At 52.9% G+C, this 243,793-nt stretch overlaps 9 protein-coding genes across 16 annotated transcripts; 4 read left to right on the forward strand and 5 right to left on the reverse strand.

The window, feature by feature from the left end:
• Nucleotides 1-1,444: 1,444 nt before the first annotated feature.
• Nucleotides 1,445-17,643, reverse strand: TACR1 (tachykinin receptor 1). 2 transcript variants are annotated; one of them, XM_064731237.1, is made up of 5 exons: nucleotides 17,085-17,643; nucleotides 10,368-10,562; nucleotides 5,534-5,684; nucleotides 3,752-3,948; nucleotides 1,445-2,779 (listed from the first exon to the last, which is right to left on the reverse strand). In XM_064731237.1, exons 1-5 carry the CDS (start codon nucleotides 17,480-17,482, stop codon nucleotides 2,485-2,487), a joined length of 1,236 nt encoding a protein of 411 aa, XP_064587307.1. In that variant the 5' UTR covers nucleotides 17,483-17,643; the 3' UTR covers nucleotides 1,445-2,484. The 2 variants fall into 2 exon arrangements, with proteins under 2 accessions (XP_064587307.1, XP_064587309.1); XM_064731239.1 differs by lacking the exon at nucleotides 10,368-10,562.
• A 2,065-nt stretch (nucleotides 17,644-19,708) lies between these two features.
• Nucleotides 19,709-47,250, forward strand: LOC135456836 (tetraspanin-15-like). Its single transcript, XM_064730954.1, has 11 exons — nucleotides 19,709-19,722; nucleotides 19,928-20,132; nucleotides 22,002-22,041; nucleotides 25,703-25,888; nucleotides 32,146-32,220; nucleotides 33,935-34,030; nucleotides 37,040-37,153; nucleotides 39,604-39,657; nucleotides 40,672-40,788; nucleotides 46,418-46,666; nucleotides 47,032-47,250. The coding sequence occupies exons 2-11, from the start codon at nucleotides 19,996-19,998 to the stop codon at nucleotides 47,248-47,250; spliced, it is 1,287 nt and encodes a 428-aa protein (XP_064587024.1). The 5' UTR covers nucleotides 19,709-19,722; nucleotides 19,928-19,995.
• Nucleotides 47,251-49,178: 1,928 nt separating this feature from the next.
• On the forward strand, nucleotides 49,179-94,964 carry SLC4A5 (solute carrier family 4 member 5). 4 transcript variants are annotated; one of them, XM_064731156.1, is made up of 26 exons: nucleotides 49,179-49,343; nucleotides 53,089-53,168; nucleotides 54,268-54,456; nucleotides 64,941-65,070; nucleotides 67,468-67,628; nucleotides 68,605-68,760; nucleotides 70,564-70,659; nucleotides 71,997-72,052; nucleotides 74,226-74,383; nucleotides 74,463-74,550; nucleotides 74,688-74,842; nucleotides 75,908-76,051; nucleotides 76,413-76,587; nucleotides 77,109-77,242; nucleotides 77,349-77,620; nucleotides 82,938-82,999; nucleotides 83,721-83,921; nucleotides 84,989-85,102; nucleotides 86,682-86,843; nucleotides 88,045-88,223; nucleotides 88,641-88,713; nucleotides 88,866-88,934; nucleotides 89,589-89,762; nucleotides 93,475-93,636; nucleotides 93,756-93,823; nucleotides 94,460-94,964. In XM_064731156.1, exons 2-26 carry the CDS (start codon nucleotides 53,096-53,098, stop codon nucleotides 94,623-94,625), a joined length of 3,417 nt encoding a protein of 1,138 aa, XP_064587226.1. In that variant the 5' UTR covers nucleotides 49,179-49,343; nucleotides 53,089-53,095; the 3' UTR covers nucleotides 94,626-94,964. The 4 variants fall into 4 exon arrangements, with proteins under 4 accessions (XP_064587226.1, XP_064587227.1, XP_064587225.1 ...); XM_064731157.1 differs by lacking the exons at nucleotides 49,179-49,343; nucleotides 84,989-85,102 and adding an exon at nucleotides 84,645-84,758 and having other exon boundaries at nucleotides 52,991-53,168; XM_064731155.1 differs by lacking the exon at nucleotides 49,179-49,343 and having other exon boundaries at nucleotides 52,991-53,168.
• A 6,600-nt stretch (nucleotides 94,965-101,564) lies between these two features.
• On the reverse strand, nucleotides 101,565-113,705 carry MTHFD2 (methylenetetrahydrofolate dehydrogenase (NADP+ dependent) 2, methenyltetrahydrofolate cyclohydrolase). The gene is made up of 8 exons (XM_064731248.1): nucleotides 113,578-113,705; nucleotides 111,482-111,666; nucleotides 110,707-110,829; nucleotides 108,790-108,939; nucleotides 106,371-106,481; nucleotides 105,626-105,718; nucleotides 104,497-104,622; nucleotides 101,565-102,888 (listed from the first exon to the last, which is right to left on the reverse strand). The coding sequence occupies exons 1-8, from the start codon at nucleotides 113,661-113,663 to the stop codon at nucleotides 102,749-102,751; spliced, it is 1,014 nt and encodes a 337-aa protein (XP_064587318.1). The 5' UTR covers nucleotides 113,664-113,705; the 3' UTR covers nucleotides 101,565-102,748.
• Nucleotides 113,706-116,229: 2,524 nt separating this feature from the next.
• LMAN2L (lectin, mannose binding 2 like) lies at nucleotides 116,230-127,835 on the reverse strand. 3 transcript variants are annotated; one of them, XM_064731305.1, is made up of 9 exons: nucleotides 127,690-127,835; nucleotides 127,254-127,372; nucleotides 126,023-126,140; nucleotides 124,029-124,111; nucleotides 122,720-122,752; nucleotides 120,410-120,571; nucleotides 118,840-118,954; nucleotides 118,642-118,761; nucleotides 116,230-117,686 (listed from the first exon to the last, which is right to left on the reverse strand). In XM_064731305.1, the coding sequence occupies exons 2-9, from the start codon at nucleotides 127,323-127,325 to the stop codon at nucleotides 117,544-117,546; spliced, it is 846 nt and encodes a 281-aa protein (XP_064587375.1). In that variant the 5' UTR covers nucleotides 127,326-127,372; nucleotides 127,690-127,835; the 3' UTR covers nucleotides 116,230-117,543. The 3 variants fall into 3 exon arrangements, with proteins under 3 accessions (XP_064587375.1, XP_064587373.1, XP_064587374.1); XM_064731303.1 differs by lacking the exon at nucleotides 127,690-127,835 and adding an exon at nucleotides 127,459-127,601; XM_064731304.1 differs by lacking the exons at nucleotides 122,720-122,752; nucleotides 127,690-127,835 and adding an exon at nucleotides 127,459-127,601.
• Nucleotides 127,836-128,380: 545 nt separating this feature from the next.
• CNNM4 (cyclin and CBS domain divalent metal cation transport mediator 4) lies at nucleotides 128,381-142,201 on the forward strand. The gene is made up of 7 exons (XM_064731307.1): nucleotides 128,381-129,808; nucleotides 135,698-135,773; nucleotides 135,838-136,046; nucleotides 136,719-136,888; nucleotides 138,822-138,921; nucleotides 140,150-140,319; nucleotides 141,905-142,201. Exons 1-7 carry the CDS (start codon nucleotides 128,395-128,397, stop codon nucleotides 142,145-142,147), a joined length of 2,382 nt encoding a protein of 793 aa, XP_064587377.1. The 5' UTR covers nucleotides 128,381-128,394; the 3' UTR covers nucleotides 142,148-142,201.
• A 1,957-nt stretch (nucleotides 142,202-144,158) lies between these two features.
• Nucleotides 144,159-146,430, reverse strand: ANKRD39 (ankyrin repeat domain 39). Its single transcript, XM_064731306.1, has 4 exons — nucleotides 146,214-146,430; nucleotides 145,843-145,946; nucleotides 145,309-145,512; nucleotides 144,159-144,884 (listed from the first exon to the last, which is right to left on the reverse strand). Exons 1-4 carry the CDS (start codon nucleotides 146,344-146,346, stop codon nucleotides 144,747-144,749), a joined length of 579 nt encoding a protein of 192 aa, XP_064587376.1. The 5' UTR covers nucleotides 146,347-146,430; the 3' UTR covers nucleotides 144,159-144,746.
• Nucleotides 146,431-150,087: 3,657 nt separating this feature from the next.
• On the reverse strand, nucleotides 150,088-164,355 carry SEMA4C (semaphorin 4C). Its single transcript, XM_064731264.1, has 14 exons — nucleotides 163,956-164,355; nucleotides 161,133-161,281; nucleotides 160,994-161,049; nucleotides 159,282-159,387; nucleotides 158,070-158,166; nucleotides 157,874-157,990; nucleotides 156,951-157,102; nucleotides 155,985-156,160; nucleotides 155,016-155,160; nucleotides 154,071-154,293; nucleotides 153,379-153,494; nucleotides 153,129-153,286; nucleotides 152,249-152,319; nucleotides 150,088-151,257 (listed from the first exon to the last, which is right to left on the reverse strand). The coding sequence occupies exons 1-14, from the start codon at nucleotides 164,230-164,232 to the stop codon at nucleotides 150,416-150,418; spliced, it is 2,685 nt and encodes an 894-aa protein (XP_064587334.1). The 5' UTR covers nucleotides 164,233-164,355; the 3' UTR covers nucleotides 150,088-150,415.
• Nucleotides 164,356-168,365: 4,010 nt separating this feature from the next.
• On the forward strand, nucleotides 168,366-243,554 carry SNRNP200 (small nuclear ribonucleoprotein U5 subunit 200). 2 transcript variants are annotated; one of them, XM_064731028.1, is made up of 46 exons: nucleotides 168,368-168,581; nucleotides 170,193-170,356; nucleotides 172,209-172,380; nucleotides 175,934-176,126; nucleotides 177,390-177,445; nucleotides 179,375-179,473; nucleotides 181,641-181,793; nucleotides 183,343-183,442; nucleotides 184,266-184,402; nucleotides 186,571-186,654; nucleotides 188,430-188,603; nucleotides 190,570-190,707; nucleotides 191,657-191,812; nucleotides 192,865-193,035; nucleotides 194,137-194,330; nucleotides 196,542-196,665; nucleotides 199,491-199,640; nucleotides 202,576-202,686; nucleotides 204,168-204,299; nucleotides 205,284-205,472; nucleotides 206,716-206,913; nucleotides 207,916-208,068; nucleotides 208,750-208,830; nucleotides 209,231-209,314; nucleotides 211,078-211,184; nucleotides 211,271-211,389; nucleotides 215,086-215,240; nucleotides 217,356-217,545; nucleotides 219,020-219,193; nucleotides 221,443-221,603; nucleotides 222,966-223,193; nucleotides 225,248-225,439; nucleotides 226,553-226,731; nucleotides 228,508-228,659; nucleotides 230,131-230,239; nucleotides 232,308-232,416; nucleotides 232,649-232,838; nucleotides 235,014-235,178; nucleotides 235,684-235,805; nucleotides 236,611-236,754; nucleotides 238,276-238,452; nucleotides 239,188-239,348; nucleotides 240,853-240,934; nucleotides 241,708-241,800; nucleotides 242,396-242,585; nucleotides 242,981-243,554. In XM_064731028.1, the coding sequence occupies exons 1-45, from the start codon at nucleotides 168,537-168,539 to the stop codon at nucleotides 242,537-242,539; spliced, it is 6,411 nt and encodes a 2,136-aa protein (XP_064587098.1). In that variant the 5' UTR covers nucleotides 168,368-168,536; the 3' UTR covers nucleotides 242,540-242,585; nucleotides 242,981-243,554. The 2 variants fall into 2 exon arrangements, with proteins under 2 accessions (XP_064587099.1, XP_064587098.1); XM_064731029.1 differs by lacking the exons at nucleotides 238,276-238,452; nucleotides 239,188-239,348; nucleotides 240,853-240,934; ... (1 more) ...; nucleotides 242,396-242,585; nucleotides 242,981-243,554 and adding an exon at nucleotides 237,423-237,490 and having other exon boundaries at nucleotides 168,366-168,581.
• Nucleotides 243,555-243,793: the final 239 nt, after the last annotated feature.

The raw sequence follows: 243,793 nt of genomic DNA on the forward strand, positions 1-243,793 counted from the left end.
CCGATGGATCTGTTGGGATCTGAATCCCACCAGGAAGGGATAATCCCAGTAAAGGAAATGACTACACTGGGATCTGAATCCCACCAGGAAGGGGGATCCAGCCCGGCGTTCACAGGAAGCTCAGCCAGGAACGTGTGGATATTTATCCCTTCTCTCCTTTTTCCCACATAAAATCACCGATGGAAAACCAACAGCCGGAATTTACCGGGCCCGTGGGGTTGAGCTGAGCCCGGGAACGCTGCTTTAATTAAAATCCAGAATTCCAGTCGGCTGGAACTGCCAGCACGGGCGGGATGCTCCTGCAATTCCCACCTGGAATATCCTGCTTGGAAAAGCACGGATTGCGTGTTCCCGGCGGAGCAGCGGGATTTGGGAAGCCCAGCCCGGGAAGGGGAGCTGGGATCCATCAGGGACACCGGAAACACCAGGAATCACCCAGAGAATGGAGCCTGTGCTCCAGGAGGGATTCATGAATTTCCATGATTTGGGAATCAGTGCTGCGCTCCCAGCCCTGAATTTGAGGAGGAATTTTGGGAATTGTCCCTTTTCCTGTTTCGGTGACGTTTCAGGGCAAACCCCTCCCAAACCCATCTTTTTTGTGGAATTTTAGCTTTCCCACCTTGTCCCGTTCCCACCTCTCCTCCCCTCATTAAGGGATAACGAACCATTCTCCACATCAAAGGAATATTTATCCATGAAAATCCACACTGGGACAATCCCGAGACGCTTTGGGAAGGACGGTTGGGTTCTCTCTCTCTTGGGATGCTCCGTGGGAAGAACGTTCCAGAAAGTTCCTTCCAGCTGCTGCCATCCTGAATTCCCCAGGGATATCAGAGTCCAGGTGGGTTGGGTGGATATTCACAGGAGATTTGGGTGGATTTCCAGGGGTGGATATTCCACAGGGGTGGGTTTGGGGTGGATATTCCACAGGGTGGATATCAAGGGTTTGGGGTGGATATCCAGGGGTTGGGGGATATCCACAGGGATGGGATTTGGGGTGGATATTCCACAGGGACGGGATTTGGGGTGGATATTCCACAGGGGTCAGATTTGGGGTGGATATTCCACAGGGGGGGGGTTTGGGGTGGATATTCCACAGGGGGGGGTTTGGGGTGGATATTCCACAGGGGTGGGATTTGGGGTGGATATTCCACAGGGGTGGATATTCCACAGGAATGGGATTTGGGGTGGATATTCCACATGTGGTGGAATCACAGGATTTGGGTGGATCAGGGGGGTTTGGGTGGATATTCCACAGGAATGGGATTTGGGGTGGATATTCCACAGGGGTCAGATTTGGGGTGGATATTCCAGCAGGAATGGGATTTGGGGTGGATATCAAATTTTCCACAGGTGGGATGGGATTGGGTGGGGATATTCCACAGGCGGGATTGGGTGGATATTGGCGGGTGGATATTCCACAATTGGGGTTCAAGGTGATATTCCACAGGGGTGGGGTTTGGGGTGGATATTCCACAGGGACGGGATTGGGGGTGGATATTCCAAGGAAAAGGGGGATTCCCATGCTGAACATTGCATTATAATGGTTGTGTCCATCTTTCAGCTGGACACAGGATTTTGTGGCAGGGTTTGGGAAAGGAATAAATCCCAAAATCCCAGAATCCCAGAATGGGGAAGGCTGGAAGGGCCCATGGTGGGTCGTGAAGGCTGAAAATCGGAATTTTTTCAGATTATGGCGATTTTAATGGAAAATAAACCCCGGGAGCTCCCAGGCTGGGCTCTGTGACCTCACACCAGGGCTCCAGCAAGGACACGGAAATCCCAAAAACCCAAATCCCGTCATTCCCTGTGGGAACGCTCCGTAAACAGCAGATCCTGCGCTTCCCTCCTGCAACGCTCGGCCATGAGGAGCCCTCGAGGGACAGAAAATAAAAACAACAATAAAGGCAAGGATGGGCGGGGCAGGCCTTGTATCCACGGCAATCCCAGAAAAACGCTCCGAACAATGGGAATGGCTCCCGGATGGATCCTTGGCTGCGGCTTCCAAAGGCGCCGCTGGATCCTTGGCTGCAGCTTCCAAAGGAGCCGCGCTTCTTGTGCCAAACAGACCCAAAGCAGGGCCAGGCCTGTCTGAATCCCAGAATCTGCGCTGTGGCTGATGATTCCCCATGCTGCTGGAAAAAGCCTTTTTGGGATTTTGGGATTCAAGATCCCCCTGCATATCCAGCAGGGAGAATTAAATTAAGGCTGGGAGGAGGGAGGTGCAGGATGGGGTTGTTTTCCATGGCGTGGGATGCACCGAGAGGTCCCTCCTGCCTTGCAGAGGGCACGGAAGCGCCGGCCAGCGTTGGAATTCTGAGGAAAACCCGGCTCTGTCCCGTTCCTGCATCCCCTCCATCTCCAGGCAGGCAGTGAAAACATTCCTGATGTCCAGCCCCACAACAGAACTCATCCCAAAGAAAAAGAGACGGGAAAACAGCACAAGCAGGGCGGTGACACCGAGGTGGCGCTGAGGGGACGTCCCTAGGTCAGGGTGTTGGAGTAGAAGCTGAAGCTCTCGGAGACCGTCTTGGAGTCGCTGCGGGAGGAGCCGTTGGAGGCCATGTCCAGGGAGAGCCGCTCGGCCCGGCCGGGCTCGTCCAGCTCCTCGTCGGCCGCGCCGAGCGCCGAGGCCACGGTGGTGGTGTCCATGCGGCTGAGCTTGGACACGGAGCTGTGCGTGTGCAGGAAGCGCGCCGAGCGCAGCTCCAGCCCCTCGTACTCGCCCGCGCTCACACACGGGCACCAGCGGAAGGCGTGCTTGAATCCCACCCGGAACCTGGCCACGGGACGGGATGGACACGGGCATGGACGGGGAAAGATGGGGGATGGACAGAGGAATGGGATGGACATGGACAAACGGACGGGATGGAGATGGACAAAGGAATGGGACGGACATGAACAGAGGAATGGGATGGAGATGGACAAATGGATGGTATGGAGATGGACAAACAGACGGGATGGAGATGGACAAAGGAACAGGGTGGAGATGGCCAGAGGAATGGGATGGAGATGGACAAACGGACGGGATGGAGATGGACAAAGGAATGGGATGGACATGAACAGAGGAATGAGATGGACATGGACAAAGGAATGGGATGGAGATGGACAAAGGAATTGGGATGGAGATGGACAAATGGACGGGATGGAGATGGACAAAGGAATGAGGTGGAGATGGACAGAGGAATGGGATGGAGATGGACAAACGGACGGGATGGAGATGGCCAAAGGAATGGACGGACAGAACAGAGGAATGGGATGGAGATGGACAAAGGAATGGGATGGAGATGGACAAATGGACGGGATGGAGATGGACAAAGGAATGGGATGGAGATGGACAAAGGAATGGGATGGAGATGGACAAAGGAATGAGGAAAGACATGGAGATGGACAAAGGAAGAAGGAGAGAAAGCTGAGCTTTTCTAAACATTGCCATCTTTCACTGAGGAGAGGAAAAACCCACTGAGAAATGGAAAACCCACTGAGAAATGGAAAACCCGCTGAGAAATGGAAACCCACTGAGAAATGGAAACCCACTGAGAAATGGAAACCCCCACAAACCCCAATTAGGAGTTGGGATCATTTCAGTTGCTGTTTGCCCTCAAACCCCACAGGGATTAGGAAAGACTGCAGGTGAGAATTGTGCCACCCCCACCCCTGCTGGAAGCGGCAGCTGGTTTTTTGTGCCATCCCAGAAAAGCCCATCCCTGCTCTCCGCTGGGACCCCGCTGCGCGTTGCCGAGCCGCCCACCTGTCGTTGAGGCAGCAGTAGATGATGGGGTTGTACATGGTGGAGCTCATGGCCAGCCACATGACGGCCAGGTAGACCTGCTGGATGAAGCTCTGCATGTACCACTCGGGCCGCAGGTACTGCAGCGTGAAGTAGACGTGGTAGGGCAGCCAGCAGAGCGCGAAGGTGCACACCACCATGATCATCATCTTCACCACCTGCCGCGGGAGAGAGCCCAGCCTCGGGAACGGCCTTTGGGATTGGCCAGGAATTCTGGATCCAACCCCTCCTGGAGCTCCTCACCTTGTGGGGATTGGTCAGGAATTCTGGATCCAACCCCTCCTGGAGCTCCTCACCTTGTGGAGATTGGCCAGGAATTCTGGATCCACCCCCTCTGGGAATTCCTCACCTTGTGGAGATTGGCCAGGAATTCTGGATCCACCCTCTCTGGGAATTCCTCACCTTGTGGAGATTGGTCAGGATCCATCCCCTCCCAGAGTTCCTCACCTTCCTCTTGGCCAACACATGCTCATGGTTGGGATTGGACAGGAATTCTGGATCCATCCCTTCCCAGAATTCTCACCTTGTGGAGATTGGTCAGGAATTCTGGATCCACCCTCTCTGGGAATTCCTCACCTTGTGGAGATTGGTCAGGACTTCTGGATCCAACCCCTCCTGGAGCTCCTCACCTTGTGGAGATTGGCCAGGAATTCTGGATCCAGCCCCTCCCAGAGTTCCTCACCTTGTGGAGATTGGTCAGGAATTCTGGATCCATCCCCTCCTGGAATTCCTCACCTTGTGGAGATTGGCCAGGAATTCTGGATGCATCCCTTCCCAGAATTCTCACCTTGTGGAGATTGGCCAGGAATTCTGGATCCAGCCCCTCCCGGAATTCCTCACCTTGTGGAGATTGGCCAGGAATTCTGGATCCAGCCCCTCCCAGAATTCTCACCTTGTGGAGATTGGCCAGGAATTCTGGATCCACCCCCTCTGGGAGTTCCTCACCTTGTGGAGATTGGCCAGGAATTCTGGATCCAGCCCCTCCCGGAGTTCCTCACCTTGTGGAGATTGGACAGGAATTCTGGATCCATCCCTTCCCAGAATTCTCACCTTGTGGGGATTGGTCAGGAATTCTGGATCCAACCCCTCCTGGAGCTCCTCACCTTGTGGAGATTGGTCAGGAATTCTGGATCCACCCCCTCTGGGAATTCCTCACCTTGTGGGGATTGGTCAGGAATTCTGGATCCACCCCCTCTGGGAATTCCTCACCTTCCTCTTGGCCAACACATGCTCATGGTTGGGATTGGCCAGGAATTCTGGATCCATCCCTTCCCAGAATTCTCACCTTGTGGAGATTGGCCAGGAATTCTGGATCCAGCCCCTCCCAGAGTTCCTCACCTTCCTCTTGGCCAACACATGCTCATGGTTTGGGATTGGCCAGGAATTCTGGATCCACCCCCTCCTGGAGTTCCTCACCTTGTGGAGATTGGCCAGGAATTCTGGATCCACCCCCTCTGGGAGCTCCTCACCTTGTGGGGATTGGCCAGGAATTCTGGATCCATCCCCTTCCCAGAATTCTCACCTTGTGGAGATTGGTCAGCAATTCTGGATCCAACCCCTCTGGGAATTCCTCTGCTGCTCGGCACCACAATCTGATTTTCCCAGCCCTAATTCCATTTGGGATGGCCTTGGCGGGGCTGGATTTCGTTTGCCTCATTCCAGAGGCATCTTGGCAGCTCCAGAGGAGGATTTTGTGGAGATTGGCCAGGAATTGTGGATCCATCCCCTCTGGGAATTGCTCACCTTCCTCTTGGCCGACACCTGCTCGTGGTAGCGGTCGGAGGAGTCGCCGGGGATGGCGCTGGCCCAGAGCGTGCGGCCGACGGCGGCGTAGGCGCAGCCGATCACCAGCAGCGGCAGCAGGTACAGCAGCACCGTCATGGAAAAGTGGTACCTGGAAAAAACCGGGATAATCCCTGAGGATGCAGCAGGATGGACATGGAAAAGTGGTGGGACCTGGAGAAAAACCAGGATAATCCCTGAGGATCCAGCAGGACCATCATGGAAAAGTGGTGGGATCTGGAAAAATGGGATAATCCCTGAGGATCCAGCAGGACCATCATGGAAAAGTTCCTGGAACTTGAAAAAGTTCCTGGAAGAAACCGGGATAATCCCTGAGGATCCAGCAGGATGGACATGGAGAAATGGTGGGATCTGGAAAAATGGGATAATCCCTGAGGATCCAGCAGGACCATCATGGAAAAGTGGTACCTGGAAAAATGGGATAATCCCTGAGGATGCAGCAGGATGGACATGGAAAAGTGGGATCTGGAAAAAACCGGGATAATCCCTGAGGATCCAGCAAGATGGACATGGAGAAATGGTGGGATCTGGAAAAATGGGATAATCCCTGAGGATCCAGCAGGACCATCATGGAAGAGTTCCTGGAACTTGAAAAAGTTCCTGGAAAAAACCAGGATAATCCCTGAGGAGCCAGCAAGATGGACATGGAGAAATGGTGGGACCTGGAGAAAAACCAGGATAATCCCTGAGGATCCAGCAGGACCATCATGGAAAAGTGGGACCTGGAAAAAACCAGGATAATCCCTGAGGATCCAGCAGGATGGACATGGAGAAATGGTGGGATCTGGAAAAAACCGGGATAATCCCTGAGGATCCAGCAGGATGGACATGGAAAAGTGGTGGGATCTGGAGAAAAACCGGGATAATCCCTGAGGATCCAGCAGGACCATCATGGAAAAGTGGGACCTGGAAAAAACCGGGATAATCCCTGAGGATCCAGCAGGATGGACATGGAGAAATGGTGGGATCTGGGAAAATGGGATAATCCCTGAGGACCCAGCAGGATGGACATGGAGAAATGGTGGGATCTGGAGAAAAACCAGGATAATCCCTGAGGATGCAGCAGGATGGACATGGAGAAATGGTGGGATCTGGAAAAATGGGATAATCCCTGAGGATCCAGCAGGATGGACATGGAGAAATGGTGGGATCTGGAGAAAAACCAGGATAATCCCTGAGGATGCAGCAGGACCATCATGGAAAAGTTCCTGGAACTTGAAAAAGTTCCTGGAAAAAACCGGGATAATCCCTGAGGATCCAGCAGGATGGACATGGAGAAATGGTGGGATCTGGAAAAAACCAGGATAATCCCTGAGGATGCAGCAGGATGGACATGGAAAGTGGTGGGACCTGGAAAAAACCAGGATAATCCCTGAGGATCCAGCAGGACCATCATGGAAAAGTTCCTGGAACTTGAAAAAGTTCCTGGAAAAAACCGGGATAATCCCTGAGGATGCAGCAGGATGGACATGGAGAAATGGTGGGATCTGGAAAAATGGGATAATCCCTGAGGATCCAGCACTGGGAATGCCATGGAAGGGTTGGGAATGCTGTGGAAGAACTGGGAATGCCATGGAAACGCTGGGAATGCCATGGGAACACTGGGAATGCCGTTGGATATCTGGGAATGCCGTGGATCAGTGAGGAATTCTGTTAGAGAGGAATGGTTTAAATGGAAATCCAATCATTCCGGGTTTAAGCACAGGAGGGGATGGAGGCTCCAACCCTATGGAAAATCCTCTCTTCCCTAAAACCTGAGTCCACAAACGTGCCTGGTGCCCGCTTGGAAAACTTCCCAAATCCTGCCTGGTGAGCGGGAATTTCCTTCCCAAGGCTTTGGGGCCTCTGGGTGGGGTTTTGGGCTCCAATCCCAGCTCCTGCATCTTCCCAAGGGTTTGGGCTCCAATCCCAGCTCCTGCATCTTCCCAAGGGTTTGGGCTCCAATCCCAGCTCCTGCCTCTTCCCAAGGGTTTTGGGCTCCAATCCCAGCTCCTGCATCTTCCCAAGGGTTTGGGCTCCAATCCCAGCTCCTGCATCTTCCCAAGGGTTTGGGCTCCAATCCCAGCTCCTGCATCTTCCCAAGGGTTTGGGCTCCAATCCCAGCTCCTGCATCTTCCCAAGGGTTTGGGTTCCAATCCCGCCCTGCTCCCGCTGCTCCTCCCAGGAGCTGGGCTTCAATCCCGGCTCCAGAGGGTGAGGGCGGCTCTGGGAATTCTCCCGCAGGGATCGGGGCTGCTGCTCGGCACCACAATCTGATTTTGCCGGCCCTAATTCCATTTGGGATTGGCCTTGGCGGGGCTGGATTTCGTTTGCCTCATTCCAGAGGCGTCTGGGCGGCTCCGCGGGAGGATTTTGCTGCGGTTCCCATGGAATTGCGGATCCTCAGGAATGTCTGGAGGAGCTGCGGGATAACGTCAGCAGCGCAGAGCCCCGTTCCCAGAGGGGTCTGGGCTCCCAGAGCCGTTCCAGACAGCTCCAGGAATCCTTTGGGATCCAGGCATGGAAAAGCACCGGGAATTGCTGTGCCCGCAGCATTCCCGGGCTCGCAGTGCTCCGGGAGATTCGGGGTTTGCAGCTGGAAGGGTTTGGGATGGAGGATCCCGTGGTGCCGGAGGATGGAGCTGCCTCCTCCTTTTCCCTGGGAATGTTGGCGTGGAAGGGACATCCCTCAATTCCCAAAGGATCCAGGGATGGCTTCTCCCTTCCCTCAAAGCCCAAACGGAATTCCTGATCCCTTTGGGAAGCAGGGATGGATGTCCAGATCGAATCCTGGTTGAAACCAGGGATGTTTTCCAGGGAAAAACAGCTCTGGTACCCTCTGCACACCAGCTCTGTGCTCCCCAGAGATTTTCCAAAGGAATTCCCTCCAGAAGTGTTGGAATTCTCCTGTTTTCCCTGGGTTTTCCCCCTGTTTTCCCTGGGAGCTGGATAAAGGATGGAATTTTTTCCTCCTGGCGCCACAAACGGAGCAGCTGCCACCGGAGCATTCCCGGAATATCCACCCCGAGTCTATGGAGCGGGGAAGGGCCGGAATGGCACCTCTGGAATGACCCAAGCACCTGTCCCGAGTTATTTAGGGCAGGAAAATCCCATCCTGGAATCTGCTCGTGGCATTCCCGAGGACTGGAGACGCCACTGAGTTCCTCCCAGTCCCCAGATTCCTTGGGAATTTCCCAGTTTTCCCACTTTTCCCAGTTTCCCAGAGCACGGGATGCGAATCCATTGTGGATTTAACGGTGCCTTTGGAAAATCCACCAGAATAATCCATCCTGGGAATATTCTGGGATGAACTGTGGGAATGAGGTGACAAAGGACACGGGGAGGGTTTGGCGCCGGCCTGGATCTGATCTCTGGAATTCCAGAGCGGAATTCCACAGCCCCGATTCCTCCCTCCTCACTCAGGGCTGGAGATCACAAACTCCTTTTTTATTCCCTGGTTTATTCCCTCTTCATTCCCTGTTTTATTCCCTCTTTATTCCCTGGTTTATTCCCTATTCTATTCCCTTCTTTATTTCCTTTTTAAAAATCCCTTTTTCATTCCCTTTTTTATTCTTCCCCCCTTTTTTTTCCCTCAACACCTGACATTTAACTCCCCTTGGCAAACCATTCCCGGACCCTTTGGAAATTCAGGACTTCCCTTCCCTTCCTTTCATTTTACTTTTCCCTTTCCCTTTCCATTTCCCTCATTTTTCCCCTCTCCCATTTTTCATCCCATTTTCCCCATTCCCACCCCATTTTTCCCCATTCCCACCCTGTTTTCCCCATTCCCACCCCATTTTCCCCCATTCCCATCCCGTTTTCCCCATTCCCCCGCTTTTCCCCGTTCCCACCCTGTTTTCCCCCATTCCCACTCCATTTTCCCCATTCCCATCCCATTTTCCCCATTCCCACCCTGTTTTCCCCATTCCCATCCCGTTTTCCCCATTCCCACTCATGTTTTCCCCATTCCCCCATTTTTCCCCATTCCCACCCCATTTTTCCCCATTCCCACTCACATTTTCCCCCATTCCCACCCCATTTTTCCCCGTTCCCACCCCGTTTTTCCCCATTCCCACCCCATTTTTCCCCATTCCCACCCCATTTTTTCCCATTCCCACTCATGTTTTCCCGTTCCCACCCCGTTTCCCTGTTCCCACCCCGTTTTCACCATTCCCACCCCATTTTTTCCCGTTCCCACCCATTTTTCCCCATTCCTCTGTTTTTCCCCATTCCCGTTTTTCCCCATTCCCACTCATGTTTTCCCCATTCCCACCCTATTTTTCCCCATTCCCCTGTTTTTCCCCGTTCCCACCCCATTTTCCCCATTCCCACCCTATTTTTCCCCATTCCCACCCCGTTTTTCCCCATTTTCCCCATTCCCACCCCGTTTTCCCCATTCCCACCCCATTTTTCCCCGTTCCCACTCATGTTTTCCCCCATTCCCACTCATGTTTTTCCCCATTCCCACCCCGTTTTCCCCCTTCCCACCCATTTTTCCTCCATTCCCACCCCATTTTTCCCCTTCCCACCTGTTTTCCCCATTCCCACTCCATTTTTCCCCACTCCCACCTCTTTTTCCCCCTTCACTTCCCACCCCATTTTCCCTCCATTTTTCCCCATTCTCTTTCCACCCATTTCCCCATTCCCCCGTTTCCCCCATTTTCCCCATTTTCCCATTCCCACCCCATTTTCCCCATCCCTGTTCCACCCCATTTTCCCCCATTCCCACCCCATTTTTCCCCATTCCCACCCCATTTTTCCCCATTCCCACCCCGTTTTCCCCGTTCCCACTCACGCTTTCCCGGACTCGGCCCCGCCGGGCTCCGGCCACTCCACGAGGCAGACGAGGCGCCCCGGGAGCTCGGCGGTGACGGAGAAATATCCCTGGGGGAAGGCGAGGAGCAGCGCCAGCAGCCAGATCAGCCCCATCACCGCCTTGCTGGCCGCGGCCGAGAGGCGCGGCCGCAGCGGGTGGATGATGGCCATGTACCTGGGGGGGAAAATGGGAATATCCAGGGGAAAATCCCGGGGTTCTGGGACTGGGAACATGGCCAGATGGATGATGGCCATGTACCTGGGAGGGGAAAATGGGAATATCCAGGGAAAATCCCGGGATTCTGGGTCTGGGAACAGCGGGAATTGGGGATGGAAAATCCTGGGGTCTGTGTCTGGGAACAGCGGGAAACAGGGATGGAAAATCCCAATGTTTCATCTTTGGGAACAGTGGGAATTAGGGATGGAAAATCCCTGGGTTCTGGGTCTGGGAACAGCGGGAACATGGCCAGAGGGGTGATGGCCATGTACCTGGGAGGGGAAAATGGGAATATCCAGGGGTAAAATCCTGGGGTTCTGGGTCTGGGAACAACAGGAATGTGGCCAGAAAATCCTGAGGTTCTGGGTCTGGGAGAAGAGAAAATTTGGGGTGGAAAATCCTGGGGTTCTGGGTCTGGGAACAGCGGGAATTAGGGATGGAAAATCCCAGGGTTCTGGGTCTGGGAACAGCGGGAAACAGGGATGGAAAATCCCAATGTTTCAGCTTTGGGAACAGCAGGAATCAGGGATGGAAAATCCCGGATTCTGGTCTGGGAACAGCGGGAAATGGCAGATACCTGGGGGGGAAAAATGGGATAATCCAGGGGAAAACCTGGAACAGCGGGAACATGGCCAGATGGATGATGGCCATGTACCTGGGAGGGGAAAATGGGAATATCCTGGGGTGAAATCACGGGATTCTGGGTCTGGGAACATGGCCAGATGGATGATGGCCATGTACCTGGGAAGGGAAAATGGGAATATCCAGGGAAAATCCTGGATTCTGGGTCTGGGAACAGCGGGAACATGGCCAGATGGATGATGGCCATGTACCTGGGAGGGGAAAATGGGAATATCCGGGGTAAAATCCTGGATTCTGGGTCTGGGAACAGCGGGAATATGGCCAGATGGATGATGGCCATGTACCTGGGGGGGAAAAATGGGATAATCCAGGGAAAATCCCGGGGTTCTGGGTCTGGGAACAGCAGGAATTGGGGCTGGAAAATCCCGAGGTTCTGGGTCTGGGAGAAGGGAAAATTGTGGCTGGAAAATCCTGGGGTTCTGGGTCTGGGAACATGGCCAGATGGATGATGGCCATGTACCTGGGAGGGGAAAAATGGGAATATCCAGGGGAAAATCACGGGGTTATGGGACTGGGAACATGGCCAGATGGATGATGGCCATGTACCTGGGAGGGAAAATGGGAATATCCTGGGGTGAAATCACGGGATTCTGGGTCTGGGAACAGCGGGAACATGGCCAATGTACCTGGGAGGAAAATGGATAATCCGGGTAAATCCGGGTTCTGGGTCTGGGAACAGGGAACATGGCCAGATGTACGTGGGAAGGGAAAATGGGATAATCCAGGAAAAATCCCGGGATTCTGGGTCTGGGAAATGGCCAGAGGGGTGATGGCCATGTACCTGGGAGGGGAAAATGGGAATATCCAGGGAAAAATCCTGGGAAAAATCCTGGGAACAGCGGGAATATGGCCAGATGGATGATGGCCATGTACCTGGGAGGGGAAAATGGGAATATCCGGGGTAAAATCACGGGGTTCTGGGTCTGGGAACAGCAGGAATTAGGATGGAAATCCTGGGTTCTGGGTCTGGAACCACAGGAATGTGCCAGAAAATCCTGAGGTTCTGGGTTTGGGAGAAGGGAAATTGTGGTTGGAAAATCCTGGGGTTCTGGGTCTGGGAACAGTGGGAAACAGGGATGGAAAATCCCAATGTTTCATCTTTGGGAACAGTGGGAATTAGGGATGGAAAATCCTGGGATTCTGGTCTGGGAACAACAGGAATTGGGGCTGGAAAATCCCTGGGTTCTGGGACTGGGAACAACAGGAATATGGCTGGGAAATCCTGGGGTTCCAGGTCTGGGACCAGCAGGAATCAGGGATGGAAAATCTCAGGGTTCTGTGTCTGGGAATAGCAGGAATCAGGGATGGAAAAACCCAGAGTTCCCTTTGGGAAAAGAGGGAATAAAGGCTGGAAAATGCCAGAGTTCTCTTTGGGAAAAGGAAGAATCTGAGCTAGAAAATCCCAATGTTCCAGCCTTGGGAACAGTGGGAATTAGGGCCAGAAAATCCCGGGGTTCCCTTTGGGAAAAGTGGGAATAAGAGGCAGAAAATCCTGGAATTCCAGCTTTGGGAGCAGCGGGAATGGGAGCTGGGAAATCCTGGGGTTCCCTTTGGGAAAAGCAGGAATACAGCTGGAAAATCCTAAAATTCCAGCTTTGGGAAAAGCAGGAATACAGCTGGAAAATCCTGGAATTCCAGCTTTGGGAGCAGCGGGAATGGGAGCTGGGAAATCCTGGGAAAAGCAGGAATACAGCTGGAAAATCCTGGAATTCCAGCTTTGGGAACAGCAGGAATACAGCTGGAAAATCCTGGAATTCCAGTTTTGGGAAAAGCAGGAATACAGCTGGAAAATCCTGGAATTCCAGCTTTGGGAGCAGCAGGAATGGGAGCTGGGAAATCCCGGGGTTCCCTTTGGGAAAAGCAGGAATACAGCTGGAAAATCCTGGAATTCCAGTTTTGGGAAAAGCAGGAATGGGAGCTGGAAAATCCTGGAATTCCAGCTTTGGGAACAGCGAGAATGGGAGCTGGGAAATCCCAATGTTCCCTTTGGGAAAAGCAGGAATACAGCTGGAAAATCCTGGAATTCCAGCTTTGGGAAAAGCAGGAATACAGCTGGAAAATCCTGGAATTCCAGCTTTGGGAACAGCAGGAATGGGAGCTGGGAAATCCTGGGGTTCCCTTTGGGAAAAGCAGGAATACAGCTGGAAAATCCTGGAATTCCAGCTTTGGGAAAAGCAGGAATACAGCTGGAAAATCCTGGAATTCCAGCTTTGGGAGCAGCAGGAATGGGAGCTGGGAAATCCTGGGGTTCCCTTTGGGAACAGCAGGAATACAGCTGGAAAATCCTGGAATTCCAGTTTTGGGAACAGCAGGAATACAGCTGGAAAATCCTGGAATTCCAGCTTTGGGAATGGTGGGAATGGGAGCTGGGAAATCCCAGTATTCCCTTTGGGCAAACAAAGGATGGGGTGGGAATTTGGGAGCCGAGGGAGCTGCCAGGCCCCGAATCCTTTGGGATTTTCCGGAGGCACTTCCCGCAGTGCCAGCCCCATCCCGAATTTCCTGCCATTGTCCCGAGTGTTCGGAACAACTTCCGTCTTTTTTTCTTTCGTGCCCGGGGCTGGAGCAGCTCCAGGGGAAGGAGGGGATGGAGACACTTCCAGCAAAAATCCCACAGAAAATCCCATTGGGAGCCTCTGGATGCTGGGAAGCGCCCGGGGCTGGGCTGGAGGGGTTTGGGGCAGCTGGGTGGGATTTGGGGTCCTGCCCAATCCCAGGGCTTGGGGAATGCAAGGCTTTTTCCAGCTGCTGCCCTGATTTTGGGTGGGAATTGGGAATTCTGTCCTGGCTGTGACTGGAACCCCAACCCAGCTCTGCCCATTCCCATTCCCAGCTCTCCCCATTCCCAGTTCCATTCCCAGCTCTCCCCATTCCCATTCCCAGCTCTCCCCATTCCCAGCTCTCCCCATTCCCATTCCCATCTCTCCCCATTCCCAGTCCCAGTTCCAGCTCTCTCCATTCCCATTCCCAGCTCTCCCCATTCCCATTCCCAGTTCCAGCTCTCCCCATTCCCATTCCCAGCTCTGCCCATTCCCATTCCCAGCTCTCCCCATTCCCAGTTCCAGCTCTCCCCATTCCCAGTTCCCAGTTCCATCTCGTCCCATTCCCAGCTCTCCCCATTCCCAGTTCCATTCCCAGCTCTCCCCATTCCCATTCCCATCCCCATTCCCATTCTCATTCCCAGCTCTCCCCATTCCCATTCCCATTCCCATTCCCATTCCCATTCCCATTCCCAGCTCTCCCCATTCCCAGCTCTCCCCATTCCCAGTCCCAGCTCTCCCCATTCCCATTCCCAGCTCTCCCCATTCCCATTCCCATCCCTCCCCATTCCCATTCCCATTCCCAGCTCTCCCCATTCCCACTTTCAGCTCTGGCAATCCTCCCTCCCATGCTCCTGGAACACATTCCTGCTTTTCCTGCCTTTCAGCTCCATTGGCAGCTCCCAGCCACAGGAAAAAGAGGAATTTTCCCGATGTTTGGATGGGATTTGGGGTTTGTTCCCTTCCCTGTTCCTGGCTGGAATTTGGGATGCAGTCGGAGCTGCAGCTTCCGGATGGGAGCCTGGATGTTTTGGGAAAACCAAGCATCTCCTCAGGGTTTGCAGGTGCAGGAAGATTTTTTGGGAATGCTAATCCTGAAAAAATTCCAGCCCCAGCCTCCCAGACCTCCCTGCTTTACTGCAGCTTCCCTGGATTTCTCAGGGTGGATCAAAGGCTGTAAATTAAATTATTCAGCCCAAAAAACAATCCCTGGAATTCATCCCAGCCCCAGAGAGGCTTTTCCAGCCGATCCCAAGGATCCTCCTGGAACTGCACCATGGGAGAGGCACTGGAAATATCCTGGTTTTTATTGATGATTGCCTCAATTCCCGTGGATTTCAGGGAGAGGATTTGGTGACAAACCCAAACCTTGGGTGGATTTTAATGCCTGGGGAGCCTCACCCACCCCAGCCCTGCTTCCCACAGGGAATCCCGGAGCCAGAGGCGCTGGGAAAGGGCAGGAAAAGCGTCCGGATCCCTGCCAGAATTCCCTTTATTCCCTGGGAACAGGAGAGGGCAGAGCCCGGCTGGCTCCGGGAACGGGGCCTTGGAAAAATCCGAAATGCTCGGAGGGAGCCACAGGGTGAATGTGGAGCTGGGGCTCGGGGGGAAACGGCCCCGAGCCAAATTCCTGGAGAGGGAAGGGACGTCCGGGGGGTTCTGGGCATTTGGGGTCTCCCAGGGCCACTGGGGTCCGGCTGGGCTTGGGAGCGTGGAGCCAGTGGGATCTGGGATTGTGGATCCAGTGGGATCTGGGATCCAGTGAGATCTGGGATTGTGGATCCAGTGGGATCTGGGATCGTGGATCCAGTGTGGTCTGGGATTGTGGATCCAGTGGGATCTGGGAGCGTGGATCCAGTGAGATCTGGGATTGGGGATTCAGTAGGATCTTGGATAACGGCTCTAGTGGGATCTGGGATCCAGCTGAGCTTGGGATCATGGAGCCAGTGGGGTCTGGGATTGGGGATCCAGTGGGATCTGGGATTGGGGATCCAGTGAGATCTGGGATCCAGCTGAGCTTGGGATCACGGCCCCAGTGGGGTCTGGGATCACAACTCCAATGGGATCCAGGATCCAGCTGAGCTTGGGATCACAGTGGGATCTGGGATTGTGGATCCAGTGGGATCTGGGATAACGGCTCTAGTGGGATCTGGGATCTGGCTGAGCTTGGGATCATGGAGCCAGTGGGGTCTGGGATCACAACTCCAATGGGATCCAGGATCTGGGATCCAGCTGAGCTTGGGGTCACAGTGGGATCTGGGATACGGCTGAGCTTGGGATCACATCTCCAGTGGAATTTAAGATCACAGCTCCAATGGGATCTGGGATCCAGCTGAGCTTGGGATCATGGCCCCAGTGCAGGAACTGGGCAGGGAAAACCCAGCCCTGGTCACTGACCTGTCCCCAACCCCATCACTGACCTGTCCCCAACTCTGACCAGGACTGACCTGTCCCCAGCTCCAGCGTCCCATCACTGACCTGTCCCCAGCTCCAGCCATGGATGGATGGACCCATCACTGACCTGTCCCCAACCCCATCACTGACCTGTCCCCAGCTCCAGCCATGGATGGATGGACCCATCACTGACCTGTCCCCAGCTCCAGTGTCCCACCACTGACCTGTCCCCAACCCCACCACTGACCTGTCCCCAGCTCCAACCAGGACTGACCCATCACTGACCTGTCCCCAACCCCAGCACTGACCTGTCCCCAGCTCTGGCCAGGCATGGATGACCCCACCACTGACCTGTCCCCAGCTCCAGTGTCCCATCACTGACCTGTCCCCAGCTCCAACCAGGACTGACCCATCACTGACCTGTCCCCAGCTCCAGTGTCCCATCACTGACCTGTCCCCAGCTCTGGCCAGGCATGGATGACCCCAGCACTGACCTGTCCCCAGCTCCAGTGTCCCATCACTGACCTGTCCCCAACTCCAACCAGGACTGACCCACCACTGACCTGTCCCCACTCCAGTGTCCCACCACTGACCTGTCCCCAGCTCCAACCAGGACTGACCCACCACTGACCTGTCCCCAGTTCCAGCCATGGATGGATGACCCCAGCACTGACCTGTCCTCAGCTCCAGTGTCCCATCACTGACCTGTCCCCAGCTCTGACCAGGACTGACCCCAGCACTGACCTGTCCCCAGCTCCGGCCATAGATGGATGACCCCATCACTGACCTGTCCCCAGCTCCAACCAGGACTGACCCCATCACTGACCTGTCCCCAGCTCCAACCAGGACTGACCCCAGCACTGACCTGTCCCCAGCTCCAACCAGGACTGACCCCATCACTGACCTGTCGAGCGCGATGGCCGTCATGGAGTAGATGCTGGCGAAGACGGCGGCGATGGGGAAGAAGTTGTGGAAGCGGCAGTAGGCGGCCCCAAAGTACCACTCGTTGTGCACGGCGTAGCTGAAGTTGACCACGGTGTTGAGCGCGGCCATGGCGGCCTCGGCGAAGGCCAGGTTCACCAGGAAGTAGTTGGTGACCGTGCGCATCCGCTTGTGCGCCAGGATGATCCACATGACCACGGCGTTGCCCACCACGGCCACCAGCACCACCAGCGCGTAGGCCGCGGCCCACAGGGCCACCTGCCAGGGCGGCTGCACGAACGGGTTGGGCCACGACGCGTTCAGGGACGCGTTGGGGGGCTGAGGCTCCGGCCGGGCCGCCAGCGGAGGGGACTCGGCCATGGCCGCGGAGACGGGGCGGGGGACCGGCACAATGGGGGCGAGGGACCGGCACAATGGGGTGCAGGGACCTCTGGACCGGCAAAATGGGGTGCAGGGACCGGCACAATGGGAGTGCAGGACTTGCTCTGCGAAATTGGGGTGCAGAACCTTCTGCTCGGCAAAATGGGGTGCAGGGACCGGCACAATGGGGGCGAGGGACCGGCAAAATGGGGGTGAGGGACCGGCAAAATGGGGGTGAGGGACCGGCAAAATGGGGTGCAGGGACCGGCAAAATGGGGTGCAGGGACCTCTGAATCAGCAAAATTGGGGTGAGGGACTGGCAAAATTGGGATGCAGGAACCTCTGGATCAGCAAAATTGGGGTGCAGGAACCTCTGGATCAGCCAATTTGGGGTGCAGGAACCTCTGGATCAGCAAAATGGGGTGCAGGGACAGGCAAAATGGGGGTGCAGAACCTCGGGACCAGCAAAATTGGGTGCAGGACCTGCTCTGTGAAATTGGGGTGCAGGGACCTCTGGATCAGCAAAATTGGGGTGAGGGACCGGCAAAATGGGGTGCAGGACCTGCTCTGCGAAATTGGGGTGCAGGGACCTCTGGATCAGCAAAATTGGGGTGAGGGACCAGCAAAATGGGGTGCAGGACCTTCTGCTCTGCGAAATTGGGGTGCAGGGACCTCTGGATCAGCCAATTTGGGGTGCAGGCACCTTCTGGTTTAAGGTGCAGGGCACAGCCAATTTGGGGTGCAGATCCTTCCTGGCTCAGCCAATTTGGGGTGCAGGAACCTCCTGGATCAGCCAGTTCAGGGTGCAGGAACTGGGATCGGCCAGTTTGGGGTGCAGATCCCTGCTGGTTTAGGGCGCAGCAGGATCAGTGCACAGCCAGTTTGGGGTGCAGGGCCCGGCTGGCTCAGGGTGCCGCGGGTTTGGGGTTCCGGTCCCTCCGGTGTGCGGGGGCAGCTGGAGCCGGGAGCGCGGCCATGGCACGGCTGGCTCGGGGTGCGGGTCCGGCCCGGTTCGGGGTGCGGGTCCGGCCCGGTTCGGGGTGCGGGTCCCTCTCGGTTCGGGGTGCGGGTCCGGCCCGGTTCGGGATTCAGTCGGGTCGGGAAGCAGCCGGTTCAGGAGGGCTCTCGGGTACCGGCGCCGGTTCGGGATGCGGTCCCCGGTTCGGGTGCGTTTCCCGCTCGGTTCGGGTGCAGCCGGTCCGGATGCGATTCCCCGGTTGACGCTGCGGATCCCCGCTCGGTTCGGGGTGCGATTCCCCGGTTCGGGGTGCGATTCCCCGTTCGGGATGCGATTCCCCGGTTCAGGTGCAGATCCGTGGGTTTCAGCATGCGGGATTCCCCGGATCGGCTGCATCCCGGTACAGGCTGCGAGTTCCGTGGGATGCGATTCCCGTTCAGGCTGCGATTCCCCGGTTCGGGATGCGATTCCCCGTTCGGGATGCGATTCCCCGGTTCAGGCTGCGATTCCCGGTTCAGGCGGCGATTCCCCGGTTCGGGCTGCGATTCCCCGGTTCGGGCTGCGATTCCCCGGTTCAGGCTGCGATTCCCCGGTTCAGGCTGCAGATCCCCGCTCGGTTCGGGCTGCGATTCCCCGGTTCGGGCTGCGATTCCCTGTTCGGGGTGCGATTCCCGGTTGGGGATGCGATCCCCGGTTCAGGCTGCGATTCCCGGTTCGGCTGCGATTTCCCGGTTCAGGCTGCGATTCCCCGTTCAGGCTGCGATTCCCCGTTCGGCTGCGATTCCCCGGTTGACGCTGCGATCCCGCTCGGTTCGGGTGCGATTCCCCGGTTCAGGCTGCGATTCCCCGGTTCAGGCTGCGATTCCCCGGTCAGGCTGCGATTCCCCGGTTCAGGCTGCGATTCCCCGGTTGCCGCTGCGATCCCCGCTCGGTGCCGGCCGCCGGCGGTTCCGCCCGGCCCAGGCGCGGGCTCGGGGCGCAGCCGGTGCCGCGGACCCGAGTGCGGCGGGCGAGGCACGAGCGGCGCTTTATGGGCGGCGCGGGCGGTGCCGGAGCGGGGCGGGCAGAGCCGGCGGGGACAGCCCGGCCCCGCTCCCCCCGGTGCCCTCCCCGCTCCCGGGGCTCCGCAGCCGCCGCCGCCGCTCCCAGCGATGCAGATTCCCCCTCCCCATCCCAAATTTCCCTCCCCCATCCCCTCTCCCACCTTTTCCCCCCCCCCCCAAATCTCCCCGGGCATTTTTGGGCCCCGACTCTAAAATCATTGCGAATTGGAAGATCCCCGGTAACAGCAAAGCTGCGGGGTTTTATCGATGATTTTATCGATTATTGATTGGTTTTATCTTTATTTATCGCGAACCTTCTCAGCTCCCCCCCAAAACGGGCTGGAAAATCCCTGTCCCTGCAATTCCCTCTCCCTGCAATTTCCTCTCCCTGAAATTTCTTCATATCCCTAATTAATTGAATTAATCCGAGATCCCTTCCCGCAGCCCGGGTTGGTATCCAGGGTTGGTGTGCCAGATCCATCCCGGCGCTGCTGCTGCTGCTCCAGCCGGGAATGGTGCCAGGAATTCTGCGGGAATGGTGCCAGGAGCGCCCCCCGGTGCCCCCGGGAATTCCGCTCCTCCCTCGGGATCCGCTGTGCCCGGGGATGATCCCGAACCCCGCGAGTTCGGGCACAGGAGCCGCTCCCAGGTAAATCCCGCAGGGATTGGGGCCGGGAGGAGCCGCTGGGATTCCTCGCTGCCGCAGCGATCCCGGGGTTTATTCCAGGCGGGAATTAATGAATGAATTAATTAATGAATTAATTAATGAATTGTCGGGGTTCCCATTGAAAGGGGCAGGGCCGGGCGCTGCTCCCGCTCCATCCCGGGGGGAACCGGGAATGATGCTGATGGCAGAATTCCCTAAAAACCTGGGAATGGGAGCAGAGATTGAGGGAATGGGAATGCGGGAATGGGAGCAGGGAATGTGGGAATGGGAATGCGGGAATGGGAGCTGGAAATGGGAACTGGGAATGCGGGAATGGGATCCAGGAATGGGAACTGGGAATGTGGGAATGGGAAATGGGAATGGGAAATGGGAAATGGGAACTGGGAATGGGATCCAGGAATGGGAACCGGGAATGGGAAATGGGAACTGGGAACTGGGAATGGGATCCAGGAATGGGAACTGGGAACTGGGAATGGGAATGGGAATGGGAACTGGGAATGGGATCCAGGAATGGGAACTGGGAATGTGGGAATGGGAAATTTGAGGTGGATCCAAAAAAGAAAAAAAAAAAAAAAACAACCAAAATTTGTGCGGGATCTAAAAATCCAAAATTCAAGGAAAATTAAAAAAAAAATCAAAATCCAAGGAGCTGAAAAGGATGAAAAACTGCCAAGGTCAAGGCAAATTAAAATAAAAAAAATCAAACAAAGGGGTGGAAGGATCAAAAATGAGGTAAAAAAAAAAAAAAAAAAAAGAAAAAAAAGAGAAAGAAAATCAAAATCCCAGGGAATAAAAAGCTGAAAATCCTCGAGAACCCAAAGCAATTCCAGGTCCCTGCGCGGCTGCAGCCGCCTCGGCAGCGCGGGCGGTTCCTCCCCGGTTTCTCCGGGATTATTTATTTATTTTATATATTATTATTACCCCTGCTGGAAAATCCCTTCCCGCGGCCTCCAAAGGGTTAACGCGGCCTCCAAAGGGTTAACGCGGCCGCGCTCGGCGCTGCGGGCGGAAACGGCCCCGGGTTCGAATCGCCCGCAGGAACCGCGGCCGGGGCGAGCCGGGAGCAGCCGCAGCTTCCGGTTCTCCGGAGTTCCGTTCCCCGGAGCTTCCCGTCCCGGAGCTTCCCCGATCACGAGTTCCCGATCCCTCGGAGCTTCCCGATTCTCCGAGGTTCCGATTTTCCGGCTTCGATCCCGCCGGGGGTTCTCGATCCCCTCCGACAGCCGGAGGTTCCCGATCCCGGAGGTTCCCGATCCGGGTTCCCGATCCGGAGGTTCCGATCCCGGGTTCCCGTCCCGGGTTCCGACCGGAGGTTCCCGATCCCGGAGGTTCCCGATCCGGGTTCCCGACCGCCGGGGTTCCCGATCCTGCCGGAGGTTCCCGATCCCCCCGGAGGTTCCCGATCCCGACTTCCCGATCCGCGGGGTTCCCGATCTCCCGGAGCCTCCCGATCCCCCCGGAGGTTCCCGATCCCGGAGGTTCCCGATCCCCCCAGGGGTTCCCGATCCCGGGGGTTCCCGATCCCCACCCGGGGTTCCCGATCCCCTCCGGAGCTTCCCGATCCCCTTCGGAGGTTCCCGATTCTCCCGGAGGTTCCCGATCCCCTCCGGAGGTTCCCGATCCCCCCGGAGGTTCCCGATCCCGGAGGTTCCCGATCCCGAGGTTCCCGATCCGGAGGTTCCCGATCCCCCAGAGTTCCCGATCCCCCCGGAGGTTCCCGATCCCGGAGGTTCCCGATCCCGGAGGTTCCCGATCCCCTCCGGAGGTTCCCGATCCCGGGGGTTCCCGATCCCGCCGGGACGAGCCGGGCATGGGCCGGTCCTGCCGCGAGTCCAATCTCTATTACTACAGCATCAAATTCGCGCTCTCCGCCTACGCCACGCTCTTCTCGGTACGTCCTTTCCCTTTTTTCCCCATTTTCCCCATTATTTCCCCATTTCCCCCCATTATTTCCCCATTATTTCCCCATTTTTCCCCTTTATTTCCCCATTATTTCCCCCTTTTTTTCCCATTTTCCCCATTATTTCCCCATTTTTCCCCCATTATTTCCCCATTTTTCCCCCATTATTTCCCATTATTTCCCCATTATTTCCATTATTTCCCCATTTTTCCCCCATTATTTCCCCATTTTTTCCCATTTTTCCCCATTTTCCCCCCTATTTTCCCCATTATTTCCCCTTTTTTTCCCATTTTCCCCCGTTTTTCCCCATTATTTTCCCCATTTTTCCCCATTTTCCCCCCATTTTTCCCCCCTTTTTCCCCCCAATTTTTCTGCATTTTCCCCCCATTTTCCCCCCTTTTTCCCCTTTTTCCCCATTTCCCCCATTTTTCCCCATTTTCCCCCATTTTTCCCCCATTATTTCCCCATTTTTCCTCCCATTTTTCCCCCATTTCCCCATATTTCCCAGCGTTTTTCCCCATTTTTCCCAACACACAAAATTACCTTTCCCATCCCCTTTCACTTTTCCGTGTCCCAATTTCCCCTTCCCAGACCCCAAATCCTTCAGGAGAACCCGCGGTGCCTCCGAACCCCCTGGACCACCCCAAACTGGGCAATTTAGGGCGATTTTGGGGTGAACCCGCCGGTTTTGGGGTTTTCTCCCCCCTCATCCTCCCCCGTGATTCCTTTGTGGCCACCAGTCCCATGGACAGAAAAAACCTAAAAAAAATTTCAAAATTTACCGTGGGAAAATCCCCAAATAAATGCAAATAAATTGAATTTCAGGCGGTTTTGAAACGCTGGACTCTGCTCGGGGCGGGATTTCCCTGGGATCCACAAACACCTGCGGGAGGAAGGGAGGGGAAAACGCGGAATTCCGCCCTTTTGGGGGTTTATTTTGGGTCATTCCGACTTTATTTCCAAATATTTCCTCCCCAGGGTTAAATAACCTCAGGGTGGGGCCGATTTTTCAGGTGTGAGCACAAAAAATTCCTCGGCAGGTGCCCGGAAATGGTTTTAATTCCGGTTTTTATTGATTTTTGACCCGTGAATGAGCTCGGCCACGGTTAAAAAAATCACCAAAATTTGGAATTTTTTTGGGATTATCTCCCAGATTTTCCAGGCTCTGAGGGGCCAGAGCTCTGTGGCATTCCCAGAAATCCCAAAAATTCCGGATTTTTTCCCACATTTCTGGCTCAGGGTGGAGTTTTGGGTGGGATTTGTGCAATATTCCAAACAAATCCATGGAAAAACCCCAATATTTGGGTACCTAAGGAGCCAATCCCACCCAGTTTGGGGTTTCCCGGAGGTTTTTGGGATTTTCCTCCCAGTTCCACTCTGGGAATTTTGGATGAACCCTGGGACAATTCCCGGATTTTTGGGGGAATTTTGGGAGAGCTCCATGGGGAATCCAACAGGGAGGAGCTTTCCCGAAAAAACGGGAAAACAACCCAAAAAACGGGAAAACAACCCCAAAAAAATGGGAAAACAACCCCAAAAAAACCGGGAAAACAACCCCAAAAAATGGGAAAACAACCCCAAAAAAACGGGAAAACAACCCCAAAAAAAACGGGAAAACAACCCCAAAAAACAGGAAAACAACCCCAAAAAATGGGAAAACAACCCAAAAAACGGGAAAACAACCCCAAAAAATGGGAAAACAACCCCAAAAACCCCATTTTGGATGGTTTAACCCCTCCCACCTCCATGATCCCAGACAGGAATTCTGGAGTCTTTCAGCCTGACCTAATTCCGGCCTCATTTGCATAATTACTGCCCAATTAATTGCTGGACAGGTTCTTTTCCCACAAAATGGAGAGCGGGTGTTTGAACTGACCCCGATAATCCTGAAAACCCCAAAAATCCTGAATTCCATGGATTTGGAGTCACCTCCATGGTTTGGGAATCCTGGGGAGGGAATTCCATGGATCTGAAAAACCCTAAAAACCTCCAAAACCCCTGGAAATCCCAAAAACCTCCAAAAACCCCCCAAAACCCCCAAAACCCTGGAAATCTCAAAACCTCCTAAAAACCTTGAAAACCCCCAAAAACCCTGGAAATCTCAAAACCCCCCCCAAAACCCTGAAAAATCCTGAAAACCCCCAAAACCCTGGAAATCTCAAAACCCCCCAAAACCCTGAAAAACCCTGAAAACCCCCAAAACCCTGAAAAACCCTGAAAACCCCAAAAATCTTGAAAATCCCAAAAACCCCCAAAAAACCTGGAAATCTCAAAACCCCCCCAAAACCCTGAAAAACCCTGAAAACCCCCAAACCTCTGGGAATCCCAAAAACCCCTAAAAACCTTGAAAACCCTAAAAACCCTGGAAACCCCAAAAACCTCCAAAACCCTGGAAATCCCGAAAACCCTGGAAAAACCCTAAAAACCCTAAAAACCTCCAAAACCCCTAAAAACCCTGAAAAACCCTGAAAACCCCAAAAACCCCTGAAAACCCCAAAACCCCATAAACCCCATAAATCCCATAAATCCCAGACTAATTCCCAATTTCCCCACAGCTGCTGGGGCTGCTGCTGCTGGCGCTGGGTGCGTACACGGAGGTGCCTACGCACGCTCAAGGGGATCTTCCTAAAAACCCCAAAAACCCCATAAATCCCATAAATCCCATAAATCCCAGACTAATTCCCAATTTCCCCCACAGCTGCTGGCGCTGGGCGCGTACGCGGAGGCGGCACCACATGCTCAAGGGGATCTTCCCAAAAACCCCAAAAACCCCCATAAATCCCATAAATCCCATAAATCCCAGACTAATTCCCAATTTCCCCCACAGCTGCTGGCGCTGGGCGCGTACGCGGAGGCGGCTCCGCACGCTCGAGGGGATTTTCCTAAAAACCCCAAAAACCCCAAAACCCCCTTGAAAAGTCTGAAAACCCCAAACCCCTAAAAACCCCAAAAACCCTGAAAACCCCAAACCCCTAAAACCCAAAAAACCCCCATAAATCCCATAAATCCCAGACTAATTCCCAATTTCCCCCACAGCTGCTGGCGCTGGGCGCGTACGCGGAGGCGGCACCGCACGCTCGATGGCATTAAAATCCCAAAAACGCTGAAAACCCCGAAAACCCCAAAAACCCTGAAAACCCCAAAACCCCCATAAATCCCATAAATCCCAGACTAATTCCAATTTCCCCGCAGCTGCTGGGGCTGCTGCTGCTGGCGCTGGGCGCGTACGCGGAGGCGGCACCACATGCTCAAGGGGATCTTCCCAAAAACCCCAAAAACCCCCATAAATCCCATAAATCCCATAAATCCCATAAATCCCAGACTAATTCCCAATTTCCCCCACAGCTGCTGGTGCTGGGCGCGTACGCGGAGGCGGCACCGCACGCTCAAGGGCATTTTCCCAAAAACCCCAAAAACCCTGAAAACCCCAAACCCCAAAAACCCCAAAAACCCCGTAAATCCCATAAATCCCAGAGTAATTCCCAGTTTCCCCCGCAGCTGCTGGTGCTGGGCACGTACGCGGAGGCCGAGCGGCAGCAGCACCACACACCTGATGGCATTTTCCCAAAAACCCCAAAAACCCCAAAAACCCCAAAAACCCAAAAACCCCATAAATCCCATAAATCCCAGCCTAATTCCAGTTCCCCCACAGCTGCTGGGGCTGCTGCTGCTGGCGCTGGGCGCGTACGCGGAGGCCGAGCGGCAGCGGCTCCGCACGCTCGATGGCATTTTCCTGGCTCCGGCCGTGCTGCTGCTGGCGCTGGGCTCCCTCGTGTCCCTCGTGTCCCTGCTGGGCCTGGTGGGCGCCCTGCGCGACAACCGCGCCCTGCTCCGCACGGTGGGTGAGCAACGGCCGCGGGATTGCCGGGGTACGGGGGGATCCGGGGGGAACGTCCGTGGAATTCCATGGATTCGGGGTCATCTCTATGGATTTGGGGTCATCTCCATGGAATTCCATGGGTCCGGGGTCATCTCTATGGATTTGGGGTCATCTCCATGGAATTCCATGGATTGTGGGGTCAACACCATGGATCCAGGGGCACATCCGTGGAATTCCATGGATTGCAGGGTCATCTCCATGGACTTGGGGTCATCTCCATGGAATTCCACGGATTGCGGGGTCATCTCCTTGGGTCTGGGGTAGTCTCTATGGAATTCCATGGGTCTGGGGTCATCTCCATGGAATTCCATGGATTGCGGGGTCATCTCCATGGACTTGGGGTCATCTCCATGGAATTCCATGGATCTGGGGTCATCTCCATGGATTTGGGGTCATCTCCATGGAATTCCATGGATTGCGGGGTCATCTCCATGAATTTGGGGTCACCTCCATGGATCCGGGGGCACGTCCGTGGAATTCCATGGATTTGGGGTCATCTCTATGGAATTCCATGGGTCTGGGGTTGTCTCTATTGAATTCCATGGGTCTGGGGTCATCTCCATGGATTCAGGGTCATCTCCATGGATCTGGGATCATCTCCATGGATCTGGGGGCACGTCCATGGAATTCCATGGATTCAGGGAATTCCATGGGTCTGGGGTCATTTCCATGGATTCAGGGTCACCTCCATGGATTTGGGGTCATCTCCATGGAATCCCATGGATTTGGGGTCATCGCCATGGATCCAGGGGCACATCCGTGGAATTCCATGGATTGCAGGGTCATCTCCATGGAATTCCATGGATTTGGGGTTGTCTCTATTGAATTCCATGGATTGCGAGGTCATCTCCATGGAATTCCATGGATTCAGGGTCATCTCCATGGGTTCGGGGTCACCTCCATGGATTGGGGGTCATCTCTATGGAATTACGTGGATTGCGGGGTGATCTCCATGGATTTGGGGTCATCTCCATGGATCCGGGGGTACGTCCGTGGAATTCCATGGATTTGGGGTCATCTCTATGGAATCCCATGGGTCCGGCATCATATCCATGGATTCTGGGGTCACATCCATGGAATTCCATGGATTTGGGGTCATCTTCATGGATTTGGGGTTATCTCTATGGAATCCCATGGATTGCGGGGTCACCTCCATGGGTTTGGGGTCATTGCCATGGATTCAGGGTCATCTCCATGGATCCAGGGGCACGTCCGTGGAATTCCATGGATTTGGGGTCACATCCGTGGAATCCCATGGGTCCGGGGTCATCTCTATGGAATTCCATGGGTCTGGGGTCATCTCCATGGACTTCGGGGTCATCTCCATGGATCCGGGGGCACATCCGTGGAATTCCATGGATTCGGGGTCATCTCCATGGACTTGGGGTCATCTCCATGGAATTCCACGGATTGCGGGGTCATCTCCTTGGGTCTGGGGTAGTCTCTATGGAATCCCATGGATTGTGGGGTCATCTCCATGGACTTCGGGGTCATCTCCATGGAATCCCATGGGTCTGGGGTCATCTCCATGGATTTGGGGTCATCTCCATGGAATTCCATGGATTTGGGGTCATCTCCATGGAATCCCATGAATTGCGGGGTGATCTGCATGGAATTCCATGGATTTGGGGTCATCTCCATGGATTTGGGGATCCATGGAGGGAATTCCACAGTGTTTTCCCTCCCGAGGTCCATCCCGGGGTGCCAATTCCCAAGAAAATAGAATTCCCAGGAAAATCCAATTCCCAGAAAATCCAATTCCCAGAAAATAGAATTCCCAGAAAATCCAATTCCTAAGAAAATAGAATTCCCAGGAAAATCCAATTCCCAGAAAATCCAATTCCCAGAAAATAGAATTCCCAGAAAATAGAATTCCCAGGAAAATCCAATTCCCAGGAAAATAGAATTCCCACAAAATCCAATTCCCAAGAAAATAGAATTCCCAGGAAAATCCAATTCCCAGGAAAACCCAATTCCCAGGAAATCCAATTCCCAGAAAATAGAATTCCCAGGAAAATCCAATTCCCAGAAAAATGCAATTCCCAGAAAATCCAGTTCCCAGAAAATCCAATTCCCAGAAAATAGAATTCCCAGAAAATAGAATTCCCAGGAAAATCCAATTCCCAGGAAAATCCAATTCCCAGAAAATCCAGTTCCCAGCAGCAGCGCCTCCCCCTCCGTGCCCAACCCTCCCAAAAGGCCGGGAATTGCCGGGAATTGCCGGGAATTGCCGGGAATTGTCGGGAATTGCTGGGAATTGTCGGGAATTGTCGGGAATTGTCGGGAATTGCCGGGAATTGTCGGGAATTGCCGGGAATTGCCGGGAATTGTCGGGAATTGCCGGGAATTGCCGGGAGTTGTCGGGAATTGCCGGGAATTGCCGGGAATTGTCGGGAATTGTCGGGAATTGCCGGGAATTGCCGGGAATTGCCGGGAATTGCCGGGAATTGTCGGGAATTGCTGGGAATTGCCGGGAATTGCTGGGAATTGTCGGGAGTTGTCGGGAATTGTCGGGAATTGCCGGGAATTGTCGGGAATTGCCGGAAATTGTCGGGAGTTGTCAGAAATTGTCGGGAATTGCTGGGAATTGTCGGGAATTGTCGGGAATTGTCGGGAGTTGTCGGGAATTGCCGGGAATTGCCGGGAATTGCCGGGAATTGCCGGGAATTGCCGGGAATTGTCGGGAATTGTCGGGAATTGCCGGGAATTGCCGGGAATTGTCGGGAATTGTCGGGAATTGCCGAGGGCAGGAAGGAGCAATCAGAGGATGGGAATTGGCCCTTCCAGGAGAATTCCCAGAACAAAAGGAAATCAGGGAGAGAGGCCCTGGAGGAGCTCTTGGGGCCCAGCTGGGCCCGGCAGCTGCAGCTTTGGGGATTTTTATGGAAAATCGGGGAAATTGGGTTTGAAAGGATCCAGATTTGGGTTTTAAAGGGTCCGGGATGGTTTTTAAAAGGACCCAGAATTTGTCCTTAAAAGGATCTGGGATTGGATTTAAAAGGATCTGGGATTTGGATTTAAAAGGAATTGGGATTTGTGATTTAAAGGGTCTGGGATTTGAATTTTAAAGGATCTGGGATTTGGATTTTAAAGGATTTGGGATCATCTTTAAAAGGATCTGGGATTGGATTTAAAAGGATCTGGGATTGGATTTAAAAGGATCTGGGATTGGATTTAAAAGGATCCAGGTCCGTGTTTAAAAGGATCAGAATTTGCATCTAAAAAGATCTGGGATGGTGTTTAAAGCTGGATTTGTGTTTAAAAGGATTGGGAATCTTGTTTGAAAGGATCCAGGGTTGTGCTTAAACCTGGATTTGGGTTTAAACCTGGATTTGGGTTTAAACCGGAATTTTGTTTATACCTGGATTTGGGTTTTAAACGATCTGGGATTGGTGTTTAAACCCAGATTTGGGGTTTAAAGGATTTGGGATTTTTTTAAAGCCTGGATTTGGGTTTTAAACGATCTGGGGTTGCTGTTCCAAAGGAGCCGGGCTGGTTTCTCCCCTGGTTTCTCCCTGGATTTGTGCAATTCCCAATGGAATTCCGCTGATTTCTGCCTGCTCTGTGCAATTCCCACCGGAATTCCGCTGATTTGTGCCCGCTCTGTGCAATTCCCAATGGAATTCCGCTGATTTATGCCTGCTCTGTGCAATTCCCAATGGAATTCCGCTGATTTGTGCCTGCTCTGTGCAATTCCCGCTGGAATTCCGCTGATTTGTGCCCGTTTTGTGCAATTCCCACTGGAATTTTGGCTGATTTGTGCCTGCTCTGTGCAATTCCCACTGGAATTTTGGCTGATTTGTGCCTGCTCTGTGCAATTCCCAATGGAATTTTGGCTGATTTGTGCCCGCTCTGTGCAATTCCCAATGGAATTTTGGCTGATTTGTGCCCGCTCTGTGCAATTCCCAATGGAATTTTGGCTGATTTGTGCCTGCTCTGTGCAATTCCCACCGGAATTCCGCTGATTTGTGCCTGTTCTGTGCAATTCCCACCGAATTCCACTGATTTGTGCCGCTCTGTGCAATTCCCATGGAATTTTGGCTGATTTGTGCCTGCTCTGTGCAATTCCCGCTGGAATTCCGCTGATTTGTGCCCGTTTTGTGCAATTCCCACTGGAATTCCGCTGATTTGTGCCCGCTCGGTGCCGCTGGCAGCTCCGTCCATCTCCACAGCATCCACTGGGAACATCCCGGTCCCAACGGCCCCAAACCCCCGGGATCGATGGCCTGGAAATCCCAACCCAAACCCACGGGATTGGGGCTCCGGAGGGACAGGAATTCACCCCAAACACAGGAATTCACCCCAAATTTGCCCCAGAGGGACAGGAATTCACCCCAAACACAGAAATTCACCCCAAACATGGGAATTCACCCCAAATTTGCCCCAGAGGGACAGGAATTCACCCCAAATTTGCCCCAGAGGGACAGGAATTCACCCCAGATTTGCCCCAGAGGGACAGGAATTCACCCCAAACACAGGAATTCACCCCAAACACAGAATTCACCCCAAATTTGCCCCGGAGGGACAGGAATTCACCCCAAACACAGAAATTCACCCCAAATTTGCCCTGGAGGGACAGGAATTCACCCCAAACACAGAATTCACCCCAGATTTACCCCAGAGGGACAGGAATTCACCCCAAACACAGGAATTCACCCCAATCACAGAATTCACCCCAAACACAGGAATTCACCCCAATCACAGGAATTCACCCCAAACACAGAATTCACCCCAAACACAGGAATTCACCCCAATCACAGAATTCACCCCAGGTTGCCCCGCAGCACCAGCATTCCCAGCATTCCCAGCATTCCCAGATCCGCTGTCCCGGCCGGCCCGTGCGGGTTCGGGGGTGGCTGGGCAGGAACCGGAGCCCGGAGCTCATTAAGGAGCCGCTCCCAGAGGGCTCCCTCCCTTCCGAGGCTGCCGCGGCCATGGGGATGGATGAGCTCGTTAGCGGCCGCGTTAATTGGATCGGGATCGAGCGGCTCCGCCTGAGTCAGCGCGCGGGGCCGGGGGAGATTCCCTGGGGAGGCTCCTCCGAGAAATCCGGGATTTGTTCGGAGCCTCGGGCTCCGTCCCGGTCCCTTCCCGACCCTTCCTGATCCTTCCCAAACCCTTCCTGATCCTTCCTAATATTTCCCATTCCCATCCCAATCCTTCCTGATCCTTCCCAATTTTTCCATTCCCTTCCCAATTTTTCCTGATTCCTTCCCAATCCCTTCCCAATCCTTCCTGATCCTTCTTAATATTTCCTGATTCCTTCCAATTTTTCCTGATCCTTCCCAATTTTTCCTGATCCTTCCTGATTCCTTCCCAATCCTTTCCTGGTCCTTCCCAATCCCTTCCCAAATCCCTTCCCAATCTCCCTTCCTGATCCTTCCTAATATTTCCCATTCCCTTCCCAATCCCTTCTGATCCTTCCCAACCCTTCCTGATCCTTCCTAATATTTCCCATTCCCTTTTTTCCTGATCCTTCCCAATCCCTTCCCAATCTCCCTTCCCAATCCCTTCCTGATCCTTCCTAATATTTCCTGTTCCCTTCCCAATCTCCTTCCTGATTCTTTCCCAATTTTTCCTGATCCTTCCCAATCCCTTCCCGATCCTTCCTAATATTTCCTGATCCGTTCCCAATCCCTTCCTGATCCTTCCTAATCCCTTCCCGATCCTTCCTAATATTTCCTGATCCTTCCTAATGTTTTCTGATTCCTTCCCAATAATTCCTGATCCTTCCCAATCTTCCTTCCCAATCCCTTCCTGATCCTTCCTGGTCCTTCCTAATATTTCCTGTTCCCTTCCTTTTCCCTTCCCAATTATTCCTGATCCTTCCCAATCTCCCTTCCCGATCCTTCCTAATATTTCCCATTCCCTTCCCAATCCTTCCTGATTCCTTCCCAGTCCCTTCTTGGTCCTTCCCGATTCCTTCCCAATCCCTTCCTGATCCTTCTTAATATTTCCTGTTCCCTTCCCAATCCCCTTCCTGATTCCTTCCCAATTTTTCCTGGTCCTTCCCAATCCTTCCTGATTCTTTCCCAGTCCCTTCCTGATTCCTTCCCATTTTTTCCTGATCCTTCCCAATCTCCCTTCCCCATCCCCTCTCTGGGCTGGACGGTGACACCCGGGGGACACCGAGGTGGAATTTCCGCCAGAATTCCAGGAAAATCGGGAATTCCGGTGGCGAATTCCTCATTTCCCGGTGTCCTCTCCTCCCGCAGTTCTTCTGGGTGCTGCTGCTGATCTTCCTGACGGAGCTGCTGCTCATCCTGGTGCAGATCGTCTTCGAGAGCAAGGTGGGACACGGACACGGCCGGGAATCCCGGGAATTCCATCGGCGTTCCCGAAAATGGGATGGTCATTACCAGAAATGGAATGTATTATTCCCAAAAATGGGATGGTTATTCCCAAAAATGGGATGGTCATTACCAAAATGGAATGTTTATTCCCAAAAAATGGGATGGTCATTCCCAAAAATGGGATGGTTATTCCTGAAATGGGATGGTCATTCCCAAAAATGGAATGTTTATTCCCAAAAAATGGGATGGTCATCCCCAAAAATGGGATGGTCATTCCCAGAAATGGGATGGTCATTCTCAAAAATTCCATTGTCATTCCCAGAAATGGGATGGTTAATCCCAAAAAATGGGATGGTTATTCCTAAAAATTCCACTGTCAGTCCCAAAAAACAGAATGGTCATTCCCAGAAATGGGATGGTCATTCCCAAAAATGGGATGGTCATTCCCAAAAATGGGATGGTCATTCTCAAAAATTGAATGGTCATTACCAGAAATTCCATTGTCATACCCAAAAATGGATCCCTCTGGATTTTCAGGCTTTCCCCGATTTTCAGATTCTTCCCTGGATTCCAGAAATGGGATGGTTATTCCCAAAAAATGGATGGTCATTCTCAAAATTCCATTCCATCCAGAAATGGGATGGTTATTCCCAAAAATTCCACTGTCAGTCCCCAAAACCAGAATTGTCATTCCTGAAAACAGAATGGTTATTCCCAAAAATGGGATGGTCATTTCCAAAAATTCCATTGTTATTCCCAAAAATGGGATGGTTATTCCCAAAACCAGGATGGTCATTCCCCAAAAAATGGAATTTTTTTAAATTCTTGACCATGGAATTGTCATTCCTGAAAACAGGATCGTCATTCCCAAAAATGGGATGGTCAGTCCCAAAAATTGAATCATTATTCCCAAAAATTCCATTGTCATTCCCAAAAAACAGAATGGTTATTCCCAAAAATGGAATGGTTATTCCCAAAAATTCCATTGTTCTTCCCAAAACTTGAATGGTTATTCCCAAAAACTTCATTGTCATTCCCAAAAAAACCAGAATGCTTATTCCCAAAAATGGAATGGTTACCCCCAAAAATTGAATGGTTATTCCCAAAAATTCCCAAAAATTTGGTTTGTTATTCCCAAAAAACCAGAATGGCTATTCCCAAAAATTCCATTGCTATTCCCCAAAATGGAATTGTCACTCCTGAAAACTGAATTTTTTATTCCTGACCATGGAATTGTCGCTCCCAAAACTGGAATTGCAATTCCTCGGGATGGAACTCTGGGATGCAGCAGGAGTTTTAAAGTGAAATTAATTTAAAATCAATTTTAATTAATCGGGATGATATCAAAAGTGAATTAAAGGCCAGATAAAGGGGGAATTGTGGGAAGCACAAATCCCCCTCTGGAACAACGGATCTTCATCAAACCCCCAATCCCAGAATTAATTGGATTTCAGGTGAAATCAACCACGACCAGGAATTAATTTCGATATGCAAATCAGCTTTGTTGATATGCAAATGAGGAACAGCAAAAATCCGGCAGATAAAAATTCCTTGGGTTGGATGAGGCAGGAACGGATCCAAACCGCTCCAAAATTGTGGATTTTATCCCAAAAAATCCCCTTGGGATGGGGCAAATCCCTGCTCTGGTGTGGAAAAGGTGGAATTTTGTGTTTTCCGTGGATTTTCCCGATTTTTGTGTTTCTCCACCCAGATGAACGAGGTTTTCCACTCCAACATCCAGGAGGGAATCCGGCACTACTACGACGACCTGGACTTCAAAAATATCCTGGATTTTGTGCAGGAAAAGGTTTGGGTGGGAAAAGGGGAAATTTCCCAAGGAATTCGCGATCCCGTGCCCCATTTCCCCTGGATTTGCAGGATTTTCCCCCGAAATTCCCTGAATTTTCAGAGTTTTCCCCCTGGATTTTCAGGATTTTCCCCCTAGATTTTCACGATTTTCCCCTGAATTTTCAGGATTTTTCCCCTGAATTTCCCCCTGGAGTTTCAGGATTTTCCCCTGGATTTTCCCCCTGGATTTTCAGGATTTTCCCCCTGGATTTTCAGGATTTTTCCCCCTGGATTTTCAGGATTTTCCCCTGGATTTTCCAGAGTTTTCCCCTGGATTTTCCCCTGGATTTTCAGGATTTTCCCCCTGGAGTTTCAGGATTTTTCCTCCTGGATTTTCAGGATTTTTCCCCTGGATTTTCAGGATTTTTCCCCCTGGAGTTTCAGGATTTTTCCCCCTGGATTTTCAGGATTTTTCCCCTTGGATTTTCCGGAGTTTTCCCCTGGATTTTCAGGATTTTCTCCTGGATTTTCAGGATTTTTCCTCTGAATTTTCCCCTGGATTTTCTCCTGGATTTTCAGGATTTTCCCCCTGGATTTTCCAGAGTTTTCCCCTGGATTTTCCCCCTGGAGTTTCAGGATTTTCCCTCTGGATTTTCAGGATTTTTCCCCCTGGATTTTCAGGATTTTCCTCTGTATTTTCAGGTTTTCCCCTGATTTTCAGGATTTTTCCTCCTGGATTTTCAGGATTTTTTCCCCTGGATTTTCCCCCTGGATTTTCAGGGTTTTCCCCTGGATTTTCAGGATTTTCTCCTGGATTTTCAGGATTTTTCCTCTGAATTTTCCCCTGAATTTTCTCCTGGATTTTTAGGCTTTTTCCCCCTGGATTTTCCCCCTGGATTTTCAGGATTTGCCCCTGGATTTCCCTGAAATTCCCTGGATTTTCAGGATTTTTTTCCTCATGGATTTCAGGATTTTTCCCCCTGGATTTTCCCCTGCATTTTCAGGGCTTTCCCCTGGATTTTCAGGATTTTCCTTGGAAAATGGGAGCAGAGGGAAAAACCTCTCCCAAAATCTTCTCCTGGATGATTTTAGCACTTAAAAAATGGCCAAACCCAGCCCAGGCTCATTTTTATTCCGTGGAGGATTCGGGGTGACTTTGATTGGAATTTTTTTAATCTTTGCTGCAGGAAACAAAGAGATTTTTTTAATTTGAATTTTTTCCCCTTTGGAGCTGCAGGATTTGATCCCAATTTATCCTGACAGGAAGAGAAATCCCGGAGGGATTTGTGGGGTGGCCGAGAGCCCCCAAATCCATCCCTGCCTGGGGAAAAATGGGATTTGTCACCTGGAATTAAAGCGTGGAAATGGGGATGGAGCTGAGCCCCTCAGAAATGGGGGATAAATGGGAAAAATTCCCTTTTTTGTACTCTGAAACTTCCCTGGGAGCAGGGAAAATTGGGAAGGGGAATGGGATCGGAATCCTAAAATTCCCTCATCCCAGGTTTTTCCAGCCTGGCCTTGGACGCTTCCAAAGGATCCAAAAATTCCCTGGGAATTCCATCATCCCAATTAATCATGATCCCAATTAATGATAATTCCCTGTTCTCCCAATCGTTTTTCCAGGATTTTTAAGGAATTTCCAGGGCTGGAAAAATTCCCTGGGAATTCCATCCGGGCCCTTGCCAGGGAGGGATTGGCCCCCAAAATCCCAACCCCAAATCCCTTTGGAGTGGGAATCGCTCCCCTTTTCCCTGGAATTTTGGGGTTCCCAGCTCTGTGTTTTCCCTGTTTTTTTCCTGGAATTTTGGAGTTTTTCAGCTCTTTGTTTTCCCTGTGTTTTTCCCTGTGTTTTTCCTGGAATTTGGGGTTCCAGCTCTTTGTTTTTCCTTGTTTTTCCTGCAGTTTTCCCTTTTCCCCTGGAATTTTGGGGTTCCCAGCTCTGTGTTTTCCTGGTGTTTTCCCTGTGTTTTCCCTGTTTTTTTCCTGGAATTTTGGAGTTTTTCAGCTCTTTGTTTTCCCTGTGGTTTTCCTGCAATTTCCCTGGAATTTTGGGGTTCCCAGCTCTGTGATTTTCCTGTGATTTCCCTGTGATTTTCCTGGAATTTTCCTGGAATTTTGGGTTTCCAGCTCTGTGTTTTCCCTATGATTTTCCTGTGTTTTTCCTGAGTTTTCCTGTGTTTTCCCTGGAATTTTGGATTCCCAGCTCTTTGTTTTTCCTGTGTTTTTCCTGGAATTTTGGGGTTTCCAGCTCTGCATTTTCCCTGTTTTTTCCCTGTGTTTTCCCTGTGTTTTCCCTGTGTTTTCCCTGCAGTTTTCCTGCTGTGGAGGGGATGAATTCCGGGACTGGGAAGTGAACCAGTACCTGGAATTTTGGGGTTCCCAGCTCTTTGTTTTCCCTGTGTTTTTCCTGCAGTTTTCCCTTTTCCCCTGGAATTTTGGGATTCCCAGCTCTGTGTTTTCCCTGTGTTTTTCCTGCAGTTTTCCCTGGAATTTTGGGGTTCCCAGCTCTTTGATCTCCCTGTGTTTTTCCTGTGTTTTTCCTGGAATTTTGGGGTTCCCAGCTCTGTGTTTTCCTGCAGTTTTCCCTGTGTTTTCCCTGTTTTTTTCCTGGAATTTTGGGGTTTCCAGCTCTGCCTTTTTCCCGTGTTTTCCCTGCAGTTTTCCCTGGAATTTTGGGATTCCCAGCTCTTTGTTTTCCCTGTGTTTTTCCTGTGTTTTTCCTGCAGTTTTCCCTGGAATTTTGGGTTCCCAGCTCTTGTTTTCCTGGTTTTTCCTGCAATTTCCCGGAATTTGGGTTTTTCAGCTCTGTGTTTTCCCTTTTCCCCTGGAATTTTGGGTTCCCAGCTCTGTTTTCCCTGTGTTTTCCCTGTGATTTCCCTGCAGTTTTCCCAGTGTTTTTCCTGCAGTTTTCCTGCAGTTTTCCCTGGAATTTTGGGGTTTCCAGCTCTGCATTTTCCCTGTGATTTTCCTGTGGTTTTCCTGTGTTTTCCCTGAGTTTTCCCTGAGTTTTCCCTGTGTTTCCCTGCAGTTTTCCTGCTGTGGAGGGGATGAATTCCGGGATTGGGAAGTGAACCAGTACCACCGGTGCAACGGCAGCGGGGCCCTGGCCTGCGGGGTGCCCCACTCGTGCTGCGTCCGAGGGGTGAGTGGGGAACGGCCCAAAATCCTGGGAAAAATCCCAAAATTCCTGGGGAAATATCCCAGAAATCCAGGGGAAAAAATCCCAAAATTTCAGGGGAAAAATCCCAGAATTTCAGGGAAAATATCCCAAAATTCCTGGGGAAATATCCCAGAAATCCAGGGGAAAAAAATCCCAAAATTCCAGGGGAAAAAATCCCAAAATTTCAGGGAAAAAATCCCAAAATTCCAGGGAAAAAATCCCAAAATTTCAGGGAAAAAAATCCCAAAATTCCTGGGGGAAATCTCAAAATTCAAGGGAAAAAATATCCCAGAATGCCAGGGAAAAAAAAAATCCCAAAATTCCTGGGAGAAATCCAAATATTTCAGGGACAATATCACAGAGTTCCATGGAGAAAATATCCCAGAATTCCAGAGAAAAAATCCCAAAATTCCAGGGAAAAAATCCCAGAATTTCAGGGAAAAAAATCCCAAAATTTCAGGGGAAAAAAAATCCCAAAATTCCTGGGGGAAATCTCAAAATTCAAGGGAAAAAATATCCCAGAATGACAGGGGAAAAAATATCCCAAAATTCCAGAGAGAAATCCAAATATTTCAGGGACAATATCCCAGAGTTCCATGGAGAAAAGATCCCAGAATTCCAGGGAAAAAATCCCAACATTTCAGAGAGAATATCCCAAAATTCAAGGGAAAATATCCCAGAATTGCAGGGAGAAAAATCCCAGAATTCCAGGGAAAAAAATCCCAAAATTCCAGAGAAAAATCCCAAAATTCCAGGGACAATATTCCAGAATTGCAGGGAGAAAAATCCTAGAACTGCAGGGAAAAATCCCAAAATTCCCAGGGAAATCCCCTCTAAAATTTTGCAGAACAAAATTTTGCTAAAAATTGGTTTCCTCCAACCCCAAAATTTTGCTAAAAATGAATTTCATCCAGCCCAGCCCTGCTCCAGGATTCCATCCCAGGACGAAACCTCAGGATCCTGAAAATCCCCAAAAACCCCAAAGCAGGGCCAGGAAAGTTTGGGATAAATCCCAAAAAGGCAGCGAGGAAAATTCCTCATCAATCCCTCATTGTTCTTAATGGAGAAACAGGGAAATGTGAAGGGCTTTAATTAGGCTGATATGCAAATGAGATGCAGATTTGAGCTGCTCTCTAATCAAGGCCTTGATTGAGGCTCCTGGGGATGGAATTCCTGCAGGGAGCTTTTTTTGGGGGTTTTTTTGGGATAATTTGGTAAAAATAAAACCTGAGCAGGGGGAAGGGAGAGGGGAAAATTCCCTTAATCCAGAGGGGGAGAAATTGGGGAGGTTTTTTTGGGAATGCTGGAGGTGGGCTTGGAGCAGCCTTGGGATTTTGGGATTTTGGGATTTTGGGATTTTGGGATTTTGGGATTTTGGGATTTTGGGATTTAGGGCCCCTTCCCACCCAAAGCACTCCAGGATTGCCTGAGCTGGGTCTGCAGGGTGAATCCACGGAATCTCCAGGAATCCTGGACTGGTTTGGGTTGGGATTTGCCCTCAGCCCCAGGGACACCCCAAATTCCCTCCAGAATTCCCAATTTCCTTTGGATTTCTGGTGATTTCCCACGTTAACCCCTCCCCTTTATCCCAGGTTAACCCCGCCCCTATCCCGGGTTAGCCCCGCCCCTCTACTGGGTTAGCCCCGCCCCTATCCTGGGTTAGCCCCGCCCCTATCCTTGGTTAACCCCGCCCCTCTACTGGGTTAGCCCCGCCCCTATCCTGGGTTAACACTGCCCCATCCTGGGTTAGCCCCGCCCCTCTACTAGGTTAGCCCCGCCCCTATCCCGGGTCAACCCCGCCCCATCCCTGATTAGCCCCGCCCCTATCCCGGGTTAGCCCCACCCCTGTCCCGGGTCAACCCCGCGCCTATTCCTGATTAGCCCCGCCCCTATCCTTGGTTAACCCCGCCCCTATCCCGGGTTAACCCCGCCCCTATCCTTGGTTAACCCCGCCCCTATCCTGGGTTAGCCCCGCCCCTATCCCGGGTCAGCCCCGCCCCTGTTGTGGGTCAACCCCGCCCCTATCCCTGATTAGCCCCGCCCCTATCCCGGGTTAGCCACGCCCCTATCCTGGGTTAACCCCGCCCTTGTCCCGAGTTAACCCCGCCCCTATCCTTGGTTAACCCCGCCCCTATCCCGGGTTAACCCCGCCCCTATCCCGGGTCAGCCCCGCCCCTATCCTGGGTTAACCCCGCCCCTGTCCCGTATTAGCCCTGCCCCTATCCTGGGTTAACCCCGCCCCCTTCCCGGGTCAGCCCCGCCCCTGTCGTGGGTCAACCCCGCCCCTATCCTGGGTTAGCCCCGCCCCTGTCTCGGGTTAACCCCGCCCCTATCCTGGGTTAACCCCGCCCCTATCCTGGGTTAGCCCCGCCCCTATCCCGGCTTGGCCCCGCCCCCATCCCGGGTTAACCCTTCCCGTGCCGCCCCCGCAGGCGCCCGGGGCCGTGGTGAACACGCTGTGCGGGTACCGCGCCCTGGACAAGGAGGTGAATTTTGGGAATTTTTGGGAATTTTCTGATCTTTCTTCCCCCAAATCCCAAAAATCAAATTCCCCTTCCCCAAAAATCAAATTCCCCTTCCCCAGCAGCTTCCAGCTCCGTTTTGGGGCTTTTCCCGGGAATTTTGGGGCACTTTTGGTGCTCTGGGATTCTCACCTGGGAGCGGCCTCAGCCCTTCCCAGCGGGAGAGGGATCCAGGGATCCCCCAAGGGCAGAAATGTGGGAATTCCTGGTGGCGGAATTCCTGCCAGAAATGTGGGAATTCCTGGTGGCAGAATTCCCTGCAGAAATGTGGGAATTCCTGCCAGAATTCCCAGCAGAATTCCCTGCAGAAATGTGGGAATTCCCAGTAGAAATGTGGGAATTCCTGGTGACAGAATTCCTGCCAGAAATGTGGGAATTCCTGCCAGAATTCCCTGCAAAATTCCCTGCAGAAATCTGGAAATTCCCTGCAGAAATGTGGGAATTCCTGCCAGAATTCCCAGCAGAATTCCCTGCAGAAATGTGGGAATTCCCAGTAGAAATGTGGAAATTCCTGGTGACAGAATTCCTGCCAGAAATCTGGAAATTCCCAGTAGAAATGTGAGAATTCCTGGTGGCATAATTCCTTACAGAAATGTGGGAATTCCCTGCAGAAATGTGGGAATTCCTGGCAGAATTCTCTGCAGAAATGTGAGAATTCCTGGTGGCAGAATTCCTGCAGAAATGTGGGAATTCCCAGCAGAATTCCCAGCAGAAATGTGGGAATCCCTTCCAGGAATTCCTGGCAGGAATTCCCAGCCCGGGCAGGCCCCAGCTGAGGGAATTGGACGCTCCAGGATCTCCCAGAGCCCCAAATTTGGGATCTGTTCCCAGCTCAGCTCCTTTGGCAGCCCCAGCACCCAAACCCCTCCCTTGGGGCGGCCATTTGGGTCCCAATCCCCCAACCGGAGCCCAAATTCCCGGGAAAGCTGCGGATAAATCCCAGAATTCCCGAATTGTGACCCCTTCTCCTGCCGGCAGCGCCTGGAGCTGCTGGGCACCATCCACGTGCGCGGCTGCATCCACGCCCTGGGGCTCTGGCTCAAGGACAACGGCCCGGCCACGCTGGCCATCGGCTGCTCCCTGCTGCTGCCCCAGGTACCGCCAATCCCACATTCCCACATTCCCACATTCCCAAAATCCCACATTCCCACATTCCCAAATTCCCACATTCCCACATTCCCACATTCCCAAATCCCACATTCCCAAATTCCCACATTCCCAAATTCCCAAATCCCGGCTGCAGTTCCCAAATCCCGGCTCCAATTCCCAAATCCCAGCTGCAATTCCCAAATTCCCACTGCAATTCCCAAATCCCAGCTCCAATTCCCAAATTCCTGCTCCAATTCCCAAATTCCAGCTTCAATTCCCAATTTCCAGCTGCAATTCCCAAATTCTCAAGTTCCCAAATTCCCAAATCCCGGCTCCAATTCCCGAATCCCATCTGCATTCCCCAGTCCTAGCTGCAAATCCTAAATTCCCGCTCCACTTCTCAAATTCCCAGCTGCAATTCCCAAATCCCAGTTGGAGTTTCCAGACTCCCAAATTCCCAAATTCTCGGCTGCAATTCCCAAATCCCGGCTGCAATTCCCAAATTCCTGATGCAATTCCCAAATTCCCACTGCAATTCCCAAATCCCATCTCCAATTCCCAAATCCCAGCTGCAATTCCCAAATCCCAGCTGCAATTCCCAAATCCCAGCTGCAATTCCCAAATTCCCACTGCCATTCCCAATCCTGGCCCCAATTCCCAAATTCCCACTTCAATTCTCAATTCCCAGCTCCCATTCCCATATTCCGGCTGCCATTCCCAATCCCGGCTGCAGTTCCCGGGATCAGGGCTGACCCCGCAGTTTTGGGGCTCTCGGCTCCTTTCCCTGCTGGATGTGGGAAAATCCTTTGGGATCCCAAAAAAATCCTTTGGTGGGGCAGGGAAAGTCATCCCTCATCCATTAACAGCGGGCTGCTAATTGGGAATGCTAATGAGGAATGCTAATGAGGAATGCTAATGAGGAATGCTAATGGGGAGAAATCCACGGGAATGGAGCCCTGATGGGTCTGGAGTGGTTAATGGGGAATGCTGGGGGAAAAATTGGGAATGCTGATGGAGCTGGAGAGGTGTCGGAAATGGGGAATGGTGGGGGCAAAAATCCCTGGAATTCTGCGGGAAAAATCTCTGGAATTCTGGGGAAAAATCCCTGGAATGCTGCGGGAAAAATCCCTGGAATTCTGGGGACAAATCCCTGGAATGCTGCTGGGTCTGGCCATCCATCCATCCATCCATCCATCCATCCATCCATCCATCCATCCATCCATCCATTCATCCCTCCCTGTGCGTTATTGTCCGTCTGTCCCATCCATTCATCCTGTGAGTTATTGTCCGTCTGTCCCATCCATTCCTGTGAGTTATTGTCCGTCTGTCCATCCCTCCCTGTGAGTTATTGTCCGTCTGTCCATCCATCCCTGTGAGTTATTGTCCGTCTGTCCCATCCATCCATCCCTGTGAGTTATTGTCCGTCTGTCCATCCATCCCTCCCTGTGAGTTATTGTCCATCTGTCCATCCCTCCCTGTGAGTTATTGTCTGTCTGTCCCATCCATCATCCATCCATCCATCCATCCATCCATCCATCCATCCATCCATCCATCCATCCATCCATCCCTCCCTGTGAGTTATTGTCCATCTGTCCATCCATCCCTGTGAGTTATTGTCCGTCTGTCCATCCATCCCTGTGAGTTATTGTCTGTCTGTCCCATCCATCCCTGTGAGTTATTGTCTGTCTGTCCCATCCATCCCTCCCTGTGAGTTATTGTCCGTCTGTCCCATCTGTCCCTCCCTGTGAGTTATTGTCCGTCTGTCCCATCCATCCCTGTGAGTTATTGTCCAACTGTCCCATCCATCCCTGTGAGTTATTGTCCGTCTGTCCATCCCTGTGAGTTATTGTCTGTCTGTCCATCCATCCCTGTGAGTTATTGTCCGTCTATCCATCCCTGTGAGTTATTGTCTGTCTGTCCATCCATCCATCCATCCATCCCTGTGAGTTATTGTCCGTCTGTCCCATCCCTCCCTGTGAGTTATTGTCCGTCTGTCCATCCATCCCTGTGAGTTATTGTCCGTCTGTCCCATCCCTCCCTCCCTGTGAGTTATTGTCTGTCTGTCCCATCCATCCATCCATCCCTCCCTGTGAGTTATTGTCCGTCTGTCCCATCCATCCCTCCCTGTGCGTTATTGTCTGTCTGTCCCATCCCTCCCTGTGAGTTATTGTCCATCTGTCCATCCCTCCCTGTGAGTTATTGTCCCTCTGTCCATCCCTCCATCCATCCATCCATCCATCCATCCATCCATCCCTGTGAGTTATTGTCCCTCTGTCCATCCCTCCCTGTGAGTTATTGTCCGTCTGTCCATCCCTGTGAGTTATTGTCCGTCTGTCCATCCCTCCCCCCCGCGGTGCCGGAGATGGACGAGCCCATTCCGTGGAAATCGCGGAATTTTCCCCGCCGGGCGTTTTCCATCTCGGGCTGACGGGGGTGGAGAACGTTCAGCGTTTCCTGGGAAGATGAATTTGGGATTTGTTCCTTCTCCAGGCTCGGGGGGAGGGAAAAGGGGAATAATGGAGGATTTGGGATTTTTCCATCCCAAAAATCCCAATTTCCATCTGCAAAAATCCCAATTTAGGGAATGGAAAGCCAAAAAATGAGGGGAAAAAACCCCAATTTGGGATTTGTAAACTCTGGGAAAATTCAGCTTTCCAGGATCCAGCCAGAACTGGGGAATCTTCCCAAATTCCCACGGAAAAGGGATTTTTTTGTTTTATTAATGGAATCCCATAAACTCCTGGGATTTATGGATTTTTTTATGGATTCCCAAAGCTTTTGGGATTTATGGATTTTTTATGGATTCCCAAAGCTTCTGGGATTTATCAATTTTTTTTTAGGGATTGCCATAAACTCCTGGGATTTATGGATTTTGTATGGATTCCCAAAGCTCCTGGGATTTATGGATTCCCAAAGCTTTTGGGATTTATGGATTTTTTTAGGGATTCCCATAAACTCCTGGGATTTATGGATTCCCAAAGCTTCTGGGATTTATGGATTTTTTATGGATTCCCATAAATCCCATAACTCTTGGGATTTCTGGATTTTTTTATGGATTCCCAAAGCTTTTGGGATTTATGGATTTTTTTATGGATTCCCAAAGCTTTTGGGATTTATGCATTTTTTATAAATTCCCATAAATCCCATAGCTCTTGGGATTTCTGGATTTTTTATGGATTCCCAAAGCTCCTGGGATTTATGGATTTTTTTAGGGATTCCCATAAACTCCTGGGATTTATGGATTTTTTATGGATTCCCAAAGCTCCTGGGATTTATGGATTTTTTATGGATTCCCATAAATCCCATAACTCTTGGGATTTCTGGATTTTTTTATGGATTCCCAAAGCCCCTGGGATTTATGGATTTTTTATGGATTCCCATAAATCCCATAGCTCTTGGGATTTCTGGATTTTTTATGGATTCCCAAAGCTCCTGGGATCTCTTTACCCCCTGGATAAACCCAAAATCCTTTCCCATGGATTTTCCCCCTTTGGGCTCTCAAATCCCACTTTGGGAAAAGCTGAAATTCCATCCGGGAAGAGCAGGAGCATCCCTGAATCCCAAATCCGCAATTGCAGGATCCCAATCCCAGCTCACATTCCAGGTTTGGTTTTTCCAGCCCGTTCCGGTTTCCCCGCGGTGCCGTGAGCGCGGAGCCGATATTGGATCCATCCATAACCCTGACAGGAGCGGGATTTGGGATTTGGGATTTGGGATCGGGAACGGGGCCGTGACGCAGAGCAGGGGTTGGATTGGTTTTATTCCCTTTTATTGCCCGTTTTTATTGGGATTTGGGATTTTAGATGGCTTTATTTCCTTTTATTCCCCATTTTCTGTGGGATTTGGGATCCTGACTGAAGCCTTTGGATGGTTTTATTCCCTTCCAGAATTCCCCATTTTCTCTGGGATTTGGGATCTGGTTTGGATGGTTTTATTCCCTTCCAAAATTCCCCATTTTCTCTGGGATTTGGGATCCTGACTGAAGCCTTTGGATGGTTTTATTCCCTTTTATTCCCCATTTTCTCTGGGATTCAGGATCCTGACTGAAGCCTTTGGATGGTTTTATTCCCTTTTATTCCCCATTTTCTCTGGGATTTGGGATCTTGGATGGTTTTATTCCCCATTTTCTCTGGAATTCAGGATCCTGGCTAAAACCTTTGGATGGTTTTATTCCCTTCCAGAATTCCCCATTTTCTCTGGGATTTGGGATTTTAGATGGTTTTATTCCCCATTTTCTCTGGGATTTGGGATCCCCATGGAGGCCCTTGGTTGGTTTTATTCCCATTTTTTCTGGGATTTGGGATCTTGGTTGGTTTTATTCCCATTTTTTCTGGGATTCCTCAGCACAGGAGCAGCAGCCGTCCCAGCCCAGCCCCGGCTCTGTTTCCATGGAATTCACACACAAATCCTCCTGCGAGGCAAAAATGCCAAATCTGCCCCAAATCCCGCAATTCAAAGGGTTTTCCTGGCTCCGGGGGATCGGGATTGGGATTTTGGTGGGGGCTGTGACAGTTCCATAATGGGGACGAGCTGGCACCCGTGGAAATGGGATTGCAAATTGCGAAGGGCTCGCTCGGGGTGGGGATCAGCACAATCCCATTATGATCCCATTGTTAATGATCCCATTATGATCCCATTGTTAATTATCCCATTATTATCCCCTTATTATTATTATCCCGTTATTATCCCCTTTCCCAGTGCTGTCCCTGACCCTTTTAGGATATCCCTGACCCCTTTAGGATATTCCTGACCCCATTAGGACATCCCTGTCCTCTTTTAGGATATCCCTGACCCTTTTGGGGTCTCCCTGATCCTTTTGGGGTCTCCCTGACCCTTTTGGGGTGTCCTTGACCCCTTTTAGGATATCCTTGACACCTTTGGGATACCCCTGTCCCCTTTAGGGTCTCCCTGTCCCCTTTTAGGATGTCCCTGACCCTTTTGGGGTGTCCCTGTCCCTTTTAGGATATCCCTGACCCTTTTGGGGTGTCCCTGACCCCTTTTAGGATATTTCTGACCCCTTTGGGATGTTCCTGATCCCATTAGGGATCTCTCTGATGCCTTTGGGGTGTCCCTGACCCCTTTTAGGATATCCTTGATACCTTTGGGATACCCCTGTCCCCTTTGGGGTGTCCCTGACCCTTTTAGGATGTCCCTGACCCTTTTGGGGCGTTCCTGACCCCTTTTAGGATATTTCTGACCCCTTTAGGGCCTCCCTGTCCCTTTTGAGATGTCCCTGTCCCCTTTAGGATCTGTCTGTCCCTTTTAGAATATCCCTGACCCCTTTGGGGTGTCCCTGTCCCCTTTTAGGATATCCCTGACCCTTTTGGGGCGTTCCTGACCCTTTTAGGATATTTCTGACCCTTTTGAGGTGTCCCTGAGGATATCCCTGACCCTTTTGGGGCATCTCTGACCCCTTTAGGACCTCCCTGCCCCTTTTGGGGTGTCCCTGACCCCTTTTAGGACCTGCCTGCCCCCTTTGGATGCCCCTGACCCTTTTGGGGCGTTCCTGACCCTTTTAGGATATTTCTGACCCTTTTGAGATGTCCCTGTCCCCTTTAGGACCTCCCTGTCCCCTTTTGGGGTGTCCCTGACCCCTTTTAGGACCCCCCCTGACCCTGTGGTGTCTCTGTGGCAGCTGCTGGGCCTGGCCCTGGCCCGGCTGCACTGGCAGCAGCTGAACGAGCTCCGCTCCCGCTGCCATTTCGTGGATTCGGGACCGGGCCCGGGCGCGGCCCCGCTGGATCTGACGGGAGCGGGCTGGTGCTGGTGCCTGCCCCGGGACGGCGGCTACGGCGGCTACGGAGCTACCGGAGCACCGGGGAGCGACCGGGAATACGGGAACACGGGAGCACCGGGAATGACGGGAACAACGGAGACACCGGGAGTGCCAGGAGCATTGGGAATAACGGGAATGACGGGAGCACTGGGAATAACGGGAATGGCTGGGACACCGGGAGTGCCGGGAGCGGCGGGGACAACTGGAATAGCGGGGACACCGGGAATAACGGGAACAGCTGGAATGGCGGGAACAACGGGAACAACGGGAGCAGCTGGAATGGCGGGAACAGCTGGAATGGCGGGAACAGCTGGAATGGCGGGGACACCGGGAATAACGGGAACAGCTGGAATGGCGGGACACGGGAATACGGGGACACAAAACAGGAATAACGGGAACAGCTGGAATGGGCGGGACAGCTGGAATGACAGGGACACCGGGAATAACGGGAACAACGGGAATAACGGGAACAGCGGGAATACGGGGGACACGGGAATAACGGGAGCAGCTGGAATGGCGGGAAACATGGAATGGCGGGACATACCGGGAATAACGGGAATAACGGGAATAACGGGAACAGCTGGAATGGCGGGGACACCGGGAGCATCGGGGACACCGGGAATGGCGGCTGGGAGGAGGAGGAGGAGGAGGAGGAGTTGGATGAAGGCGCCGCCTTCCTCCGCAGAGTGTGAGGAGCGCTCGGACTCGTAGCAGAACATGGAAAAAAAATGGGATTTTTCCTCTCAGGTCCCGAATTTTCTTGGTGAAAAAAACAGGAATTTTTCATATTTTGGAAATGGGAAATTTTTGTGGATTTCCTTTGGGAAAATTAGGAAAAAAATTGGGGTTTTTAATTCTCAGCTCCCATTGAGAAAATGGGTAAAAATGGGATTTTTCCTCTCAGGTTGTGGATTTTCTTTGGGAAAATTGGGGGAAAATTTGGGGTTTTTTATTCTTAGCTCATGTTGGGGAAAGTGTGAAAAAATGGGGTTTTTCCTCTCAGCTCCCCATTGAGAAAATGGGAAAAAATGGGATTTTTTTTTCTCTCAGGTTGTGGATTTCCTTTGGGAAAACTGTAAAAAAAAAAAAAGGGATTTTTGTTCTCAGCTCCCATTGGGAAAACGGTAAAAAAAAAAAGGATTTTTTCCTCTCAGGTTCTGTATTCCCTTGGGGCAAACTGGGATGAAATGGGATAATGGGATGGGATTTATTGATGTTCCCGTCAAAGGCTGCAGGGAGCGGGGCCGAGCGTGAAATCGTGGGGTGGGAGGGAAAACGTGGAATTGGGAACGATTCCAGGGAAATCCTGACCCCAAACCTGCCAGGGGGAAATCCTGACCCCAAACCCTCCCAATGGAAATCCTGACCCCAAACCTGCCAATGGAAATCCTGACCCCAAACCCTCCCAATGGAAATCCTGACCCCAAACCTGCCATGGGGAAATCCTGACCCCAAACCTGCCAGGGGGAAATCCTGACCCCAAACCCTCCCAATGGAAATCCTGACCCCAAACCCTCCCAATGGAAATCCTGACCCCAAACCCTCCCAATGGAAATCCTGACCCCAAACCTGCCATGGGGAAATCCTGACCCCAAACCTGGGGGGATCCCTTGGGGGCTGAGCTCGGCTCTTCAGGGGATTTGGGATCATCCCATGGAAAGGGGTTTGGGATCATCCCACTGAGGGGATTTGGGATCTCCCAGTGCTGAATTTGGGATCATCCCATGGATGGGGATTTGGGATCATCCCATGGATGGGGATTTGGGATCATCCCATGGAAAGGGGTTTGGGATCACCCCACTGAGGGGATTTGGGATCATCCCACTGAGGGGATTTGGGATCATCCCATGGATGGATTTGGGATCATCCCATGGATGGGGATTTGGGATTATCCCCTGCTGGATTTGGGATCATCCCATGGATGAAGGTTTGGGATCATCCCATGGATGGGGTTTGGGATGGTCCCAGTGCTGAATTTGGGATCATCCCATGGATGGAGGTTTGGGATCATCCCATGGATGGGGATTTGGGATCATCCCCTGAAGGGATTTGGGATCATCCCATGGAAAGGGGTTTGGGATCGTCCCAGTGCTGGATTTGGGATCATCCCATGGATGGAGGCTTGGGATCATCCATGAGGGGTTTGGGATCTCCCATGGAGGGTTTGGGATGTCCCGTGCTGATTTGGGATATCCCATGGAAAGGGGTTTGGGATATCCCATGGATGGGTTTGGGATCGTCCCATGGCTGATTTGGGATCATCCCATGGATGAAGGTTTGGGATCATCCCACTGAGGGGGTTTGGGATCATCCCATGGATGGGATTTGGGATCACCCCACAGCTGGATCTCTCTGCCATTCCCTGAGCTCCAGGCACAGCACCCAGAGCAGTTCCCTCCCGAATCCCCCAAACCCCCCAGACCCAAACCCCGCAGCCTGGGCTGGATCCCCCCATGCCAGCGATCCCACCCGGAATCCCCATCCCGGTGTGGGGCCGATCCCGTGGGTTCCCCCCTTCCCTTCCCTTCCCTTCCCTTCCCTTCCCTTCCCTTCCCTTCCCTTCCCTTCCCTTCCCTTCCCTTCCCTTCCCTTCCCTTCCCTTCCCTTCCCTTTCCCCTTCCCTTCCCTTCCCTTCCCTTCCCTTCCCTTCCCTCCCCCGGTGCTCCCGTGATGCTCCGGCCGCCATCGATCCGTTGGCATCGCTGGGATGCTGCGAGGGCGGCTCTGACTCCCGACAGTCCCGACCCCACAGCCCCATCCCAGAGCTGTCCCTGGGCAGCCTCGGGTGAGTTTGGGAAATTGGGAATTTGGGATTTTGTGGGATCAGGGTTGGCGCTTTGGGGTCGCTGGAAGAGCAGCTCTGACTCCTGACAGTCCCACTTTCCCCTGACCCCACAACCCAATCCCAAATCTCTTTTTGGGGAGCTCCTGGTGGGTTTGGGAAATTGGGAAATTGTTTTTTGGGATTTCATGGGATTGGGGTCGGCGCTTTGGGGTCGCTGACAGAGCAGCTCTGACTCGCAGCAATCCCACTTTCCCTGACCCCACAACTCAATCCCAAATCTCTCTTTGTGGAGCTCCTGGTGTAGCTTGGAAGGGGAAATCTGGTTTTGGGGGAAATCTCCTTTTTGGGGAAATCTTTTTGGGTTTCATAGGATCAGGGTTGGCGCTTTGGGGTCGCTGACAGAGCAGCTCTGACTCCTGACAGTCCCACTTTTCCCTGACCCCAAAACCTGATCCCAAATCTCTCTTTGGGGAGCTCCAGGTGAGTTTAGGAGGGGAAATCTGGTTTTTGGGGAAATCTCCCTTTAGGGGAAACCTCCCTTTTTGGAAAATCTTTTTTGGGAAATCTCCTTTTTGGGGAAATCTCCTTTTTGGGGAAATCTCATTTTTGGGGTTTCACAGGATCGGGGGCAGCGCTGGGTTTGCTTTCCCTGCCCGGATTTCCCTGGAATTCCAGTTGGGTTTTCCAGCTCCAATTCCTGCTCCAGGCTGGGTTTTGGGGATTTGGGGGGGAAAATCTCTCTGTGGGAAAAATCCCAGCTCATCCGAGCCCGGGATCGATCGGGAGCCTCCATTTACCCGTCCCTGACAAATCCCGGCTTCGCTCGGGGGCTCCCAGATCCCCAAAAATCCCATTTTATCCCAGAATGATCCCAGTTTAAAGGGTTTGTACCCCAATCCATCCTCTGGGAATCCCAACCCGCTGGGATTTCCTGGGGATTGGGATTTTTTTTATTTTTTAAATGATCATTTTTAGAGTAAAGCCATTCCTGGGGGCGTTTTCCTGCTTTTTTGTGCTTTTCCAGCTTCCTGAAATCCTCAGGTTCACCCCAAAATGGTTTTGGGAAGCCAAAGCTCGATGTTGTCCCTAAAACTGCCCAGTTTGGGGTTTCCCTCCTGAGGAAAAACCCTGAATTTGTTTCTCCTTAAATGAAACCAATCCTGCCAAAAGCGTCAGATTGGGGGAAAATATCCCAAATCTTGGAAATTCAATTTAAATCTCAACCGGGATGGGACTGGAGCTGGACTGGGATAAACTGGATTTGAGCTGGATTGGAATAAACTGGATTTGAGTTGGATTGGGGTAAACCGGGTTTAATTTGGACTGGGATAAACTGGATTTAATTTGGACCGGGATAAACTGGATTTAATTTGGACCGGGATAAACTGGATTTAAATTAGATTTGGGTAAACCAGACTTGAGTTGGACTGGGATAAACTGGATTTGAGCTGGTTTGGAACAAACTGGATTTAATTTGGACTGGGATAAATTGGATTTGAACTGGACTGGGATAAACTGGATTTGAGTTGGATTGGGACAAACTGGATTTAATTTGGATTGGGATAAATTGGATTTTCCCAGGTAAAAAGGAATATCCCCACTGGGACAAACTGGATTTAATTTGGACTGGGATAAATTTGGTTTAATTTGGACTGGGATAAACTGGATTTAATTTGGACCGGGATAAATTTGATTTAATTTGGTCTGGGATAAATTTGATTTAATTTGGACTGGGATAAACTGGATTTAATTTGGACTGGGATAAATTTGATTTAATTTGGACTGGGATAAATTTGGTTTAATTTGGACTGGGATAAATTGGATTTTCCCAGGTAAAAAGGAATATCCCCACTGGGGTAAACTGGATTTAATTTGGACTGGGATAAACTGGATTTAATTTGGACTGGGATAAATTTGATTTAATTTGGACTGGGATAAACTGGATTTAATTTGGACTGGGATAAATTTGGTTTAATTTGGACTGGGATAAATTTGATTTAATTTGGACTGGGATAAACTGGATTTAATTTGGACTGGGATAAATTTGATTTAATTTGGACTGGGATAAATTTGATTTAATTTGGACTGGGATAAACTGGATTTAATTTGGACTGGGATAAATTTGGTTTAATTTGGACTGGGATAACCTGGATTTTCCCAGGTTAAAGGGTCAGGAATTCCCTCCCTGCCAGCCCCAGCGGCTCCGGCCGTTCCCATTTTTGAGATTTTTGCCGGATTTGGGGTTTTTGTCCCCGAAAGAGCTGGAACGGGCGGGAATCGCCCTCCGAGTGACTTTGGGAGCATCGACCGGGCGGGAATGGAAACAGCGCGGGCAGCCGAGTGTGAAAGGCAATCGCTGGGGCTCGGCTAATTAGGGAGCCGTTAATTAACTCGGCAGCGGCTGCGAGTGGAAAGGAAATGTGGGATCGGGGGTGGGAAAAGAAAATTTGGGGTGGGAAATCCTTTTGGGATGTGTGGGGTCACCCCAGAATAATGGAAATTATTATGGGGAAATTCCAGGGAAATGTGGGATCAGAAATTGGGAAAATCCCTTTGATATGTATGGGGTCACCCCAAAATAACAGGGGACTCCAGAATTCTCGGAAATTCCAGGGAAATGTGGGATCAGGGATGGGGAAAAGAAATTTGGGGTGGGAAAGCCCTTTGGGATGTGTGATGTCACCCCGGAATAATGGAAATTATTATGGGGAAATTCCAGGGAAATGTGGGATCAGGGATGGGGAAATCCCTCTGAGATGTGTGGAGTCACTCTGGAATTCTCAGAAATTCCAGGGAAATGTGGGATCAGGAATGGGGAAAGGGAAATTTGGGGTGGGAAATGCTTTTGGGATGTGTGGGGTCACCCCGGAATAATGGAAATTATTATGGGGAGATTCCAGGGAAATGTGGGATCAGGGATGGGGAAAATCCCTTTGATATGTGTGGGGTCACCCCAAAATAACAGGGGACTCCAGAATTCTCGGAAATTCCTGATCCCAGGGGACCCCAGAATTCAAATCCCAGATCCCATAAAATCCCAGATCCCATAAAATCTCAGATCCCATTAAAATCCCAGATCCCAATAAAATCCCAGATCCCATAAAAATCCCAGATCCCACAAAATCCCAGATCCCAATAAAATCCCAGATCCCAATAAAATCCCAGATCTCACAATCTCAGATCCCAATAAAATCCCAGATCCAAATAAAATCCCAGATCCCATGAAATCCCAGATCCCATGAAATCCCAGATCCCATAAAATCCCAGATCCCATAAAAATCCCAGATCCCAATAAAATCCCAGATCCCATAAAAATCCCAGATCCCATAATCCCAGATCCCAATAAAATCCCAGATCCCAATAAAATCCCAGATCTCACAATCTCAGATCCCAATAAAATCCCAGATCCCATAAAATCCCAGATCCCAATAAAATCCCAGATCCCATAAAATCCCAGATCCCAATAAAATCCCAGATCCCAATAAAATCCCAGATCCCATAAAATCCCAGATCCCAATAAAATCCCAGATCCCATAAAATCCCAGATCCCAATAAAATCCCAGATCCAAATAAAATCCCAGATCCCATAATCCCAGATCCCATTAAAATCCCAGATCCCAATAAAATCCCAGATCCCAATGAAATCCCAGATCCCATAAAATCCCAGATCCCACAAAATCCCAGATCCCACAAAATCCCTGATCCCATAAAATCTCAGATCCCGCTCCTGACCCTCCCCGAGCAGCCGGACCATGCTGGAGGATGAGGATGGGATGAGCGAGCGCGGCCTGGGCGGCGCCCGGAGGAGATTCGAGGATGAGGAAGGTGAGAGAAATCCCAGAAATATCCCAAAGTGGAGATCTGAGGATGAGGAAGGTGAGAGAAATCCCAGGAATGTCCTGGAGGAAATTTTTTAGAGAATTTTTTATTCCAATTATCGCTCCATCCCCATCATTTTCACCAGGAATTTTTCTCCCACAAAAATCAATTTTTCTATTCCAATTTTCTTTCCACCCACATCATTTTCACTGGGAATTTTTCTCCCTATAAAGTGAATTTTTTTATTATAATTATCACTCCATCTAGATAATTTTCACCAGGAATTTTTCTCCCAGAAAAATCAATTTTTTGTTTCCTAGGGAAATGAATTTTTTATTCAAATTATCACTTCATCCACCTCATTTTCACCAGGAATTTTTCTCCCTATAAAGTGAATTTTTTTATTATAATTATCACTCCATCTAGATAATTTTCACCAGGAATCTTTCTCCCAGAAAAATCAATTTTTTGCCGAAATTACCACTCCACGTAAATCATTTTCACCAGGAATTTTTCTCCCTGGAAAATCAATTTTTTATTCCAATTTTCTTTTCACCCACGCCATTTTCACCAGGAATTTTTCTCCCACAAAAATCAATTTTTTTTCCGAAATTACCACTCCACGTAAATCATTTTCACCAGGAATTTTTCTCCCTATAAAGTGAATTTTTTTATTATAATTATCCCTCCATCTAGATAATTTTCACCAGGAATTTTTCTCCCACAAAAATGAATTTTTTTTTTCCTAGGGAAATGAATTTTTTATTCAAATTATCACTTCATCCACCTCATTTTCACTGGGAATTTTTCTCCCTATAAAGTGAATTTTTTTATTATAATTATCACTCCATCTAGATAATTTTCACCAGGAATTTTTCTCCCACAAAAATCAATTTTTTGCCGAAATTACCACTCCACCTAAATCATTTTCACCAGGAATTTTTCTCCCACAAAAATGAATTTTTTGCCGAAATTACCACTCTGTATAAATCATTTTCACCAGGAATCTTTCTCCCACAAAAACGAATTTTTCCCTGCATTTCTCCCCCACCACCCCCACCATTTCCAACCGGAATTTTTTAACCCCTGCCTGTCCGGTTCCCAGACTACCACTCCATCTACATCGGGGTGCCGGTGCCGCGGGGGCTCCGCCGGAAGCGGCGCCGCCGGCGCTCGCCGGGCTCCAGCCGCGACCGCAGCGGCAGCGAGCGCCAGCTGGGGCCCCGCGAGCCCTCGGACACGGACGAGGGGCAGGGCTGGCCCGAGAGCGCCCCCGACAACGCCAGCAGGACCAGTGAGTGCCCGGCCGGAGCCCACCGGGGATTGGTGTTGGGTGGGATTGGATCGAGGGTGTGGTGACGCTGATCCGCCCGTCCTGGGCTTGGTGGGGCCGTTGGGTTGGGGTTGGAGGGGGTTCCTGATGGAATTGGGGTTCTCCACAACCTTCACACCGTGTTCCTGATGGGATTTTCCCATTGAAATGGGATTTGGGTTGGGGTTGGAGGGGGTTCCTGATGGGATTGGGGTTGGGTTGGATCGGATCGGATCGGGGGTGTGGTGACGCCGATCCGCCCGTCCTGGGCTTGGTGGGGCCGTTGGGTTGGGGTTGGAGAGGGTTCCTGATGGGGTTGGGGACCCAGAAAACTTATAGACATCACACCTCACACCTTGTTCCCGATGGCTTTTTTCCCATTAAAATGGGGGTGGAGAGGGTTCCTGATGGAATTGGGGTTCTCCACAACCTTCACACCGTGTTCTCGATGGGTGAGAATTTTCCCATTCTCTCGATTTTCCCATGTTCTCGATTTTTCCCATTGAAATGGAATTCGGGTTGGGGTTGACGGGGGTTCCTGATGGGACTGAGGATCCAGAAAACTTTTGGACATCTCACCGTGTTCCCGGATGGGTTTTTCCCATTGAGATGGGATTTGGATGGAGTTTTCCTGCTAGGATTGGGGTTCCAAACAACCTTTGGGAATCACACCTTGTTCCTGATGGGTTTTTCCCATTGAGATGGGATTTGGGTTGGGGTTGGGGATCCAGAAAACTTCCAGACATCTCACCGTGTTCCTGATGGGTTTTTCCCATTGAAATAGCATTGGAGGGAGTTCCTGATGGAATTGGGGTTCCCCACAACCTTCACACCTTGTTCCCGATGGGTTTTTCCCATTGAAATGGGGTTGGAGAGGGTTCCTATGGGGATTGGGGTTCTCCACAACCTTCACACCTTGTTCCTGATGGGTTTTTCCCATTGAAATGGGATTTGGGTTGGGGTTGGAGGGGGTTCCTGATGGGATTGGGGTTCTCCACACCCTTCACACCTTGTTCCTGATGGGTTTTTCCCATTGAAATGGGATTTGGGTTGGGGTTGGAGGGAGTTTCCTGCTGGAATTGGGGATCCAGAAAACTTTTGGACATCTCACCGTGTTCCCGATGGGTTTTTCCCATTAAAATGGGGTTGGAGAGGGTTCCTGATGGGATTTGGGTTCCCCACAACCTTCACACCTTGTTCCTGATGGGTTTTTCCCATTGAAATGGGGTTGGAGGGGGTTCCTGATGGAATTGGGGTTCCCCACAACCTTCACACCTTGTTCCCGATGGGATTTTCCCATTGAAATGGGATTTGGATGGAGTTTTCCTGCGGGGATTGGGGTTCCAGACAACCTTTGGGAATCACACCGTGTTCCTGATGGGATTTTCCCATTGAGATGGGATTTGGGTTGGGGTTGGAGGATCCAGAAAACTTTTGAACATCACACCTTGTTCCCGATGGGTTTTTCCCATTGAAATGGGGTTGGAGGGGGTTCCTGATGGAATTGGGGTTCTCCACAACCTTCACACCTTGTTCCCAATGGGTTTTTCCCATTGAAATGGGATTTGGATGGAGTTTTCCTGCTGGGATTGGGGTTCCAAACAACCTTTGGGAATCACACCTTGTTCCTGATGGGTCTTTCCCATTAAAATGGGGTTGGAGAGGGTTCCTACGGGGATTGGTGTTCCCCACAACCTTCACACTGTGTTCCTGATGGGTTTTTCCCATTGAAATAGAGTTGGAGGGGGTTCCTGATGGGATTGGGGTTCCTCACACCTTTCTCACCTTGTTCCTGATGGGATTTTCCCATTGAAATGGAATTTGGGTTGGGGTTGGAGGGGGTTCCTGATGGGACTGAGGATCCAGAAAACTTCCAGACATCTCACCATGTTCCTGATGGGTTTTTCCCATTAAAATGGGATTGGAGAGGGTTCCTGATGGAATTGAGGTTCTCCACAACCTTCACACCTTGTTCCTGATGGGTTTTTCCCATTGGAATGGGTTTGGATTGAGTTTTCCTGCTGGGATTGGGGTTCCAGGAACCCCACCTTATTCCCGATGGGTTTTTCCCATTGGAATGGGATTCGATGGAGTTTCCCCGTCGGGACGGGGGTTCCGGACAGCCCTGGGCGATCTCAGCGCGTTCCCGCCGGGCTCTGCCGCCCCTCGGGGGCTGAAATCTCCTTAGGGCAGATTAACATTCCCAGCGAGCGAGCGCAGGCGGCGGCCGAGCCCTGCCAGGGGAAAATCCCGGCATTTTCCAACCCCTGCTGGAAATTCGCATTCGGGTTCAGGCCCAGCCGAAGTTTTCCCATTTTTTTTTGCATGGGATGAGGTTTTTGATTTGCTGGCAGCTCCTTTGTGCCCTCAGTGGAGGCGGGAGCAGGGCCGTGTCCCTTCCTTCCTTTCCTTCCTTTCCCCTCCTTTTCCCTCCTTTTCCCCAATTTTCCTTCCTTTTTCCCTATTCTTCTCTCTTTCCCCCTTTCCCCTCTTTTTCCCCCCTTTTTCCCCTCCTTTTCCCCAATTCTCCTTCCTTTTCCCCTGTTCTCCTCTCTTCTCCCTTTCCCCTCTCTTTTTCCCCTCTTTTTTCCCCTCCTTTTCCCCAATTCTCCTTCTTTTCCCCTGTTCTCCTCTCTTTCTCCCTTTCCCCCTCTTTTTCCCCTCCTTTTTCCCCTACTTTTCCCCTTTTCCTCTCCTTTTCCCTTATTCTCCCCTCCTTTTCCCCTTTCCCCTCCTTTTCCCCAACTTTCCTTCCTTTTCCCCAATTTTCCTTCCTTTTCCCCAATTTCTTCCTTTTTCCCCAATTTTCCTTCCTTTTCCCCTCCTTTTCCCCTCCTTTCCCCCCTTCTTTCCCCCTCCTTTCCCTCCTTTTCCCCTCCTTTTCCCCAATTCTCCTTCCCTTTTCCCTGTTCTCCTCTCTTTCTCCCTTCCCCCTCCTTTTCCCCTCTTTTTCCCCTCCTTTTTCCCCTCTTTTTCCCCTTTTCCCTCTTTTTCCCCAATTTTCCCTCTTCCTCCTCTTTTCCCCTCCTTTTCCCCTCTTTCCTCTCCTTTTCCCTTTTCTCCCCTCTTTTCCCCTTTCCCCTCCTTTTCCCCAATTTTCCTTCCTTTTCTCCTCCTTTTCCCCCTCTCTTCCCCCCTCCTTTTCCCCTCCTTTCTCCTCTTTTCCCCCAATTTTCCTTCCTTTTCCCCTGTTCTCCTCTCTTTCCCCCTTTCCCCCTCCTTTTTCCCTCCTTTCCCTCCTTTTCCCCCATTTCCCCTCCTTTTCCCCAATTTTCTTCCCTTTTCCCCTGTTCTCTTTCCCCTTTTCCCCCTCCTTTCCCCTCTTTTCCACTCCCTTTTCCCTCTTCTTTTCCCCCCTTTTTCCCCTCATTTTTTCCTCTTTTCCCCCCTTTTCCTCCTCCCCACAGCCACCAAACCCCACTCACCAACAACTCCACCCCACTTTAGTGACTTAGGACCAAAATCCTTCTTTTCCAGACTGAAAAAAAACCCCAAACCCAAACCCTCAACCCCACAACCACCAAATCTCCCTCATCCCTGTACTTTTGGTTTTTTCCCTGAAAACCGCTGCAGATTTGGGGATTTTTGGGTTCTTCCCTCAGATTTGGGGATTTTGGGCTCTTCCCTCTGTGGATTTGGGGTTTTTGGGCTCTTCCCACCCCAGATTTTGGGGATTTTGGGCTCTTCCCACCCCAGATTTTGGGGATTTTGGGCTCTTCCCTCTGTGGATTTGGGGTTTTTGGGCTCTTCCCACCCCAGATTTTGGGGTTTTTGGGCCATTCCCGCTGTGAATTTGGGGATTTTGGGCTCTTCCCTCAGATTTTGGGGATTTTGGGCTCTTCCCTCTGTGGATTTCGGGTTTTTGGGCTCTTCCCACCCCAGATTTGGGGATTTTGGGCTCTTCCCGCCACAGATTTTGGGGATTTCGGGCTCTTCCCTCAGATTTGGGGTTTTTGGGCTCTTCCCTCTGTGGATTTGGGGATTTTGGGCTCTTCCCACCCCAGATTTTGGGGTTTTGGGCTCTTCCCGCCCCAGATTTGGGGATTTTGGGCTCTTCCCTCAGATTTTGGGGATTTTGGGCTCTTCCCTCAGATTTTGGGGGTTTTGGGCTCTTCCCACCTCAGATTTGGGAATTTGGGGCTCTTCCCTCTGTGGATTTGGGGTTTTTGGGCTCTTCCCGCTGTGAATTTGGGGATTTTGGGCTCTTCCCTCTGCGAATTTGGGGTTTTTGGGCTCTTCCCACCCCAGATTTGGGGTTTTTGGGCCATTCCCGCTGTGAATTTGGGGATTTTGGGCCTTTCCCGAGCGCATCCCGGCGCTTTGGTCACTTCCCGTCATGGGAGCGGAGCAGGGCAGGATTTTGTGCCGTAATCGGCTCCCTAAGCCGGGAGTGCAGCGGAGCTGCGGCGCAGAGAGGAGAGAGGGGAAAAAGGAGAGAGGGGAAAAAGGAGAGAGGAGAAAAAGGAGAGAGGGGAAAAAGGAGAGAGGGGAAAAAGGAGAGAGGGAAACTCCGGCGGCGGCGGCGCTTCGGGATCCTGCGGGGAAATTTGGGGTGAAAACGGGGAGAAATGGGGGAAGAAATGGAAACAGCTCCAGGTAGGGTTTGGGGCTTTTATTTTTTATTTTTTGTTTGGGATCCTGTGGTGAAACTTTAGGGTTAAAGCAGGGAGAAATGGAAACAACTCCAGGTAGGGTTTGAGGCTTTTATTTTTTATTTTTTATTTTTTATTTTTTTATTTTTTATTTGGGGTCCTGCGGTGAAACTTTGGGGTCAAAACAGGGAGAAATGGGGGAAGAAATGGAAACAGCTCCAGGTAGGGTTTGAGGCTTTTATTTTTTATTTTTTGTTTGGGATCCTGTGGTGAAAATTTAGGGTTAAAGCAGGAGAAATGGAAACAACTCCAGGTAGGTTTGGGTTTTTTATTTTTTATTTTTTATTTGTGATCCTGTGGTGAAACTTTGGGGTTAAAGCAGGGAGAAATGGGGAAGAAATGGAAACAGCTCCAGGTAGGGTTTGGGGTTTTTATGCTTTTATTTATTTATATTTTTTTTTAATTCTTTATTTGGGATCCTGCAGGGAAACTTTGGGGTCAAAATGGGGAGAAATGGGGGAAGAAATGGAAACAGCTCCAGGTAGGGTTTGAGGCTTTTATTTTTTATTTTTTGTTTGGGATCCTGTGGTGAAACTTTAGGGTTAAAGCAGGGAGAAATGGAAACAGCTCCAGGTACGGTTTGGGGTTTTTATTTTTTATTTTTTATTTTTTATTTTTCATTTTGGATCCTGTGGTGAAACTTTGGGGTCAAAACGGGGAGAAATGGGGGAAGAAATGGAAACAACTCCAGGCAGGGTTTGAGGTTTTTATTCCCCAGCATTGTGGTGGGAAGGGGAAAAGATTCTTGGGGGTTTTTTGTGATTTTTCCCTCAGAAAAGCAACTTTGGGGCTTGTAAAAGTGCAGAGGACTAAACCTCATTCCAAAAATCAACGGGGCAGCTGCTGCAGCTCCTCGGGGGAAAAGTAAATTTTTGGAAGGGTCAGAAAAATCCCAGACCTGGGGATTTTGAGAAAATTTATCCCATGGGTTGTACATCCTGCTCTCCTGGGGTTTGGGGCAGTGGGGGCTTGTCTGAGGCAGGAAAATGCAGGGAAAGCTTTGGAAAATCCACAGGAAAATGCAGGGAAAAGCTGTGGAGAATCCACAGGAAAATGCAGGAAAAGCTGTGGAGAACTCAGAGGAAAATGCAGGAAATCTTTGGCAAATCGACAGGAAAATGCAGGGAAAAACTTTGGAAAATCCACAGGAAAATGCAGGGAAAAGCTTTGGAAAATCCACAGGAAAATTCAGGAAAAGCTTTGGAAAATCCACAGGAAAATGCAGGGAAAAACTTTGGAAAATCCACAGGAAAATGCAGGGAAAAGCTTTGGAAAATCCACAGGAAAATTCAGGAAAAGCTTTGGAAAATCCACAGGAAAATGCAGGGAAAAACTTTGGATCCGGAGCTGATTTTGGGGTGTTTTTTGGGATTTTTGCCACTTTCCCCCTCTCCAACCAACACCTGCAGCTCCCTGGGGTTTCCTGAGCTGGGTGCAATTCCCAGGAACACAAAAACCCCGAACAGGAGGAGCTGGGAGCTTGGAATAATTCCCTAAAATCTGACAGGAGAAGGAAAAGAAGCTAAAAAGCTCCTAAAAAAGGAGAATCCTTTCAGTTTTTGGGGTTTCAAGGGTGGGACAGCCCCGAAATGAGGCCCTGGGGAGGATGAGGAGGGACAGATCCAATTTCACAGAGGGAATTTGGGCACAGCCAAAATCCACGACAGGAATCCCAAATCCCATTTTTTCCACCAGAGACCTCGATTTCCAGCAAAATCCCGATTTTTTTTGTGTGAAATTTGGGGGTTTTTTTTGGGTAATTTTATGGTCGGCCGAAGGATTGACCGGAATTTCACCCGTTTCATCCCTTTTCCGAGAACAAGCCCGGGCTTAGGGAGCCTGAAACCCTCCAGGCACGGAGCCCAGCCCCAGAATTCCCGGGAATATTCGGAATTACAGGAAGGGATTGGTGGGAATGGCAGCAGGGCTGGACCTTGGGCAGGAAAAGGGGCAAAATTCCCATTTTCCCCCCATTTTTTCATTTCATTCCCTGATTTTTTAAATGCTGCACTGCCCAACTTTGTTATTCCCAGATTTTGCCCCAAAATTCCCATTTATCCACAGCAATTTAATTCCCTGATTTTTTAAATGCTGCACTACCCAATTTTGTTATTCCCAGATTTTGCCCCAAAATTCCCATTTTCCCCCCATTTATCCATTTCATTCCCTGATTTTTTTAAATGCCGCACTACCCAACTTTGTTATTCCCAGATTTTGCCCCAAAATTCCCATTTTCCCCCCATTTATCCATTTCCTTCCCTGATTTTTTTAAATGCTGCACTACCCAACTTTGTTATTCCCAGATTTTGCCCCAAAATTCCCATTTATCCACAGCAATTTAATTCCCTGATTTTTTTAAATGCTGCACTACCCAACTTTGTTATTCCCAGATTTTGCCCCAAAATTCCCATTTATCCACAGCAATTTAATTCCCTGATTTTTTTAAGTGCTGCACTACCCAACTTTGTTATTCCCAGATTTTTGCCCCAAAATTCCCATTTTCCCTTTTTTTGCCCTCCCAAGTCCCCCCTCAGGGCCTTTCCCTGCAGGATGAAGTGGGATTTTCCATGGAATTCCAGCTCTTTTTCCACAGGGAATTCAGGATGGAGTTCCCACATTCTCTTGAACATTCCCTCCATTTTTATCCTTTTTTCCCTGATCCCAAACCCCCTTTGGGGCCATTCCCTGTAGGATCATCCCATTTCCCTTGGAATTCCAGCTCTTTTTTCCACAGGGAATTCAGGATGGAGTTTCCTCAACATTTCCCTCCATTTTTATCCTTTTTTCCCTGATCCCAAACTCCCTTTTGGGCCATTCCCTGCAGGATGGAGCAGGATTTAGTATGGGATTCCAGCACAGGGAATTCAAGATGGGATCTCTTGGAGTTCCCCCATTCCCTCAAAATTTTCCCTCCATTTTTATCCCTTTTTTTTGTGATCATCCTGTTTCCAATGGAATTCCAGCTTTATCCCACAGGGAATTTGGGATGGAGTTCCCCCATTCCCTCAAACATTTCCCTCCATTTTTATCCCTCTTTTTGCCCCTTTGGGGCCGTTCCCAGTGGGCCCATCTGGAATTCCAGCACAGGGAATTCAGGATGGGATGATTCAGAATTCCCCCATTCCCTCAAACATTTCCCTCCATTTTCATCCCTGTTTTTGCCCCCTTGGGGCCATTCCCATTGGGCCCATCCTGTTTTTCCCCCGGAATTCCAGCACAAGAAATTCAGGATGGAGCTTCCCATTCCCTCAAGCATTTCCGTCTGTTTTCATCCCTTTTTTGCCCCTTTTTGAGGCCGTTCCCACCGGGCCCATCCCGTTTTCCCCTGGAATTCTAGCACAGGGAATTCAGGATGGAGTTCCCCCATTCCCTCAAGCATTTCCCTCCATTTCCATCCCTCTTTTTGCCCCTTTTGGGGCTGTTCCCAGTGGGCCCATCTCATTTTTCCCCCGGAATTCCAGCACAGGGAATTCAAGATGGGATCTCTTGGAGTTCCCCCATTCCCTCAAAATTTTCCCTCCATTTTTATCCTTTTTTTTTGTGATCATCCCATTTCCCATGGAATTCCAGCACAAGAAATTCAGGATGGAGCTCCCCCATTCCCTCAAACATTTCCCTCCATTTCCATCCCTGTTTTTGCCCCTTTGGGGCCGTTCCCAGCGGGCCCATCTGGAATTCCAGCACAGGGAATTCAGGATGGGATGATTCAGAATTCCCCCATTCCCTCGGACATTTCCCTCCATTTTGATCCCTTTCTTTTTGAGATCATCCCGTTTTCCCCTGGAATTCCAGCACAGGGAATTCAGGATGGAGTTCCCCCATTCCCTCAAACATTTCCCTCCACTTCCATTGCTCTTTTTGCCCCTTTGGGGCCGTTCCCGCCAGGCCCATCTCATTTTTCCCCTGGAATTCCAGCACAGGGAATTCAGGATGGGATGATTCAGAATTTCCCTATTCCTTGGACATTTCCCCATTTTTATCCCTTTTTTTGCTCCTTTGGCGCCGTTCCCCTCGGGCCCATCTCGTTTTTCCCCTGGAATTCCAGCACAAGAAATTCAGGATGGAGTTTCCCCATTCCCTCAAGCATTTCCCTCCATTTCCATCCCTTTTTTTGCCCCCTTGGGGCTGTTCCCAGAGGGCCCATCCCCGGAATTCCAGCACAGGGAATTCAGGACGGGATCACTTGGAGTTGCCCCATTCCCTCAAACATTTTCCTCCATTTTCATCCCTTTTTCCCTGATCCCAACCCCCTTTTGGGGCCGTTCCCAGCGGGCCCATCTGGAATTCCAGCACAGGGAATTCAGGATGGAGCTCCCCCATTCCCTTGGACATTTCCCTCCATTTTCATCCCTGTTTTTGCTCCTTTGGGGCCGTTCCCAGTGGGCCCATCCTGTTTTTGCCGCAGAATTCCAGCACAGGGAATTCAGGTTGGGATGATTCAGAATTCCCCCATTCCCTCGAACATTTCCCTCCATTTCCATCCCTGTTTTTTCCCCCTTTGGGGCCGTTCCCAGCGGGCCCATCTGGAATTCCAGCACAGGGAATTCAGGATGGGATGATTCAGAATTCCCCCATTCCCTCAAGCATTTCCCTCCATTTCCATCCCTGTTTTTGCCCCCTTTGAGCCCGTTCCCCTGGGCCCATCTGGAATTCCGGCACAGGGAATTCAGGATGGAGTTCCCCCATTCCCTCGAACATTTCCCTCCATTTCCATCCCTGTTTTTGCCCCTTGGGGCCGTTCCCGCCGGGCCCATCCCGTTTCCCCCAGAATCCCAGCACAAGAAATTCAGGATGGAGCTTCCCCATTCCCTCGAACATTTCCCTCCATTTTTATCCCTTTTTTTGCTCCTTTGGGTCCATTCCCAGCGGGCCCATCTGGAATTCCAGCACAGGGAATTCAGGATTTGATGATTCAGAATTCCCCCATTCCCTCATGCATTTCCCTCCATTTCCATCCCTGTTTTTTCCCCTTTGAATTTTCCCGTTTTCCCCTGGAATTCCAGCACAAGAAATTCAGGATGGAGCTTCCCCCATTCCCTCAAGCATTTCCCTCCATTTTTATCCCTGTTTTTGCCCCCTTGGGGCCGTTCCCAGCGGGCCCATCTGGAATTCCAGCACAGGGAATTCAGGATGGGATGATTCAGAATTCCCCCATTCCCTCAAGCATTTCCCTCCATTTCCATCCCTGTTTTTGCCCCCTTGGGGCCGTTCCCCTCGGGCCCATCTCGTTTTTCCCCCGGAATTCCGGCACAGGGAATTCAGGATGGAGCTTCCCCATTCCCTCGAACATTTCCCTCCATTTCCATCCCTTTTTCTGCCCCCTTTGGGGCCATTCCCAGTGGGCCCATCTGGAATTCCAGCACAGGGAATTCAGGATGGAGCTTCCCCATTCCCTTGGACATTTCCATCCCTTTTTTTGCCCCCTTGGGGCTGTTCCCCCTGGGCCCATCCCGTTCTTGCCCCAGAATTCCAGCACAGGAAATTCAGGTTGGGATGATTCAGAGTTCCCCATTCCCTCAAGCATTTCCCTCCATTTTTATCCCTGTTTTTGCCCATCCCGTTTCCCCCCGGAATTCCAGCACAGGGAATTCAGGATGGAGCTTCCCCATTCCCTCAAGCATTTCCCTCCATTTCCATCCCTGTTTTTGCCCATCCCGTTTTCCCCTGGAATTCCAGCACAGGGAATTCAGGATGGGATGATTCAGAATTCCCCCATTCCCTCGGACATTTCCCTCCATTTCCATCCCTGTTTTTGCCCCCTTGGGGCCATTCCCGCCCGTTTCCCCCCGGAATTCCATCGGTTTTTCCCGGCAGTGTCCCCGGCCGCCGAGCGGCTCCGGTACATCCTGGGGGACGAGGACGAGGCGCCCAACCCGACGCTGTTCACCGAGATGGACACGCTGCAGCGCGACGGCGACGACATGGAGTGGAAGGAGTCGGCCAGGTCAGGGACACGGGAAAACGGGGAAAAATCCCAAAAATCCCATCCCAAAATGTCCCCGCGGGATAACGGGGTCAGGGAAGGGGGGTGGGATTTGGGGGGGTTAGAAAAGGGCATTTCCGAATGGGGGAAATGGGGGAAAATGGGATTTTGGAAATGGAATATCAGGGAATGAGAGCTGGATTTAAGGGGGTTAGAAAAGGGCATTTCTGAATTGAGCAAATGCAGGAAAAATGGGATTTTGTAAATGGAAAATCAGGGTGTAGACATTGTTTATAAGGTGTTAGAAAAGGGCATTTCCGAATGGGGGAAATGGGGGAAAATGGGATTTTGTAAATGGAATATCAGGGAATGACAGTTGGATTTAAGGGGGTTAGAAAATGGCATTTCTGAATGGGGGAAATGGGGTTTTGTAAATGGAATATCAGGGAATGAGCACTGGGAAAAAAGGACATTCCTGAATTGGGGAAATGCTGGGAAAATGGGATTTTGTAAATGGAATATCAGGGAATGAGTGCTGGATTTAGGGGTGTTAGAAAAGGGCATTTCTGAATGGGGGAAATGCAGGAAAAATGAGATTTTGGGAGGGTTTGAAAATGGAATCCTCGGCAAAGGAATCCCAGGGTGCTGTGCCCCAATCCCACCGGGATTCCTGCCCCAATCCCACCGGGATTCCTGTCCCCAATCCCACAGGGATTCCTGCCCCAATCCCACAGGAATTCCTGCCCCAATCCCACCCAATCCCACAGGAATTCCTGTCCCAATCCCACCGGGATTCCTGCCCCAATCCCACCGGGATTCCTGCCCCAATCCCACCCAATCCCACCGGGATTCCTGCCCCAATCCCACTCTCCAGAATGACCCAAATTCCTTGGAAAACGGGGCAGGAGGCAGAGGAGCAGCGCCCTAATCGGCTTTGGGGGAGCGGCAGTGGCGGCGCTGGGCGGGGAGTTTGAATTCCACCCCGGGAAAGAGGAAGGGCTGGAGATCGGGATTCTCCGGAGAAATCAGGGATGGGTGCTGTGGTTTGGGGCTCTGTCAGGGCTTTTCCTCCACCCCAATGCTCCCAAACCTCACAGGAGCAATTTAAGGAGGGCAAAATCCATGAATTTGAATTTCCTGGTCGGACTGGGAGCTTTCCATTCCCCCACAGCTCCCAAGTCCCACAGATACAATTTGAGGATGGATGAATCCATGGATTTGGGTTTCCTGCTGGGATTGGGAACTTTTCCTTTCCCCCACAGCTCCCAAACCTCACAGGAGCAATTAAGGAGGGCAAAATCCATGGATTTGGATTTCCTGGTGGGATTGGGAGCTTTTCCTTCCTCCCACAGCTCCCAAGTCCCACAGATACAATTTGAAGATGGATAAATCCATGGATTTGGGTTTCCTGGTGGGATTGGGAGCTTTTCCTCCATCCCACAGCTCCCAGATCCCACAGATACAATTTGAGGATGGATAAATCCATGGATTTGGGTTTCCTGCTGGGATTGGGAGCTTTTCCTTCCTCCCACAGCTCCCAGATCCCACAGATACAATTTGAAGATGGATAAATCCATGGATTTGGGTTTCCTGGTGGGATTTGGAGCATTCCCTCCATCCCACAGCTCCCAAATCCCACAGGAGCGATTTGAGGAGGGATAAATCCATGGATTTGGGTTTCCTGGTGGGATTGGGAGCATTCCCTCCATCCCACAGCTCCCAGATCCCACAGATACAATTTGAGGAGGGATAAATCCATGGATTTGGGTTTCCTGGTGGGATTTGGAGCATTCCCTCCATCCCACAGCTCCCAAATCCCACAGATACGATTTGAGGAGGGATAAATCCATGGATTTGGGTTTCCTGCTGGGATTGGGAACTTTTCCTCCACCCCACTGCTCCCAAACCTCACAGGAGCAATTTAAGGAGGGCAAAATCCATGGATTTGGGTTTCCTGGTGGGACTGGGAGCATTCCCTCCATCCCACAGCTCCCAGATCCCACAGATACGATTTGAAGATGGATAAATCCATGGATTTGGGTTTCCTGGTGGGATTGGGAGCTTTTCCTCCACCCCAATGCTCCCAAACCTCACAGGAGCAATTTAAGGAGGGCAAAATCCATGAATTTGAATTTCCTGGTCGGACTGGGAGCTTTTCCGTCCTCCCACAGCTCCCAGATCCCACAGATACAATTTGAAGATGGATAAATCCATGGATTTGGGTTTCCTGGTGGGATTTGGAGCATTCTCTCCCCTCCACAACCCCACAGGCAGCACTTTTGGGAACGCTCCCCCACATCCTCCCTTCCCACCCTGGATACCGAGCCAGAACTCTGTGGGATGAATCAACCCAAGCAGGGAAACTCCCCGGGAAGGAGAATCCGTTCCCAGCTCCTCCCCATCCCGCTCCTGTTCCAGGTGGATCAAGTTCGAGGAGAAGGTGGAGGAGGGCGGTGAGAGGTGGAGCAAACCCCACGTGTCCACGCTGTCCCTGCACAGCCTCTTCGAGCTGCGCACGTGTCTCCAGACAGGAACGGTGCTCCTGGACCTCGACGGATACTCCTTGCCCCAAATTATCGGTAGGAGCCCCTGGAGGGTTTTTTTTTTTCCCCCATGTCCTAAAATGGTGGGAATGGATTTAAATTCTTTTTTTTTTTTTTTTTTTTCCTGAATTTGTGCAGGAATGAGCAAAGGGAGGAGTTGGGAGCCATCAGCTGCTCCCAGAAATGTTGTGTTGAGGTTTTGGGGGGTCTGGGGGGTCTCTGCTGAAGCAGCAGATTCTGGGGGGGTTTGGGGTCACCCTTGGGTCACCATGGATGGGTGTGGGTGGGTGATGTCATCGAGGAGCAGATTGAGGTCATTTTGGGGAGGTTTTGGGGGTCTTGGGTGTTGCAGATGAGGTCATCAAGAAGCAGATCAAGGATGGGACATTTTGGGGACATTTTGGGGATGTTCTTGGGGTCACCATGGCCGCGTTTTGCAGACCATGTCATCGAGAAGCAGATCGAGGACGGGACATTTTGGGGATGTTCTTGGGGTCACCATGGCCGTGTTTTGCAGACAATGTCATTGAGAAGCAGATCAAGAATGAGACATTTTGGAGACATTTTGGGGACATTTTGGGGAGATTCTGGGGAGGTTTTGGGGGTCACCATGGCCGTGTTTTGCTGACGATGTCATCGAGAAGCAGATCGAGGATGGGATACTTTGGAGAGGTTTTGGGGAGGTTTTGGAGAGGTTTTGGGGGTCACCATGGCTGTGTGTGCTGTAGACAATGTCACTGAGAAGCAGATCGAGGACAGGACATTTTGGGGACATTTTGGGGATGTTTGGGGATGTTTTTGGGGTCACCATGGCCGTGTTTTGCAGACGATGTCATCGAGAAGCAGATCGAGGATGGGATATTTTGGGGACATTTTGGGGATGTTTTTGGGGTCACCATGGCCGTGTTTTGCAGACGATGTCATCGAGAAGCAGATCGAGGATGGGATATTTTGGGGACATTTTGGGGATGTTTGGGGATGTTTTTGGGGTCACCACGGCCGCGTTTTGCAGACGATGTCATCGAGAAGCAGATCGAGGACGGGCTGCTGAAGCCGGAGCTGCGGGAGAAGCTCAGCTTCGTCCTCCTGCGCAAGCACCGGCACCAGACCAAGAAGCCGATCCACCGCTCGCTGGCCGACATCGGCAAATCCGTGTCCTCCAACACCGGTGAGCGCCGGGCAGGGCCGGGAACCGGGGCTGGGACACCGGGAGGGCGGGAAGGGGCCAAAATCCTGCCCTGGTGGGGTTGGGGGTCAGTGGGAGCTGGGGACAAGGAGGTGTTGGGGACAGGGACAGCGCTGTGGCAGGGACAATGCCACCGTTTGGTGACGTCATTGAGTGATGGCATCGTTGTGTGATGACATCATTGTGTGAGGGAGAATGTCATTGTGTGATGGCATCATCGTGTGATGACATCACCATGTGAGGACAATGGCACTGAGTGAGGACATCATTATGTGATGACATCATTGTGTGATGACATCACTGTGTGGTGACAATGCCACTGTATTATGACATCACCATGTGAGGACAATGGCACTGTGATGACATCAATGTGATGACAATGGCAATCTGTGATGATGTCACTGTGGGGACAGTGCCACCATGTGATGACGTCACTGTGGAAACAATGGCATTGTGTGATGATGCCACCATGGGGACAATGACTGTGCGATGATGTCACTGTGGGGACATTGTCATGGTGTGATTACATCATAGCGGGGGCGATACCTCTGTGTGATGACATCACAGTGGGGGCAATAGGCGGTGATGACATCACCATGTGCCGATGACATCACCGTGTGTTGATGACGTCACCGCGCGCTGGCGCCACACGGGGACAGCGGCAGCGCTGGCGCCGGCTCGGTGCCGCCGGGCTTTGCTGGCGCGGCGGCCGCAGACAAATCCGGTCTGGCCGCGGCTGATCCCGCTGTCCCTGCCCTTACAAAAGGGGATTTGGGCCCGTTCCCGATTGTTCCCGGGGTTTAGCGGGAGGTCACTCGCTGCTGCTGCAGCCCGGGGCTGATGGCCAGCAGCCCCTGGAGCATCCTGGTGCTCCCAGGGGGATCCTGCCGTGGCATTTCCGATGATCCCGACCCCAAAATTCCCAATGGGATCCTGCCGTGGCATTTCCCATGATCCCGACCCCAAAATTCCCAATGGGATCCTGCCGTGGCATTTCCCATGGATCCCGACCCCAAAATTCCCCATGGGATCCTGCCATGGCATTTCCCATGGATCCCGACCCCAAAATTCCCAATGGGATCCTGCCGTGGCATTTCCCATGGATCCCGACCCCAAAATTCCCAATGGGATCCTGCCGTGGCATTTCCCATGGATCCCGACCCCAAAATTCCCAATGGGATCCTGCCGTGGCATTTCCCATGGATCCTGTCCCCACATTCCCCATGGGATCCTGCCATGGCATTCCCAACGGGATCCTGTCCCCCACATTCCCCATGGGATTCTGCCGTGGCATTTCCGATGGATCCTGCCGTGGCATTCCCAACAGGATCCTGTCCCCACATTCCCAACAGGATCCTGCTCCTGATGTTCCCCATGGGATCTTTCTTCTGATGTTCCCCACAGGACCCTGTCCCCACATTTCCAATGGGATCCTGCCCCACATTCTAACGGGATCCTGCCCTGACATTCCCCACAGGATCCCGTTCCCCCATTCCCAATGGGATCCTGCCACGGCATTCCCAACGGGATCCTGCTGTGACATTCCCCACAGGACCCCATCCCCACATTCCCCACAGGATCCCACCCCACATTCCCACAGGACCCCATCCCCACATTCCCAGTGGGATCCAGCCCCAACACTCAACAGGACCCCATCCCCACATTCCCCACAGGACCCCGTCCCCACATTCCCACAGGATCCCCCCCCCACATTCCCCACAGGATCCCCCCCCCACATTCCCACGGGACCCCCTCCCCATCTCACCCTCTCCCCTCTCTCCCCAGCCCGCAGCCCCGTGCGGGGCCCGGCCGCCGGCGCCGCCTTCCATCGCTCCACCGAGGACCTGCGGCTGCGGCAGAGCGCCAGCTACGGCCGCCTGCGTGAGTGGGGCAGGGCACGGGCACTGACCGGGCACCACAGCATCCCCTGGGGCACCACAGCATCCCCTGGGGCACCACAGCATCCCCTGGGCACCACAGCATCCCCTGGGCACCACAGCATCCCCTGGGGCACCACAGCCTGCCCTGGGCACCACAGCATCCCCTGGGCACCACAGCCTGCCCTGGGCACCACAGCCTGCCCTGGGCACCACAGCCTGCCCTGGGCACCACAGCCTGCCCTGGGCACCACAGCATCCCCCGGGGCACCACAGCCTGCCCTGGGGCACCACAGCCTGCCCTGGGCACCAAATAATTCACTGGGCACCACAGCATTTCCTGGGCACCACAGCCTCCCCCGGGGCACCACAGCATCCCCCTGGGGCATCGGCACTGACCGGGCACCACAGCATCCCCTGGGCACCACAGCCTGCCCTGGGACACCAAATAATTTATTGGGGCACCACAGCATAACCTGGGACACCAAATGATTCCCTGGGACACGAAATAATTAAATGGGACACCAAATAATTCTCTGAAAACCAAATAGTTCCCTAGAACACCAAATAATTCACTGGGATACCACAGCCTTCCTTGGGACACCAAATTATTCCCCAGGACACCACATTATTCCCTGTGGCACCATATCATTCCCTGGAAATCCAAATAGTTCCCTGGGACACCAAATGATTCCCTGGGACACCAAATGATTCCATGGAACACCAAATAATTCCTTGAAAACCCAATAGTTCCCTAGAGCACCAAAAGATTCCCTGGAACACCAAAAGATTCCCTGGGACACCAAAAGATTCCCTGGGACACCGAATTCCCAGCCCCAGGGGCAGAGTGGGAGGTTGCAATGAGGTCCCACCATCCCAGAAGTGCAGCAGGGATTTGGGATGAGCTGGTGTGGGGGGCAGGAAAAGATTCCTTGGAGTCTTTAGGGAGGGAGGGGATCCTCAAAGATTGCTGGGCTGGGAGAGGGCAGCTGGGACATCCCAAAGGATCCCTGGTTTGTGTGGCCGAGACTGGAAATGGTCCCACCTGAGGAGCTTTGGGGTGGAAAAGCCCTCTGAGATCAGGGAGCACCGCGGTGTCCCCAAGTGCCACATCCAGAGGGCTTCTGGACCCTTCCAGGGATGGGGATCCCTCACTGCCCCTTCCCACCCTTTCACAGGAGGAGTTTCCCCTAATTCCCGGGTTTTCAGCACTGCTGCTGCTTTGCAAGCCCAGACACTTCACCAGTATTTTATTTCTTGTCACAAATTCTCCTCTCTGGGTTTTCTCCCGGCTCCTGGGGGGGCTTTTCCCTTTTCCTCATTTCCCTCCCTTCCCTCCAGGTCACGCCCAGAGCCGGAGCATGAACGACATCTCGGACACCCCGAGCACTGACCAGGTACCCAAAACCCCAAATTCCCAAAACCCCAAATTCCCAAATTCCCAAACCGCGGCACGATCCCGGCCGGGTGTCGGGGCCATGTGAGCCGCGGCTGGGTCGATGCCCACGCAAATTCCTAATTAGGGCAGTTAATTGCTGTATGGATCCCCGTGGGGAGGCTGCCCCAGAGGCGACCCCCGAGCTCTCAGCACAGAGCAAGGGGCGAGCCAGGAGCCCAAATCCACCAGGGTGGGGCAAAATTCCCTCCAGACCTGCAGGGAGCTGCTTGGAAGTGTGGGAATCCCAAAGGGAGAGGGCGGCAAATCCCATCCGAGCTCTTGGGATGCAGCTCTGGGGGCGAGGGGCTGGGATTTGGGGTGGGATTTGCTGTTTCGGAGGTTTCCCAATGCAAAGCTCAGCCCAGAGGCCTTGGGGGGCTTTTCCTTCTGGGGCTGCTTTTAGGGGGAGCTGGGGATGGGATGGATCAGTGGGATTTTTATCCCCTTCCCATCCCAGATTTTTCTGGGAATGGCTGCTTCCCTTTATGAGCTTTGCTTTGTTTCTGTTCCCGATTTCACCATAAACCAAAGGCAGAATCACCGACCCCGTGGGATTTTAAGGAATGGGATGGGATTACAACTTGCTTTGGTTTTTTAGGGAATGGGATGGGAGAACAGCTTTTTTTGGGTTTTTAGGGAATGGGATGGGATAACAGCTTTTTTGGGTTTTTAGGGAATGGGATGGGAGAACAGCTTGCTTTGGGTTTTTAGGGAATGGGATGGGATAACAGCTTTTTTGGGTTTTTAGGGAATGGGATGGGAGAACAGCTTGCTTTGGGTTTTTAGGGAATGGGATGGGAGAACAACTTGATTTGGGCTTTTAGGGAATGGGATGGGATAACAGCTTTTTTTGGGTTTTTAGGGAATGGGATGGGATGGGATGGGATGGGATAACCACTTGCTTTGGGCTTTTAGGGAATGCGATGGGATAACCACTTCCTTTGGTTTTTTAGAGAATGGGAGAACAGCTTGCTTTGGGTTTTTAGGGAATGGGATGGGAGAACAACTTCCTTTGGGTTTTTAGGGAATGGGATGGGATAACCACTTCCTTTGGGTTTTTAGGGAATGGGATGGGAGAACAGCTTCCTTTGGGATTTTAGGGAATGGGATGGGATAACCACTTGCTTTCCCCCGGGATGTCCTCACTGGTCTCACCTGGGGTGATGCACTTTGGGGCAAGCCCAAACACCATAAATAATGTTTGATTCCCTCGGGTTTCCTGGATGGAAATCCGCGTTGTGCAGGGATCCACGGGACAGGGACAGCACCTGAAACGACTCCATCCCATGGCCCAGTCAGGAACCCCAAATATCCCCTCCAGCAATGGGGTTCGGAGGGTTAATCCCAAAATATGCAAAGCATTTAGGTTTAATCACCCTATTAGGCCCACTACAAAGGGACTTTTTAAGTGTTACACGAAGCTTAGTGGCCACTGGTAACTCCTGCTCTGATTCCGAGCAGAACTGGAGGAGTTGCTTTATTATTATTATGATTTATTTTTTTTTTTCCATTTGGATTTAGAAGATTAGGCCGGGGCGAGGCGGCTGCCCGGCTCACATGCCTGCCCTCATGCTGCCATATAGATTATCATAACTCCCTGCCTGGCTGCCTATTGAACCCTTTTAGGCTGCAGTGAAAAGCGCTGCAGGGGAGAAGAGACCTGGGGAATAAATCCATGGACGAGGTTTTCCTCTCCCATTATTGTTCCAGCTCGCAGAATGGGGCTGGGCAGGCACAAAAACCTCCCCCATGCTGGGCTGGGGGGGTTCTGTGCCATGAGGAGCTGGAAATAAACTCTAAAAATGTTCCTGGCTCGCTGCAGCACCGCTGGGGTTGGCTCAGGTTTTCCTTTTCAGGGAGTTTTCCTTGCGGAAAATCCAGGAGAGCAAAATCAAACGTTGCAGGTTGGGTGGTGGAGCCCTGGGGGTGCAGTTTGGTCTCAGTTTTAGCCACGTTTCTGAAGAAATTTGGCTTTTTTTTCCTGGCTCCTCAATCCCCACCTCTGGGAGTCCTGGGACACCCAGAGGTGAAATCTTGGAGCCTGAAGCTCCAACTTTGGTGGGGGAAAAAAAAGGGGGAAAAAGCCAAATTTTGGCAACCGCTCCCTTCCTGGATCTCGTCTTTGCCGACAGCTGAAGAACAAGTTCATCAAGAAGATCCCCAAGGACGCCGAGGCCTCCAACGTGCTGGTGGGGGAGGTGGAGTTCCTGGAGAAGCCCTTTGTGGCCTTCGTGCGGCTGCTCCAGGCCACCATGCTGGGCGGGGTCACCGAGGTGCCCGTCCCCACCAGGTGAGCGAGCGCTGCCCCTTGAGGGCTCTGGTGGCACCAGGGATCCCAGGGGGCCAACACGGCTCCTCTTCCTCCCCAGGTTCCTCTTCATCCTCCTCGGCCCGGCGGGAAAGGCCAAATCCTACAACGAGATCGGCAGGGCCATCGCCACGCTCATGGTGGACGATGTGAGTGGAGGCCACGCCAGCCCTCGTGTGGGGCCCAGAACCCAGCAAAGAAAGCAATTTCCACCTTATCACCCCAAAAATTGAGACTGAAACCCCCGGGAGGGGCTGGAGGTGACCCTGTCCCTGTCCACCCCCAGCTCTTCAGCGACGTCGCCTACAAGGCCCGGGACAGGGAGGACCTGATCGCCGGCATCGACGAGTTCCTGGACGAGGTGATCGTCCTCCCGCCCGGCGAGTGGGACCCCAACATCCGCATCGAGCCCCCCAAGAAAGTGCCCTCGGCTGAGAAGAGGTGGGTGGGGCTGCCCCGGCCCGCGGCCGTGCCCGTGTGCGGTTCTGGGGGGCAGAGCCAGCTTGGCTGCATCCCTGCAGTGACGCCTCCAGGTGTTCCACACACGCTGGGTTTGCGGCAGGGTTTGATCCCAGCTCGGCTCGGAGCCGGTTCCGCCCTCCTGGGGCAGGGGCAGGGGGAGGTGACCCTGCCCTGGGCAGGAGTTGAAGTGGATCAGCCCTGAGTCCCTCCCAACCCAACCCAACCCAACCCAACCCAACCCAACCCAACCCAACCCAACCCAACCCAACCCAACCCAGCCCAACCCAACCCAACCCAACCCAACCCAACCCAACCCAACCCAACCCAACCCAACCCAACCCAAGGCTCCACAAACTGACCAAACCCAGCTCTGGATCCGGCCAAATTCACCCCAAAACCCACGCTCAGTGCAGGCTCAGAGCTGCACCACGGCCTTGGCCACAGTCCTCACACCAGGGCCGTGTGCCCATCCAGCGGTGCCAATCTGGCAGCAGTGCCAATATGGCAGTGTTGATCCAATGGTGTCAATCCAGCAGTGCTGATCCGGTGGCACCAGTGTGGCAGTGCTGATGTGGCAGTGCCAATCTGGGGGTGCTGATCCAGTGGTGCCAATCCGGTGGTGCCCATCCAGCAGTGCCAGTGCTGATCCAGTGGTGCCAATCCAGTGGTGCCCATCCAGCGGTGCCAGTGTGGCAGTGCTGATCCAGTGGTGCCAATCCAGTGGTGCCCATCCAGCAGTGCCAGCGTGGCAGTGCTGATCCAGTGGTGCCAATCCGGCAGTGCCAATCCGGCAGTGCCCATCTGGCCGTGCCCACCCAGTGGTGCCCATCCAGCGGTGCCAGTGTGGCAGTGCTGATCCAGTGGTGCCAATCCAGCGGTGCCAGCGTGGCAGTGCTGATCCAGTGGTGCCAACCAGTGGTGCCCATCCAGTGGTGCCAGTGTGGCAGTGCTGATCCAGTGGTGCCAATCCGGCGGTGCCCATCTGGCCGTGCCCACCCGGCGGTGCCAGAGCGGGTGCCAACGTGCCGGTGCCGTGCCCCGCAGGAAGTCGGTGTTCTCGCTGAACGAGGTGGGGCAGATGAACGGCGCGGCCGGCGGGGCGGGCGCCGGGGGCGGCGGCGGCGGCAGCGACGATGGGGAGATGCCCGAAGTCCACGAGATCGGGGAGGAGCTGGCCTGGACCGGCAGGTGAGCCAGGAACCACCTCCAGAACGTGCCAGGATCCATTGGCGTCTCCTGTGGGCTCGTCCTGGGCTGAAATCCTGGTGGGAAGGGGTTTTGGTCAGCACCAGCCCATTTATGTGTCCATATATAAATTATATTTATGTAGCAATATTTATAAATCTCCCAGCTGGCCAGAGGAGCTGTGGATCCCTGGCAGTGCCCAAGGCCAGGCTGGACGGGGACAGTGGGAGGTGTCCCTGCCATGGCTGGGGTGGGATGGGATGGGATTTAAGGTCCCTCCCAACCCAAACCTCTCCAGGACTCCAGGATTCTGTTTTGGTGGAAGTCACCACGTGTTGGTGTCACCTCGGTGGTGTCTCTGCAGGTTTTGTGGTGGCCTCTACCTGGATATCAAGAGGAAGCTGCCCTGGTTCCCCAGCGACTTCTACGAAGGTTTCCATATCCAGTCCATCTCCGCCATCCTCTTCATCTACCTGGGCTGCATCACCAACGCCATCACCTTCGGGGGGCTGCTGGGGGACGCCACCGACAACTACCAGGTGTGGCCCAGGTGTCACCGGCCTGGGGACAGGCAGGGACGGGATCCGTGGGATGGGATGGGATCAGTGGGATTGGGATGGGATCCATGGGATGGGATGGGATCAGTGGGATTGGGATGGGATGGAATGGGATGGGATGGGATGGGATCAGTGGGATGGGATGGGATCAGTGGGATGGGATGTGATGGGATCCATGGGATGGGATGGGATGGGATGGGATGGGATCAGTGGGATGGGATCAGTGGGATTGGGATGGGATGGCACCCATGGAATGGGATGGCACCCATGGGATGGGATGGCACATCCATGGGATGGATGTTACCCCACTTGTGCCACACCAAGCTTCTGGGGATGGACATTCTCTGCCAGGTGGGATGGGCAGCCCTGGAATCCCTCCATGGCAGTGCCAGGAGCAATGGGACACGGTGCCAACCATCCCTCAGCCCCGTCTCCATCAGGGGGTCCATGGGGACGTGGCATGGCCTGGCACCCCCGTGATGCCACCTCTGCTCCGTCCCCAGGGGGTCATGGAGAGCTTCCTGGGCACGGCCATGGCCGGCTCCATGTTCTGCCTCTTCGCCGGGCAGCCCCTCATCATCCTCAGCAGCACCGGCCCCATCCTCATCTTTGAGAAGCTGCTCTTCGACTTCAGCAAGTGAGTGCCGGCCCCCGCCAGGGGACACCAGGGCCTGTCCCCACGGGGCTGGGCCGCGTCCCCAGCGCCCAGCTGCTCTCACAGGGCCGCCCGTCCCCTCTTCCAGAGGCAACGGCATCGACTACATGGAATTCCGCCTGTGGATCGGGCTGCACTCGGCCCTGCAGTGCCTTATCCTGGTGGCCACCGACGCCAGCTTCATCATCAAGTACATCACGCGCTTCACCGAGGAGGGCTTCTCCACCCTCATCAGCTTCATCTTCATCTACGACGCCATCAAGAAGATGATCGGGGCCTTCAAGTACTACCCCATCAACTCGGACTTCAAGCCCGACTACGTGACCATGTACAAGTGCGAGTGCGTGGCCCCCGACCCAGGTGAGTTCACCCCGGGGCCGCCCGGGCAGCAGCCGGGGGTGGGGGGGTCCTGGCGTGGATCAGTCCCGGCCCAGCACTGGGAGGAGGAGGAGGAGGAGGAGGAGGAGGAGGCAGCTGGGCTGGAGACACCCGGAACTCATCGTCCTCCCCCGAGGGGGCTGCGGAGATGGAGGAAGAGCCTTGGATGAACTTCTGGGACACAGCAGATGGAGAGCTGGGATCTCAGCCTGGAGCAGCCAGACCTGGATGGACAAAGAGGAATTATGGAAGAAAGAAAAGGACATTTGGGGTGATTCCTGCCTGCTGCTGATGGAAACTGAGTCTCCAGGGAACACCTGGAGAGGTTCTGTGCTCTGCGGTGTCTGGGACAGCCCGGATGTCCCAGCTGGGTGTGGAAACCTCCATGGACCGTTTCCAAAAGGAGAGGCCATCAGGCTCCGAGCTGAAGGTCCTCCCATGGTTTTGCTCTTGGGGAGACGTCCTGGATGATCCCAGATCTGACCTTGGAGCTCCTGGAAGGGAGCAGAGACGGCCTCGGGCTCAGGCAGCGAGCGGCTGCTCCCCCAGGAGCTGGATTATGTCAAAAATCCAAATTTGGGGGAGCACCAGCTGCGGCCGGAGGAGACTGACAGTGGGTGGAGGTGAAGGTGGATGAAGATCATGGATGATGATGATGACAGTGAAGGAAGATGACGATGGATGAAGGTCATGGTGGATGAAGATGGTGGATGAAAATGATGATGCATGAAGATGATGGTGGATGAAAATGATGATGCATGAAGATGATGGTGGATGAAGGTCACAGTGGATGAAGATGATGGTGGATGAAAATGATGGTGGATGAAGATGGTGGATGAAAATGATGATGCATGAAGATGATGGTGGATGAAGGTCACGGTGGATGAAGATGATGGTGGATGAAAATGATGATGCATGAAGATGATGGTGGATGAAGGTCACGGTGGATGAAGATGATGGTGGATGAAAATGATGGTGGATGAAAATGATGGTGGATGAAAATGATGATGCATGAAGATGATGGTGGATGAAGGTCACGGTGGATGAAGATGATGGTGAAGTTCTGCCCATCTCCTTCCTCCAAGAGCAGCACCCAAGCCCCTCCACCCAAGGCATTCCCAACACATCTGGCACTCCAAGGAGAGCTCTCACCCCGTGGCACTCGCAGCCTTTGGGTTGAATTTTCCATTTTTCCTCAACTCCTGCTCATCCACCCCTCGTGAGCGCCGCGACCCCACTGGGAGCCGGGACCCCAGAGCAGCACCAGAACCAATTCCTGCCCCCATCCCGAGCGCAGAGAGCGGAGCCGGAGCCTGAGAGCCGGAATTCCGGGACGGAGCCGTGAGCACCCCCGGGAGGAGCCTTCGGCCTCAAGGGAGGAGCCCTCGGCCTCCAGGGAGGTCTCCCCAAGCCCCCACCCCAAAGCAGCCCAGAGGCATCTGCACCCCAATCCCCCATCCCGCTCCCCCCGAGGCTGCCATGTCCAGGCTGGATTTAAGATCCCTCTAGAAATTATCTTTATTCCCCTCTCCATCCTTAGTTTTTTTTTTAATTCCCTTTTTTTTTTTTCCATCCCTGCTGATTTTTGATTATTTTAACTGATTTGTCCCGTATTTGTCTCTGCTGCACACATCAATTGGGGCTGATTTCAATCTCAAGTGAGTATCGCCTTCTAAATATTAAAACTATTTTAATATTTGATACTCTCCCCCCTCGGGGGGGTTCCATTGTTTATTTTTTTTTTCCCATGTATTTGACTTTTCTCTCTCTCTAAAAAGGTTTGTGTGGAGCCCTCAGGGCTCCTCTCTTTAACCCCACCGGTGCCGTGCCGCCCTTTAGAGGCGTAGAAACCCCAAAATAGGGTTTGTGGAAAAAGAAAAGGTTGTGGAGGAGAGAAATGAGAACCAAGCCGATGTTTTTAGGGCTGAGTTTGATCCCAGAGCTCGGTGCTGGGCTCTCCCTCATTAACCCCGAGGCCGAAGAGGACGGAAGAGGGGGCGGCCAAGCCATCCCAGAATTCCTCAATTCCCGAATTCCCTCTTTTAGGGGCACCCCGAGATTTGCCGGGGGTGCTCCCGGAGCCGCGGAGCCGCCACGCCTGAAGAGCCGAGGAGGAGAAGGTGCCGGGGGCTGGCAAAGACGGAATTCTGCACCAAAGACACCAAACCACCCCCTAACTATTTAAAAAAAAAATTAATAATAATTTTTAAAAGGCAAATCAAGTGTGATTTGGGGTGATTTGGGTGCCATCTCTCAAAAAAAAAAAACCAAAAAATAAAACCACATGAGGGCGCTTTCCCAGCTTTCCACCATGGTGGTTTTAAGCCCACCTCATTCCTGGCGGCTTCCTTGGGAAGCTCTTGGGAAATTTTAAGAACTGGGAAACTCCTGGAAATTTTAGGAATTGCGAAGCTCCTGGAAATTTTAGGAACTGGGGAACTCCTGGAAATTGTAGGAACTGGGAAGCTCCTGGAAATTTTAGGAACTGGGGAACTCCTGGAAATTTTAGGAACTGGGAAACTCCTGGAAATTTTAGGAACTGGGAAGCTCCTGGAAATTTTAGGAACTGGGAAACTCCTGGAAATTGTAGGAACTGGGGAACTCCTGGAAATTGTAGGAGTTAGGAAACTCCTGGAAATTTTAGGAACTGGGAAACTCCTGGAAATTTTAGGAACTGGGAAGCTCCTGGAAATTTTAGGAACTGGGAAACTCCTGGAAATTTTAGGAACTGGGGAACTCCTGGAGGGAAACTCCTGGAAATTGTAGGAACTGGGAAACTCCTGGAAATTTTAGAACTGGGAAGCTCTTGGGAAATTTTAGGAACTGGAGAACTCCTGGAAATTTTAGGAACTGGGGAACTCCTGGAAATTTTAGGAACTGGGAAACTCCTGGAAATTTTAGGAACTGGGAAACTCCTGGAAATTGTAGGAACTGGGAAACTCCTGGAAATTTTAGGAACTGGGAAACTCCTGGAAATTTTAGGAACTGGGAAGCTCCTGGAAATTGTAGGAACTGGGGAACTCCTGGAAATTTTAGGAACTGGGAATCTCCTGGAAATTGTAGGAACTGGGAAGCTCCTGGAAATTTTAGGAACTGGGAAGCTCCTGGAAATTTTAGGAACTGGGGAACTCCTGGAAATTTTAGGAACTGGGGAACTCCTGGAAATTTTAGGAACTGGGAAACTCCTGGAAATTGTAGGAATTAGGAAACTCCTGGAAATTGTAGGAACTGGGAAACTCCTGGAAATTTTAGGAACTGGGAAGCTCCTGGAAATTGTAGGAACTGGGAAGCTCCTGGAAATTTTAGGAATTAGGAAACTCCTGGAAATTGTAGGAACTGGGAAACTCCTGGAAATTTTAGGAACTGGGAAACTTCTGGAAATTTTAGGAACTGGGAACTCCTGGAAATTTTAGGACCTGGAAATTGTAGGAACTGGGGAACTCCTGGAAATTGTAGGAACTGGGAAACTCCTGGAAATTGTAGGAACTGGGAAACTCCTGGAAATTTTAGGAACTGGGAACTCCTGGAAATTTTAGGAACTGGGAAGCTCCTGGAAATTTTAGGAACTGGGGAACTCCTGGAAATTGTAGGAACTGGGAAACTCCTGGAAATTTTAGGAACTGGGAAACTCCTGGAAATTGTAGGAACTGGGGAACTCCTGGAGGGAAGCTCCTGGAAATTTTAGGAACTGGGAACTCCTGGAAATTTTAGGAACTGGGGAACTCCTGGAAATTTTAGGAACTGGGAACTCCTGGAAATTTTAGGAATTAGGAAACTCCTGGAAATTGTAGGAACTGGGAAACTCCTGGAAATTTTAGGAACTGGGGAACTCCTGGAAATTGTAGGAACTGGGAAACTCCTGGAAATTTTAGGAACTGGGAAACTCCTGGAAATTTTAGGAACTGGAAATTGTAGGAACTGGGAACTCCTGGAAATTGTAGGAACTGGGAAACTCCTGGAAATTGTAGGAACTGGGAAACTCCTGGAAATTTTAGGAACTGGGAAGCTCCTGGAAATTGTAGGAACTGGGAAGCTCCTGGAAATTTTAGGAACTGGGAAACTCCTGGAAATTTTAGGAACTGGGGAACTCCTGGAAATTGTAGGAACTGGGGAACTCCTGGAAATTGTAGGAGTTAGGAAACTCCTGGAAATTGTAGGAACTGGGAAACTCCTGGAAATTTTAGGAACTGGGAAGCTCCTGGAAATTGTAGGAACTGGGAAACTCCTGGAAATTTTAGGAACTGGGGAACTCCTGGAGGGAAACTCCTGGAAATTGTAGGAACTGGGAAACTCCTGGAAATTTTAGGAACTGGGAAACTCCTGGAAATTTTAGGAACTGGGGAACTCCTGGAAATTTTAGGAACTGGGGAACTCCTGGAAATTTTAGGAACTGGGAAACTCCTGGAAATTTTAGGAACTGGGAAACTCCTGGAAATTGTAGGAACTGGGAAACTCCTGGAAATTTTAGGAACTGGGAAGCTCCTGGAAATTTTAGGAACTGGGGAACTCCTGGAAATTTTAGGAACTGGGAAGCTCCTGGAAATTTTAGGAACTGGGAAACTCCTGGAAATTGTAGGAACTGGGAAGCTCCTGGAAATTTTAGGAAATGAGATACTCCTGGAAATTTTAGGAAATGGAGAACTCCTGGAAATTGTAGGAACTGGGAAGCTCCTGGAAATTTTAGGAACTGGGAAACTCCTGGAAATTTTAGGAACTGGGGAACTCCTGGAAATTGTAGGAATTAGAAAACTCCTGGAAATTGTAGGAACTGGGGAACTCCTGGAAATTTTAGGAACTGGGGAACTCCTGGAAATTGTAGGAACTGGGAAACTCCTGGAAATTTTAGGAACTGGGAAACTCCTGGAAATTGTAGGAGCTGGGGAACTCCTGGAAATTTTAGGACCTGGGAAGATCCTGGAAATTTTGGGAACTGGGAAACTCCTGGAAATTGTAGGAACTGGGAACTCCTGGAGGGAAGCTCCTGGAAATTTTAGGAACTGGGAACTCCTGGAAATTTTAGGAACTGGGAAACTCCTGGAAATTGTAGGAACTGGGAAACTCCTGGAAATTTTAGGAACTGGGAACTCCCAAAATTCCCCTCTGGCCCAGCCCCGCAGGAGCCGCCGCGTCCTCCCTGGCGCATGGAATTAATCAGGGAGAATTCAGAAAAAGGGGGATTTGCCCCCAAAACGCGGGGATGCCGATCCCCGGCGGGCTCAGCAGGCCAAGCCCAGCCGGGGTTTCACCCCAAAGCTCGGTTTTCACCCCAAAACCTCAATAACCGACTCCTTTCCCGCAGCCAACGCCACCCTGTTCGATGCTTCAGCGCCAGTGGCTCCCAACAGCACTAACGTGTCTCTGGTAAGCGCCGGGAGCTGCTCAGCCCTGGGGAAATGTGGGGTCAGGGAGGGAAAATCGGAGATTCCAGCACCCAGGAATGGGAAATGCCAGCTCGGAGAGAGGGAAACACAAATTGGGGTTTTTTCCCCCCAAATCTGTATCAGCTCGGAGGTTTTTTGGGTATCCCCAAAACTCTGGAAATTCGCTTTTCCTTGTGTGCAGAAATGGCTCAAACTGCTCTCGTTGGGGTTTGAGCAGGAAATTTCCCTTTTTTTGCAAAAACGCTGGTTTTGCTCAGTTCAGTTGTGAAATCCCATTTTTCTTGCACAGCGTGATCCTTAAAGTACAAATTTGGGGTTTGGACAGGAAATTTCCTTTTTCCTGCACATTGCAATCCCTTAAAGTACAAATTTGGGGTTTGGACAGGAAATTTCCCTTTTCCTGCACATTGCAATCCCTTAAAGTACAAATTTGGGGTTTGGACAGGAAATTTCCTTTTTCCTGCACATTGCAATCCCTTAAAGTACAAATTTGGGGTTTGGACAGGAAATTTCCTTTTTCCTGCACATTGCAATCCCTTAAAGTACAAATTTGGGGTTTGGACAGGAAATTTCCCTTTCTTTTCACACTGTACCTTAAAAATGCCACCTGTGCTGGATTTGGGCTGAACTTCCCCTTTTCCCTGCACACCACAATAATTCCTAATTTCACTAATTTTGCTTTTTTTCGGGTTTCTTGCCAGTCCAATGCTCTCAACCTCACAGCTCTGGACTGGACCCAGCTGAGTAAGAAGGAATGTCTCAAATACGGCGGCAGCTTAGTGGGAAAATCCTGCAAATTCGTGCCCGACCTGGCCCTCATGTCCTTCATCCTCTTCTTTGGCACCTACTCCATGACCCTGACCCTGAAAAAATTCAAATTCAGCCGCTACTTCCCCACCAAGGTAAGGAGAGAACCAAATCCTGCAGATCCTGTCCCAAAAACGAGGGGAAACGGGAGCTGCCGGGAGGTTTGGGAAGGTTGGAAGCAGAGAACTCCAGGAAAATAAATCCCTGTTTTTAGGAGGATCTGGCCATGATTGGGGTCATCCCCAAGGTTTTAGACCCTGATTTTTGGAATCCTGTGAGGTTTTTGTGGCATCCTCCTCTCCGAAATGGAGTTGGGTTAATGGGTGGACAATTAATGGGTGGACAATTAATGAACAAGAATTTGTGGGATGGTGGATGAGGAATTTGTGGGATCGTGGATGAGGGATTTGTGGAATGATCCACAATCATTTGTGGAATTTTTGTGGAATAACCACTTGGTCACCAACCCAGAGTCTGATGGACATCAGTGACCAGTAGTGACCAGGGCTCCCATCAGGGCCAGCATTAATTAATGTTCTCATTAACGATGGAGGGTTTGCAGGTGACACCAAGGGACAATTCCGGAGGATGGGGACATCCACAGAGACCTGGACAAGCTCCCTTCCCATCCCATAAATTCCCTTCCCACCCCATAAATCCCCTTTCCCACCCCATAAATTCCCTTCCCACCCCATAAATCCCCTTTCCCACCCCATAAATTCCCTTTCCCACCCCATAAATCCCTTTCCCACCCCATAAATTCCCTTTCCCACCCCATAAATCCCCTTTCCAACCCCGTTTCCCTGTCTTGCCTCCAGGTCAGGGCTTTCATTGCCGATTTTTCCAATGTCTTCTCCATCCTGCTCTTCTGTGGAGTGGACGCCTGCTTTGGACTGGACACCCCCAAACTCCACATCCCCAGTATCATCAAGGTTGGGCCTCCTCTCCTCTCCTCTCCCACGCTCTTTTTTCCAGGTTCTTTTGGGAATCTCGCAGCTCCAGGCACTGTCTTAAAAGCTACTTCGACCTTTCTAACAATATTCTAATTTTCTGACTTTCTTTCCTCTCTTTTTTTTGTTGTTTTTCCTCCCTTTTTGTTGTTTTTCCTCCTTTTTTTGCCGTTTTCCCTCCCTTTTCTTTCTCCCTCCCCCCTGGCTGGCAGCTCCGTAAGCTCATTAGCGATTTCTCCATCTTTATGTCCATACTCATGTTTGTGGGGCTGGATGTGCTTTTTGGACTCAACACCCCAAAGCTCCAAGTGCCTACAGACTTCAAGGTAAAAAACCCCAAATTCCACAAAACCCCGTTCCAGAAGGATTTCTCCTCTCCCAGCCAGGGGGCGACCTGGGGATCCCAGTGAAGATCCCAATGGGGATTCCAATGGGGACCCCAATGGAAAACCCAGTGAGGATCCCAATATGGATCCCAGTGGGGACCCCAATGGGGATCCCAATGTGGAACCCAAATGGAAATCCCAGTGGGGATCCCAGTGGGGATCCCAGTGTAAACCCCAGTGAGGATCCCAATACAGATCCCAGTGAGAATTCCAATGGAAATCCCAATGGGGATCCCAGTGGGGAACCCAAATGGAAATCCCAGTGGGGATCCCAGTGGGGATCCCAATGGAAACCCCAATGAGGATCCCAGTACGGATCCCAGTGAGGATCCCAATATGGATCCCAGTGGGGACCCCAATGGGGATCCCAATGTGGAACCCAAATGGAAATCCCAATGAGGACCCCAGTGTAAACCCCAGTGAGGATCCCAATACAGATCCCAGTGAGAATTCCAATGGAGATCCCAATGGGGATCCCAGTGGGGAACCCAAATGGAAATCCCAATGAGGATCCCAGTGAGGATTCCGATGGGGACCCCCATGGGGATCCCAATGTGGAAGCCAAATGGAAATCCCAATAAAGATCCCAGTGAGGACCCCAATGAGGATCCCAATGGAGATCCCAATAGAAACCCCAAGGAGGATCCCAACAGTGATCTCAGTGAGGATCCCAATGATAATCCTCATGAAGATCCCAATGGAGATCCCAACAAGGATCCCAGTGAAGATCCCAATAGAAATCCCAATGGGGATCCCAATCAAAACCCCAGTGAGGATCCCAATGACAATCCCCATGAAGATCCCAATGGGGATCCCAGCAAGAATCCCAGTGAAGATCCCAATGGAAATCCCAACAAGGATCCCAGTGAAGATCCCAATGGAAATCCCAATGGGGATCCCAATAAGGACCTCAATGGGGATCCCAATGGGGATCCCAGTAAGGACCCCAATGGGGATCCCAATCAAAACCCCAAGGAGGATCCCAATGATGGATCCCCATGAAGATCCCATTGGGGATCCCAAAGGAAATCCCAGCAAGAATCCCAGTGAAGATCCCAATAGAAATCCCAATGGGGATCCCAGTGGAAATCCCAACAAGGATCTGAGTGAAGATCCCAACAGAAATCCCAATGGGGATCCCAGTAAGGACCCCAATGGGGATCCCAATCAAAACCCCAAGGAGGATCCCAATGACAATCCCCATGAAGATCCCAATGGGGATCCCAATGGAAATCCCAACAAGGATCCCAGTGAAGATCCCAATAGAAATCCCAATGGGGATCCCAATCAAAACCCCAAGGAGGATCCCAGTGATGGATCCCCATGAAGATCCCAATGGGGATCCCCAAGGAAATCCCAGCAAGGATCCCTCCCAATGGAAACCCCGCTGAGGATTTGGGGGCAGTTTGGGGCACAGGGTTCAGGATGGATCCGGGATGGGGCCGTCCCCAAACGCCACCCCTCGGGTTCTCCCAACCCGTGCCCGTTCCCGAGGTTCCGACCCCGCTGTCGTCCCCAGCCCACGCGCGTCGACCGCGGCTGGTTCGTGTTCCCCTTCGGCAAGAACCCGTGGTGGGTGTACCTGGCCAGCGCCCTGCCCGCCCTGCTGGTCACCATCCTCATCTTCATGGACCAGCAGATCACGGCCGTCATCGTCAACAGGAAGGAGCACAAGCTGAGGGTGAGACCCCCGGGGTCCCCCACAGCACCCAGGGCACCCCATGGATCACCCACAGAACCCAGGGCACCCCCACAGCACCCAGGGCACCCCATGGATCCCCCACAGCACCCAGGGATCCACCACAGCACCCAGGGCACCCCATGATCACCCACAGCACCCAGGGCACCCCAGGATCACCCACAGCACCCAGGACACCCCATGGATCCCCCACAGCACCCAGGGCACCCCATGGGTCCCCCACAGCACCCAGGGCACCCCATGGATCCTCCACAGCACCCCATGGATCCCCCACAGCACCCAGGGCACCCCATGGATCCCCCACAGCACCCAGGGCACCCCATGGATCCCCCACAGCACCCCGGGATCCCCCACAGCACCCAGGGCACCCCATGGATCCCCCACAGCACCCAGGGCACCCCATGGATCCTCCACAGCACCCCAGGGATCCCCCACAGCACCCCAGGATCCCCCACAGCACCCAGGGCACCCCATGATCCCCCACAGCACCCAGGGCACCCCATGGATCACCCACAGCACCCAGGTTTGGGGTGGTTTTTGGCCAGCCGCAGGTTTGGGGTGATGGAGAGCCTGGGGGTGAAGTTCTGTGGGTAATGGGGTGCAGGGGGGTGATGATATGGGGTGACACAGGGGGATGTGGGGTGACATGGGGTGACACAGGGTGCCCCATATCAGTGTGGGGCACACCACAGTGACACTGGGTGCCCCATGTCTATATGGGGTACATCAAGGTTACACCAGGTGGTTTGGGGTGACACAGGGTGCCCCATATCAGTGTGGGGCACACCATGGTGACACCGGGTCCATGTGGGGTATATCAGGGTGACACCAGGTGCCCCATATCAGTGTGGGGCACACTGTGGTGACACCGGGTCCATGTGGGGTATATCAGGGTGACACCAGGTGGTTTGGGGTGACACAGGGTGCCCCATATCAGTGTGGGGCACACCATGGTGACACCGGGTGCCCCATGTCCATGTGGGGTATATCAGGGTGACACCAGGTGGTTTGGGGTGACACCAGGTGCCCCATATCAGTGTGGGGCACACCATGGTGACACCAGGTGCCCCATGTCCATGTGGGGTATATCAGGGTGACACCAGGTGGTTTGGGGTGACAGCGGGTGCCCCAAGGCCCTGCCTGTGGGACACCCCCGTGCAGAGCCCCCCGTGCTGTGTTGCAGAAGGCAGCCGGGTACCACCTGGACCTCTTCTGGGTGGGCATCCTGATGGCCGTGTGCTCCTTCATGGGGCTGCCCTGGTACGTGGCCGCCACCGTCATCTCCATCGCCCACATCGACAGCCTCAAGATGGAGACCGAGACCAGCGCGCCGGGGGAGCAGCCCCAGTTCCTGGGGGTCAGGTGGGCCTGAGAGGGGTCCTGGAGCCGGGGGGACCTCCCTGTCCTGGGAGGGGACACCAGGGATTGTCCTTCACGGGGACACCAAGGACAGCGAGGGATTGTCCTGTGCTGGGCACATCAGGGCCAGGCAGGAGTTGTCAATTGTCCCATTCCCACTGATGGTTCTCGGTTCCTCGGCGGTTCCTCGGGCTCACCCTGCTCGTGTCAATTGTCCCATTCCCACTGGTGGTTCTCGGTTCCTCGGCGGTTCCTCGGGCTCACCCTGCTCGTGTCAATTGTCCCATTCCCACTGGTGGTTCTCGGTTCCTCGGCGGTTCCTCGGGCTCACCCTGCTCGTGTCAATTGTCCCATTCCCACTGGTGGTTCTCGGTTCCTCGGGGGTTCCTCGGGCTCACCCTGCTCGTGTCCCCCCTCCAGGGAGCAGAGGGTCACCGGCATCATCGTCTTCGTGCTCACGGGCATTTCGGTTTTCCTGGCTCCTATCCTGAAGGTAAAAACCCCATTCCCCCTCCCTGCAGAGGTTTGGGGACATGGGGACCAAAGCTGGGTCCTGCCCCGTCCTGGTGGCCTCCAGCGCTGTCCCTGTCCCTGGGGAGGAGCCGCTGCCTTCCCCGGGTCAGGCCGTGCTGTTCCTGTCCCCAGTACATCCCCATGCCGGTGCTCTACGGGGTCTTCCTCTACATGGGCGTGGCGTCGCTCAACGGCATCCAGGTGAGTGCCCTTCCTCCTCAGCATCCTCCTCATCCTCATCCTCTTCACCATTGTCCTCATTCTCCTCATCCTCTGTCTTCATCCTTATCCTCCTTATCCCCGTCCTCCTACTCCTCATCCTTGCCATTCTCCTCCTTCTCATCATCCTCATCCTCCTCCTCATCCTTGTCATTCTCCTCCTGGTCATCATCCTCATCCTCCTTCTCCTCCTCATCCTTGTCATTCTCCTCCTGGTCATCATCCTCATCCTCCTTCTCCTCCTCATCCTTGTTGTTCTCCTCCTCCTTCTCTTCATCCTCATCCTCCTTATCCCCGTCCTCCTACTCCTCATCCTTGTCATTCTCCTCCTTCTCATCATCCTCATCCTCATCCTTGTCATTCTCCTCCTTCTCATCATCCTCCTCCTCCTCCTCATCCTTGTTGTTCTCCTCCTCTTCCTCTTCATCCTCCTCCTCCTCCTCACTGACCACACACTGTCTCCAAAAGGAGAATTTTTACTCCAAAATTTCCACGTATGGGACAGCAGATACCCAAAACCCTCGGAGAAACACCAAAACCCCACAGATTCCCCATTTGGGGGGACCAAAAGAGGCTTTTCCTGGGCAGCCTGTGGGGTGAGGCTGAGGAGTAACCCCTGGCCTTCCTCCCGGGCAGTTCTGGGATCGCTGCAAGCTCTTCCTGATGCCGGCCAAGCACCAGCCCGACTACGTGTTCCTGCGGCACGTCCCGCTGCGCCGCATCCACCTCTTCACGCTGGTGCAGATCGTCTGCCTGGCCGTGCTCTGGATCCTCAAATCCACCGTGGCCGCCATCATCTTCCCCGTCATGGTAACCCCGTCCTTGATCCAAATGGGGTTTGCTGGGATTTAATGGGATTTTTGGTGTGGTCCCACCATGGCTGCCATCATCTTCCCCGTCATGGTAATCCCATCCTTGATCCAAATGGGGTTTGCTGGGATTTAATGGGATTTTTGGTGTGGTCCCACCATCATCATCTTCCCCGTCATGGTAACCCCGTCCTTGATCCAAATGGGGTTTGCTGGGATTTAATGGGATTTTTGGTGTGGTCCCACCACCATCATCTTCCCCGTCATGGTAATCCCATCCTCCATCCAAAGGGGGTTTGTTGGGATTTAATGGAATTTTTTGCATGGTTCCGCCATGGCTGCTATCATCCTCCTCATCATGGTAATCCCATCCTTGATCCAAAGGGGTTTTTTTGGGATTTAATGGAATTTTTGGCATGGTTCCGCCATGGCTGCCATCATCTTCCCCGTCATGGTAATCCCATCCTACCTTGGAAGGGTTTTTCTGGGATTTTTGGTGTGGTCCCACCATCATCATCTTCCCCGTCATGGTAACCCCATCCTGGATCCAAGTGGGGTTTGTTGGGATTTAATGGGATTTTTGGCATGGTTCCATCATGGCTGCCATCATCTTCCCCGTCATGGTAACCCCATCCTTGATCCAAGTGGGGTTTGCTGGGATTTAATGGGATTTTTGGTGTGGTCCCACCGTGGCCACCATCATCTTCCCCGTCATGGTGATCCGATCCTACATTGGAAGGGTTTTTTTGGGATTTTTGGTGTGGTCCCCACCATCATCATCTTCCCTGTCATGGTAACCCCATCCTACATTGGAAGGGTTTAATGGAATTTTTGGTGTGGTCCCACCATCATCATCTTCCCCATCATGGTAATCCCATCCTTGATCCAAATGGGGTTTGCTGGGATTTAAAGGGATTTTTGGTGTGGTCCCACCATCATCATCTTCCCCATCATGGTAACCCCATCCTCCATCCAAAGGGGGTTTGGTTGGGATTTAATGGCATTTTTTGCATGGTTCCATCATGGCTGCCATCATCCTCCTCGTCATGGTAATCCCATCCTTGATCCAAAGGGGTTTTTTTGGGGTTTAATGGAATTTTTTGCATGGTTCCACCATGGCTGCCATCATCTTCCCCATCATGGTGATCCCATCCTACCTTGGAAGGGTTTTATTGGGATTTTTGGTGTGGTCCCACCATCATCATCTTCCCCGTCATGGTAATCCCATCCTCCATCCAAAGGGGGTTTGTTGGGATTTAATGGAATTTTTGGCATGGTTCCATCATGGCTGCCATCATCTTCCCCATCCTGGTAATCCCATCCTTGATCCAAATGGGGTTTTCTGGGATTTAATGGAATTTTTGGTGTGGTCCCACGGTGGCCACCGTCATGGTAATCCCATCCTACCTTGGAAGGGTTTTATGGAATTTTTGGTGTGGTCCCACCATCATCATCTTCCCCGTCATGGTAATCCCATCCTTGATCCAAATGGGGTTTGTTGGGATTTAATGGAATTTTTGGTGTGGTCCCACCATGGCTGCCATCATCTTCCCCGTCATGGTAACCCCATCCTTGATCCAAATGGGGTTTGTTGGGATTTAATGGAATTTTTGGCATGGTTCCATCATGGCTGCCATCATCTTCCCCGTCATGGTAATCCCATCCTTGATCCAAAGGGTTTTTTTTGGGGTTTAATGGAATTTTTTGCATGGTTCCACCATGGCTGCCATCATCTTCCCTGTCATGGTGATCCCATCCTACCTTGGAAGGGTTTTTTGGAATTTTTGGCGTGGTCCCACCATCATCATCTTCCCTGTCATGGTGATCCCATCCTTGATCCAAAGGGGGTTTTTTGGATTTAATGGAATTTTTTGCATGGTTCCACCATGGCTGCCATCATCTTCCCCGTCATGGTGATCCCATCCTTGATCCAAATGGGGTTTTTTGGGATTTAAAGGGATTTTTGGTGTGGTCCCACCATCATCATCTTCCCCGTCATGGTAACCCCATCCTATCTTGGAAGGGTTTTATTGGGATTTTTGGTGTGGTCCCACCATCATCATCTTCCCCGTCATGGTGATCCCATCCTCCATCCAAAGGGGGTTTGTTGGGATTTAATGGAATTTTTGGCATGGTTCCATCATGGCTGCCATCATCCTCCTCGTCATGGTGATCCCATCCTTGATCCAAAGGGGGTTTGTTGGGATTTAATGGAATTTTTTGCATGGTTCCATCATGGCTGCCATCATCTTCCCCATCATGGTGATCCCATTCTACATTGGAAGGGTTTTATGGAATTTCTGGCGTGGTCCCACCATCATCATCTTCCTCATCATGGTGATCCCATCATTGATCCAAAGGGTTTGCTGGGATTTAATGGGATTTTTGGTGTGGTCCCACCATCATCATCTTCCCCGTCATGGTAACCCCATCCTTGATCCAAATGGGGTGTTTTTGGGATTTAATGGAATTTTTGGTGTGGTCCCACCATCATCATCTTCCCCGTCATGGTGACCCCATCCCACCTTGGAAGGGTTTTTTTGGGATTTTTGGTGTGGTCCCCATCATCATCATCTTCCCCGTCATGGTAATCCCATCCTTGATCCAAAGGGGTTTGTTGCGATTTAATGGAATTTTTGGCATGGTTCCATCATGGCCACCATCATCTTCCCCGTCATGGTAACCCCATCCTTGATCCAAAGGGGTTTTCTGGGATTTAATGGGATTTTTGGTGTGGTCCCACGGTGGCCACCATCATCATCTTCCCCATCATGGTAATCCCATCCTACATTGGAAGGGTTTTATGGAATTTTTGGTGTGGTCCCACCATCATCATCTTCCCTGTCATGGTAATCCCATCCTTGATCCAAAGGGTTTTTTTCTGGGATTTAATGGGATTTTTGGTGTGGTCCCACCGTGGCCACCATCATCTTCCCCGTCATGGTGATCCCATCCTACATTGGAAGGGTTTTATGGAATTTCTGGCGTGGTCCCACCATCATCATCTTCCCCATCATGGTAACCCCATCCTCCATCCAAAGGGGGTTTGGTTGGGATTTAATGGGATTTTTGGTGTGGTCCCACCATCATCATCTTCCCAGTCATGGTAATCCCATCCTACCTTAGAAGGGTTTTTTTGGGATTTCTGGCGTGGTCCCACCATCATCATCTTCCTCATCATGGTAATCCCATCCTTGATCCAAAGGGGGTTTTTGGGATTTAATGGCATTTTTCGCATGGTTCCACCATGGCTGCCATCATCCTCCTCGTCATGGTAATCCCATCCTTGATCCAAAGGGGTTTGTTGGGATTTAATGGAATTTTTGGTGTGGTCCCACCATCATCCTCTTCCCCATCTTGGTAATCCCATCCTCCATCCAAAGGGGGTTTGTTGGGATTTAATGGAATTTTTGGCATGGTTCCATCATGGCTGCCATCATCTTCCTCATCATGGTGATCCCATCCTTGATCCAAAGGGGGTTTTTGGGATTTTTGGCGTGGTCCCATCATCTTCCCTGTCATGGTGACCCCATCCTACCTTGGAAGGGTTTTTTGGGATTTTTGGCATGGTCCCACCATGGCCGTCACCATCTACCCAGTCATGGTAATCCCATCCTCGCTCCAAAGGGGTTTTTGGGATTTAAGGGTGTTTTTGGCTTGGTGGTCACCACCAGACCTTGGCTTGAGCTGCTCCTGGACCTCTCCCCTGTCAGATCTTGGCCCTGATCCTGGTGAGGAGGCTCCTGGATTTCGTCTTCTCCCAGCACGACCTGGCCTGGATCGACAACATCATCCCCGAGAAGGAGAAGAAGAAGGAGGACGACAAGAAGAAGAAGAAGAAAGGCAACAAAGGCGACAGCAGCAGCGACGAGGAGGTGGGCGCGGGGCCACCGGGGGCTCCCGGGGACAGGGGGACACCCCAGAGCCGGGCAGGGACAATCGGGATGAAGGTCTGGGGTCACCCGGGCAGTGTCTCAGCTCTGTGTCCCCCCAGGAAAGAGGGCCTCCCCCCGGAGCTCTGCGCTCTGACTCGTCCCCGAACGGCTCCGACATGGACCGCAGGTAACCGGGACCCCGATGCCATCCTTGGGGGGAAATTCGGGATCCCCTCAGCTCAAAACCTCCGGGGCAGCACCCCTGGGGTGGGTTTGGGGCGGGGGCAGCACCCCGGGGTGGGTCTGGGGCGGGTTTGGGGCAGGGGCAGCACCCCGGGGTGGGTCTGGGGCGGGTTTGGGGCAGGGGCAGCACCCCGGGGTGGGTTTGGGGCAGGGGCAGCACCCCGGGGTGGGTCTGGGGCGGGTTTGGGGCAGGGGCAGCACCCAGGGGTGGGTTTGGGGCGGGTTTGGGGCAGGGGCAGCACCCAGGGGTGGGTTTGGGGCGGGTTTGGGGCAGGGGCAGCACCCCGGGGTGGGTCTGGGGCAGGTTTGGGGCGGGGGCAGCACCCCCGGGTGGGTCTGGGGCGGGTTTGGGGCGGGGGAAGCACCCCCGGGTGGGTCTGGGGCGGGTTTGGGGCAGGGGCAGCACCCAGGGGTGGGTCTGGGGCGGGTTTGAGGCGGGGGCAGCACCCCAGGGTGGGTTTGGGGCGGGTTTGGGGCAGGGGCAGCACCCTGGGGTGGGTCTGGGGTGGGTTTGGGGCGGGGGCAGCACCCCGGGGTGGGTTTGGGGCAGCCCCCCTGCTCACCCCCCTCTCCCCCCCAGTATCACCCTGCACCTGAAGATCTCGTGCCCGTCGTCTCCCGCCTTTAACTACTCCCGCAACCCCATCTGTGCCGTGCCCCAGGTGAAGATCGAGATGGAGTCGGACTACGAGGACAGCGACACCGAGAAGGCCCCGCGGGACATGGGCAGCGAGACCACGCTATAGCCCCGCCCGCCCGCCGGGGGCCCCAAATTTAATTTAATTTATATCTAGGCTAGGTAGAGATAGCGCCGCGGTCACGGACGGGTAAAGGAAACGGGGGGCGTTCCTCTCTGCCGGACAGGCGGCCCTGGCGGCCCCGAGCCCCGGTGGGTTTTAGGGTCCCAAGCCCCGATGGGTTTTAGGGTCCCACACCCCAGTGGATTTAGGGTCACATGCATGCCCTGGTGGATTTTAGGGTCGTGTGCTCCATAATTCCCTTTCTTGCCACTGGGTGAAGGCAACGCCGCTGGCGGCGAAACGGGGCTGGAAAGGTGGGATTGGTGATTCTGGCACAGGAAAGGTGGGATTGGTGGTCTGGCACAGGAAGGGTGGGATTGGTGGTTCTGGCACAGGAAGGGGGATTGGTGGTTTGCAAAAGAAGTGGATTGTTTTGGCCAGAAAGGTGTGGATTGGTGGTTTTGGCCCCAGAAAAGTGGATTGGTTTTGGCCCCAGAAAAGTGGGATTGGTTTTGGCCCAGAAAAGTGGGATTGGTGTTTTGGCCCAGAAAGGTGGGATTGGTGGTTTTGGCCCCAGAAGGGTGGGATTGGTGGTTTTGGCCCCAGAAGGGTGGGATTGGTGGTTTTGGCAAAAGAAAGGTGGGATTGGTGGTTTTGGCCCCAGAAAGGTGGGATTGGTGGTTTTGGCCCCAGAAGGGTGGGATTGGTGGTTTTGGCCCTAGAAAGGTGGGATTGGTGGTTTTGGCCCCAGAAAGGTGGGATTGGTGGTTTTGGCACAGGAAGGGTGGGATTGGTTTTGGCCCCAGAAGGGTGGGATTGGTGGTTTTGGCCCCAGAAGGGTGGGATTGGTGGTTTTGGCCCCAGAAGGGTGGGATTGGTTTTGGCCCCAGAAAGGTGGGATTGGTGGTTTTGGCCCCAGAAGGGTGGGATTGGTGGTTTTGGCCCAAGAAGGGTGGGATTGGTGGTTTTGGCCCCAGAAGGGTGGGATTGGTGGTTTTGGCCCCAGAAAGGTGGGATTGGTGGTTTTGGCACAGGAAGGGTGGGATTGGTGATTTTGGCACAGGAAGGAGGAAGCGCCTGGGATGGGGCTGAGGAAGAGAAGGCAGCTGGGATGGGGATGAGGAGGAGGAGGAGGAGGAGGAGGAGGAAACACAAGATGGGGATGAGGAGGAGGAGGAGGAGGAAACACAAGATGGGGATGAAGAGGAGGAAGAGGCTCCTGGGATGAAGAGGGAGTCAGGGATGGCTCCTGATGCTGCTTTCCACAGGGAAATGGCAACGGCGGCCGTAGCGAGGCCCTTGGGTCGCCCACCCCTCATCCTCACCTGTACCCTCTGCCAGGAACAGCCCCAGGGAAATCCAAGGGTTCCCTCTGGAGGAATTCCCTGCCCGGGGGAACCTGAGTTCCTCTCCAGAGGAATCCAAGGGTTCTCCCTGGAGGATTCTCCCTGGAGGAATCCAGGATTCCCTCTGGCTCTGCCACCCAGCAGCAGGAGCAGCCCCTGCCCCCAGTGCTCCCAGTTCCACCCAGCAGCTCCTCCCAGTGCCCAGCAGCATTCTGGGGTCCCCAGGGGCTCTTGCCAGCCATGGTGAGGGTTTAAAGGAATTCTCTTTTTCTCCCAGCCCTGGTTTAGGAACGCTGCTCCCAACACCCCTGGAATTGATTTTTTTCTCGTTTTTCCTGGATGAATCCTTCAGGTTTCTCGCTCCCAGAGCCCCCAGGCCCTTCCCTGAGCAGAACTGACCTGACACTGCCACCAGCAGCACTGGGGCTCTGCTGGGACACCAGTGACACCAGCACTGTAAATGGGACACCAGTGACACCAGTGACACTGGAAACCAGTTAACACTGGGACACCAGTGACACTGGGACACCAGTGACACCAACACTGTAAATGGGACACCAGTGACACCAGTGACACTGGAAACCAGTTAACACTGGGACACCAGTGACACCAGCACTGTAAATGGGACACCAGTGACACCAGCACTGTAAATGGGACACCAGTGACACACTGAAACTGGAAACCAGTTAACACTGGGACACCAGTGACACACTGGGACACCAGTGACACCAACACTGTAAATGGGACACCAGTTAAACATTGCAACTGGGACACCAGTGACACTGGGACACCAGTTAAACCCTGTAACTGGAAACCAGTTAACACTGGAACACCAGTGACACCAACACTGTAAATGGGACACCAGTGACACACTGAAACTGGAAACCAGTTAACACTGGGACACCAGTGACACACTGTAAATGGGACACCAGTGACACCAGTGACACTGGAAACCAGTTAAACCCTGTAACTGGAAACCAGTTAACACTGGGACACCAGTGACACTGGGACACCAGTGACACCAACACTGTAAATGGGACACCAGTTAAACATTGCAACTGGAACACCAGTGACACTGGGACACCAGTGACACAAACACTGTAAATGGGACACCAGTTAAACCCTGTAACTGGAAACCAGTTAACCCTGGGACACCAGTGACACTGGGACACCAGTGACACCAGCACTGTAAATGGGACACCAGTTAAACCCTGTAACTGGAAACCAGTTAACACTGGGACACCAGTGACACAAACACTGTAAATGGGACACCAGTGACACTGGGACACCAGTGACACCAACACTGTACATGGGACACCAGTTAAACATTGCAACTGGGACACCAGTGACACACTGAAACTGGAAACCAGTTAACACTGGGACACCAGTGACACACTGGGACACCAGTGACACCAGTGACACCGGGACACCAGTTAAACCCTGTAACTGGAAACCAGTTAACCCTGGGACACCAGTTCAACACTGTAAATGGGACACCAGTTAAACCCTGTAACTGGAAACCAGTTAACCCTGGGACACCAGTTCAACACTGTAAATGGGACACCAGTGACACATTACTGCAACTGGACACCAGTTCAACATTACTGGAACTGGGACCCCAGTTCAACACTGTACATAGGACACCAGTTCAACCCTGTAACTGGGCACCAGTTAAACAATGCAGCTGGGCACCAGTGACACATCTAAACTGGGACACCAGTTCAACACTGTACATAGGACACCGGTCAAACCCTGCAAACAGGACACCAGTTCAACCCTGTAACTGGGCACCAGTGACACCAGTTTAACACTGGAACTGGGCACCAGTGACACCAGTTTAACACTGGAACTGGGCACCAGTGACACCAGTTCAACCCTGTAACTGGTCTGTTCCTGACCCCTGTAAATACCCCAGTCCTCTGAGACTCCAAGGCTGCTCCCTGTTTATGGCATTTCTTATTCTCATTCTGGTTCTGGCACAGCCCGGGCACTCGAGGCAGAGCCCAACCCCTGCCCTGGCACTGCCCAACCCCTGCCCTGGCACTGCCCAAACTCCTCCCGTAGCTCCTATGCCCACCCTGTGCCAGCTGCTGAGTGCTCTGGGCAGGTCTAAGGTTTTAGTCCCAGTTTAATTCTGTCCCTGCTACCCAGGGCTCTGGGGCAGAGCTCAGTTTTGGGCTCAGTTTGTCCCCTTTGGGCTCAGTTTGTCCCCTTTGGGCTCAGTTTGTCCCCTTTGGGCTCAGTTTGTCCCCTTTGGGCTCAGTTTGTCCCCTTTGGGCTCAGTTTGTCCCCTTTGGGCTCAGTTTGTCCCTTTTGGGCTCAGTTTGTCCCCTCTGGGCTCAGTTTGTCCCTTTGGGGTTTTGTCCCCTTTGGGCTCAGTTTGTCCCTTTGGGCTCAGTTTGTCCCCTTTGGGCTCAGTTTGTCCCCTTTGGGCTCAGTTTGTCCCTTCTGGGCTCAGTTTGTCCCCTTTGGGCTCAGTTTGTCCCTTTGGGGTTTTGTTTTTTGTTTTGGCTCAGCCTCCAGCACGGCCCCACTGAACCAGGTTGGATTTCTCTCAACACAACCCAATAAAAACTTCCCACAGCCTGAGCTCTGCTGCGTTTCATTGGGAACCCCAAAAATGAGAAATAATTCTATTTTTAAAATATATAATTATATATATATATAAAATATTATATATATAAAATATATAATTAGATATATAATTATATATAAAAACTATAAATAGATATTATACAAATATCTAATTATATCTAAAAATGTAAAATGGAATTCTATAAAATATATAATATATATATTTCTATGTTAAACATATATCATTATATATATAAGATATGTAATTATATATAAAACTATCAAATAGATATCATTTTATAAATATAAAAGTGTATAATATGTAACTATAGATATAAATATTAAATATATAATTCTATATTAAATATATAATTCTATATTAAATATAGAATTATATATAGAAACATAAAATAGAATTCTATATAAATATAAAATATATAATTATATACATAAATATACATAATTATAATTATATATATCTATAATTTATATATAGAAATATGGAAAATATATGATCTATTTAGTATAATTATTATAATATATATTTATAATTAATATTATATAAATATAGATATATATAATTATATCTAGATATTAAAATATATCATTATATAGACATAAAAAAACCAAGCTTTAAACCCAAGCCCTGCTCCCTTCCAGAAGTGCAAGCATCCAATTATTTAAATATTATAAATTATTAGAAAACCCCAATTGTTATAAAAACATTCATCATTCCAGGGCACAAAAAGGAAATTTTTGGTTTTTTCACACTTTATTGAGGCAGCCTGAGCTACTCACACTTTACACACGGTGCAGGAGCTCCCCCACGCCCAGCTGGTCTTTGGTTACAAAAAAGCTTTAAAAATTCACCTTTAATCCAGAGAAAAACCCAACCTAGAAGAGGCTTAAAAATTCATCTTTAATCCAAAGAAAAGCCCAGCCTAGAAGATGCTTTAAAAATTCACCTTTAATCCAAAGAGCAAGAAAAGCCCAGCCTAGAAGATGCTTTAAAAATTCACCTTTAATCCAAAGAGCAAGAAAAGCCCAGCCTAGAACAGGCTTTAAAAATTCACATTTAATTCAAGGAGCAGGAAAAGCCCAGCCTAGAACAGGCTTTAAAAATTCACCTTTAATCCAAAGAGCAGGAAAAGCCCAGCCTAGAACAGGCTTTGAAAATTCACCTTTAATCCAAAGAAAAGCCCAGCCTAGAACAGGCTTCAAAAATTCACCATTTATCCAAGGAGCAGGAAATCCCAGCCTAGAACAGGCTTTGAAAATTCACCTTTAATCCACGGAGCAGGAAATCCCAGCCTAGAACAGGCTTAAAAATTCACCTTTAATCCAAAGAAAAGCCCAGCCTAGAACAGGCTTTGAAAATTCATCATTAATCCAAAGAAAAGCCCAGCATAGAACAGGCTTCAAAAATTCACATTTAATTCAAGGAGCAGGAAAAACCCAGCCTAGAAGATGCTTTAAAAATTCACCTTTAATCCAAGGAGCAGGAAATCCCAGCCTAGAACAGGCTTAAAAATTCACCATTAATCCAAAGAAAAACCCAACCTAGAACAGGCTTTAAAAATTCACATTTAATTCAAGGAGCAAGAAAAACCCAGCCTAGAACAGGCTTTAAAAATTCACCTTTAATCCAAAGAAAAACCCAACCTAGAACAGGCTTAAAAATTCACCATTAATCCAAAGAAAAACCCAGCCTAGAACAGGTTTTAAAAATTCACCTTTAATCCAAAGAGCAGGAAAAGCCCAGCCTAGAACAAGCTTTAAAAATTCACCTTTAATTCAGAGAGCAGGAAAAGCCCAACCTAGAACAGGTTTTAAAAATTCACTATTAATCCAAAGAGCAAGAAAAGCCCAGCCTAAAACAGGCTTTGAAAATTCACCTTTAATCCAAAGAAAAGCCCAGCCTAGAACAGGCTTAAAAATTCACCATTAATCCAAAGAAAAGCCCAGCCTAGAAGATGCTTTAAAAATTCACCTTTAATCCAAAGAAAAGCCCAGCCTAGAAGATGCTTTAAAAATTCACCTTTAATCCAGAGAGCAGGAAAAGCCCAGCCTAGAACAGGCTTTAAAAATTCACATTTAATTCAAGGAGCAGGAAATCCCAGCCTAGAACAGGCTTAAAAATTCACCATTAATCCAAAGAAAAACCCAGCCTAGAACAGGTTTTAAAAATTCACCTTTAATCCAAAAAGCAGGAAATTCCAGCCTAGAACAGGCTTAAAAATTCACCTTTAATCCAAAGAAAAGCCCAGCCTAGAACAGGCTTTAAAAATTCACCTTTAATTCAAGGAGCAGGAAATCCCAGCCTAGAACAGGCTTAAAAATTCACCTTTAATCCAAAGAAAAGCCCAGCCTAGAAGATGCTTTAAAAATTCACCTTTAATCCAGAGAGCAAGAAAAGCTCAGCCCAGCTGCACTCCAGAACAGGCTCCACCAGCCCAGGCCTGCACAGAGCCAGGACTAAAGTATGGCTTTAATTTTAATTTATTTTTTCAAGTAATTCCTCTAGAGAAGAGCTTAAACTACAGATCCAGCCCTGAGGGGGAACTGGGAGTGCTGGGATCCAAACAGGGGCAGAGCAGGTAAATCCCAGCTCAAACACAAAATTGGAGTGTGGATACAAAGCTGGAGTTTGGATAATCCCAGCCCAAAACCAAGCAGGAGTTTGGATAATCCCAGCCCAAAACCAAGCAGGAATTTGGATAATCCCAGCCCAAAACCAAGCAGGAGTTTGGATAATCCCAGCTCTAAAACCAAGCAGGAATTTGGATAATCCCATCCCAAAACCAAGCAGGAGTTTGGATAATCCCAGCCCAAAACCAAGCAGGAGTTTGGATAATCCCAGCCCAAAACCAAAGCAGGAGTTTGGATAATCCCAGCTCAAACACAAAATTGGAGTGTGGATACAAAGCAGGAGTTTGGATAATCCCAGCTCTAAACCAAGCAGGAGTTTGGATAATCCCAGCCCAAAACCAAGCAGGAGGAGTGTGGATAATCCCAGCTCTAACACAAAATTGGAGTGTGGATACAAAGCAGGAATTTGGATAATCCCATCCCAAAACCAAGCAGGAGTTTGGATAATCCCAGCCCAAAACCAAGCAGGAGTTTGGATAATCCCAGCTCAGCCAATCCCTGTGAGCTCAGGCTGGGGAAAGGACAATAAATAACAAATATTGAAATATTGCATTTGCTGTCGGCCTGGCAGGCTGGAATGGCGAGGTCAGGCCTGGCTCTGAGGGGCCCTCATTAAGCCCAGTTCAGAGGGACCCTCATTAAACCCAGCTCTGAGGGGCCCTCATTAAACCCAGCTCTGAGGGACCCTCATTAAATCTGGTTTGGAGGACCCCTCATTAATCCCAGCCCTGTTTAGGCAGGCACAGTCTGGAGCTCCCAGGTTTTCAGCAGTTTCTTGGCAGCCATGATGGTGTTCTGAGGGACCCCTCATTAAACCAGGCTCTGAGGGACCCTCATTAAGCCCAGTTCAGAGGGATCCCTGGTTAAGCCAGGCTCTGAGGGATCCCTGGATAAGCCCAGCCCAGTTTAGGCTCAAAAAAAGCCTGGAGCTCACAGGTTTTCAGCAGTTTCTTGGCAGCCATGATGGTGTTCAGAGGGACCCCTCGTTAAGCCAGGCTCACAGGGACCCCCCTCATTAAGCCCAGTTCAGTGAGGCCCCTCATTAAACCTGGCTCTGAAGGACCCCTCATTAATCCCAGCCCAGTTTAGGCAAGCAGAGCCTGGAGCTCCCAGGTTTTCAGCAGTTTCTTGGCAGCCATGATGGTGTTCAGAGGGACCCCTCACTAAACCTGGCTCTGAAGGACCCCCCCCATTAAACCTGGCCCTGAGAGGCCGCTTGTTAGGCCTGGCTGTGAGGGGCCCCTGGATAAGCCCAGCCTTGTTTAGGCAGGCACAACCTGGAGCTCACAGGTTTTCAGCTGTTTCTTGGCAGCCATGATGGTGTTCTGAGGGACCCCTCATTAAGCCAGGCTCGCAGGGACCCCCCTCATTAAACCCAGTTCAGTGAGGCCCCTCATTAAACCTGGTTTGGAGGGACCCCTCATTAAGCCCAGCCCTGTTTAAGAAGGCAGAGCCTGGAGCTCCCAGGTTTTCAGCAGTTTCTTGGCAGCCATGATGGTGTTCTGAGGGATCCCTGGTTAAACCCAGCTCTGAGGGATCCCTGGTTAAGCCCAGCCCAGTTTAGGCAGGCACAGCCTGCAGCTCACAGGTTTTCAGCAGTTTCTTGGCAGCGATGATGGTGTTCTTCATCAGCATGGCCACCGTCATGGGCCCCACGCCGCCGGGCACGGGTGTGATGTAGCTCGCCTTCTTCCTCACCCCTGAGGGAAAAGCTGGGCTGAAGGGCCAGGCCAGGCTGCCCAGCCTAAAGCCAGGCAGGTTCTGTGGGGGGCTGGGTGGGTTTATCCTGCTGGAAAGTGGGGCAAGGCCCGGCCTGGGGGTGAAGGACAAGGGGGGGAAAAGCGCCAAGCCAGGCCTGGAAGCACAAAGGTCCAAACCAGCAAAAAGCCAGGCCCAAAAGTGCCAAAAAGCCAGGCCTGAAAGTGCCAAAAAGCCAGGCCTGAAAGCGCCAAAAAGCCAGGCCCGAAAGTGCCAAAAAGCCAGGCCCGAAAGTGCCAAAAAGCCAGGCCTGAAAGTGCCAAAAAGCCAGGCCCAAAAGCGCCAAAAAGCCAGGCCCCAAAGCGCCAAAAAGCCAGGCCCAAAAGTGCCAAAAAGTGCCAGGTCGCTGAAGGTGCCAAACAAGGCCAGCCCTTAAAGTGACAAAAAGCCAGCGCCTGAAAAGTGCCACAAAAAGCCAGGCCCAAAGTGCCAAAAAGCCAGGCCTAAAGTGCTCAAAAAGCCAGGCCTGAAAGTGCAAAAAGCCAGGCCAAAGTGCCAGAAAGCCAGGCCTTATACTAAGTGCCAAAAAGGCGCCAGGCCTGAAAGCGCCAAAAAAGCCAGCCCGAAAGCGCCAAAAAGCAGGCCCAAAGGCCAGAAAGCCAGGCTGAAAGTGCCAAAAAGCCAGGCCCCAAAGTGCCAAAAAGCCAGGCCTGAAAGTGCCAAAAAGCCAGGCCCGAAAGCGCCAAAAAGCCAGGCCTGAAAGCGCCAAAAAGCCAGGCCTGAAAGTGCTAAAAAACCAGGCCTGAAAGTGCCAAAAAGCCAGGCCCAAAAGGTGATTTTTAGCACAGAAATGGCAAATCCAAGCCTGGGGTTGGAGCAGAGGCAGAGACCCAACTGCTGATGCTCAGGAGGGACACAAACCAGGATTGTCCCCTCCCCAGTGCCCCAAACAGCCGATCCTGAGCCCAAGAGCTGACTTGGAGAGGAGTACATGGATCCAAACCGAGCCCAAGGAGCGGATCCAGAACCAGGAGCTGACCTGAGCCCAAGGAGCTGATTTGGGAGAGGGATAATCCATAGATCCCAAAACTGTGGGAGAGGGGATAATCAATCCAAACTGATCCCATAACCACCTTGATGACGAGCCCAATCGGAGCTGACCCTGAGCCCACCCTGAGCCCAAGGAGCTGATTTGGGAAAGGGGATAATCCATAGATCCCAAAACTGTGGGAGAGGGGATAAACCATGGATCCCAAAACCCTGAGCCCAAGAAGCTGACCCTGATCCCAAGGAGCTGACCCTGAGCCCAAGGAGCCCACCCTGAGCCCACCCTGTGACCAAGGAGCTGACCCTGAACCCATCCTGAGCTGACCCTGAGCCCAAGGAGCTGATCCTGTGCCCAAGGAGCTGATCCTGTGCCCAAGGAGCTGATTTGGGAGAGGGAATAATCCATAGATCCCAAAACTGTGGGAGAGGGGATAATCCATGGATCCCAAAACTGTGGGAGAGGGGATAAACCATGGATCCCAAAACCCTGAGCCCACCCTGAGCCCAAGGAGCCCACCCTGAGCCCAAGGAGCCCACCCTGAGCCCACCGTGAGCCCCCTCACCCTCGAAGTCCACGTCGCCCACGAGGCGGGGCCGGGCCGTCAGCGGGTCCTGCACGCGGGTGATGCCGACGTCGATGACGGCCGCGCCCTCCTTGATCATGTCAGCCGTGATCAGGTTGGGGATGCCTGGAAAACAAACACAGCCTGAGCCTCGGGAAAACACAGATCCATGAAAACACAGCCCATGAAAACACAGATCCATGAAAACACAGATCCATGAAAACACAGCCTGAGCCTCGGGAAAACACAGCCACAACCTCAGGAAAACACAGCCCCAGGAAAACACAGCCTGAGCCCCAGGAAAACACAGCCCCTGGAAAACACAGCCACAACCTCAGGGGGCTCCACATCCCCTGATCCCAAAGTTCATTCCCAGGATGTTCCAATCCAGCTGGGATTTCCTGCCCCCCACAGAATTATTGGATTCAGGAGTTCTAAGGGTTTTTCCCAATCTAAACCATCCTAAGAAATGCAAATCTACCCCCTGGTCCCCCTCATCCCAACGTTCCCAGGGTGGATTTTGGGGTCCCTGTGCAGCTCCCAGGGTGGATTTTGGGGTGGTCCCAGGGTGGATTTTGGGGTGGTCCCAGGGTGGATTTTGGGGTCTCTGTTCATGGCCCCATGGTGGATTTTGGGGTGACTCTGCAGGGCTCTCAGGGTGGATTTTGGGGTGTCTGTTCATGGTCTCAGGGTGGATTTTGGGGTCGTCAGGTGTTTTGGGGTGTCGTTCATGGTCCAGGGTGGATTTTGGGTGCTGTGCAGGGTTCTCAGGGTGGATTTTGGGGTCTGTGTCAGGTTCTCAGGGTGAATTTTGGGGTGTGCATGATTGGGGTGTCTGTCAGGGTTCTCAGGTGAATTTTGGGGTGCTGTTCAGGCTTCAGGGTGGATTTGGGTGTCCAGGGTGGATTTTGGGTCTCTGTTCAGGCCCTATGTGGATTTTGGGGTGACTCTGCAGGGATGCCCAGGGTGGATTTTGGGGTGTCTGTTCATGGTCTCAGGGTGGATTTTGGGGTGGTCCCAGGGTGGATTTTGGGGTGCTGCACCCCAGAAGCTGCCCCCAATCCAGCTCCCACCCCACCCTCCCCTCCAAAGGCAGAACCCAACACCGATTCCCTTTGTGCCCAGCTGACTGCAGCGGCCACCACGATGTCGGCGCGGATGGTGTGCTGCTTCAGCTGCTCCTTGGGCGTGTAGCGGTGCGAGATCGTCACCGTGGCGTCACCTGCGGGCACAGGGGACACCGGGGTGGCCTGGGGGGCTCTGAGAGACCCCAGCACCCCCCATGGCAGCTCCTCAGGTGGCTCTGAAGATTTTCTGAACCTTCTGATGTCAACATTTCTCACTCACTTTCTGTAAATAACTCATTGGTTTTGCATTCTTTTATAAAAGAAATTTAACAGACTAACAGTCTGTCCAGTGGCATTGCAGAGGTGGCACTGTCACCCCCCATGGCAGCTCCTCAGGTGGTTCTGAAGATTTTCTAAACCTTCTGATGTTCACATTCTTGTAATGAACTTTCTGAGAATATAACTCATGAGAATATAACTCTGAGAAAACATAACACTAACACTCTGAGAAAGTTAAGTCACGTCACTCTGAGAAATAACTCACTCCTCTGAGAAATAACTCACTCCTCTGAGAAATAACTCACTCCTCTGAGAAATAACTCACTCCTCTGAGAAATAACTCACTCCTCTGAGAAATAACTCAACCCCTTGAGAAATAACTCTAGATACCTCTGAAAATAATAACTCACTCCTCTGAAAAAGTAACTCTAAAGTACTCCTCTGAGAATAATCATAACTCTGAGAAGTAACTCAGAATTTCAGCAGGTTGGGGAGGTGTTTGTGTGTGTGTTTGGTTCCCAGCCGTACCTCCGGGCCGCTCGTGGCTGCCGTCGGTGTGCAGCAGCATGGCGATGGGCATGCCCACGTTCTTGGACCTGCCCGCCACCACCACGTTCCTGCCCAGCGTGGGGATCCCTGCGGGCACAGAGCGACAGAGCACAGCCTGGCACGCTGCCCTGGGCCGGCTGAGCCTGCTGGGGCCCTGAACAGCACCCGGATTCCACCCTGATAACCTGCACAGCACCCTGAAACAGCCTGAGAGCCTGAACAGCACCCTGAAATCAACCTGAAGTAGCCCAGAAAGCACCCAAAATCAACCATTCGCTGAGAGCTCTGAACAGTCCCCAATTCCAGCCCTGAGAGCCAGAACAGCACCCTGGATGTCCAGCCCTGTACACCTGCCACGCACCCCAAATTCCAGCCCTGGTATCCCTCCCACAGCACCCCAAATCCAACCTGAGAGCCCAGAACAGACCCCAAAATCCAACCCTGATAACCCAGAACAGCACCCCCAAATTCCAACCCTGATAACCCTGCACAGCACCCTGAAATCCAACCCTGATAAGCCCGAACGGGCACCCCAAATTCCAACCCTGATAACCCTGCACAGCACCCCGAAATCCAGCCCTGAGAGCCCAGAACAGCACCCCAAATTCCAACCCTGAGAGCTCTGAACAGCACCCCAAAATCCTACCCTGAGAGCCGAACAGCACCCAAAATCCAACCCTGAGAGCCTGAACAGCACCCCAAAATCCACCTGATAACCCTGCACAGCACCCGAATCCAGCCCTGAAACCCTGAACAGCACCCAAAATCCAGCCCTGAGAGCCCTGCACAGCACCCAACTCCCACTGAGAGCCAGACAGATCCAATCCATCCTGAGAGCCCTGACCAGCACCCCGAAATCCAGCCCTGATACCCTGAACAGCACCCCAATTCCAACCCTGAGAGCCTGACAGGCACCCCGAATTCCAGCCCTGAGAGCCCTGAACAGCACCCCAAAATCCAACCCTGAGAGCCCTGAACAGCACCCCAAAATCCAACCCTGATAACCCTGCACAGCACCCCAAAATCCAGCCCTGAGAGCCCTGAACAGCACCCCAAAATCCAACCCTGAGAGCCCTGAACAGCACCCCAACATCACCCCGGGGCATCCCTGGGAGCCCTGCACAGACACCCCAAAACTGGCTGAGTTTTGAGCTCAGGCCCCCTTAGGGCAGAGCAGAGCAGGACAATCCCTCCCTGTCCCTGATGTTCCCAGGACAGGACAATCTCTCCCTGTCCTTGATGTCCTTCAGGACAGGACAATCCCTCCCTGGCCCTGCTGTCCTGAGCTGGAATTCCCAGCAATCTCCAAACACTGCAGCAGCAGCAGCTCCCACCCAAGCTGTAACTCCCAGAATCCCCAAATCACCATCTCCCACCCCAGCAGGAATTCCCAATCCCCATTCACCCAGTCCAACCATCCCCATCTAATTCCAATCTCCCAATCCCCATGTCCCACCCAGCAGAATTCCAAATCCCCATGTCCCCCCCAGCAGGACCCCCATGTCCCCATGTCCCACCAGCATAGAATTCCCAATCCCCACGTCCCACCCAGCAGGAATTCCCAAATCCCAGATCCCCATCTCCCATCCCAGCTGGAATTCCCAATCCCCATGTCCCACCCAGCCTGAATTCCCAATCCCCATGTCCCACCCAGCCTGAATTCCCAAATCCCAGATCCCCATGTCCCACCCAGCAGGAATTCCCAATCCCCATGTCCCATCCCAGCAGGAATTCCCAATCCCCCCATGTCTCACCCAGCTGAATCCCATCGTCCCCATTCCCATTCCAGCTGGAATTCCCAATCCCATGTCCCACCCAGCAGGAATTCCCAATCCCACGTCCCCATGTCTCCCCCAGCAGGAACCCCCATGTCCCCACGTCCCACCCAGCCTGAATTCCCAATCCCCATGTCCCCATGTCCCACCCAGCAAGAATTCCCAGTCCCTATGTCCCACCCAGCAGGAATTCCCAATCCCCATGTCCCACCCAGCAAGAATTCCCAAATCCCAGATCCCCATGTCCCATCCCAGCTGGAACCCCCATGTCTCACCCCAGCCTGAATTCCCAATCCCCATCTCCCACCCAGCAGGAACCCACATGTCCCCATGTCCCATTCCAGCTGGAATTCCCAACTCCACCCAGATTCCCACTATGTCCCCCCAGCAGGCACCCCACCCATGTCCCCATGTCCTCCCCCCAGCAGGAACTCCCCCGTCCCCCCCACCAGCGGAACCCCAGTCCCCCAGCAGCACCCCCATGTCCCACCACCAGCAGGACCATCCTCCCACATCCCATCCCCACCCCCAGCTCCAGTGAACCCAACCAATCCCACCACGATCCATTCCCCCCAGGGCACCCCCATGCTGCCACCAGAGCCCCTGTGGACCCCAATCCCTGTTCCTCTGGATGATCTCCCAGACGCCCCGGGGCGTGGCGGGCAGCATGGAGTCCTGGTCCAGGCACATCCTGCCCACGTTGAGCACGTGGAACCCGTCCACGTCCTTGTGCGGGCTCACGGCGTTGCACACGCGGCGCTCGTCGATGTGCTCTGCACAGGGCAGGGGCACAGCTGGCCTGGGCTGCCAGATGTGCTGCCAGATGGGAGCCCGAGCCCTGGCATGGAGCTCTGACCCTGAGCCTTCAGCTGGAATTGTCACCCCAAACTGGAACAGTGACCCTGAGCTGGAATTGTGACTCTGAGCCTTGAGCAGGAATTGTGCCCCCAAAGTGAAATTGTGACCCTGAGCTGGAGCTCTGACCATGACCCTTGAGCTGGAATTGTGACCCCCAAACTGGAATTGTGACTCTGAGCCTTGAGCTGGAATTGTGATCCCAAACTGAAATTTAGACCCTGAGCCTTCAGCTGAAATTGTGACTCCAAACTGGACCTGACCCCAACCTTGAGCTGAATTGACCCCAAACTGGAATGTGACCCTAAACTGGAATTGTGACTTGACCCTGAGCTGAATTTCAACCCCCCCAAGCTGGAACTTGCAAGCCCCAGACTGGAGCTTGACCTGACCCTGAGCTGGAATTTCAACCCCAGCCCCAAACTGGAACTACAACCCCAAACTGGAGCTGTGACCTTGAGCCCTGAGCTGGAATTGCAACCCTGAGCCCCAAACTGGAACTGCAACCCCAAACTGGAGCTGTGACCTTAAACCTTGAGCTGGCACTGCAGCCCCAAACTGGAGCTGTGACCCTGCCCCCGAGCTCAGCCCCCAGCAGCGTGTGGACACCTGGCCATCCCGCATGGAGCTGCAGACAGCCTCTACTCTGCATGCCAGCCTGCACTGAGGATCTTCTGCAGCCCAAGGACGCCACCCCAGCTGGAAGCGAACCGCCACAAGCCTGCGAGCTGCTGAGCAGATGGGCATGCTGAGGCAGATGGGGGCATTCCTGCAGAGCTGCTGAGGCAGATAGATGGGGCAGTTCCTGCAGAGCTGCTGAGGGCAATAGATGGGCAGTTCCTGCAGAGCTGCTGAGGGCAATAGATGGGGCATTCTGCAGAGCTGCTGAGGGCAGATGGGCAGTTCCTGCAGCTGCTGAGGGACATGGGCAGTTCCTGCAGACTGCTGAGGCAGATGGGGCAGTTCCTGCAGAGCTGCTGAGGCAATAGATGGGGCAGTTCCTCAGAGCTGCTGAGGCAGATAGATGGGGCAGTTCCTGCAGGCTGCTGAGGGCAATGGGCAGTTCCTGCAGAGCTGCTGAGGGCAGATGGGGCAGTTCCTGCAGGCTCGGCAGATGGGGGCAGTTCGGGGCAGTTCCTGCAGAGCTGCTGAGGGCAGATGGGGGCAGTTCCTGCAGGGCTGCTGAGGGCAGATAGATGGGGGCAGTTCCTGCAGAGCTGCTGAGGGCAGATAGATGGGGGCAGTTCCTGCAGAGCTGCTGAGGGCAGATGGGGGCAGTTCCTGCAGAGCTGCTGAGGGCAGATAGATGGGGGCAGTTCCTGCAGAGCTGCTGAGGGCAGATAGATGGGGGCAGTTCCTGCAGGGCTGCTGAGGGCAGATGGGGGCAGTGCTGAGGGCAGATGGGGGCAGTTCCTGCAGAGCTGCTGAGGGCAGATGGGGGCAGTTCCTGCAGAGCTGCTGAGGGCAGATAGATGGGGGCAGTTCCTGCAGAGCTGCAGAGGGCAGATAGATGGGGGCAGTTCTGCAGGCTGCGAGGGCAGAGGGCAGTGCTGAGGGCAGATGGGGCAGTCCTGCAGAGCTCTGAGCGATGGGGGCAGTTCCTGCAGAGCTGCTGAGGGCAGATGGGGGCAGCTCCTTGGCAGCTTCCTGGGAATGCAGGAGGGGAGCTGAGCTGAGCTGCTCACCAGGCAGGGGCAGCTGCACCAGGAGCCCGTCCACGGCCGCGTCACCGTTGAGTTTGGCAATCAGCTCCAGCAGCTCCTCCTCGCTGATGGAGGCCGGCCTCAGGATGGTCTCGCTGCTGATCCCTGCAATCACCAAATGCACAAGGTCACAAAACAGTGAATTCCCCATGTTTTGTGCGTTTTCCACCCGGTTTTGTTGCCTGGTTAAATGTGGGAGGTGCACGCAGAGCATGGAAGGGTTTGTGCAGCTCCCAGGCTGGACAGACCTTCACAAACCTTATTTGGGATGATTTTATGGGGCTGGTGGTCTGGGAAAGGGGGTTTGGGACCCTGCCAGAGCAGGGACAAACCCAAGCCAAGGCTGCTGCCATGAAAACAAAACCACATGGGCACAGTAAAAAAGGGATGCTTGCTCAAAATCCCAGCTCCAAAAGCAGCTTCAGCTGCTCAGACCCAGGTTAAATGACTCCATTTATTGCCCTGACCCCAAGCAGGACCTTGGACTGCAGGATGGAGCCAGAGAGCTGCTGAACAGGGACTGTGTCCCAGGCAGATGGGAAAAGGAGGCTAAAAATCCCCTCTTGTGCTTCTTATGGCTCTGGGAAAGCTGAAAAACCCCAATCCTGCCCTGAAGGATCCAACTGATCACATTCAGAACATAAATCCTGGGTGAAGCCAAAAAACCAACGGGTGGGAACAACTCAAAAAAAAAACCTCCCAGCATCGAGGATTCCCAACCAAAGCGCGTTTTTAGGGCAGGAAAGCTCGCACTCACCCACATCAGCCGCCGCTTTGGTTTTGTTGAGCACGTAGGAGTGGCTGGCCGGGTTCTCGCCCACCAGCACCACGCTCAGGTGCGGCCTCCTGTTGCCGGCAGCCACCCATTGCTGCACCTCGTGCCGCGCCTCCTGCCGGATCTGCCGCGCCAGCTTCCTGCCCGAGATCACCACGGCGTCCCCGCTGCACGGGAGAGGGTCAGCACAGCCCCGGGAACCGGGCAGGAAACCACGGGGGAAAGGGTCAGCACAGCTCCAGGAACCGGGCAGGATGGAGCGGGGGAAAGGGTCAGAACAGCCCCGGGAACCGGGCAGGATGGAGCGGGGAACAGGGTCAGCACAGCCCCGGGAACCGGGCAGGATGGAGCGGGGGAAAGGATCAGAACAGCCCCGGGAACCGGGCAGGATGGAGCGGGGAACAGGGTCAGCACAGCCCCGGGAACCGGGCAGGATGGAGCGGGGGAAAGGATCAGAACAGCCCCGGGAACCGGGCAGGATGGAGCGGGGGAAAGGGTCAGCACAGCCCCGGGAACCGGGCAGGAAACCACGGGAAACAGAGTCAGCACAGCCCCGGGAACCGGGCAGGATGGAGCGGGGAAAAGGATCAGCACAGCCCCGGGCACCGGGCAGGATGGAGCGGGGAACAGGGTCAGCACAGCTCCAGGAACCGGGCAGGATGGAGCGGGGGAAAGGGTCAGCACAGCCCCGGGAACCGGGCAGGATGGAGCGGGGGAAAGGGTCAGCACAGCCCCGGGAACCGGGCAGGATGGAGCGGGGAACAGGGTCAGAACAGCCCCGAGCCCGGGCAGGATGGAGCGGGGAACAGAGTCAGCACAGCCCCGGGAACCGGGCAGGATGGAGCGGGGAACAGGGTCAGCACAGCTCCAGGAACCGGGCAGGATGGAGCGGGGGAAAGGGTCAGCACAGCCCCGGGAACCGGGCAGGATGGAGCGGGGGAAAGGATCAGCACAGCCCCGGGAACCGGGCAGGATGGAGCGGGGAACAGGGTCAGCACAGCCCCGGGAACCGGGCAGGATGGAGCGGGGGAAAGGGTCAGAACAGCCCCGAGCCCGGGTAGGATGGAGCAGGAAACCAAGGCGAAAATGGGAAAGGGTCAGCACAGCCCTGCTGCCAGCCTCGGGCAGGATGGAGCGGGAAACCCAGGGAAAAAAAAAAAGCTCCATCCCTTGTGCTTTATCAGGGCCTTTAGCACCTTTGTGCCCGGTCACGTTTTAGGCTCGGTTCCAGCATCAAGGCTGGGGCCAAATGGGGCAGAACTGGAATATCCTGAGCTGGACCCACCAGGATCATTGATTACACCCCAAAATTCCGCTCCATGCAAGCCTGAGGATGTTGTGCAAACATTGTTTGGAGCAGGGTGGGATGCTCGGGGGTCTCTCTCGCTGTCACAGCAGTGAGTGCTCAGGTGGTCTCTGTCCCTGTCACCTCACGGAATGTTCTGGGCTCTCTGTCCCCCTCATGCCAAGAAATAATTCAAAAGAGAGGGCGGTGATCTCCTTCTTTATCACTCAGGAGGTCTCTGTGTCTCTCATTCTGGGGGATGATCGGGGGCTCTCTGTCCCCATGGCCCCGGAGGAGCCCCGGTGTGAGGCGATCTCTGCCCCCCTCAGCCCGGGGTGTCCCCGTTCCCCTCACGCCGGGACAGCCCCGCTGTGAAGCGGTCCCGGTTCCTCTTATTCTGGGGGATGATAGAGGTGTTTCCATCCATCCCCCTCACCCCAGGGATTGCCCGGGAGTATTTCCATCCCCCTCACCCGAGGCCAGTCCCGCTGCGAGGCGGTCTCACCCCCCGTGCCGGGGCAGCCCCGCACTCCCACGCAAGGCGGCCGCGGGATTTCATCAGCCTGCAGCTCCCACCGCGGCCGCTGGGGGCCCGCCCGCCGCCCCCGGAACCGCCGGGGCCACACGAGCCGCGACCCCAACCCGGGGACAGCCCGAACCGAACCGGGCTGGGCTGGGCTGGGCTTCCCCCTCTCACAGCCCTCAGCGTGCCTGGCCCCGGCAGAGCGCGGCGGGCGCTGCTCCCACCTCCCTCCCAAGCATCCCCGCACATCCCCCGCTGTCCCGGCCGTACCGAGCGGCGCTGAGGTGCAGGCGGCGGGCGCGGGGCTCCATCGCGGCGCGGCTGAGGGCGCGGAGGGGCTGGAGCGCGGCGGCCATGGCGGGGCTCGGACTGACAGGCGGCAGGAACAGCTCTGAGGAGAGCGTGCTTCCTGTGCCTTTTATACCCGGTAAGCCCCGCCCCACCCGGCAGTAACCAATGGGATTCAGCCCCAAAAATGATTGATGGAGGTTTTCACGTTGAGTGGTGGGAGAGCCGCTGAGGCGGGGCTGCGATGCCGGACCGGGAACGACCGCGGCAGCTCCAAACGGGGTGAAAATCAACATAAAACCCGTGAGATTGGTTATTTGGGTATTTAGTGGCACCTCCGCAGTCCGGCAGTGGGCACGGTGTGGGTGGTGAGAGGCTGGGGTGACCCCAAAGGTGCCTTGGTTAGTGCGGTTCCAATCATGGGAGCGGCGGCCGCCTCAGAGTCCCCCTCAGCCCGGTACCGGAGTCCCGGGATCGCCTCAGAGTCCCCTCAGCCCGGTACCGGAGCCTCGGGATCGCCTCAGAGTCCCCCCAGCCCGGTACCGGAGTCCCGGGATCGCCTCAGAGTCCCCTCAGCCCGGTACCGGAGTCCCGGGATCGCCTCAGAGTCCCCCCCAGCCCGGTACCGGAGCCTCGGGACCGCCCTTGCCCCGCGACTGGCCCGGAGGAAGGGAGGGACAGACGGACACCGGCGGGGGAATCCACGGTGTTTGCCCAAGGTAAGGGACAAAATAAAATAAAATTGACAAAAATGCCAAAAATGGTGTGGTTGGTCTCTGCTGACCCCACGAGTCGCTCATCACCCACACAAATCCTCCCCAAAAGTGTGGCTGGGACCCCCAGAAATGGGGCAGGGACCCCCAGAGACCCCTCCCCATAAACCCAAAACCCCAAGGAATGGGAGTGAGAGCCCCAGAGACCCCTCCCCATAAACCCAAAACCCCAAGGAATGGGAGTGAGAGCCCCAGAGACCCCTCCCCATAAACCCAAAACCCCAAGGAATGGGACTGAGAGCCCCAGAGACCCCTCCCCATCAACCCAGAACCCCAAGGAATGGGACTGAGAGCCCCAGAGACCCCTCCCCATAAACCCAAAACCCCAAGGAATGGGACTGAGAGCCCCAGAGACCCCTCCCCATAAACCTGAGCAGCCCAGAAATGGGGCAGGGACCCCCAGAGACCCCTCCCCATAAACCTAAAACCACAAGGAATGGGACTGAGAGCCCCAGAGACCCCTCCCCATAAACCCAAAACCCCAAGGAATGGGAGTGAGAGCCCCAGAGACCCCTCCCCATAAACCTGAGCAGCCCAGAAATGGGGCTGGGACCCCCAGAGACCCCTCCTCATGGGCCCAGGAATGACAAAAAGACACAAAATTCCAGGAAAACTCTCCTTGGAAATAGCTCCCAGCTCTCCAGTGCCAGCACAGACAATCCCCCCGGTCCTCTCCTCGCCCAGGGGCCACCAAAACCCACCCAAAACCCACCTGGGGCAAAACTAAAATCCACCCAAAATCCACCTGGGACCACCAAAACCCTCCTGGGGACCTGTCCTGGGTTCCTGGGCACAGCTCCAGGAGAGGCACATGCCACCAAATTAACCCAAAAAAAAGAAATAAAATTCTGGGAAAACTCTCCTTGGAAACAGCTCCCAGTGTGGACAATCCCTCCTAGCCTGGGGCCACCAAAACCCATCCAGGGACCACCAAAACCCATCCAGGGGCCACCAAAACCCCCCTGAGGACCACCCTGTCCTGGGTGGGCACATCCTGGAGAGGTTCAGGGTTGGCATCCTGGTGGATCCTGGCCAGGAGGGCGATGCCAACCCCCGTGGGTGGCAGTGCCTGAGGTAGGAGTGGCCCCAGGACACGACATGCAGGGAAACGGGGTGGGGACCCCCCCAAAATTGAGGAGGGGGCGCTTCCAGTTCATCCAGCTGGGAAAAGCAGCAGCAGCAGCAGCACCCGGAGGGGCTCGTCCCGGTCCTGGGGGGCTCGTTCTGGTGGCCACAGCTGGATGGTGGCACTGGGAGGTCTCTGGTGGCCACAGCTGGATGGTGGCACTGGGAAGTCTCTGCACCCCTCAGCTGGCTTGGCACCGTGCCCATGCCAGGGATTTGGGGGTCCCTGGCACAGCTGGCAATGAGGATGTGGCACCACTAGCCTGGGTGTGGCTCTGGTGGCCACAGCTGGATGGTGACAACTGGGAGGTCTCTGTGGTGGCCACAGCAATGGAGAAGCTCTGGGAAGTCTCTGCACCCCTCAGCCGGGTTGGCACCGTCCCCATGCCAAGGATTTGGGGGGCCCTTGATGCCCTGGCACTGGTGGCAAGGTGGGTTTGACCAGTTCTTGCCAGGGTGGGGCTCCTCTGGAGGGGCTCTGGTGGCCACAGCAACAGAAGAGCAGGGAAGTCTCTGGTGGCCACAACAATGGAGAAGCTCTGGGAAGTCTCTGCACCCCTCAGCTGGGTTGGCACCGTGCCCATGCCAGGGATCTGGGGTTCCCTGGTACCCTGGCACTGGTGGCAATGAAGATGTGGCCACCACTAGCCCAGGAGGGAGCTCATCTGGTGGATTCCTGGTGGCCACAGCAACAGGAACAGGGAACATTCCAGAACTCCTCAGCCAGGCTGGCACCATCCTTTAGGGTTCCCTGGCACAGCTGGCAATGGGGATGTGGCACCACCAGCCCAGGAGGGAGCTCTGGTGGCCACAGCTGGATGGTGACAACTGGGAAGTCTCTGGTGGCCACAGCAATGGAGAAGCGCTGGAAGTCTCTGCCAGGGAACATTCCAGAACTCCTCAGCCAGGCTGGCACCGTCCTTTAGGGGTTCCCTGGCACCCTGGCACTGGTGGCAATGAGGATGTGGCACCACTAGCCTGGGTGTGGCTCTGGTGGCCACAGCTGGATGGTGACAACTGGGAGGTCTCTGTGGTGGCCACAACAATGGAGAAGCTCTGGGAAGTCTCTGCACCCCTCAGCTGGGTTGGCACCGTCCCCATGCCAGGGATCTGGGGTTCCCTGGCACCCTGGCACGGGTGGCAATCAGGATGTGGGCACCACTAGCCCAGGAGGGAGCTCTGGTGGCCACAGCTGGATGGTGACAACTGGGAAGTCTCTGGTGGCCACAACAATGGAGAAGCTCTGGGAAGTCTCTGCACCCCTCAGCTGGGTTGGCACCGTCCCCATGCCAAGGATTTGGAGGGTCCTTGATGCCCTGGCACAGGTGGCAAGGTGGGTTTGACCAGTTCTTGCCAGGGTGGGGCTCTGGTGGCCACAGCAACAGAAGAGCAGGGAAGTCTCTGGTGGCCACAACAATGGAGAAGCTCTGGGAAGTCTCTGCACCCTCAGCCAGGTTGGCACCGTCCTTTAGGGGTTCCCTGGCACGGGTGGCAATCAGGATGTGGCACCACAAGCCCAGGAGGGAGCTCTGGTGGCCACAGCCAGATGGTGACAACTGGGAAGTCTCTGGTGGCCACAGCAATGGAGAAGCGCTGGAAGTCTCTGCCAGGGAACATTCCAGAACTTCTCAGCCAGGCTGGCACCGTCCTTTAGGGGTTCCCTGGCACCCTGGCACGGGTGGCAATGAGGATGTGGCCACCACTAGCCCAGGAGGGAGCTCATCTGGTGGATTCCTGGTGGCCACAACAATGGAGAAGCTCTGGGAAGTCTCTGCACCCCTCAGCTGGGTTGGCACCATCCTTTAGGGGTTCCCTGGCACGGGTGGCAATGAGGATGTGGCACCACTAGCCAGGAGGGAGCTCTGGTGGCCACAGCCAGATGGTGACAACTGGGAGGTCTCTGTGGTGGCCACAACAATGGAGAAGCTCTGGGAAGTCTCTGCCAGGGAACATTCCAGAACTCCTCAGCCAGGCTGGCACCGTCCTTTAGGGGTTCCCTGGCACCCTGGCACGGGTGGCAATGAGGATGTGGCCCCCCAGGGGTCAGGGGTCAGTAGAAGTGCTTGCGGCTCTGCTCCTGCCACTTGTTGTAGAGGATGATGCCGATGACGATGGCGAAGACGAGGGCCACCAGCGAGAAGAAGACGATGAGGAACAGGGCCAGGCCGCTCATGGGCTCCAGGGGCGCCTCCACTGCGGGACACGGGTTTGGGGTTTGGGATTTGGGGTGGGATTTGGGGTTTGGGATGGGATTTGGGGTTTGGGGTGGGATTTGGGGTTTGGGGTTTGGGATGGGATTTGGGGTTTGGGATGGGATTTAGGATGGGATTTGGGATCTGAGGATGAGGAACAGGGTTGGGCTGGGAGTTTGGGATTTTGGGATGGGATTTTGAGATGGGAGTCTGGGATTTTGGGATGGGATTTTGAGATGGGAGTCTGGGAGTTTGGGATGGGATTTTGGATTTTGAGATGGGATTTTGGGATGGAAGTTTGGGGTTTTGGGCTGGGAGTCTGGGATGGGATTTTGGGCTGGGAGTTTGGATTTTGGGATGGGATTTTCAGATGGGATTTTGGATTCTGGGATGGGATTCTGGATTTTGGGATGGGATTTTGGGATGGGAGTTTGGATTTTGGGATGGGATTTTGAGATGGGAGTCTGGGATGGGATTTTCAGATGGGATTTTGGATTCTGGGATGGGATTCTGGATTTTGGGATGGGAGTTTGGGATTTTGGGATGGGATTCTGGATTTTGAGATGGGAGTTTGGGATTTTGGGATGGGATTTTGAGATGGGAGTCTGGGATGGGATTTTGGGCTGGGAGTTTGGATTCTGGGATGGGATTTTGAGATGGGAGTCTGGGAGTTTGGGATGGGATTCTGAGGTGAGAGTTTGGGATGGGATTTTGAGATGGGAGTTTGGATTCTGGGATGGAAGTTTGGGATTTTGGGATGGGATTTTGGATTTTGGGATGGGATTTTGAGATGGGAGTCTGGGAGTCTGGGATGGGATTTTGGGATGGGATTTTGGGATGGGATTTTGAGATGGGAGTCTGGGATGGGATTTTCAGATGGGATTTTGGATTTTGGGATGGGATTCTGGATTCTGGGATGGGATTCTGAGACGGGACACTCCCCAAACCCCACTCACTTCCCGGCAGCCTCAGGTTGTCCACCACGGGCAGGAAAACCTCCCGGTCCCGTTTCTCCTCCTCGGGCGTCCTCTCCACCGTCAGCTGGTACAGCTTCAGCGAGATGATGTCGTGGTTGTCTGCAAAAACAAAACCCCAAATCCATTTCAGAACCCCCCCGGACCCCCCAGACCCCCCGGGAGCCCCCCAGGCCGTACCTGAGAGGTCCCCGGTGACCGAGGATGTCCCAAAGTAGTAACCGCGGGGCAGGCGCACGCCGGGCACGTCGATGCAGTCGCGCCACTCGTGCTTGCCGTCGATGTCGATCAGCACCTGCAGGGACCACCCGGGCCTGTCCCAGATCCACCCGGGAACCCCTCCTGGAGACCCCAAATCCACCCGGGAACCCCTCCTGGAACCCTCAAATCTCACCTGGAGACCCCAGACCCACCCGGGAATCCCTCCTGGAACCCCCAAATCCACCCTGGAACCCCAAACCCACCCGGGAACCCCTCCTGGAACCCCCAAATCCACCCGGGAACCCCTCCTGGAACCCTCAAATTCCACCTGGAGACCCCAGATCCACTCGGGAATCCCTCCTGGAACCCCCAAATCCACCCGGGAACCCCTCCTGGAACCCCCAAATCCACCCAGGAACCCCTCCTGGAACCCTCAAATCCCACCTGGAGACCCCAAATCCACTTGGGAATCCCTCCTGGAGCCCCAAATCCTCTCGGGAATCCCAAATCCACTTGGGAATCCCACCTGGAACCTCAAATCCACTTGGGAATCCCTCCTGGAGCCTCCAAATCCACTTGGGAATCCCACCTGGAAGCTCCAAACCTACTCAGATCCCACCTGGAGACCCCAAATCCACTCAGGAGTCCCAAATCCACTTGGGAATCCCACCTAGAATCCTCAAATCCACTGGAGAATCCTAAACGCACTCAGGAATCCATCTGGAGCCTCCAAATCCACTCCGGAATCCCACCTGGAACCCCCAAACCCACCCAGATCCCACCTGGAACCCCCAAACCCACCCAGATCCACCAGGAACCTCCAGATCCCACCTGGAACCTCCAAACCCACCTGGAACCTCCAAACCCACCCAGATCCCACCAGGAACCTCCAAACCCACCCAGAACCCACCTGGAGCCCCCAAACCCCCCCAGATCCCACCAGGAACCTGCAGATCCCACCTGGAACCTCCAGATCCCACCTGGAACCTCCAAACCCACCTGGAACCTGCAAACCCACCCAGATCCCACTTGGAGCCCCCAAACCCACCCAGATCCCACCAGGAACCTCCAGATCCCACCTGGAACCTCCAAACCCACCTGGAACCTCCAAACCCACCTGGAGCCTCCAAACCCACCCAGATCCCACCAGGAACCTCCAGATCCCACCTGGAACCTCCAAACCCACCCAGAACCTCCAAACCCACCTGGAACCTCCAAACCCACCCAGATCCCACCAGGAACCTCCAAACCCACCTGGAACCTCCAAACCTACCTGGAACCTCCAAACCCACCCAGATCCCATCAGGAACCTCCAAACCCACCTGGAACCTCCAAACCTACCTGGAACCTCCAGACCCACCCAGATCCCACCTGGAACCTCCAGACCCACCCAGATCCCACCTGGAACCTCCAGATCCCACCTGGAACCTCCAAACCCACCCAGAACCTCCAAACCCACCCAGATCCCACCTGGAGCCTCCAGACCCACCCAGATCCCACCAGGAACCTCCAAACCCACCCAGATCCCACCTGGAGCCCCCAGACTGACCGTGAGTCTCCTCTTGACGTAGCGGATGACCAGGAAGGTGTCGTGGTGCAGGTTGCGCACCATGGCGGTGCAGCCGCCCAGCTCGGTGGGGCGCCCGTCGCGGTCGTGGTCGTAGGTCAGCGAGCCGTTGTTCACCATGGCCGAGATGTAGGGGAACACGCGCTGCCCGAGGGGGGAAAACGGGGATTGGGATCCTGCAGGAGGTTTGGGATCAAGGGGAGGGGATGTGGGGCGGGGATGGAGCTGCTCGGTGCAAGAGCACAGTGATCCCAAAGGTCTACAACCGTGGTCCCAAAGGTCTACAACCACGATCCCAAAGGTCTACAACCACAGAGATCTGCTCAACACAACCCTGGAATGACCCCAAAGTTCTCCAACCTACACTGGAACGATCCCAAAGTCCTTCACCCCACAGGAATCAGCTCAGTGGAAGAGCAGAGTGATCCCAAAGTTCTACAACCGTGATCCCAAAAGTCCTACAACCAACATGGGAATGATCCCAAAGTCCTTCAACCAACACTGCAATGATCCCAGAGTTCTCCAACTAACATGGAAATGATCCCAAAGTTCTTCACCCCACAGGAATCAGCTCAGTGCAAGACCAGAGTGATCCCAAAGTTCTCCAACCATGAACCCAAAGTCCTTCAAGAAATGTGGGAATGATCCCAAAGTCCATCAAGAAATGTGAGAATGATCCCAAAGTTCTCCAACCTACACTGGAATGATCCCAAAATCCTTCATCCCATAGGAGTCAGCTCAGTGGAAGAGCAGAGTGATCCCAAAGTTCTACAACCATGATCCCAAAGGTCTACAACCATGATCCCAAAGGTCTACAACCAAAATGGGAATGATCCCAAAGTCCTTCACCCACTGAGATCTGCTCAACACAACCCTGGAATGATCCCAAAGTTCTCCAACCTACACTGGAATGATCCCAAAGTTCTTCACCCCACAGGAGTCAGCTCAGTGGAAGAGCAGAGTGATCCCAAAGTTCTACAACCATGATCCCAAAGTTCTACAACCACGATCCCAAAGTTCTACAACCACAGAGATCTGCTCAACACAACCCTGGAATGATCCCAAAGTTCTCCAACCACGATCCCAAAGTCCTTCAAGAAATGTGGGAATGATCCCAAAGTCCTTCACCCCACAGAGATCTGCTCAACACAACATGAGAATGATCCCAAAGTTCTTCACCCCACAGGAGTCAGCTCAGTGGAAGAGCAGAGTGATCCCAAAGTTCTCCAACAGCGACCCCAAAGTCCTTCCATGATGCCAAACTCTTTCAACCAACCCTGGAATGATCCCAAAGTTCTCCAACCTACACTGGAACGATCCCAAAGTTCTTCACCCCACAGGAATCAGCTCAGTGAAAGAGCAGAGTGATCCCAAAGTTCTCCAACCGTGATCCCAAAGTCCTACAGCCAATGTGGGAATGATCCCAAAGTCCTTCACCCACTGAGATCTGCTCAACACAACATGGGAATGACCCCAAAGTTCTCCAACCTACACTGGAATGATCCCAAAGTCCTTCACCCCAAATGATCTCCTCAAACACCACCGGGATGACCCCAAGGTCCATCCCTGTGGATCCCAAACCTCAAGGATCTCAGAAACCACTGAGATGACCCCAAACTCCACTCCTGGGGATCCCAAACCCCAAAAATCTCCTCAGAATCCACCAGGATAACCCCAAGGTCCATCCCTGTGGATCCCAAACCCCAGAAATCTCCTCAGAAACCACTGAGATGACCCCAAGGTCCATCCCTGTGGATCCCAAACCCCAAAAATCTCAAAAACCACCGAGATGACCCCAAGGTCCATCCCTGTGGATCCCAAACCCCCAAAATCTCCTCAAACACCACCGGGATGACACCAAACTCCACTTCTATGGATCCCAAACCCCAGAAATCTCAAACACCACCGAGATGACACCAAGGTCCATCCCTGTGGATCCCAAACCCCAAAAATCTCCTGAAACACCACCGGGATGACCCCAAACTCCACTCCTGTGGATCCCAAACCCCAAAAATCTCAAAAACCACTGAGATGACACCAAGGTCCATCCCTGTGGATCCCAAACCTCAAGGATCTCAAAAACCACCGAGATGACCCCAAACTCCACTCCTGGAGATCCCAAACCCCCAAAATCTCCTCAAACACCACCGGGATGACCCCAAGGTCCATCCCTCAGGATCGTCTCCCACCAGTCCAGCACCGAGCCCCCATTCCGTGTCCATGCAGCCTCTGCCGGGGTTCCTGGAGGTGGGAACGGGGAGCTCCAGGTGGTGGGACAGCAGGAGGCAGTACCTGGTTTCCAGGGCTGTACCTCCTCTTCTGAGCCTGCCCTCCACGATTAGCACAAAGCAAGAGAGAGCAACACAGTCACAGAGTCCAGCAGGGCCCAAAACCACGGAAAATGCGCTTCTCCTCCTTTCTGGAGACCTTTGGGACCTTCTAGAGGTCTTTTTGGAGCTCTTTGTGACCTTCTAGAGGTCTTTTTGTCCTTTTGAAGGCTCCTTTTGGAGCTCTTTTGGTGTTTCTGGAGCTCTTTTTGATATTTTGACCTTTCTGGAGCTCCTTTTGTCTTTTCTGGAGAGCTTTGTGACCTTCTAGAGGTCTTTTTGGAGCTCTTTATGACCTTCTAGAGGTTTTTTTGTCCTTTTGAAGGCTCTTTTTGGAGCTCTTTTGGTGTTTCTGGAGCTCCTTTGGATCTTATGGAACTCTTTGATTTTTTGGAGCTCTTTGTGACCTTCTAGAGGTCTTTTGGTCTTTTTGGAGCTCTTTATGACCTTCTAGAGGTCTTTTTGTCCTTTTGGAGCTACTTTTGGAACTCTTTTGGTGTTTCTGGAGCTCCTTTGGATCTTATGGAACTCTGATTTTTTGGAGCTCTTTGTGACCTTCTAGAGGTCTTTTTGTCCTTTTGAAGGCTCCTTTTGGAGCTCTTTTTGGAGCTCTTTTGGTGTTTCTGGAGCTCCTTTGGATCTTATGGAACTCTTTGATATTTTTGGAGCTCTTTGTGACCTTCTAGAGGTCTTTTTGATCTTCTGGAGCTCTTTCTGATCTTTTGGAGTTCTTTTTGACCTTTCTGGAGCTCTTTCTGATCTTTTGGAGGTATTTTTGACCTTTTTGGAGCTCTTTTTGATCTTTTTAGAGATCTTTTTTGATCTTTTAGAGCTCTTTTTTCATCTTTTGGAGCTCTTTTGACCTTTTGGAGGTCTTTTTGGTTTTTTGGAGCTTTTTTTTTTTGTCCTTCTGGAGCTCTTTTTGATCTTTTTGGAGATCTTTATGACCTTTTAGATCTTTTAGATCTCTTCTTAATTTTTTTGGAGCTCTTCTTAATTTTTTTGGAGCTCTTTTTGATTTTTTTAGAGCTCTTTTTGTCCTTTTGGATCTATTTTTGACCTTTCTGGAGATCTTTTTTTGGATTTTTTTTTTGGAGCTCAGCTCGAAAATCCTCTCCCAATTTCCCTGACCAAAAAAAAGAAGAAATGTGGAAAAGGAATGGGAAGAGGAGGAGGAGGAGGAGGAGGAGGAGGAGGAGGAGGAGGAGGAGGAGGAGGAGGAGGAGGAGGAGGAGGAGGAGGAGGAAGGAGCTCAGAGGATGAGGAGCTCTCACCTCCTGCTGCTTCTCCTCGTTGGGATAGGTGTCCACGAACACCCCCAGCCCCAGGAAGTTGTCCTTGCTCCCAAAAACGGGTCCTGGAAGGGGAAAAGAAACGTCGGGAAGAAGTTTTGTCACTGGTCTGGGAAAGTCCTCAAGGACCATCCAGTCCCATCCCACGGATGTTCTCCATGAGTCCAGGTTGCTCCAAACCCTTTTCCAAGGTGTCCCCAAAACCTTCTCCAAGGTGTCCCAGGTGTCCCCAAACCCTTTTCCAAGGTGTCCCCAAGCCCTATCATGGTGTCCCCCAAGTCCAGGTTGCTCCAAACCCTTCTCCAAGGTCTCCAAGGTGTCCCCAAAACCTTCTCCAAGGTGTCCCCCCAAATCCAGGTTGCTCTAAGTCCTGTCCAAGGTGTCCCCAAAGCCTCTGAAAGGTGTCCCAGATGTCCCCAGACCTTCTCCAAGGTGTCCCAGGTGTCCCCAAGCCCTGTCCATGGTGTCCCCAAGCCCTATCATGGTGTCCCCCAAATCCAGGTTGCTCTAAGTCCTGTCCAAGGTGTCCAAGGTGTCCCCAACCCTTCTCCAAGGTGTCCCAGGTGTCCCCAAACGCTTTTCCAAGGCATCCAAGGTGTCCCCAAGCCCTGTCCAAGATGTCCCCCAAGTCCAGGTTGCCCCAAGCCCTGTCCAAGGTGTCCCAGGTGTCCCCAACCCTTCTCCAAGGTGTCCCCAAAACCTTCTCCAAGGTGTCCAAGGTGTCCCCAAAACCTTCTCCAAGGTGTCCCAGGTGTCCCCAAAACCTTCTCCAAGGTGTCCATGGTGTCCCCAAGCCCTATCAAGGTGTCCCCCAAGTCCAGGTTGCTCCAAACCCTCTCCAAGGTGTCCCAGGTGTCCCCAAGCCCTGTCCAAGACGTCCCCCAAGTCCAGGTTGCTCTAAGCCCTGTCCAAGGTGTCCCCAAAGCCTCTGAAAGGTGTCCCCAGACCTTCTCCAAGGTGTCCATGGTGTCCCCCAACCCTCTCTAAGGTCTCCAAGGTGTCCCCAAACCCTGTCCAAGGTCTCCAAGGTGTCCCCAGACCTTCTCCAAGGTGTCCATGGTGTCCCCAAGCCCTGTCCAAGATGTCCCCCAAATCCAGGATGCTCCAAGCCCTCTCCAAGGTCTCCAAGGTGTTCCCAAAGCCCTGTCCAAGATGTCCAAGGTGTCCCCAACCCTTCTCCAAGGTGTCCCAGGTGTCCCCAAGCCCTGTCCAGGGTGTCCCCAAGCCCTATCATGGTGTCCCCCAAGTCCAGGCTGCTCTAAGTCCTGTCCAAGGTGTCCTCAAAGCCTCTGAAAGCTGTCCCCAGACCCTCTCCAAGGTCTCCAAGGTGCTCCCAAAGCCCTCTCCAAGATGTCCAAGGTGTCCCCAAGCCCTATCCAAGGTGTCCCAGGTGTCCCCAAGCCCTTCTCCAAGGTCTCCAAGGTGTCCCCCAACCCTCTCCAAGGTGTCCCAGGTGTCCCCAAGCCCTGTCCAAGGTGTCCCAGGTGTCCTCCAAACCCTCTCCAAGATGTCCAAGGTGTCCCCAACCCTTCTCCAAGGTGTGCCAGGTGTCCCCAAAACCTTCTCCAAGGTCTCCAAGGTGTCCCCAAAACCTTCTCCAAGGTGTCCCAGGTGTCCTCCAAACCCTCTCCAAGATGTCCCAGGTGTCCCCAAAACCTCTCCAAGGTCTCCAAGGTGTCCCCAAACCCTCTCCAAGGTGTCCCAGGTGTCCCCAAGCCCTGTCCAAGGTCCCCAAGGTGTCCCCAACCCTTCTCCAAGGTCTCCCAGGTGTCCCCCAACCCTCTCCAAGATGTCCAAGGTGTCCCCAAAACCTTCTCCAAGGTGTCCAAGGTGTTCCCAGACCCTCTCCAAGGTGTCCCAGGTGTCCCCAAACTCTCTCCAAGGTCTCCAAGGTGTCCCCAAGCCCTATCCAAGGTGTCCCCAAGCCCTCTCCAAGGTGTCCCAGGTGTCCCCAGGCCCTGTCCCCAGGTGCTGACCCGGCTGCATCCTGTCCTTGGTGTACCAGATGGCGAATCCGTCTCCGTTGAGGTTCTTCTTGCCCTGCCCGTGGATCTTGAAGTGCACCTGCATCTCCCAGTCCCGCAGGTAGCAGGGCTGGCAGGGAGGGGAAAAAGGGGGAAAAATGGGGAAATTTGGGAATTCCTCAGTCCCTAAATCCACACCCACCATGCCCTGGGCACCCTTCACCGGATCCTGGGTGATTAATCCCAAAAAAACCATCGTTAATTCCCAAAAAAACATCATTAATCCCAGGAAATTGGTTGTCACCCAAGGGTTGAACACTGAGGGAGTGACTCCAACAAAACCCAATAAGCAGCAGGAAAACCTCAGGAGCAGCTGCTAATTGCAATTATTAATAATTATTAATTAGCTGCCAATTCATTCCGTGCTCTGAGGGAGTCCTGGCGGGTTTTTTGGGAGACGGAATTCCAAGGAAAAATCCGATTCCTGCTTTGGGAATCCAATTCCCAGTTTGGGAATCCCTCTCCTGACCCTGCCCCAATCCCAATCCCGATGCTGATTTTCTTCTAACCCTGCCCAAGTCCCAGTCTTGATCCTAATCTTGATGCCAACTCTCTCTTGACCCAATCCCAATCCCAATCCTGACTCTTTCCCCATTCCATGAATCCCATCTCATCCCATTGATCCCATCCCATCCCATTGATCTTATCCCATCAATCCCATGGATCCCATCCCATGGATCCCATCCCATCCCATTGATCCCATCCCATCCCATTGATCTTATCCCATCAATCCCATCCCATCCCATGGATCCCATCCCATGGATCCCATCCCATCCCATGGATCCCTTCCCATCCCATGGATCTCATCCCATCGATCCCATCCCATGGATTCCATTCCATCCAATTGATCCCATCCCACCCCACTGATCTCATCCCATTCCATCCCACCCTATGGATCCCCTATCCCATTGATCCTATCCCATGGATCCCATCCCATCCCATGGATCCCATCCCATGGATCCCATTCCATTGATCCCATTGATCCCATCCCATGGATCCCATCCAACTGATCCCATCCCCTCCTATCCCACAGATCCCATCCCATTGATCCCATTCCATTGATCCCGTCCCATCCCATCCCATCCCATTGATCCCATTCCATTGATCCCATTCCATTGATCCCATCCCATCCCATGGATCCCATCCCAGTCCCCTCCTCTCCCCTCCCGGTGTCCCCACTCACCACCCGGTTCCACACGGCTCCCTGCTTGCTCTGCACGTCGGGGGTGAGGCGGATGAACTGGGTCATGACCATGGCGTTGCCCAGCAGGTCCCAGAGCCCCGAGCTGGCCGAGCCCACACCTGCGGCCCACACGAACCGTCGGTACCGGCCACCGGCACCGGGTACCCGCCGCATTCCGCCGGCCCCGCCCGCCCTCCCCGCTCACCCTGGTACGGCTTGGACAGCGAGTGCTCGCGTTTGAGGTGCTCCTCGGTCTGCTCGGCCGCCGTCCCGCCGAGCCCCAGCAGCACGGCCAGCAGGGCCAGCCCGGCCCGCCACCGGCCCGCCGCCGCCATCTTCCCCCGCCGCGCCGCGGCCCGCCCCGCGCGCCCATTGGCTGGCACGCACCGCTGTCCCCGCCCACTAGAGGAAGTGCCAATGATGATTTGTAAATAACCTGTCAGTCAGCTGGAGGTGCGAGGGGGATGATGGGTAATGTAGTTCCGATTCCTGGTGATGGCAGCCGCCATGGAGCTAGGTGACCTCCCTTCTCCCGGGTCGTAGTGCCACCCCCGAGGTCCCGGTGCCACCCCGGGCGGAGTGACGTCACACGGGGCGTGTCCCTGTGCCCCCAGCAGTGTGACTCCCTCAGCGTGGGCGTAGCCCTCCAGGTGACGTCACCGCGCGGGTGCCCCCAGAGTCGCTTCTCCCTGTTGCGGGTGTGACGTCACATCAAAGGTGTCACCGAGGGGGCGAGGCCAGAGAAGTGACCGGGGGCGTGGTCCTGTGCGTGACGTCACAGCAGGGGCATGTCTCTTTAAGAGTTTCGCTACAACCCGTGAGGAGGGGCCGTGTCTCTGCGTGACGTAACCGCTCGGGGCGTGGCCAGAGCGTCCTTCTCCTCCTCTGGGTGGGGTTCCACGTATGACGTCACCCGGGAGTGACCTCATTGAACCATCCAGGGCGCGCCGGGAGTGACGTCACCCTCGAGGGGGCGTGGCCAACCGGCCGCCGTTCCCCGAGGGGGCGTGTCCCGAGTGAAGTCACCCTCGGGGGGGCGTGTCCAACCGGCCGCCGTTCCCCGAGCGGGGCGTGCCCTCCGCGCGTGACGTCACCGCGCGGCCGCGTCCGCCCGTGCGTGACGCTCCCGCCAGTGCCCAACATGGCGGCGGGCGGCGGCGGCGGCGGCTGTGGGGGGACCCCGCTCTCGCCGGGCCCGTTCCTGCCGCCGCTGCTGCTGCTGCTGGCGCTGCCCGGCGGCGCCGTGCCCGCGGCCGACACCGTGGTGCTGGGGCTGCGCCTGGAGGAGAGCACCAAACCGGCGGCGGCGGCCGCGGTGGCACCGGCGGGGGCGGCCGAGCGCGGGCCCATCCGCCTCACGGAAGGCAGCGAGGCCTTGCTGCGCCTCTACGGGCTGGGGCTGGGCCCCGGCGCCGCCGAGCGCGTGGCCTTCGCCGAGCTGCGGCCGGGCGGCAACGCCTCGAGCGGCAACGCCACGTGCCAGGAGCGCTCGCAGGACCTGGTGGTGCGGCCGGGCCCCGCCGAGCCCCGCGACACCTCGGCCCTGCTGCGGGTGCGGGTGCAGCCGCTGCGCAAGGACGAGCGCGCCAAGACGTACGTGCTGTGCTCGCAGCGGCGGCCCGGGCAGCCCTGGCTGCCGCACCAGGGCCCCGACGGGCACGTGCTGGTGCTGGAGGAGAAGAAGTCGCTGCTGCCGCTGTGGCTGCAGGTGATCCTGATCGCGGGCTTGTTGGTGCTCTCGGGGATGTTCAGCGGGCTCAATCTGGGCTTGATGGCGCTCGACCCCATGGAGCTGAGGATCGTGCAGAACTGCGGCACCGACAAGGAGAAGCGCTACGCCCGCAAGATCGAGCCCATCCGCAGGAAAGGGAATTACCTGCTCTGCTCGCTGCTGCTGGGCAACGTGCTGGTGAACACCACGCTGACCATCCTGCTGGACGACCTGATCGGCTCCGGCATCGGCGCCGTGGTGGCCTCCACCATCGGCATCGTCATCTTCGGCGAGATCGTGCCGCAGGCGCTGTGCTCGCGCCACGGGCTGGCCGTGGGCGCCAACACCATCGTGGTCACCAAGTTCTTCATGCTGGTCACCTTCCCGCTGTCCTACCCCATCAGCAAGCTGCTGGACTGCATCCTGGGCCAGGAGATCGGCACCGTGTACAACCGCGAGAAGCTGGTGGAGATGCTGAAGGTGACGGAGCCCTACAACGACCTGGTGAGGGAGGAGCTCAACATGATCCAGGGAGCGCTGGAGCTGCGCACCAAGACGGTGGAGGACGTGATGACGCCGCTGCAGAACTGCTTCATGATCAACAGCGACGCCATCCTGGACTTCAACACCATGTCGGAGATCATGGAGAGCGGCTACACGCGCATCCCGGTCTACGAGGACGAGAGGTCCAACATCATGGACATCCTCTACGTCAAGGACCTGGCCTTCGTGGACCCCGACGACTGCACGCCCCTCAAGACCATCACCAAGTTCTACAACCACCCCGTGCACGTGGTGTTCCACGACACCAAGCTGGACGCCATGCTGGAGGAGTTCAAAAAGGGTGAGGAGGGGCTGGGAAGGAAATTCCTGGGGGTTTTGGTCTTTGGAGGAGCTCAAAAACTCAACAATTTTGGAGGGGATCCTGGAGGTGTGGGAGGGAAATTCTGGAGGTTTTGGTCTTTGGAGGAGCTCAAAAACTTTGGAGGGGATCCTGGAGGTGTGGGAGGGAAATGCCAGGGGGGTTTTGGTCTTTGGAGGAGCTCAGAAAGGTGAGGAGGGGCTGGGAAGGAAATTCCTGGGGTTTTGGTCTTTGGAGGAGCTCAAAAACTCAACAACTTTGGAGGGGATCCTGGAGGTGTGGGAGGGAAATGCCAGGGGGGTTTTGGTCTTTGGAGGAGCTCAAAAACTCAAAATCCTGGAGGTCCTGGAGGTGTGGGAGGAAAATCCTGGGGTTTTGGTCTCCAGGGTGGAGCTGGCCAGGCCAGAGTGGCCACAGACACAAGGGGACGAGTGACAGCTCAGGGACAGACAGGAGGTCACCAAATTTAAGGTTCCCTCCAACCCAAACCATTCCATGATTCCATGTCCTGGTTGAGATGGGATTTTGGGAAGGAATTCTTTCGTTTTGGGCTGGTGAGGGGCATTTAGGGACTCCTAAATCCCTCCAGGGACATTGAGGGATTCCCAAATCCCTCCAGGGACATTTAGGGATTCCTAAACCCCTCCAGGGATGAATGAGGGATTCCCAAATCCCTCCAGGGACATTTAGGTGTTCCCAAAACCCTCCAGATGTGATTTAGGGACTCCTAAACCCCACTAGGGGTGACTTAGACCCCTCCAGGGATATTGAGGGACTCCCAAACCCCTCCAGGGGTGATTTAGGGATTCCTAAACTCCTCCAGAGGTGATTTAGGGATTCCTAAATCCCTCCAGGGACATTTAGGGATTCCTAAATCCCTCCAGGGACATTTAGGGATTCCTAAACTCCTCCAGGGATGATTTAGGGGTTCCCAAACCCCTCAAGATGTGATTTAGGGATTCCTAAATCCCTCCAGGGATGATTTAGGGATTCCTAAACTCTTCCAGGGGTGATTTAGGGGTTCCCAAACCCCTCCAGGCACATTTGGGGGTTCCCAAACCCCTCCAGATGTGATTGAGGGATTCCTAAATCCCTCCAGGGACATTTAGGGATTCCTAAATCCCTCCAGGGATGATTTAGGGATTCCTAAACTCTTCCAGGGGTGATTTTGATCCCTCCAGGGACATTTTAGGTGTTCCCAAACCCCTCCAGATGTGATTTAGGGGTTCCCAAAGCCCTCCAGGGATGAATGAGGGATTCCTAAACCCCTCCAGGGACATTTAGGGGTTCCCAAACCCCTCCAGAGGTGATTTAGGGACTCCTAAACCCCACTAGGGGTGACTTAGACCCCTCCAGGGACATTTAGGGGTTCCCAAACCCTCCAGGGACATTTAGGGATTCCTAAACTCCTCCAGGGATAATTTAGGGGTTCCCAAACCCCTCAAGATGTGATTTAGGGATTCCTAAATCCCTCCAGGGGTGATTTAGGGATTCCTAAACTCTTCCAGGGGTGACTTAGACCCCTCCAGGGACATTTGGGGGTTCCCAAACCCCTCCAGGTGTGGGGGAACATTGATTCCCAAACCCAGTGAGTGCCGAGGGCTGAGGGCTCGGGGTTGTGGTGGCTGCTGGCAGAGCTTTCCCTGCCCCGATCCTGATTAAGGGATTTAGGATCCCTCTTTGCTCCCTTCCTTCCTTCCGGGCACAAATCCCAGCCCTGCTGGTTCTCCAGCACGGCTCAGGAGCTGGGAGTTTGTGGGGCTGAGGATTTGTGGGGTTGGGGATTTGTGGGGTTGGGAATTGTTGGGGTTGGGGATTGGTGGGGTTGGAATTGGTGGGGTTGGGAATTTGTGGGGCTGGGAATTGTTGGGGTTGGGAATTGTTGGGAATTTGTGGGGTTGGGAGTTTGTGGGGTTGGGAATCTGTGGGGCTGGGAATTGTTGGGGTTTTGTGGGGCTGGGAGTTTGTGGGGTTGGGAATTGGTGGGGTTGTGAATTTGTGGGGCTGGGAATCGGTGGGGTTGGGAAATTGTGGGGTTGGAATTGATGGGGTTGGAATTGTTTGGGTTGGTGGTTTGTGGGGCTGGGAATTTGTGGGGCTGGGAATTTGTGGGGCTGGGAATCGGTGGGGTTGGGAAATTGTGGGGTTTGGGTTTTGTGGGGTTTTGGAGGTGACCCCATAATTCCTGGTGGGTTCAGGAGCTGGATCAGAGGCAGGAGAGGGAGCGATTAACGCGGTTGTGTTAATTGTGGGGTTGGAGCTGTGCCCCAGGGGAGGGCACTGGTGCTGCTGCCCTTGGGGGGACAATTCCTTCCCATCTCTGGGGGTTGAGTGGGGAATTTCCCTCTGGAGATGGGATGGGAGAGCTGGGAATGTTCTGGAGATGGGAATGTTCTCCTGGAGATGGGAATGGTCACCTGGAGATGGGAATGTTCTTCTGGAGATGGGAATGTTCTCCTGGAGCTGGGAATGGTCACCTGGGGATGGGAATGGTCACCTGGATCCAGGAGAGCTGGGAATGTTCTTCTGGAGCTGGGAATGTTCACCTGGAGATGGGAATGTTCTTCTGGAGATGGGAATGTTCTCCTGGAGCTGGGAATGTTCTCCTGGAGATGGGAATGTTCTCCTGGAGATGGGAATGGTCACCTGGAGCTGGGAATGTTCTCCTGGAGATGGGAATGTTCTCCTGGAGATGGGAATGTTCTCCTGGAGATGGGAATGGTCACCTGGAGATGGGAATGGTCACCTGGAGATGGGAATGGTCACCTGGAGATGGGAATGTTCTTCTGGAGATGGGAATGGTCTCCTGGAGATGGGAATGTTCTCCTGGAGATGGGAATGTTCTCCTGGAGATGGGAATGTTCTTCTGGAGCTGGGAATGTTCTCCTGGAGATGGGAATGTTCTCCTGGAGCTGGGAATGTTCTCCTGGAGATGGGAATGTTCTTGTGGAGATGGGAATGGTCACCTGGAGATGGGAATGGTCACCTGGAGAAGGGAGAGATGGAAATGGTCACCTGGAGCAGGGAATGATCTTCTGGGGTTGGAAATGTTCTCCTGGAGAAGGGAGAGCTGGGAATGTTCACCTGGAGCTGGGAATGTTCTCCTGGAGCTGGGAATGTTCTTCTGGAGATGGGAATGATCACCTGGATCCAGGAGAGCTGGGAATGTTCTCTTGGAGCTGGGAATGTTCTCCTGGAGAAGGGAAGGATCCAAGGAGAGCTCAGAACCCTCCAGAAGAGCTGGAGAGGGCCTGAGGACAAGGCATGGAGGGACAGGGCCCGGGGAATGGCTCCCAAATGGAAGAATGGGGATTTTAATGGGATTTTGGGAAGGAATTCCTGGTTGGGATGGAATTCCCAGAGGAACTGGGGATCCCTGGAAGTGTCCCCAAGGCCAGGTTGGAGCCACCTGGGACAGAGGGACTGGATGAGCCCTGAGGTTCCTCCCAACCACTCCAGCATTCCATGAACCCCTCCAGGGACATTTAGGGATTCCTGAACCCCTCCAGGACTTTTAGGGATCCCCAAACCCCTCCAGGACTTTTAGGGATTCCTGAACCCCTCCAGGACTTTTAGGGGTTCCCAAACCCCTCCAGGGACCTCCCTGTTCCTCCCCCTGCCCATTTGGGGTTCCTGGGGTTTGTCCCCCCCTTGGTGACCCCAGCCTGCCCTCCCCGGTGCCCTTTGGCCGTGTTTGCTGTGCCAGGGCCGCTCCCAGGCTGCTCATCCTGACTCACCTGTCCCACCCCACCATCAGAAATGGTGAAATCCTTTCTCCAGCCCTCCAGGCACCAACTTTTCCTGGCCCTGCAGGCGAGGGAGGAGCGAAAATGGGACCTGGGATCCCCTAAAATCCCAGATTTTCCTAATCAGCTAAAATTCCCCTAAAATCAGCTTTTCCTCAGTGCCCGGGAGCTGGTGGGGAATGGAATTAAAGGGTGGAGAAGGTCAGGGAGGGAAGGTTTGGGGTGGGGATGGAGCAGGATGAAATGGGGACACTCAGGTGGGGACAGAGAGGGATTTATTTGGGATCAGGGCAGGTTTGGGGTGGAGATGGAGCAGGACATGGTGAGGACATTCAGGTGGGGAGGAAGAGGAGATTTATTTTGGGATGAGCAGATTTGGGGTGGAGATGGAGCAGGACATGGTGGGGACACTGAGGTGGGGACAGTTTGGGATTTGTTTTGGGATCAGGGATTTATTGTGAGATGGAGAGGATGAGATGGACAGTTTGGATTTGTTTTGTGGATCCGGTGCATGGTTTGGGATAGGAGATTTGGGATGGCAGGACAAGGTGAGGACACTCGGTGAGGACAGTTTGGGATTTTATTTGGGATCAGGGCAGGTTTGGGTGGAGATGGAGAAAGGACACTCAGGTGAGGACAGTTTGGGATTTATTTGGGATCAGGGATTTTGGGATCAGGGCAGGTTTGGGGTGGAGATGGAGCAGGACAAGGTGAGGACACTCCATGGAAAGCCTTGAGGACAGTTTGGGATTTGTTTTGGGATCAAGGAAGGTTTGGGATGGAGATGGAGCAGGACAAGGTGAGGACTCTGAGGTGAGGACAGTTTGGGATTTGTTTTGGGATCCGGGCAGGTTTGGGGTGGAGATGGAGCAGGACAAGGTGGGGACACTCAGGTGGCAGAAAGGGAATCCTGGTGGTGACGGTGACATCCCAGGAACACCAGGCTGATCCCACACCCCACGGTGCCTTCAGCCTCGCGGGCACCTCTTCCCCAGCTTTAACGGGGTTAATTAGTGTCATTACATTGGAGGTTTAATTAGTGTCGTTACTGTGGGAGGGAGCCCAGCCCAAGGGCTCGTTTAGGTTTTAATGAGTTTATTGCTCCAGGGAGGGACGGGATGGGCTGGGACGGGGTGGGGACATGGAAGGGTGGGGACATCCCAGGGCTGGGACACCATGGGGACATCCCATGGGCTGGGACATCTTGGGGACATGGAAGGGTGGGGACATCCCAGGGCTGGGGACATCTTGGGGACACCATGGGGACGTCTCAGGGCTGAGAGATCCTGAGGACATCCCATGGTTAGGACATCCTGGGGACATCTGGGGGGCTGGAGACATCTTGGGGACATCCCAGGGCTGGGGACATCCCATGGCTGAGACATCTTGGGGACGTCCCAGGGCTGGGACATCTTGGGGACATCCTGGGGGACATCCCAGGGTTGGGACATCCTGGGGACATCCCATGGCTGGGACATCTTGGGGACATCCCATGGTTGGGACATTCTGGGGGCATCTCAGGGACATTCTGGGGACATCACAGTATGGGGACATCCCACGGGCTGGGACATCTTGGGGTCCTCCCATGGTTAGGACATCCTGGGGGGCATCTCAGGGCTGGGACATTTTGGGACATCACAGTGTGGGGACATCCCATGGTTGGGACATCCTGGGGACATCCCATGGCTGAGACATCCTATGGGCATCCCATGGTTGGGACACCCTGGGGACATCTCAGGGCTGGGACACCCTGGGGACATCCCATGGCTGAGACATCCGGGGGACATCCCATGGCTGAGACATCCTATGGGCATCCCATGGCTGGGACATCCTGGGGACATCCCAGGGCTGGGACATCCTGGGGACATCTCAGGGCTGGGACATCCTGGGGACACCCTGGGGACATCCCATGGTTGGGACATCCTGGGGACATCCCATGGCTGGGACATCATGGGGACATCCCATGGTTGAGACATCTTGGGGACATCCCAGGGCTGGGGACATCCCATGGTTGGGACATCCTGGGGACATCCCAGGGCTGGGGACATCCCATGGTTGGGACATCCTGGGGACACCCTGGGGACATCCCAAGGCTGTCCCATTCCAACCCTCCCCGTGTCCACAGGGAAGTCCCACCTGGCCATCGTGCAGAAGGTGAACAACGAGGGTGAGGGTGACCCCTTCTACGAGGTGCTGGGGCTGTGCGCTGGGACGTCTCGAGGCATCAGTCGGAGATCCGACGGTCCGACACCTCATAGGTTGGAGATCCCTCCCCACAAGTTCCCATTTTGGGGTTCCTGGTGGTCTCCTGGAGGTGACCCCGCTGCTCCCCACAGTTGACAACCGCAGCAGGAAGAAGGTGTGCAACCACAAGAACCGGCGGGACTTCTCGGCCTTCAAGGACCCCGACAACGAGCTGAAGGTCAAGGTGTCACCTCAGCTCCTGCTGGCTGCCCACCGCTTCCTGTCCACCGGTCAGTGCGGCCGTCCCAGGGCTGGACATCTGGGGACATCCCAGGGTTGGGACATCCCAGGGTTGGGACATCTTGGGGACATCTCATGGATGGGACATCTCAGGGTTTGGGATGTCCTGGAGTCATCTCAGGGCTGGAACATCCTTGGACATCCCATGGTTGGGACATCTTGGGGACATCCCATGGCTGGGACATCATGGGGACATCCCATGGCTTGGACATCCCAGGGTTTGGGACATCCTGGGGACATCCCAGGGTTGGGACATCTTGGGGACTGGAGGATCTTGGAGCTGGAGGAGCTCACAGAGTCTCTGTGTCCTCTCTGGTCACTCCAAGCAGAAATTTTGGCTCTTGTCCCATTTTTTGTTGCGTCCATCCCACCCAAAATGGGAGGGGACAAGGTTGGACATGGGTGTCCTGGTGCTTTGGGTCTTGATGGCTTCTTTGGGACATCTGGGATGGACATCTTGGCCCTTTGGAGTCCTCCAGGGTGGACATTCCATCCCCAAGGGTCTCCTAGACCATCCCAGGATGGACATTCTGGCCCTTTGGGTCTCCTAGACCATCCCAGGATGGACATTCCAGCCCCAAGGGTCTCCCAGCCATCCCAGGATGGAGATTCACTTCCACCTGGTGGGATTAAAGCCATCCCTGACCTTCTGCCCCTCTCAGAGGTGACCCTCTTCACCCCCAACTTCATCTCGGAGAAGATCCTGCTGCGGCTCCTCAAGTACTCGGACGTCATCCAGGAGCTGAAGTTCGACGAGGAGAACAAGAAATCCCCGCGGCACTTCCTGTACTGCAAGAACAAACCGGCCGACTACTTCATCCTCATCCTGCAGGTGGGCACCTCCGAGGGACCCTGGGCTTTGGGGTTGGGACAGTTCCTGTGGGACCTCGGCCCTGGGGTTGGGACAATTCCTGAGGGGTTTGGGGAGATCCTGAGGGACCTCAGCCCTGGGGTTGGGACAATTCCTGAGGGGTTTGGGGAGATCCTGAGAGGTTTGGGGAGATCCTGAGGGATTTGGGGAGATCCTGAGGGGTTTGGGGAAATCCTGAGGGGTTTGGGGAGATCCTGAGGGACCTCAGACCTTGGAGTTTGGGGAGTTCCTGAGGGGTTTGGGGAGATCCTGAGGGGTTTGAGGAGTTCCTGTGGAACCTCAGCCCTGGGGTTTGGGGGGTTCCTGAGGGGTTTGGGGAGATCCTGAGGGACCTCAGACCTTGGGGTTGGGACAGTTCCTGTGGGACCTCAGCCCTGGGGTTTGGGGGGTTCCTGAGGGGTTTGGGGAGATCCTGAGGGATCTCAGACCTTGGAGTTTGGGGAGTTCCTGAGGGATTTGAGGAGATCCTGAGGGGTTTGGGGAGATCCTGAGGGGTTTGGGGAGATCCTGAGGGGTTTGGGGAGTTCCTGTGGAACCTCAGCCCTGGGGGTTGGGGGTTCCTGAGGGGTTTGGGGAGTTCCTGAGGGATCTCAGACCTTGGAGTTTGGGGAGTTCCTGAGGGGTTTGGGGAGATCCTGAGGGGTTTGGGGAGATCCTGAGGGGTTTGAGGAGTTCCTGTGGAACCTCAGCCCTGGGGTTTGGGGGGTTCCTGAGGGATTTGGGGAGATCCTGAGGGGTTTGAGGAGATCCTGAGGGGTTTGAGGAGATCCTGAGGGGTTTGGGGAGATCCTGAGGGGTTTGGGGAGTTCCTGAGGGGTTTGGGGAGATCCTGAGGGGTTTGAGGAGTTCCTGAGGCACCTCAGCCCTTGGAATCTGGGGAGCTCTTCAGGGACCTCAGCCCCTGGGGTTTGAGGAGTTCCTGAGGGATTTGGGCACTTCTGAGGTTCCTCAGGCTCTGGGGTTTGGACAATTCCTGTGGGACCTCATCCCTTGGGGTTTGGAAGGTTCCTGTGGGATCTCCTCCCTTGGGATTTTGATAATTCCCTTGGGATTTGGACAGTTCTTGTGGGCTCTTATCCCTTGGGCAATTCCCGTGGGATTTGAACAATTCCCATGGGATCTCATCCCTTGGGGGTTTGGACAATTCCTGTGGGATTTTGACAATTCCCGTGCGATTTCATCCCTTGGGGTTTGGACAATTCCCATGGGATCTCTTCCCTTGGGGTTTGGACAGTTCTCATGGGATCTCATCCCTTGGGGTTTGGACAATTCCCATGGGGATCCCATCCCTTGGGATCTGGACAATTCCAATGGGGTTTGGACAATTCCCATGGGATCTCATCCCTTGGGGGTTGGACAATTCCCATGGGATCTCTTCCCTTGGGGTTTGGACAGTTCTCATGGGATCTCATCCCATGGGATTTGGACAATTCCTGTGGGATTTTTGACAATTCCCATGCGATTTCATCCCTTGGGGTTTGGACAATTCCCATGGGATCTCATCCCTTGGCTGTTGAACAATTCCCATGGGATCTCATCCCTTGGGGTTTGGACAGTTCTCATGGGATCTCATCCCATAGGATTTGGACAATTCCTGTGGGATTTTTGACAGTTCCCATGGGATCTCATCCCTTGGGGGTTGGACAATTCCCATGGGATCTCATCCCATAGGATTTGGACAATTCCTGTGGGATTTTTGACAATTCCCATGGGATTTCATCCCTTGGGGTTTGGACAATTCCCATAGGATTTGGACAATTCCTGTGGGATTTTTAACAATTCCCATGGGATCTCCTCCCTTGGGGTTTGGACAGTTCCCATGGGATTTGGACAATTCCCATGGGATCCCATCCCTCGGGATCTGGACATGGATCACTGTTGTTTCTCCCTGCAGGGCAAGGTGGAGGTGGAGGCCGGCAAGGAGTGCATGAAGTTCGAGGCTGGAGCCTTCTCCTACTACGGGGTGATGGCCCTGAGTCCTCCTCCAGGATCTGGTGAGCATCTCCAGAACCTCCCCGGGGTCCTGGGTGGGAGCTGGAGCTGGGAACGGGAGATTCCAGAGGTTCCAAAGCCCATCCGGGTCCTGGGGACAACAGAGGTTCAGCTTTAGGTTTAGGTTTAGGTTTAGGTTTAGGTTTAGGTTTAGGTTTAGGTTTAGGGTGGGATTGCAGAAGTTGAACTCCTTTCCCCTGTGGAGAATGGGATTCTTGTTCAATCTCCATTGTTAGGAAGAGTTCTGGAATCCCACCTTAAACCCAAACCCAAATCTGAACCTCCATGAGGGAATTCCAGAAACCCATTCTGGATTTAGAATGGGGCAGAAAATGGGATTCTTGTTAAACCTGCCCCTGTTAGGAAGAGTTTAATTTGCACAATCCCACCTTAAACCTAAACTTCCAAAAGACAATTCCAGGAACCCTTTCTGCCTTTAGAATGGGGCTGAAAATGGGATTCTTGTTAAACCTCTGCTGCTGGGAAGAGTTTAACTTCCACAATCCCATCCTAAACCTAAACTTAACCAGAAACCCATTCTGGATTTAAAACGGGATTCTTGTTAAATTCTTTAAAATGGGATTCTTGTTAAACCTGCCCTGTTAGGAAGAGTTTAACTTTCACAATTCCATCCTAAACCTAAATCTGAACCTTCATGAGGGAATTCCAGAAACCCATTCTGGATTTAAAACGGGATTCTTGTTAAATTCTTTAAAATGGGATTCTTGTTAAACCTGCCCTGTTAGGAAGAGTTTAACTTCCACAATCCCATCCTAAACCTAAACTTAAACCTAAACCTCCATGAGGGAATTCCAGAAACCCATTCTGGATTCAAAACAGGGTGGAAAATGGGATTCTTGTTAAACCTCTGCTGCTAGGAAGAGTTTAACTTTCACAATTCCATCCTAAACCTAAATCCAAACCTTCATGAGGGAATTCCAGAAACCCATTCTGGATTTAAAACAGGTAGAAAATGGGATTCTTGTTAAACCTGCCCTGTTAGGAAGACTTTAAGTTTAGAATCCCACCCTAAAAACTTTAAATTTCTTTTACTAAACCTAAACTTAAACCCAAACCTCTACGAGGCAATCCCAGAAACCCAAAGAGTTCTGCCTTCGGAACGGGGCGAAAACCCAAATTAGGGGGGCGAGCTCTTCAGAATGGGTAGGAAAGCTGGGCTGGGAACGTTGGGGAGGAGCAGAGGACGATCCCAGCCCCCGCTGCCCCCAGAGATCCGCTCCCCGTCCCACATGAGCGGCCTGAACCGCTCGGCCTCGCTGAGCTACCACGAGCGCTCCGACTCCATCTCGTCGCCGGCCAGCGGCAGCAACAACCAGCTCAGCGCGCAGTACGTGGCCGACTTCAGCGTGCGCGCCCTCACCGACCTGCAGTTCGTCAAGGTCAGCGGCCCGGGGGGCACCGGGCGGGGAGGGGGCTGGGGATGATGGGAGGGACCCTGTGGGGTGGGAGGGACCCTGTGGGGTGGGAGGGGCCTGGGGGTGGGAGGGGCCCTGTGGGGTGGGAGGGGCCCTGTGGGGTGGGAGGGACCTGGGGGTGGGAGGGCCTGGGTGGGAGGGCCTGGGGATGGGAGGGAACCCTGTGGGGTGGGAGGGACCTTTGGGGTGGGAGGGACCTTGTGGGGATGGGAGGGACCCTGTAGGTGGGATGGACCTGCGGTGGGAGGGACCCTGTGGGTGGGAGGGACCCTTGGGTGGGATTCCTGACCCCTCTGGGGTGGGGTGGGATTCCTGACCCATCAGAGCCAGGGAATCCTTTGGGATGGGATTCCTGGGCCATGGGGCTGGGATGAATTCCTGACCCATCAGAGCTGTGAGACCCTTTGGGATGGAAATTCTGACCTCATGCTGGGAGAGCCTTGGATGGGATTCCCGACCCATCTGGGGTGGGAGAACCCTTTGGGATGGGAGGAATCCTTTGGGATGGGATTCCTGATCCATCAGAGCCAGGGAACCCTTTGGGATGGGATCGAGCCATGGGCTGGGATGGAATTCCTGACCCATCAGAGCTGTGAGAGCCCTTTGGGATGGGATTCCTGACCCATCATGGCTGGGAGAGCCCTTTGGGATGGGATTCCTGACCCATCGGGGCTGGGAAATCCTTTTGGGATGGGAGAGACCCTGTGGGATGGGATTCCCGACCCATCTGGGGTGGGAGAACCCTTTGGGATGGGATTCCTGGGCCATCAGAGCCAGGGAACCCTTTGGGATGGGATTCCTGACCCATCATGGCTGGGAGGGCCCTTGGGATGGAATCCTGGGCCATAGGGCGGGAGAACCTTTGGGATGGGAGAACCCTTTGGGATGGGATTCCTGACACATCAGGGCCAGGGAACCCTTTGGGATGGGATTCCCGACCCATCACCCCATTCCCAACCCCTCAGGGCCTGGAAAACTCTTTGGGATGGGATTCCCAACCTGTTGGGTCTTGAATATTTGGGATGAGCAAGTGCTCTGCCAGGCTGTTTTGGGGACATCTGGGTGGGAATTCCATAATTTTAGGAGCTTTTACCCTTTTGGATGGGATTCATCAGTGCCCCATTTTGGCGATGGGAATTCCAACACTTAGGTCTCCTCACCATTTGGGATGGGAATTCCATTGATGCCACCCTCTGTGATGGCATTTCCATCCCATGGTCTGCCCCATTCTGTGATGGCCATCCCATCCCCGTGGGCTCTCCTGCCCCATTTTGGATGGCAATTCCATCAATGCCCCATTTTGGATGGGAATTCCATCGATGCGCCCTCTGTGATGGCAATTCCATCCCCGTGGGGTCTCGTGCCCTTTTGGATGGCTCCCATCCTTTGGCTCTCTGCCCATTGGTGGCATCCCGCCTTGGGCTCTCCTGTCCCCTCTGTGACGGCCATCCCATCCCCGTGGGCTCTCCTGCCCCATTCTGTGATGGCCATCCCATCCCCGTGGGCTCTGGTGCCCCCGCGCCCCCGTCCCACGCGCTGTCCCGCGCAGATCACGCGCCAGGAGTACCAGAACGGGCTGCTGGCCTCGCGCATGGACAGCTGCCCCCAGTCCCCCGACGGCGGCGCCCCCCGGGCCGAGCCGGGCGCGGCGGAGAGGCCGGAGAGGACGGAGAGGACGGAGAGGACGGAGAGGACGGAGGCGCCGGCGCCGGCCGACGAGACCACGAGCCTGCTCAACGAGAGGAACTGCCTGAGCCGGCGCGGCAACCACAGCGGCACCGAGAACATCTGACCCCGGCCGCGCCGGCCGCCTCGGCGAGCCCGGCGTGCACGGACCTTCCCGGGAGGAGGAGGAGGAGCTGCAGGGGATGGAGGGCATGGAGGAGCTGGGATTCGCTGCTGCTGCTGTTCCAGCCCGGCGCGGCGCGGGACGGACGGAGCGGGCACGGAGCGGGCACGGAGCGGGCACGGCGCCAACGGCTCAGGGAGCTCCGGGTGGGGTGGGGGCGCCGCTGTGGGGACCCTGGGTGGGCACCCCAACCCTGCCAGGGGACCTGGGATGGACATGGACACCCCAACCCTGCCAGGAGATCGGGGATGGACATGGACATCTCAACCCTGCCAGATCTGGGATGGACATGGACACCCCAACCCTTCTAGATCTGGGATGGACATGGACATCCTGATCCTGCCAGGAAACCTGGGATGGACACCCCAACCCTGCCAGATCTGGGATGGACATGGACATCCTGATCCTGCCAGATATGGGATGGACATGGACATCTCAATCCTGCCAGATCTGGGATGGACATGGACATCCTGATCCTGCCAGATCTGGGATGGACATGGACATCTCAATCCTGCTAGGAAACCTGGGATGGACATGGACATCCTGACCTGGGATGGACATGGACACCCCAACCCTGCCAGGAGACCTGGGATGGACATGGACATCCCAACCCTGCCAGATCTGGGATGGACATGGACATCCTGACCTGGGATGGACATGGACATCCTGATCCTGCCAGGGGACCTGGGATGGACATGGACACCCCAACCCTGCCAGGAGATCTGGGATGGACATGGACATCTCAATCCTGCCAGAGATCTGGGATGGACGTGGACATCTCAATCCTGCTCAGAAACCTGGGATGGACATGGACGTCCCAACCCTGCTAGACCTGGGATGGACATGGACACCCCGATCCTGCAGGAGATCTGGGATGGACATGGACACCCCGATCCTGCAGGAGATCTGGGATGGACATGGACATCCTGATCCTGCAGGAGATCTGGGATGGACACCCCAACCCTGCCACATCTGGGATGGACATGGACACCCCAACCTTTCCGGGGTCCATCCAAATCTTTCAGGAATCCCAGGATGGACAGACCAACCCTCCTGGAGATCTGGGATGGACATGGACATCCCAACCCTTCCAGGTCCATCCAAACCTTTCAGGAACCGCGGGATGGACAGGCCAACCCCTCCAGGACCCTTGGGATGGACATCCCAACCCTTCCAGAAACCCCAGGGTGGACATCTCAATCCTTTCAGGGTCCATCCAAACCTTGTGGGAACCCCAAAACCTTCCAGGCTCCATCCAAACCCTGCCGTGACCCCAGGATGGACACCCCAAACCTTCCAGGACCCTCGGGATGGACACCCCAAACCTTCCAGGACCCTCGGGATGGACACCCCAAACCTTTGGGATCCTTGGGATGGGATCTCCATCACTTTAGGTTCTCCTTCCCATCCTGGAATGGGAATCCCAAACCTTTGGGGTCTCCTCAGCCCTTTGGGGTCTCCTCCACCATTTTGGGATCTCCTGCCATGGGAGTCCCGACCCCTCTCTGGTGTTTTTGGGGTCTCCTGGATCAATCCCAGCCCCTTCCCTGCTGGCCCGGGGATTTTTTAGGGTCTGGATTTTGAGGTCTGGACTTTTGGGGTTTGGACTTCAGGGTCTGGATTTTTAGAGTTTGGATTTTGGGGTGACACAGCGCTAGTGACCAAAGTTGTACAGGCAGGAGGGGGCTGAGGGTCCCCCCAAAACCCCCCTGGGGTATTTTGGGGTCAGAGTTTGACCCCAAAAAACACAAAAATAAGCACAAAAGTTCCCCCTGGGTGAACTCCTGTAAGTTATTGGGAGAAGGTTGAATTATTTTTGTTAATCACATCTCGACGATCAGTTCCTAGCTCCTTCCGCGGGGAGATTTTAGAAATAATAATAATAATTAATTAATAATAATAATTAATAATTAATAATAAGCCAGGAAAAAAAAAAAAGAAAAAAAAAAAAAACAACAAAAAAAACTTTTTTATTAAATCTTCCTCTATGCAAACCCCTCCTTTTCCTCCCCCCTGGGGAATTCCTATTTATTGTTCAGGTTTTGATTTGTATTTTCGGGGAGCTCGGGCCGCGGGGGGATGGGGGGAGGGGCGGGGGGGGCCGGGCCCCCCCCTCCCGGTTCTGCCCCTCCCCCCGCGCCCCGGTTGTCGAACCGACCGTGGAATTTTCATTTCACGGAGGGTTTTTTTTTTTCCGGGTTATTTTTTTGTCAGATGGGTTAATAAAAATTCTATATCTGTACCTGGCTGTGCTCGGTGCCGCGCGGGGGGGTCCCGGTTTAAAAGGACGCGGCGCCTTTAAATCCCCCCCCACCCGCGGTGGCTGTTTACGCCGCTAAACCCCGCCCCCTAACTGCATCGAGGTGCTGATTGGTTACATGGGAGGAGAGGCGGGGCTGCAGGGAATGGCGGGAGGTGATTGGTTGAGAAGGCGGGTAGTGGGCGGGGCGTGCTGGCGGAACCCGGAAGTGGCAGCGGCGGTACCGGGACGGGCACCGGGCCCGTGACAGTGCCCGGTCCCGGCTGTCGCCGCTGTGTCCGCTCAGGTGTCCAGCAGGTCCCACACGGCCGGGTGCGCCCCGTCCCGCGGGCTGCGGCCCCGGGCATCGCGGAGAGCGGCGAGGGCCGGGCGCTGGCGCAGGAGGAGGGCGCAGAGCTCGCGGTGCCCCTGCTCGGCGGCCTGGGGGGCACCGGTGTCACCGCCGGGGGCACCCGGGAACCCGAGAGCCACCCACGGGCACCACAGAGCCACCCACAGGCACCCGAGAGTCACCCACGGGCACCCTGCGGGAGGAGGAGGAGCCCCGTGCCCCCCACCCACTTTGGGCAGGGGGTGCCCCCTGTGCCCCCCTCTAATTTGGACATTGGGGTCCCCCTGTGCCCCCTTTATTTTGGGCAAAGGACCCCTCTGTGCCCCCCTAATTCGGCAAGGTTTGCCCCCTGTGCCCCCTCAGATTTGGGCATTGCCCCCCTGCTCCAAGCATTTGGGGCCCTCCCGTGCCCCCCACTCACTTTGCCATCCCCCGTGCCCTCACCTGGCATTGCGATCGCCCCATGCCCCCCACCCACTCTGGGCTCTCCCCGGTGCCCCCCCCGGTGCCCACCTTGTGCAGGCCGGTTCTGCCGTCGCCGTCGGTGGCGGCGGGGTCGGCTCCGTGTGCCAGCAGCAGCTCGGTGACGGCGCGGTGCCCGCAGTAGCAGGCGCGGTGCAGCGGGGTGGCACCGCCGGGGGTGCGGGCATCGCACGGGGCACCGCGCTCCAGCAGCAGCCGGCAGACCCCGAGGTGCCCGTTCCGGCTGGCATAGTGCTGCAGGCACGGCACGGGCGGCCTCAGGGCTCCAACCCCGGGATACCCGGTGCCAGGGACCCCAAAGACCCCCGGTGCCAGGGCCGTGTGCCCGGTGAGGATGGACCCCAAAGACACCCCGTGCCAGGGCTGTGTGCCAGGGCAGGACCGAACCCAAAGACCCCCGGGAACCCCGTGCCAGGGACCCCAAAGACCCCCGGTGCCAGGGCCGTGTGCCCATGCAGGACCGACCCCAAAGACCCCGGTGCCCTCCGTGCCCCTCGTAGCAGGGCCATGTACCCGGTCAGGACCCCCGGTGCCCCCCGTGCCCTCCCGGTGCCCCCGGTGTACCAGTGCCGTGTACCCCGCCAGGTCGGGCTCCGCGGGGTCCCCTCTCCGCTCCAGCAGCTGCAGCACCCGCGCCTCGTCCCCGTCCCGCGCCGCCGCCCAGATCCCTGCGGGCAGCGGGGCCGCCTCAGCCACGGGCCCGGTACCGGTGCCCCTTCGGTACCCCCACCCAGAGCCCCCGGTACCGCTGCTCCAGCCCTTCCCGTGTCCCCTCCGCTACCCCAACCCCTGCCCAGAGCCCCCCGTGCCCCTCCGGCACCGGGTACCCCACACAGAGACCCGCCCGTGCCCCTCCGGTACCGGGTGCCCCACACGGAGCTCTCCCGGTACCGCTGACCCGGCCCTCCCGTCCCCGGCCCCGGAGCCCCCCGGACCCCGCTCGAAGTCCATCTCGGACAGGCTCTGGTGCACGCTGGGCACGGCCACGCGGCCCTGGCAGCACGGAGAGGGCAGCGCCGCCCGGCCCGGGCAGCACGGAGCGGGCGGAGAGCGGCGACCACCGGCCATGGCAGCGGCGGCGCTGAGGGACGGGCGGAGAGAGCCGAGGGGCGGCGGAAAGAGCCGAGCGAGACCGGGAAGGGCCGAGTGCAGGCGGAGAGGGACGAGGGAGGCGGAAAGGAACGAAGAGAAGCGGAAAGAGTCGAATGAGAGCGGAAAGGGCCGAGTGAGATCGGGAAGGGCCGAGTGCAGACGGAAAAAGCCGAAAGAGCGGAAAGGGCCGGAAAATGCCGAAGGGATCCGGGAAGGGCCGAACGCAGCCGAATGACCCCGCTTGCCAACCGTTGCGGCGCATGCGCACTCCCCACACCCGCTGCCTCCGCCAGGGGGCGCCAGGGGCCGCTCAAAGCCCCCTTTGGGACCCGGGGTTCGCCCCCCCCCCCCAAATTTTGGGGTCCCCAAGTCCCCCCCATCATCAACAGGGCTCCCGCTCCCCATTAGGAGGGTCTGAAGGATCCCATCTTCCCCCACTCAGGGTTGCCAGGGGTCCCCTCCAAACCTTCATGGGGTCCCCGAGCTCCTCTCTGCCCTGCAATGGCGGTCCCACAGCAGCAATGGGGGTCCCACAGCAGTAATGGGGGTCCCACAGCAATAATGGGGGTCCCTCTCCTCTATATTGAGGTGTCCCAGAGGGCCCTCCCCTATTCTGGCCTACCCTTGGTTTCCCCCTCCCCTGTATTGGGGTATCCTTGGGGTCCCCCTCCCCTATTTTGGGGTGTCCTTGGTTTCCCCCTCCCCTTTATTGGGGTATCCTTGGTTTCCCCCTCCCCTTTATTGGGGTATCCTTGGTTTCCCCCTCCCCTATTTTGGGCTATCCTTGGTTTCCCCCTCCCCTGTATTGGGGTATCCTTGGTTTCCCCCTCCCCTATTTTGGGGTGTCCTTGGTTTCCCCCTCCCCTATTTTGGGGTGTCCTTGGTTTCCCCCTCCCCTATTTTGGGGTGTCTCTGGGTTCCCCCTCCCCTATTTTGGGGTGTCCTTGGTTTCCCCCTCCCCTGTATTGGGCTGTCCCTGAGCTCCCCTCCCCCCGCACGCCCCTCCCGCCCCCAGCCCCATTTCCCACGGCCCGGGCCCGTTCCCAGCCCCTCCCCCATTTCCGTTCCCAGCGGAGCCTCCCCGGGGATGGGGGGGGGGAGCCCGGCCCGGCCCCCCCGCCTGGGAACGGCTCCGGGTTTGTCCTTTTTTAGCCCCGCTGGAGATTTTTCCATGAGCTCAGCACGGGGGGGGAGAGAAGCGAAACCTCCCGCGAATCTTCCCCAAAACCTCAACGGAACTTGACCAAAACCTTCCCAAAAACTCAGCAAAAACTTGCCCAAAACCTCAACGGAACTTGACCAAAACCTTCCCAAAAACTCAGCAAAAACTTCCCCAAAACCTCCCCAAAATTCCCCCAAAACCTTCCCCAAATCTCCCCTAAAAACTCACCAAAACCTCAGCAAAAACTTTCCCAAAACCTCCCCAAAATTCCCCCAAAACCTTCCCCAAATCTCCCCTAAAATTCGCCAAAACTTCAACAAAAACTTTCCCAAAACCTCCCCAAAATTCCCTCAAAACCTTCCACAAATCCTCCCCCCCAAACTCGCCAAAACCTCAGCGAAAACTTTCCCAAAATTCCCCAAAATTCCCCCAAAACCTCCCAAAAAAATCCCTAAAAACTTCCTCAAACATCCCCCAAAACCTCAGCCAAAATCTCAAATAAACCTCCCCAAAATCTCCCCCAAAACCTCCCCAAAACCTCACGAAAATTCCCCAAAAACTCCCCCAAAACCTTCCACAAATCCTCCCCCAAATCGCCCCCAAAAACTCGCCAAAACTTCGACAAAAACTTCCCCAAAATTCCCCAAAAACTTCCCCAAACCTCAGCCAAAATCTCAAATAAACCTCCCCAAAATCTCCCCTAAAACCTCCCCAAAATTCCCCCAAAACCTCCCCAAAAAAATCCCCAAAAACTTCCCCAAACCTCCCCCAAAACCTCCCCAAAATCTCCCCCAAAACCTCCCAAAAAATCTCCAAAAACTTCCACAAACTTCCCCCAAAACTTAACTAAAATCTCTCAAAAATCTCCCCCAAAACCTCCTCAAAAACTCCCTCAAAACCTCCCAAAAAATCTCCAAAAACTTCCCCAAACCTCCCCCAAAACCTCCCCAAAATTCCCACTAAAATCTCCCAAAACCTCCCCAAAATTCCCCCCAAAAAATCCCCAAAACTTCCCCAAACCTCAGCCAAAATCTCAAATAAACCTCCCCAAAATCTCCCCAATATTCCCCCAAAACCTCCCAAAAAAATCCCCAAAAACTTCCCCACATCTCCCTCAAAATCTCCAAAAAATCTCCCCCAAAATCTCCCCAAAATTCCCCCAAAATCTCCCCAAATCTCCCAAAAAATTCCCCCAAAACCCCTCAAGAAAAAAAAGAGAAAAAGAAAAAAATTCAGGATTTTTTTTTTTTACTTTTTTTTGGAAGTCCTTTTATTATGAATATAAAAATACTCAGGTATTTACAGCAAATAAATATAATTTCGGTAACAAATAAATTACACTGGGAGGGGGATTATACAAAAGGGGAGGGGGCGTGCAGGGGTTGGGGACAGGAGGGGGCAAAGGGGGCAAATGCCAGGGCAGGGTGGGCACAGAGCCCTGGCAAGGGGGGCACGGAGGGAAAGGGGCGGAGATAGAAAAATGTCAGCGAGAAAAACCCGAAATCGGCCCAAAAACATCGTCCCGAGGGCAGCGGGCACAAAATGGGCACAAGGTGGGCACAGGGGCGTCCCCACGTCTGTCCCTCCATGGGGACACCGTACCGAAGGGGGTGGCAGCGGTGCCAGGGTGGCAGCGGTGCCAGGGTGCCCAAGTGACAATCCTGGGTGCCAATCCTGTCGCCGAGGTGGGCACCGATGCCAGCGTGTCGGTGGCACTGAGGTGGCACTGCTGTCACCAAGGTGGGTGCTGGGGTGACCATCCTGTCCCCAAGGTGGGCACCAGTGCCAACGTATCAGTCCCCAAGGTGGGCACTGGCACTGGGTGGCACAGGGTGGCACACTGTGGTGACACTGCTGTCCCCAAGCCGGGCACCGGGGTCACCCTGCTGTCCCCAGGGCGGGTGCCAGCGTGCCAATCCTGTCCCCAAGGTGGTGCCAGTGCCACGTGTGCGTTGCCAGCTGGATCCCGGTGCCAGGTGCCCGTCCCAAGCTGGGTGCCAGTGCCAGACGCTTGTACCCAGCTGGGTTCTGATGCCAGACGCTCGTCCTCAGCCAGCTCCTGGTGCCAGCTGCCCATGCCCAGCTGGATCCTGGTGCCAGGGCCTGTCCCCCGCTGGTGCCAGTGCCAGACGCTCATCCCCAGCTGGGTCTTGATGCCAGGTGCTTGTTCCCAGCTTGATCTCGGTGCCAGGTGCCCATGCCCAGCTGGATCCTGGTGCCAGGCACCCATCCCAAGCTTGGTCCTGATGCCAGACACTTGTCCCCAGCTGGATCCTGGTGCCAGGTGCCCATGCCCAGCTGGATCCTGGTGCCAGGCGCCATCCCCAGCTGGATCCTGGTGCCAGGTGCCCATCCCCAGCTGGGTTCTGATGCCAGGCACCTATGCCCAGCCTGGTTCTGATGCCAGACGCTCATCCCCAGCTGGGTTCCAATGCCAGGCACCCATCCCCAGCCAGGTTCCAATGCCAGGCACCATCCCCAGCCGGGTTCCGATGCCAGGCACCCATCCCCAGCTGGTTCCGATGCCAGGCACCATCCCCAGCCGGGTTCCGATGCCAGGCACCATGCCCAGCCGGGTTCCGATGCCAGGCACCCATCCCCAGCCAGGTTCCGATGCCAGGCACTCATCCCCAGCCAGATTCCAATGCCAGGCACCATGCCCAGCCGGTTTTCAATGCCAGGCACCCATCCCCAGCTGGGTTCCAATGCCAGGCACCCATCCCCAGCTGGATCCCGATGCCAGGCACCATCCCCAGCCAGGTTCCAATGCCAGGCACCATCCCCAGGCAGGTTCCAATGCCAGGCACCATCCCCAGCCGATCAGCCCCGCCGTGCCCGCTCCGCAGTGCCCACGGCAGCGCCCGGAGCGGCGGCGGGCACGGCTCACACCGACGACTCCTCGGGGTTGGAGTCGGGCAGGGGCTGGCGCTGCTGCAGCTTCCGCCGCAGCTCCTCGGCCAGGTCGGCGCAGGCCGGGCGCTCCTCGGTGCCCAGCGCCAGGCGGATGTACCCGTTGGAGGCCGAGCCGCGCAGGGGGCCCAGGTGGATGCGGGTGGGCGAGTGCAGCGGCTGCCCGGGGATGGCGGCGGGCGGCGAGGCCGTGCCAGGGCCGCCGTTGCGGCAGCAGGCGGTGCCCGCCGTGCTGGCGTGCCCGGGCACGATTTTCAGCGAGCCGTCCGAGTAGTAATAACTGGACGGGTCCCAGAGCTTCTCGTCCGAGTCGGAGGCGGCGCTGGGCACGAAGCGCGGGCTGGGCATCTCCTTGGGCAGCTCGATGGGGTACACCAGCGTGCTCTCGATGGCCTTGGCGCCCTTGCCCAGCTCGTGGCGCAGGCGGCGCCACAGCGACAGCACGGCCAGCAGCAGCAGCAGGCACAGGGCGCCCAGGCACACGGCCAGCACCCACACGGCGCCCAGGCTCTCCAGCGGCGCCCGCGTCTCCAGCGGCGCCCCCGCGCCCGCCAGCACGGCCACGCGGTACTCCTGGGCGGGCACGCGGGCACCCTGCTCCTCGGCCAGGCAGCGGTAGGTGCCGCTGTGCTGGGCGCCCGCGCCGGGCACCACCAGCGCCCGCAGCCGCGCCTCGCCCAGCACCAGCACCTGCTGCGCCGCCAGCGCCCGGCCCTCGAAGGTCCAGAGGGCGCGCGCCAGGTTGGAGGCCAGGCGGCACGTGAGGACCAGGTCGGTGCCCGCCACCACCGTCACGTTCTTGGGCGTCAGGGAGCCTGCGGGGACACGGGGACGGGGGGTCATGGCGTGGGGTGGGGTGGGATCCATGGGGTGGGATGGGATGGGATCCATGGGGTGGGATGGGATGGGATGGGATGGGATGGGATGGGATCCATGGGATGGGATCCATGGGATGGGATGGGATCCATGGGATGAGATGGGATCCATGGGATGGGATGGGGTGGGGTCCATGGGCTGGGATGGGAGTGGATCCATGGGGTGGGATGGGATCCATGGAATGAGATGGGATCCATGGGATGAGATGGGATCCATGGGATGAGATGGGATCCATAGGATGGGATGGGATCCATGGGATGGGATCCATGGGGTGGGATGGGATGAGGTCAATGAGATGGGATGGGAGTGGATCCATGGGATGGGATGGGATGAGATCCATGGAATGAGACGGGATCCATGAGATGGGGTGAGATGGGATCCATGGGGTGGATGGGATCCATGGGGTGGGATGGGATGATGTCAATGAGATGGGATGGGAGTGGATCCATTGGATGGGATGGGATCAATGATGTGGGATGGGATCCATGAGATGGGGTGGGATGGCATCCATGGGGTGGGATGGGACCCACGGCATGGGGTGGCATGAGGTCAATGAGATGGGATGGGAGTGGATCCATGGGATGGGATGGGATCCACATGATGAGATGGGATCCATGGTGTGGGATGGGATCTGTGGGATGGGATCCATGGGGTGGGATCCATGGGATGGGATGAGATCCATGGAATGAGATGGGATCCATGGGATGGGATCTACGGGATGGGATCCATGGGATGAGATGGGATGGGATTTGATGAGGTCCATGGGATGGATGGAGTCCATGGGAGCATGTGGGATAGGATGGGATCAGTGGGATGGGATGAGATCCATGGGATGGGATGTGATGAAATGGGATCCATGGGGTGGGATGGCATCCATGGGTTGGCATGGGGTGGCACGGGCACACCCGTGTGGCACCAGTAGGCTCTCACCTTGCTTGGCCACCTGTGGCACGGAGCAGGCGCCGGTGTCGGAGCTCAGCACGTCCTGCACCAGGTGGGAGCTGCGGGAGGATGGCACCGTGAGGGGGCACCCGTGGTGCCACCTCCCAGGGACCCCAGGGATCACTGATGCCCCCCTGGCACCCCTGCACAGACCCCCAAAATGCCACCCTGGGCACCCCTGCACAGACCCCCACAACCCAAATGCTCCTGGAGCTCCCTGGGGCCGTGCCCATTCCTTGGGCAGTGCCAGCCCCTTGTGGGGACAGAACCCTTCCCAAACTCCACCCTGACCGTGCCCTGGGTGCCATCCCTGTGCCCTGGGTGCCATCCCTGTACCCTGGGAGCCATCCCCGTGCCCTCAGTGCCATCCCCATGCCCCGGATGCCATCCCTGTACCCTCGGTGCCATCCCCATGCCCTGGGTGCCATCCCTGTGCCCCGGGTGCCATCCCCATGCCCCGGGTGCCATCCCCATGCCCTGGATGCCATCCCTGTACCCTGGGTGCCACCTCCATGCCCCGGGTGCCATCCCTGTACCCTGGGTGCCATCCCCGTGCCCTGGGTGCCATCCCCATGCCCTGGATGCCATCCCCATGCCCCGGGTGCCATCCCCATGCCCCGGGTGCCATCCCCATGCCTTGGGTGCCATCCCTGTACCCTGGGTGCCATCCCCATGCCCCGGGTGCCATCCCCGTGCCCTGGGTGCCATCCCCGTGCCCTCAGTGCCATCCCCATGCCTCGGGTGCCATCCCCATGCCCCGGGTGCCACCTCCATGCCCCGGGTGCCATCCCTGTACCCCGGGTGCCATCCCCATGCCCCGGGTGCCATCCCCGTGCCCCTGGTGCCCGCGGTGCCCATGCCCTGGTACCCGTTGTGCCCGTCGGTGCGGACGCAGGCGCTGCCGTTGCGGCTCCAGGCGCAGTAGGGGTCCCGTGCCAGCACGCAGTCGGTGCAGGACTGGTAGCGCCCGCACTCTGCCAGGGGCAGCTGTGCCACCTGCAGGCGGGAGCCGGCGAACAGCAGCTTCTGCCAGGGCGGGGAGGGCACAGCGGTGAGGTGGCGCTGCCGGGTGGCACCGGGTGGCGCTGCCACCCTCACCCCCTGGCACGCTCGCTCACCTTGGTGCCCGCCAGGACCAGGCTCTCCACGGGCTGGGCGGGCACGAACACCTGCAGCTCCTCCACCAGGTGGATGCGCGTGCCCAGATCCAGCGCCTTGTGCACCCAGCCGTCAGCTGCGGGTGGGCACGGCGGGCATCGGTGAGAGGGCACCCCGGGGATGGACGCGTGGTGCCCTGTGCCCATGGTGCCCTGTGCCCATGGTGCCCTGTCCTTGCTGTGCCATGTCTCCTTAATGCCCTGTCCCCTCTGTGCCCCCTGTCCCCTGGCATTACCTGTGCCAATGAAGAGCACCTCATAGGTGCCCCCTGTCCCTGTGCCCATGTCCCCTGGCATTACCTGTGCCAATGAAGAGCACCTCATCGGTGGCACCGCCCAGCCCTGCCATGCTCTGCCCCTTGTCCCCTTGGCATTACCTGTGCCCTGTCCCCTGGAATTACCAATGCCAATGCACCTCATAGGTGCCCCCTGTCCCTGTGCCCATGTCCCCTGGCATTCCCTGTCCCTGTGCCCCCTGTTCTCTGGCATTACCAATGCCAATGCACCCCATAGGTGGCACCTGTCCTCTGTCCCTGTCCCCTGGCATTACCTGTGCCAATGAAGAGCACCTTGTAGGTGCCCCCTGTGCCCTGTCCCCTGGCATTCCCTGTCCCTGTGCCCCCTGTCCCTGTGCCCCCTGTCCCTGGCATTACCTGTGCCAATGAAGAGCACCTCATAGGTGGCACCATCCAGCCCTGCCACGCGATCCACCACGAGCTGGGTGAAGTTGGCATCCCTCTTGAGCAGCAGCGGGCGCCCGCGCTGGGGTGGCACCGGCTCGTCCATCAGCGGGTGCTTCTTGGCGAAGTTGAGCGTGTTGTCGGGCAGCTCCAGGGAGCTGGCAAAGCCGTTCTGCCGGTGCCAGTCCGTGATGCACTGCCAGGGGCACAGCGGGCACCGTCAGGGCATGGGGAGGGCACTCAGGGCACATGGGGGCAGTCAGGGCATATGGGAGGGCATGGGGGCACTGGGGTGGGTCCCAATCCCTCTTAGGATGGCACAGATGGGTCCCAAATCCCGCTCAGGGTGGCACAGATGGATCCCAATTCATCTGAGGGGGCACAGATGGATGCCAACCCTTCAGAGGGCACCAAGGAATCCCAACCCTCAGGGGGCACCCCCAGCCCAGGGATGGATGCCAACCCCTCAGAGGGCACCCCCAGCCCATGGATGGATGCCAACCCCTCAGAAGGCACCACCAACCCCAGGGATCGATGCCAACCCTATGGAGGGCACCACAAGCCTTGTGGATGGATGCCAACCCCATGGAGAGCACCCCCAGCCCATGGATGGATGCCAACCCCACGGAGAGCACCACCAACCCCATGGATGGATGCCAACCCTCAGAGGGCACCCCCCAGCCCAGGGATGGATGCCAACCCTTCAGAGGGCACCAATGGATCCCAACCCTTCAGAGGGCACCCCCAGCCCATGGATGGATGCCAACCCTCAGAGGGCACCCCCAGCCCCAGGGATGGATGCCAACCCTCAGAGGGCACCCCCAGCCCCATGGATGTATCCCAATCCCTCAGAGGGCACCACCAACCCCATGGATGGATGCCAACCCTCAGAGGGCACCCCCAGCCCGCTGCCCTCACCGCGCCAGGCCGGGGCGTGGGCACCTCGCCCGAGTAGCGCCCCCATTTCTGCGCCTGCTCCCGGTACTCCTTGTAGGGCCCCTCGAAGGCTTTCTTCACCTCCAGGATGGGGTAGCGGCAGATGGCAGACACGTCCACGTCACCCCTGCGGGCACACCGGAGTGGGCAGAGGGACAGGGGCACCATGGGCACCACGGGCACTGGGACAGGGGCACCACGGGAACTGGGACAGGGGCACCATGGGCACCATGGGAACTGGGACAGGGGCACTACGGGCACCACGGGAACTGGGACAGGGCCAACATGGGAACTGGGACAAGGCCACCATAGTGACCATGGGCACCAGGACAAGGCCACCACATGCAGAGGGACAAGGCCATCATGGTCACTGGGACGAGGCCAATACGGTGACCATGGACATTAGGATAAGGACACCATGGCCAGCAGGACTAGGCCACCATGGTCACTGGGACAAGAGCATCATGGTCATTGGGACAAGGCCACCATGGGCACCAGGACAGGGCCACCATGGTCACCAGGACAAGGCCACCATGGTGACCATGGGCACCAGGACAAGGCCACCATGGGCACCAGGACAAGGCCACCACGTGCACAAGGACAAGGTCACCATGGCCACTGGGACAAGAACGCCACGTGCACAAGGACAAGGCCATCATGGTCACTGGGACAAGGCCACCATGGGCACTGGGACAAGGCCATCGTGGTCACCCGGACAAGACCATCAAATGCACAAAGACAAGACCACCATGGGCACTGGGACAAGACCACCACGTGCACAAGGACAAGGCCATCGTGGTCACCAGGACAAGACCATCAAATGCACAAAGACAAGACCACCATGGTCACCAGGACAAGGTCACCACATGCACAAGGACAAGGCCATCGTGGTCACCAGGACAAGGCCACCATGGGCACTGGGACAAGAACGCCACGGGCACTGGCACTCACCAGCGGGCCTGGAAGACGCCGAAGAAGGCGGTGTCCTGCCAGCGGGCACCGGGCAGGGTGAACACGGCCTGCAGGCGGTTGAAGTGCAGCTGCTGCTCGGGGGCCGAGCACACCAGGCGCGCCTTCAGGAACGACGTCCACTTCTTCTGCAGCGTGCGCGCGCCGCCCACGTCACCCTGCGGGACACGGGCACTGCGGGCACTGCGGGCACCGCGGGCACTGCGGGTACCGTGGGCACTGCGGGCACTGCGGGCACTGCGGGCACTGCGGGCACCGTGGGCACTGCGGGTACCACAGGCACCAGGGCCACCATGGGCACCAGGACAAGGCCACCATGGTAACCATGGGCACCAGGACAAGGCCACCATGGTAACCATGGGCACCAGGACAAGGCCACCATGGGCACCAGGACAAGGCCAACATGGGCACCAGGACAAGGCCACCATGGTAACCATGGGCACTAGGAAAAGGCCACCATGGGCACCAGGACAAGGCCACCATGGGCCACCATAGACATGGTCACCATGAACACCACAGACAGCAGGACAAGGCCACCATGGGCACCAGGACAAGGCCACCATGGGCACCAGGACAAGGCCACCATGGTAACCATGGGCACCAGGACAATGCCACCATGGGCCACCATGGACATCGCCACCATGAACATGAACACCACAGGCAGCAGGACAAGGCCACCAAGGGGACCAGGACAAGGCCACCATGGTGACCACAGGCTTCAGGACAAGGCCACCATGGGCACCAGGACAAGACCACCATGGGCACCAGGACAAGGCCACCATGGTGACCACAGGCACCAGGACAAGGTACCTTGCAGACCCGTGCCACCTGTGCCACCACCTGCTCTGTGCAGCAATCACACCCAACTGCCAAACCTCGTGCCAACCTCCCAACCCTCAGACAGCTCAGGGCGTGTCCCCAGGTGTGCCCAGGCGTGCCCAGGCGTACCTTGCAGACCCGTGCCACCCGTGCCACCACCTGCTCGGCGTAGCAGTCGTACTCCACGGCGCGCTCGCTGAAGAAGAAGTAAACCTTGTCGTCGTCGCCGCTGCCGCTGCCCGCGCTCTCGGGCACGAAGGCCGATGCCACGAAGTGAGGCTCTGCAAGAGCTCCGTGTCACACCTGTGCCCCGCCCCCATCCCCTGTGCCCCGCCCCATCCCCTCCCGTGTCCCCTGTGCCCCGCCCCCATCCCCTGTGCCCCGCCCCCTGTCCCCTGTGCCCCGCCCCTGTCCCCTCCCGTGTCACACCTGTGCCCCGCCCCCGCCCCCTGTGCCCCGCCCCTGTCCCCTCCCGTGTCCCCTGTGCCCCGCCCCGTGTCACACCTGTGCCCCGCCCCGTCCCCTCCCGTGTCACACCTGTGCCCTGCCCCTGTCCCCTCCTGTGTCCCCTGTGCCCCGCCCCCGTCCCCTGTGCCCTGCCCCCGTCCCCTCCCGTGTCACACCTGTGCCCCGCCCCCGTCCCCTGTGCCCCGCCCCTGTCCCCCGCCCTGTCCCCTGTGCCCCGCCCCCTGTCCCCTGTGCCCCGCCCCATCCCCTCCCGTGTCACACCTGTGCCCCGCCCCCATCCCCTGTGCCCCGCCCCATCCCCTCCCGTGTCACACCTGTGCCCCGCCCCGTACCCTGTGCCCCGCCCCTGTCCCCTCCCGTGTCACACCCGTGCCCTGCCCCCATCCCCTCCCGTGTCACCCCCCCCCGCCCCCGTCCCCTGTGCCCCGCCCCCCATCCCCTGTGCCCCGCCCCCATCCCTGTGCCCCCCCCCGTCCCCTGTGCCCCGCCCCCATCCCCTCCTGTGTCACACCTGTGCCCCGCCCCCGTCCCCTGTGCCCCGCCCCATCCCCTCCCGTGTCCCCCGTCCCCTCCTGTGTCCCCACCGTTGAGCCACGAGGTCAGGTACTCGGTCTTCATGGAGTAGTGCGGGCCCAGGTTGCGCAGGATGACGGGCTCCGTGCCCAGGAAGTTGTTGAAGGTGGCAGAGTAGAGCTCGCCGTCTGTGAGGGAGGGGTTTAAGGGGGGTGGCGGGCACGGGTGGCACCCCCACCCCGTGGTGTCCCCAGAGGTGTCACCTACCCACGATGAGGCCGGTGTGGCCCTTGGTGGGGTCGTAGGGACATTTGCCTTTGCCGTCCTCGAATGCCACCGGGTCCAGGGTGAAACCGGAGAGCTCCTGGGGGGCACAGGGTGGGGTGGGGGGCACTGGGTCATGTCTGTGCCACCCACACAGGCCCAGGGACATGGACACCCTCCAGGTGACCCTCTTGGGGATGGGGACAGCCTGGGGCCACGCTCCTGGGGACAGGGACACTCCTGCATGAGGGACATGGATGCCCCTGGATGATTCTTGTGAGATAGGAACAGTCCTGGATGACCCTGCTGGGGACAGGGACAGCCCTGGGCCACCCTCCTGGGGACAGGGACACTCCTGGATGAGGGACATGGATGCCCCTGGATGCTTCTTGTGAGACATGGACAGTCCTGGATGACCCTGCTGGGGACAGGGATAGCCCTGGGCCACCCTCCTGGGGACAGGGACACCTCTGGATGATTCTTCTGAGAAATGGACAGTCCTGGATGACCCTCCTGGGGACAGGGACACTCCTGGATGAGGGACAGGGACAGGGACACCTCTGGATGACCCTCCTGGGGACAGGGACAGCCCTGGGCCACCCTCCTGGGGACAGGGACACCCTCGGATGAGGGACAGGGACACCTCTGGATGACCCTCCTGGGGACAGGGACAGCCCTGGATGAGGGACAGGGATGCCCCTGGATGATTCTTCTGAGATAGGAACAGTCTTGGATGACCCTGCTGGGGACAGGGACACCTCTGGATGACCCTGCTGGGGACAGGGACACTCCTGGATGAGGGACAGGGACACCTCTGGATGATTCTTCTGAGAAATGGACAGTCCTGGATGACCCTCCTGGGGACAGGGACACCCTTGGATGAGGGACAGGGACACTCATGGATGATTCTTCTGAGATAGGAACAGTCTTGGATGACCTTGTACCACCCTCGGATGAGGGACAGGGACAGGGACACCTCTGGATGATCCTCTTGGGGACAGAGACCTCTCCAAGAAGACCCATCAGGGACTGTCCCTGTCCCTCACCCAGGCCTGTCCCCCATTCAGGTGACCCATCTGGGACACCCCAAGTGCACAAAGACACCCCAAAGCTGCTCTCACCGCCACAAAACCACCCCAAATGTCCCCCCAGGGGACAGGGCCACCCCTGGGGAGGGCAGGGGACGCTGGGGACAGGGATGTGGCAGCCACTCACGATGTAGGCGCACTTGGGCTGGAAGGCGTAGGTGCCGCAGGCGTACAGGTGCGAGCTGTTGTAGCTCTGCAGGAAGCGCACGTAGTTGAAGCAGTCGGTCTGCGAGGGGACACAGGGACATCAGCGGGGACAGGGACAAGGGATGGGGCACTGGGGAGGGGGCACGGGGAAGGGCTGGGGTGAGGGACAGCACAGGGACAGTGGCACAGAAAAGGGATGGGGACAAGGGACATGGCACAGTAAGGAGTTGTCATTACAGGCACGGGGACAAGGGACATGGCACAGGGACAGTGGCACAGAAAAGGGATGGGGACAAGGGACACGAGAGGCAGGCGGGAGTGTTGACGGACAGTGGCACAATAAAGGGATGGGGACAAGGGACATGGCACAGGGACAGTGGCACAGTAAAGGGATGGGGACAAGGGACATGGCACAGGGACAGTGGCACAGTAAGGAGTGGGGACAAGGGACATGGCACAGGGACAGTGGCACAGCAAGGAGTTGTCATTACAGGCACGGGACAGTGGCACAGAAAAGGGTGGGACAAGGGACATGCACAGGGACAGTGGCACAGAAAGGATGGGGACAAGGGACATGGCACAGTAAGGAGTTGTCATTACAGGCACGGGGACAAGGGACATGGCACAGGGACAGTGGCACAGTAAAGGAGTGGGGACAATGGATATGGCACAGGGACAGTGGCACAGAAAAGGGATGGGGACAAGGGACATGGCACAGGGACAGTGGCACAGTAAAGGAGTGGGGACAAGGGACATGGCACAGGGACAGTGGCACAGTAAAGGAGTGGGAATGGATATGGCACAGGACAGTGGCACAGTAAGGACTGTCATACAGGCAGGGGACAAGGACATGGCACAGGGAGAGTGGCACAGAAAAGCAGTGAGGACAAGGACACAACAGAGGGACAGTGGCACAGTAAAGGAGTTGTCATTACAGGCACGGGACAGTGGCACAGTAAGGAGTGGGGACAAGGGACATGGCACAGGGACAGTGGCACAGAAAAGGAGTGGGGACACGGCACAAGGACACTGGCACGGGACAGGGATACAGGACAGGGGGCACTGCCACCACATGGGGACAAGGGGAATGTGGCACGGCATGGGGACACAGGGCATGACACGGAGACACAGGGACAGGGATGCTGGAGCTGGCATGGCACAGTGGCACAGGGCATGGCATGGGGACACAGGGACAGGACCCCTGGAGCTGGCACAGCACAGGGACACAGAGCATGGCACAGGGACACAGGGACAGGGCACCTGGAGCTGGCATGGCACAGAGACACAGAGCATGGCACAGGGACACAGAGCATGGCACAGGGACAGGACCCCTGGAGCTGGCACAGCACAGAGACACAGGACATGGCACCAGGACACAGAGCATGGCACAGGGACACAGCCCCTGGAACTGGCACAGCACAGAGACACAGGACATGGCACAGACACAGCCCTGAGCTGGCATGGCACAGGGACACACGACATGACGGGACACAGGGACAGGATGCGGAGCTGCCATGGCACAGGACACACGACATGCACCAGACACAGCCCTGAGCTGCACAGCACAGGACACACGACATGGCACAGGACACAGAGCATGCACAGGACAGGACCTGAGCTGGACAGCACAGACACACACATGCACAGGACCAGCCCCTGCATGTGCCCAACCCCTGCCCGTGCCCACTGGTGTTCTTGCCCTTCTGCACGCACTCTGCCTTCTTCTCCACGGGCGCCTCCCAGGAGATCTGGGGGTGGCACAGGGGTCAGGGGCCGGCAGGGCACCCCCACCCCCAATGCCACCCTGGTTTGGGGCGCCCCGGGGCCTCACCGCCGCCTTGAGCTCCACGGTGCCCGTGGCCAGGGCGAACACGGCCTCGCGGGCACCCACGTAGAGCAGCGCCTCGGCCGCGTCCAGCGTCAGCGTCAGGTAGTGAGAGACCCCGCCCTGGGAGAAACGCTTGGCAGTGTCCTGCAGCTCTGCGGGGACAGGGACAGCGGGATGGGACACGGCAGGGTGTGGGGACAGGGACAGCGAGAGGGGACATGGCAGGGTGTGGGGACAGGGGACAGCGCATGGATGGGACACGGCAGGTGTGGGCAGGGACAGCGGGTGGGACACGCAGAGTGTGGGGACAGGGACAGCGAGATGGGACATGGCAGGGTGTGGGGACAGGGACAGCGGGATGGGACACGGCAGAGTGTGGGGACAGGGACGAGAGGAAGATGGGACATGGCAGAGTTGCGGGGACAGGGACAGCGGGATGGGACACGGCAGAGTGTGGGGACACCGGGCTGGGACACCCCTGCAGCTCTGTGGGGACAGGGACAGCGGGATGGGACACGGCAGGGTGTGGGGACAGGGACAGCTGGATGGGACACGGCAGGGTGTGGGGACAGGGACAGTGAGATGGGACATCACTGAGTGTGGGGACAGGGACAGCGGGATGGGACATGGCAGGGTGTGGGGACAGGGACAGCGGGATGGGACATGGCAGGGTGTGGGGACAGGGACAGCGGGATGGGACATCACTGAGTGTGGGGACAGGGACAGCGGGATGGGACATGGCAGGGTGTGGGGACACCGGGCTGGGACCCTGCTGCAGTGAGATGGGACATGGCAGAGTGTGGGGACACCGGGCTGGGACACCACAGCTCTGTGGGGACACCCAGCTGGGACCCCCCCATACCTCTGTGGGAACTTGGGGACCGCCCGGCAGCTTGTGGGGACACCGGGCTGGGACCCCCCTGCAGCAAGATGGGACATTACTGAGTGTAGGGACACCGGGCTGGGTCACCCCTGCAGCTCTGTGGGGACAGGGACAGCGGGATGGGGACACGCGAGGGGTGTGGGGACACCGGGCTGGGACCCCACAGCATCCCCAAACTCTGTCAGATCCCACCCACAGCTCTGTGGGGACAGGGACATGCACAATGGGGGTGGGGGGGGGGAAGGGGACACCACAGACCTCTGTGGGGAACTTGGGACATGGGGGACACCACACACACTGTGGGGACACCAAGCTGGGACCCCCCCCCCCCGCAGCTCTGTGGGGACAAGGGGACGCAGGGCAGGGACCCCCGAGGGCACCCCCGCCCCCGCCAGCCACCCCCGGCCCCGTGGCACACAAAGGTCCCTTTGTCACCAAACACAGTGGCCTTTGCAGGGACCCCCCCGCGCCCCCCGGGCTCTGCAGAAAGGAACCATTGAGGGGACGGGGACGGGGACACGGGGCTGGCACGGCACGGGGGCGGGGGCACGGCTGAGGGTGGGGGCCTGGCCTTGGGGACAAGGGACATGGCACAGTGAAGGAGTGGGGACAAGGGACAGGGACACAGTGAAGGAGTGGGGACAAGGGACAGGAGCACAGTGAAGGAGTGGGACAAGGGACAGGAGCACAGTGAAGGAGTGGGGACAAGGGACATGGCACAGGGACAGGGGCACAGCAAAGGGGTGGGGACAAGGGACATGGCCTGAGGACAGCATGGGGACAGTGACACAGTGAAGGGACCGAAGTCTCAGGCATGGGCACAGTGGCACTGGACAGGGATAGAGGACAGGGGGCACTGCCACCACACGGGGACAGGGGAATGTGGCACGGCACGGGGACAGGGCCACTGGAGCTGGCACGACACGGGGACACAGGGTGACAGCACAGGGCAGGGACAGAGGCCGCTGGCACAGGACAAGGACAGAACCTCGGGGTGCTGGCAGGGCACTGGACATGGCAGAGGGACAGGACAGGGGACATGGCCGAGGGACGGGACAGGATGATGGCAGGGCGTGGGGACAGGAAATGGCAGAGGGATGGGACAAGGGACACGCAGACAGATGGGACGGATGGGACAGGATGGTGGCAGGGCGTGGACACGGGGGACATGGAGGAGGGACAGGACAAAGGACATGGCAGAGGGATGGGGACGGGGATGGGACAGGAGAGACAGCACAGGGATGGGGACAGGGGACAGGGGACAGGGGACAGGGACGGGGACAGGGCACAGGGATGGGACAGGGCAGAGATGGGGACAGGGATGGGACAGGGCACAGGGAATGGGGACAGGCACAGGGATGGGGACAGGGCACAGGGATGGGGACAGGGGACAGGAACGGGACAGGGCAGAGATGGGGACAGGGACGGGGACAGGGCACAGGGATGGGACAGGGCAGAGATGGGGACAGGGCACAGATGGGGACAGGGCACAGGGATGGGGACAGGGGACAGGGATGGGGACAGGGCACAGGGATGGGGACAGGGCAGAGATGGGGACAGGGATGGGGACAGGGCACAGGGTAGAGATGGGGACAGGGCACAGATGGGGACAGGGCACAGGGTAGAGATGGGGACAGGGCACAGGGATGGGGACAGGGCACAGGGTAGAGATAAGCAGGGAACAGGGCAGAGATGGGGACAAGGGACACGGCACAGGGATGGGGACAAGGGGCACAGGGATGGGGACAAGGGGCACAGCACCGGGCAGTGGCCCCCGGGCACTGGCACAGGACTGGGGATGGCACACCTGGCACATCCCTGCGTGTCCCCTGCACCCCAGTTTTGGGGACACCCACCCGACACTGTCTGGGAAGGGATGGGACAAAAGCCACCCGAGTTGGTGACAACAGCCCACACCCTGTCCCCGATCCCCTGGCACTCACCCTCGTAGGGCACCGTCCTCCTGGGCACAGCGCTCCACGACGCGCCCGGGGTGCCAGCGGCGCCGGCGGCAGCGGTGCCAAGGAGCAGCAGCAGCACGGTGACGGTGACGGTGACAGCGGCCATGGCCCCGGGGCGGCGCTGGGGACACCGCGGGGTCCCTGCGGGGGCACACGGTGCCCCGTCAGTGCCACGGGGCAGCGGCGCCGGCGGCGTCACGCGGGCGGCGCGGGCACAAGGCGGCATTGAGCGCGCCGTCACGAGGCCGGGGCGCCCCATGCCCCGGGGACAGCGAGGAAATGGGGAGGGGGGGCAGGAGCGGGCACTGCCCACCCGCCACGTCCTGCCCGGTGCCCCCGGTGGTGCCCTGGATGGTGCCCGGGGCGGGCAGGATGCGGCGGGGATTGTTCGGGCCGGCCCGGCGGGAAGCAGGAAACCGGGGGGGGGGCCCGGGGGGGCCCCGGTGACGGCCCGGGAAGGATTTCCGGGAGGGCGGGGGACGGGAAGGGCCGTGGGAATGGGGGACACCCCCGGGCGGGCATCCTGCGGCGGGGGAGGGTGGCACGGGCACAGCTGGGGTGGCACGGGCACAGCTGGGGTGGCACGGGCACAGCTGGGGTGGCATTGGCACAGCTGGGGTGCCAGGGACTTATCTGGGGTGTGATGGGCACAGCTGGGGTGTGATGGGCACAGCTGGGGTGTGGTGGGCACAGCTGGGGTGGCACTGGCACATCTGGGGTGTGATGGGCACATCTGGGGTGTGACAGGCACAGCTGGGGCGTGATGGGCACAGCTGGGGTGGCACGGGCACAGCTGGGGTGTGACAGCCATATCTGGGGTGTGATGGGCACAGCTGGGGTGTGGTGGGCACAGCTGGGGTGGCACTGGCACAGCTGGGGTGTGACAGCCACATCTGGGGTGTGATGGGCACAGCTGGGGTGGCACGGGCACAGCTGGGGTGTGACGGGCACAGCTGGGTGTGGAGGGGCACAGCTGGGGTGGCACGGGCACAGCTGGGGTGTGATGGGCACAGCTGGGGTGTGATGGGCACATCTGGGGTGGCACTGGCACAGCTGGGGTGTGACAGCCACATCTGGGGTGGCATTGGCACAGTCGGGGTGCCAGGGACATATCTGGGCTGTGATGGGCACAGCTGGGGTGTGACAGCCACATCTGGGGTGCCACAGGGACATCTCGGGTGCCAAGGGCATGGCTGGGGTGTCACGGCCACATCTGGGGTGTGACAGCCACGTTTGGGATGTCAGGGGCACATCTGGGGTGCCACGGGCACATTTGGGTGTCACGGGCACATCTGGGGTGCCACGGGCACATTTGGGGTGCCACGGGCACATTTGGGGTGCCAGGGACATGGCTGGGGTGTCACAGGCACATTTGGGGTGCCAGCTGGAGTGCCACAGGGAGAGTTGGGGTCCCACAGGCAAAGATGGAAAGGGGGGGGTTTCACAGGCCTGGCCAGGGTACCACGGGCAGAAATCGGGGTGCCACGAGCACAGCCCGGGCACAAGAGACAAATCCGGGGTGCCCTGGGCCAGTTTGGGGTGCCCTGGGCACAGCTGGGGTGCCACAGGATCGGCCAAGCCGCCGTGGGCACGGCCGGGGCTCAACAGGCACAGCCGGGCTTGCAACAGGCACGGCGACAGGGACAAAGCACGGCCACGGTGCCACAGGCCACGGGGCACCACCGGCGTGCCCCGGGCATGGCCGGGGTGCCAGGGGCACGGCCGGGTGCCCAAAGCGGGGACAGCACCCTCGGGGGGCCGCAGCCAAAGCCAAACCCCGAGTTGGGCGCTGGACGCTCCGGGAGCGCCCTGAGGGGCCCGGCCGGGGGGGGTCCCCACACGGTGCCACCCCCCCACACGGTGCCATCCCCGGTCCCCACACGGTGCCACCACGGCGCTGCCCGCCCAAGCCCCGCGCCCCCGGCACCCCCCGCCGCCGTTACCGTGGGGGGGATTTCCCGCTGCACCGGCGGCTCCGAGCGGCGGAGGGGGCGATTCCGGCCCCCCCACCCACGGGCGGATCGCGGTGGGGATGGGGGGGGGGGGGGGGAGCCGGCGGCGATTCCCGGTACCGGGAGGAACAAAGCGCCTCCCCCTCCTCCTCCTCCCGCCCCCGCGGCTCCGCCACAACAATACCGGGGCGGGGCGGGGGGGGGGCCCGCACTCACCTCAGGGCGCGGCGGCGGCGGCGGCGGCGGCGGCGGGGCGGGAGGCGGCGGAGCGGGGCGGGCGGGGGGGGTTTCGGGGGGCCCGGCCGGGGCGGCGGGCGGCGGAACGGAGCGGGGCGGGGGCCCGGGCGGGGCGGCGGAGGGAGGCGGCGGAGCGGGGCGGGGGCTCCGGGGGGCGCGGGGGGGCCCGGCCGGGGCGCGGGAGGCGGGAGCGGCGCTGAGGGGAGCGCGCGGCGCGGCCCCGAGCGGCCCCGCCCCGCCCGTGACGTCACGGACCCCCTCAGAGGAGGGGGCTCGGGTCGGGTCGGGTCAGATCGGAACCGTTGGGGCAGGGTCTGATCGGATCGGAACCGCTCGGGTATAATCGGAACCGTTCGGGTCAGATCGGAACCGTTGGGGCAGGGTCTGATCGGATCGGAACCGCTCGGGTCAGATCGGAACCATTCGGGAGGGTCTGACCGGATCGGAACCGCTCGGGTATAATCGGAACCGTTCGGGAGGGTCTGACCGGATCGGAACCGCTCGGGTATAATCGGAACCGTTCGGGTCTGATCGGATCGGAACCGCTCGGGTCAGATCGGAACCGTTCGGGAGGGTCTGACCGGATCGGAACCGCTCGGGTATAATCGGAACCGTTCGGGTCTAATCGGACCCCGGTCCAGTCGGAACCGCGTCCGCTCGGAACCAGTCGGGTCTTACCGGGACCAGTTGGCTCAAGCAGGCTTAGCCCGGCCCAGCTCGGCTCTGTTTGGGTGGCATCCAGAACCACTCAGCCCAGTTCAGCCCACTGGCCTGGCTTGGTTTAGCCAGGCTCGGCCCAGTTTGGAGTGTCCTGATTGAGTCCAGTTCAGCCCAACTGGCCAGGCTTGGCTCAGCCAGGCTCGGCCCAGTTTGGAGTGTCCCAGTTGGACTCAGCCCAGTCTGGTTTGACCCGGGTCAGTCCGGCCTGGCTTTACTGGCCTGGCTCGGCTCAGCTCAGCCTGGCTTTACCCACCCCAGTTTGGCCCAGTTCAGCCCAGCTTAACCAGGCTCGGCCTATCCCAGTTTGGCTCAGCTCATCCCAATCCATCCCAGTTTGACCAGTGCCATCCCGGTACCATCCCAGTGCCACTCTCTGTGCCACCATCATTGCCATCCCAGTGCCATCCTGGTGCCACCTTGGTGCCATCCTGGTGCCATCCTGGTGCCCAGGATCCCTTCCCAGAGAGGACAAGGACAAAGCCCGGGTGGGCACCAGGTGTGGCAGCACAGCCAGGTCACCTCCAGGGACAGGACAAGTGCCACGTGGTGCCACCCCTGCTGGGACACGGCCGAGATGGCACGGCCGCCGGGCACCTCTCCAGGGGCTGGCATTGCGCTCTGCTAATTAACGGGGCTGAGATAATGAGGGCACCGCAGTGGGCACTGAGCTGTGACCCCAAAGGCAGCGCAGGAGGGGAACGGGGAGAGGGAAGCGCTGCCCGTGTCCCCTGGCACCCCGAAATGAACGGAGACACAATTTTGGGGTCCCTGGTGGGCACTCAGGGACCCCAAAATGCCCAGGGAACCTGCAATACTCAGGGACCCCTCAGTGCCTGGGTACCCCAAATGCCCCGGGACCCCCAAATGTTGAGGAACCCCACAGTGCCCAGGGACCCCTCTGTGCCCGGGTACCCCCAAATGCCCAAGGACTCCCAGATGCCCAGGGACCCCTAAATACCCAAGGGATCCCCAATGCCCAGAGATCTCAAAATGCCCAGGGACCCCTCAATGCCCGGACACCCCAAATGCCCAGAGACCCCTCAATGCCCAAGGACCCCCAAATGCTCAGGGACCACCCCAGTACCCAGGGGTTCCCCAATGCCCAGGGACCCCACAATGCCCAGAGACCCCAAAATGCCCAAGGACGTCTCGATGCCCTGGGACTCCCAAATGCCCAAAAACTCCCAAATGCCCAGAGACCCCTCCACGCCCTCCTCGGGGACAATTCGGGGGTGTCGCCTCCCCCCCACCGTGGACGCCACATGTGCCCTCACACCGGAAAGGGGCGTGGTCTGAGCAGAGGGCGTGGTTTTGACATAATTGACCAATAGGAAGCGGCAAGCTTCAAACTGACCCCGCCCTCTGCCCCACCCCACCGCCTTCAGGCGTTTAAACGTCAATCAAAACATGGCGGGTGGCCTTCTGACCAATCACCGGCAGCTCCATGCGTGGGGGCGGGATTCAGGGAGGTATCAACCAATCAAAATGAGTAATGGGCGGAGCCTCTCTCGCACGTGCGCAGGCGCTTTTCCGCCTAACCCGGAAATTTTCCTGAGGGCGCTTCCGGTGCGGCGGCCGTGCGGCTTCATCCGGGCCCGTTCCCGCTCCCGTTCCCGCTCCCGGCCCCGTTCGGGGCCCCGCTCCCGGCGCAGCCATGGCGGACGTGACCGCCCGTAGCCTGCAGTATGAGTACAAGGCGGTGAGTGCGCGCTCGGTGCCCTGAACCCCGTCCCGTTACGTTGAGCCCGTCCCGTTATCACGGGCTCACCCCGGTATCGTGAACCCGTCCCGTTACATTGAGCCCATCCCGTTATCACGGGCTCACCCCGGTATCGTGAACCCGTCCCGTTATCACGGGCGCACCCCGGTACCGTGAGGTGCCTCCGACCCAGTATGGGACCCTCAGAGCCTCGTCCCGGGACCTCGGAGCCCATTTTGAGACCCCCCTGTCCCGGTTGGACACCCCGGTTCCGTTTGGGGTCCTCTTGGACTCCTCTCGGCCCCGGTTTGGGGTTCCCCGGCCCCGGTTTGGGATCCCCAGTCCCATTTTGGGAGCTCTTGGATTTCTCCCAGCCCCAATCCAGCTCCTCAGCCCCATTCCCGTCACCCCAAATCCCATTTCAGTCCCATTTTACCCCCATTTTCCCCCATTTTAACCTCATTTTACCCCATTTAAATCCCATTTTAACCTCATTTTACCCCATTTTACCGCCATTTTATCCCATTTTAATCCCATTTTACCCCATTTTAATACAATTTTCCCCCATTTTAACCCCATTTTAATCCCATTTTTCCCGTTTTTCCCAGACTCCACCTGGTGTCCACCGACCCTCCCTGATCAGTAAATCCATTTCCCATTTTACCCATTATCCCATTTTAATCCACCCATTTCAATCCCATTTAATCCATTTTATCCCATTTTACCTCATTTTATCCATTTTATCCATTTTTCCCCAGAACTCCAACCTGGTGCTCCAGGCTGACCGCTCCCTGATTGAGTGGGGAATCCCATTTTCATTTTACCCCGTTTTACCGCCGTTTTATCCCATTTTAACCCCATTTTAATCCCATTTTAACCTCATTTTAATCCCATTTATTCCCGTTTTTCCCCCAGAACTCCAACCTGGTGCTCCAGGCTGACCTTTCCCTGATCAAGTGGGAATCCCATTTTCCCCCCTTTTACCCCATATTAATCCCATACTAATCCCGTTTCAATCCCATTTTACCCCATTTCAATCCCATTTTAACCTCATTTTATCCCATTTTAATCCCATTTTTCCCCATTTTAATCCCATTTTTCTCCAGAACTCCAACCTGGTGCTCCAGGCCGACCATTCCCTGATCGAGTGGGGAATCCCATTTTCATTTTACCCCGTTTTACGCTGTTTTATCCCATTTTAACCCCATTTTAACCCCATTTTACCCCATTTTAATCCCATTTTTCCCGTTTTTCCCCCAGAACTCCAACCTGGTGCTCCAGGCCGACCGCTCCCTGATTGAGTGCAGAATCCCATTTTCATTTTACCCCATTTAACCCCATTTAAACCCCATTTTGTCCCATTTTAATGCAAATTTTTCCCCATTTTTCCCCATTTTACCCTCATTTTAATGCCATTTTTCCCGTTTTTCCCCCAGAACTCCAACCTGGTGCTCCAGGCCGACCGCTCCCTGATCGAGTGGGGAATCCCATTTTCATTTCACACCATTTCACCCCATTTCACCCCATTTTAACCCCATTTTATCCCATTTTAACCCCATTTTTCCCCATTTTACCCTCATTTTAATGCCATTTTTCCCGTTTTTCCCCCAGAACTCCAACCTGGTGCTGCAGGCCGACCGTTCCCTGATCGACCGCACGCGCCGGGACGAGCCCACCGGGGAGGTTCTGTCGCTGGTGGGGAAGCTGGAGGGGACGCGCATGGGGGACAAGGCCCAGAGAACCAAACCCCAAATGCAGGAGGAGAGGAGAGCCAAGTGAGCCCCAAAAATTGGGAATTCTCAGGGAATTTTCATCCTGGGATCGTGGGAGAAATGGTGGGAGAGGTTCTGGTTTGGGTTGGGAAAAGTTGGTTTTTGTTGGTGGTTGATTTCTCAAAAAAATTGAGTTTTTTTGGTGCTAAATAGCCCAAAAAAGCTGGTTTTCTTGGTGCTGAATAGCCAAAAAAAGCTGGTTTTCTTGGAGCTCAATTTCCAAAAAAATTGATTTTTTTTTTCTTTTTTGGTGCTAAGTATCTCAGAATATTTGTGTTTTTTGGTAGTAAATATTCAAAAAAATCTGCTTTTCTTGGTGCTAAATATCCCAAAAAAGCTGGTTTTCTTGGAGCCCAATTTCAAAAAAAATAGATTTTTTTTGGTGCTAAGTATCTCAAAAAAGCTGGTTTTCTTGGAGCCCAATTTCCAAAAAAATTGAGTTTTTTTGGTGCTAAATATCCCAAAAAAGCTGGTTTTCTTGGAGCTCAATTTCCAAAAAAATTGATTTTTTTTTAGTGGTAAATATCCCAAGAAAGCTGGTTTTCTTGGAGCCCAATTTCCAAAAAAATTGATTTTTTTTGGTGCTAAGTATCTCAAAATATTTCGGGTTTTTGGTAGTAAATATTTAAAAAAATTCTGTTTTTCTTGGTGCTAAATATCCCATAAAAGCTGGTTTTCTTGGAGCCCAATTTCCAAAAAAATTTGGTGCTAAGTATCTCAAAATATTTGGGGTTTTTGGTAGTAAATATTCAAAAAAATCTGCTTTTCTTGGTGCTAAATATCCCAAAAAAATCTCTTTTTTTTGGAACTTTCCCTTTTCCAACTCAACATTTTTGGGGATTTTTGGGGTTGGGAAACCCAAAACCCCAAACCAACTCCAATTAGAAGCCACCAAAACCATCACCAAAAAAATAAAAATAAATCCATTTTTTTTAATAAATTTTTTTGGAAAAAGCAGGATTTGGCCCTGAGAGAATTTTTAGGGTTGGGAAACCCAAAACCCCAAACCAACCCCAATTAGAAGCCACCAAAACCATCACAAAAAATAAAAATAAATCCATTTTTTTTAATAAATTTTTTTGGAAAAAGCAGGATTTGATCATGAAGGAACTTTTAGGGTTGGAAAACCCAAAATTGCAAACAAATCCCAATTGGAAACCACCAAAATTATCTAAAAAAATTAAAATAAATCCATTTTTTTTCAATTTTTTGTAATAATTTTTTTGGAAAAAGCAGGATTTGACCATGAGGGATTGGGAAACCCAAAACCCCACCTAACCCTAATGGGAGCCACCAAAATCATCACAAAAAACGAAAATAAATATTTTTTTTCTCAATTTTTTTTAATAAATATTTTGGAAAAAGTAGGATTTGACCATGAGGGAATTTTTAGAGTTGGAAAACCCAAAACCCCAAACCAACCCCAATTAGAAGCCACCAAAACCATCACAAAAAATAAAAATAAATCCATTTTTTTTCCAATTTTTTGGAGTAAATCAATCTGGAAAAAGTAGGATTTGATCATGAAGGAATTTTTGGGGTTGGAAAACCCAAAAACGCAAATAAATCCCAACTAGGCGCCACCAAAATTATCTAAAAAAATAAAAATAAATCCATTTTTTTCTCAATTTTTTGTAATAAATATTTTTGGAAAAAGTAGGATTTGATCATGAAGGAACTTTTGGGGTTGGAAAACCCAAAACCCCAAACCAACCCCAATTAGAACCCACCAAAACCATCCCAAAAAACCAAAATAAATCCAATTTTTACCGCGTTTTTTGGCAAAAACCGCTCAGAAAAATCAGGAATTTCTCCCTGAGCCTCCCTAATTCCCGATTTTCCCCGATTTGCGCAGGAGGAGGAAGAGGGACGAGGACAGGCACGACATCAACAAGATGAAGGGCTACACGCTGCTGTCGGAGGGCATCGATGAGATGGTGGGCATCATCTACAAACCCAAAACCAAGGAGACCCGGGAGACCTACGAGGTTCTGCTGAGCTTCATCCAGGCGGCCCTGGGCGACCAGGTGGGGATTTTTTTTGGGATTTTTTTTTGGAATTTTTTGGGAATTTTTTGGGATTTTTTTGGGATTTTTTTGGGATTTTTTTTGAATTTTTTTGGGGATTTTTTTGGGATTTTTTTGGGGTTTTTTTGGGATTTTTTGTGATTTTTTGGGATTTTTTGGGATTTTTTTAAAATTTTTTTTGTGATTTTTTTGGGATTTTTTTGGGGATTTTTTTGGGATTTTTTTGGGATTTTATGGGATTTTTTTGGATTTTTTTTTAATTTTTATGGGATTTTTTTTGAATTTTTTTTGGAATTTTTTGTGATTTTTTGTTATTTTTTGTTATTTTTAGGGGTTTTTTTGGGGGATTTTTTTTAAATTTTTTGGGATTTTTTTTAATTTTTTGGGATTTTTTTGGGATTTTTTTTAATTTTTTGGGATTTTTTTTTATTTTTTGGGACTTTTTTGGAGATTTTTTGGGATTTTTTGGGATTTTTTTGGGATTTTTTGGGGGATTTTTTTGGATTTTTTGGGATTTTTTTGAATTTTATGGGGGATTTTTTAAAATTTTTTTTGGGATTTTTTGTGATTTTTTTGGGATTTTTTTTGGGGATTTTTTGGGATTTTTTTTTTTTTTTAATTTTTTTGGGATTTTTGTGTTTTTTTTTTTTTTAATTTTTTGGGGGATTTTTTGTGATTTTTTTGGGGATTTTTTGGGGATTTGGATCCCAGCTGCTCTGGAGAGTCCATCCCACCACCTTCCCAAAGTCCCACCCACATCTCCCCATGGAACCATGGCTGGGTTGGGTTTGAGGAGCACCAACCAGGTCCCACCAGGATCTGGGCCATGTCCCGGTGTCCCAGGTGGCTCCAGAATGGCCTTGGACACTTCTAAGGATCCCAGTTCCACTGGGAATCCATCCCAGCTCCTCACCCAATATTATTTCCTAAAATCCCACCCAAATCTCCCCATGGAACCATGGCTGGTTTGGGTTTGAGGAGCACCAACCTGGTCCCACCACGAGCTGGGCCATGTCCCAGTGTCCCAGGTGGCTCCAACTTGGTCTTGGACACTTCTAAGGATCCCAGTTCCACTGGGAATCCATCCCAGCTCCTCACCCAAAATCCCACCCAAGTGTCCACATGGAATCATGGAATGGGTTGGGTTGGAAGGGGTTGTAGATGTTCTACCACGGGTTGAGATGTTTTCTGCTGAATCAACCTGGGCTTGGACACTTCCAGGGGTCCCAGCTCCTCACCCAATGTAATTTCCCAAAGTCCCACCCACGTCTCCCCGTGGAACCATGGAATGGGTTGAGTTGGAAGGGGTTGTAGATGTTCTGCCATGGGTTGGGATATTTTCTGGTGGATCAGCCTGGACTTGGACACTTCTATGGATCCCAGCTGCTCTGGAGAGTCCATCCCACCACCTTCCCAAAATCCCACCCAAATCTCCACATGGAACCATGGAATAGGTTGGGTTGGAAGGGGATGTGGAGTTGTGGAGTTCTACCATGGGTTGAGATGTTTTCTGGTGGATCAGCTTGGGCTTAGACATTTCCAGGGATCCCAGCTGCTCTGGGAATTCCATCCCAGCTCCTCACCCAATATTATTTCCCAAAATCCCACCCACATCTCCCCATGGAACCATGGCTGGGTTGGGTTTGAGGGACACCAAAGCTCATCTGGTCCCACCTTGAGTCCCACACTTTCAGTAGATCCAGGTGGCTCCAGAATGGCCTTGGACACTTCTAAGGATCCCAGTTCCACTGGGAATTGCATCCCAGCTCCTCACCCAAAATCCCACCCACATCTCCCCATGGAACCATGGCTGGTTTGGGTTTGAGGGACACCAGCCTGGTCCCACCACGAGCTGGGACATTTTTCACTGGGTCAGGTTCTAAGGATCCCAGTTCCACTGGGAATTCCATCCCAGCTCCTCACTCAATAATTCCCCCCAAAATCTCAAATCTCCCCATGGAACCATGGAATGATTTGAATTTGAGGAGCACCAAAGCTCACCTGGTCCCACCAGGATCTGGGCCGTGTCCCAGTGTCCCAGGTGGCTCCAGCTTGGCCTTGGACACTTCTAAGGATCTCAGCTCCTCACCCAATGTAATTTCCCAAAATCCCACCCACATCTCCACATGGAACCATGGCTGGGTTGGAAGGGGATGTGGAGTTGTGGAGTTCTACCATGGGTTGAGATGTTTTCTGGTGGATCCACCTGGGGTTGGACATTTCCAGGGATCCCAGCTGCTCTGGGAGTTCCATCCCAGCTCCTCACCCAAAGTCCCACCCACATCTCCCCATGGAACCATGGTTGGGTTGGAAGGGGTTGTAGATGTTCTACCATGGGTTGAGATGTTTTCTGGTGGATCCACCTGGACTTGGACATTTCCAGTGGTCCCAGCTCCTCATCACTCCCAAAAGGAAGAACTCAATCCCAAAATCCCACCCACATCTCCCCATGGAACCATGGCTGGGTTGGGTTTGAGGGACACCACCCTGGTCCCACCATGATCTGGGCCATGTCCCGGTGTCCCAGGTGGCTCCAGCTTGGTCTTGGACCCTTCTAAGGATCCCAGTTCCACTGGGAATCCATCCCAGCTCCTCACCCAAAATCCCACCCAAGTCTCCCCATGGAACCATGGCTGGGTTGGGTTTGAGGGACACCAAAGCTCATCAGGTCCCACCATGAGCTGGGATATTTTCCATTGGGTCAGGTTCTAAGGATCCCAGTTCCACTGGGAATTCCATCCCAGCTTCTCACTCAATAATTCCCCCCAAAATCTCAAATCTCCCCATGGAACCATGGCTGGGTTGGGTTTGAGGAGCACCACCCTGGTCCCACCAGGATCTGGGCCATGTCCCGCTGTCCCCGGTGGCTCCAGCTTGGCCTTGGACACTTCTAAGGATCTCAGCTCCTCACCCAATGTAATTTCCCAAAATCTCAAAGCTCCCCATGGAACCACGGATGGTTTGGGTTTGAGGAGCACCACCCTGGTCCCACCACGAGCTGGGCCATCTCCCAGTATCCCAGGTGGCTCCAACTTGGTCTTGGACACTTCTAAGGATCCCAGTTCCACTGGGAATCCATCCCAGCTCCTCACCCAATTCCACCCACATCTCCCCATGGAACCGTGGATGGTTTGGGTTTGAGGGACACCAAAGCTCATCTGGTCCCACCAGGATCTGGGCCGTGTCCCAGGTGGCTCCAACTTGGTCTTGGACACTTCTAAGGATCCCAGCTCCTCACCCAATGTAATTTCCCAAAATCCCACCCACATCTCCACATGGAACCATGGATGGTTTGGGTTTGAGGAACACCAACCTGGTCCCAGCATGAGTCCCACACTTTCTATAGATCCAGGTGGCTCCAGAATGGCCTTGGACACTTCTCAGGATCCCAGCTCCTCACCCAATATTCGTTCCCAAAGTCCCACCCACGTCTCCCCATGGAACCATGGCTGGGTTGGGTTTGAGGGACACCACCCTGGTCCCACCATGATCTGGGCCGTGTCCCGGTGTCCCGGTGTCCCGCTGACCGTTCCCTGTCCCGTGTCCCCCCCAGCCGCGGGACATCCTGTGCGGAGCCGCCGACGAGGTGCTGGCGGTGCTGAAGAACGAGAAGCTGCGGGACAAGGAGCGGCGGCGCGAGGTGGAGCTGCTGCTGGGCCCCGCTGACGACACGCGCTACCACGTGCTGGTCAACCTGGGCAAGAAGATCAGCGACTACGGCGGCGACAAGGACATCCAGAACATGGGTACGGAAAAGCGGGAACTGCGGGGTTTTTGGGGATTTTTTGGGATTTTTTGGGATTTTTTTTTTTTTTTTTTTTTTGGAGGTTTTGATTTTGGGGTTTTTTGGATGGATAATTTTGGGATTTTTGGGGATTTTTTGGGATTTTTGATTTTTGGATTTTTTTGATATTTTTTGGGATTTGATTTTGAGGATTTTGGTTTTTTTGAATTTTTTTGGGATTTTTTGGGATTTTTTTTGAAATTTTTTTTATTTTTTGGAGGTTTTTAGGATTTTTTTGGGGATTTTTTTGGGATTTTTTGGGGATTTTTTTGAATTTTTTGGATTTTTTTGGATTTTTTGGATTTTTTGGGATTTTTTGGGATTTTTTTAGGGGGTTTTTTGGGATTTTTTGGTTTTTGGGATTTTTTGGATTTTTTGTGATTTTTTTTTATTTTTGAGTTTTGGATTTTTTGGGGATTTTTTGGGATTTTTGGGGATTTTTTGGGATTTTTTGGGATTTTTTTGGATTTTTTGGATTTTTTAATTTTTTGAATTTTTTTGGGATTTTTGGTTTAGGATTTTTTGGGGATTTTTTAGGATTTTTTTAGGGATTTTTTGAGATTTTTTGGGATTTTTTGGGATTTTTTTTGATTTTTTTGGGGATTTTTTAGGATTTTTTTGATTTTTTTTTGATTTTTTGGAGGTTTTTAGGATTTTTTGGGGATTTTTTAGGATTTTTGGGGGATTTTTTGGGATTTTTTTTGAAATTTTTTGGGGATTTTTTGGGATTTTTTTTTAAATTTTTTTGGGGATTTTTTGGAGGTTTTTAGGATTTTTTGGGGGATTTTTTGGGGATTTTTTTGAATTTTTGGGGATTTTTTGGGATTTTTTAGGATTTTTTGGGGATTTTTTATTAATTTTTTGGGATTTTTTTGGATTTTTGGGATTTTTTTAATTTTTTGGGGTTTTTTTTGGGATTTTTTGGGATTTTTGATGTTTTGGGGGATTTTTGGGGATTTTTTTAATTTGTGGATTTTTTGGATTTTTAGGGGATTTTTTTGGGTTTTTTGGGATTTTTTTTTTTAGGATTGTTTTGGGATTTTTTTGGGATTTCTGGGGATTTTGTTGGGATTTGGTGTTAGGGAATTCAAGTTGAATTCATGGTGGGATTTGGGTGGATCCCAGGGATTCAGAATTGCAGGATTCCCTGTGAATTATTGGGGTTTTGGGTGGATCCCACATGGAATTCCAGCCATTCCCAGCATTCCATGCCCTGTTCCCACAGATGACAACATTGACGAGACCTACGGGGTGAACGTGCAGTTCGAGTCCGACGAGGAGGTGGGGACGGCGCCCCTGGGACCCCTGGCCCTAAATCCCATTGTCCTTAAATCCCATTGTCCTTAATCAATCCTGCTAATCCATTGCTAAATCTTGACTTCAATCATTGCTTAAATCAAACCCATGTCCTAATCCATCCTCAATCATGTCCTATCAAATCCATGCCCAATCCATTGTCTTAACCCATTGTCTTAATCAATCATGCCAAAATCCATTGTCTAATCATGTCAATCCATCCATCCATGCCAATCCCATTGCTTCATCCATTGCTTCATCTTGCTTCAATCCTGCCTTCAATCCATTGCCTCAACATTGCTTAACCATGCCCAACAAATCATGCCTTATCCATTGCCTTCAATCATGTCCTTAAATCATTGTCCAACATTGCTTCATCCTGTCTAATCATGTCTAATCATGCAAATCATTGCTCAATCAGAAAGGATTGTGTGGAAAAGGGAATGGTTCTGGGAAAATGGATTGTGTGAAAAGGGTTTTGTTGGAAAGAAGGGGAAATGAGATTTTGAGGAAAAATGATTTGAGGAAAAGGTTTTGTGGAAGAAGGAAATGATTTGAGGGAATGATTTTGTTGGAAAAGTTTTGTGTGGAAAGAGGAAAAGGATTTTGGGAAAAATGGGATTTCTGAGGAAAAAGTTTGTGGGAAACGATTTTGAGAAAAGATTTGTGGGAAAAGAAGGAAAAATGGATTTTGTGTGGGAAAAATGGGATTCTGAGGGGCAAATAAAAGATTTGCTTGAAAAATCCCATTTCTGAGGGGAAAAAGGATTTTGTTTGGGAAAAATCATTTCTATAAAAAAGATTTGCTGGAAAAAGGGAAAATGGCATTATTGCTGAAAAATGGGCTTTTTGAGGAAAAACATTCTTCAAAAAGGATTTGTGTGAAATGGCTTTTGAAAGGGAAATAGGGATTTTATGTGGGAAAAAAAGGGGAAAATGAGATTTCTGAGGGGAAAAAAGGGATTTTGTGTGGGAAAATGGGATTTCTGAGGGGAAAAAAGGGATTTTGAGGGGAAAAAAGGGATTTTTGAGGGGAAAAAGGGATTTTGTGTGGGAAAAATGGGATTTTTGAAAGGGAAATAGGGATTTTGTGGTGGGAAAAATGGATTTTTGAAGGGAAAATAGGGATTTTTGTGGGAAGAAAATGGATTTCTGAGGGGAAAAAAGGGATTTTGTGTGGAAGAAGGGAAAAATGGGATTTCTGAGGGGGAAAAAGGGATTTTGTGTGAGAAAGAGGAAAATGGGATTTCTGAGGGGAAAATGGATTTTGTGTGGGAAAAATGGATTTAGGGGAAAAGGGATTTTTGTGGGGAAAAAAGGGATTTTTGAGGGGAAAACTGGGATTTTGTGTGGGGAAAGAAGGGGTAAAAAGGGATTTTGTGTAGGAAAACGAAGGGGAAAAAGGGATTTTGGGGGAAAAAGGGATTTTCTGTGAAAGGGGAAAAAGGGATTTTGTGTGGGAAAAGAAGGGGGAAAAAGGGATTTTGTGTGGGAAAAATGGGATTTTTGAGGAGAAAAAAAAGGGACTTTGTGTGGGAAAAGAAGGGGAAAAATGGGATTTTGTGTGGGAAAAGAAGAAAAATGGATTTTGAGGGGAAAAAGGGATTTTTGGGGGAAAAAATGGGATTTTGTGGGGGAAAAAGGGATTTTGTGTGGGAAAAGAAGGGGAAAAATGAGATTTCTGAGGGGGAAAAGGGATTTTGTGTGGGAAAAATGGGATTTCTGAGGGGAAAAAAGGGACTTTGTGTGGGAAAAGAAGGGGAAAAATGGGATTTTGTGTGGGAAAAAAGGGATTTTGTGTGGGAAAAATGGGATTTCTGAGGGGAAAAAAGGGATTTTGTGTGGGAAAAATGGGATTTTTGAGGCCTAAAGGGATTTTGAGGAAAAGGGGTGAACTGAGCGGTGTCCCCGCAGGAGGGGGACGAGGACATTTACGGGGAGGTTCGGGACGAGGCGTCGGACGATGACCTGGAGGGGGACGAGGCCGTGGTGCGCTGCACGCTGTCGGCCAACGTGAGTGTGGGCTGGGGAAATGGGGGTTTGGGGGTTGCTTGGGATTTTATGGGATTTTTTGGGGGTTTTATGGGAATTTTTGGGGTTTTTTTGGGATTTTTTGGGGTTTTTTTTGGGTTTTTAATGGAATTTTTGGGGGTTTTTTATGGATATTTTTGGGGGTTTTTTTCAGTTTTCAATGGAATTTTTGAAGGATTTTATTGGAATTTTTGGGTTTTTTTGGGGGGTTTTATTGGAATTTTTGGGGTTTTTTTTGGGGTTTTATTGGAATTTTTTGGGGTTTTTTGGGTTTTTTATGGAATTTTTTGGGATTTTATGGGAATTTTTGGGGTTTTTAATGGAATTTTTTGGGGATTTTATGGGAATTTTTGGGGTTTTTAATGGAATTTTTTGGGGGTCTTTTATGGATTTTTTTGGGGTTTTTTTTGGTTTTTTTATGGGAATCTTGGGGTTTTTTTTTGTTTTTTATGGAATTTTTTTGGGGGTTTATGGGAAATTTTTAGGGTTTTTATAGGAATTTTTGTGGGTTTTTTATGGAATTTTTGAGGGGTTTTATTGGAAGTTTTGGGTTTTTAATGGAATTTTTTTTGGGGTTTTTATGGGAATTTTTGGGAGGGTTTTATGGGAATTTTTGGGGGGTTTTATGGGAATTTTTGGGGGTTTTTTTTGGTTTTTTTTTAAATTTTTTGGGTTTTTTATGGCATTTTTTGGGGGTTTTATGGGAATTTTTGGGGGTTTTTTTTGCGGTTTTTTATGAAATTTTTGGGGTTTTTTTATGGATTTTTTTGGGGTTTTTTTGGGGTTTTTTTGGAAGTTTTTGGGTTTTTTATGGAATGTTTGGGGGGTTGTTTGGGATTTTATGGAATTTTTGGGGGGTTTTTTTGGGTTTTTAATGGAATTTTTTGGGGTTTTTATGGAATTTTTTGGGGTTTTATGGGAATTTTTGGGGGTTTTTTTGGGGGATTTTTTGGGGTTTTTTTTGAGGTTTTAATGGAATTTTTGGGGTTTTTTATGGGTATTTTTGGGGTTTTTTTTCAGTTTTCAATGGAATTTTTGAAGGATTTTATAGGAATTTTTGGGGTTTTTTTGGGGGGTTTTATTGGAATTTTTGGGGTTTTTTTGGGATTTTTATTGGAATTTTTTGGAGATTTTTTGGGATTTTCATTGATTTTTTTGGGATTTAATGGGAATTTTTGGGGTTTTTAATGGAATTTTTTGGGGGTTTTTTATGGGAATTTTTGAGGGTTTTTAATGGAATTTTTTGGGGGTCTTTTATGGATTTTTTTGGGGTTTTTTTTTGTTTTTTATGGGAATCTTGGGGTTTTTTTTGTTTTTTATGGAATTTTTTGGGGGGGTTTATGTGAAATTTTTAGGGTTTTTATAGGAATTTTTGTGGGTTTTTTATGGAATTTTTGGGGGGTTTATTGGAATTTTTGGGGGTTTTTTATGGAATTTTTTTTGGGGTTTTTAATGGAATTTTTGGGGGTTATATGGGAATTTTTTGGGAGTTTTTAATGGAATTTTTTGGGGGTTTTATGGGAATTTTTGGGGGGTTTTTTTGGGGTTTTTTTATGGAGTTTTATGGGAATTTTTGGGGTTTTTTTGGGATTTCATGGCCCGAAACTTCCCCAAACCCCAGGAATAATGTGAATTTTGGGGGATTTTGCAGCTGGTGGCCTCGGGGGAGCTGATGAGCTCCAAGAAGAAGAACCTGCCACTCGCAGGACGTTGCCAACTTGAAAATAATGATATTTTCATGGGATTTTTTTGGGATTTTTATGGGAGTTTTTGGGATTTCATGGCCCTAAACTTCCTCAAATCCCAGGAATAATGGGAATTTTTGGCATTTTTTGGGGGTTTTAATGGGGGTTTTACAGGAATTTTTATTATGGGAATTGTTGGGGTTTTTATGGGAATTTTTGGTTTTTTTCTTTATTTTTATGGGATTTTTATGGGATTTTTTGTGCTTTTTATGGGATTTTTTGTGCTTTTTTTGGGGGTTTTATGGGAATTTTTGGGGTTTTTTTAATGGAATTTTTGGGGTTTTTAATGGATTTTTATGGCATTTTTATGCGATTTTTTGCGATTTTTTTGGGGTTTTTTGGGATTTCATGGCCCGAAACTTCCCGAAACGCCAGGAATAATGTGAATTTTTGGGATTTTGCAGCTGGTGGCCTCGGGGGAGCTGATGAGCTCCAAGAAGAAGGAGCTGCACCCGCGGGACATCGACGCCTTCTGGCTGCAGCGCCAGCTCAGCCGCTTCTACGACGACGCCATCGTGTCCCAGAAAAAGGCGGACGAGGTCCTGGAGATCCTCAAGGTCCGTGCCCACCAAAATCCTCGGATTTGGGAGAATTTTCCTTCTAAAAATTTGGGATTTTGGGTTAAAATCAATTCCTTGGGTTTTTATGAGATTTTGGGGTGGTTTTTCCTCAGAAATTTTTGTCCATGAGTTTGTTCCTTCCTGATGGATGGAAATGGAAAAATGGGAATTTTTGAGATCTTTGTGGTCATCGAAATCTTTGGGATTTGGGAGAATTTTCCCTCTAAAAAATTGGGATTTTGGGTCAAAATTCATTCCTTGGGGTTTTGGGGTGGTTTTCCCATAGAAATTGGTGTCCATGAGTTTGTTCCTTCCTGATGGATGGAAATGGAAATGGAAAAATGGGAATTTTTGAGATCTTCAAGGTCTGTGGTCACCAAAATCCTCGGGATTTGGGAGAATTTTCCTTCTAAAAAATTGGGATTTTGGGTCAAAATTCATTCCTTGGGGTTTTGGGGTGGTTTTTCCTTGGAAATCGCTGTCCATGAGTTTGTTCCTGATTGCTGGAAAAATGGGAATTTTTGAGATCTTCGAGGTCTGTGGTCACCAAAATCTTTGGGATTTGGGAGAATTTTCCCTCTAAAAAATTGGGATTTTGGGTCAAAATTCATTCCTTGGGGTTTTGGGGTGGTTTTCCCATGGAAATCGGTGTCCATGAGTTTGTTCCTTCTTGATTTCTGGTAAAATCTAGGGTTGGAATTTTTGAGATCTTCAAGGTCTGTGGTCACCAAATCCTCGGGATTTGGGAGAATTTTCCCTCTAAAAATTTGGGATTTTGGGTCAAAATTCATTCCTTGGGTTTTTATGGGGTTTTGGGGTGGTTTTCCCTCAGAAATCGGTGTTCGTGAGTTTGTTCCTTCTTGATTTCTGGAAAAATGGGAATTTTTGAGATCTTCGAGGTCTGTGGTCATCAAATCTTTGGGATTTGGGAGAATTTTCCCTCTAAAAATTTGGGATTTTGGGTCAAAATTCATTCCTTGGGTTTTTATGGGATTTTGGGGTGGTTCTTCCTTGGAAATCGCTGTCCATGATTGCTGAAAAAATGGGAATTTTTGAGATCTTCGAGGTCTTCGAAATCTTTGGGATTTGGGAGAATTTTCCCTCTAAAAAATTGGGATTTTGGGTCAAAATTCATTCCTTGGGTTTTTATGGGATTTTGGGGTGGTTCTTCCTTGGAAATCGCTGTCCATGAGTTTGTTCCTGATTTCTGGAAAAATGGGAATTTTTGAGATCTTCGAGGTTTGTGGTCATCAAATCTTTGGGATTTGGGAGAATTTTCCTTCTGAAAATTTGGGAATTTGGGTTAAAATTAATTCCTTGATTTTATGGGATTTGAGGTGGTTTTCCCATAGAAATCATCCATGGGGTCTTTTCCATATTTTTAGGAAAAATGGGAATTTTTTTGCTTGTTTTTTAGCTTTTAGGATCATTTTTTAGCTTTTAGGATCATTTTTTAGCTTTTAGGATTTTTTCCTGACCTCCATCCCATGGGAATGAAGGGATTTGGATTTTCTGGGTGTGAAAATTCCATTTTTTTTCCCCCCAGACCGCCAGCGATGACCGGGAATGTGAGAACCAGCTGGTGCTGCTGCTGGGCTTCAACACCTTCGACTTCATCAAGGTCCTCAGGCAGCACAGGATGATGAGTGAGTTTGGGTTGTTTTAAAATCCCCAAAAAAATCAGATAAAATCCCAAAAAATTCTGATAAAATCCCCATAAAAATCCCCATAAAAATCCCCAAAAAATTCAGATAAAATCCCAAAAAATTCAGATAAAAAACCATAAAAATCCTAAAAAATTCAGGTGAAATCCCCATAAAATTCCCCAAAAACTCAGATAAAATCCCCATAAAAATCCCAAAAATTCAGATAAAATCCCCATAAAAATCCCCATAAAAATCCCAAAAAATTCAGATAAAATCCCAAAAAATTCAGATAAAATCCCCATAAAAATCCAAAAAAATTCAGATAAAATCCCAATAAAAATCCCCAAAAAATTCAGATAAAATCCCCATAAAAATCAAAAAAAATTCAGATTAAAAACCCATAAAAATCCCAAAAAATTCGCATAAAACCCATAAAAATTCAGGTAAAATCCTCATAAAAATCCCCAAAAATTCAGATAAAATCCCCCAAAATTCAGATAAAATCCCCATAAAAATCCCCAGAAATTCAGATAAAATCCCAATCAAAAAATCACAAACAAAAAATCAGATAAAACCTCCCAAAAATTCAGATAAAATCCCCATAAAAATCCCCAAAAATTCAGATAAAATCCCCATAAAAATCCCCCAAAAATTCAGATAAAATCCCCATAAAAATCCCCAAAAAATTCAGATAAAATCCCAAAAAATTCAGCTAAAATCCCCATAAAAATCCCAAAAAATTCAGATAAAATCCCCATAAAAATCCCCAAAAATTCAGCTAAAATCCCCTTAAAAACCCCAAAAATGTTGATTTTTTCCCTAGTCCTGTACTGTACCTTGCTGGCCAGCGCGCAGAGCGAGGCGGAGAAGGAACGGATCATGGGCAAGATGGAGGCCGACCCCGAGCTCTCCAAATTCCTCTACCAACTCCATGAAACAGAAAAAGAGGATCTAATCCGGGTCAGGAATTTGATGGGATTTATAGAATTTGTGAGATTTGGGGTTGGGGTTGGAATCCCCCAAAAATCCGTGGGGAAGCGACGTTGCCGTGGCTGCTTCAGCCTTCTCAGGGTTTTTTTTCCATCAAAATCCCACAAAAATTCACCTTGAAATGCCCCAAATCCCACAAAAAATCCCAAATTGTTCCTGGTTTGTTCTGGGATTTGGGGTTGGGGTTGGAATCCCCTAAAAATCCACGGGGAAGTGATGTTTCCGTGTCCATTCCTACTTTCTCAGGATTGGCTTTTCCATCAAAATCCCACAAAAATTCACCTTGAAATGCCCCAAATCCCACAAAATATCCCAAATGCTTGTTCCTGTTTTATAAAAATTGTTATTCCTGGTTTTTGGATGAGTTTTCCAAAGAAATTGAGGGAATGGGAGCACTTTAAGAGGCTGAATCCCAATTTTTCCTCTCAGGTGTGGGAGGCATTTTGTGAGGTGAAATTTGATTTTCCTGCCAAAAATTATTATTCCTCGTTTATAAAAATGGTTATTCCTGATTTTTTAGATGGCTTTTCCCAAAGAAATTGTGGGAATTGAGGGAATAGGAGCACCTTGGAGGAGAATGAGTTTCAATCATGATTTTTTCCCCTCAGGAGGAAGCCATTTTTGTGAGGGGAAATCTGGTTTTCCTGCCTAAAATGATTATTCCTGCTTAATTAAAATAGTTATTCATAATTTTTGAGTGGTTTTTCCCAAAGAAATTGTGGGAATTGAGGGAATAGGAGCATCTTAGAGGAGGGTGAGTGCCAATCCCAATTATTTTTAGGAGGATTGTTCCTGGTGGGAGCCATTTTGTGAGGGGAAATTTGGTTTTCCCGCCAAAAATGATTATTCCCAGTTTATCAAAGTGGCTATTCCTGGTTTATAAAAATACTTATTCCTTGTTTTTGGGTGGATTCCCAGAGGATTTGAGGGAACAGGAGCACTTTGGAGGGGTCTGAGCCTGTTACCTGAGTTGGATTGTGATTTTTCCCCTCAGGAGGATCGCTCCTGGTGGGAGCCATTTTGTGAGGGCAAATTCACTCTTCTCAAAAAAAATGGTTATTCCTGCTTTATCAAAATGGCTATTTCTGTTTTATTCCTAAAAACTTGAGGGAACATGAGCACTTTGGAGCGGTCTGAGCCTGTTACCTGAGTTGGATTGTGATTTTTTCCCTCAGGAGGAATGCTCCTGGCAGGAGCCATTTTGTGAGGGAAATTTGGTTTTCCCGCCAAAAATTATTATTCCCAGTTTATAAAGTGGCTGTTCCTGGTTTATAAAAATACTTATTCCTTGTTTTTGGGTGGATTCCCAGAGGATTTGAGGGAATAGAAGCACTTTAGAGGAGTCTGAGCCTCTTACCTGAGGTGAATCCTGATTTTTCCCCTCAGGAGGAACGCTCCTGGCGGCAGCCATTTTGTGAGGGGAAATTTGGTTTTCCTGCCAAAAATGATTATTCTCAATTTATCAAAATGGTTATTCCTGGTTTATTTTTAAAAACTTGAGGGAACAGGAGCACTTTGGAGGGGTCTGAGCCTGTTACCTGAGTTGAATTCTGATTTTCCCCTCAGGAGGAACCCTCCTGGCGGGAGCCATTTTGTGAGGGGAAATTCACTTTTCTCAACAAAAATGGTTATTCCTGCTTTATCAAAATGGTTATTTCTGTTTTATTCCTAAAAACTTGAGGGAACAGGAGCACTTTGGAGGGGTCTGAGCCTGTTACCTGAGTTGAATTGTGATTTTTCCCCTCAGGAGGAACGCTCCTGGCGGGAGCCATTTTGTGAGGGGAAATTTGGTTTTCCCGCCAAAAATGATTATTCTCAGTTTATCAAAATGGTTATTCCTGGCTTATAAAAATAGTTATTCCTTGTTTTTGGATGGATTCCCAGAGGATTTGAGGGAACAGATGCACTTTAGAGGAGTCTGAGCCTATTACCTGAGTTGAATTGTGATTTTCCCCTCAGGAGGATGCTGCCGGCGGCAGCCATTTTGTGAGGGGAAATTCACTTTTCTCAACAAAAATGGTTATTCCTGGTTTATCAAAATGGTTATTTCTGGTTTATTTTTAAAAACTTGAGGGAACAGGAGCACTTTGGAGGGGTCTGAGCCTGTTACCTGAGTTGAATCCTGATTTTTCCCTCAGGAGGAACGCTCCCGGCGGGAACGCGTGCGCCAATCCCGCATGGACACCGACCTGGAATCCATGGACCTGGAGCAGGGAGGAGAGGTAAAATCCTGGGATTTGCTCCTACAACCCCCTCAGCTATCCCAAAAAATATTTCATCCCACAGGGAAGATGGATTCCCGCTTGGAATCTGCAGCTTTTTTTCCAAATATGAGGAGAAATAATTACTATTTTTACTTTTTCCCCCATTTTCCCCCCATATTTCCCCCATTGTTTCCCCATTTCTTTCCCTTTCCCCTCATTTTTCCCCTCATTTTTCCCCTCATTTTTCCCTCATTTTTCCCCTCATTTTTCCCCTCATTTTTCCCCTCATTTTTCCCCTCATTTTTCCCCTCATTTTTCCCCTCATTTTTCCCCTCATTTTTCCCCATATTTTTTCCCATTTTCCCCCCATTTTTCCCCCCATTTTTCCCCCATTTTCCCCCCATTTTCCCCCTCATTTTTCCCCCATTTTTCCCCTCCTTTTACCCTCATTTTTTCCCATTTCTTTCCCCATTTCTTTCCCCATTTCCTTCCCCATTTCTTTCCCCTTTTCTTTCCCATTTCCCCCCATATTTCCCCCCATTGTTTCCCCATTTCTTTCCCTCATTTTTCCCATTTTTTCCCATTTCTTTTCCCCATTTTTTCCCATTTCTTTCCCATTTTCCCCCAATTTTCCCCCATTTCTTTCCCTCATTTTTCCTATTTTTTCCCATTTGTTTTCCCTCTTTTTTCCCATTTCTTTTCCCCATTTTTTCCCATTTCTTTCCCATTTTCCCCCAATTTTCCCCCCATTTCTTTCCCTCTTTTTTCCTATTTTTTCCCATTTATTTTCCCCCATTTCTTTCCCCATTTCTTTCCCCATTTCCTTCCCCATTTATTTCCCCATTTCTTTCCCATTTTCCCCCGTATTTCCTCCCATTGTTTCCCCATTTCTTTCCCTCATTTTTCCCATTTCCTTCCCCATTTCTTTCCCATTTTCCCCCAATTTTCCCCCCATTTCTTTCCCATTTTCCCCCAATTTCCCCCCCATTTTCCCCCCTTTTTTCCCATTTCTTTTTCCATTTCTTTGCCCATTTCTTTCCCATTTTCCCCCAATTTTCCCCCCATATTTCCTCCCATTTTTTCCCCATTTCCTTCCCCATTTTTCCCATTTCCTTCCCCATTTCTTTCCCCATTTCCCCCCCATTTTCCCCCAATTTCCCCCCATTTCTTTACCCATTTTCCCCCATTTTTAAAATCTTTTCCCCATTTTTTCAAATCTTTTTCCCCCCATTTTCCCCATTTTTTTAATCTTTTTTCCCCTCATTTTTCCCATTTCTTCCCCATTTCTTTCCCATTTCACCCCATTGTTTCCCCATTTTCCCCCATTTTTCCCATTTTTTAAATCCTTTTTTCCCCCATTTTTTAAATCATCTTCTTTTCCCCCATTTCCCCATTTTTCAATCTTTTTTCCCCCCATTTTCCCCCCTTTTTTCCCATTTCTTTTCCCATTTCTTTCCCCATTTTTCCCCCCATTTTCCCATTTTTCTCCATTTTTCCCCATTTTCCCCAATTTAAATCTCTTTTTTAATTTTTCCCCCCATTTTCCCATTTTTTAAATCTCTTTTTCCCCATTTTTACCTCTCTTTCCCCCTTTTTCCCCCATTTTTTAAATCCTTTTTCCCCCCATTTTCCCCATTTTTAAATCTCTTTTTCCCCCATTTTCCCCATTTTTTAAATCTCTTTTTCCCCCCATTTTCCCCATTTTTTAAATCTCTTTTTCCCCATTTTTAAATCTTTTTTCCCCCCACTTTCCCCATTTTTAACTCTCTTTCCCCCCATTTCCATGATTGCAGGCGCTGGCTCCGCGGCAGGTGCTGGATCTGGAGGACCTGGTGTTTGCCCAGGGCAGTCACTTCATGGCCAACAAGCGCTGCCAGCTCCCGGACGGCTCCTTCCGGCGCCAGCGCAAGGGCTACGAGGAGGTTCACGTGCCCGCCCTCAAACCCAAACCCTTCGGCGCTGACGAGGTTTGTGTGCAAAAAAAATAAAAAAAATTAATTTATTTTCATGTGCCCGCCCTCAAACCCAAACCCTTTGGGGCTGATGAGGTTTGTGCGCAAAAAACCCAAAAAATTATTTTATTTTCATGTGCTTGACCGCCCCAAAACCCAAACATTTGGTCATGAAGAGTTAGGTGCACAAAATTCCCAAAAAATAAATTTATTTCATTTTTATTACGAAACCAAACCTTTGGGGCTGACGAAGTCTTGTTCCAAAAAAAAAACCAAAAAAAATGTTTATTTTTTTCCCATGAAACCAACCCTTCGCGGCCGACGAGGTTTGTGCGCAAAAAAATGGAAAAAAATTAATTTATTTTCATTTTTTATTATGGAAACCCAAGCACTTTGGAGCTGACGAGTTTGTCCCCAAAAAATGGGAAAAATTTAATTTATTTTCATTTTTTCCATGAAACAAACGCTTTGGAGCTGACGAGGTTTGTTCCCCAAAAAATTGATTTATTTCATTTTTTGTTATGAAAACCCAAACCCTTCGCGGCCGATGAGGTTTGTGTGCAAAAAAATGGGAAAAAATTAATTTATTTTCATTTTTTATTACGAAAACCCAAACCCTTTGGAGCTGATGAGGTTTGTCCCCAGAAAAACCCCAAAAAATTGATTTATTTTCATTTTTTCCCATTAAAACCCAAACCCTTTGGAGCTGATGACATTTGTACACAAAAAAAATTGAAAAAAAAATTGATTTATTTTCATTTTTTATTATGAAAACCCAAGCACTTTGGAGCTGATGAGGTTTGTCCCCAAAAAACCCCCAAAAATTGATTTATTTTCATTTTTTCCCATGAAAACCCTTTGGAGCTGACGAGGTTTGTTCCCCAAAAAACCCCAAAAATTTGATTTATTTTCATTTTTTATTATGAAAACCCAAACACTTTGAGGCTGATAAGGTTTGTTTCCAAAAAAGAAAGAAAAAAATTTGATTTATTTTCATTTTTTTCCCTGAAAATCAACCCTTTTGCGCATGATGAGGTTTGTTCCCAAAAAAAAACGAAAAAAATTGATTTATTTGCATTTTTTTCCCCATGGAAACTCCAACACCTTGCGGCTGAGAGGTTTGTGCACAAAAACCCCAAAAAATTAATTTATTTTCATTTTTTCATGAAAACCAAACTTTGGACTGATGAGGTTTGTGCCCAAAAAACCCCAAAAATTTAATTTATTTTCATTTTTCCTATGAAAACCCTTTGGAGCTGACGAGGTTTGTGCACAAAAAAATTGGAAAAATTTAATTTATTTTCATTTTTTATTATGAAAACCCAAACCCTTTGGGGCTGATGAGGTTTGTTCCCAAAAGAAATGAAAAAATTTGATTTATTTTCATTTTTTATTATGGAAACACCTTGGGCTGATGAGGTTTGTGCACAAAAAAATATTGAAAAATTTTTATTTAGATTTGAGATTTGCTTTTATGGAATAAACTAAAATTCAAAGCTGACCAATTTTCCCCGAAAGAAACCAAAAAGATTTATTTCATCATATTTATTATGAACCCTTTGAACGACGAGGTTTTGTTTCAAAAAAACTTACAAAAAAATGATAATAATTGAATTTTTTCCCATAATCCACCCTTTAGACCTGATGTGTACACAAAAATTAACGCCAAAATTTGAATTGATTTTATTTTATTTTTACAACCCAAACCCTTTGGGCCTGACAAGGTTTTGCACAAATAAAATTTGAAAAAAATTTGATTATTTTCATTTCTTATTTTTCTCTTTTGTTTTTTTTGTGTCCACATCAGGATTAATCCCAAATATTTTCCCAATTTGGGATTTGAGGATTTGGCTTTTCCATGGAATCTGAGAGGATAAAAATTGAATTTTCCCTCATTCTCACCCCCCAAAATAAATCAAAATTTTTATTTTCTAACTGCAAAAAACCCCATAAATTTAATTTATTTAATTTTTTTCCCCAGCAATTGGTTCCTGTGGAGAAGCTGCCCAAGTACGCCCAGGCCGGGTTTGAGGGCTTCAAAAGCCTCAACAGGATCCAGAGCAAACTGTGCCGGGCGGCGCTGGAGAGCGACGAGAACCTGCTGCTCTGCGCCCCCACCGTGAGAGCTGGGGACAATTCTGGGGACAATCCTGGGCTTTGGGGTGGAGAAGCTCAGGGGTTCCTCAGGGGGTTCCTCAAGGTGAACCTGCTGCTCTGCGCCCCCACCGTGAGAGCGGGGACAGCGCTGGGGACAATCCTGGGGGTTTGGGGTGGAGAACCTCAGGGGGTTCCTCAAGGGGTTCCTCAAGGTGTCTCAGGTGATTGGGGTTTAGGTTGAGAAGCTCAGGGGGTTCCTCAAGGAGTTCCTCAAGGTGGATCTGGAGTTTGGGGCTGACGAACCTCCAGGTTCCTCAAGGTGGATCTGGGGTTTGGAGTGGAGAACCTCAGGGTTCCTCATGGTGTTCCTCAAGGTGGATCTGGAGTTTGGGGTTAGAGAAGCTCAGGGGGTTCCTCAAGGTGGATCTGGGGTTTGGAGCTGGAGAACCTCAGGGTTCCTCAAGGGGTTCCTCAAGGAGTTCCTCAAGGTGCTCCTCAAGGTGGATCTGGGGTTTGGGGTGGAGAACCTCAGGGTTCCTCAAGGTGGATCTGGGGTTTAGGGTTAGAGAAGCTCGAGGTGTTTTTCGACTAGCTGGGGATTTGGGGGGAGAAGCTCAAGGGTTCCTCAGGTGGATCTGGAGTTTGTCGGGAAGCTCAGGGTTCCTCCAGGTGGATTGGGCTCTGCGTGGAGAACCTGGCCCTGTCCAGGCAGCACCAGGCACTGAGGGGTTTTTGGGTGCCGTGTTCGGTCCCAGGGCGGGGGGAAGACCAACGTGTCGAGGTGTTCCTCAGGATGGATCTGGAGAACCTCAGGGTTCCTCAAGGTGGATCTGGGATTTGGGGCTGAGGAACCTCCAGGTTCCTCCAGGCGTTCCTCCAGGTGGATCTGGGCTCTGGCGTGGAGAACCTTGGCCCTGCCCAGGGCAGCTCCAGGACACTGAGGGGTTTTTGGGTGCCGTGTTCGGTCCCAGGGCGCGGGGAAGACCAACGTGGCGCTGATGTGCATGCTGAGGGAGATCGGCAAGCACATCAACATGGACGGCACCATCAACGTGGACGAGTTCAAGATCATCTACATCGCCCCCATGAGGTCCCTGGTGCAGGAGATGGTCGGGAGCTTCAGCAAGGTGAGGAGCTCCACAAGGTTTGGGATGAGGTCCAAGGGGAGGTTTGGGGTTGGAGATGAGTGGGGTCAGATCTAAGAGGAGTTTTGGGATCACGGAGGGCTTGGGAACAGAGGTGGGGAAGGGGTTGGAGAAGAAGGAGAAGGCTCTGGAGAATTGCTGAGGGACCTGGGATGGGTTATGGGGTGGGAGAACTTCAGGGATGGAGAAGTCCTGGGGAATCTAGGATGGGATATAAATTGGAGAATGTCCAGGGATGGGTTACGGGGTTGGAGAACATCCAGAGATGGAGAATTGCTGAGGGATCTGGGATGGGTTACGGGGTGGAGAACTTCAGGGATGGAGAAGTTCCTGAAGGACTGGATGGTTATGGGTGGAGAAGGTCCAGGATGGAGAACTCCTGAAGGACCTGGGATGGGATATAAATTGGAGAACTTCAGGGATGGAGAAGTCCTGAGGGACCTGGGATGGGTTACGGGGTTGGAGAACTTCAGGGAGGGAGAATTCCTGAAGAATCTAGGATGGGATATAAATTGGAGAATGTCCAGGGATGGGTTATGGGGTTGGAGAACATCAGAGATGGAGAATTCCTGTGGGATCTGGGATGGGTTAGGAGTGGGAGAACATCCAGGGATGGAGAATTCCTGGGGATCTGGGATGGGTTGTGGGGTTGGAGAACATCCAGAGATGGAGAGTCCGGAGAATCTAGAATGGATATAATTGGAGAATGTCTGGGATGGGTTATGGGGTTGGAGAAGGTCCAGGGATGGAGAATTCCTGAAGGACCTGGGATGGGTTATGGGGTTGGAGAACTTCAGGGATGGAGAACTCCTGAGGGATCTGGGATGGGTTATGGGGTGGGAGAAGGTCCAGGGATGGAGAATTCCTGAAGGACCTGGGAGGAGTGACTGAGAAGGTGGGACTGGGGCTTTGCACACCTCTGTGCAGAGATGGACATCCGGTGGAATTATGGATCTCAGGCCGCAGCAGGAGAAGTTTGGGTGGGGTTTTGGGCTCGTTGTCCACGGCAAGGTCTCCACGTGGGTCTCTCGCAGCGTTTGGCCACCTACGGGATCACGGTGGCCGAGCTGACCGGGGACCACCAGCTGTGCAAGGAGGAGATCAGCGCCACGCAGATCATCGTGTGCACGCCCGAGAAGTGGGACATCATCACCCGCAAGGGCGGCGAGCGCACCTACACCCAGCTGGTGCGGCTGCTCATCCTGGTGAGCGCTGGAGAGGACACCCGGGGGCTCCTCCAGGGGTTCCTCCAGGTGGAGATGGGATTTGGGTGGAGAACCTCAAGGTGGAGCTGGGGTTTGGGGCTCTTAAGGTTCCTCAAGGTGGAGATGGCTTTGGGTGGAGAACTCAAAAGGGTTCCTAAAGGTGGAGCTGGGCTTTGGGTGGAGAAGCTCAGGGATCTGGGTTTGGAATCAAGGGTCCTCAAGTGGATTGGGTTTGGGAATCAAGGGTTCCTCAAGGTGGAGCTGAGGTTTAGGGCTGGAGAACTTCAAAGGTTCCTCAAGGTGATCTGGGCTTTGGGCTGGAGAACCTCAAGGGGGTGGAGAACCTCAGGTGGAGATGGCTTTGGGCTCTCAAGGTTCCTCAAGTGGAGATGGGCTTTGGGGGTGGAGAAGCTCAAGGGTGGTGGAAACCTCAAGGTGGAGCTGGGCTTTGGGTGGAGAAGCTCAAGGTGGATCTGGGCTTTGGGGCTCCTCAAAGGGTTCCTAAAGGTGGAGCTGGGCTTTGGGTGGAGAAGCTCAAGGTGGATCTGGGCTTTGGGGCTGGAGAAGCTCAGGAGGCTCCAAGGAATACTCGAGGGTTCTCAAGTGGAGCTGGGTTTGGGGCTGGAGAACCTCAAGTGTTTCTCAAGGTAGATCTGCACTTTGGAGTGGAGAAGCTCAGGAGGTTCTTTGAGGGGTTCCTCAAGGTGGATCAGAGGTTTGGGGTGGAGAACCTCAAAGGGTTCCTCAAGGTGGATCTGGGGTCTGGAGGTGGAGAAGTTTTGATGTTCCTCAAGGTGGATCTGGGGTTTGGGAATCAAGGGGTTCCTCAAGGTGGATCTGGGGTCAGGAGGTGGAGAAGCTCAGATGTTCCTCAAGGTGGATCTGGGGTCAGGAGGTGGAGAAGCTCAGATGTTCCTCAAGGTGGATCTGGGGTCAGGAGGTGGAGAAGCTCAGGTGTTCCTCAAGGTGGATCTGAGGTTTGGGGTGGAGAACCTCAGAGGGTTCCTCAAGGTGGATCTGGGCTTTGGGGCTGAAGAACCTTGGACCCTTGGAACCCTGAGGTGCCCCAAGCAGGGAGGACAACCCGCGCTGTCCCTGCAGGACGAGATCCATCTCCTGCACGACGACCGCGGGCCGGTGCTGGAGGCGCTGGTGGCCCGGGCCATCCGCAGCATCGAGCTGACGCAGGAGGACGTGCGCCTGGTGGGGCTCAGCGCCACCCTGCCCAACTACGAGGACGTGGCCACCTTCCTGCGCGTGGAGCCCGCGCGGGGGCTCTTCTACTTCGACAACAGGTGGGAAGTCCATGGGCTGGGGTGGCTTGGTCAGGGGTTCTCCAGAAGGTCCATGGGCTGGGCTTGGGTAGAGGTTCTCCAGAAATTCCATTTCCTGGGGTGGCTTGGTTGGAGGTTCTCCAGAAGTTCCATTTTTTGTGGGTTCTTGGTCACAGGTTCTCCATAAATTCCATTTCCAGGGGGGGCTTGGTTGGAGGTTCTCCAGAAGTTCCATGGGCTGGGGTGGCTTGGTCAGAGCTTCTCCAGAAGTTCCATTTCCATGGATTTTTGGTCACAGCTTCTCCATAAATTCCATGTTCTGGGGGTTCTTGGTCATATTTTCTCCATAAATTCCGTTTTCTGTGGGTTCTTGGTCACAGGTTCTCCAGAAATTCCATTTTCCATGGATTTTTGGTTGTATTTTCTCCATAAATTCCATTTCTATGGGTTCTCGGTCACAGGTTCTCCATAAATTCCATTTCCTGGGGTGGCTTGGTTGGAGGTTCTCCAGAAGTTCCGTTTGCATGGATTCTTGGTCATATTTTCTCCATAAATTCCTTCTTCTATGGGTTCTTGGTCACAGCTTCTCCAGGAATTCCATGGGCTGTGGGTTCTTGGTCAGAGGGTCTCCAGAAGGTCCATGGGCTGGGCTTGGGTAGAGGGTCTCCAGAAATTCCATTTCCTGGGGGGGCTTGGTTGGAGGTTCTCCAGAAGTTCCATTTTTTGTGGGTTCTTGGTCACAGGTTCTCCAGAAGCTCCATGGGCTGAGGGGCTTGGTCGGAGCTTCTCCAGAAGCTCCATGGGCTGGGGGTTCCTGGTCACAATTTCTCCATAAATTCCATTTTCTATGGTTCCTGGTCACAGCTTCTCCATAAATTCATTTTCTGGGGGTGCTTGGTCACAGGTTCTCCAGAAATTCCATTTCCATGGATTTTTGGTCGGAGGTTCTCCAGAAGGTCCATGGGCTGGGGGGCTTGGTCACAGCTTCTCCAGAGATTCCATTTTCTGGGGGTGCTTGGTCACAGGTTCTCCAGAAATTCCATGGGCTGAGTGGCTTGGTCAGAGGGTCTCCAGGAGGTCCATGGGCTGGGGGGGCTTGGTCACAGGTTCTCCAGAAGGTCCATTTCCATGGATTCTTGGTCATATTTTCTCCAGAAATTCCATTTTCCATGGATTCTTGGTCAGAGGTTCTGCAGAAATTCCATGGGCTGGTGGGGTTGGTCACAGCTTCTCCAGAAGTTCCATTTCCATGGATTCTTGGTCAGAGGTTCTCCAGAAGTTCCATGGGCTGGGGAGCTTGGGTGGAGGTTCTCCAGAAATTCCATTTCCATGGATTCTTGGTCAGAGGTTCTCCAGAAATTCCATTTCCATGGATTCTTGGTGGTGGTTTCTCCATAAATTCCATTTCCTGTGGGTTCCTGGTCAGAGGTTCTCCAGAAATTCCATTTCCATGGATTCTTGGTGGTGGTTTCTCCATAAATTCCTTCTTCTATGGGTTCTTGGTCACAGGTTCTCCAGGAATTCCATGGGCTGGGGGTTCTTGGTCAGAGGGTCTCCAGAAGTTCCATTTTCCATGGATTTTTGGTCACAGGTTCTCCAGAGATTCCATGGGCTGGGGGTTCTTGGTCAGAAGTTCTCCAGAAGGTCCATGGGCTGGGGGGGCTTTGTTGGAGGGTCTCCAGAAATTCCATTTTCCATGGATTCTTGGTGGTGGTTTCTCCATAAATTCCATTTTCTGTGGGTTCCTGGTCACAATTTTCTTCAGAAATTCCATTTCCATGGATTCTTGGTCGGAGGTTCTCCAGAAATTCCATTTCCATGGATTCTTGGTCGGAGGTTCTCCAGAAATTCCATTTCCATGGATTTTTTCCCATAAATCCTACAGATTTTTCCCTATAAATCCCATGGATTTTTCCCATAAATCCCACATATTTTTTCCCATAAATCCCATGGATTTTTTCCCATAAATCCCATGGATTTTTTCCCATAAATCCCACTGATTTTTTCCCCGTTTTCCACGGATTTTTCCCATAAATCCCGTGGATTTTTTCCCATAAATCCCATGGATTTTTTCCCATATATCCCATGGATTTTTTCCCACAAATCCCACATTTTTTCCCACAAATCCCATGGATATTTTCCCATAAATCCCATGGATTTTTCCCACAAATCCCATGGATATTTTCCCATAAATCCCATGGATTTTCCCCCAAATCCCGGATTTCTCCGCAGTTTCCGGCCGGTGCCCCTGGAGCAGACCTACGTGGGCATCACGGAGAAGAAAGCCATCAAACGCTTCCAGATCATGAACGAGATCGTCTACGAGAAGATCATGGAGCACGCGGGCAAGAACCAGGTCCCACAAATCCCAAAATCCCAAATCCCACATTTTCCCATTCCCAAAAATCCCAACCTTTTTCTCATTATTCCCAAAAATCCCACCTCGATCCCATTGAAAAAAATGGGATTTTTTCCCCTTTTCCCCCCATTTTGTGGTGCTGATCCTGCAGAGGAGTTGGGTGGGGAGCTTTTGGGATTTCCCATTTTTTTTCCCATTTTTTTTCCCCTTTATTTTGGGTGATTCCTTTGGAATTTTCCTTTTGGGATAAACGGGATTTCCACCTGGATAAATCCCAGCTTTTTCCCATTATTCCCAAAAATCCCAGCTCTTTTCCCAGTGTCCCACCCTTATCCCAGGAATCCTGGGCTGATCCCAGTTTTTCCCAGGCTGATCCCAGACTGATCCCAGAGTGATCCCAGTTTTTCCCAGACTGATCCTGGTTTTTCCTAAGCTGATTCCCAGGCTGGGAATCTGGTTTTCCCAGGCTGATCCCAGGCTGATCCCAGCCTGATCCCAGTTTTCCCAGGATGTGATCCCAGTTTTTTCATGGCTGATCCCAGCTCTTTTCCCAGACTGATCCCAGTTTTTCCCAGGATCTGATCCCAGCCTGATCCCAGTTTCCCCATGGCTGATCCCAGCTCTTTTCCCAGGCTGATCCCAGTTTCCCAGGCTCTGATCCCAGGAGTTGATCCCGGTTTTTCCCAGCCTGATCCAGGATCCGATCCCAGTTTTTCCCAGCCTGATCCCAGTTTCCCAGGCTGATCCCAGTTTCCCAGCCTGATCCCAGTTTCCCAGGCTGATCCCGGTTTCCCCAGCCTGATCCCAGTTTTTCCCAGCCTGATCCCAGTTTCCCAGCCTGATCCCGGTTTCCCAGGATCCGATCCCAGTTTCCCAGGCTGATCCCAGTTTCCCAGGCTGATCCCAGGATCCGATCCCAATTTTCCCAGGCTGATCCCAGCCTGATCCCAGTTTTTCCCAGGCTGATCCCAGTTTCCCAGACTGATCCCAGTTTTTCCCAGGCTGATCCTGGTTTTCCCAGGATCCGATCCCAGTTTCCCCAGCCTGATCCTGGTTTCCCAGGCTGATCCCAGTTTCCCGGTATCCGCTCCCAATTTCCCAGGATCCGATCCCAGTTTCCCCGCCTGATCCCGGTTTTTCCCAGGATCCCATCCCAGTTTCCCAGGCTGATCCCAGCCTGATCCCGGTTTCCCAGGATCCGATCCCAGTTTTTCCCAGCCTGATCCCGGTTTCCCAGCCTGATCCCAGTTTCCCAGGAGCTGATCCCAGTTTTCCCAGCCTGATCCCAGTTTCCCAGGCTGATCCCAGTTTCCCAGGCTGATCCCAGTTTCCCAGCCTGATCCCAGTTTCCCAGGATCTGATCCCAGTTTTTCCCAGCCTGATCCCAGTTTTTCCCAGCCTGATCCCAGTTTCCCAGGATCTGATCCCAGTTTCCCAGGATGTGATCCCAGTTTCCCAGGATCTGATCCCAGCTCTTTTCCCAGGAGCTGATCCCAGTTTGTTTCCCAGCCTGATCCCGGTTTCCCAGGTTGATCCCAGTTTTTCCCAGGCTGATCCCTGTTTTTCCCAGGATCTGATCCCGGTTTCCCAGCCTGATCCCAGTTTTCCCAGCCTGATCCCAGTTTCTCCATGGCTGATCCCAGGATCTGATCCCAGTTTTCCCCAGCCTGATCCAGGATCCGCTCCCAGTTTTTCCAGCCTGATCCCGGTTCCCAGCCTGATCCCAGTTTTCCCCAGCCTGATCCCAGTTTTTCCCAGCCTGATCCCGGTTTCCCAGCCTGATCCCAGTTTTTCCCAGCCTGATCCCAGTTTCCCAGGCTGATCCCAGTTTCCCAGGATCCGATCCCAGTTTCCCAGGCTGATCCCAGTTTCCCAGGCTGATCCCAGTTTCCCAGGATCCGATCCCAGTTTTTCCCAGGCTGATCCCAGTTTCCCAGCCTGATCCCAGTTTTTCCCAGCCTGATCCCGGTTTCCCAGGATCCGATCCCAGTTTCCCCGCCTGATCCCAGTTTTCCAGCCTGATCCCAGTTTCCCAGTATCCAATCCCAGTTTCCCAGTATCCAATCCCAGTTTCCCAGCCTGATCCCAGTTTTTCCCAGGATCTGATCCCAGTTTTTCCCAGGCTGATCCCAGCCTGATCCCGGTTTCCCAGCCTGATCCCAGTTTCCCAGCCTGATCCCGGTTTCCCAGCCTGATCCCAGTTTCCCAGGATCTGATCCCAGTTTCCCAGCCTGATCCCAGTTTCCCAGGAGCTGATCCCAGTTTCCCAGGCTGATCCCAGTTTCCCAGCCTGATCCCAGTTTCCAGGAGCTGATCCCAGTTTTTCCCAGCCTGATCCCAGTTTCCCCAGCCTGATCCCAGTTTCCCAGGATCTGATCCCAGTTTCCCAGGAGCTGATCCAGTTTCCCAGGAGCTGATCCCAGTTTCCCAGGAGCTGATCCCAGTTTCCCAGGAGCTGATCCCAGTTTCCCAGCCTGATCCCGGTTTCCCAGGATCTGATCCCAGTTTCCCCAGCCTGATCCCAGTTTTTCCCAGCCTGATCCCAGGATCCGATCCCAGTTTCCCCGCCTGATCCCAGTTTCCCAGGATCCGATCCCGGTTTCCCAGGCTGATCCCAGCTCTTTTTCCAGCCTGATCCCAGTTTTCCCAGGTTGATCCCAGGCTGATCCCAGGTTGATTCCTGGTTTTCCCAGCCTGATCCCAGTTTCCCAGCCTGATCCCAGTTTCCCAGCCTGATCCCAGTTTCCCAGGCTGATCCCAGGATCCGATCCCAGTTTCCCAGCCTGATCCCGGTTTCCCGGTATCCACTCCCCATTTCCCAGGTGCTGGTGTTCGTGCACTCGCGCAAGGAGAGCGGGAAGACGGCGCGCGCCATCCGGGACCTGTGCCTGGAGAAGGACACGCTGGGGCTCTTCCTCAGGGAGGGCTCGGCCTCCACCGAGGTGCTGCGGACGGAGGCCGAGCAGTGCAAGGTGGGCCGGGGAAAAATAATGGGGAAAATGGGGAAAATGGGGAAATGAGGTGGGGGAAAAGCGGGAAAAAATGGGGAAAATCGGGAAAATGCGGCAGGGGAAACCAGGAAAAAATTGGGAAAATCTGGCAGGGAAAAACAGGGAAAAATTGAGAAAATGTGGCCTGGAAAAAATGGGAAAATCTGGCAGGGAAGAATTGGGAAAATCTGGCAGGGGAAATACAGGAAAATTGGGAAAAATCAGGAAAATGTGGCAGGGAAAAACAGGAAAAAATTGGGAAAATGTGGCAGGGAAAAAAGCAGGAAAAATGTGGCAGGGGAAAAGCAGGAAAATCCGGCAGGGAAAAATTGGGAAAAAAATCGGGAAAATCTAGCAGGAAAAACAGGAAAAAACTGGGGAAAGTCAGGAAAATCCAGCAGGGAAAAAGCAGGAAAAATCAGGAAAACGTGTCAGGGGAAAAAATGGGGAAAAGCAGGAAAATCCAGCAGGGAAAAATTGGGAAAATCTGGCAGGGAAAACCAGGGAAAAATTGGGGAAAGTCAGGAAAATCTAGCAGGGAAAAACAGGGAAAAAAATTGGGAAAATCTGGCAGGGAAAACCAGGAAAAAAATTTGGAAAATGTGGCAGGGAAAAAACGGGAAAAATTGGGGAAAATCGGGAAAATCTGGCAAGAAAAAAATTGGGAAAATGTGGCAGGGAAAAAACGGGAAAAAATAAGGGAAAATTAGGAAAATGTGGCAGGGAAAAACAGGGCAAAAATTGGGAAAATCTGGCAGGGAAAAAACAGGAAAAATTGGGGAAAATTGGGAAAATCTGGCAGGAAAAAAAATGGGAAAAAATTGGGAAAATCTGGCAGGAGAAATGCAGGAAAATTGGGAAAAATCAGGAAAATGTGGCAGGGAAAAACAGGAAGAAATTGGGAAAATGTGGCAGGGAAGATGCAGGAAAATCCGCAGGGGAAAAAAGCAGGAAAAATTGGGAAAAAATCAGGAAAATCCAGCAGGGAAAAAGCAGGAAAATTGGGAAAAATTGGGAAAATCTGGCAGGGAAAAATTGGGAAAATCTGGCAGGGGAAATGCAGGAAAATTCAGAAAAAGCGGGAGAATCTGGCAGGGGAAATGCAGGAAAATTGGGAAAAATCAGGAAAATCTAGCAGGGAAAAACAGGGCAAAAATTGGGAAAATCTGGCAGGGAAAAACGGGAAAAATCAGGAAAATCTAGCAGGGAAAAAAGCAGGAAAAACAGGGAAAAATCAGGAAAATCTGTCAGGGGAAATGCAGGAAAATTGGGAAAAATTAGGAAAATCTGGCAGGGAAAAAATGGGAAAAATCAGGAAAATCCAGCAGGGAAAAATTGGGAAAACAGGGAAAAATCAGGAAAATCTTTCAGGGGAAATGCAGGAAAATTGGGAAAATCTGGCAGGGAAAAAACAGGAAAAATTGGGAAAATCCAGCAGGGAAAAAATGGGAAAAATCAGGAAAATCTGGTATGGAAAATGCAGGAAAATTGGGAAGAATCAGGAAAACGTGGCAGGGAAAAAAAACCGGGAAAAACCAAGAAAACGTGGCAGGGAAAAAGCAGGAAAAACAGGGAAAAATTTGGAAAATCTGTCAGGGGAAATGCAGGAAAATTGGGAAAAATTGGGAAAATGTGGCAGGGAAAAAACGGGAAAATGTGGCAGGGAAAAAACGGGAAAAAGCAGGAAAATCCAGCAGGGAAAAACTTGGGAAAATCTGGTATGGAAAATGCAGGAAAATCCAGCAGGGAAAAAAGTAGGAAAAATTGGGAAAAAGTGGCAGGGAAAAACGGGAAAAACTGGGGAAAGTCAGGAAAATCTGGCAGGGAAAAACAGGGAAAAAAATTGGGAAAATGTGGCAGGGGAAATATAGGAAAATTGGGAAAAATCAGGAAAATGTGGCAGGGAAAAAACAGAAAAAATGGGGAAAATTGGGAAAATCTGGCAGGGAAAAAGCAGGAAAAATTGGGAAAAATCAGGAAAATCTGGCAGGGAAAAACAGGGAAAAATCGAGAAAATTTGGCAGGGAAAAATTGGGAAAATCTGGCAGGGGAAATGCAGGAAAATTGGGAAAAATCAGGAAAATGTGGCAGGGAAAAATTGGGAAAATCTGGCAGGGAAAAAATGGGAAAAAGCAGGAAAATCCAGCAGGGAAAAACAGGAAAAATTGGGAAAATCCGGCAGGGAAAACCAGGCAAAAATTGGGAAAAATCCAGCAGGGGAAAACAGAAAAAATTGGGAAAATCCGGTAGGGGAAATGCAAGAAAAATTGGGGAAAATTGGGAAAATCTGTCAGGAAAAAACAGGGAAAAAAATTGGGAAAATATGGCAGGGAAAACAACGGGAAAAAGCAGGAAAATCCAGCAGGGGAAAAAAGCAGAAGAAATTGAGAAAAAATCAGGAAAATCCAGCAGGGAAAAAGCAGGAAAATTGGGAAAAATTGGGAAAATCTGGCAGGGGAAATGCAGGAAAATTCAGAAAAAGCGGGAGAATCTGGCAGGGAAAAAGCAGGAAAAATTGGGAAAATCAGGAAAATCCAGCAGGGAAAAACAGGAAAAAATTGGGAAAATCTGGCAGGGAAAAAATGGGAAAACGTATCAGGAGAAATGCAGGAAAATTGGGAAAAATCAGGAAAACATGTCAGGTTAAAAATGGGGAAAAGCAGGAAAATCCAGCAGGGAAAAAGCAGGAAAACTTGGGAAAATCCAGTGTGGCAAAGACAATTTCCAACCCTTTATCCACGGAGAAATTTGGGAAAACTCCCTCCAGACAAAATCATTGGATCCCATAAAATTGGGATTTTCTGGACCCACCACCACAACTTCTCCACCCTTGTGGTGGATCCCAAACTTCTCCTTTTGGAATCTTTTTTTCCCCAAATTTTTTTCCATGGAATTTTTTGGGATTTTTTTTCCGCAGAACCTGGAGCTGAAGGATCTGCTCCCGTACGGCTTCGCCATCCACCACGCCGGGATGACGCGCGTCGACCGCACGCTGGTGGAGGATCTGTTCGCCGACAAGCACATCCAGGTGGGACCTCCAAACCCACCTGGAGATTCCCAAAAAACCAAAATTTCATTTGGGATCTTGGGAGGAAAAAAAAAAGGGATTTGACTCATGGAGGAAATGGGAGAGGAGAATGGAGTTGTTGGGGTGGGAATGGAGAATTTGGGATGGATTTGGAGGTTTTTGGTGGATCTGGAGGTTCCTGGTTGGATCTGGAGGTTTTTGGGTGGATTTGGAAGTTCCTGGTTGGATCTGGAGGTTTCAGGATGGGTTTGGAGATTTTTGGGTGGATTTGGAGGTTCCTGGATGGATCTGATCCCTGGATTTTGGGTGGATTTGGAGGTTCCTGGTGGATTTGGATGTTCCTGGTTGGATTTGGAGGTTCCTGGTTGGATTTGGAGGTTCCTGGTTGGATTTGGAGGTTTTTGGTGGATTTGGAGGTTCCAGGATGGATTTGGAGGTTTCAGGATGGAGATTTTTGAGTGGATTTGGAGGTTCCTGGTGGATCTGATCCCTGGTTTTTGGGTGGATTTGGAGCTTTTTGGGTGGATTTGGAGGTTCCTGGTTGGATCTGAAAGTTTCAGGATGGGTTTGGAAGTTCCTGGGTGGATCTGGAGGTTCCTGGGTGGATTTGGAGGTTCCAGGATGGATTTGGAGGTTTCAGGATGGATCTGAAGGTTCCAGGATGGATCTGGAGGTTCCTGATGAATTGGAGGTTCCAGGATGGATTTGGAGATTTTTGGGTGGATTTGGAGGTTCCTGGGTGGATCTGGAGGTTTCAGGATGGGTTTGGAGGTTTTTGGGTGAATCTGATCCCTGGTTTTTGGGTGGATTTGGAGATTTTTTGGTGGATCTGGAGGTTCCTGGGTGGATTTGGAAGTTCCTGGGTGGATTTGGAGGTTTTTGGGTGGATTTGGAGGTTCCTGGGTGGATTTGGAGGTTCCTGGTGAATCTGATCCCTGGTTTTTGGGTGGATTTGGAGGTTTTTGGTGGATCTGGAGGTTCCTGGGTGGATTTGGAGGTTCCTGGGTGGATCTGAAAGTTTCAGGATGGGTTTGGAAGTTCTTGGTTGGATCTGGAGGTTTTTGGTGGATTTGGATGTTCCTGGTGAATCTGATCCCTGGGTTTGGGTGGATCTGGAGGTTCCTGGATGGATTTGGAGGTTCCTGGTGAAATCTGATCCCTGGTTTTTGGGTGGATTTGGAGATTTTTTGGGTGGATTTGGAGATTTTTGGTGGATCTGGAGGTTCCTGGGTGGATTTGGAGGTTTCTGCTGGATCTGATCCCTGGTTTTTGGGTGAATTTGGAGATTTTTGGTGGATTTGGAGGGTTTGGGGTGGATTTGGAGCTTCCTGGGTGGATTTGAAGAGTTCTAAGTGGGTTTGAAGGTTCCTGCTGGATCTGACCCCGGTTTTTTGATGGATCTGGAGGTTCCTGCTGGATCTGACCCCGGTTTTTTGATGGATCTGGAGGTTCCTGCTGGGTCTGACTCAGTTTCCCTGCAGGTCCTGGTGTCCACGGCCACGCTGGCCTGGGGCGTGAACCTGCCGGCGCACACGGTGATCATCAAGGGCACGCAGGTCTACAGCCCCGAGAAGGGGCGCTGGACCGAGCTGGGGGCGCTGGACATCCTCCAGGTGGGACCTCCAGGAGAACCTTCCCGGCCTCAAATCCCATCCAACATCCTGGTCTGGGGGTTCCTCCTCCATCTTCATGGGGGTGTGGGGTTGGAGGGGAGAAGTTCCTCAAGAATTCCATGTCCAGATGCACTTGAGATAATTCCATGCCCAAACCCACCTGAGATATTTCCTCAAGAATTCCATGCCCAAACCCACCTGAGATAATCCCTCAAGAATTCCATGCCCAAACCCACCTGAGATAATCCCTCAAGAATTCCATGCCCAAACCCACCTGAGATAATTCCTCAGGAACTCCATGCCCAGATCCACTTGAGATAATTCCATGCCCAAACCCTCCTGAGATGATTCCTCAAGAATTCCATGCCCAGATCCACCTGAGATAACTCCATCCCAAACCCACCTGAGATAATTCCTCAAGAATTCCATGCCCAAACCCACCTGAGATGATTCCTCAAGAATTCCATGCCCAAACCCACCTGAGATATTTCCTCAAGAATTCCATGCCCAAACCCACCTGAGATAATTCCTCAAGAATTCCATGCCCAGATCCACCTCAGATAACTCCATACCCAAACCCACCTGAGATATTTCCTCAAGAATTCCATGCCCAGATCCACCTCAGATAACTCCATGCCCAAACCCACCTGAGATATTTCCTCAAGAATTCCACGCCCAAACCCACCTGAGATATTCCCTCAAGAGATCCATGCCCAAACCCACCTGAGATATTTCCTCAAGAATTCCATGCCCAAACCTACCTGAGATAACTCCATGCCCAAACCCACCTGAGATAATTCCTCAAGAATTCCATGCCCAAACCCACCTGAGATATTTCCTCAAGAATTCCATGCCCAAACCCACCTGAGATATTTCCTCAAGAATTCCAGGCCCAGATCCACCTCAGATAACTCCATACCCAAACCCTCCTGAGATGATCCCTCAAGAATTCCAGGTTCCTTGAGCTGTTTCTCCTGGTTGCAGATGCTGGGCCGTGCCGGGAGGCCCCAGTACGACACGAAAGGAGAAGGAATTCTCATCACCTCCCACGGAGAGCTCCAGTATTACCTGTCCCTGCTCAACCAGCAGCTGCCCATCGAGAGCCAGATGGTGGCCAAGCTCCCGGACATGCTCAACGCCGAGGCCGTGCTCGGGAATGTCCAGAATGCCAAGGTTGGATGAAATTCCCGATTTTCCGTAGGGATTTGTGGCCGTGGTTCTGCTCCCTGAGATAACTCCATGCCCAAACCCACCTGAGATATTTCCTCAAGGATTCCATGCCCAAACCCACCTGAGATAATTCCTCAAGAATTCCATGCCCAAACCCACCTGAGATAACTCCATGCCCAAACCCACCTGAGATATTTCCTCAAGGATTCCATGCCCAAACCCACCTGAGATAATTCCTCAAGGATTCCATGCCCAAACCCACCTGAGATAATTCCATGCCCAAACCCACCTGAGATAATTCCTCAAGAATTCCATGCCCAAACCCACCTGAGATAATTCCGTGCCCAAACCTACCTTAGATAATTCCTCAAGAATTCCATTCCCAAACCCACCTGAGATAACTCCATGCCCAAACCCACCTGAGATAATTCCTCAAGGATTCCATGCCCAAACCCACCTGAGATAATTCCTCAAGGATTCCATGCCCAAACCCACCTGAGATAATATTCCGTGCCCAAACCCCCTGAGATATTTCCTCAAGATTCCATGCCCAAACCCACCTGAGATAATTCCATGCCCAAACCCACCTGAGATAATCCCTCAGGATTCCATGCCCAAACCACCTGAATTAAATTCCTCAACAGGAATTCCATGCCCAAACCCACCTGAGATAATTCCTCAAGAATTCCATGCCCAAACCCACCTGAGATAATTCCTCAAGAATTCCATGCCCAAACCCACCTGAGATAATTCCGTGCCCAAACCCACCTGAGATAATTCCATGCCCAAACCCACCTGAGATAATTCCTCAAGGATTCCGTGCCCAAACCCACCTGAGATAATCCCTCAAGAATTCCGTGCCCAATCCCAGGTGGGGATTTTTGGGATGTTTGGGGTGTCCTAGGAAGAGTTTTTGGGGTGGAATGGAAAATCTGAGGGTGCTTTAGGATGAATTCCAGAATATTTTCCAGGAGATGTGGGGAAAGGAAATTGGGCACCAAGAAAAGCAGATTTTCTGGGAAGGAAAACCCAGCTTTCCTTGGAAATTGTGCACCAGGGATTTTCCCTGAAATTCCCAATTCCTGAGAAATTAGGCACAAGGAAAACCAATTTTTCTGGGAAATTTGGACACCAATAAAAGCGGATTTCCCTGGATTTCCCGGCTCTATATTTTTGGGGGGATTTTCTCGGGATCAGCTCCACTCTGGAGCTCCCAGGGATCGCTGAGGATTTGGGAATTCCGCAGGACGCCGTGAACTGGCTGGGTTACACCTACCTGTACATCCGGATGCTGCGCTCGCCCACCCTGTACGGGATCTCCCACGACGACCTGAAGGCCGACCCGCTCCTGGAGCAGCGGCGCCTCGACCTCGTCCACACCGCGGCCCTGATGCTCGACAAGAACAACCTGGTCAAGTACGACAAGAAAACCGGGAATTTCCAGGTGGGACGGCAAAAAAAAAAAATTTGGTGTTTTTAGTTTGGAGGGGAAAAAAAAAAAAATGGGGATTTGAAGGTGGGAGGTTCCTGAGGGTTTCTCCTGGCTGTTCCCGTTGTTCTCCTGGTTGTTTTTCTCCTCACCGTTTCTGTGGTTTCTCCCAGTGTTCTCCTGGCCATTCCCGTGGTTTATCCTGATTGTTCCCATGGTTTATCCTGATTGTTCCCATGGTTTATCCTGATTGTTCCCATGGTTTATCCTGATTTGTTCCCGTGGTTTATCCTGATTGTTCCCGTGGTTTATCCTGATTGTTCCCATGGTTTATCCTGATTGTTCCCATGGTTTCTCCCAAGACGTTCCCATGGTTTATCCTGACTGTTCCGGTGGTTTGTCCTGACTGTTCCCGTGGTTTATCCCAGCCATTCCGGTGGTTTATCCCAGACATTCCCACGGTTTATCCTGACTGTTCCCGTGGTTTATCCCAGCCATTCCGGTGGTTTATCCTGACTGTTCCCGTGGTTTATCCCAGCCATTCCGGTGGTTTATCTGTAGGTTTATCCTGGCCATTCCCATGGTTTATCCTGACTGTTCTTGTTGGCTTATCCCAGCCATTCCCGTGGTTTATCCCAGCTGTTCCCGTGGTTTATCCCAGCCATTCTCACTGTTCTCCTGGCCATTTTTCTCCCCACCATTCCCGTGGTTTATCCCGGCTGTTCCCGTGGTTTATCCCAACTGTTCCCATGGTTTATCCCGACTGTTCCCGTGGTTTATCCGGACTGTTCCCGTGGTTTATCCCGGCTGTTCCCGTGGTTTATCCCGACTGTTCCCGTGGTTTATCCGGATTGTTCCCGTGGTTTATCCCGGCTGTTCCCGTGGTTTCTCCCAGACGTTCCCATGGTTTATCCCGGCCGTTCCTGTGGTTTATCCCGATTGTTCCCGTGGTTTATCCCGATTGTTCCCGTGGTTTATCCCAACTGTTCCCGTGGTTTATCCCGGCTGTCCCGGCAGGTGACGGAGCTGGGCCGCATCGCCAGCCATTACTACATCACCAACGAGACGGTGCAGACGTACAACCAGCTGCTGAAACCCACCCTGAGCGAGATCGAGCTCTTCCGCGTCTTCTCCCTGTCCTCGGAGTTCCGCAACATCACCGTGCGCGAGGTGCGGGAGCGGGCAGCGCCCAACAGCCAACAGCCAACACCCAACAGCCAACATCAAACACCCAACAGCCAACACCCAACAGCCAACATCAAACACCCAACAGCCAACACCCAACAGCCAGCACCCAACAGCCAACAGCCAACACCCAACAGCCAACATCCAACACCCAACAGCCAACACTCAACGCCCAACAGCCAACAGCCAACACCCAACAGCCAACACCCAACAGCCAGCACCCAACAACAGCCAACAGCCATCATCCAACAACACCCAACAGCCAGCACTCAATGCCCAACACCCAACAGCCATCATCCAACAACAGCCAACACCCAACCCCACCCAACTACCATCACCCATCAACTGCCATTGATTAACAGCCCAACAGCCATCACTCAACAGCACCCATTGCTCAACACCCAACATCAAACAGCCATCACCCAACAGCCATCAACCATCACCCAACAACCATCACCCAACAACCATCACCCAACAGCCATGACCCATCACCCAACAGCACCCAACAGCACCCAAGAGCCATCACCCATCACTCAACACCCAACAACACCCAACAGCCATCACCCAACAACACCCATTGCTCAACACCCAACATCAAACAACCATCACCCAACAACCATCACCCAACAGCACTCAAGAGTCCTCACCCATCCCTGTTTTCCCCAGGAGGAGAAGCTGGAGCTGCAGAAGCTTCTGGAGCGAGTCCCGATCCCGGTGAAGGAGAGCATCGAGGAGCCCAGTGCCAAGGTGAGCCCTGCCGGGAATTCCTGCTGGGAATTCTGCTCCTTTCCCTCTCTGGGATGTCCTGGGTGGGGCTGGGAAGCTCAGAGAGATCCAGGAGATCCGTGGGATTGGGGGAGGATGGAAAGGGAGGTGGGAGATGGGAATTGGGTGGCAGGAAAAGCAGATTTTTTGGGATATTTGGGACCAGGGAATGGAAATTTCCTTGGAAATTTGGAAACATGAAGAGCAGTTTTGTCAGGAATTTGGAGCCAGGGAAAGCAGCTTTCATGGAAAATTAGGAGTCAGGAAAAGGAGGTTTCTTTGGGAATTTGGAGCCAGGGAAAGCAGCTCTTTTGGGAAATTGGGGAAAAGGAGGTTTCCTTGGGAATTAAGCTCCAGGTGGTTTTTCCATCGCCGTTCCCAGATCAACGTCCTGCTCCAGGCCTTCATCTCGCAGCTGAAGCTGGAGGGGTTCGCCCTCATGGCCGACATGGTCTACGTCACCCAGGTGAGCCAGGAATTCCCTCAGAATTCCCAGTGGGGTTGGGATGGAGTTCCCAGAGCAGCTGGAACCCCTGGAGGTGTCCAAGGCCAGGTTGGAGCCACCTGGGACAGTGGAAAATGTCCCAACCCATGGTGGGACCAGATGAGCTTTAAGGTTCCTTCTAACCCAAACCATTCCATGGTTCCATGTGGAGATTCAGGTGGGATTTTGGGAAGGAATTTTTCCCTGTGGGGGCCTGGGATGGAGTTCCCAGAGGAGCTGGGACCCCTGGAAGTGTCCAAGGCCAGGTTGGAGCCACCTGGGACAGTGGAAAATGTCCCAACCCATGGTGGGACCAGATGAGCTTTAGGGTTCCTTCTAACCCAAACCATTCCATGGTTCCATGTGGAGATTCAGGTGGGATTTTGGGAAGAAATATTGGATGAGGAGATGAAGAGCTGTGGCTGGCCCACCCCTGGGAATGTCCAAGGCCAGGTTGGAGCCACCTGGGACAGTGGAAAATGTCCCAACCCATGGTGGAACTTTAAGGTTCCTTCTAACCCAAACCATTCCATGGTTCCATGTGGAGATTCAGGTGGGATTTTGGGAAGGAATTTTTCCCTGTTGGGCCTGGGATGGAGTTCCCAGAGCAGTTGGGACCCCTGGAAGTGTCCAAGGCCAGGTTGGAGCCACCTGGGACAGTGGAAAATGTCCCAACCCATGGTGGAGCTTTGAGGTTCCTTCCTTCCTTCCTTTGAGCTTGACGAACTTTAAGGTTCCTTCCAACCCAAACCATTCCATGGTTCCATGTGGAGATTTAGGTGGGATTTTGGGAAGAAATATTGGATGAGGAGATGAAGAGCTGTGGCTGGCCCACCCCTGGGAATGTCCAAGGCCAGGTTGGAGCCACCTGGGACAGCGGAAAATGTCCCAGCCCATGGTGGGACCAGATGAGCTTTAGGGTTCCTTCCAACCCAAGCCATTCCATGGTTCCATGTGGAGATTCAGGTGGGATTTTGGGAAGAAATATTGGATGAGGAGATGAAGAGCTGTGGCTGGCCCACCTTTGGAAATGTCCAAGGCCAGGTTGGAGCCACCTGGGACAGTGGAAAATGTCCCAACCCATGGTGGAGCTTTGAGGTTCCTTCCAACCCAAACCATTCCATGGTTCCATGTGGAGATTTAGGTGGGATTTTGGGAAGGAATTTTTCCCTGTTGGGCCTGGGATGGAGTTCCCAGAGGAGCTGGGATCCCTGGAGGTGTCCAAGGCCAGGTTGGAGCCACCTGGGACAGTGGAAAATGTCCCAACCCATGGTGGAGCTTGATGAGCTTTAGGGTTCCTTCCAACCCAAACCATTCCATGGTTCCATGTGGAGATTCAGGTGGGATTTTGGGAAGAAATATTGGATGAGGAGCTGGGATGGAATTCCCAGAAGAGCTGTGGCTGGCCCACCCCTGGGAATGTCCAAGGCCAGGTTGGAGCCACCTGGGACAGTGGAAAATGTCCCAACCCATGGTGGAGCTTTAAGGTTCCTTCCAACCCAAACGATTCCATGGTTCCATGTGGAGATTCAGGTGGGATTTTGGGAAGGAATTTTTCCCTGTTGGGCCTGGGATGGAGTTCCCAGAGGAGCTGGAACCCCTGGAGGTTTCCAAGGCCAACTCTGTGCGATGGCACCGGTTGTGGTGGCACCAATGGGATTTTTGGGTCATTCCCACCCCAAAATGGATGGGAATTTGGGGAAACGCCCAGGATGTGACCCCAAAACCCTTCCCTGGCCCCACAGTCGGCCGGGAGGTTGATGAGAGCCATCTTTGAGATCGTCCTGAACCGCGGCTGGGCCCAGCTCACCGACAAGACCCTCAACCTCTGCAAGATGATCGACAAGCGCATGTGAGTGCTGATCCCGCAGAATTCCCCCCAAAAATTCCACCCAAAAAATTCCTGCGGTTCCCTGAGCCCCCGGGGTGTCCCCACAGGTGGCAGTCCATGTGTCCCCTGCGCCAGTTCAAGAAGCTGCCCGAGGAGGTGGTGAAGAAGATCGAGAAGAAGAATTTCCCCTTCGAGCGCCTCTACGACCTCAACCACAACGAGATCGGTGCTGGAATGAGGGGGAATCACCCAAAACGGGCACGGGGAGGGGGTTTGGGGTTGTGGTATGGGAAAAATCCCCTGAAATCTGGGTTCAAATCTCCAAAATTCAGGTTAAAATCTCCAAAATTCAGGTTAAAATCTCCAAAATTCAGGTTAAAATCTCCAAAATTTGGGCTAAAATCCCCCAAGTCCAGACTGGGGAGGGGTTTGGGATTGTGGCATGGGAAAATTCCCCTGAAATCTGGGTTAAAATCTCCAAAATTCAGGCTAAAATCCCCCAAATCAGGGATGGGGAAGGGTTTGGGGTTGTGGTATGTGAAAATCCCCCAAATCTGGGTTAAAATCTCCAAAATTCAGGTTAAAATCTCCAAAATTCAGGCTAAAATCCTCCAAATCTGGGCTGGGGAGGGGTTTGGGATTGTGGCATGGGAAAATCCCTGAAATCTGGGTTCAAATCCCCTGAATTCAGGTTAAAATCTCCAAAATTCAGGCTAAAATCCCTCAAATCGGGGATGGAAAGGGTTTGGGATTGTGGCATGAGAAAATCCCTGAAATCTGGGTTCAAATCTCCAAAATTCAGGCTAAAATCCCCCAAATCGGGGATGGGGAGGGGTTTGGGATTGTGGCATGAGAAAATCCCTGAAATCTGGGTTCAAATCCCCTGAATTCAGGTTAAAATCTCCAAAATTCAGGTTAAAATCTCCAAAATTTGGGCTAAAATCCCCCAAGTCCAGGCTGGGGAGGGCTTTGGGGTTGTGGTATGGGAAAATCCCTGAAATCTGGGTTAAAATCCCCAAAATTCAGGTTAAAATCTCCAAAATTCGGGCTAAAATCCCCCAAGTCCAGGCTGGGGAGGGGGCTGGGATTGTGGTATGAGAAAATCCCTGAAATCTGGGTTAAAATGCCCTGAATTCAGGTTAAAATCTCCAAAATTTGGGCTAAAATCCCCCAAGTCCAGGCTGGGGAGGGCTTTGGGGTTGTGGTATGGGAAAATCCCTGAAATCTGGGTTAAAATCCCCTGAATTCAGGTTAAAATCTCCAAAATTCAGGCTAAAATCCCCCAAATCAGGGATGGGGAAGGGTTTGGGGTTGTGGTATGTGAAAAATCCCTGAAATCTGGGTTCAAATCCCCTGAATTCAAGTTAAAATCTCCAAAATTCGGGCTAAAATCCCCCAAGTCCAGGCTGGGGAGGGGTTTGGGGTTGTGGCATTGGAAAATCCCCCAAATCCGGGTTCAAATCCCCCAAATCCTGGTTTAGATGGGATTTTGAGAAAAAAAAATCTTTGTTATGAGGGTGGGGAATTTCTCCAGGAATTTCCCCTCAGAAATTGGGGAATTTTCATCAGAAATGGGGGAATTTTTCCAGGATTTTCCCTCAGAAATGGAGAATCCCTATAGGATTTTCCCTCAGAAATTGGGGAATTTCCTTTAGAAATGGAGGGATTTCCCTCAGAAATTGGGGAATTTCTCCAGCATTTTCCCTCAGAAATGGGAAGTTTTCCCTCAGAAATGGGAGATTTTTCCTCAGAAATTTGGAAATTTCCTTCAGAAATGGGGGGATTTCACTCTCATAAAGGGGGGGATTTCCCTCAGAAATTGGGGAATTTCTCCAGGATATCCCCTCAGAAATTGGAGGTTTTCCCTCAAAAATGGGATATTTTCCCTCAGAAATTTGGAAATTTCCTTCAGAAATGGGGGGATTTTACTCATAAAAGGAGGAATTTCCTTCAGAAAATTGGGGAATTTCTCCAGGATATCCCCTCAGAAATGGGGAAATTCCTCCATGGTTTTCCCTCAGAAATTGGAGGTTTCCCCTTAAAAATTGTAGGTTTTCCCTCAAAAATGGGACATTTTCCCTCAGAAACTGGGAAATTTCCTTCAGAAATTGGGGAATTTCTCCATGATATCCCCTCAGAAATTGGGGGTTTCCCCTCAGAAATTGGAAATTTTCTCTCAGAAATGGGAGATTTTCCCTCAGAAATGGGAAGTTTTCTCTCAGAAATGGGAGATTTTCCCTCAGAAATTTGGTCATTTCCTTCAGAAATGGGGGGATTTCCCTCAGAAATTGGGGAATTTCTCCAGGATATCCCCTCGGAAATGGAGCAATTCCTCCATGATTTTCCCTCAGAAATTGGAGGTTTCCCCTTAAAAATTGGTGGTTTTCCCTCAAAAATGGGAGATTTTCCCTCAGAAATTGGAAGTTTTCTCTCAGAAATGGGGGATTTTTCCTCAGAAATTTGGAAATTTCCTTCAGAAATGAGGGGATTTCACTCTCATAAATGGAGGGATTTCTCTCAGAAATGGCGGAATTTCTCCAGCATTTTCCCTCAGAAATTGGAGGTTTTCCCTCAAAAATGGGAGATTTTCCCTCAGAAATTGGGAAATTTCCTTCAGTTTTACTCATAAAAGGAGGAATTTCCTTCAGAAAATTGGGGAATTTCTCCAGGATATCCCCTCAGAAATGGGGAAATTCCTCCATGATTTTCCCTCAGAAATTGGAGGTTTCCCCTTAAAAATTGGTGGTTTTCCCTCAAAAATGGGAGATTTTCCCTCAGAAATTTGGAAATTTCCTTCAGAAATGGGGGGATTTCACTCTCATAAAGGGGGGGATTTCACTCTCATAAATGGGGAATTTCCCTCAGGAATTGGGGAATTTCTCCCGGATATCCCCTCAGAAATGGGGAAACTCCTGCATGATTTTCCCTCAGAAATGGGAAGTTTTCTCTCAGAAATGGGGGATTTTTCCTCAGAAATTTGGAAATTTCCTTCAGAAATGAGGGGATTTCACTCTCATAAATGGGGGAATTTCCTTCAGAAAATTGGGGAATTTCTCCAGGATATCCCCTCAGAAATGGGGAAATTCCTCCATGATTTTCCCTCAGAAATTGGAGGTTTCCCCTTAAAAATTGGAGGTTTTCCCTCAAAAATGGGAGATTTTCCCTCAGAAATTTGGAAATTTCCTTCAGAAATGGGAGAATTTTACTCATAAAAGGAGGAATTTCCTTCAGAAAATTGGGGAATTTCTCCAGGATATCCTCTCAGAAATGGGGAAATTCCTCCATGATTTTCCCTCAGAAATTGGAGGTTTCCCCTTAAAAATTGGAGATTTTCCCTCAGAAATTTCCTTCAGAAATGAGGGGATTTCACTCTCATAAATGGGGGAATTTCCTTCAGAAAATTGGGGAATTTCTCCAGGATATCCCCTCAGAAATGGGGAAATTCCTCCATGATTTTCCCTCAGAAATTGGAGGTTTCCCCTCAAAAATTGGAGGTTTTCCCTCAGAAATGGGAGATTTTCCCTCAGAAATTGGGAAATTTCCTTCAGAAATGGGAGAATTTTACTCATAAAAGGAGGAATTTCCTTCAGAAATTGGGGAATTTCTCCAGGATATTCCCTCAGAAATTGGAGGTTTCCCCTCAGAAATTGGAAATTTTCTCTCAGAAATGGGAGATTTTCCCTCAGAAATTGGAAGTTTTCTCTCAGAAATGGGAGATTTTCCCTCAGAAATTTGGAAATTTCCTTCAGAAATGGGGGGATTTCACTCTGATAAATGGGGGAATTTCCCTCAGAAATTGAGGAATTTCTCCAGGAATTTCCCTGGTTGTCTGGTCCAGCCGCAGAGGCCTCACCCTCCGAATCCCGCTCTTTTTGGGATCCACCCTGACCCCATCCCTTTTTATTTTTTTTCCCCCTCACAGGGGAGCTGATCCGGATGCCGAAAATGGGGAAAACCATCCATAAATACGTGCACCTGTTCCCCAAGCTGGAGCTGTCCGTGCACCTGCAGCCCATCACGCGCTCCACGCTCAAGGTGGAGCTCACCATCGCGCCCGACTTCCAGTGGGACGAGAAGGTGGGAAAAGTGGGATTTGGGGTGGGAAAAGCGGGATTTGGGGTGGGAAAAGTGGGATTTGGGGTGGGAAAAGTGGGATTGGGGGGGGAAAAAGGGGGATTGGGGGTGGGAAAAGTGGGTTATGGGGTGAGAAAAGTGGGTTATGGGGTGGGAAAAGTGGGTTATGGGGTGGGAAAAGTGGGATTTGGGTGGGAAAAGGGGGATTTGGGTGGGAAAAGTGGGATTTGGGGTGGGAAAAGCGGGATTTGGGGTGAGAAAAGTGGGATTTAGGGTGAGAAAAGTGGATTTGGGTGAGAAAAGTGGGTTATGGGGTGGGAAAAGTGGGATTTGGGGTGGGAAAAGTGGGTTATGGGGTGGGAAAAGTGGGTTATGGGGTGGGAAAAGTGGGATTTGGGGTGGGAAAAGTGGGATTTGGGGTGGGAAAAGTGGGATTTGGGGTGGGAAAAGTGGGTTATGGGGTGGGAAAAGTGGGATTTGGGGTGGGAAAAGTGGGTTATGGGGTGGGAAAAGTGGGATTTGGGGTGGGAAAAGGGGGTTTTGGGGGGGGGAAAAGGGGGATTTGGGGTGGGAAAAGGGGGGTTTGGGGTGGGAAAAGTGGGATTTGGGCGGGAAAAGTGGGTTTTGGGGGGGGAAAAGTGGGATTTGGGGTGGGAAAGGTGGGTTATGGGGTGGGAAAAGTGGGTTATGGGGTGGGAAAAGTGGGTTATGGGGTGGGAAAAGTGGGTTATGGGGTGGGAAAAGTGGGTTATTGGGGTGGGAAAAGTGGGATTTGGGGCGGGAAAAGTGGGATTTGGGGCGGGAAAAGTGGGATTTGGGGCGGGAAAAGTGGGATTTGGGGTGGGAAAAGTGGGATTTGGGGCGGGAAAAGTGGGATTTGGGGCGGGAAAAGTGGGATTTGGGGCGGGAAAAGTGGGTTATGGGGTGGGAAAAGTGGGTTATGGGGTGGGAAAAGTGGGATATGGGGTGAGAAAAGGGGGATTTGGGGTGGGGAAAAGGGAGGATTTGGGGGGGAAAAGGGGGTTTTGGGGTGGGAAAAGTGGGAATTTGGGGTGGGAAAAGGGGATTTGGGGTGGGAAAAGTGGGAATTTGGGGTCGGAAAATTGGGATTTGGGGTGGGAAAAAGGGGGATTTGGGGTGGGAAAAGGGGGATTTGGGGCGGGAAAAGTGGGATTTGGGGCGGGAAAAGTGGGATTTGGGGTGGGAAAAGTGGGATTTGGGGCGGGAAAAGTGGGTTATGGGGTGAGGAGGTGGAAATTGTGAGGGGGAATGTGAAGGAAAATGTGAGGGAAAATGGGGATTTTGGGGCTGGGATGTGGAAATCATGAGGGGAAAATGATCTGATTGGGAGGAAAAATGGCATTTTTGGGGTTGGGATGTGGAAATCCTGAGGGAAAATGGGGGATTCTGGGGCTGGGATGTGGAAATCATGAGGGGAAAATGATCTGATTGGGAGGAAAAATGGGGTTTATGGGGTTGGGATGTGGAAATCATGAGGGGAAAATGCCCTGATTTGGGGGAATAATGGGATTTATTGGGTTGGGGTGTGGAAATCCTGAGGGAAAAAGGGGAATTCTGGGGGTGGGGATGGAAATTGTGAGGGAAAATGGGGAATATTGAGGCTGGGATGTGGAAATCATGAGGGGAAAATGCCCTGATTTGGAGGCAATAATGGGATTTATTGGGTTGGGGTGTAGAAATTGTGAGAGGAAATGGGGAATTGTGAGGTTGGGATGTGGAAATCCTGAGGGAAATTGTGAGGGAAAATGGGGAATTCTGAGGGTGGAGATGGAAATTGTGAGGGGAAATGGGGGATTTTGGGAAGGGGTGAATGGAGGGGGGAAATCTGAGGGAAAAAGGGGAATTCTGGGGGTGGGGATGGAAATTGTGAGGGAAAAGTGAGGCTGGGATGTGGAAATCATGAGGGGAAAATGCCTAGATTGAGGGGGAAAATGGGATTTACGGGGCAGGATTGTGAAAATCATCATTGTGATAATGCCCTGATTGTGCAAAACCAGAAAATCTGGGATGAAAAGGAGCCATTTTGTGGACGGAACACTTGGAATTGTGAGGGTTGGGACAGGGAATTTGAGAATTTCCTTTTTTTTTTTTTTCCAGGTTCACGGCTCCTCCGAAGCCTTCTGGATCCTGGTGGAGGACGTGGACAGCGAGGTGATCCTGCACCACGAATATTTCCTGCTCAAGGCCAAATATGCCCAGGACGAGCACCTGGTGACATTTTTTGTGCCCGTCTTCGAGCCCCTGCCCCCTCAGTATTTCATCCGGGTGGTGTCCGACCGCTGGCTCTGTGAGTGCCCCTTTTCCTGGGTTTATTCCTGCTTTTATTTCTGTTTTTTTCTGCTTTTATTCCTGGGTTTTTCCTGCTTTTTCTGCCGTTTTTTCTTGGGATTTATTCCTGTTTTTTCCTGGGCTTTATTTCTGTTTTTTCCTGGGCTTTATTTCTGTTTTTTCCTGGGGTTTATTCTGGGTTTTATCCTGGATTTTCCTGGTTTTTTTTATCCCTTCTCCCAGAGCTTTGGGATCTGTTTTTTATTCCCTTCTTCCAGAAATTTGGAGTCTGTTTTTTATCCCTATTTCCAAACCTTTGGAATCTGGTTTTTTTCCCTATTACCAAATCTTTGGAGTCTGTTTTTTATCCTTTTTCCCAAACCTTTGGAATTCTGAATTTATCCCTCCTCTTAAACCTTTGCAATCTGTTTTTTATCCCTATTCTCAAATCATTTAAATCTGGTTTTTTCCCTATTCCCAGAGCTTTGGAATTCCAAGTTTATCCCCTATCCCAAACCTTTGGAATCTGTTTTTTTATCCCTATTTCCAAACGTTTGCAATGTCTTTTTTATCCCTATTCCCAAACCTTTGGAATCTGGTTTTTTTTTCCTATTCCCAAACCTTTGGAATCTGGTTTTTTTCCCTATTCCCAAATCTTTGGAGTCTGTTTTTTATCCTTTTTCCCAAACCTTTGGAATCTGTTTTTTTTTCCCTATTCCCAAACCTTTGGAATCTGTTTTTTTTTCCCCATTACCAAACCTTTGGAATCTGAGTTTTATCTCTATTCCCAAACCTTTGCAATCTGTTTTTTATCCCTATTCCCAAATCACTGAAATCTGGTTTTTTCCCTATTCCCAGAGCTTTGGAATTCCAAGTTTATCCCCTATCCCAAACCTTTGGAATCTGGGTTTTTTCCCTATTCCCAAACTTTTGCAATCTGGTTTTTTATCCCTATTCCCAAACCTTTGGAATCTGTTTTTATCTCTATTCCCAAACCTTTGGAATCTGGTTTTTTCCCTATTCCCAAACCTTTGGAATCTGGGTTTTTTTCCCTATTCCCAAACTTTTGCAATCTGTTTTTTTATCCCTATTCCTAGAGCTTTGGAATTCCAAGTTTATCCCCTATCCCAAACCTTTGGAATCTGGGTTTTTTCCCTATTCTCAAACTTTTGCAATCTGGTTTTTTATCCCTATTCCCAAACCTTTGCAATCTGTTTTTTATCCCTATTCCCAAATCACTGAAATCTGGTTTTTTCCCTATTCCCAGAGCTTTGGAATTCCAAGTTTATCCCCTATCCCAAACTTTTGCAATCTGTTTTTTATCTCTATTCCCAAACCTTTGGAATTCCGGGTTTGTCCCCTCACCCAAACCTCCACCATCCATTTCCCATCCCCTTCCCCTCTTTCCAACCTCACCCCCATGGCAAATCCCAGACCCCCCCCTGGATCCACCCACATGGAAAATTCCAGGAATTCTTTCCCTCCTCCTCCAGCCTGTGAGACCCAGCTCCCCGTTTCCTTCCGGCACCTGATCCTTCCGGAGAAATACCCGCCGCCCACGGAGCTGCTGGACCTGCAGCCGCTGCCGGTGTCGGCGCTGCGCAACAGCGCCTTCGAGAGCCTCTACCAGGACAAGTTCCCCTTCTTCAACCCCATCCAGACTCAAGGTGGCGCTTCCAGGCCCTCATCCCACCAGGGTTTCCCAGGATTTGGTGGTTTTGGCTGGAAGTTTTTGGGGAAATGGGGAATTGCAGTGGGGGTTGGGGGTTTTTGATGGGGACAGCGGGTTCTGGGGGTTGTTGTTGGTCCTGCTGCTTGTTCCATATGGATTTTCCTCACTCCCTGAGTTTTGGGGTCTGTGGGTGATTCGCTATTCCAAATGTTGGGATCTGTGGTTAATCCTGTATTCCCAGAGTTTTGGGATCCATGGTTTCACCTATTCCCAAAGTTTTCAGATCCGTGGTTTATCCTCTCCTAGACTTTTAGGATCTGTTGTTTATTCTGTCCCAGAGTTTTGGGATCTGTGGTTTATCACCTCTCCCACAATTTTGGGACTGTGGTTTATCCCCTGTCCCAGAGTATTTGGTCTGTGTTTCATCCCCTCTCCCAGAGTTTTGGGATCCATGGTTTATCCCCTCTCCCAGAGTTTTGGGATCCATGGTTTATCCCCTCTCCCAGAGTTTTGGGATCTGTGGATTATCCCCTCTCCCAAATTTTTGGGATCTGTGGTTTATCCCCTGTCCCAGAGTATTTGGTCTGTGTTTTATCCCCTCTCCCAGAGTTTTGGGATCCATGGTTTATCCTGTATTCCCAAAGATTTTGGATGTGTGGTTTATCCTGTCCCAGAATTTTTGGATCTGTGGTTTATCCCCGTTCCCAGACTTTTGGGATCCATGGTTTATCCCTGCTCCCAGAATTTTGGGATCCATGGTTTATCCACTCTCTCAGAGTTCTGGGATCTGCAATTATTCCCTCTCCCAAAATTTTGGGATCCGTGGTTTGTCTCTGTTCCCAGAGTTTTGGGATCCATGGTTTATTCCCTCTCCCACAGTTTTGGGATCCATGGTTTATCCCCTCTCCCACAGTTTTGGGATCTATCGATTATCCCCTATTCCCAGAGTTTTGGGATCCGTGGTTTATCCCCTCTCCCAGAGTTTTGGGATCTGTGGTTTATCCCCTCTCCCACAGTTTTGGGATCTATGGTTTATCCCCTCTCCCAAATTTTTGGGATCCGTGGTTTATCCCCTCTCCCAGAGTTTTGGGATCTATGGTTTATCCCCTCTCCCACAGTTTTGGGATCTATGGTTTATCCCCTCTCCCAAATTTTTGGGATCTGTGGTTTATACCCTGTCCCAGAGCATTGGGTCTGTGCTTTATCCCCTCTCCCACAGTTTTGGGATCCGTGGATGATTCATTATTCCCAGTTTTGGGATCTATGGATTATCCCCTATCCCCAGAGTTTTCAGACCTGTGGTTTATCCTGTCCCAAAGTTTTGGCTCCATGGATTATCCCCTCTCCCAAAATTTTGTGATCAGTGATTTAGATCTAGATGATAAAGACATTCCCCAGATCTCCTCCCCCCTTTTGGCTGGATCCTCACCCCCATTCCCAAATTTTTTTTTTTGTTTTCCCAGTGTTCAACACGGTGTACACAGTTTTGGGATCTGTGGATTATCCCCTCTCCCAAATTTTTGGGATCTGTGGTTTATACCCTGTCCCAGAGCATTGGGTCTGTGCTTCATCCCCTCTCCCACAGTTTTGGGATCCGTGGATGATTCATTATTCCCAGTTTTGGGATCTATGGATTATCCCCTATTCCCAGAGTTTTCAGACCTGTGGTTTATCCTGTCCCAAAGTTTTGGCTCCATGGATTATCCCCTCTCCCAAAATTTCGCGATCAGTGCTTTATCCCTAAAGACATTCCCCAGATCTCCTCCCCCCTTTTGGCTGGATCCTCACCCCCATTCCCAAATTTTTTTTTTGTTTTCCCAGTGTTCAACACGGTGTACACAGTTTTGGGATCTGTGGATTATCCCTATCCCAAGTTTTGGGATCCATTGGTTTAATACCCTGTCCCAGAGCATTGGGCCTGTGCTTTATCCCCTCTCCCACAGTTTTGGGATCTGTGGATGATTCATTATTCCCAGTTTTGGGATCCGTGGATGATTCATTATTCCCAGTTTTGGGATCTATGGATTATCCCCTATCCCCAGAGTTTTCAGACCTGTGGTTTATCCTGTCCCAAAGTTTTGGCTCCATGGATTATCCCCTCTCCCAAAATTGTCCATGGTATCCTTTCCCAAAATTTTGTGATCAGTGATTTAGATCTAGATGATAAAGACATTCCCCAGATCTCCTCCCCCCTTTTGGCTGGATCCTCACCCCCATTCCCAAATTTTTTTTGTTTTTTCCCAGTGTTCAACACGGTGTACAACAGCGACGACAACGTCTTCGTGGGCGCGCCCACGGGCAGCGGCAAAACCATCTGCGCCGAGTTCGCCATCCTGCGCATGCTCCTGCAGAACTCCGAGGGCCGCTGCGTCTACATCACCCCCATGGAGGCCCTGGCCGAGCAGGTGGGCACCAGGGATGCCCTGGAGAAGGGAATTCGGGAATTCTCCCACCTTCACCCCGCGGTTCTTCGGGATCCGCTCGGGGTTTGCCCGTCCGGGGCCGGGTGACCACCGGAGGGGGGGGATTTGGGAATTGCTTCAGCCTGGGGCGAGTTTGGAGGGGATTGTCCAGGTTTGAGGGGAATTTGGTGGGAATTACCCCAGTTGGAGAGGAATTTGGAGAGGAATTTGGAGGGAATCAAATTTGAGGGGAATTCGATGGGAACTGCACAAATTTGGTGGGAATTGCCCCATTTTGAGAGGAATTTAGAGGGAAATTTGAGGGAATTGCCCCAGTTTGAGGGAAACATGAGAGGAACCTGGTGGGAGTTGCCCAAATTTGGTGGGAATTGCCTCATTTTGAGGGGAATTTGGAGGGAATTGCCCAGTTTTGAGGGGAATTGCCCCAATTTATAGGGAATTGCCCCAATTTTGGGATAAGACTGGTCCGGTGGGAATTCCCTAGGAATTTGGCAGGAATTGCCTGAGTTTGAGGGGAATTTGGTGGGAATTACCCCAATTTGAGAGGAATTTGGAGAGGAATTTGGAGGAATTTGGAGGGAATCAAATTTGAGGGGAATTCAATGGAAACTGCACCAGTTTGGTGGGAATTGCCCATTTTGAGAGGAATTTGAGGGAATTGCCTAAGTTTGAGGGAATTGCCTCAGTTTGAGGAATTGCCCCAATTTGAGGGAAACATGAGAGGAACCTGGTGGGAGTTGCCCAAATTTGGTGGGAATTGCCCAGTTTTGAGGGGAATTTGGAGGGAATTGCTCAAATTTGAGGGGAATTTGATGGGAACACACAATTTTGGGATAAGACTGGTCCAGTGGGAATTCCTCAGGAATTTGGCAGGAATTGCCTGAGTTTGAGGGGAATTTGGTGGGAATTGCCCCAATTTTGGGATAAGACTGTTCCGGTGGGAATTCCTCAGGAATTTCACAGGAATTGCCCCAGTTTGAGAAGACTTTCGAGGGAATTGCCCCATTTTGAGGGGAATTTGTTGGGAACGGCCCCAGTTGGAGAGGAATTGGGTAGGAATTGCCCCAGTTTGAGGAGAACACCACCACTCCTGTGTGGGTGAATTCCTGTGAAATTTGGTGGGAATTGTCCAAGTTTGAGGGAAACTTGAGAAGAATTTGGTGAGAATTGCCCCATTTCAAAGGGAATTTGCTGGGAATTGTCCCAGTTGGGTGTGGGAATTTCAATTTGAGAGGAATTTGGTGGGAATCACCCCCATTTTGGGGATGACACCACCTCCTGTATAAATTCTGGATAAACCCATTGGGAACCTCCCGGATTCGAAGCCAATCCCCGTTCCCCCAGGTTTTCATGGATTGGTACGAGAAGTTCCAGGAGCGCCTCAACAAGAAGGTGGTGCTGCTGACGGGGGAGACCAGCACGGACCTGAAGCTGCTGGGCAAAGGGAACATCATCATCAGCACCCCGGAGAAGTGGGACATCCTCTCGCGCCGCTGGAAGCAGCGCAAGAACGTGCAGAACGTCAACCTGTTCATCGTGGATGAAGTGCACCTGATCGGGGGCGAGAACGGGGTGAGAGCCCTGGCTCTGGGGTGGGCCTGGGTCCAGCCTGGGGTGGGAGGTTCCCAGTGGGGTTTGGAGTTGGTTTGGAGAAGGTTTGGGATTGATCTGGTGGGATGGGAGGGTCAGAAGGGGTTTCCATGGGGGGTCCTGGATGGATCTCAGCCAGGAGCACTCCTGATCCTGCTCCTGATCCTATTCCCGATCCCACTCTTGATCCTGCTTCTGATCCAGGTCCTGATCCCATTTCTGATCCTTATCCTGCTCCCGTTCCTGATCCCATTCCTGATCTTGTTCCTGATCCCACTCTTGATCCTGCTTCTGATCCAGGTCCTGATCCCATTTCTGATCCTTATCCTGATCCTGCTCCTGATCCCATTCCATGATTCCCACTCTGGTATCCTGCTTCCAATCCAGTTCTGATCCTATTTTATGATCTTATCCTGATCCCTTCCAATCCCATTCCTGATCTTCTGTATCCATTCCCACTCTGTGATCTGCTCTCTGATCCCAATCCACTGATCCCATTTTCCCGATCCCATTTCATGATCCTTGCCTCCTCATTCCCACTCCTGCTTCATCTTGTTCTGCTCAGGTGCTCAGGAGGGGTTTCCATGGTTCTCCTGACACTGATCCCATTCCCAATCCCATTTTCCCAGCCTTCTGGAGGTGATTCTCAGATCATTCCCATTCCTTCAATCCCATTTATCCCCCTCAGCCCGTGCTGGAGGTGATCTGCTCATGGGGATCCATTTCCTAGATCCCTTCCCAATCCCATTTATTCCCCTCAGCCCTTGCTGGAGGTGATCTGCTCACAGATCCCATTCCCAATCCCATTCCTGATCCCGTTTTCCCCCACAACCCATGCTGACGATTATCTGCTCACGGATCCCATTCCCCATCCCATTCCCAGTCCCATTCCTGATCCCATTTATCCCCCTCAGCCCTTGCTGGAGGTGATCTGCTCATCAGAAGGGGTTTCCATGGGTTCTCCTGACCTGATCCCATTCCTAATCCCATTCCTGATCCTATTTTTCCCCTACAGCCCGTGCTGGAGGTGATCTGCTCGAGCATGTGCTACATCAGGAGGGGTTTCCATGGGTTCTCCTGACCTGATCCCATTCCCAGTCCCATTTTTCCCCACAGCCCATGCTGGAGATTATCTGCTCACAGATCCCATTCCCAATCCCATTCCCAATCCCATTCCTGATCCTATTTTTCCCCCACAGCCCGTGCTGGAGGTGATCTGCTCACGGATCCCATTCCCAATCCCATTTTTTCCCCCACAGCCCGTGCTGGAGGTGATCTGCTCACAGATCCCATTCCCAATCCCATTCCTGATCCCATTTTTCCCCCACAGCCCGTGTTGGAGGTGATCTGCTCATCAGGAGAGATTTCCATGGGTTCTCCTGACCCGATCCCCTTCCCAATCCCATTCCCAATCCCATTCCCAATCCCATTTTTCCCCCACAACCCATGCTGACGATTATCTGCTCATGGATCCCATTCCCAATCCCATTCCCAATCCCATTTTTCCCCCACAGCCCGTGCTGGAGGTGATCTGCTCATGGATCCCATTCCCAATCCCATTCCCAATCCCATTCCTGATCCCATTTTTCCCCCACAGCCCGTGCTGGAGGTGATCTGCTCATGGATCCCATTCCCAATCCCATTCCCAATCCCATTCCCAATCCCATTTTTTCCCCCACAGCCCGTGCTGGAGGTGATCTGCTCATCAGGAGGGGTTTCCATGGGTTCTCCTGACCTGATCCCATTCCCAATCCCATTCCCAATCCCATTTTTCCCCCACAGCTCGTGCTGGAGGTGATCTGCTCACAGATCCCATTCCCAATCCCATTCCTGATCCCATTTATCCCCACAGCCCGTGCTGGAGGTGATCTGCTCACACATGTGCTATATCAGGAGGGGTTTCCATGGATTGTCCTGGCTGGATCTCATCCTGATCCCATTCCCAATCCCATTTTTCCCCCACAGCCCGTGCTGGAGGTGATCTGCTCATGGATCCCATTCCCAATCCCATTCCCAATCCCATTTTTCCCCCACAGCCCGTGCTGGAGGTGATCTGCTCGCGCATGCGCTACATCTCGTCGCAGATCGAGCGGCCGATCCGCATCGTGGCGCTGAGCTCGTCGCTGTCCAACGCCAAGGACGTGGCGCACTGGCTGGGCTGCAGCGCCACGGCCACCTTCAACTTCCACCCCAACGTGCGCCCCGTGCCCCTGGAGCTGCACATCCAGGTGGGGACGGGACTCTCGGGAAAATCCCTTGGGATCGTTGGGAATTCTTGGCCATGACCCATTTGGGTTGTTGGGAATTCTTGGCCATGATCCATTGGGGGATGTTGGGAATTCTTGGCTATAATCCCTTGGGATCGTTGGGAATTCTTGGCCATGATCCATTGGGATTGTTGGTCATTCTTGGCCATGATCCATTGGGATTGTTGGTAATTCTTGGCCATAATCCTTTGGGATCGTTGGGAATCCTTGGCCATGATCCATTGGGACTGTTGGTCATTCTTGGCCATGATCCATTGGGGTTGTTGGGAATTCTTGGCCATAATCCCTTGGGATCGTTGGGAATTCTTGGCCATGATCCATTGGGATCGTTGGTTATTCTTGGCCATGATCCATTGGGATTGTTGGTAATTCTTGGCCATGATCCATTGGGATCGTTGGTTATTCTTGGCCATGATCCATTGGGATCGTTGGGAATTCTTGGCCATAATCCATTGGGATTGTTGGTAGTCCTTGGCCATGACCCATTTGGGTTGTTGGGAATTCTTGGCTATAATTCCTTGGGATTGTTGGTCATTCTTGGCCATGATCCATTGGGATTGTTGGTTATTCTTGGCCATGATCCATTGGGATTGTTGGTCATTCTTGGCCAATCAATTCTTGGTCATGATCCATTGGGATTGTTGGTCATTCTTGGCCATAATCCATTGGGATCGTTGGGTATTCTTGGCCATGATCCCTTGGGATTGTTGGTCATTCTTTGGCCATGTTCCCTTGGGATTGTTGGTCATTCTTGGCCATGATCCATTGGGATCGTTGGGAATCCTTGGCCATGATCCATTGGGATTGTTGGTCATTCTTGGCCATGATCCATTGGGATTGTTGGTTATTCTTGGCCATGATCCATTGGGATCGTTGGTTATTCTTGGCCATGATCCATTGGGATTGTTGGTCATTCTTGGCCATGATCCATTGGGATTGAGATTGGCATTGGCCACTGATCACCAATCCAAGGATCAATCATTTCCATGCCGGAATTACGCGAATTTTCCAGCGTTTCCCACCAGCTTGGCGGGGAATCCTTGGTGATCCACCTGGCTTTGGGGTTTTTGGCAGGGCTTCAACATCAGCCACACGCAGACGCGGCTGCTGTCCATGGCCAAGCCCGTGTACCACGCCGTGATGAAGCACTCGCCCAAAAAACCCGTCCTGGTCTTCGTCCCGTCCCGCAAACAGACCCGGCTCACGGCCATCAACATCCTGACCACCTGCGCCTCCGACGTCCAGCGCCACAGGTGGCACCTGGGGGACACCTGGGGACACCACGGGATGGGCGGTGGGGCTGGAGAACGTCCAGGGATGGGGAATTGCTGAGGGAGATGGGAGACACCTGGAGGACACCATAGAGCTGCATGGGGACACCTGGAGACACCACGGGATGGGCGGTGGGGCTGGAGAACGTCCAGGGATGGGGAATTGCTGAGGGATCTGGGATGGGTTATGGGGTTGGAGAACATCTGTGGTGGGGAATTCCTGAGGAAGATGGGAAGGGGGACACCTGGAGGACACCACGGAGCTGCTGGGCACACCTGGAGACACCACAGGATGGGCGGTGGGGCTGGAGAACGTCCAGGGATGGGGAATTGCTGAGGGAGATGGGAACAAGGACACCTGGAGGACACCATAGAGCTGCATGGGGACACCTGGAGACACCACGGGATGGGCGGTGGGGCTGGAGAACTGGAGAACGTCCAGGGTTGGGATATGGGGTTGGAGGTGGAGATGGGGAATCCCTGAGGGATCTGGGATGGGTTGTGGAGTTGGAGAACATCTGTGATGGGGAATTCCTGAGGAAGATGGGAACAAGGACACCTGGAGGACACCATAGAGCTGCATGGGGACACCTGGGGACACCACGGGATGGGCGGTGGGGCTGGAGAAGGTCCAGGGATGGGGAATTCCTGAGGGAGATGGGAGACACCTGGAGGACACCATAGAGCTGCATGGGGACACCTGGAGACACCACGGGATGGGCGGTGGGGCTGGAGAAGGTCCAGGGATGGGGAATCCCTGAGGGATCTGGGATGGGTTGTGGAGTTGGGAATTCCTGAGGAAGATGGGAAAGGGGACACCTGGAGACACCACAGGATGGGATGTGGGGTCGGAGAAGGTCCAGGGTTGGGTTATGAGGTTGGAGGTGGAGATGGGGAATTCCTGAGGGATCTGGGATGGGTTATGGGGTTGGAGAACATCCAGAGTGGGATATGGGGTTGGAGAACATCCAGAGTGGGATATGGGGTTGGAGATGGAGATGGGGAATTCCTGAGGAATCTGGGATGGGTTATGGGGTTGGAGAACATCTGTGATGGGGAATTCCTGAGGAAGATGGGAAGGGGACACCTGAAGGACACCATAGAGCTGCATGGGGACACCTGGGGACACCACGGGATGGGCGGTGGGGCTGGAGAAGGTCCAGGGATGGGGAGTTCCTGAGGGAGATGGGAGACACCTGGAGGACACCATAGAGCTGCTGGGCACACCTGGAGACACCACAGGATGGGCGGGGGGGCTGGAGAAGGTCCAGGGATGGGGAATTGCTGAGGAAGATGGGAACAAGGACACCTGGGGGACACCACAGGATGGGATGTGGGGTTACAGAAGGTCCAGGGATGGGATATGGGGTTGGAGGTGGAGATGGGGAATTCCTGAGGGATCTGGGATGGGTTATGGGGTTGGAGAATATCCAGGGGTGGGATATGGGGTTGGAGAACATCCAGGGGTGGGATATGGGGTTGGAGAACATCCAGGGGTGGGATATGGGGTTGGAGGTGGAGATGGGGAATTCCTGAGGGAGCTGAGGGGAAGAAGAGCTTGGAGAAGAGGGGGATCATGGGGTGGGATTGGATGGGATTGGGACTGGGATTTGGATCAGTGGGATTAAGGGGATGGGATCAAAGGGGGATGGGATGGGATGGGATTGAGTTTGGGATGGGATGGGATGGGATGGGATGGGATGGGATTGAGTTTGGGATGGGCTGGGTGATCCTGACCAACTCCCCGCTGCCGCCCAGGTTCCTGCACTGCGCCGAGAAGGACCTGGTGCCGTACCTGGAGAAGCTGAGCGACCCCACGCTGAAGGAGACGCTGGTGAACGGGGTCGGGTACCTGCACGAGGGGCTCACGGCCATGGAGCGGCGCGTGGTGGAGCAGCTCTTCAGCTCCGGTCAGCGCACGGCGGGGGCGGCGCGGGGTGGGGTTGGTCTGGGGATGGGATGGGATGGGAAGGAATAGAGATTGGGATGGGATGGGATTGATCTTGGGGTTGGGATTGATGGGATGGAATGGGATGGGATAGGATAAAAATTGGGATTGGAATCGGGATGGGATGAGATTGATTTTTGGGGTTGGGATTGATAAAATGGATGGGATAGATGGGATAGAGATTGGGATTGGAATCAGGATCAGGATTGGGATTAGATGAGATTGATTTTAGGGTTGGGATTGATGGGATGGATTAGATAGGATGGGAAGGGATTGGGATTAGGATTGGGATGGGATGGGATTGATCTTGGGGTTGGGATTGATGGGATGGATGGGATAAAATGGGATCAGAATTGGGATGGGAAGGATGGGATTGGGATGGGATAGAGATTGGGATGGGATGGGATTGATCTTGGGGATGGGATTGGGATGGGATAGAGATTGGGATGGGATGGGATGGGATGGGATGGGATGGGATTGATCTTGGGGATGGGATTGGGATGGGATAGAGATTGGGGTTGGGATTGATGGGATGGAATGGGATGGGATAGGATAAAAATTGGGATTGGAATCGGGATGGGATGAGACTCGTTTTGGAGATGGGATAGAGATTGTGTTTGTAATCAGGATTGAGATTGGGATTGGATGAGATTGATTTTTGGGATTGATAAAATGGATGGGATAGATGGGATAGAGATTGGGATTGGAATCAGGATTGGGATGGGATTGATTTTAGGGTTGGGATTGATGGGATTTATAGGATGGAATAGAGATTGGGATTGGAATCAGGATTGGGATTAGATGAGATTGATTTTGGGGCTGGGATTGATGGGATGGATTAGATAGGACGGGAAGGGATTGGGATTGGAATCAGGATTGGGATTGGGATGAGATTGATTTTGGGGCTGGGATTGATGGGATGGATTAGATAGGATGGGATTGAGATTGGGATTGGGATCAGGATTGGGATGGGATGAGATTGATTTTGGGGATGGGATGGATGGAATGGGATGGAATAGAGATTGGGATTGGGATGAGATTGATCTTGGGGTTGGGATTGATGGGATGGATGGGATAAAATGGGATCAGAATTGGGATGGGAAGGATGGGATTGGGATGGAATAGAGATTGGGATTGGGATGAGATTGATTGTGGGGTTGGGATTGATGGAATGGATGGAATGGGATGGAATAGAGATTGGGATGGGATGAGATTGATCTTGGGGTTGGGATGGAATGGGATGGTTGAGTAGGATGGGAAAGCACAGAGACTGGGATTGGGATTGGGATTGGGATCAGGATGGGACAGACACTGGGATTGGGTGAATCTCCACATCCCACCCCAGAAATTCCTGGCTCTTCCCCACCCCCTCTCGGCGCACCCCGACCCCGGGGTCTCCGTGCCCCCTGACCGCGGTGCCCTCGCGCCCCCAGGAGCCGTGCAGGTGATGGTGGCCTCGCGCAGCCTCTGCTGGGGCATGAACATCTCGGCACACCTGGTGATCATCATGGACACGCAGTACTACAACGGCAAGATCCACGCGTGAGCACGGCCCCGCGTGGGGCGTGGGGCGGGATGGGGGTGGGAGCCATGGGGTGGGGTTGGGATGGGGTTTGGGGTGTGGGGGGATGAGATGGGATTGGGTTTGGGATGGATGGGATGGATGGGATGGATTGGATTTGGGTTTGGGTTTGGGTTTGGGTTTGGGATGGGATGGGATTGGGTTTGGGATGGGATAGGATGGATTGGGTTTGGGATGGATGGGATGGATTGGATTTGGGTTTGGGATGGATGGGATGGATTGGGTTTGGGTTTGGGATGGATGGGATGGATTGGGTTTGGGTTTGGGATGGATGGGATGGATTGGGTTTGGGTTTGGGATGGATGGGATGGATTCGGTTTGGGTTTGGGATGGATGGGATGGGATTCGGTTTGGGATGGATGAGATGGGATTCGGTTTGGGTTTGGGTTTGGGATGGATGGGACGGATTGGGTTTGGGTTTGGGATGGATTGGGTTTGGGATGGATGGGATGGATTGGGTTTGGGTTTGGGATGGATGGGACGGATTGGGTTTGGGTTTGGGATGGATTGGGTTTGGGATGGATGGGATGGATTGGGTTTGGGTTTGGGATGGATGGGATGGATTGGATTTGGGTTTGGGAGGGATTGGATTTGGGTTTGGGATGGATGGGATGGATTGGGTTTGGGTTTGGGATGGATTGGGTTTGGGTTTGGGATGGATGGGATAGATTGGGTTTGGGATGGATGGGATGGATTGGGTTTGGGACGGGATAGGATGAGATTAGGATGGGATGTGATTCGGTTTGGGATGGATGGGATGGATTGGGTTTGGGTTTGGGATGGATGGGATGGATTGGGTTTGGGTTTGGGATAGGATGAGATTAGGATGGGATGTGATTTGGTTTGGGATTGGATGGGATGGCGTGGGGTAGAAGGGATTGGATTGAGATTGGGATGGGATTGGATGGGGTGGGATGGATGGGATGGGATTCGGTTTGGGATGGATGGGATGGATTGGGTTTGGGATAGGATGAGATTAGGATGGGATGTGATTTGGTTTGGGATTGGATGGGATGGCGTGGGGTAGAAGGGATTGGATTGAGATTGGGATGGGATTGGATTGAGGTTGGGATTGGGATTGGATGGGGTGGGATGGAATCAAAGGGATCACAGGGATCAGTGAGATGGAATGGGATGAGTGGGATTGGGATTGGGGATTGGATTGGGATCCCAGGTAGGATGGATGGGATTGGGGATTGGGATGGGATGAGATCAGGGTGGGATTGGGATCCTAGGTGGGATGGGATGGGCTGGATGGATAGATGGGATTAGGGTGGGAAGGGATGTGATGGATGGATGGGATTGGGATCCCAGGTGGGATAGGATGGATGGATGGATGGATGGATGGATGGGATTTGGATTGGAATGGGGATTGGGATGGCATTGGGATCCCAGGTGGGATAGGATGGATGGGATTGGGATTGGGATGGGATTGGGATCCCAGGTGGGATGGGATGGATGGAATTGGGATTGGGATTGGGTTTGGGATCCCAGGTGGGATAGGATGGATGGGATTGGGATTGGGTTTGGGATCCCAGGTGGGATAGGATGGATGGGATTGGGATTGGGATTGGGATGGGGATTGGGATTGGGATTGGGATGGCATTGGGATCCCAGGTGGGATAGGATGGATGGAATTGGGACTGGGATTGGGATTGGGTTTGGGATCCCAGGTGGGATAGGATGGATGGGGATGGGTTTGGGATCCCAGGTGGGATAGGATGGATGGGATTGGGATTGGGATTGGGTTTGGGTTCCCAGGTGGGATAGGATGGATGGGATTGGGATGGGATTGGGTTCCCAGGTGGGATAGGATGGATGGGATTTGGATTGGGATGGGGATTGGGATGGGTTTGGGATCCCAGGTGGGATAGGATGGATGGGATTGGGATTGGGATTGGGATGGGATTGGGATTTGGATTGGGATTGGGTTTGGGATCCCAGGTGGGATAGGATGGATGGAATTGGGATTGGGATTGGGATGGGATTGGGGGTCCCTGGGGCGCCGCTGACCCCCTGGCCCCGCAGGTACGTGGATTACCCCATCTACGACGTGCTGCAGATGGTCGGCCACGCCAACCGCCCGCTGCAGGACGACGAGGGGCGCTGCGTCATCATGTGCCAGGGCTCCAAGAAGGTGGGACACGGGTCTGGGGGCGTTCCTGGCATTCCAGCCGGGGCCGGCCTCCTCCAGAGGGTGGATGAGCCTCACCAGGGTTAGGGTGGGATCGATGGGATGGATCCAAACCCTCACTCAGGGTTGGGATCACCACGGGGACAACCCAAACCCTCCTGCACTGGGTGTTCCCACACTTATTTTTGGGATGAAATCTTGAATTTTTCCCTTTTTTCTGCCCCTCCTGCCACAGGATTTCTTCAAGAAGTTCCTGTACGAGCCTCTGCCGGTGGAGTCCCACCTGGACCACTGCATGCACGACCACTTCAACGCCGAGATCGTCACCAAGACCATCGAGAACAAGCAGGACGCCGTCGACTACCTGACCTGGACCTTCCTGTACCGCAGGATGACCCAGAACCCCAACTACTACAACCTGCAAGGTGGGAACGGGCTCTGCGAGCCAGCAGGGAGCTGCTGCAGCCTGGGAAGGGAACTTGGGAACGCCCTGGGGTGGGAACGGTGCTGGCAATCCCATCCTGTCCCATGGATCCCATCCCATCCCATGGATCCATCCTACCCCATCCCTCCATTATCCCATATTGTCGTTATCCCATTACCCCATTATCTCATTATCCTGTTACCCCAATGCATTGTGCCATCCCATCCCGTTACCCCATCCCATTTTCTCATCCCATTTTCCTGTTATCCCATTTTATTATTCCATTATCTCATCCCATTATCCCATGATCCCTTTATCACATCCCACCCCGCCCCATCCATCCCAACCCCATCATTCCCATCCCAATCCTATAATTCCAATTCCAACCCCATCATTCCCATCTCATCCCAATCCCATCATTCCCATCCCATCTATCCCAATCCCATTGTTCCCATTCCCATCCCATCCTTCCCATTCCATCCCAATCCCATCATTCCCATTCAATCCCATCATTCCCATCCCATCAATCCCATTGTTCCCATCCATCTCAATCCACATTCCCATTCCACCATCCCAATCCCATTGTTCCCATTCCCATCCCCTCATTCCCATTCAATCCCATCATTCCCATCCCATTCAATCCCATCGTTCCCATCCATCCCAATCCCATCCCATCCCAATCCCATCATTCCCATCCCATTCAATCCCATCATTCCCATCCATTCCAATCCCATCATTCCTTCCCATCATTCCCATCTCAATCCCATCATTCCATCCCAATCCCATCATTCCCGATCCCATCATTCCCATCCCATCCCAATCCCATCATTCCCATCCCAACCCCATCATTCCCATCCCATCATTCCCATCCCAATCCCATCATTCCCATCCCATCCATCCCAATCCCATTGTTCCCATTCCCATCCCATCATTCCCATCCCATTCAATCCCATCCCATCACTCCCATCCCAATCCCATCATTCCCATCCCATCATTCCCATCCCAATCCCATCATTCCCATCCCAACCCTATTATCCCAATCCCATCATTCCCATCATTCCTAATCCCATCATTCTCATCCCAATCCCATCACACCCATCCCAATCCTGTCATTCTCATCCCAATCCCATCCCAATCCCATCATTTCATCCCAATCCATCATTCCAATCCCATCACTCCCATCCCAACCCCATCATTCCTATCATTCCCATCATTCCCATCCCATCACTCACATCCCAATCCCATCATTCCCATCATTCCCATCCCAATCCCATCATTCCCATCCCAATCCCATCATTCCCATCCCAATCCCATCATTCCCATCCCATCATTCCCATCCCAATCCCATCATTCCCATCCCAATCCCATCCCATCCATCCCAATCCCATTGTTCCCATTCCCATCCCATCATTCCCATTCCATCCCATCATTCCATCCCATTCAATCCCATTGTTCCCATCCATCCCAATCCCATCAATCCTATCCCATTCAATCCCCTCACTCCATCCCAATCCCATCATTCCCATTTCAATCCCATCATTCCCATCACTCCCATTTCAATCCCATCATTCCCAATCCCATCCTCATCACTCCCATCCCAATCCCATCATTCCCATTTCAATCCCATCATTCCCATCCCATCCCAATCCCATCATTCCCATCCCATCATTCCCATCCATCCCAATCCCATCATTCCCATCCCATCATTCCCATCCCATCTCCATCATTCCCATCCATCCCAATCCCATCATTCCCAATCCCATCCTCATCATTCCCATCCCATTCAACCCCATCATTCCCATCCATCCCAATCCCATCATTCCCATCCCATCATTCCCATCCCAACCCCATCATTCCCATCCCATCACTCCCATCCCAATCCCATCATTCCCATCCCATCCATCCCAATCCCATTGTTCCCATTCCCATCCCATCATTCCCATCCCATCCCAATCCCATCATTCCCATCCCAACCCCATCATTCCCATCCCATCATTCCCATCCCAATCCCATCATTCCCATCCCAACCCCATCATCCCCATCCCATCATTCCCATCCAATCCCATCATTCCTATCATTCCCATCACTCCCATCCCAATCCCATCATTCCCATCCCAACCCCATTATCCCAATCCCATCATTCCCATCATTGCCACGACCCCCGGTCCCGCCGCAGGCGTGTCCCACCGGCACCTGTCGGATCACCTGTCGGAGCTGGTGGAGCAGACCCTCAGCGACCTGGAGCAGTCCAAGTGCATCAGCATCGAGGACGAGATGGACGTGGCGCCCCTCAACCTGGGCATGATCGCCGCCTACTACTACATCAACTACACCACCATAGGTGCCCAAAACCCCCGAAAAATCCATGGGGCTGGGGGTTTGAACCCAAAAAATCCATGGGGTTGGGAATTTCCCTCAAAAAAATCCATGGGGCTGGGGGTTTGAACCCAGAAAATCCATGGGGTTGGGGGTTTGAACACAAAAAATCCATGGGGCTGGGGGTTTGAACCCAAAAAATCCATGGGGTTGGGGGTTTGAACCCAAAAAATCCATGGGGTTGGGGGTTTGAACCCAGAAAATCCATGGGGTTGGGAATTTCCCTCAAAAAAATCCATGGGGCTGGGGGTTTCACAAAAAAACCCATGGGTTTGGGTGTTACCCTTAAAAACTCCCAATTTTGGGGTGTTGTCCCAAAAAATCTCTGGTTTTGTTGATTTTCCTTCCAGAAAAATCTCTGGCTTTGGGTTTTCCCCCCAAATTCTCAATTTTTTTGTGTTTTCTTCTCAAAATTCCCAGTTTTCATGTGTTTTCTCCCCAGAACCCCTGATTTTTGTGTTTTCCCCCAGAACTGTTCAGCATGTCCCTCAACGCCAAGACCAAGGTGCGGGGGCTGCTGGAGATCATCTCCAACGCCGCCGAGTACGAGAACATCCCCATCCGGCACCACGAGGACAACCTGCTGCGCCAGGTCTGGGATCCGGGGGATCCATGGAATCCATGGGATGGGATCAATGGGATCCATGGGATGGGATCATTGGGATGGATGGGATGGGATCAATGGGAACATCCCCATCCGGCACCACGAGGACAACCTGCTGCGCCAGGTCTGGGATCCGGGGGGTCAATGGGATCCATGGGATGGGATCAATGGGATAAATGGGATCAGTGGGATCCATGGGGTGGGATCAGTGGGATCCCTGGGATGGGGTCAATGGGATGGATGGGATGGGATCCATGGGAACATCCCCATCCGGCACCACGAGGACAACCTGCTGCCCCAGGTCTGACCATGGGGTCCATATGGGATCATGGATCATGGATGGATCATATGGGATCATGGAGGGATGGGATCATGGATCATGGGATGGTCTGGATCATGGGATGGATGGATTCGGGATCATGGGATCATGGGATGGATCATTGGCAATGGGAGGTAACGATCAATGGATCGGGATGGGATCATGGGATGGATGGGATGGAATGGGATCATGGGAATGGGATCATATGGGACATTGGGATGAGGCATCACATCTGGCGGATACATGGGATGGGTATCAGAATCCAGGATCTTCAGTGGATCATGGTGATGGGAGTCAATGGGATATGGGAATGGGATGGGATGGGATCAATGGAATGGGATCTATGGAATGGGATGAGCACTCAACAATCCCAACCCCGTTAATTCCACAATCCCAAACCTCTCTCCCTCCTCCTCCCCGGTGATGGAGCTGGTTTGGGGCTCAAGCACTAAAGGGTTTCTCCTCCACCCGCAGCTGTCCCAGAAGGTGCCCCACAAGCTGACCAACCCCAAATTCAACGACCCCCACGTCAAGACCAACCTGCTGCTGCAGGCCCACCTGTCCCGCATGCAGCTGAGCGCCGAGCTGCAGTCGGACACCGAGGAGATCCTCAGCAAGGTGGGACCCCAAAACCCCGCTCGGGGCACGGGGGGGATCAATAGGTTGGGTGAGGAGCTGGAATCCCCCATCCGCATGGGCAACAGAAATCTTGGGGTGGGTCTGGGATAATGAGGTTCTAGATTTGCGATCCATCCCATGGGGGCAGTTCTCCAGAAATTCCATCCTGGGTCCATCTGTGGGATCAATTCTGCAGGAATTCCATCCCATGCAGTCAGTTCTCCAGGGATTGCCCCATGTGGTCACTCTTCAATGGGGTCAGTTCTACAGGAACTGCTCCAGCCTGGGTCCATCTCATGAGGTCCCCATCCTTGTCCATCCCTGACCATCCCTGACCATCCCTGTCCATCCCTGTCCATCCCTGTCCATCCCTGTCCATCCATGACCATCCCTGACCATCCATGACGATCCCTGTCCATCCCTGTCCATCTGTCCAGGCCATCTGGCTGATCCAGGCCTGCGTGGACGTGCTGTCCAGCAATGGGTGACCGTGTCCATGTCCCTGTCCATCCCTGACCATCCCTGTCCATCCCTGTCCATCCCTGACCATCCCTGTCCATCCATGACCATCCCTGTCCATCCCTGACCATCCCTGCCCATCACTGCCCATCACTGCCCATCTCTGACCATCACTGACCATCCCTGACCATCCCTGTCCGTGTGTCCAGGCCATCCGGCTGATCCAGGCCTGCGTGGACGTGCTGTCCAGCAATGGGTGACCGTGTCCATGTCCCTGTCCATCCCTGACCATCCCTGTCCATCCCTGTCCATCCCTGACCATCCCTGTCCATCCCTGTCCATCCCTGACCATCCCTGTCCATCCCTGTCCATCCCTGTTCATCCCTGACCATCCCTGTCCATCCCTGACCATCCCTGTCCATCCCTGTCCATCCCTGACCATCCCTGTCCGTGTGTCCAGGCCATCCGGCTGATCCAGGCCTGCGTGGACGTGCTGTCCAGCAATGGGTGACCGTGATCATGTCCCTGTCCATCCCTGACCATCCCTGACCATCCCTGTCCATCCCTGTCCATCCCTGTCCATCCCTGACCATCCCTGACCATCCATGACGATCCCTGTCCATCCATGACCATCCCTCTCACCATCCCTCACCATCACTGCCCATCCCTGACCATCCCTGTCCATCCCTGACCATCACTGACCATCCCTGTCCATCCCTGTCCATCCCTGACCATCCCTGACCATCACTGACCATCCCTGTCCATCTCTGCCCATCCCTGTCCATCCCTGTCTGTCCCTGACCATCCCTGACCATCCCTGACCATCCCTGACCATCACTGACCATCCCTGACCATCACTGACCATCCCTGACCATCCCTGACCATCCCTGACCATCACTCCCATCCCTGTCCGTCCCTGTCCGTCCCTGACCATCACTGCCCATCCTTGTCCATCCCTGACCATCCCTGACCATCCCTGACCATCCCTGTCCATCCCTGTCCATCCCTGACCATCCCTGTCCATCCCTGTCCATCCCTGACCATCCCTGTCCGTGTGTCCAGGCCATCCGGCTGATCCAGGCCTGCGTGGACGTGCTGTCCAGCAATGGGTGGCTCAGCCCGGCGCTGGCCGCCATGGAGCTGGCCCAGATGGTCACCCAGGCCATGTGGTCCAAGGACTCGTACCTGAAGCAGCTGCCCCACTTCACCTCCGAGCACATCAAACGCTGCACGGACAAGGTACGGCCCGGGGACACCTGGGGACACCTTGGGGACACCTTGTGACACCCAAGAGACACCTTGGAAACACCTTGGGACCAAGGGGACACCTTGGGGACACCTTGTGACACCCAAGAGACACCTTGGAAACACCTTGGGACCAAGGGGACACCTTGGGGACACTCTAAAGATATCCAAGGGACACCCAGGGGACACCTTGGGAACACCTTGGGAACATCTTGGGGACACCTGGGGACCCAGGGGACACTTTGGGAACACTTTGGGACCAAGGGGACACCTTGGGGAGACCTTGGAGACACTCTGGGGACATCCAAGGGACACCCAAAGGACACTTTGGGGACACCTTGGGGATACCTAAGGGATATCCAAGAGACACTGTAGGGACACCTTGGAGACACTTTGGGGACATTTATGGGACACTTTGGGGACACCTTTGGACCAAGGGGACACCCAGGGAGCACCTTGGGACCCAAGGAACACCTTGGGGACACACAGGGGACACCCAAGGGAGACCTTGGGGACACTGGGGATACCCAAGGGACACTTTGGGGACATCTTGGGAATACCCAAGAGACATCCAAGGAGCACCCTAGGGACACCCAAAAGTTCACCCAAGGGACACTTTGGGGACATCTTGGGGATACCCAAGGGACACTCTGGGGACATCTTGGGGATACCCAAGGGACACTCTGGGGACATCCTGGGGACACCTCGGGCCGACTGTGGGCACCGCAGGGCGTGGAGAGCGTGTTTGACATCATGGAGATGGAGGACGAGGAGCGCACGGCGCTGCTGCAGCTGCCCGAGGCGCAGATCGCCGACGTGGCGCGCTTCTGCAACCGCTACCCCAACATCGAGCTGTCCTACGAGGTGGGCGACAGGGACAGCATCCGCAGGTTTGTATGGGGTCAGTGGGGTCATTGGGGTCACTGGGATGGGATTGGGGTCACTGGGATGGGATTGGGGCCATTGGAGTCATTGGGATCATTGGGGATTGGATTTGGGGTCATTGGGATCATGGCGAGGGAGATGGTTCTTCAACCGCTACCCCAACACGGAGCTGTCCCATGAGGTGGGTGACAGGGACAGCATCCACAGGTCTGTATGGGGTCATTGGGATGGGATTGGGGTCACTGGGATGGGATTGGGGTCATTGGAGTCATTGGGATTGTTGGGATCGTTGAGTTTATTGCAATCATGGCGAGGGAGATGGTTCTTCAACCGTTACCCCAACATGGAGCTGTCCTACAAGGTGGGTGACAGGGACAGCATCCACAGGTCTGTATGGGGTCATTGGGATGGGATTGGGGTCATTGGGATGGGATTGAGGTCATTGGAGTCATTGGGATCATTGGGGATTGGATTTGGGGTCATTGGGATCATGGCGATGGAGATGGTTCTTCAACCGCTACCCCAACATGGAGCTGTCCCATGAGGTGGGGGACAGGGACAGCATCCACAGGTGAGACTGGGGTCATTGGGGTTGGGATTGGGGTCACTGGGATGGGATTGGGGTCATTGGAGTCATTGGGATTGTTGGGATCGTTGAGTTTATTGCGATCATGGCGAGGGAGATGGTTCTTCAACTGCTACCCCAACATCGAGCTGTCCTACGAGGTGGGCGACAGGGACAGCATCCACAGGTGAGTATGGGGTCAGCAGGATGGGATTGGGGTTGGGACTGGGGTCATCGGGGTCATTGGGATCCTTGGGGATTGGATTTGGGGTCATTGGGATCATGGCGATGGAGATGGTTCTTCAGCTGCTACCCCAACATGGAGCTGTCCTACGAGGTGGGCGACAGGGACAGCATCCACAGGTTTGTATGGGGTCATCAGGGTCATTGGGGTCACTGGGATGGGATTGGGGTCACTGGGATGGGATTGGGGTCACTGGGATGGGATTGGGGTCATTGGAGTCATTGGGATTGTTGGGATCGTTGAGTTCATTGTGATCATTGGGCTGGGGATGGTTCTTCAACCGCTACCCCAACATGGAGCTGTCCTACGAGGTGGGGGACAGGGACAGCGTCCAAAGGTCTGTATGGGATTGGGATCGTTGGAATTGGATTCAGTGGGGTCATTGGGTTTGGGATTGGGGTCAGGAACACGGTGTGGTCCCACTGTTGCTGATCCTGTTGTGTCTCCAGGTGTGTGGGATGGGATCGGGATGGGGTCAGGGTGGGGTTTGTGGTCACTGTTCCCATCTCTGTCCCCAGCGGTGGCCCCGTGGTGGTGCTGGGATGGGATCAGGATGAGGTTTGGGGTTTGGGATGGGATCAGGGTGAGGTTTGGGGTTTGGGATGGGATCAGGATGAGGTTTGGGGTTTGGGATGGGATCAGGGTGAGGTTTGGGGTTTGGGATGGGGTGTGTGGTCACTGTTCCCATCTCTGTCCCCAGCGGTGGCCCCGTGGTGGTGCTGGTGCAGCTGGAGCGTGAGGAGGAGGTCACCGGGCCGGTCATCGCCCCCCTGTTCCCACAGGTACCGCGGGCTCGGGATCCCATCCCATCCATCCCATCCATCCCATCCACACCCCATCCCATCCCATCCATCCATCCATCCCAATCCATCCCATCCATCCCATCCCATCCCATCCCATCCATCCCATCCCATCCATCCCATCCATCCCATCCATCCCATCCCATCCCATCCATCCATCCCATCCCATCCCATCCCATCCATCCATCCCCATCCATCCCATCCCATCCCATCCATCCCATCCCATCCCATCCATCCCCATCCATCCATCCCATCCACCCATCCATCCCATCCATCCCATCCCATCCATCCCATCCCATCCCATCCATCCATCCCCATCCATCCCAGTGATGTCCCCGATGTCCCCTTGGTGTCCCCACAGGATCCTGAGGAGGGCTGGTGGGTGGTGATGGTGTGACAGTGTCTCTGATGTCCCCAATGTCCCCACAGGATCCTGAGGGGGGCTGGTGGGCGGTGATGGGGGTGGTGATGGTGTGACAGTGTCCCTGATGTCCCTGATGTCCCCAATGTCCCCACAGGATCCTGAGCAGGGCTGGTGGGTGGTGATGGTTGTGACAGTGTCTCTGATGTCCCCAATGTCCCCAATGTCCCCACAGGATCCTGAGGAGGGCTGGTGGGTGGTGATGGTGTGACAGTGTCTCTGATGTCCCCAATGTCCCCACAGGATCCTGAGGGGGGCTGGTGGGCGGTGGTGGGGGTGTCCCTGTGGTCGCAGTGTCCCTGATGTCCCCGATGTCCCCTTGGTGTCCCCGCAGAAGCGTGAGGAGGGCTGGTGGGTGGTGATCGGCGACTCCAAGTCCAACAGCCTCATCTCCATCAAACGCCTGACGCTGCAGCAGAAGGCCAAGGTGACACTGGGGTGACACTGGGGGGAGGTGACACGAGTGACACCGTGGTGGTGGCACAGGGTGGGTGCCATGGGCTGGGTGATGCCAGGGTGACACCAGGCTGGGTCACACCATGGTGCCATGGGCTGGGTGACCCCGGGTGACACTTGGTGACCTCAGGTGACACCAGGTGACATTTGGTGCTGTCCCTGTCCCCAGGTGAAGCTGGACTGGGTCACACCATGGTTCCATGGGCTGGGTGACCCTGGGTGACATTGAAGTGCCATGGGCTGGGTCACACCATGGTGTCACAGGCTGGGTGACCCTGGGTGACACTGGCTGACCTCAGGTGACCCCGGGTGACATTTGGTGACCTCAGGTGACCCCGGGTGACATTTGGTGACCCCGGTGCTGTCCCTGTCCCCAGGTGAAGCTGGACTGGGTCACACCGTGGTTCCATGGGGTCACACCATGGTGTCACAGGCTGGGTGACCCCGGGTGACACTTGGTGACCTCAGGTGACACCAGGTGACATTTGGTGACCTCAGGTGACACTGGGTGACACTTGGTGACCTCAGGTGACACTTGGTGACCCCGGTGCTGTCCCTGTCCCCAGGTCAAGCTGGACTTCGTGGCCCCGGCCGCGGGCACCCAGCACTACACGCTGTTCTTCATGAGCGACGCCTACATGGGCTGCGACCAGGAGTACAAATTCAGCGTGGACGTCAAGGAGGCCGAGAGCGACTCCGACTCCGACTGAGCCCCAAAATCCCAAATCCAAAATCCCAAAACCCATCGGGATCCCAAAAATCCATCAGGATCCCAAAACCCATCGGGATCCCAAAAACCCATCAGGATCCCCAAAATCCATCGGGATCTCCAAAATCCATCAGGATCCCAAATAGCCCTCAGGATCCCAAAATCCCAAATCAAAAACCCATCGGGATCCCCAAAACCCATCGGGATCCTAAAATCCATCAGGATCCCCAAAACCCATCAGGGATCCCCAAAAATCCATCAGGGTCCCCAAAAACCCATCAGGATCCCCAAAATCCGTCGGGATCCCCAAAATCCGTCAGGATCCCAAAAATCCATCAGGATCCCCAAAAATCCATCGGGATCCCAAAAACCCATCAGGATCCCCAAAATCCATCGGGATCCCAAAAATCCATCGGGATCCCAAAAATTCATCAGGATCCCCAAAATCCATCAGGATCCCAAATAGCCCTCAGGATCCCAAAATCCCAAATCCAAAATCCCAAAAATCCATCGGGATCCCCAAAAATCCATCAGGATCCCCAAAATCCATCGGGATCCCCAAAATCCATCAGGATCCCAAAAATCCATCGGGATCCTAAAAATCTCCCAAGATCCCAAAAATCCATCAGGATCCCAAAGGGCCCTGAGAAAAACCCTCAGAATTCCAAAATATCCCACAGAATCCTAAAATGGCTCAGAGAATCCTAAAAAATCCCTCAGGATCCCGAAAATCCCTCAGGATCCCAAAATATCCCAGTAAAAACCCAAAAAATCCCAGTAAAAATAAAAAAAATCCCACAGAATCCCCAAAATCCCAGAGAATCCCAAAATATCCCAATGAAATCCCACCCAGATACTGTAAAATACCAGAAAATTCCATCAAAATCCCACAGGATCCCAGGAACGATCCCATAAAATCCCCCAGGTCCCCCTCCTGCATTCCCGTTGCTTTTTAGGGTTTGGATGTTTTGTACAAAGTTTTGTTTTTTTAGGTTGGAATAAACTTCAAAATGTGACTCGGACTCGGTGCTGGATCCCAAATCCCCAATCCCAAATTCCCTGATCTCAAATTTCCCCAATCCCAAATTTCCTGATCCCAAATTCCGGATCCCAAATCCCAATCCCAAATTTCCCCAATCCCAAATTTCCTTATTCCTGGAGGGCATGGGAAGGTTTTCTCCCACTTTATTGGGAAAATTCCCAGATTTTTTCCTATTTTATTCCTGGTGTTTTTCTGGCAATTCCCAGGTTTTTT

This window comes from Zonotrichia leucophrys, chromosome 22 (genome assembly GCF_028769735.1).
Source record: "Zonotrichia leucophrys gambelii isolate GWCS_2022_RI chromosome 22, RI_Zleu_2.0, whole genome shotgun sequence".
Taxonomy (NCBI): domain Eukaryota; kingdom Metazoa; phylum Chordata; class Aves; order Passeriformes; family Passerellidae; genus Zonotrichia; species Zonotrichia leucophrys.

What these genes read in the sequence shown, in the direction of transcription:
- SNRNP200 (XM_064731028.1), top strand. Translation starts at nt 168,537, where the DNA reads ATGGCGGACGTGACCGCCCGTAGCCTGCAGTATGAGTACAAGGCG. An exon ending in ACCTGGAGCAGGGAGGAGAG is followed by an intron (nt 186,655 to 188,429) that starts GTAAAATCCTGG and finishes CCATGATTGCAG; the next exon opens with GCGCTGGCTCCGCGGCAGGT. An exon ending in TGATCGGGGGCGAGAACGGG is followed by an intron (nt 223,194 to 225,247) that starts GTGAGAGCCCTG and finishes TTTCCCCCACAG; the next exon opens with CCCGTGCTGGAGGTGATCTG.
- SEMA4C (XM_064731264.1), bottom strand. Translation starts at nt 164,232, where the DNA reads ATGGGGCGCCCCGGCCTCGTGACGGCGCGCTCAATGCCGCCTTGTGCC. An exon ending in GAGGACGGTGCCCTACGAGG is followed by an intron (nt 161,282 to 163,955) that starts GTGAGTGCCAGG and finishes CTGTCCCCGCAG; the next exon opens with AGCTGCAGGACACTGCCAAG. An exon ending in GCCACAGGTGGCCAAGCAAG is followed by an intron (nt 151,258 to 152,248) that starts GTGAGAGCCTAC and finishes GTGTCCCCGCAG; the next exon opens with GCTCCCTGACGCCCAAGAAC.
- CNNM4 (XM_064731307.1), top strand. Translation starts at nt 128,395, where the DNA reads ATGGCGGCGGGCGGCGGCGGCGGCGGCTGTGGGGGGACCCCGCTCTCG. An exon ending in GCTGGAGGAGTTCAAAAAGG is followed by an intron (nt 129,809 to 135,697) that starts GTGAGGAGGGGC and finishes CCGTGTCCACAG; the next exon opens with GGAAGTCCCACCTGGCCATC. An exon ending in CCGACCTGCAGTTCGTCAAG is followed by an intron (nt 140,320 to 141,904) that starts GTCAGCGGCCCG and finishes TGTCCCGCGCAG; the next exon opens with ATCACGCGCCAGGAGTACCA.
- MTHFD2 (XM_064731248.1), bottom strand. Translation starts at nt 113,663, where the DNA reads ATGGCCGCCGCGCTCCAGCCCCTCCGCGCCCTCAGCCGCGCCGCGATG. An exon ending in CTGCACCTCAGCGCCGCTCG is followed by an intron (nt 111,667 to 113,577) that starts GTACGGCCGGGA and finishes TCTCCCGTGCAG; the next exon opens with CGGGGACGCCGTGGTGATCT. An exon ending in GGGCGACGTGGACTTCGAGG is followed by an intron (nt 102,889 to 104,496) that starts GTGAGGGGGCTC and finishes CTTTTCCCTCAG; the next exon opens with GGGTGAGGAAGAAGGCGAGC.
- SLC4A5 (XM_064731156.1), top strand. Translation starts at nt 53,096, where the DNA reads ATGCTGGAGGATGAGGATGGGATGAGCGAGCGCGGCCTGGGCGGCGCC. An exon ending in CTCCTTGCCCCAAATTATCG is followed by an intron (nt 67,629 to 68,604) that starts GTAGGAGCCCCT and finishes CGCGTTTTGCAG; the next exon opens with ACGATGTCATCGAGAAGCAG. An exon ending in AAGTGCCTACAGACTTCAAG is followed by an intron (nt 85,103 to 86,681) that starts GTAAAAAACCCC and finishes TGTCGTCCCCAG; the next exon opens with CCCACGCGCGTCGACCGCGG.
- LMAN2L (XM_064731303.1), bottom strand. Translation starts at nt 127,588, where the DNA reads ATGGCGGCGGCGGGCCGGTGGCGGGCCGGGCTGGCCCTGCTGGCCGTG. An exon ending in GAGCCGTGTGGAACCGGGTG is followed by an intron (nt 126,141 to 127,253) that starts GTGAGTGGGGAC and finishes CCTCCCTGCCAG; the next exon opens with CCCTGCTACCTGCGGGACTG. An exon ending in CAACCTGAGGCTGCCGGGAA is followed by an intron (nt 117,687 to 118,641) that starts GTGAGTGGGGTT and finishes CGTGTCCCGCAG; the next exon opens with TGGAGGCGCCCCTGGAGCCC.
- TACR1 (XM_064731237.1), bottom strand. Translation starts at nt 17,482, where the DNA reads ATGGCCGAGTCCCCTCCGCTGGCGGCCCGGCCGGAGCCTCAGCCCCCC. An exon ending in GGGGCCGAGTCCGGGAAAGC is followed by an intron (nt 5,685 to 10,367) that starts GTGAGTGGGAAC and finishes GGTTTTTTCCAG; the next exon opens with GTACCACTTTTCCATGACGG. An exon ending in AGGTGTCGGCCAAGAGGAAG is followed by an intron (nt 3,949 to 5,533) that starts GTGAGCAATTCC and finishes CTCCCGCGGCAG; the next exon opens with GTGGTGAAGATGATGATCAT.
- ANKRD39 (XM_064731306.1), bottom strand. Translation starts at nt 146,346, where the DNA reads ATGGCCGGTGGTCGCCGCTCTCCGCCCGCTCCGTGCTGCCCGGGCCGG. An exon ending in CGAGATGGACTTCGAGCGGG is followed by an intron (nt 145,947 to 146,213) that starts GTCCGGGGGGCT and finishes CGCTGCCCGCAG; the next exon opens with GGATCTGGGCGGCGGCGCGG. An exon ending in GCAGAACCGGCCTGCACAAG is followed by an intron (nt 144,885 to 145,308) that starts GTGGGCACCGGG and finishes GGTGCCCCCCAG; the next exon opens with GCCGCCGAGCAGGGGCACCG.
- LOC135456836 (XM_064730954.1), top strand. Translation starts at nt 19,996, where the DNA reads ATGGTGCCAGGAATTCTGCGGGAATGGTGCCAGGAGCGCCCCCCGGTG. An exon ending in TGGATTTTGTGCAGGAAAAG is followed by an intron (nt 34,031 to 37,039) that starts GTTTGGGTGGGA and finishes GTTTCCCTGCAG; the next exon opens with TTTTCCTGCTGTGGAGGGGA. An exon ending in ACCGCGCCCTGGACAAGGAG is followed by an intron (nt 39,658 to 40,671) that starts GTGAATTTTGGG and finishes TCCTGCCGGCAG; the next exon opens with CGCCTGGAGCTGCTGGGCAC.